The sequence below is a fragment of the Phocoena sinus genome, chromosome 3 (assembly GCF_008692025.1).
Source record: "Phocoena sinus isolate mPhoSin1 chromosome 3, mPhoSin1.pri, whole genome shotgun sequence".
NCBI lineage: Eukaryota > Metazoa > Chordata > Mammalia > Artiodactyla > Phocoenidae > Phocoena > Phocoena sinus.
Genome location: NC_045765.1, coordinates 109330097 through 109554195, shown reverse-complemented (window position 1 = coordinate 109554195; position 224099 = coordinate 109330097). Strand labels below are relative to the sequence as shown.

At 37.9% G+C, this 224099-nt stretch overlaps 4 protein-coding genes across 15 annotated transcripts; 3 read left to right on the top strand and 1 right to left on the bottom strand.

Annotated features, from left to right (window-relative positions):
* Nucleotides 1-36640: 36640 nt before the first annotated feature.
* SPZ1 (spermatogenic leucine zipper 1) lies at nucleotides 36641-38345 on the top strand. Its single transcript, XM_032628764.1, has one exon. The coding sequence runs from the start codon at nucleotides 36859-36861 to the stop codon at nucleotides 38008-38010; it is 1152 nt and encodes a 383-aa protein (XP_032484655.1). The 5' UTR covers nucleotides 36641-36858; the 3' UTR covers nucleotides 38011-38345.
* A 56855-nt stretch (nucleotides 38346-95200) lies between these two features.
* Nucleotides 95201-153552, top strand: ZFYVE16 (zinc finger FYVE-type containing 16). 7 transcript variants are annotated; one of them, XM_032626692.1, is made up of 19 exons: nucleotides 95823-95966; nucleotides 98775-98901; nucleotides 112502-112610; nucleotides 113248-115517; nucleotides 117115-117211; nucleotides 119965-120126; nucleotides 122259-122401; nucleotides 123934-124306; nucleotides 125532-125654; nucleotides 126739-126894; nucleotides 127921-128145; nucleotides 130362-130444; nucleotides 131569-131673; nucleotides 132251-132398; nucleotides 134049-134129; nucleotides 145238-145400; nucleotides 146337-146442; nucleotides 147435-147602; nucleotides 150794-153552. In XM_032626692.1, the coding sequence occupies exons 3-19, from the start codon at nucleotides 112541-112543 to the stop codon at nucleotides 150953-150955; spliced, it is 4635 nt and encodes a 1544-aa protein (XP_032482583.1). In that variant the 5' UTR covers nucleotides 95823-95966; nucleotides 98775-98901; nucleotides 112502-112540; the 3' UTR covers nucleotides 150956-153552. The 7 variants fall into 7 exon arrangements, 6 of the variants coding, with proteins under 6 accessions (XP_032482586.1, XP_032482582.1, XP_032482585.1 ...); XR_004349198.1 differs by lacking the exons at nucleotides 95823-95966; nucleotides 98775-98901; nucleotides 150794-153552 and adding exons at nucleotides 95210-95694; nucleotides 145950-146082 and having other exon boundaries at nucleotides 147435-147459; XM_032626691.1 differs by lacking the exons at nucleotides 95823-95966; nucleotides 98775-98901 and adding an exon at nucleotides 95214-95694.
* Nucleotides 153553-159053: 5501 nt separating this feature from the next.
* FAM151B (family with sequence similarity 151 member B) lies at nucleotides 159054-200267 on the top strand. 6 transcript variants are annotated; one of them, XR_004349267.1, is made up of 7 exons: nucleotides 159054-160663; nucleotides 168338-168463; nucleotides 174389-174554; nucleotides 178951-179168; nucleotides 181277-181412; nucleotides 192326-192457; nucleotides 192833-200267. XR_004349267.1 is itself a non-coding variant. In XM_032627370.1 (7 exons), the coding sequence occupies exons 1-6, from the start codon at nucleotides 160639-160641 to the stop codon at nucleotides 188977-188979; spliced, it is 684 nt and encodes a 227-aa protein (XP_032483261.1). In that variant the 5' UTR covers nucleotides 159055-160638; the 3' UTR covers nucleotides 188980-188988; nucleotides 192833-192967. The 6 variants fall into 6 exon arrangements, 5 of the variants coding, with proteins under 5 accessions (XP_032483261.1, XP_032483260.1, XP_032483259.1 ...); XM_032627370.1 differs by lacking the exon at nucleotides 192326-192457 and adding an exon at nucleotides 188967-188988 and having other exon boundaries at nucleotides 159055-160663; nucleotides 192833-192967; XM_032627369.1 differs by lacking the exon at nucleotides 192326-192457 and having other exon boundaries at nucleotides 159057-159925; nucleotides 160385-160663.
* A 5928-nt stretch (nucleotides 200268-206195) lies between these two features.
* On the bottom strand, nucleotides 206196-221371 carry ANKRD34B (ankyrin repeat domain 34B). The gene is made up of 4 exons (XM_032628560.1): nucleotides 221296-221371; nucleotides 220199-220319; nucleotides 218296-218381; nucleotides 206196-207762 (listed from the first exon to the last, which is right to left on the bottom strand). Exon 4 carries the CDS (start codon nucleotides 207738-207740, stop codon nucleotides 206196-206198), a length of 1545 nt encoding a protein of 514 aa, XP_032484451.1. The 5' UTR covers nucleotides 207741-207762; nucleotides 218296-218381; nucleotides 220199-220319; nucleotides 221296-221371.
* Between the last annotated feature and the right edge of the window lie 2728 nt (nucleotides 221372-224099).

Below are 224099 nucleotides of genomic sequence, written 5' to 3'. Positions count from 1 at the left end.
GGCAACTTCTGGGGAGGGGGAAGATGTGAAATCTACCTACGTTTGAGCCTGCTGGGACTGCAAGGTCTCCTCACCTTTTAGGAGGAGCTCAGGAAGATGAGATCCCTCATCAGGCACCACTGGGTTACAGGCAGAGCTGGTAGTAGGATCCAGGCCTCCTGAATCCTAAACTCATTTTTTCCAAATGGATGCCAACGTGGGAGGATTCTGTGACAATATTAACATCAGCCTGGCAAAGAGAGAATATGACTTAATAACTAGAGGATTTGTAGACTGTGCCCAAGGTACCCAAAAAGCATAGTAGAAGCCTGAGCCTCTGGAGCCACAAAGTTGTAAATTTTAACTCCACCAAGAACTCGCTGGGTGACCTCTGAGCCTCAGTTTCATCATCTGCAAAACGGGGACTAATAGTGCATTAAACTCACCGCTACAGACCATGCGGTACAGGGCCTGGCCTTCATAAGCACTGACTAAATAGTAGCCCTGACTGGTATTAAGAAACGAGTTAAAAAGACAATAACAAGTAATCTATGCAGGCTGATTCCTCCTCCCTGCTGGAAAATCTCAAAGGAATATGACTATCGTTGACCAAAAGAAAAACGTACAATGTAAAGTGAGTTGAGTTGTATTCAGAGAACTTACTGTGGACCATAGCCCAGGAGACAGCCTCTCAGATAACTCCAAATTGGGGAATTGCTCCAAAGAGATAAAGGAAGAGCCAGGATATATGTGAAATTTTTGCTGGAAAAAAAACAAACATGTCAAACATAAAAATATTCCTGCTAATCACAATTAACAGACATCTCAAGTTAATTATTTTAATACTTTTCTATGAATGGGAAGATACAAGAATCTGGGGTTCTTGAAATTTTTCCGTAGATGTGCTTCTTAACTATATTGGGGCCAGGATGTTTTTCCTTAGATACGCATCTTAACTATCTAGGGGCAAAATGCAGAATGCTTCCTGTTTTTCTCCATCCTGAAGTCCCCTCAGCGCGCGTTGTTGGTGGGTGACAGTGGCTAATGGCTTGATCCCTGTAGAAATGGAATGGCTGGCAACATTTTTTTCTTTAGCTAGGTCTGAAGGTTTATTCCTTTCCTGGCTCTGAGGGCTTTGCACTTACTATTTAAGGTCTGGTCCATAGCATCCTTTGCATCTGTGGTCAGTTAAAAAGAATAGAGGTAATGTCAGTAGACATAACATAAAACAGTGGCACCTTAATTTTATTTTAAGTACTCTGCAGGCCTTTTCAAGAAAGACAGTTGTATGCTGTTCCTAACAGGAAGGTAATTTTACAGTCCATCCCTTTCGATGTGGATTTTTCAGGAACAAGCAGTAATAGACCTGTTTCAATAGACTGTAGCTCTTGGCAGACCATGTGAAATATTCCCCCCACAAAAATGTTCTTAAATTAACTAAATTGGCTCCTTTTATATGATTTAATTATACACGTATATTTATGACATATTATAAATAACCAGCTTATAATTTGCTTTTTTCCCCTCCTGAATTTAAAGATTTTTTTTGGTTTTTCCTTTTTAGGAAGGAGAAGCCACTGCTGAGCTTAAAGGCACCACTCACTGAACTGAAAACAATAGTTATATACATATGTTATTAAAGAAAAAAAGTCATACATTTGCTTTTTTCTAACTTTGAATTTAGAAAACTTCATTACAAATTTAATTTCCAGTTCAAGAAATGGCTTAAAAGCCAATAAAATTAATTATTCTAATTCCCTAAAATTTTCTCAACTTTGAAAAAAAAACCTAGTGATGTGTTATTGGTATTTAAATATAAAAGAAGAAATTTCTCCAATCTTCACTCATAAAGCTCTAGGGATCTCAATCTAGTATTGAAAGTTTAATTAATTTCAGTTACAAGTAAACAACAAAGTATTCATTTAGAAACAAATAGCTATAAATTTGGGACCCAGGCAAAAAACAATCGGCGTGCTATAGTGCCCCCACCCCACTCCTTATGGTAATTGCATTCTCCTTTATTTCCATTAAATTAATATATGTACAATGTATTTTAAATGTCACAAATATTACAAAACATAAAATAAGAAGTAGCATCTCCCTTCTCCACATCCTTTCTTTCAGTCCCTTCCCCAGAGGCAACCACTTTCAATTACTTTAGCAGTTTTTCCTTATTACCTTCATATTTTTTTAACATTTATTTTTTTATTATTATTATTTTTCATGCCACACGGCATGAGGGATCTTAGTTCCCCAACCAGGGGTCAAACCCATGGCCCCTGCAGTGGAAGCACGGAGTCTTAACCACTGGACTGCCAGCGAAGTCCCAACTCCATATTTTTAAATAATATTTTTATGCTGTTATTTCCTGATCTGTTGACTATATTTATTGTGTATTATCTTTTATGTTCCATGTGGGCTGAAAGCTTAACCCACTGAGCACTTCTATCTGCTATCTTGCCAATCTAATTCTATCACTTTTCATAAAATGATGTGTAATTAATTTCATAAATTAATATGTAACTCTGGCTAGTAAAAATTATTCATTGCATAGCCACATAGTGTATAATAATAGCATTTCTTTCTTGTCTCTTTTTATTTTTCATTCCCCTCTCCCTTTCCTGGAGAGGCAGTATATTTAGTGGTTAGGGTTAGAGGCTCTGGAGCCAGACCCTGCGATCAGACCTTTGCTTTTGTTGCTTATTAGGTCTGTGATTTTAAGCAAGTGACTTCTCTCTGTACTTCAGTTTCTTCCTCTTTAAATGCGGAGGATTAATAAAAGTATACAGATTAAAGCACTTAAATAGCACCTAGCATGTATTAAGTGTCTGGAGTTGTGTTTGACTCGCATGGTTTTCTTTCTACCTAATCTTGATTTTTCTCCATTTGTCCATCTGCTCTGTCATAATTCTTTTCTCCCAGATAAGCAACCATGTCAGATAATCTATCAATTCCATTTTCCCCAAGAGTCCTTTCTTTCTCACAGACATCTCTAAGCTACTGCAATCTGGATCCCTCCAGGCTGCTACTGATGGCTGCCATCCTGGCATTCCCCTTGCTACTCTCTTCCTGGATATCTGGCTTCCTGGAGTCCTCTTTCTTGATTTTCTCCCTTGCTTTGGTGAATACATCAGCACTTTGGGACTCCAAACCCCTTCTTTTAACCCTATATTGACCTTCCTTGACCTGCTTAACTTAAAATAAAAGTTATTCATCTTTATTTTTAACTCTAATCATTCTGTTGTACCCTCATCCTACCTTTGATTCCATTACCTCCTGTCTCCTCGACTTTCTCTCTTCCAAGCGTTTTAAGCCTTTGCTTTCTATTGAATCATTCTCAAGCTCCAAACATGGTCAGATTTCTCCTAAATTAAACAACAAACGAAAACCTCGTTTCAACTCAGCGACCACCCTTTCCTCTTTTCTTCATCTTAAAACTTCTAGAAAACAGTTTGGTGCTCCACTCTCCTGAACTCTCTCTAGCCTGGCTTCTGTCCCTCTAGGCCACCGAAGCTGCAGCTTCTGAGATCACTGGGGCCCCCAGCTCCTGTTCCTAAGCCTCCTATTTGCTTTAACTCCTGCTTAAAATCATTTTCTTTCTATCTCTTTATCCAAACACAGAAAGAAAATTGAATATTACTTCACTAATTCCCGTTTAGAGGAATTTTTAAAGAAATGTGCTTTTATTTTTCCAAATTCAACTAATGACAACAAATAAGCTAACAATGTGTTACCTGGTCAAGATTTTTAGGGTAAATGCTTTGGGAAACCGGAGAAATCTTTTGTAATCATCCTCAGTTATTTTGTACTTAGAGAAAACTAATGATTCTTCAGCACTCAAATGGGTGCTTTAAAAGTTTTGTCTCAGTATTTTAAAGATTCTTCCTTTAATCCATTTCACATTATTAATTTGCTTGGAAAGTCCTTGGAGTGTAAATAATACAAAGGAATATACTCCTATATAACACCCCAGGGAACCCAAATTCCAAGTTAATGAAGAGGGTAGAGCGTTGTTCAACAGGTTTTTCAGCATTACTTAACACTTCTGGAAACAAATTAATATTTTTAAAGTCCTCTTGGACTAAGGGCCTAGACTTCATATCAGTGGAAAGAATATATATGTATATTCTTCATATATAATATGTATATATTTCCCACACACCCCCATCTCTGAGATGTATCATTTACACTCAGATTTTAAGTTTCTAAGAAACTTAAAAAACTCAGTAGGAATGTTTAGAGAGGCTTTGCGTCTCTAACTTAATTAAACTATATAGTTGTCTTTGAGTAGATTTTTGAAAGGTTCCAATTTCTTCTCTTAGAGATAAATATTTGGGTAGATCAGGCAAATAATTATTACAATCACTATTCAATCGTATTATGAACTTTAATGAACATTTCTGAAAACAACTCATTTCTGTTCTTCTGCATACCAAGGAAAATTATTCTGACTTCTTTGGTTTTAAAACTCAATCCAGAAAACTTTCCATTTCCTGATTTCAAGTAAACACATTCAGAAAAGCTTGAGGTTGGAGGTTGGGGTTTGGGGGGCTGGGAGGGGGACAAAAAAGAGAGCAGGCATCCTTTTCAGTTTTCCTGGTTAATCCATTCTAATTAATTTCCTGAGCAGAAGAACAAGAGGTGAGCCCATTTCTTCAAATAAGAGCACTTTGTGTTGTCTTATCTTTTTAATGTGTATTTAAAGGAACTACTCCTGCTGGTTTGTTTTAAATTTGCTTCATAAGATGCATCCTTTGAAGTAAGAGATCCTTGGAGGTGATTGGTTTTAAAAGAATCATGGCCAGTTAAATGCCTCTGAAGCCATACAGTTTCATGAAAATCAATAAAAGGCTTTCATTGAGGGTTTCACTTGAAAGGTGTTTACATTGTTCTGTGAAGACTGGAAAAGCAAAAGAAGCTTCCTGAGGTTCCACAGAAAGACAATCCAGCTTCTTTATTCATAATAGGATTTCAGTTACAGAAGAACATTTTAGATTCAACAGTAGGGGAATTTTAAATGGCTGAGAAAAATTGTAAGAAAAACTTCAAAGAACATTTCATTTTTGTTTCCCTCTTTAATGCGAAAGGAAGGGAAATACAGCCAGTGAAGAAAGTTAATAACTCTGAAGCCCAAATGAAAAGTTTTTAAAAACAGCTGCTTTAAGGGGGAAAAAATGAATGCATTTATTGAACTGACATCATCAATCAACAATTTTCAGTATTTTTCTGTGTTTTCTCCCATGCTGATTCTAACAGGTTGAAAGCAAGTTTAAACACTCCTATTCCTTTGCTTTATATAAAAGCAGTGGGCTTCTATTCCATAATTGGACTACATTTTTTGAAGAAGCAAATGGAGCCTTAGGCACATTCATTTCTGACCCATCCCTCAAAGTATGAAATCCAAATGGGAGTGTGTGGCTCAGTAAACTGAGGCAGGGAACAAGCACCAATTTTTATTTATTTTGCTGGGACATAGGGGCAATTAGTAGAAATGCAGAGTTAAGGCCACATTGTAGACTTGAAGCTGGAGAGGTAGAGACAAGGGAAGGAGAAAACAGAAGACTGTCCATTTAGCAGAGAAAAGTCTCGACTAAAGTCTCCCCCAAGGAAAACCTTAGATACCAATTTGTGAAATGCCTGTGCTGTACGTAGTCAGTCTCCAGATTTACCTTCTAGACCCGGAAAGGTTAATAGCGATGACTTCATACCTTTATCATGAGATAACCTGGGGAGATTTTCCCTTTTAAAAGTACTAGGTTTCCTGCTGCTGTTATTTTTAAATTCCTCTGGAACACAGAGACTTTTGGAAAAGTAGGAGACAGAGTAGAATGTTTTAGCTTCTACCCTAAGAATAGGTGTGAGGTTCAGTGATTGGGAGAAAAAAATACCAGTAGATGTAAAGCTTTTTGGTTTTTATGTCTTTAAGAATGCCAGATGCTGACCCTACCTATATGTCCACTGCAACCATATGCATGGTGGCGATCAGCCCGGACCCTGGTCCATAGGTGATGTTGTCACCATCTTTCCTCAAGCCCTGCTCCATGGGAATCTCCAAGAGGTGACAATACCTTAACCCTGTCACCTGAAAAAAATGCACAACCTAAAAGTTGAAAATTATGTCTTATTTGGCAGACCAAACTGAGGACTTAAGCCCGGGACACAGCCTCTCAGATAGCTTTAAGGGACTACTCAGAAGAGGTAAGGGAGGAGCCAGGATATATAGGCGTTTTCGCAAGAAAGACCAGGTAGTCACAACATCAGAAGATTACTGTTAGTTGAAGAAAACCAGCCATCTCAAGTTAAGGCATTTAGCGCTTTTCTATGTATGGGAAGATGCAAGAGTCTGGGCTCACCGAAATCATTCCTTTGGTATACACCTCAGCTATCTGGGGCCAGTATCCTGTGCTTTGTCATCCTAAGTCTCCTCAGGGTGCACCGTCTGGAGTGACTGCAGCAGCTGACTGCTAGATGGCAGGCATCCTGTTTCTATCCTGAGTTCCCTCAGGGCTCACTCTTGGGGCCCTGTAATGTCATGGCTCGATGGCTGTAATGTGACGGCTTTTGATGGCTGCAACATCCTTTGTTTACTGATATGGCAGGCAACATTTTTTCATTGATAACCTAATCAGAGTTCTCTAACTTTGGGGGTCAGTTACACAGGAGGGGGCAAACAGGCCTTTGAACAGCTGTTGGAAGTTGGATGGAAGCAAAATGTTAAGGTATAAACTCCTGGGCTTCTCTTTTACCATAGTTGATACTGGGGCGCCTGGGTTTCAGGGACGTGCCTGAGCCAAGAACTACCAGCTCTTATGTGATGGGAGGCAGGGGCAAGGGAAACCCATCATGTCCCATTGATTTCCGAACTTAAACATAGTGCCTTATTTCTGCTCTTATGTCCAAATCAGGACAAGGGGTCACAGGGCACCTCAGGATGAGGACAGCTCATACAGTGAGGCTTGTCTTATATTTTTGTTCTGGTGAAATAATTTTAAAACAAAAGGGAAGAGGTTTGGGGTTCAAAGGGGCAGATTTAGTGATAGAATTTATCTCCCCTCTTTCACAACATCTACATTTGTTTTTTCTGTAAATTCAGTTTTATTAGATTCCATATATAAGTGAGAGCATACAGAATTTTTCTTCTGTCAGATTTATTTCACATAGCGTAACACCGTCAAGTTCCATCCATGTTGTCACAAATGGCAGGATTTCCCTTTTTATGGCTGAATAATATTCTATTATATATCTCACAGCTTCTTTATCCATTCATCCATTGATAGACACTCAGGTTTTTTCCATGTCTTGACTATTATAAATAATGCTGTGATGAATATGAGGGTGCTGGTATCTCTCCCAGATAGTGATTTCACTTCCTTCAGATATATACTCAGAAGTAGAATTGCTGAATCATATGGTAGATCTATTTTTAATTTTTTTTAGGAACCTCCATAACGTTTTCCACAGTGACTATACCAATTTACATTCTCACTAACAGTGTAGGAGGGTTCCCTTTTTTCCACGTCCTTGCCAGCACTTGTTCTCTTGTCCTTTTCATAACAGCCGTTCTAACAAGTGTGACAAGATATCTCACTGTGGTTTTGATTTGCATTTCCCTGATAATTAGTGATGTTGAGCTTTTCATGTACCTGTTAGCCGTTCAAATATCTTCTTTGGAAACATATGTATTCTGGTCCATTGCCCATTTTTTAATCAAATTATTTAATTTTTTACTATTGAGTTTGAATTCCTTGTATATTTCGGATACTAATCTCTTATCAGATGTATGTTTTGCGAATATTTCCTTCCAGTCCATAGGTTGCCTTTTGATTTTGTTGGTAGTTTATTTTGCTGTGCAGAGCTTTTTAGTTTAATATAGGCCCATTTGTTTTTTGTCTGTTCGTTTGTCTGTTTGCCTTTGTTGTTTGTGTTTTAAGTGTCAGATCCAAGAAATCATTGCCAAGACCAAAGTCAAGGAGCTTTTTCCCTATGTTTTCTTCTAGGAGTTTTATGATTTCAGGTCTTTTTTTAATTAATTAATTAATTTATAATTAAGAATTCAACTATTTTTAAACAATATATTTATTTTTTATTTTGGCTGCACTGGGTCTTAGTTGCGGCATGTGGTATCTTCGTTGAAGTATGCAGGATCTTTAGTTGCAGCATGCGGACTTCTTAGTTGTGGCACGTGGGCTTCTTAGTTGTGGTGTGTGGACTCTTACTTACAGCACGTATGTGGGAGCTAGTTCCCCGAACAGGGATCAAACCCAGGCCCCCTGCATTGGGAGCACAGAGTCTTACCCACCGGACCACCAGGGAAGTCCCAAGTCTTATATTTATGTCTTTAATCAATCTTGAGTTATCTTAGTGGTGTAAGATAGGTATCTTACATTTATTCCTTTAAAATGATAGTAAAGGAATAAAAGGAATGAGTTCCCCACATTAAAGCAAATAAGAGTGGATGAGAGATATGGACAGTTTCTGAAAGATAGAAAGCTGGAAGAGGAAAATGGTGGTGCATGAGGCTGGGTGGGGAGGCTGCTACCTACAGTACAAGCCACAAGCCAGGGAGATGCTCCCAGGGAGGGCACTAGTTTGACAAAAAGAACCCTGGAGAGGCCCTTTAGAGACAAGAGAGGGCCAGGGTGAAACTCCAGGAAAAAGCAAGAAAATTAATAGAAATTCCTAAATAGCAGTAAATTACTCCCATCATCACCCCCACCCAACCTCCTGTGGATAAAATACTTTGGAACAGCATTCTCCCTACCCCTACTCCCCCAGATAAAATCAGGTTAGCACCAGACATCTCATTTGCAACACTGGATGTTAGTAACACAGTGGAGCAACACCTTCAAAATTCTGAGGGGAACTTACTTTGAGCCTAGAATTATACAGTACAATAAAGTAAGGTACTGATATTTCAGATTTTAGAATGAATCCATGAATGTACTACAAATGGTTTAATTATGGGTACAGAACAGTATGTAAATGACAGAAAGTTTGGTGATGTCTAAGTGTAGATGAGAGAAGTCAGAGGATGGGAGGTTTGAGGTGAGGGGGTTAAAGGGAGAGTGGAGCCATTAATATCCTTGTCTTACTGAGTCAGGAGTTGTGGTAGGCAGACTAATGGCTCCTCAAAGATGTCCACATCCCAATCCCAGGATCCTGTGAATATGTGAGGTTACATGGCAAAGGGGAATTAAGTTTGCAGATGGAGTTAAAGTTGCTAATCAGCTGCCCCAGGGATGAGGAGATTATCCTGGATTATTTGGGCAGGCCCAATGTAATCATAAGGCTCCTTATAAACGGAAGAGGAATGCACAAGAGAGAGAGCCAGAGAGATGGCAGCATGAAAATACCGATACGGGGGGTGTTAGTTTTGGATAAGGAGGTAACTGTCCAAAGAGCTAAAACAGAAACACTGAGATTCAGGAAGTTGTTCCTGAGGAAACTTTGTGCACTGGTGGTGGGAATGTAAACTGGTATAGCCATTATGGGAAACAGTGTGGAATTTCTTCAAAAAATTAAAAATAGAACTACCTTATGATCTGGCAATCTTGCTTTTGGGTATATATCCAAAGGAAATGAAATCTAGATATGGAAGAGAGATCTGCACTCTTATGTTTATTGCAGCATTATTTACAATAGCTAAGATATGGAAACAACCTAAATGTCCATTGATGAACGAATTGATAAACAAAATGTGTATATATGCACAACAGAATAGTATTCAGCCTTAAAATGAAGGAAATTCTGCCATCTGAGACAACATGGATGGACCTGTAGGACATTATGCTAAGTGAAATAGGCCAGGCACAGAAAGACAAATACTGCATGATCGCACTTAAATATGGAATTTAAACAGTTAAACTTACAGAAGTAGAGAGTAGATGGGGATTGCTAGGGGCTGGAGGGTGGGGGTGGGGATAGAGGAATTTGGGGAGATGTTAGTCAAAGGGTACAAGTTTCAGTTATGCAAGAAGAATAAGTTCTGCAACACTGTATTGTACCCATGAAATTTACTAAGAGGGTAGATCTTAAGTGTTCTCATCACAAAAAAAGAAAGTGGTAACTATGTGAGATGATGGATATGTTAATGAGTTGGATTGTAGTGATCATTTCACAATGTATACATGTATCAAAATAGCAAATTGTACACCTTAAATATGTATAGTTTCTATTTGTCAGTTTTAAAAATAGCTTGAAAGAAGTTGTCCCTGAGGAGCAAGACCAGTAGTGAGAAGGAGTGGGGTAGAGGAAGCTGCTTTTTTTTTTTTTTTTTTTTTTTTTTTTTTTTATGCGTTACGCGGGCCTCTCACTGTTGTGGCCTCTCCCGTTGCGGAGGACAGGCTCCGGACGCGCAGGCTCAGCGGCCATGGCTCATGGGCCCAGCCGCTCCGCGGCATGTGGGATCTTCCCAGACCGGGGCACGAACCCGTGTCCCCTGCATCGGCAGGCGGACTCTCAACCACTGCGCCACCAGGGAAGCCCGAGGAAGCTGCTTTTTAGTATCAAACTCTTCTTTTAAGGTTGAATTTTTAGACATATGCAGATGTGACTTTATAAAACAAAGGCAGGAGGGACAAATACTGGTTTCAGAAGGGACATCACAAAGGCCCAAGGAATGTCAGATTTTCCAAATCCCAAGGTTGAATGGGCACTTCTTTAAGAGGAGGTTGATCTTACACCTGGGGACCACAGAAACAATCAGTTCTGATGTCTATGGCAAATGTTTCATCATTTAAGGGTTAACAAACCAGTATTTGATAATGTTTTACTTTAAACAATTAATTAGAGTCATTCTAGATTATCTGTCCCTCAGTTGCATTCCCAAGTGTTTTGTTGGGTGGACAAGAAAGGGATGGAGCCTGAATTTTCTACTGCCCACATGGAACATTCTCTAGGACTGACCACATACTAGGACACAAAACAAATGCCCTGGTATGCCACGTGAGGTGTCCCAAGAGTCAATGCCATTCCTCATGGGTCTCAAGGATCAAAGCCAGGGAGCTACTGTGCCAGAAGACTTACCCTAAATAATGAGCTGGGGTTAAAAACCCACCCACCCTAAAACAGTCCTCAGGAGCTTATGCTCTGGGAACACCTGTCTACATGTGTTTAACTGTGAAATATAACAGTCATTTACTTAAAGTAAATCAGTAGCAGTTTAAAGAATAAAGGGAACACCTGTGTATGCCCTTCCTTTCCCCTCCAAAGTTAATGTGTATCCTCAGTTTTATCTTAATTATTCACTTCCTTTTCTGTATTGTTTTACCAACTATGTATGCAGTTTTGAATGTTCTATAAATGAAATCTCATTGTATATATTCTATGAATAGTTTCTTTGGCTGAAAATTATGTTTTTGAAATTAAATTGTATTATGCATGTAGTTATAGTTCATTAATTTTTACTGCTGTATAATATTCCCTTGAAAAAATAAATTGCAATCGATTTATCCATTCTACTGTTGATGGACACTTAGGTCATTTCCAAGTTTCTGCCATTCTGAAGAATGCTGCTGTGCACATGATGGGACAGGTAATCTACCTTAAGCCCAGAGCATCCCTGTACATTCCACGCAAGCAGGAATACAAGGTCCTGATTGCTTTTTGCTTAGGCCATTTCTCAGGGTTGTGCTTACAGCCAGAAACCTTAAACGTGTAAAATACTGTTTCCTTCCAGGACAAAGAACAGGCCCACTGTAAAAGAGGTTGATCCCTCTAGCTCAGCATTCCTCAGCTGTGATGTAAACCCATTATGTGGAACCCATTATGTAAACCCCTCCAGTGTCCCTCCCTTGGGACTTGGGGACAAGGAGAACTTGTACGAACATGATACTCAGGCAGCTTGCTGTGCTATGAATAATAAAGTCCTTTGTCTCTGACCCAAGAATCTCATTTTCTGCCAGTATCCATAAAACAAGTTAACTTAACCACCCAAAGATCTGAAAACAGAAACAGACTGAGATTCAATTAGTTGTCCCCAAGGAACAAGACCAGTGATGAGGAGGAGTGGGGTAGTCATATGCGGGTGTGACTTTATTAAAAAAAAAACAAAAACAAAAAGAAACAAGGGTGGAGGAGTCACAACCACTGATTTGAGAGGGGACATCACCCAGCCCAGGGAATGTCAAAATCCTTGTAGGATAAAGTTGCAGACCCTGACAGCACATTCTTGGCCCTTTCTCTTAGTGAACATGTCCAAGGTAGTGTAGAATTGCTGGGTGGTGGAGTTTGCATTTTATTAGCTAATGGCAAACTCTTCCCATAGTGGCTGTACCAACTTTTTTTTTGGTCACACCATGCAGCCTACAGGATCTTAGTTCCCCGACCAGGGATGGAACCCGCGACTCCCCTGCAGTGGAAGCATGGAGTCTTAACCATTGGACTGCCAGGGAAGTCCCTGGTGATACCAACTTTTATCCCCACCAGTGCAGATGAAGAGTCTGGTCTCTCTAGAATTTATGAATTAGTAGGGTTAGATGCTATTATTATATCCTTTTTTTTTTTTTTTGTAGATGAAGAAATTGAAGCTGAGAGAAGTTAAGCAACTTGCCCAACTTTGGCATGCAAGCAGTAAGTGGAAGAAACTGGGATTTGAACCCAGGCAGTCTAGCTTGAGCGTGTGTGTGTAACAACTGTACTATACTGTCCTAAGTAATATGCTGAGTGATTAAAGACATATAGAGTTTAGAGTGTTTAAAGAACTTTTAAGAAGTTAATGAGACAGGAAAATGTACGTTTTAAAAATTGGGGCAAGGGACTTCCCTGGTGGCGCAGTGGTTAAGAATCCTCCTGCCAATGCAGGGGACACGGGTTTGAGCCCTGGTCCAGGAAGATCCCACATGCTCTGGAGCAACCAAGCCTGTACACCACAACTACTGAGCCTGCACTCTAGAGCCTGCGAGCCACAACTACTGAGCCTGCACACCACAACTACTGAAGTCCATGCGCCTAGAGCCTGTGCTCGGCAACAAGAGAAGCCACTGCAATGAGAAGCCCACGCACCACAACAAAGAGTAGCTCCCGCTCGCTCCAACTAGAGAAAGCCCGTGCACAGCAAAGAAGACCCATCTCAGCCAAAACTAAATAAAAATTTTTTTCAAAAACTTGGGCCCAAAAGGCATTTCACTGAGGAGGAAACAGGAATGGTCATAAACACAAGATAAAATGTTCAAATTATTTAATAATCAGAAGATGCAAATTGAAATCACAATGAGATGCCATTTTACACCCACCACGTTGTAAAAATACAATGACAAGTATTGAAAACGTTGGAAAGTGCTTAAAAGAGTGCCTGACATATGTTTTATATAAATATTTGCTATTATTGTTATCATCATCGTAGTCATCATCATGATATTAATACCACTACCTTTATTAACCTTTTGTCAGTTATATGTGTTTTCTCCTAGTGTATGGCTACTGTCTTTATGATGTTTTTGATTAACAGAAATTATTTATTTTACTATAGTTGAATTTGTCAGTTCTTTTAAGAAATCCTTCCCTACACGAGGTTATAGATATTCTCCTGTATGAGAATAAAGATCTTCTCCTTGTATATATTTTTAAAGTTTTATAATATTGCTTTCAGTCTTTAATCTCTCTTCTGTAACTTATTTTCTCATACGGTTCCAGGTAGGGATCTAATTTTCTTCCAATATGGCCAATGAATTATCCGTATGCTCTTTATTAAATACTTTATGCTTTCTTTTTTTTTTCAGGTTTATTGAGATATAATTGACATATAACATTGGGTAAGTTTAAGGTATATAATGTGATGATTTGATACATGTATATATTGTGAAATGATTACCATAATAGGGTTGGTTTACACCTCCATCACCTCACATAATCAACCTTTTGAGTATGTGGGGTGGGAACATACTCTTTAGCAACTTTCAAGTATGTAATACAGTATTGTTAACTATAGTCACCATGCTGTACATTAGGTTCCCAGAACTTATCCATTTTATAACTGGAAGTTGGTATCCTTTGACCAATATCTCCTCATTTCTCCCACCCCTCCAGCCCCTGGCAACCACCATTCTACTCTCTGTTTCTATGAATTCAGCTTTTTTAGATTCCACATATAATCGAGATCATACGGTGTCTGTCTTTCTCTGACATTTCACTTACCATAATGCCCCCAAGGTCTATCCATGTTGTTGCAAATGGCAGAACTTCCTTCTTTTTCATGGCTGAATAATATTCCATTGTATATATATTCTGTATCATCTTTATCTATCTGTAGATAGACAATTTTAGATTGTTCCCATATCTTGGCTATTGTGATGAATGCAATGAATGTGGGAGCGCAGATATCTCTTCCACATCCTGATTTCATTTCCTTTGGGCATACACTCAGAAGTGGGATTGTTGAATCATATGATAGTTCTATTTTTAATTTTTTTGAGGAACCTCCATACTGTTTTCCATAGTGGCTGCACCAATCTACATTCCCACCAAGAATGTACAAGGGTTCCCTTTTCTCTACATTCTCACTGATGCTTGCTGTCTCTCTCTTTTTGATAACAGTCATTCTAACAGGTGTGAAGTGATTGAGGTGATAACTCATTGTGGTTTTGATTTGCATTTCTCTGACAATTAGTGATGGCTGAACAATTTTTATGTGCCTGCTGGCCATTTGTATCTCTTCTTTGGAAAAATGTCATTTCAAGTCCTCTGCACATTATTAAATCAGATCTTTGACTTTTTGTTTTCGTTTTTTGGCTATTGCTTTTGTTTATTGGCTATTTTGTTTATTGGCTATAAGTTCCTTATAAATTTTTGATATTAACCTCTTATCAGATGGATGGTTTGCAAATATTTTCTCCCATTGTGCAGATTGCTTTTTCATTTCGTTAATTGTTTCTTTTACTGTGCAGAAGCTTTTTAGTTTTATTTAGTCCCACTTATTTATTTTTGCTTTTGTTGCTTGTGCTTTTTGTGTCATTTTTAAAAAATCATTGCCACGACAAATGTCAAGGAGATTTTCCGCTACTTTTTCTTCTAGGAGTTTTATGGTTTCAGATCTGATGTTTAAGTCTTTAATCCATTTCAAGTTATTTTTGAGTGTAAGATAGGGGCCCAGTCTCATTCTTCTGCATGTGATTATTCAGTTTCCTGAGCACCATTTATTGAAGAGACAATTCTCTCCCTATTAAGTACTCTTGGCTTCCTTGTCAAGCATTAGTTGACCATAAATGCATGGGGTTATTTCTGGACTCTCTACTCTGTTCTATTGGTCTCTGTGTATGATTTTATGCCAATACCATACTATTTTTTTTTTAATTAATTAATTAATTTATTTTTGGCTGCGTTGGGTCTTCGTTGCTGCATGCGGGCTTTCCCTAGTTGTGGTGAGCAGGAGCTATTCTTCCTTGCAGCGTGTGGGCTTCTCACTGTGGTGGCTTCTCTTGTTGTGGAGCACGGGCTCTAGGCACATGGGCTTCAGTAGTTGTGGCACGTGGGCTCAGTAGCTGTGGCTTGTGGGCTCTAGAGTGCAGGCTCAGTAGTTGTGGTGCACGGGTGCCCAAACCCGTGTCCCCTGCACTGGCAGACAGATTCTTAACCTCTGTACAACCAGGGAAGTCCCAATATCATACTGTTTTGAATACTAAAGCTTTGCCACACAGTTTGAAACCAGGAAGTGTGATGCCTCCAGCTTTGTTCTTTCTCAAAATTGCTTTGGTTATTCAAGGTCTTATATAGTTCCATACAAAGTTTAAGATTGTTTGGTCTATTTCTGTAAAAATGTCACTGGAATTTTGAAAGAGACTGCATTGAATCTATAGACAGTTTGGGGTATTATGGACATTTTAACAACATTAATTGTTCTGATAAACATGGGATATCTTTCCATTTACTTATGTCTTCATTTTCTTCCTCAAACTCATAGTTCTCAGTGTACAGATCTTTCACCTCCTTGGTTAAGTTTATTACTAAGTTTTTTGTTTGTTTTTGATGCTATTGTAAATGGAATTGTTTTCTTTATTTCTTTTTCAAATATTTGTTGTTATTGAATAGTCTGTTCTTTCCCCATTCATCTGCAATACTCTCTAAGTCACAAATCAAGTTTTTTATATATGTATGGATCTGTTTCCTGGGCTCTTCACTACAATCCATTCATGTAATTGTCTATCCTTGCACTGTATATGCTTTATAAAATTCTTTGCCCTCCAAATAAGTATTGATGTATGGTAGATTAAGTCCCACCCCTTCTTCAGGAATGTCTTAACTGTTCTTGGCCTTTTGCTCTTCCATGTAAATTTGAGAATCACCTTATAAAGTTTCATGAAAAGCCTGTTGGAATTTTTATTGTAATTTCATTGACTTTGTAGATTGCAAAGAATTGACATTTTTACAAGAATGGCTTCCTATTCAAGGATACGGTATATGGGCTTCCCTGGTGGCGCAGTGGTTGAGAGTCCGCCTGCCGATGCAGGGGACGTGGGTTTGTGCCCCGGTCCGGGAAGATCCCACATGCCGCGGAGCGGCTGGGCCCGTGAGCCATGGCCGCTGAGCCTGCATGTCTGGAGCCTGTGCTCCACAACGGGAGAGGCCACAACATTGAGAGGCCCGTGTATCGCAATAAAAAAAAAAAGGATACGGTATATACTTCTCTATTTGTTTGAGTCTTTTTACTAACTTTCATTAAAATTATATCATTTTCTCCACATAGTTTTTTATTAAACATAATCTTGAGTCCTTTTGTATTGTTATTGCAAACCATATATTTTTTATTGTAAAATTAAAAATAGCTATAGTGAGTATATAAACATATATGTACAGTTTAAAGAGTAATTATAAAGCCATCACTCATGTAACCTCCATCCAAATGAAGAAATGAAACTTTGTACTATAAAAGTTCCCTGGGAGGTCGGCGGGAAGATGGCGGAAGAGTAAGACGTGGAGATCGCCTTCCTCCTCACGGATACACCAGAAATACATCTACACGTGGAACAACTCCTACAGAACACCTACTGAAGGCTGGCAGAAGACCTCAGAGCTCCCAAAAGGCAAGAAACTCCCCACGTACCTGGGTAGGGCAAAAGAAAAAAGAAAAAACAGAGACAAAAGAATAAGGACGGCACCTGCACCAGTGGGAGGGAGCTGTGAAGGAGGAAAAGTTTCCACACACTAGGAAGCCCCTCCGCGGGCGGAGACTGCGGGAGGCGGAGGGGGGAGCTTCGGGACCGCGGAGTGGTGCACAGCGACGGGTGTGGAGGGCAAAGCGGGGAGATTCCTGCACAGACGATCGGTGCCGACCGGCACTCACCAACCCGAGAGGCTTGTCTGCTCACCCGCCGGGGCGGGCGGGGCTGCGAGCTGAGGCTCGGGTTTCGGTTTTGGACGGAGCGCAGGGAGAGGACTGGAGTTGGCGGCTTGAGCATAGCCTGAAGGGGTTGGTGCGCCACGACTAGCCGGGAGGGAGTTCGGGGAAAAGCCTGCACCGGCCGAAGAGGCAAGAGACTTTTTCTTCCCTCTTTGTTTCCTGGTGCGCGAGGAGAGGGGTTTAAGAGCGCTGCTTAAAGGATCTCCAGAGACCGGCGCGAGCCGCGGCTAAAAGCGCGAACCCCAGAAACGGGCGCGAGCCGCGGCTGAGGGCGCGAGCCCCCGAGACGGGCGCGAGCCGCGGCGGGAAGCGCGAGCCCCAGAGACGGGCGCGAGCCGCGGCTGAAACCGCGGACCCCAGAGACGGGCGGGAGACGCTGGGGCTGCTGCTGCCGCCACCAGGGGGGCTGTGTGCGAGCACAGGTCACTCTCCGCGCCCCTCTTCCGCGGAGCCTGTGCAGGCCGCCACTGCCAGGTTTCCGGGATCCAGGGACAACTTCCCCGGGAGTACGCACGACGGGTCTCAGGCTGGTGCAGCGTCACGCCGGCCTCTGCCGCAGCGTCACGTCGCCTCTGCCGCCGCAGGCCCGCCCCGCACGCAGTGCCCCGCCTTCCCCCATCCCCCAACCCCCGGCCTGAGTGAGCCGGAGGCCCCGAATCAGCGGCTCCTTTAACCCCGTCCTGTCTGAGCAAAAAAACAGACGCCCTCCAGCGATCTGCGCGCAGGGGCGGGGCCGGGTACAAAGCTGAGCTCCTGTGAGCTGTGAGAGCAGGGAGGAGAGGGGGCGGTCACTCCCGGCAGCCGCGGAGGCGGCGGATTGAAGCTCCACAATCAACTTGATGTGCCCTGCATTGTGGAATACCTGAATAGACAGGGAGTGATCCCAAATTGAAGAGGGGGAATTTAGGAGCGAGATCTGTGATTTTTTTCCCTTTTCCTCTTTTTGTGAATGTGTGCGTGTATGCTTCTGTGTGAGATCTTGTCTGTATACTCTTGCTTCCACCATTTGTCCTAGGGCTCTATCCGTCCATGGTATTTTTTTTTTTTTTTTTTTTTTAAATTTTTTTTTAATAATTAATTTTAATTGTAATAACTTTATTGAACTTTACCTTCGTTCTTTCTTTCTTTCTTTCCTTCCTTCCTTCCCTCCTTTAGACAACAAATCACCCCAAATTGAGGAGGTGGTCTCTGGGAGCAGGATTTATGATTTTTCACCCTTTGCCTCTCTTTGTGAACATGTATGTGTATGCTTCTGTGTAAGATTTTCTCTGTATAGCTTTGCTTCCAACATTTGTCCTAGGGCTCTATCCGTCCATGGTTTTTTTTTAAAAAAAAATTTTTTTTTTCTTAATAATTAATTTTAATTGTAATAACTTTATTGTACTTTACCTTCGTTCTTTCTTTCTTTCTTTCCTTCCTTCCTTCCCTCCTTTAGACAGCGAATCACCCCAGGTTGAGGAGGTGGTCTCTGGGAGCAGGATTTATGATTTTTCCCCCTTTGCCTCTCTTTGTGAACGTGTATGTGTATGCTTCTGTGTAAGATTTTCTCTGTATAGCTTTGCTTCCAACATTTGTCCTAGGGCTCTATCCGTCCATGGTTTTTTTTAAAAAAAAATTTTTTTTTCTTAATAATTAATTTTAATTGTAATAACATTATTGCACTTTACCTTCGTTCTTTCTTTCTTTCCTTCCTTCCTTCCCTCCTTTAGACAGCGAATCACCCCAGGTTGAGGAGGTGGTCTCTGGGAGCAGGATTTATGATTTTTCCCCCTTTGCCTCTCTTTGTGAACACGTATGTGTATGCTTCTGTGTAAGATTTTCTCTGTATAGCTTTGTTTCCAACATTTGTCCTAGGGTTCTATCTGTTCTTTTTTTTTTTCTTTCTAAATATTTTTTAGTACAATAACTATATTATACTTTATTTTATTTTTACTGTATCTTCTTTCTTTCTGTCTTTTTTCCTTCTTTCCCTCCTTCCTTCCTCCCTTCCTCCCTCCCTCCCTCCCTCCTTTCTTTCCTTCTTTCCTTCTTTGCTTCTTTCTTCCTTCCTTCCTTTCCTCCTTTCCTTCTTTCTTTCCTCATACTTCTACTAATTCTCTCTACATTTTCTCCTTCTTTCCCTCCTACCTTCCTTCCTTCCTCCCTCCCTCCCTCCTTTCTTTCCTTCTTTGCTTCTTTCTTCCTTCCTTCCTTTCCTCCTTTCCCTCTTTCTTTCCTCATACTTCTACTAATTCTCTCTACATTTTCTCCTTCTTTCCCTCCTTCCTTCCTTCCTTCCTCCCTCCCTCCCTCCTTTCTTTCCTTCTTTGCTTCTTTCTTCCTTCCTTCCTTTCCTCCTTTCCTTCTTTCTTTCCTCATACTTCTAATAATTCTCTCTACTTTTCCTCCCTTTTATTCTGAGCCGTGTGGATGAAAGGCTCTTGGTGCTCCAGCCCAGGAGGCAGGGCTCTGCCTCTGAGGTAGGAGAGCCAACTTCAGGACACTGATCAACAAGAGACCTCCCAGCTCCACATAATATTAAACGGTGGAAATCTCCCAGAGACCTCCATCTTAACACCAGCACCCAGCTTCACTCAACGACCAGCAAGCCACAGTGCTGGACAACCTATGCCAAACAACTAGCAAAACAGGAACACAACCCCACCCATTAGCAGAGAGGCTGCCTAAAATCATAACAAGGCCACAGACACCCCAAAACACACCACCAGACGTGAACCTGCCCACCAGAGAGACAAGATCCAGCCTCATCCAGCACAACCCAGGCACTAGTCCCCTCCACCAGGAAGCCTACACAACCCGCTGAAACAACCTTAGCCACTGGAGACAGACATCAAAAACAACGGGAACTACGAACGTGCAGCCTGCAAAAAGGAGACCCCAAACACAGTAAGATAAGCAAAATGAGAAGACAGAAAAACACACAGCAGATGAAGGAGCAAGATAAAAACCCACCAGACCTAACAAATGAAGAGGAAATAGGCAATCTACCTGAAAAAGAATTCAGAATAATGATAGTAAGGATGATCCGAAATCTTGAAAGTAGAATGGACAAAATGCAAGAAACAGTTAACAAGGACCTACAAGAACTAAAGATGAAACAAGCAACGATGAACAACGCAATAAATGAAATTAAAAGTACTCTAGATAGGATCAATAGCAGAATAACTGAGGCAGAAGAACGGATAAGTGACCTGGAAGATAAAGTAGTAGAAATAACTACTGCAGAGCAGAATAAAGAAAAAAGAATGAAAAGAACTGAGGACAGTCTCAGAGAGCTCTGGGACAACATTAAACGCACCAACATTCGAATTATAGGGGTTCCAGAAGAAGAAGAAAAAAAGAAAGGGACTGAGAAAATATTTGAAGAGATTATAGTTGAAAACTTCCCTAATATGGGAAAGGAAATAGTTAATCAAGTCCAGGAAGCACAGAGAGTCCCATACAGGATAAATACAAGGAGAAATACGCCAAGACACATACTAATCAAACTATCAAAAATTAAATACAAAGAAAGCATATTAAAAGCAGCAAGGGAAAAACAACAAATAACACACAAGGGAATCCCCATAAGGTTAACAGCTGATCTCTCAGCAGAAACCCTACAAGCCAGAAGGGAGTGGCAGGACATACTGAAAGTGATGAAGGAGAAAAACCTGCAACCAAGACTACTCTACCCAGCAAGGATCTCATTCAGATTTGATGGAGAAATTAAAACCTTTACAGACAAGCAAAAGCTGAGAGAGTTCAGCACCACCAAACCAGCTTTACAACAAATGCTAAAGGAACTTCTCTAGATAAGAAATGCAAAAGAAGGGAACGACCTATAATAACGAACCCAAAACAATATAGAAAATGGGAATAGGAACATACATATCGATAATTACCTTAAATGTAAATGGACTAAATGCTCCCACCAAAAGACACAGATTGGCTGAATGGATACAAAAACAAGACCCTTATATATGCTGTCTACAAGAGACCCACCTCAGACCTAGAGACACATACAGACTGAAAGTAAGGGGATGGAAAAAGATATTCCATGCAAATGGAAACCAAAAGAAAGCTGGAGTAGCAATTCTCATATCAGACAAAACAGACTTTAAAATAAGGACTATTAAAAGGGATAAAGAAGGACACTACATAATGATCAAGGGATCGATCCAAGAAGAAGATATAACAATTGTAAATATTTATGCACCCAACATAGGAGCACCTCAATACGTAAGGCAAATACTAACAGCCATAAAAGGGGAAATTGACAGTAACACATTCATAGTAGGGGACTTTAACACCCCACTTTCACCCATGGACAGATCATCCAAAATGAAAATAAATAAGGAAACACAAGCTTTAAATGATACATTAAACAAGATGGACTTAATTGATATTTATAGGACACTCCATCCAAAAACAACAGAATACACATTTTTCTCAAGTGCTCATGGAACATTCTCCAGGATAGATCATATCTTGGGTCACAAATCAAGCCTTGGTAAATTTAAGAAAATTGAAATTGTATCAAGTATCTTTTCTGACCACAACGCCATGAGACTAGATATCAATTACAGGAAAAGATCTGTAAAATATACAAACACATGGAGGCTAAACAATACACTACTTAATAATGAAGTGATCACTGAAGAAATCAAAGAGGAAATAAAAAAATACCTAGAAACAAATGACAATGGAGACACAACGACCCAAAACCTATGGGATGCAGCAAAAGCAGTTCTAAGGGGGAAGTTTATAGCAATACAAGCCCACCTTAAGAAGCAGGAAACATCTCGAATAAACAACCTAACCTTGCACCTCAAGCAATTAGAGAAAGAAGAACAAAAAAGCCCCAAAGCTAGCAGAAGGAAAGAAATCATAAAAATCAGATCAGAAATAAATGAAAAAGAAATGAAGGAAACGATAGCAAAGATCAATAAAACTAAAAGCTGGTTCTATGAGAAGATAAACAAAATAGATAAACCACTAGCCAGACTCATCAAGAAAAAAAGGGAGAAGACTCAATAGAATTAGAAATGAGAAAGGAGAAATAACAACTGACACTGCAGAAATAAAAAAAATCATGAGAGATTACTACAAGCAACTCTATGCCAATAAAATGGACAATCTGGAAGAAATGGACAAATTCTTAGAAATGCACAACCTGCCAAGACTGAATCAGGAAGAAATAGAAAATATGAACAGACCAATCACAAGCACTGAAATTGAAACTGTGATTAAAAATCTTCCAACAAACAAAAGCCCAGGACCAGATGGCTTCACAGGTGAATTCTATCAAACGTTTAGAGAAGAGCTAACACCTATCCTTCTCAAACTCTTCCAAAATATAGCAGAGGGAGGAACACTCCCAAATTCCTTCTACGAGGCCACCATCACCTTGATACCAAAACCAGACAAGGATGTCACAAAGAAAGAAAACTACAGGCCAATATCACTGATGAACATACATGCAAAAATCCTCAACAAAATACTAGCAAACAGAATCCAACAGCACATTAAAAGGATCATACACCATGATCAAGTGGGGTTTATTCCAGGAATGCAGGGATTCTTCAATATACGCAAATCTATCAATGTGATAAACCATATTAACAAATTGAAGGAGAAAAACCATATGATCATCTCAATAGATGCAGAGAAAGCTTTCGACAAAATTCAACACCCATTTATGATAAAAACCCTCCAGAAAGTAGGCATAGAGGGAACTTTCCTCAACATAATAAAGGCCATATATGACAAGCCCACAGCAAACATCATCCTCAATGGTGAAAAACTGAAAGCATTTCCACTAAGATCAGGAACAAGACAAGGTTGCCCACTCTCACCACTCTTATTCAACATAGTTTTGGAAGTTTTAGCCACAGCAATCAGAGAAGAAAAGGAAATAAAAGGAATCCACATCGGAAAAGAAGAAGTAAAGCTGTCACTGTTTGCAGATGACATGATACTATACATAGAGAATCCTAAAGATGCTACCAGAAAACTACTAGAGCTAATCAATGAATTTGGTAAAGTAGCAGGATACAAAATTAATGCACAGAAATCTCTGGCATTCCTATATACTAATGATGAAAAATCTGAAAGTGAAATCAAGAAAACACTCCCATTTACCATTGCAACAAAAAGAATAAAATATCTAGGAATAAACCTACCTAAGGATACGAAAGACCTGTATGCAGAAAATTATAAGACACTGATGAAAGAAATTAAAGATGATACAAATAGATGGAGAGATATACCATGTTCTTGGATGGGAAGAATCAACATTGTGAAAATGACTCTACTACCCAAAGCAATCTACAGATTCAATGCAATCCCTATCAAACTACCACTGGCATTTTTCACAGAACTAGAACAAAACATTTCGCAATTTGTATGGAAACACAAAAGACCCCGAATAGCCAAAGCAATCTTGAGAACGAAAAAAGGAGCTGGAGGAATCAGGCTCCCTGACTTCAGACTATACTACAAAGCAACAGTAATTAAGACAGTATGGTACTGGCACAAAAACAGAAAGATAGATCAGTGGAACAGGATAGAAAGCCCAGAGATAAACCCACGCACATATGGACACCTTATCTTTGATAAAGGAGGCAGGAATGTACAGTGGAGAAAGGACAGCCTCTTCAATAAATGGTGCTGGGAAAACTGGACAGGTACATGTAAAAGTATGAGATTAGATCACTCCCTAACACCATACACAAAAATAAGCTCAAAATGGATTAAAGACCTAAATGTAAGGCCAGAAACTATCAAACTCTTAGAGGAAAACATAGGAAGAACACTCTATGACATAAATCACAGCAAGATCCTTTCTGACCCACCTCCTAGAGTAATGGAAATAAAAACAAAAATAAACAAATGGGACCTAATGAAACTTCAAAGCTTTTGCACAGCAAAGGAAACCATAATCAAGACCAAAAGACAACCCTCAGAATGGGAGAAAACATTTGCAAATGAAGCAACTGACAAAGGATTAATCTCCAAAATTTACAAGCAGCTCATGCAGCTCAATAACAAAAAAACAAACAACCCCATCCAAAAATGGGCAGAAGACCTAAACAGACATTTCTCCAAAGAAGATATACAGAATGCCAACAAACACATGAAAGAATGCTCAACATCATTAATCATTAGAGAAATGCAAATCAAAACTACAATGAGATATCATCTCACACCAGTCAGAATGGCCATCATCAAAAAATCTAGAAACAATAAATGCTGGAGAGGGTGTGGAGAAAAGGGGACACTCTTGCACTGCTGGTGGGAATGTGAATTGGTTCAGCCACTATGGAGAACAGGATGGAGGTTCCTTAAAAAACTACAAATAGAATTACCATATGACCCAGCAATCCCACTACTGGGCATATACCCTGAGAAAACCAAAATTCAAAAAGAGTCATGTACCAAAATGTTCATTGCAGCTCTATTTACAATAGCCCGGAGATGGAAAGAACCTAAGCGCCCATCATCGGACGAATGGATAAAGAAGATGTGGCACATATACACAATGGAATATTACTCAGCCTTAAAAAGAAATGAAATTGAGATATTTGTAATGAGATGGATAGACCTAGAGTCTGTCATACAGAGTGAAGTAAGTCAGAAAGACAAAGACAAATACCGTATGCTAACACATATATATGGAATTTAAGGGGAAAAAATGTCATGAAGAACCTAGGGATAAGACAGGAATAGAGGCGCAGACCTACTGGAGAACGGACTTGAGGATATGGGGAGGGGGAAGGGTGAGTTTTGACAGGGCGAGAGAGAGTCATGGACATATACACACTAACAAACGTAGTAAGGTAGATAGCTAGGGGGAAGCAGCCGCAAGGCACAGGGATATTAGCTCGGGGCTTTGGGACAGCCTGGAGGGGTGGGGGGGGGAGAGTGGGAGGGAGGGAGATGCAAGAGGGAAGACACATGGGAGCACATGTATATGTATGGCTGATTCACTTTGTTATAAATCAGAAACTAACACACCATTGTAAAGCAATTATACCCCAATAAAGATGTTAAAAAAAAAAAAAAAAAAAGAGAAAAACTCAAAAAAAAAAATAAATAAATAAAAAAAAATAAAAGTTCCCTGTGCCTGTCTTCAGTAACACCTTCCTTTCTCCACCCTGGAAATATTCACATTCCTTGCCTCTCGTTATAGTTTTACTACCATTGTATGCATCTCCAAGTAGTTTAGTTTTGCCTGTTTTTGAACCTTGCAAAAATGGCATCATACTGTATGTATTATTATATATTTCTCTTGGTCATTGCGATTTTGTGATCCATTTTAATACATCTAGCTGTTTTCATTCATTTTCACTAATATATATTTAATTGTATGAATATACTAAAATTTGTTTACCTATTCTACTCTTACTGGGTATGTCTTATTTCCAGTTTTTGGTTATTAAAAACAATGCTGTTATAAAAATTCATGCTCATAAGGTTTGTATGTATCTTCTGGGTCAGAAGTACATATATTTTTCTAGGTCAGTGGTTGTTAAAATGTGGTCTGAGTACACCTAGGAGTCCCTGAGACCCCTTCATGGCAACTAGGAGGTCCTCCCTTTTCCAAATATATATCTTTCTGAGTTCAAATATTCTTCATATCCTTCAGCCAAAACAGTATACCACAACATATTGAAAGCAGAAGCGGATATGAGGATCTAACTGTCTTCTATTAAGCAAATATTAAAAAGGTCTTTAAAAATGTAAAATAGTAATTGTTTTGTAGAAGATAGTTATTTTACAAAAATTTTGTTATTTTTGCTAACATGCAATGGATTTATTATTTTTTAAAATGAATTACATAAATATTTAAAATCTGTATTAATTACTGATACAGTAAATAGCTATAACCCAAATAAACAAATGCTATTTGTTGTTCTCCACAATCTTTAAGAGTGCAAAAGGGTCCTGAGTTTGAGAACTGTTCTTCTAGGGCATGGTCTTCAACCTGGTTGCACTATTCAAGGTGTATACAAGGTACAGGTAATTATAAAGAGTCTGTTTCCAGATCCCTAATGTCCAAATGTGCTGTGCCTAGCTTCATATAGCTCTCCTTTCCTACCTCCCACTTCACAAGTGACAGTCTTGCCAGAGTTGTCTTTGCCTGACACCTTCTGGTCAAAACAAAAAGTGCCAGCCTCAAACTCTAAAGAACAAATAACAACTTAGAGGAAAACCCCCGAGACCACAGAGGAGCAGTTTTTTTTAGGAAATGCTGCTTCACCAATCCTCTTGATGCCCCTGACCCCTGTTGTATGGGACATACAACAAAGGACATTGACTCCAAGTGGAAGTCATGATTTGTATGAGCCACGCTGACACAGTTATTTATTTTACAAGGTTAAAAAAACGATATCAGTATTTTTTTAAAGCTCTTTCAATATGTATAACATTTCAATTTTATATCACTAATAATTGTAACTTATAAGACTTAGATCTTTATGGTCACAGGAAATTAAAATGAATATTTCAACTTATACACACATTTTTATTGCAAAGAATTATGAGAATTGTAAGAAAAACTTTCAAGCATAAATACATGTTACATTAGGATAAAATTCTGGGGAGGGGGTAGATTGGAAATACAAATACAAGGATAAGAAATTTCCCATTGTTAAAGAGAAGCTTGTTTGTATATTTTTTAAGTGAATGGTGGTGCATATCAAAATCACTATAGTGTTTAGAGCCTATTGGATACATTTAAAAGAATGATGTGACAGTTAAATCTATGTCAAAACTTTAACATGCAGGAATAATATCCTATGTACTTAAATGAAATTTGATGAGAAATTTTAGCTGTCAAACTAGAAATGTGTGAGGGAATACATACTTCAAAAAACTTTTATGTGCAGTGTTCTGAACCTGGAGATAGATGGGCTCCAGGCTAGGCATTTATAACTGGCCTCCTGTTTACATTTCTTGGCGAGAAAAAGATGGGCTTTAGTCTGGACACTTACAACTAGCCTCCTGTTTGCATCTCCTGAGACAGGAGATAAGTAGGCTCCAGGTTAGATATTTACAACCAGCCTCCAGGCTTTGTCTCCTGAGGACACTTGAAGATAACAGTCATGGCAGGAACAGAGAGGGGCTAAACCTTGTTTGAGTAAAGCATCAAGAGGTCACATATTTCCCATCCTTGGAGCAAGGGAGACACTGCACAGAAAGGCTCCTTGGGGGTCAAAAAGGAGGAGGCACCACCCCAGAATAGATGATGCCAAGTCCCCCCAAAGCCCTCTGGGCTGGAATCCACCTTGGAAAAAAGTTGCACACACATGTTGGGGAGGGCCCTAGGGCAGGTCAGGTGTGGGAAAAGAAACCAGATGATTGGCCAAAGGTAAACAAAGACCTGGAAGAACTGCCCTATATAAATGATGTAACCACCTCTTTACTGTGCTTCTCCTCATTAGGGAGGATGCCCACACCCTTTCTCTCTGTGTGTGTATCTCTGCCTTGCTTCTGTCTTAACTAAACAAACTGTTTCTCTGTGTGCTCTCCCACTTGTTGTGCTGTGTCTCTAATCATAAACTTTGTACCTGTTTTTACCGTTTTTGCCTACTTGAGAAATGCATTTTTCAATGGGGTAAGAGCCAGGAAAAATTTGCTTCTAGCCTCCAGCCCTTGCTGGCCTAGTGGCTAGGATTCCTGGTTTTCATCCAGGCTACCCAGGTCCAATTCCTGGGCAGGGAACTAAGATCCCGCTTCAAGCCACCGCTCACTGCTGCTGCCTCTCTGAGATCAATACTAGCAAAGAGATTTGAGGACTAATAACGTAGAACATTGACAAACATGTAGGTGTTCACAGGATCCAACCTAGTGATAGGAAAATAAGGCCTGTATCTGGACCAGTGGAATTCAGTGGGGTTATGCATATTTTATCTTCTACTTTTTGCTGGTATTTGAATGGAGTCCTTATGTCAGCAGTTCCTCCCAGAGAAAGGAACTCATTAAACTGCTCCACTGCAGCTCAGACCAGCACCGTGGCCTTGAGCCCAGAGCTCTGCCAGTGTGAACGGGGGAGGCCTGGTTTACTCAAGAGTGAGGCACTGATTAGCAGTTAATATGAAATGCCTTTGAGGGGCACAGAGGCAGGTTAAGACAAATGAGAGGAGGAACTGAGGAAGGCAGAAGACTGGATTTAGGTTGAATTCAGGCCTATTTGAAATAAGAGCTGTGACAAGCACATCCAGGAAAAGAGATCATTCAAGAAATATTTAAATTGTATTGGATCTCTGTCTTACGCAGACAAACACACTCACATTTTTTTCCTCCTTTCTGAGTAACTCAACCCCAAACTCCCCCCACTTCTAGCCCACAAAATGCTCCAGATGACTTTCCAATGAAGACAAAAATAATTCACTTCATCTCCCTTCACATTCCATCACTAATTCAGCAGTTATTCTTTTTCAAGGCAGCTATCGTAGCTGAAACTTAAGACAATCCCAGGGCTGGGATCTTCCTTAAAGAAGAAGCATCCTTCCTGCTCAGGTGAAAATTCTGTTTCTGTTAACACCCCGCTCCATGTCTCCTTCACCTCTTGTACCAGGACAGCAGAGACTGCTAGTTGGCTACCTCAATACCTTTCTCCCTTTCTGAGAACTCTCAAACCAGACAAGGTCAGCCCAAGTTAAGAACATTAAAAATCAATCTCATTTATGAACATACCTGGAAAAGTCCTGAATGAAACACAGCATCACTTTCACTTACATTCCGTTGGCCAGAACATACAGTCACACGACCATATCATGTTGTTAAGAAGACTGGAAAATATACTCTACGCCAGGCAGCCTTGTGCCTCCAAAAATTGGTTTTAAATTCTTGAAGAAGTCATTTCTGTCTCTCTCCACTCAGCAACAAGATCAAGATAAGCAAGCTTCCTTACTGGCCCCCTGCGTGATGTGCATTTATTTCTACTTTACCCTTACACAAAGAGCCTAGCACTTTGCAGACCCAGATTTATAGAGAAGTCTTCTATTAGACTCTGAGATGGATTTTGTCACCTATCCTCCTGCATTAGACTCATCTGTCAAAACTGAAATTTAAGTTTATGAGGATTTGAAGATGCCCTGAAGGAAGAATATGGTTTCTTGTTTTTTCTAAATTCCTACTTTCCTTTCTCTTTTGATTTTTTTTTTTTTTTTTTTTGCCACCTCAGCAAGACAGTTATATAATTTTAAAAACATTTACTCCTGCCCAAGTGGAAGTTCACTCTGGTATTTTTAGAGGTTTGTTTAATAAAACTTCAAAGGACAGCTAATCTTCATCTTATACAAATTATTTCAGAGAATAGAAAAGAAGGAAAGTTACACAACTCATTTTAAAAGAGTTGTTTAATCGTGACACCAAAACCAGGTGCTGACAAGGTCAGCACAAAAAGAGAAATTTAAAAATCATTCTCACTTATAAACACTGGAATTTTCAGTTAAATGGGCTAATATGTTCTCTTTTGTGCTTAGAACATGGTTTACAAACATAGATGGAAATGTCCCAAATAAAACATAAGCAAGGGACTTCCCTGGTGGCACAGTGGTTAAGAATCCGCCTGCCAATGCAGGGGACATGGGTTTGATCCCTGGTCCGGGAAAATCCCACTTTAGCAGAGCAACTAAGCCTGTGTACCTCAACTACTGAAGCCTGCATGCCTAGAGCCTGTGCTCCACAACAAGAGAAGCCCATGCACCGCAACGAAGAGTAGCCCCCGCTTGCCTGCAACTAGAGGAAGCTGGAGTGCAGCATCAAAGACCCAACACAGCCAAAACAAAAACCAAAAAACAACCATATGCAAATCCAGTCCAATAGTGTATTTAAAAAGGACATGATTCCAAAATAATTCAAGGATGGTTGAATTACACTGATAGATTTTCTAATATTAAACCATCAATTTCTTATGGCAGCTTAACTATCTCCTTTAAATATTTTGGGCTTCTCTGGACACTCATAACCTCGGGGATTTACCTTTTATCTCAGGTAGCAATAGCGGCAGAGGCTGGAGGAAAGGAGGTCAGCAGAGGGGTTAAATGAACTGGAGACCTTCCCAGAAGGAAAGCGATACCTGTTTTTAGGATCATTCTAGCGTAGGGAGCTAGAGAAGCCCGAGGGGCCGCTGGAGAAGGAGGTCCCACCGCAGGGTGCAGGAGGGGCAGACCACTCTGTCTGATTGTGCAGGTTGGCGATGGCATGACTCAGTGGGTGCCAGTCACATCTTACTCATTGTGGATTTGTGCATTTATTATAACCATCTTGAGGCAGATAGCAGGACAGTATCCTGGAAGGAATGTCTGTTTCTAATTCCTACACAGGTGCCACTGGGCTACCTGTACTGCTGAGGGAGAGTCTGACTATGGCAGGGCTGGAATAAGATCTGGAGATGGACCAGCCCTGCCTGATTCTGGAATTAAGATCTGGGTGTCAGGCCCAGACTCTGTACAGCAGGAGGTCCTGGGGGACCAATGAATCCTGAGCTCCAGCTCTTCCTGGACTTTTCTTCTCAACAGGCTCTGCCAGGAATCTGCTTCATCTGGTATACCCACTGCCCATTCTGGGCCGCGGCTCCTATCTTTGGCGCCTGCTGGCCTCAGCATTCTCTCTTCTCTGCCTCATCACGGTCCCCCACTGCAGCCTCCATAGCCTGATTTTCAATAAGTGCCTTCGGAATCTATAAGCATAACTGTCTTACTAAGAAGTAATTACTTTGGCATTTTCCAGGGGGAATGCTTCTGTCTATAAAGAGAAAACGATATGAAATGACTGGCACTGTGCAGAAATTTATAAGCCTCTTGGGGGAAAAAAGAAATTCTTAGAGTTTTCAGATTATCAACTGATCAAAGCTACAAAGATGTTTTGGGGGGAACCCAAGATACAAATAAGAATGTCTTTGAGGAAATGGCCTTAAAGATGGAATCAAAGGGCTTGGAGGAACAAATCAAATGCCAGTGGTAAATTCACTTGTTATTTTAGGCCCCAAGAACAGGAATATAAAAACCGGGATAAAATATTAGAATGCAAGAACTGAGTGGAAATATTACTCATTTTTACAAGGAATTTTGCAAACTTTCAGAGTTGAAAAGAGCCTTTAATGAAGTTAATTTTAGTAAAGGGACAAAACCTGGATTCCCAAGGGTTAAAAAAGAATATACTGGACTTCAGAGACTTGGACACTTACAACTGGGAGCAGAAAACTGAAAGGAGCTGAGTGATATAATCAAACATCGTCAGAAATTTCCAAAAAGACAAAGCAAGTGGTCTGGCTCACAAAGAAAATGAAACGGAGGTTTTGAGTAATGATATTGTGCAGTGGGAGTAGCTGGCAGGTGACCAGACTGAGAAGTTAAAAACAGATGATAGATGGCTCACGAAAGGAGCCTTTGTTAACAATAGTTGAAAAAGATAAAGGCCATTTCCAATCTAAACTAAATGCTGAGATGCTAACTCGGCAAGGGCTGGAAAACAGAGATGTTGGAACACGAATCTTGCTGACTTATTTAAGCCAAAGTTCTACTGGAAAATGACTACAAAACTTTGCATCAGAAAGCTGATATTCTTATGCAGCCTTCCATCTTCTTTGGTGAAGTGTTCTGGTTAGATATTTTGTCCAGTTTTATTTATTTTTATTTTTTTAAAATAAATTTATTTATTCATTTTCATTTATGTATTTTTGGCTGTGTTGGGTCTTCGTTGCTGCGCGCAGGCTTTCTCTAGGTGCGGCGAATGGTGGCTATTCTTAGTTGCAGTGCGTAGGTTTCTCATTGTGGTGGCTTCTCTTGTTGCGGAGCATGGGCTCTAGGCATGCTGGCTTCAGTAGTTGTGGCTCGTGGGCTCTAGAGCACAGGCTCAGTAGTTGTGGCACACGGGCTTAGTTGCTCCACGGCATGGTATCTTCCCAGACCAGGGCTCGAACCTGTGTTCTCATCTTAACCACTGTGCCACCAGGGAAGTTCCTGTCCAGTTTAAAAATTGAGTTTTTTGCTTTCTTATTGTTGAGTTTTAAGTGTTTTTTATGTATTCTGGATACAAATCTTTCATTTCATATGTGATTTACAAATATTTTCTCCCAGTCTGTGGCTTGTCATTTCACTTACTTCAGCAGTATCTTTCACTGAATGAAATATTTTAATTTTGAGAAATTCCAATTTATCAAACTTTTCTTTTGTGGATTATGCTTTTGGCGTCATATCCAAAAGCTAATCACCAAATACAGGGTCATACAGATTTTCTCCTATGTTTTCTTCTATAAATTTTAGTTTTGCATTTTACATTTAAGTATAAAATCCATTTAGAGTTAATTTTTTTGTAAGGTGTGAGTGTCAAAATTTATTGCTTTTTTTTCGTATGGATGTCCAATTTGTCCAGCACCATTTGTTGAAGCGCCTTTCTGTCTTTGATAAAAATCAGTTGACTATAATTGTATGGATCTATTTCTGAGCTTTCTATTTTGTTCCATCTATCTATGTGTCTATCTTTTCACCAATACCACACTGTCTTGATTCCTATATCTTTAGAATAAATCTTGATATCAGGTCATGTGAGTCCTCCTACTTTGTTTTTCTTTTTCAAGATTGTTTTGGCAATTCTGGATCCCTTGAATTTTTACATGAATTTTAAGATCAACTTGTCGATTTCTGCAAAAGAGGCAGCTGGGATTTTGATAGAGATTGTGTTGAGTCTGTGGATCAATTTGGGGAGTATTGCTATCTTAACAAATCAAGTCTTCAAATCCATGAACATGAGAGGTTTTCCACTTTAGATCTTTAATTTCTTTCAACAATATGTTGTAGTTTGCAGAGAGTAAGTTTTGCACTTTTTTTTGTTAAATTTTCCTCTGCATACAGCCACTGTCATTATTTGCAGCAGTTTTGTTCTATAAGGTCGCTGCCAACATTGAATTAGCCAATACTTGAATACTGCTTCTAAGGGAAATGTGGACAAGGTTAGATTCTTGCGAGTCTCTGGTCACATTTTCCATTTTCGTCAGTCAAAATACCATTTGCATTATGTAGGTTTGTTTGCCAGCATTCTTGCAAAACAAGCCAGTCTCAGCAGCTGTGAAAACCTGTTCTTCCACGTAATTCTTTTTCTACTAAACCCTTAGCAGAAATTGAAAAATTCTTCCACAGTCTACCTGGCTTCCTGGGCAAGTTTAACGAGTTAAGGCAGGAGGGTGGCCTCTAATTCCAGCTCTCACCATAACTAGCTGTAACTTTGGGCAAGTCACTTAGAATCTCCACTCTAAAACTCTGATAAAATAAGACTGTGGATGGGAATATCTCCATCGGTCCACTCACTCTAGAGTCCTATACTTAAAAAAAGGGGGCGGGGGGAACTGGTGGGGGGAGGGGGGAGGTTATATGGTAATTTTTAAAGCCCACAGCACCACCTGGTGGTCAAAGAGAAGACAGACTGAGGAAGAGTGTTAATAGACATATCCAGCTACATCTACATTTTGCTTGTTTGAAAACTTCACATTTTCAGACAATTTCTCCTCTAAAATGGCTACACACGTACAATAATACCTATAAAAGCAGTCGTACGGCATTATGTTTAACATCACACCCTGCATAGAGTGCCTTGTAAATATAAAGACTCTAACGCTTGAATAGCCATCATTACTGAGCTATTATTATGCTTTGGTTAAAACAAAAACAAAAACAAAACAAAACAAAAAACTACTGAGCAAGTAGAAGAATTACATGAAATGAAAATATACTTCATTGTACCAGAAAAATCCATCATGTTAAAATTATTCACACATAGTTGAGTAAGAAAATGATAGTATTCATTTATAACCTCCCCCAAATAAAATATCTGTGAGTCCATATGTATATAAATACATAGGTGAATGAATAAAATGGAGCTGTAAATACAGGAAAAGAGACAGCTCTTCTTTACAAAATAACTCTAATCAATAAATATAAAAGGAATGAGAGAAATAGAAAATCACCATTAGATTACCACTGTAATAATTGCTGCAGGCAATATTCACTTCTGTACACTAAAATTATACTGTATAAGCAAACGTTTGAGGAGAAACAGGATAATTTCCTAGTCTCAAAACATCCTCCCCAGGACGTTTATTAATTAAAAAGGGAAAGATAGTAACTTTATACTAGTTTAATTCAGCAGATATCACTTAATGAAGTGACCAAGGTTAACATCACCAGAAGTAAGACATGTTGATATCATGTACCCTTTGATATGATTTCTATTCTTGTTAAGACAAACTGGTTTTAAAAAGAGAGAAAAGTCTATGCATGTTTTCTCACTAAGAGCTTTTTGCTCTTCTTTTTCACATTTCTTTTTTTTTTTTTTAAGTCATTAAGCTAAGGACACTTAGTAGATAGCAATTGTAAGACAATCCAAATGTGTTTAACATTCATAGTTATCCACTGGGCTTACGGGTCAATAAAGAAAAGAAGACTACTCTGGTGGCTTTTCAGTATCTACAGTAAACTCAAACTTCAGTAAAATTAACAGAAATTTTATTTGAAATTCATTGTATTTGTAAGGAGGAAGGAAATATTTAAATCCCCTTTTGATAAAAAGAGAATTCTCATGGTATCTTGACCAAGCTACCTTCAAACCAGTTTCCAGAAAAATCAAAGAAAGGGTAATATCAGATTTATGTCCAAAAGCATTAAGAAAACTGCAAGCACAAGAAGAAAATAGAGAATTCAGTTTCTTTCAAGTATCCATAAAACATCCATGAACATTGTTAATCTATTAGGCCAAAGAGAAAATATCAATTTCAAAAGTAGAAATATTATATTTTCTGATTACAACACGATAAAGCTAGAAATTAATTACCAAATCAGGAAAAAAAAAAGTTTCCTTGTCCTGGAGATTTAAAAAGTATCTTAAATGATGGCTTGAGTCAAAGGGAAAAACCAAAATATCAATCAAAGTTGGACCTTATGAGATGGATTTAAAGCATAAGGGCAATCTCTAGCCTCTGTGGTATCATTGTGTGTGGGTCAGAAAAGTGCTCCTTCTTCAAGTAAAAAGCAAGACCAGCACAACTGCCTCTGTGGATGGTCATGAGGTGATGGCTCTGAGCCCAGCTGGCTGGAAGATGAGCATCACTCTCAGGGAAACTAAAGTCAAAGTGAGTTGGGAGCTGTGAAAGAAAAAAAATGTAAATTTCTCTTCTCTAAGGAAAAAAAAAATCAAAAAACTGCTGGATAATGAGTTTTCCCTTAAGATTAGAAGCAAACTTCTAGTTAGTAAAGTGCCTGCTAGCAAGATTTTGAAGGCCAAGAAAAAGTCTCACCTAAGGAATCTTTTCTTTGGTTGAACTTAATATTCTTAAGGCCCTGACTCCTAAGGACAAAGAGACAAGAGTACACTTGGTTTAATACTCTTCAATTACTTTTCTATAAGCCACTATAAGATTTAATTGTTTCAAATACTTTAGGTAAATTATGCCATTTTAAACAAGTTCTTGTAAAGAGTAATTAAACTTTTATATCCCCTGATGTAAATGATTCAGGAGCAAGCTTACCAAGCTTGTCCTAAAGGATGCCTGAATTCAGGGCATCCTGGTGGTCCAGTGGCTAAGACTCCATGCTCCCAATCCAGGGGGCCTGGGTTTGATTCCTGGTCGGGGAACTAAGAGCCCACATATCGCAACTAAAGATCCTGCATGCGGCAATGAAGATCCCACGTGCTGCAACTAAGACCTGGCTCAGCCAAATAAGTAAACATTTATTGAAAAAAAAAAAAAAAAAAAGGATGCCTGCATTCCAAGCCAAGAAAAGTCTCAATTTGTAATTGTATTGTTAAGAAACCATTCAGACATTCTCTTACTGCATTAGCATATTTTTTAATGGAGCAATTCCTGATGTTATTTCCCTAAAATCACAGAAAGATTGCAGCATTTTTTGGGTTCTATTTTGTAAGGATGACTTTCTTTTGCAGTAGCATCTCTCCTAGAATGGGGCCAATGAGGGCTCCAGGTGCTATGAAAGAATGGGGCCCCTCACCAGGGATGACTTCTCTCAGCCATGCACTTAAGTGTTAGAAAACATCCCACAGTTGACAACATGTTGTGTATGGTGGGGATGAGGGGAAAGTCAATGAATATGATAAATATGAAAGTCATTGAATGAGATGAATAAAAACCTAGAAAAGTAAGGAAGGGAAGGACTAGTGTAGAGATCTTTCTGGAGAGGGGAGTAGCTTTAGGTTTTGAGTCACCGGGTGGGAGTTTAAGAGGTTTCTATTGTGACTCAAAGGAAACAGAATCTGGGGACAGGCCACAATGGTTCAGTGACAGAATAAAGACCTGGTTTCCAGGATCAAGGAATAAACACCAGAAGCCTGGAGGAGGAGAGATGGAGCCCTAGCTCCTGGTCCCCTTTCCCACCCTCCTTCCCCCTAAGTTGTGTAAGATGTTACCTTCCACCTAAACATCATCTTCCTGGTTTCAGACCTTAACTCTGGTCTCTGAGTTCTGCTTAGCTCCACATTCTCTACCCATTTGCACAGAGGACCACCACCTTCCCTTCCTGGAATCTCTAAGGTTTTCTGCTTTGCTCATGCCCTGGTCATCAGCCCTACTAATTCAGTCTGAGATGGAAGTGCCCACCCTCTCCAAAACGCTTAAGTCTCCTGATCTCAATGAAGAGCCTTTGGACCCTAGGATTATCACTGCCTTATTTGAAATTGGATCACTTCCCCCTGTTTCTTGCAGTTCTCTCCCTTCCCTAAAAAACAGTGACCATGAAGCAACTGAACAACGAATTGCAAAGAAGTTTGAAAACATCTTAAAAGAAATTAAAGATATTGTTAAACATATGACAAGTTATGAAGAGAAGGTCATAGAAACAAAAGAATCTTTTGAGGAAACCAATATCTCTGAGAATGTGACAGAACTTAAAGAAAAAATCAGAGAACTTGATAAAATAAATAAGGTACTATTGGAAAAGCTGCTTGCTAGTTGGGACTTAGGGAAAGAACAGAATTCAAAGAAACAGGAGATGATGTTGGAAAACCCAAACTCCAAGGACACCATGCAAGGTTGTGCAAGGGATTTGGTAAACTGTTCAGAAGAAAAAAGAGCCCTTCATGAAACTCAACTAAGTAAGGAAAAAGCAAAGTACAGATTCCCTCTTGTCCAAGAAGAAAATATCAAACTGAGGTACAACATGGAGCAGTTACTACAGGAAGCAATACACTGGAGTGTACAACACACTGAGCTCAGTGAACTAATAAAATCCTCTCAGAAATCTCAGACAGACATCAAAACTCTTGAAAATAATGGCGCCCATTCCCCAACTCAAACGAATAATGGGGTGTCAGCTAAGCATGAGCTGGAAGAACAAGTGAGGAAACTGAAACAAGACACATATTCACTGCATTTGATTGCAGCTTTGCTGGAGAGTGAATGCCAAATCTTAGAGCAGAGGGTAGAGCTTCTCAAGGAATTCCATCATCAGAAAGAGGGGCCTCTACGAGGGGAGCCAATTCAGATAAACTATGAGCAGAACAAGAAAGAGCAGAAGCTATCAGAGGCAGAGAAGGTCAAAATACATAAGCAAAACATGCAAGAAATGTTTCAAAAAGGAGACCAATTCTATAGAAGCCTGGATGTTTGTCATAAAAGGAAAGCTCGTAATAATTTGTTCAATACTCATATTGCAAGAAGAGCTCTTGTAGGAAAAAAGAGGCCAGCCAGCAGCCTAAGTTAGAAAATACCAAAAGTAGAAGAAAAGGCAGTTCTTTAAAAAACTACAGTATATCCAGCTCCAGGCAGGTCAATCATCAAACCTAGGATAGACCTTTCGGTTCAACCAAGAAATAGCTATAGAACAAGAAGATTAACATTTAACATTATTCATTACCTCAGTGGTCAGGTAAGTTTGGTCTTTAATGACTATCAGTGTCAACTTTTGGTCACATTTGTCATCTTTACAATCTGTTTTTGTAGTTATTAGATAGAGATCCTATGACACTTAAACCAAAAGTGAGAATTTACAGGTCCAAATAAGTAAAGATCTAAATAAAAACCACAACAAACAAAGGAGAGGGTTTTTTTTTCTTTCTTTATTTAATCATTACCTTGGGGAGGAAGTTCTGGGGAAAAAAGTGTATAACACTTTAACTGTGAACCTTTAAAGCTCCCTTTTCAAATGCACATTCCTTTTCCTATTTATTGATATTATCCACTGAAGTGTGGGCAGTAGTTGAGTTAAAAAAAATAAAAAGCTGATGAGCCACCCCTAAACAGTTTTTCTCTTCTCATAAATCTCCCTATTCCCTGGATCTACTGTTACTAATATTCCTCTCTTGCTCCTCAACTAGTAAATGGTGGGCATACCAGGCAGCAGAGGCCCTTGGGGAAGGACACCTTGACTTCTTTAGAAGAATAGATGTGTGTCTAGATTTTGTTCTGTGCTGGAAAAATTCCTCTCATTACTCCAGGTTGGGGCAGTAGAGTTATTCAGGGAAAAAACAGTATCTTCTGTTAAGTGAGCTGAACTTTTTGGTTCCAGAAAAGATGGAGCAGAATTGTTTCTCCCTATTCCTCCATTAGATAAGCTAAAAACCCTGGACATTATGTATAAAATGAATGTAAGAAGACCCTGAAAGATGGAGATAAGGAGATGTACTGGCCAGGGACCTTGAGACTTAAAGAACAGCATAGTGTTAAGTTCCCTGAGTTTCCTTTTTGTCTCTTATATATGCTGGGAGCCGATAACCCAGAAATGCCAATGCATTTAGACAAAAAATGCACGTGCACCCACCCCCACAAGCCTGCGTTCTCTTGCTAAGGGATGAGGAAACAGTCTGGCAAGACAGAAACCTTTTTAAAAAACTGCCCTACTCTGGCCAAACTGCATAAAAAATGCCATGCCTCCACTCTCAGCCCCATCAGCAAATACTGAACAGAGACACTAGACTTACACACTTGCCTGGGAGTAATGAAGCACTCCTCCTTCTTTCTTCTAGGGTGGTACATACAGAGGTGTCAGAGAAGGGACCTTGGAGTTCCACTCCCACCTGATGGTAACAAGGTGCTCCTCCCTGAGCCCCTTCTCCCAGCAGAGTAAAATGTCAGTGAAGGCCACATAAGTAGCCTAGATTTCTATACCCTCCCCCTGCTGGCACAGCATAGCCAAAGCCTGCTAAAAGAGAAGATTTAGCTAGGATCCAGGGTCTCAAAACACAATGCCCCAAATGTCCAGAAAACATAGAAAACTCACTCATCATATCAAGAATCAGGAAAATCTCAACTTGAATGAGAAAAGACAATCAACAAGTGCCAACAATGGGATGGCACAGATGTTGGAATTATCTGACAAGAAATTTAAAGCAGTCATTATAAAAATGCTTCATTGAACAATTACAAGCACACTTGAAAAAACAAAAATAATAGAAATTCTCAGCAAAGAAACAGAAAATATAAAGAAGAAACAAATGGAAATTGTAGAAATGGAAAATATAATTTGTAAAATAAACTCAATGAATGTGCTCAGTAGTAGAATGTTGATGTCAGAGGAAAGATTCCATCAACATGAAGATAGAGAAATAGAAATTACCCATTCTGACCAACAGAAAAAATAGGCTGAAAAAAACCCACAGTCTCAAGACACTTGGAATAAAAATAGATCTAACACTGGTGTCATCAGAGTCCCCCCAAAAAAGGTAGAATGTGGGCTGAAAAAGTATTCATTGAAAAAAATGGCTGAAAATTCTCTAAATTTAGTGAAAGGCATAAACCTACAGATTCAAGAAACTGAGTGAACTTCAAATAGTATAAATTCAAAGAAGTTCAAGGCATTCATAATCAAATTTCTGAAACCTAAAGACAAAGTGAAAATCTTGAAAGCAGTTATAGAGAAAAGACTCATTCAATGTAGGGGAACAATGATCCAAATGACAGTGACTTTCCCATCAGAAACCTCAGGGGCTAGAAGGAAATGAAAATTTTTCCAAGAACTGAAAGAAATGTCAACCCAGAATTATTTACCCAGTGAAAATATCCTTTAGGAATGAAGGTGAAATCAATAAATTCTCACGTAGAGGAAAACTGAGAGAATTAGTAACTCATTTCTCATTTGTTGAAAAAGGCCATTTGGTTATACAACTAACCCTCACTTTTTTATATTCAAGAAAATGAGTGTTCCCTCTAGCCTCAGACTTTGTCTTTTTCCATTTCCAAACAGGAATTTCACATAGGAGATGCTAAATGAATGAAATGAGAAACTACAGCATAGTTGAACGAAACAATCACTTCTTGTATTTCAGCTTGTTCATATGCGTTACCTAACAAATTCTGTCAGTGTCATTTATCTGTCAAATGTTAAGGGGCTAACTTTCTAGTTCCTCGTCTGTGCACTAATGTTCCCCTGGTACCACAACAAACAAGAGAACTGCAGGATTTTCAAGTTTTTGAGAGAAACACTGCAATATGCAACATCTGTTGCACACAATAAAAACTCAAGGTAGTCATAGTTTCAACTTTAGATTGATGTAGCACCATACCCAGAAGAAAAATTTCCATTGGTGATAACTCAGTCACAAGACCACACCTATCTGAAAGCAACTGGGAACTGAGGTTTTTAGCTGGATAACCATGTTGCCCAGGCAGAAGAAGAATTACTTTTGGAACAATGTGAGGTGGAGAGAAAATATTTTTGTTTCTGCACAGTTAGGGCATTCTAAGCAAATTTTATGGAAACTTGAGATCCTGGACTACAAGCAAGCTCTAGAAGATATTTTCCAACCGTATAGATAATAAGTGTTCAAAAGACTTACCTGACTTTAGATATGTGTGTTAACATTTTAAATTGGGGGTGAGGCCTGGGATTGGGAGACTCCTCTGGGTTATAAAGCTGGAGACACTGGACTTGTATAACTCCTGGAGAGATTTATTGGATTGGCCAAAAAGTTTGTTCGTGTTTCTCCATAAGCCGTTACAGAAAAACCCAAAGGAAATTTTTGGCCAACCCAATACATTATAAAAGGGTTATAGTGAGAACCCAGGATCCAGAGGGTTTTTTTCCTCCCTCCTTTTAGAGGAGGAGAAGGACAGCTGCCTTTCTTTTCTACATAAAAGCCTGGATTCCTTTTCTCATCATTCCTCCCTTATATTACAGGCCCTGTTGCATGTAGGGTGACATCTGGTTCTCATCTCTCTCCAGGGGTAAGACTTGGAGCAAGGGGAACTAGCATAATTATTATTATGTAAGTAATAATAATCTGTCTCTGATTTAAAAACCTCACGTGTGCATTCAGGATAAAAGAGAGATGAATATTAAAAACCCAACAAAGACAATCACAATCTCCACCACAGGTTCTATTATGAATGAAGCATAGGGCATGAGAAATTTTCATATGTTGTAAGTACAAAATATGCAATTTGAAATATTGCTCCCTACTCCATAAACATTTCTTTCTCATGTCTGGAATATGTATCACTTTATAAATAATCTAAGAGACAAAATTTTCCTGTTATAGCCCTTAGTAAAAGAAAAAGATTCCCAGTTAAACAGTATTGGGGCTACTAAAAGAATCACATATTTTTTCCATTTGCCTTTCCCTCTAATGGAAACTACCATCTACTCTATTCTGTTTTCCAGCCATCTTGGTAAATAAAACATTGTGCAGTTCATTCTATACTTTACCAAATATGTGCTACATGTTACCAAGAAAAAAATTTTTGCTAAAATAAATTACAGCTTTGTAATTGTCAGATACAGCAAGTGATCTCTGCTATATCAGACCCTCTAGATTCAGTATTGAATGTAAGATTTTATATGTGTGATAAAATTGTTCTTCTACCACAAGGTCATATATATATTTTTTATCCAATTCCTAAACATGTAAATGAAAATTTCTGAAAACAAGGCATTTTTAAAGGTGTTTCATGTGGGTTCCAGTGGATAACAATCTATTATATACTTTTAGTTAATGTAAATTTATTTGGAGAAGTATCATGGCATTTTATACATGGAAGGATCTTTAGGCCATCACTTGTTGGCAGTGAAAAGCCAAGGTGTGAAATTAGTGAAAATCTGGAACAATAATTAGTATTGACCTAGTCCAGAGTTCTTTAACCCTATATTTTCTCATACCTGAGGGTCAAATTCCAATAAAAATCAAACTGTTTTTGAAACTTATAGATGTCCAGCCCTATTGTCAGTATACTTCTGTCCAACAGCAATAGTAACTTTCAAGATATATATTTTTGGATAATCCTCTTAGGAAGAAGGGAAAACCCATACAAATTTCTTTGTCAAATAAATTTTTCCCAATAAATTCTTCACAGTAATGAACTAGATTCTTGATTTCAAAGTACTTGGATCCCTAAAAGTTTTCCCCATCAAGCCATAGCAGTTCCACAGATTTTTTTTTTAAAGTTCTTTATAATAGTGATATTTTAGTAAAAATAAGTACCTTGTTTCCCCTTTAAAATATATTCCATGAGCCAAATATTATTTTTTAAAATTTGGTTTCCATTCAGATCAAAATATGAGTTTATTTACTACCTTTTAACTGTTTAAAAAATTATGAAATATGACAAATATACAGAAAAACACATAAAACTTATATGTACAACTTAACAAATGATTAAAAATTAAAAATCTATGTAACCACCCCTTGGGTCACATCATACTGTTTTCTAAAGTGGTTGTACCAATTTAAGTGCCATTCATTACTGTAAGAGTGTTTCTATTGCCCTATAGTCGCACTTAAAATTTAGTATTGTCAGACTTTTTAATTCGATGGTTATGTAATAGTACCTCTTGGTGGCTTTAATTTGCATTTCCTTGATTACTGAGTTTAGTCAACTTTTTATGTTTGTTAATCATTTGTGTTTCACTTTTCATGAAGTGCCTATCTTTTGCTTCAAATTATTGATTTATAGGAGTTTTTTATGTATTCTGAACACTAGTCCTGTGACAATTATGAGTTGCAAGCATTCTCTCCCACTCTGTGGCTTGGCTTTTTTACTTTTTTGTGGTTTCTTTTGGTGAACTGAAGTTATTTTTTTTTTTTAACATCTTTATTGGAGTATAATTGCTTTACACGGTTGTGTTAGTTTCTGCTGTACAACAAAGTGAATCAGCTATACATATACATATATCCCCATATCTCCTCCCTCTTGCATCTCCATCCCACCCTCCCTATCCCACCCCTCTAGATGGTCACAAAGCACCAAGCTGATCTCCCTGTGCTATGCGGCTGTTTCCCACTAGCTATCTATTTTACATTTGGTAGTTGAACTGAAGTTATTAATTTCAATGTAGCCCAGTTAATTAAACTTTTCCCTTTTAATTGTGGCTATGTTTTATTTAAGAAATCCTTACCTATATCATGGATAAAAGTCTTCCAAATTTCTTTAATTTCTTATCTTTCATATTTCTTTCTTTAATCTCTGAGTTGGATCTAGACAGAGAGATTCATCAATGTATTTAGGTTGATTGTCCAAGGATTCTGCAATTATGGATATTTTCATTCCTTTTTCCATGTCTATGCTTTGGGGGCACTTTTTAATCTTTCCAATAAGAAAACTATGAGAAGCTTTATATTAAAAAAAGTAAGGATAGTATAATGAAAGAAGCATTGCACAAAGAGGGAGGTGATTCTGGATCCTAACTCGTCTGGGTCCTAACTCATCTGTTCCTTTTACAAGGTACAGAGATGGAGGAGTGGAGATACAAGGTGGAGATAGTAACTTTCTTTTGGACCAGGGACCAATGGTCAAAGATTCTCTGGCTCTCTCAGCTAAGGTCTTATTGCTCTCTGAGGAGTAGGAACAGATTAGATGAGAGAATTAGAAACTAACCAGAAGCAGGCGTGTCCCAAAAGGAAGGGAACAATAGCAAATAATCCAGGTATACAAGATATCCAGGAGTTGGGGTCATTGATATTTTGAAAGTAAAAAAGAAAGGTAATTTTACATAAAGGAGAAAGGTACACCAGATCAAAGTGAAGTAGAGGAGTGGATTTATCATCATCACGCAATCATCATTATTATTTTTTAAATGTTCTCCCACAAACCTGATCAATGTAGAAAGTAATGATTAAAATGTTTCTTAACACAAATAAGGCCTCAGACAAAGATTCATCATAGGAGTGTCACAGTCAGTTGAGTGTTCTTTTCTAACAATTACAGTTTTCTCGAAGAAACCACTAACCACTAATCCATATTTAATTAAGTCTTCTCTCACAGGGACGCATACTGTACAGCATTTTGGTTGGCACTGGTCTGTTATGAAGCTTCATCTTATGAGGAAGTAGGTGCTGATATTTGCATTCTATTTTTATTTTAAGAATTTTTTTTTTAGGGCTTCCCTGGTGGCGCAGTGGTTGAGAGTCCGCCTGCCAATGCAGGGGACACGGGTTCGTGCCCCGGTCCAGGAAGATCCCACATGCCGTGGAGCGGCTGGGCCCGTGAACCATGGCCACTGAGCCGTCGCGTCCAGAGCCTGTGGTCCGCAACGGGAGAGGCCACAACAGTGAGAGGCCCGCGTACCACCAAAAAAAAAAAAAAGAATTTTTTTTTTAATTTAAGAGAAACGTACCATTTAGTAATTCTCAGACTTTTCTGGGGAAATATCCTATTTTGTTTATTTGTATCTTTACCCTTTTTCTTGATCTACCACATTAGTCTTTTCCAAAAACTGGATTTGGGTTTGTTAATCTTCATTATTTTTTTATTCCATTTCAATAATTTCTGTCCTTATTTTGATGCCCCCCCTTTTTTTAGTGTTTTGTTGTGCTTTTTCAATTTCTTGAGTTGAACCCTTGCTGTGTTTATTTTTAACTCTTATTGTTTCCTCAAAAAAAATATTAAAAGCTATAAATTTCCCTGTACATACTGTGGATGTAGATCGTAAATATTCATAGGAAATGCTTTCATTATTATTAATTTTAGTTTTAAAAAATATTTTTATATTATTTCCTTTATAACCCAAACATTATTAAGCAGGTCAGTAGATACACTGCTATGACTTTAAGTATTATTTTTTAAGTTATACATAGACATCATATGTTGTCCTTTGTGTGTTTGATATATTTCATAGGAAAAAACTTATAATGAAAATATACTTATAGCCCAGCAATTTTACTTATAAACTCTATAGAAACTCTTGCACATGAGCAAAAGTAGACTGTACAGTAATATTCTTTGCAACATTGCAGTATTGTGGGAAATAAACCCTAATCTATCAGTAAAGAATAATTAAATTGGGCTATAGTTTGAAAAGTAATAGTATAGAAATTAAAATGAACTAAATTTACATGTATCAGCATGCAGAGATGGTTTTTGACATCTTTGGTCAGAACTCTGGGCTGATATCAATTACAATATCTAATCAAAGGAAGCATATTTTCTTATTAATCTAAGAATTTTAATAAAACTAACCACCTAAAGTTTTACATATCTTAAATAAACAAAGTGTTTACACAAGTATTTTTATAATGTTATCATTTTTCATTGTTTTTCTTATATATTTCTGTCAATAGTAAAATACTATCTACTATTCTTTTATTTTCTTTATTATTTTTTTTTGGCTGCATTGGGTCTTAGTTGCAGCATGCGGGATCTTCATTGAGGCATGCAGGATCTTTCATTGTGGTGCAGGCTCTTCATTGTGGCGTGCGGGCTTCTCTCTAGCTGTGGCGTGTGGATTTTCTCTCTCTAGCTGTGGCATGCGGGCTCCAGAGCGCCTGGGCTCTGTAGTTGCGACACGCGGGTTCTTTCATTGATGCATGAGAGCTCAGTAGTTGTGGCGTGGGGTCTTAGTTGCCCCATGGCATGTGGCTTTTAGTTCCCTGACCAGGAATCGAACCCACATCCTCTGTATTGGAAGGTGGATTCTTTACCACGGGACCACCAAGGAAGTCCCATTATCTAATATTCTAACATATTTTTAAGTCCCTTTTTTAAAAGGGACAATCCTCTGAGGAAGAAAAGAGAATGGCAACTTTAACCAGTCATCGTATTCCAAATATATTGCTATCAGTTATGACCATAATTAGATGTTCTGATAGTGTCTTCTGAGCACCAAGTTCATTGGTGAAAATTATTTTTAAAAAGAGGACATTGGCACCTCTAACACGCATACACCCAAATATGTCTATAACTTTTTTTTAACTCTTTATTGAATTTGTTACAATATTGCTTCTGTTTTATGTTCTGGTGTTTTGGCTGCGAGGCATGTGGGATCTTAGCTCCCCAACCAGGGATCGAACCTGCACCCCAGCAGTGGAAAGCAAAGTCTTAACCACTTGACTGCCAGGGAAGTCCCCTATAATTCTTAATTATGAAAAGCAACTAGTAGACAATATAATGTTCTTAGCTAATATCCAGTCCTTAGTTCTGTTTCAGCCTTGAAATCTTCTGAGTTCATGCATTTATTATTAACATAGGAGTTTTGCCTTGTTATGAGCTTTTAAAAATACCTTTATTTTGTTGCCAGGCTGGGCTTGGCTCCTCCTCATAGGCAGCTGTGTCTTGGAAGACACAAACTTGTGGGAAAGCATTCAGCCTTTTGCCACCGAATATGAGGTTAGTTGTAGAGTTTTGTAGATATTCTTTATCAAGTAGGGAAGTCTCCCTCTATTCCCAGGGTCCTGAGGGTTCTTATCAGGAATAAATGCTGAATATTGTCAAATGCTTTTTCTGCATCAATTGAAATGACTATGTGATTTTTAAAAATTCACGTGTTAGGACTTCCCTGGTGGCACAGTGGTTGAGAATCCGCCTGCCGATGCTAGGGGACACAGGTTCGTGCCCTGGTCTGGGAAGATCCCACATGCCGCGGAACGGCTGGGCCCGTGAGCCATGGCCACTGGAGACTGCGCTTCTGGAGCCTGTGCTCCGCAACGGGAGAGACCACAACACTGAGAGCCCCGCGTACCGGAAAAAAAAAAAAAAAAAAAATTCGCCTGTTAATATGGTGGATTACATAGGTTGATTTTTGAATATTGAACTTGCCTTGCATCCCTGAAATAAACTCAGTTGGTCATGGGATGTTTTTTTAATATTACTGAATTATATTTGATAATACTTTGATAAGAATTTTTGTTTATATTCATAAGGGCTATTGGTATTTTGTTTTCTTTTTTGTACTGTCTTTGTTTGGTTTCAGTATTAAGGTAATACTGGCTTTATAAAATGAATTGGGAAGTGTTCCTTTCTCTTCTAATTTCTGGAAGAGATTGTGTACAATTGATGTTAATTCTGCTTTAAACATTTGGTAGAATTCTCCAGTGAAATTATTTGGGCCTAGAGTCTTTTGGGGAAGATTTTAAATTATGAATTCAATTTCCTTAATAGTTATAATGCTATTCATATGCTCTATTTCATATTGAGTGAGTTGTGGTAGTTCGTGTTTTTTGAGGAATTAATCCATTTCATCTAAGTTGTCAAACTTACATGTGTAGAGTTGTTTGTATTATCCTCTTAATTATTCTTTTGACATCCCTTGTCCCATTCCTGATATTGAAAATTTGTGTCTTCTCTGTTTTTTTCCCTGTTGGTCTTACTAGAGGTTTGTCAATTTTATTGATACTTTCAAAGAAACAGTTTTTTGTTTCATTGAATTTTTCTCTTTTCAACTTCTTTGATTTCTGCTCTTCATTATTTCCTATCTTCTGCTTGCTTTGGGTTTATTCTTGCTCTTATTTTTCTAGCTTTTTGAGGTGGGAGCTTAGATTATTGATTTGAGACTTTTGAAAATTCCCTATAATACCAAAATCATAACCTGAATATATGATTGCTGTACAGCAATTGGTAAACTTTTCTTTTTATTAAGTATTGAAGGACATTATTTTTCATAATGTTTTCCTAATATTTAAAGAATTTAGGAAATATTATTAAATTATAATTTTATTATATTCAATATTTCAGTTGAGATTATTGCCCTATTATTTAATTTTATCAATAAAACTATCTGTATGGCAGGATCTTGTGAGTACAAGAATATAACAAGAATAAGCCTTACACGAAAGCTACTAAGTCTTCTTGTAGTGTACTGAAGATAGAATTCTGGGAAAAATTTTTAAAGAACATCAGCTCTCACACTCTTTCCTCCAAGTAGACCCCCCTTACACAGATTTCTTATCAACTATTTTCTGGTGTCATCTCCCTTCCTTACACTGGAATTCTTGCTGATTTTTTTTCTTATTGTTGAATCCATTGGCATTTTGCAATCATTTTTTTATTTGTGGTCTATGTGGCCCTTGACGCCTTTGATCCTGCTCCTTATGCACTGACTTTCCTTAGGGTTCTGTTCTTAGCTCTAATCTCTTCTTATGTGATCTCATTAGTACCCAAGCCTGCATTAACCCAGACACCCCACCTCAAACCCTTAAAAAGACTGCTTAAACTAAAGAATAGATATAGCAGGGCCAAAAAGTAGGGATGAATATGAGATTCCATATCTCATGGGCTATATATTCAGTATGACTTGGTGAGGATATGTGCAGTTGGAAGAGTGAGGGTAAGGAAAAGGAAGGAGCTAAAGATAAGACCTAAGTTTCCAACTTCAGCCCTGGGTTCCATTCACTAAGCTAGGAGGTGAAACAGGTTTGGAAAGAAATATAATGAGTCAGCCTTTGGATGTGAAATTTCTGTTTCTTTGCTGTTTCCCACAATGCACAAACAACTGAGGGCATATATTTGAAAAGAAAATAATTCCATAAGTGAAAGTTCTATATGTCTACCTTTAAAATAGAAATATGTAGGCATATTAGTCAACAAATTTTTATTAAGCACCTATTTTGCACCAGGCCTTAGGTAAGGTATATGTTAAAGAAACAGAGAGACAGAAAGATGTTTTGAGAGCAATTCATCTTGGATTTTTGTGGTCTTGTGGCAGCTTTTTACTGAATCACCTGTTCAAGGATGTTTGTATAGCAAACAGCCTTGCAAGATTCAAATAGCGTTTCCCTCCAGGACAAACAGCAGGTATGTTTGCTGTCTAGGATAATGAAGATAGTGTTTCCCTCCAGGGCAAAGGTTGGGTAGGTTAGCTATTAGCAACTTTTAAAGATTGGGATTTCCTAAATTCAAATTTCCTCAACTGGGACATAAATCGATTACATGTGCAGAATCTATCTGAGTCTTTCTCTCTACCACTCCCATGGGATCTTGGGGAACAAAGGAACAGATGGAAATATGAGGTTCATGCTGTCTCTGCTATGAGTAATAAAGTCCTTTGTTTCTGACCCAGGAGTCTCATGTCTTCAGCCAGCACCTGTGAAACTGTGACAGGTTAACTAGTTCGCTTGAAAGTGGGGTAAAATCTCAGACCATTCATAGTTCTTGACAATGTCCAGCCGACAGTTGGATAAGAGATCTTGAGTTTCTTCTGAACTCGAGATCCTGAATCCAACTGTCGGCTGGACATTGTCCAAGATATGGCTTTGGGTGTCATCAGCATATAAGCGGTCATTAAACCATGGTAGTGGATGTGATCATCTAGGTTAGTGTTATCTGGAAAGGAGGACTTAGTACAGAGCTTTGAGGAACTCCAGCATCTAATAATCTGATTGAAGAAGGGGGTTCAAGGGAGTCTTGAAGAAGACTTCAGGTCAGTGTGATGCCACAGAACCAAAGGAAGAGAGTGCTTAAAGGAGAGAATGGTCAATTGTATCAAATGCTGAGAGACCACAGAAAATGAGAACTGTAAACGTCCACTGAATTTAGCAATTTGGTCACTGTGACTTAACAACAGCCGTAAGAGCAGTTCAGTGGAGTAATTGGGTGGAATCCTAACTGGAGGAAATGGAGGCAGAGAGTGTAATTGGGTGGAATCCTAACTGGAGGAAATGGAGGCAGACAGTAAGGGCCAACAGCTCTTTCCTACAGAAGAGGAAGGGGAGGAAGAGGGTTCACAGAAGAGCCTTTGCTTTCAGCTTTATGGGCAAAGATTATGCAAATAGCAATATGATCACCACCAGTGCTTTTCAGGTGAAAATACTTTCTCTGCTTTCAAGGACTTGCTGGTAGGACAGGAATAAAGACACAGACATAGAGAATGGACTTGAGGACACAGGGAGGGGGAAGGGTAAGTTGGAACGAAGTGAGAGAGTGGCATGGACATATATACACTACAAAATGTAAAACAGATAGCTAATGGGGAGCAGCCACATAGCACAGGGAGATCAGCTCAGTGCTTTGTGACCACCTAGAGGGGCGGGATAGGGAGGGTGGGAGGGAGACGCAAGAGGATGGAGGTATGGGGATATATGTATACATATAGCTGTTTCACTTTGTTATAGAGCAGAAACTAATGCACCATTGTAAAGCAATTATACTCCAATAAAGATGTTTAAAAAAAAAACCTTGCTGGTCTAAAGACAGTCCTTCGGTTTGAGGCTGAATAGAGTCTGTTGAGCCAGTGTGTACTAAATTAGAAAAGTTATACTTATTCCAAGAGATCTTCCAATGCCTCCATTGGAAGACCTCTTGAAATAAGAGACAATAGGAAAAATTCAGAAATGGACTTAATGGGGATATAGGCCATCATCAAAACTGCAAAAACAGATAAAAAGCTAAGAATGAAAGCCCCATTTTGGGAAAAAAGTGTATGAGGAAATTTAGTGTCATCAAGATAACTAAAGCCCAGATGGCCTGCTTAGGAGCTCTTGGCATTAAAAGGACACTGATAAAGAGATGATCATATAGGGAATTCCCTGGCAGTCCAATGGTTAGGACTCCATGCTCTCACTGCCGGAGGGCCCGGGTTTGATCCCTGGTCAGGGAACTAGGATCCCAAAATCCATGCAGCATGCCCCCCCACCAAAAAAAAAAGAGAGAGAGAATCATAAATAAGGAGAAAATGCCAAGGAGGGAATGACGTCCAAAATAAGCTAAGTCCCTCTGTAAACTGAGCACCTGTTGCAGTCACCCTGTAAGAGGAGAGGCATAGACAGAAAGGTTCCATTTTTCCATTTAGTGCATACTTTTCTTTAACCTGTTTGTCAGACTTTTTTTGTTTAATTTATATTGTAAGCACCTGAAAAGCCATGTGTCTCTATTGAGATTTATTTATCCAATGAAGATGGGATGAAATCAATATTAAGACAAATTATACAATATGGAGAAAAAATACAGCTAGTGCCTCTTAGAGTCTATTCTTGATCTGAAGGAATAAATTAAAGATTACTGGCTACAACACCCAAGGAGCAGAAAGTACTAATAAAGATCATTGGGGATGTTCCTATAAAGGGAAGTATTCCTGCTCTTTTTCAGTCTTCTTTATTGAGAGATTAAATTCCATACTTAATGGGCACTAAATGGTAGGGTACAAAAAGTCACAAACACTTACTTCCCTAAATCAAATGTATCTACTTTGAGGAGGGGGAAAGTCAACCTCAGTTATCTGAGGACTCCTTTCGCTCCCCAGGATTACACAAGAATTCTGGGCTCCTGCCTCTCAGAAAATGGGTTAGGACTGGCTCTTTGTCCTCGGTGGTTGCATCATTGTCATTGCGTTGAAGACTCTGCAGTGCTGCTATAGAGCCTGGTCCCAGCTACTGTTTTTTGGGCCCTGAGGCTCCAGGCAGCTTCGGGCATGAGTCTCACCTTATTCTTCCTACTGACTTCAGGACATGCCCCTGTTCTCTGGTTCCCTACCACTGGGTGGTCCCTGTAGTTTCCTATTGCCTTCCAAGGCCTGAAAGAAGCTTAAAACTCTCTTTCTCTGTCCTGAGAAATATGATCTATCTTTGTAGTGGTGGGGATGAGCAAACAATAGGCTAACTCCAGTTGATTTTTAAAAATAACATGTCTAGTTTAATTCGTATAACTCAAAGTTTATTTTAGTCACTTTTTTTTTTTTTTTTTTTTTTGTGGTACGGGGGCCTCTCACTGCTGCGGCCTCTCCCATGGTGGAGCACAGGCTCCGGACGCACAGGCTCAGCGGCCATGGCTCACAGGCCCAGCTGCTCTGCGGCATGTGGGATCTTCCCGGACCAGGGCACAAACCCGTGTCCCCTGCATCGGCAGGCGGACTCTCAACCACTGCGCCACCAGGGAAGCCCTAGTTTAGTCACTTTTTTCATCCTTCTCTCTCACAAAATATACTTATTGAAGAAAAGATAACTGATTTGAATTTCACTACTTTTCCCGGCTTCAGTGTTAAGAGGTGACTGTCAGGAGAATTAGCTCACCAGCAGTTGGCTGTTCTCTATAGATTTGTTATAAGCCTGGTAGTAACTGTGCCATTTTGGGTCCAAGGGTGAGTGTCTTGGTACTCAGCTTTCAAGCATTCAGTTCAGATGCTCAATAAAATAGTACAGGGAGAGCAGCCAAGATGGAGGAACAGAAAGACCCTGAGCTCACCTCCTCTCAAGAGCACACCAAAATCACAACTATTTGCAGAGAACAACCACCGTTGAAAAGGTGTGAAACCTACCAGAAAAGATCCTCTACATCAAAAGACATAAAGAAGGAACAACAACAAGACGGATGGAAGGGTCATACTCTTTTGTTTTTTGGTACCCGGGCCTCTCACTGTTGTGACCTCTCACCACCAGGCAAGCCCACAAAGGGTCATTCTCTTGATATAATCAAATCCTACACCCCCTGGGTTGGCGACCCACAAACACATATTGCAGAGATTCTCTCACACGATTGAGAGTTCTGAGCCCCATGTCAGGTTCCCCAGCGTGGGGGTGTCCAGCACCAGGAAGACAAGCCCCCAGAGCATTTGGCTTAATTGTAGAAGCCCCATACTGGAGAGATAGAGGCTCCAGTCTTCAAGGGTGTGTACAAAACCTCACATGCACTGCGACCCAGGGCAAAAGCAGTAATTTGATAGGAGCTAGGGCCAGACATACCTGCTGGTCTTGGAGAATCTCCTGGAGAGGTGGGGGGTGGCTGTGGCTCACCCTGGGGACACAGACATTCATACTAGGGAACATTCAGCTGCATGAACACTGCTGCTGCTGGCTGCTAACATCTTACCTCATTATCACCAAAACCTGGCTCCACCTAAGAGCCTGCAGGCACCAGTGCTGGGATGCCTCAGGCAAAACAACTAATTGTGTGGGAACACAGCCCCACCCATCAGCAGACAGGCTGCTTAAAGACTAAAGGGCTTCCCTGGTGGCGCAGTGGTTGAGAATCTGCCTGCCAATGCACGGAACACGGGTTCGAGCCCTGGTCCGGGAAGATCCCGCATGCCGCAGAGCAACTGGGCCAGTGAGCCACAACTACTTGAGCCTGCACGTCTGGAGCCTATGCTCCACAACAAGAGAGGCCGCGATAGTGAGAGGCCCGCGCACCGCGATGAAAAGCAGCCCCCGCTTGCCGCAACTAGAGAAAGCCCTCGCACAGAAACGAAGACCCAACACAGCCAAAAATAAATATACATTAAAAAAAAAAACTTAAAAAAAAAAAAAAGACTAAAGAGCCCACAGTGGCCTGAATTCGCCCTAGACATGGCCCAGCCCACCAGAGGGTCAAGACCCCGCTCCACCCACCAGTGGACAGGCACCAGCCCCTCCCACCAGGAAGCCTGCACGAAACCTCTAGGCCAGTCTCACCCACCAGTGGGCAGACACTAGAAGCAAGAAAACTACGATCTGCACAAAGCAGGCCAGACCCTACCCTGGGACCAGCTGGGCCCTGGCCCTGCCCACTCACAGGCCAAAGCAACATTTCAGACACCCTGGGTCCTATACCCAACTGTGCCAGGAACTGCCCCTCCCCCCCAATGATCTGAAACAAGCTCTGTGATCCTGGGGTCCTGAAGCCAGACTCCAGGAACCAGCTCTGCCTGTCACTAGACTGGCACTAACCCCAGGATCTGGCTTCACCTGCCAGTGGGTGGGCAACAGCCCCAGAGTCTTTGGGACCCTGACTCTGCCCACAAGTGAGCCAGCACTAGCCCCAAGGGCCCCCCAGGATTCCACAACCAGCCACCTCATGACCAAGCCCCACTAAACAGTAGCCAGCAGCATGTGCACAAAGCAGGGCCTGGCAACCAACCAGTCTAGAAGTCCACCCACTATGCAGGTGGTCTGGTTTGGTTTTCCAGAAGGAGCTCATAATAGAGGACTCCCTTCCAATCCCACCATATATACAACATCACCTCTTTGGATGAAGACCAGCCTTTGGTGTGGTTGGTGGTGATTCATTTCACTTGCCCCATGATCCCTTCCATTCCACATTATTGTACAGTATACACTTTTCATCGCCTGTCACAATTTGTTTTAAAAACAGAACGTTTTCATTACATTTAAGTAGAGAATCGCATGTGGAAACACGGTCAAGAAGGTTTTTTTTGCTTATGTGGAACCCAAACATCAAAGCAATTAACATAACCAAGCTGGTGCAAATGATTTTCAATGCTTGATTTGGATATTTTGAGTATGTCGGCTATCTCCCACGTGGTATAACATTGATTGTTCTCAATTAATGTCTCAATTTGATCACTATCAACTTCAACTGGTCTACCCAACTGCGGCGCATCATCCAGTGAGAAATCTCCAGCATGAAACTTTGAGCCACTTTTGACACATTTGATCAGCCACAGCACCTTCTCCATATACTGCACAAATCTTATTTTGTGTTTCAGTTGCATTTTTACCTTTCTTGAAATAATAAAGTATAATATGCCAAAAATGTTGCTTTTTTCTTCCATCTTCAATATTAAAATGGCTACACAAATATTCACCTATTCTGATGTTTTTTAAAATAAACGCTGATATGGCAGCTGTCACAATACAATTTAACAAAATTGTTTCAAATGAAGTTAAAGACAACTAAGCACTACTAGATCCATCTTACGAGAAAAACCAAACTTTGTGGCCAACCCAATACAAATAGCAACTTAGACAAAATGAGGCAGCAGAGGAATATGTTCCATACAAAGGAACCAGATAAAACCCCAGAAGGAGAACTAAGTGAAGTGGAGATAGGAAATCTACCTGAGAAAGAAGTCAGAGTAAAGATCATAAAGATGATCAAAGAATTTGGAAGGAAAATGGATGCACAGAGAGAGAAGTTAGAAGTTTAAACAAAGAGTTAGAAAATATAAAGAACAAACAAATAGACATGAAGAATATAATACCTGAAATGAAAAATACACTAGAAGAAATCAATAGTAGACTAAATGATTCAGAAGAATAAATCAGTGAGCTGGAAGACAGAGTAGTGGAAATCGCTGCCACTACACAGAAAAAAGAAAAAGGAATGAAAAGAAATGAGGGCCATTTAACAGACCTCTGGGACAACATCAAGTGTACCAACATTTGCATTATAGGGGTCCCAGAAAGAGGAGAGAGAGAGAGAGAGGGCTTGAGAAAATATTTGAAGAGGTAATAGCTAAAAACCTCCCTAACCTAGAAGAAGAAAGAGTCACCCAAGTCCAGGAAGGGCAGAGAGTCCCATACAGGATTAACCCACAGAGGAACACACCAAGACACATTGTAATCAAAATTATAAAAATTAAAGATAAAGGGCTTCCCTGGTGGTGCAGTGGTTAAGAATCCGCCTGCCAGTGCAGGGGACATGGGTTCAAGCCCTCATCCGGGAAGACCCCACATGCCGTGGAGCAACTAAGCCCATATGTCACAACTACTGAGCCTGTGCTCTAGAGCCTGTGAGTCACAGCTGCTGAGCCTGCGTGCCACAACTACTGAAGCTCACGCGCCTAGAGCCCGTGCTCTGCAACAAGAGAAGCCACCTCAACGAGAAGCCTCTGCACCACAACAAAGAGTAGCCCCCGCTCACCACAACTAGAGAAAGCCCACACACAGCAATGAAGACCCAACACAGCCATAAATAAATAAATAAATAAACAACATTAAAGATAAAGAGAGAATATTATAAACAACAAGGGAAAAGCAACAAATAACATACAAGGGAACTCCCATAAGGCTATCAGCTGAGTTTTCAGCAGAAACTCTGCAGGCCAGAAGGGAGTGGCACACAATACTTGAAGTGATGAAAGAGAAAAAACTACAATCAAGAATACTCTACCCAGCAAAGCTCTCATTCAGATTTCATGGAGAAATCAAAAGTTTTGCAGATAAGCAGAAGCTGAAAGAATTCAGCACCACAAAACCGTCTTTACAACAAATGCAAAAGGAACTTCTCTAGGTGGAAAAGCCCACAGCTAGAAACAAGAAAATTACAAAATGGAAAAGCTCACTGGTAAAGCCAAACATACAATAAAGGTAGGAAACCATCCACACACAAAGCTGGTAGAGAGGTTAAAATACAAAAGTAGTAAAATCATCTATATTCACAATAAGTAGTTAAGGGATATACATAAAATAGTACGTATTTGAGAGGACATGTTACTTCTAGACCCCGGGGCTGGAGGCCCAGCCCTGGCTCCACCACTCCTCCCAGAAGGGACTGGAACATCCAGTGCCTGTGTCCATCCACCCAGGGCCTCCAGCGGGCCTTTGGGCCAAATCCCTGGACCTCCTTGGCTACAGCTCAAGGCTGAGTCGTTCATCCCCAAACCCCCAGATGGCAGTGTCCAGCCCCTGCTGTTTGCTGCAGCTACTTGGTGATTGTAACAACCTCTGGTGCTCGGTCAGCTGCCTTTCTCCATTTAACCCCCCCTTCCCCCGACCCTGCTGCTTTGGCAAAGAAAATGACATTGGGAGGGGAGGTGCCTCACCTCTTGGCTTTTCTCCAAGTGTTCTCATAGATACTGGTAATCTGTAAATGAAGAGGTAATTCTCTGTGTGTACCCACTCCTGCAGAAGGTCCAAGAAACCATTCTGTGTTAGTATTAATGCCAAAAATTTTTTTTAATGTTTTGTATTCAGCGCATCATATGAACACACGTTCTTTTGGTCATTTCAGGGCAAACCAACTGGTGGGGAGCCCTTGTTATGTGTTATTTTAAGCAGTGTGTCATTGGCCAAGTTGCTTCCCATGTATGCTATGACGTGTTTATATCGTCCAGAAAGTATTGTTGAGGCTTTAAGCAGATGCAACTGGCAAACCCTGGAGAGAGAGTGCCTACCATCTTGACAACAGCCTGTCTCTTCTCTTTCTTGTTTAGTTACTTAAAGCAATAAATCATCTATGAGTTAAAAAAAAATAGTACATATTTGCTTGATAGTATATATGTTTGTATATTATTTTTAATACATATGACATATATTAAGTATAATACATAACACATATATAACATAACACATATACATTAAGGTAAAAGAAATACATATACACTTGTATATGTATTAAATATATGTATTTGTATGTGAAAGTGTATATGTATATAGCTTCGAAGATATATATATATGTTTTACACCTAACCTTAGATGTGAAAACAAGCTTATATTTTTGAAAAAAGTTGCGGGCCTCTCCCGTTGCGGAGCACAGGCTCCGGACGCGCAGGCTCATCGGCCATGGCTCACGGGCCCAGCCGCTCCGTGGCATGTGCGATCTTCCCGGACCGGGGCACGAACCCGTGTCCGCTGCATCTGCAAGCGGACTCTCAACCACTGCGCCACCAGGGAAGCCCTAGTGAGGGGAAATTTATGTAAAATATACTTACCTGGAAAACTATAACAGGAATAAGTATAGGGTAATTTGCTTACGAAGGAAAAAAAAAGAGGTTTAGAGAAAAAAAAATGAGAGGGAAATGCTATTGCATCATGTCTCTCAAAATATATTTTGGGTGATTCAGAGATCTTGTGTAATGATGTTGAAGTAGTATGTACTAAAAACCTGCTGAAAATATAGCTATCCCTCATTCTAGATTCTATGAACGTAAGCCCAACAATATATCCATCATTCAAAGACAGCCGTAGTTAATGATGTAATGTATTTCCTCCCCTCCTTTTTGTCTGTTGATTTCATTTTACATAGCATAATCACACTATATATTCAACTTTTGGTTACCTGTATATGATTTATATATTTTATGGATTATATACAGGAAAATTTTTATCACAGTTTAGCTTTTCTTTCATAACAAGCTAAGCTCTTAATTGTTATGTCAAAAAATAGAAATAATTTTAATATGAAGAAAGTAACTGGACTGACAAAAATTCAAATGACTTTTGCAAACAAGTCAAATAGTTCATTAAATGATTCATTTACTGTATCACTACTTCGTGAGTACTTACTGTATGAAAGGCACTGTGCTAGAGTCAGTGAGAATCAGAAAGATAACATGTTTTTGTCCTGGAGGAGTGAAGGATTCAGTGTATTATAACATTGTGACAATTGCTTGGAGTTAATGATTATTTTTCTCACCAACATGAATATATTGGGACATGAGTTCAGATTCTTTTCAGATTTGGCCAATTAAATGTTCTGTTATTTCACATGATGATTGAAATGAAGAAATCTGTACATCAGATGTAGTACTAAATCAAAAATTAATGAAAAAGAATTCCTTAGTGTAATTTGAGAAATAACTGCTAAGAATCCTTCCAGGGAAGATCTCCTTATTTCTAAGTGAGCATTTGGAGCACTTGAGGAATTCACGCCAATTTTAAAGTATTTGACCAATTTATTCCCTCTCAAAACTAGTCGTAACTTTAATCATCAACAGCTTCACTATTTTGAATGGTAGCAAATCTTGTTGATGGTCTTAGGAAGCTTAAATTACATAGTAGAATGTTCTTCCAAATTTCCAAGTGTTTTACCCTGAAAACCATATTATTTGTAAACAAGCTATTTTCCATTTGTGTGTAGCCTGGATGTAGAAAATACCAGGAGCATATAACACTGAACTATTTGTAGTTTTCCCCTCAATGTTTATTGTTTCTTAAATGGTCTTACTATACTAAACATTTTAAAGCAAGGAATCAATGCCATGAAAAAATAGAATGTGATCTGTAGTTTTATTTTTGGATTTGTACTTGGCCATTGGATTTGATAGTACTTTTTTCTAAGCACCATGTGTTTCTTTGAAAACAACTGCATTTCAATACGAACAGCTAAAATCATTTTCTCAGAAGAAAGCACCCTTGTTACAAATAATCTTCTGGTCCTGGGCTAGTTCTGTTGGTTAAAGCAGTGATATTTAAGAAAAATAGCCATGGTTTTCATGACCACAAGAACTTTTAAATTACCTTTACTCAGTGCCAAAGCCACAGACTGTTAACTGTAACTACATTTTCGGAAACAAGCATGTTACAAAGTAGTGCAAAATGAGTGAAAAAACCACTGTCTATATATATCTATCTATTATTAACTAAAGTCCATACTTTATTCAGATTTTCTTAGTTTTTAACCTAATATCCTTTTTCTGTTGCAGGATCCCACATTACATTTAGCTGCCATGTCTCCTTAGGCTCCTCTTGCTGTGACATTTTCTCATCGTTCCATGTTTTTGATGACCTTGACTGTTTTGAGGTGTTCTGATCAGCTATACGACAGGATGCTCCACTATTGAACTTCATTTGCTATTTTGCTCATGATTGGACTGGGTTATGGGTTTATGAAAGGAAGATCACAGAGGTAAAGTGCCATTTTCATCACATCATATCAAAGGTACATATTATCAGCATAATTTGTAGCTGTTGATATTGGCCTTGATCACCTGACTGAAGTAGCATTTCTCAGGTTTCTCCACTGGAAAGTGACTCTCCTCTAGCCCCCTTTCCACTCTGTACTCTGGAAGGAAGTCATCACGCACAGCTCACACTTTCACCATTTTCTTTTGGAAAACAATTTAACGTGCGTGCCTTTCTGGTTATAGATTAGTAACGGACTTCTGTTTCAGTTCCAATAAATTAAGGAAAACTCAGAGTTTGGGTAGAACATTATAACTGAATACTAGAATGGGTCTGAAGAAAGTTTCCATTTATTTGCAACAGCTGAGGAGTGAGTCACAATATGTAATTTGTAAGGATTATTAATTTCCAAAAGTGTAATAATAAAATACCATTACCCTTAAAATTACACACACCTTTATGTATCTCTTAGTTGTTATGATTTACGAGGTACTTCAGGACCTTGCAGTGCATGCACCAGGATCATCAACAAGAACAACAATTTAGGGACTTCCCTGGTGGCACAGTAGTTAAGAATCGACCTGCCAATGCAGGGGACAAGGGCTCAATCCCTCGTCAGGGAAAAATCCCACATGCCACAGAGCAACTAAGCCTGTGCAGCACCACAACTACTGAAGCCTGCACTCTTGAGCCCACGAGCCACAACTACTGAGCCTGCATGCTGCAACTACTGAAGCCTGCGTGCCTAGAGCCCGTGCTCCGCAACAGGAGAAGCCACTGCAATGAGAAGCCCACGCACCGCAACAAAGAGTAGCCCCTGCTTGCCGCAACTAGAGAAAGCCCATGTGCAGCAATGAAGACCCAACACAGCCAAAAAAAAATTTTAAAAAAAATTTTTTTGAAAAGAACAACAATTTAAAAAACAACAGATATTAGTTGATTTGAATAACAGATATTCCCACATTTCACTGAAGATGTAGGCAGTAGAAAAGTTTTGCATAAGCAACATGGATGGACCTAGAGATTATCATACTAAGTGAAGTAAATCAGAAAGAGAAAGACAAATACTATATGATATCACTTATATGTGGAATCTAAAATATGACACAAATGAACTTAACTATAAAACAGAAACAGACTCATATAGACATGTGGTTGCCAATGGGAAGAGAGGGTGGAGGAGGGATGGATTGGGAGTGTGGGATTAGCAAATGCAAACTATTATATATAGAACGCATAAACAACAAGGTCCTACTGTATAACACAGGGAACTATATTCAATATCCTATGATAAACCATAATGGAAAAGAATATGAAGAAGAATGCATATATATGTATAACTGAATCACTTTGCTGTACAGTAGAAATTAACACATTATAAATCAACTATACGTCAATAAAATAAAATAAAATAATTTAAATAAATTTGTTCTAGATATGACTACCAGGAAGTCAATAAAATAATTGGCATATCTTATCTTGTTTACTGATCCCAACCCCTCCGACTCCCCAAAACCTGGTTATTTGCACTTTTTGATATTTGGAGTGTTGAATGTATAAGGACACACTCTGTTACTCTTTCCAAGGATCTTCAGTGATTGCATTGTGGACATTACAAATGTGACTACCCTTAGAGCATCAAAAAAAGCCCTTGTAAGAACCAATACTAAATAATAGTGTTTGGTTGAATTATCTTATTTAATCAACAACTATTTTAACACCAAGAAGAATTACTGATACATAAATTTGGCTCACAGCTGAAGACCAAAATTGTTCACAATCAGGACTTTGTAAAAAGGCACAATGAGTTAGCTCTTGTTATGAGTATTTTTGCATATAAAGCTAATGACTGTAATCAATGGATAATAACTGCTTTAGCTCTCTTTTGGAATATTGCTTCTTCACGAACTTGCCATCAGAGATTAACAGTTTGCTGTTAAAGTTTACATGAAATAACTTGGAAGAAAGGCCTATTTGAGTTGTCATTGGATTACTGTTTTATTCCCATGCAGGGACTAAAAGTTGAAATCTGAGTTCCTGAATGTAACTTTTTTGCCTGTTTTGACATGGCCAGAGTGAACCACTTTTTAGAAATTGGTAAATATATTTCAAATATAATTATGTCAATGTCCTTCGGCCAAAATCCACTAGGAATACACTTAGAGTTGTGTTGATTACTCATTGTAAGTAAGGGAAAGGCAACACCACAGGGAGCTATAGCAGGTCACAGGAAAGGGATGTTAGAAAAAACTTAGAGGATTTGGGCTTGTGTTAGGTGATGCTGGGGGGTGTTTGAGGAAGCAGGGATTTGCTCTGGATTGGAGACTGTTGGGAAGGGGGAGTATTTCTATGATTAGGTATCTTAACAAACTTATGTAGGAGAAGAGAAGACCAGACCCACACTAAAGCTTTAATTAATAGAGGCAACACTCATGTCAGCCAGGCAGGGAGGTGTTTGGTATTTTTGAGGCTTGGACAGTTTCATGTTTTCTCTATGTTCAGATGTGATTATGGGGAGGTCTTATTTTTGTCTTGATCCATCATGGCTTTATATGATATTACTATTCTGTGAAATTTTTTATGTTCAAGAGGAGAACACCATGGCCTAATTGTGAGTGCCAGGCCATCTCCCAGATGTGGGGAGATGATTCTCTTAACTGTTAGGTCATTAAATGACTAAAGTAATAATCACTGATTTCAAAGACTTTTTTCAATATTATACATGTGAATGAAATTCAATATCTACTCAAAATATGAAACAGACATCACTATACCTCTAAAGATTTACTAAACTGTTGCAATGTATTTGGTCAACTTCAGAATTAAATTCTTTCTTTTTTAAAAATAATAAATTTATTTATTTATTTATTTATGGCTGTGTTGGGTCTTTGTTGCTGCATGCAGACTTTATCTAGTTGTGGGGAGTGGGGGCTACTCTTTGTCACAGTGCACGGGCTTCTTATTGCGGTGGCTTGCTGCAGAGCATGGGCTCTATGCATGTGGGCTTCAGTAGTTGTGGCACGTGGGCTCAGTAGTTGTGGCTCGCGGGCTTTGTTGTTCCATGGCATGTGGGATCTTCCTGGACCAGGGCTCAAACCCGTGTTCCCTGCATTGGCAGGTGGACTCCCAACCACTGCGTCACCAGGGAAGCCCCAGAATTAAATTCTTATCATTAAGTTCTTTGGCATTAAATTTGAGAGTCGAGTATAAATTCTGTATTTGCTAATTTTTTATTTCTCATTTTAAAAGATTTTTATCTGCATAAGGTGGCAATCCAGTGGAAAATCAATGTGTCCAGTGTCTTGTCTTTAGTTTATTTGTTGTAGTTGTCTCTAGTTTTATAGACTCGGAAATTCAGTGTATTAGAATATCCAAGTTAGATTGGGCTCTAGGGCACATATGCACACTAACCAAAATCACGAAGGACTAACATATCTACAAGAATGCTAATGCATTAGTTCACAGTGGGAAATATAACCATCAATAGTAATAATAGCTAATTCTTATTGAGTGCCTACTACTAAGCATGTGATATGAATTAGTTCGTGAAGCTTTCACAACAACCTTATGTGGTAGTCGAAATGAAAACACTAGATGAGACAAACTGCATGCCCCTCCTTTTCCTCCAGGAGCCTCCTAATTTCCTAACTTCTCTCTCTCTCTCCACCCCCCCCAACTCTCATTTCCAAGAGTTGTTGGATCTGTGCTACTATTATCTTCCATGCTGATGCTATACCCATTTCCCACTGGTGTATTCTATCATTTAGAGCAAAATGATGTAGTGTGTTAAAAACTGAGGGGTCCTTTCCCACCTCTTTTTCTTTGAAAAAAAAATCTGAAAGATGACCAGAATTTTATAGTATTTACTTATTTTTATTTATATCACTACAAATTCTTTGGTTATGACAGATTAGAAATTAAATGTGTTGGTGTTCTATGCAATTTTGACTTGAAACTAGACTCACAAATGAGATAATCCTATGATAATCTCTTTTTATGAAAAAATAACATTTATCACCTTAATGTGTTTTATCCTTTTGCTCAGTCATGGATCTCTAATGCATCAAAATCAGGTTTAAGGAGTTGATCAAGATATTCATATATAAGTAGCCTGGGGTTTTTGGGGGGGTGAAAGAAGATGCTTTTTAATTGTTACTGTTACAATATATGCTTATGGTTTAAAAAAAATTGAAAAGTACAAAGTAAGCAAGGTACAAAAAATAAAGAAGGAAAATAAGCCCTAATTCTCCCACTTAGAGGCAAACAGTTACTAACATTTTGTGTTGAGTCCTTCTACGTGTTTTTCTACACAATTGGCATTGTAATGTACCTAAAATTGAGTTCTCTACTTTTTTTCCCCACACAACATCACATTACAAGCTTTTCCATCTTTAAAAATGTAAACAAAAGATTTAAATATGCATGTAACACATGAATAAAATATCTCCTTTTTCACATATTAAAATATTTAGTTGTAAGGATATGTATCAATTTAATTTTTTAAAGATTTTTTCTTACAGCAGTTTTAGGTTCACGGCAAAATTGAAAGGAAGGTACAGAGATTTCCCATATATACCCTGCCCCAACACATGCAGAGCTTCCCTGTTAACAGTATCTCCCACCAGAGTGGTATATTTGTAATAATTGGTAAAATTATATTGACACATCATAAGTAACCCAAAGTCTGTAGTTTATATTAGGGTTCACTCTTGGTGGTGTACATACTACTGGTTTGGATAAATGTGTAATGGCTTGTATCCACCATTATAGCGTCATACAGAATACTTTTACTGCCCTAAAAATTCTCTGTGCACTGTCTAGTCATCCTTCTCCCCTCCCTCTCCTCTCCCCTCAACTCCTGACAACCACTGATCTTTTTATTGTCTCCACTGTTTTGTCTTTTCCAGAATGTCATATAGTTTGAATCAAACAGTCTTTTCAGATTGGCTTCTTTCACTTAGTAATATGAATTTAAGATTCCTCCATGTCCTTTTATGGCTTGATAGCTCATATATATGTATATATTTTTTGGTATTTATTTTTAACATCTTTATGGGAGTATAATTGCTTTATAATGGTGTGTTAGTTTCTGCTGTATAACAAAGTGAATCATCTATATGCACATGTATATACCTATATGCCCTCCCTCTTGCATTTCCCTCCCACCCTCCCTACACCACCCCTCTAGGTGGTCAAAAAGCACACAGCTGATCTCCCTGTGCCATGAAGCTGCTTCCCATTAGCTATCTATTTTATGTTTGGTAGTGTATATATGTTGATGCTACTCTCTCACTTCATCCCAAATTTTCCTTCCCCCACCCCATGTTCTCAAGTCCATTCTCTACATCTGTTTCTTTATTCCTGTCCTAGGTTAATCAGAACCGTTTTTATTTTTAGATTCCACATACATGTGTTAGCATACCGTATTTGTTTTGCACTTCCTGACTTACTTCACTCTGTATGACAGACTCTAGGTCCATCCATCTCACTACAAATAACTCAGTTTTGTTTCTTTTTATGGCTGAGTAATATTCCATTGTATATATGTGCCACATCTTCTTTATCCATTCATCTGTCTATGGACACTTAGGTTGCTTCCATGTCCTGGCTATTGTAAATAATGCTACAGTGAACATTGTGGTACATGTCTCTTTTTGAATTATGGTTTTCTCAGGGTGTACGCCCAGCAGTGAGATTGCTGGGTCATATGGTAGTTCTATTTTTAGATTTTTAAGAAACCTCTGTACTGTTCTCCACAGCGGCTGTATCAATTTACATTCCCACCAACAGTGCAAGAGGGTTCCCTTTTCTCCACACCCTCTTCAGCATTTATTGTTTGTAGATTTTTTGATGATGACCATTCTGACAAGTGTGAGGTAATACCTCATTGTAGTCTTGATTTGCATTTCTCTAATGATTAGTGATGTTGAGCATCATTTCATGTGTTTGTTGGCAATCTGTATATCTTCTTTGGAGAAATGTCTATTTAGGTCTTCTGCCCATTTTTGGATTGGGTTGTTTGTATTTTGATACTGAGCTACCTGAGCTGCTTGTATATTTTGGAGATTAATCCTCTGTCAGTTGCTTCATTTGCAAATATTTTCTCCCATTCTGAGGGTTGTCTTTCCATCTTGTTTATGTTTTCCTTTGCTGTGCAAATCTTTTAAGTTTCATCAGGTCCCATTTGTTTATTTTTGTTTTTATTTCCCTTTTTCTAGGAGGTGGGTAAAAAAGGATCTTGCTGTGATTTATGTCATAGAGTGTTCTGCCTATGTTTTCCTCTAAGAGTTTTATAGTGTCTGGTCTTACATTTAGGTCTTTAATCCACTTTGAGTTTATTTTTGTGTATGGTGTTAGGGAGTATTCTAATTTCATTCTTTTACATGTCGCTGTCCAGTTTTCCCAGCACCACTTATAGAAAAGGCTGTCTTTTCTCCATTGTATTTTCTTGCCTCCTTTATCAAAAATAAGGTGACCACATGTCTGTGGGCTTATCTCTGGGCTTTCTATCCTGTTCCATTGATCTATATTTCTGTTTTTGTGCCGGTACCATACTGTATTGATTACTGTAGCTTTGTAGCATAGTCTGAAGTCCAGAGCCTGATTCCTCCAGCTCTGTTTTTCATTCTCAAGATTGCTTTGGCTATTTGGGGTCTTCTGTGTTACCATACATATTGTGAAATTTTTTGTTCTACTTCTGTGAAAAATGCCCTTGGTAGTTTGATAGGGATTGCACTGAATCTGTAGATTGTTTGGGGTAGTATAGTCATTTTCACAATGTTGATTCTTCTCATCCAAGAACATGGTATATCTCTCCATCTGTTTGTATAGTTTTAAATTTCTTTCATCAGTGTCTTATAGCTTTCTGAATACAGGTCTTTTATCTCCTTAGGTGGGTTTATTCCTAGTATTTTATTCTTCTTGTTGCAATGGTACATGGGAGTGTTTCCTTAATTTCTCTTTCAGATTTTTCATCATTAGTGTATAGGAATGCAAGAGATATCTGTGCATTAATTTTGTATCCTGCTACTTTACCAAATTCATTGATTAGCTCTAGTAGTTTCCTGGTAGCATCTTTAGGATTCTCTATGTATAGTATCATGTCATCTACAAATAATGACTGCTTTACTTCTTCTTTTCTGATTTGGATTCCTTTTATTTCTTTTTTGTCCCTGATTGCTGTGGCTATACCTTCCAAAACTATGTTAAATAATAGTGGTGAGAGTGGGCAACCTTGTCTTGTTCCTGATCTTAGAGGAAATGGTTTCAGTTTTTCACCATTGAGAATGACGTTGGCTGTGGGTCTGTCATATATGGCCTTTATTATGTTGAGGTAAGTTCCCTCTATGCCTACTTTCTGGAGAGTTTTGATCATCAGTGGGTGTTGAATTTTGTCAAAAGCTTTTTCTGCATCTATTGAGATTATCATATGTTTTTTATCCTTCAATTTGTTAATATGGTGTATCACATTGATTGATTTGCATATATTGAAGGATCCTTGCATTTCTGGGATAAACCTCACTTGTTCAGGGTGTATGATCCTTTTAATGTGCTGTTGGATTCTGTTTGCTAGTATTTTGTTGAGGATTTTTGCATCTATGTTCATCAGAGATATTGGCCTGTAGTTTTCTTTTTTTGTGACATCTTTGTCTGGTTTTGGTATCAGGGTGATGGTGCCCTTGTAGAATGAGTTTGGGAGTGTTCCTCCTTCTGCTATATTTTGGAAGAGTTTGATAAGAATAGGTGTTAGCTCTTCTCTAAATGTTTGATAGAATTCATCTGTGAAACCATCTGGTCCTGGGCTTTTGTTTGTTGGAAGATTTTTAATCAGTTTCAATTTCAGTGCTTGTGATTGGTCTGTTTATATTTTCTATTTCTTCCTGGTTCAGTCTCAGAAGGTTGTGCTTTTCTAAGAATTTGTCCATTTCTTCCAGGTTGTCCATTTCATTGGCATATAGTTGCTTGTAGTAATCTCTCATGATCCTTTGTATTTATGCAGTGTCAGCTGTTACTTCTTTTTCATTTCCAATTCTGTTGATTTGAGTCTTCCTTTTCTTCTTGGTGAGTCTGGCTAATGGTTTATCAATTTTGTTTATCTTCTCAAAAAACTAGCTTTTAGTTTTATTGATCTTTGCTATTGTTTCCTTCCTTTCTTTTTCATTTATTTCTGATATGATCTTTATGATTTCTCTCCTACTGCTAACTTTGGGGGTTTTTTGTTCTTTCTCCAATTGCTTTGGGTGTAAGGTTAGGTTGCTTATGTGAGATGCTTCTTTTTTCTTGAGGTAGTATTGTATTGCTGTAAACTTCCCTCTTAGAACTGCTTTTGCTGCATCCCATAGGTTTTGGGTCATTGTGTTTTCATTGTCATTTGTTTCTAGGTATTTTTTGATTTCCTCTTTGATTTCTTCAGTGATCTCTTGGCTATTAAGTAGTGTATTGTTTAGCATCAATGTGCTTGTAGTTTTTACAGATTTTTTCCTGTATTTGATATCTAGTCTCATAGCATTGTGGTCGGAAAAGATACTTGATACAATTTCAATTTTCTTAAATTTACCAAGGCTTGATTTGTGACCCAAGGTATGATCTATCCTGGAGAATGTTCCATGAGCACTTGAGAAGAATGTGTATTCTGTGCTTTTGGATGGAATGTCATATAAATATCAATTAAGTCCATCTTGTTTAATGTGTCATTTAAAGCTTGTGTTTCCTTATTTATTTTCATTTTGTATGATCTGTCCATTGGTGAAAGTGGGGTGTTAAAGTCCCCTACTATGATTGTGTTACTGTTGATTTCCCCTTTTATGGCTGTTAGCATTTGCCTTATGTATTGAGGTGCTCCTATGTTGGGTGCATAAATATTTCCAGTTGTTATACCTTCTTCTTGGATTGATCCCTTGATCATTATGTAGTGTCCTTCTTTGTCTCTCATAATAGCCTTTATTTAAAAGTCTATTTTGTCTGATATGAGAATTGCTACTCCAGCTTTCTTTTGATTACCATTTGCATGGAATATATTTTTCCGTCCCCTCACTTTCAGTCTGTATGTGTCCCTAGATCTGAAGTGGATCTCTTGTAGACAGCATATATATGGGTCTTGTTTTTGTATCCATTCAGCCAGTCTATGTCTTTTGGTTGGAGCATTTACATTTAAGGTAATTATTGATATGTATGTTCCTATTACCATTTTCTAATTGCTTTGAGTTTCTTTTTGTAGGTCTTTTCCTTCTCTTGTGTTTCCCACTTAGAGAAGTTCCTTTAGCATTTGTTGTAAAGCTGGTTTGGTGGTGCTGAATTTTCTGAACTTTTGGTTTATCTGTAAAATTTTAATTTCTCCGTCAAATCTGAATGAGATCCTTGCTGGGTAGAGTAATCTTGATTGTAGATTTTTCCCTTTCATCACTTTAAATATGTTCTGCCACTCCCTATTGGCTTGCAGAGTTTCTGCTGAAAGATCAGCTGTTAACCTTGTGGGGATTCCCTTGTATGTTATTTGTTGCTTTTAATATTTTTCTTTGTATTTAATTTTTGATAGTTTAATATGTGTCTCATCATGTTTCTCTTTTGGTTTATGCTGTATGGTACTCTCTGTGCTTCCTGGACTTGACTGACTATTTCCTTTCCCATGTTAGGGAAGTTTTCGACTATAATCTCTTCAAATATTTTCTCAGACCCTTTCATTTTCTCTTCTCCTTCTGGGACCCCTATAATGCTAATGTTGTTGAGTTTAATGTTGTCCCAGGGGTCTCTGAGACTTTCCTCAATTCTTTTCATTCTTTTTTCTTTATTCTGCTCCCTGGCAGTTATTTCCACCATTTTATCTTCCAGCTCACCTATCCATTCTTCTGCCTCAGTTATCCTGTTATTGATTCCTTCTAGAGTATTTTTAATTTCAGTTATTGTGTTGTTCATCACTGTTTGTTGGCTCTTTAGTTCTTCTAGATCCTTTTTAAATGTTTCTTGTATTCTCTGTTCTGTTTCCGAGATTCTGGATCATCTTTATTGTCATTACTCTGAACTCTTTTTCAGGTAGGTTTACTACTTCTTCTTCATTTATTTGGTCTTGTAGGTTTTTACCTTGCTCCTTCGTCTGTAACATATTCTTTGGTTGTTTCATTGTTTTTTCTTTTTGATGGGTGGTGCTGTATTACTGTCTTACTAGTTGTTTGGTCTGAGATGTCCAGCACTGGAGTTTGCAGGCAGTTGGATAGAGCTGGGTCTTGGTGCTGAGATGAGGACCTCAGGAGGCCTCAGACTGATTGATATTCCCTGGGGTCTGAGGTTCTCTGTTAGTTCAGCGATTTGGACTTGGAGCTCCCACCACAGGAGCTTGGGCCCAACCTCCAGTCTGGGAACCAAGATTCCACAAGCTTTGTGGCACAGTAAAAAAAAAAAAAAAAAAAAGAAAGAGAAGAACAATACAATATCAAAAAATAAAAACAACATAAAATTAGTAAGATAAAAATATATTAGCAAAAATAAAAGTATAATTGAAACAACTGCATTAAGGTAAAATAAAACCACAGCAGAAAAAATTTTTTAAAAAGGGGGTGGGGCAACAAGCCAAAAGGAGAGATCACTAACAAAGCATAAAGAATAAAATAAAACTACAAAAATAAAAGATTTATTCGGAAAATATAAAAGAATCAACAAGGTAAAACAGAACTCCAATCTAAAAGAGGAAAAAGGAAAAGAAAAAAAAAAGTTTCCCATTCCCTTCTGTTCCTTTGCGCCCCTCCCCCACTGTCTCCCCCAGGGTCTCCCCCGTCGCCACTGGACTCCTAACCATGGGTGGGTCCCACTGGGTGTAGGAACTCCTCCCCTCACCCAGCCACCACTCAGGGGCGCCCATCCCAGAGTTCTGGCTCCCCCTTCCTTCCCTCCCACTCCTTCAGGACCCGCACGGCTGGAGGGGGCCTAGGTGGGCAGAGGATCAGGCCCGGGATCTCAGCAGGTTCCCAGGGGTCCAAGTGGGCAGGGGAATCCTGACCACACTCCCTTTTGATCCTCTGCCCTCCCAATGGTTCCCCAATTTCCCCCTTCGGGCATGGGATCCCTTCCCCTCCCCCAGCTGTCCCTTAGGGGTGCCAGTCCCCTCCCACCTCCACTTGTCCTCACTATTCACTCCCCCTATGCCCCACGTCCTATCCGGGCTCTGGGGGTTCCTCCCATCCCCTTAGGTGTCCATGGTCCCCCACCAGTGCCTGGTAGGTGCCCCAGTTGTGAGGAGACGTGAATTTTGCGTCCTCCTAGTATGCCATCTTGGCTCTGCTAATATCTTTTGGATGCTAATAGTACTCCATCTTCTGGATGCATCACAGTTTATTTATCTATTCACCTACTGAAGAATATCTTGGTTGCTTCCAAGTTCTGGCAATTAATGAATAAAGCTGCTATAAACATCTGTGTGTGGGTTTTGTATGGACATAAGTTTTCAACTGCTTTAGGTAAATATCAAGAAGTGAGATTGCTGGATCGTATGGTAAAAGTACATTTAGCTTTGTAGGAAACTACCAAACTTTCTTGCAAAGAGGCTGTACCATTTTGCATTCCCACTAGCAATGAATGTGAGTTCCTATTACTCCACATGCTTGTCAGCATTTGGTGTTGCCAGTGTTCCAGATTTTGGCCATTCTAATATGTGTGTAACTCATTGTCATTTTAATTTGCATTTCTCTGATAACACATAATGTGGAGTGTCTTTTCGTATGCATTTTCCATCTGTATATCTTCCTTGGAGAGGTGTCTATTAAGGTCTTTGGCCCATTTTTTAATTGGGTTGTTTGGTTTTTTATTGTTGAGTTTTAAGAGTTCTTTGTACATTTTGGCTTACTGTCTTTTATCAGATGTGTCTTTTGCAAATATTTTCTCCCAGTCTGTAGCTTGTCTTCTTATTCTCTTGACATTGTCTTTTGTAGAGCAGTTTTTAATTTTTCAATTTAATTTTGGACACCACTCCTGATTAGAGTATTCCTCATATGAAAATGCCACTGTTTATTTAGTCATTGTCCTGAGTTATTTCCATTATTTTCCTAGTCAAACACTGTTACAATGAACATTCTTTGACATATCTTTGATATATGTTTCCTCAGGGTAAAAGGTAGAAATGGAATTTATGGGTTATAAGGTATGAAAATTATTTAGTTATAATAGATATTTTTAATGCTTAAATAAAAATCTATTGTATGATTTTTTTTTTATTGTATGATTTTAATGTTGCACTTTAAATGCTCTGTTGAAAATATCTTTGTCCACATACTTTTGTGCTTATTTTATGTTATTCCCTTAAATTTCTAAAAGGAGAACTACTCATTCAAAGGGTATAATAATTTTGAGACCTCCTGATACATAGCATCAAATTGTTTTCCAGAAAGATTACTTTAGTTTATAACCTCAGTATGAGTGTATGAGATACCCATTTTACCATCCAATTAAACATTAGATGTTATCACATTTAAAATATATATTTTTCAATTTGATAGGGATTAAAGAGCTGTCTGCCTGAGAATCATCTGTTATTCCACCACTTTCTAAAGAAAAATTTCCCTGCATCTCTCTTATATCAAAATAGGGATTTTCCTCCTTTGATAATACAATACACGTTCATTTATCACTAAGTAAACTGTATTAATTTACTTTAAAACACTTTTTATTATTTATATCGTCTTGTTTTCATTGTTCTATTGGTAGATTTTTCTATTTGTGAAAAAATTGTTTGGGTGTTTTGAAATGGGATAGACTATATCATCAACTTCTCTCACTAAAATTAACGGAAATACCTTTTCATTTAATGGCAGGATCTTCAGGAATGAAAGAAGTCATTAATTGAGGGCTAAGTATTAATTTATTTGTATATTTTGTAAAAACGAACAACCCATTTTGTATCCTGCCCTTTTCATGGGCAATGGTATTTTAGATATCTTTCTATAGCAATATACATAACTCTATGCATAAAGATTTTAAAGCAGATTTTTGTATGTAGTCTTGTTTAGTGCAACTAAGCTTTAAATATTATTTCTTCTAAAATCTCCTTTTTAGTGTTAATTAATCTTGTTGTGCATGCCTTTCTTCTAGGTACTTTTCAATATAATATAATCCCTGGTTACTGGGCTTATCACGTATCTAGTGGCTTGTGACTTAAAGGATACACGAAGGTTAGTAATGTATGACTTGCTTCCAATCCATTTTAGAAATTTCCTCAAAGAACATGATATTTTTATATTTATGGGTGGAAAGTTATAGAGTGCTGACTTTTTCTGATGGCTGTGTGTTTTATGTTTTACTTCAAATCATGAGGCCCAAATCAACTTCATGATTCTTCTCTGTAGATAAGCAAAGGAAGCTACCATTCATATTTAAAGCTATATACTTCCTCTATTACTGTCCTGACTCTACAGTCCATTTCTATTCTTAGAATATGTAAAACAGACGGGTCTTAGTGTGCTAAAACCACATCATAAAGCTGTTTTGCTTCATGGCCCAAGAATTCTGCTGCGTACCTAGCTCTTAAGAAAAATCCTTGCTTCTGAATAGCTTAATACCTCGCTGTGACCCCATATATATACGTAAAGAATAATCTTAAACTTTCAATTTTTCAGGCCCCTGGGGAAATCATTCACTTAGTCCATAGACTTCAAAAAAGATATTGTAAGAGTGAGGTGTGAGTACATCATATTCTAGTTTCTTGGTTCAATTCTGCAAGATTTATTACTAAACAATTTAAGTTTTAGTCAAATATTAAATTATAGACATTGACAAATGTCTTTATTGAGGCTTCAAGAGATGTTTCATATGTTTTATCTCTAATGTGATAGAATAATGTGTATTAGCAAGTATAATTTGATTTTGCTCCAAATCATTTCTATTTGGTAATTAAATTTTTTTCACCAGCTAGTCACACATATTGAATTAGCTTATCAACATTTTCCACGAGCCTCTATTTTCTCTCTATAGTAAATAAATGTCTTGCAATAGGAAACAAAATTTGAACAGAATAGATTTAAAAACAGAGAAGGGACTTCCCTGGTGGCGCAGTGGTTAAGAATCTGCCTGCCAATGCAGGGGACATGGGTTCAAGCCCTGGTCCAGGAAGATCCCACAGGCCACCGAGCAACTAAGCCCATGCTCCAGAACTACTGAGCCTGCGTGCTGCAACTACTGAAGTACACACACCTAGAGCCCATGCTGGACAACAAGAGAAGCCACTGCAATGAGAAGCCCACGCACCGCAACAAAGAGTGGCCCCTGCTAGCTGCAACTAGAGAAAGCTCACACGCAGCAGCGAAGACCCAATGCAGCCAAAAATAAATAAATAAATTTTTAAAAATAAAAACAGAGGAGCCTTGAACCCCATATAAGACAGATTTGAATGTTATCATTTCATATTTTTTATTTGTAAGTCTATTTCATACACACACACACAGTCAGTTGTACCTGTAGACATTTGTCCTACATCATCTAACTGTAAATTTTATTAATTTCTTATTTTTCTCCACTTTATCAACTCATGTTTTCCTGTTAGTAATCATTCTCATCCTTTTTTACTCAATGAAAATTTTCTACCTATAGAATGGACTTCCCTGTGTTTACTATCTTAAATACATTTCTACAGTTCATCTAAGAGAAGCATTCTCCATTCACTTTTAGCCATGGGACCATTTGCTTTTTTCCCAACCAAAATCTTATAATGAGCTGTTTTATAGTGTAAATTTAATTTATAATGTCAAATTATAGCATTTCATTTATTTACTTTTTTATTTCATTTGATGCAACTTTTAAGATGGAATTCTGGGCTGCCAGATCTTGTTGATGACGAATGTTGTATACATTGCTTATAAGAAATTATTATTCTTTGTTAGCATATGTAACACCAGTTAGAACTTCTTAACTAATTCTTTCTAATCTTTCACTTTTTGTTTTGAATCAAGAGCATTTGGAGTTCCTCGCATCATTTGACTTAAAAAAGAAGAAGGAGCAGGAGGAGGAAGTGGGGGGAGAAGAATATTTAGGAGACATTTAGATGTTTGTAAGATTGCCTTTGCACAGGTAACAGATCTTGAAGTATCTGAGTTAAATATAAATTTAAAAAAAAATTTTCTTGTTCTTCCTCTTTTGACTTTTTTGTCAAATTGTTGAAGTGTAGAAAACCTTAGAAATTTGGGACTGAGAGTAGAGGTGAGTACTTCCCACTTTGCTGTCACCATGTCAGCCATGCATAAAGTTCTCAAGCTTTAAAGAATGGGCAGATTCCCTAAATACATTTCATTATTTCACATGAACCCTGTGAATGACATGTAGCTGTAGTTATCACCCCATTGTACAGAAGTTAAAGCACTTTCCCAAGATGACATAGCTTAGTTAGTGGTGGAGACAGGTCTTAAACCAGATCTGCTGACTGCTGACTAAATGCTAGATCTTTAAAGGATGCATTGTTAACTCCTACCTGGAATGCTAAATGCCTTAGCACTGTGGTGTTTTTGAAAAGAAAGTAAATCTCAGCAAAAAGTGTCCTGGGGTAAATAGAAGAGGATTAGCTGTTCTCCTAGAGGCAGCACTCAATCATGAGAGGTTATGAAAAAGTCTTCCCTAGAAGTCTCTAAAAATAAGATTATAAAATAAGCCCATATGTTTTGTAATGTCAACTATAAATTGGCACCTGCCATTGGTACTTGCCGTCTACCTCTACAAGGATTAAATCATGTGCTGCAGCTGCTGACTTTGAACACACCCCTGAAAGGAGCTCACAGTGGAGAGCAGAAATGTGCTCTGGGAAAAACTGGTGGAACAGGTCTTCAGATAGATATTTTCAGAAGCTGATTTTATGACCCCAATTCTTGTATCTCCTCATATCTGTAAAAGCACTAAAATCTTTCATGGTGATGTCTGCTCATTGTGACTAGCAGAAACCTTCTACAAAAATGCTAGAGAGGGTGTGGAGAAAAGGGAACCCTCTTGCACTGTTGGTGGGAATGTAGATTGATACAGCCACTATGGAGAACAGTATGGAGGTTCCTTAAAAAACTAAAAATAGAACTACCATACGACCTAGCAATCCTACTACTGGGCATATACCCTGAGAAAACCATAATTGAAAAGGAGTCATGTACCACAATGTTCATTGCAGCTCTATTTACAATAGCCAGGACATGGAAGCAACCTAAGCGTCCATCAACAGATGAATGGATAAAGATGATGTGGCACATATATACAATGGAATATTACTCAGCCATAAAAAGAAACAAAATTGAGTTATTTGTAATGAGGTGGATGGACCTAGAGTCTGTCATACAGAGTGAAGTAAGTCAAAAAGAGAGAAACAAATACTGTATGCTAACACATATATATGGAATCTTAAAAAAAAAGAAGAGGTCATGAAGAACTTAGGGGCAAGACAGGAATAAAGACACAGACCTACTAGAGAATGGACTTGAGGATACGGGGAGGGGGAAGGGTAAGCTGGGACAAAGTGAGAGAGTGGCATGGACATATATACACTATCAAACGTAAAATAGATAGCTAGTGCAAAGCAGCTGCATAGCACAGGGAGATCAGCTCGGTGCTTTGTGACCACCTAGAGGGGTGGGATAGGGAGGGTGGGAGGGAGGGAGATACAAGAGGGAAGAGATATGGGGATATATGTATATGTATAACTGATTCACTTTGTCATAAAACAGAAACTAACACACCATTGTAAAGTAATTATACTCCAATAAAGATGTTTAAAATATATATATATATGTACTTGATTGCATGTACTCCCCCTTCACCAAAATTACACATATACTGACCTTCCCCCCTACCTCTTTGAAGCAGTTTCTCAAAGCTATCTGAAATGCTGTCTCCCAGGCTATCGTCCTTATTTTGCCCCAAATAAAACTTAACTCACAGCTCTCACATTGCGCAGTTTTTTTACGTCGACAGTAATGAACATAGTTTATAGTCAGTGGACGTCTAGAAAGTAATTTTATAATAAGTTCCACATGAAAGCATTTGAAAGGCCTGGCCTAAAACAGTAAACAGAATGCCGCCATTAAATGGTAGAAATCAGATTTTTTTGAAAAATAAAAATTTATTTTTTGTTTTCAAAATCAGTAACAAACGTAGAATTTTTTATTTTTATCACATCTTTGGTGAGTTAATCAGAACTAAACTCTATGTACCTTTACCTTGCATTGGGATAAAGAATGATATAGAATTAACTTCTGATCATCCGTGCTAATATAAGGCATCAGGGGCACAGGCATTCCATTTGTCTTAAAAATGTATAATGAGATTGTGCATTGTGAGGTGGTTTTGTTTGTTTGTTTTTCAGGTGAATGGGATCACAGGACGCTTGTGTTTTACTCAGCTATATAGTATAAGCCATTTGTCTTTTTTTTTTTTAACATCTTTATTGGAGTACAATTGCTTTACAATGGTGTGTTAGTTTCTGCTTTATAACAAAGTGAATCAGTTATACATATACATATGTTCCCATATCTCTTCCCTCTTGCGCCTCCCTCCCTCCCACCCTCCCTATCCCATCCCTCCAGGCGGTCACAAAGCACGGGGCCAATGTCCCTGTGCCATGCGGCTGCTTCCCACTAGCTATCTACCTTATGTTTGTTAATGTGTATATGTCCATGACTCTCGCCCTGTCACAGCTCACCCTTCCCCCTCCCCATATCCTCAAGTCCATTCTATTTGTCATTTTTTAACATATAGCAGCCAATATTGGAAGGAATTGGCAACAGTGAATGCCAGGCATCAATGAGAAACCAATATGGAATGCCAATTTGTCACAGGAAAATCCACAGATCTACTTATGGATATACTTGAGTGTCATCTGTGAAATTAGACCATATTCCTTCTGAGGATTTGTAACTATTGAAGGCAAATGCTGGGGTTCAGGGATTTGACAGCCAAAAGGGGAAAGTTAGGATCATGTTTCACTTTCTATTTTGAGTGAAATCTATTCTTTCCTCATTTTTTGTTAATTCCCACTTGAGATCCTGGCCTCAACACTTCTTTGGTTCATACTTTCCTTTCTAGTTTCTGTGCTTGATAAATAATATACAAACTTGTGTGTGCACACTCTCATCTTTGTGAGAAAATAAGGTACTTTTTGGATTGAAATCTTGCAGTGCTTGAGAACTGCCTCTATTACAGGCCCTGTTTCTTTGCTAAAAATGGCAGCTTCCCTTAGGAAGTAGCCTCCTGCATTCAGAACAGAGGTTCAGTAATTAGGTAAAACAGCTACTTTGGTTTTGCTTCTCCATTTTTTGTAGAATGAATGGAAGTATCTGTTTTGGGTTAACTTCATTGTGGAGCTCAACGGCTATTGAAACATATGATTGGTTTTACATGATAGGATCAACTCATTAATTAGATTTTGTTTCCATAGCTCAAGTGTACAAATAGTAGTTGGAATGACAGTTGAAGCCATGTACAAATGTTGATCTAATCAAGACACAGTTGGTTCCCTATGTTGGTACTTCATATTTCCTAAATTCATGTATCTTTCATGTGGCCCTAAAATTACTATGAAAGTATATAATAAAACCTATTAGTGCTTATTTAAATCACAAGGATGAGCAAACAATGATTAACGTGAAGGTAGGCATGTTAGAAAGGTGGAGTGGGGCAGTGGAAAATGGTCATATCAGACAGATACGTGTGAAGCTGAAGCTCACCACCTATGAGCTATGTAATCTTGGTCAAGTTACTTCATTTCTCTGTTCCTCAGTTCTCTCCTCTGATAAGTCGGGAGTAGTAACTACCTTGCACATTACTGTAAGGATTCGAGAAAATATTTTCAAAGTGTCTAGCTAGCTCAGTATCCAACACTTGATAGGAATTCACTAAACTGGAAGCTGCTATCTCTGGTCTCGAGAAATAAATCATTTAGACTATGATTCTAAAAATGTTTCACTTTTATAGAAGGTGGACAATTTTCCTTTAAACTTTCAGAGTAGATATGAAAGCAAACAAATATTAGCAATGCAGGGGGAAAGTCTGGTTATGAGCATAAAACTAGAGCAGGTATTAGAAGCATCTGGCAGGACTTTGAAAGGTGGCAGCATCAGTCAGGTACTAGGCAGAAAAACAGAACTGAGATACTTTAATAGAGAAAATTTAATGTGGAAAACTAGTCACAAAAGTGATGGGAGAGCTGAGAAGGTGATCAGAGGTTAGTGAGGTACCACAAAGTTACCAATGGCAGGAAACTGCTATTGCTCCCACAGCCAGAGGGACAAAGGGAGGAGGTGGTGGAACCAGAGCTGAGGAAGCCTGGAGAGAGATGGAACCTGTCTGACGTGTTACACAAAGCAGAGAGAGAAAAGAGAAGTACCTTGGTTTTCCTACTTCTCACCTTTCAACCTCCAGTCATTGTCTCCTCAGTGGTCCATCCTAATAGAAATCAGTTGTCAAAGAGCTTGCAAAATGCAATTTGCAGTGGTGAGGGTCCTGCAATACAGAGCAAAACAGGGGAAGGGCAGGGAGTAGATCTGAGGACAAATAAACAGATAGCCAGCACAGGGACATTCACAGTTATTTTCTGAAGAATTGTTTGCATGGCCTGGGACAGAATTGCAAGGCAGATAGTCTACTGCTTTTGCATTTTTCCTTTCCTTGCCATCAGTACCCTCCCTGCCTGGATTTGGTGTAAGGAAGGTCTAAGGTAGTGAAATCCAAAACTGTGATTAGACCAGAAAGAGGCTCACAGGTACCACAAGTCAGAGTAGCTGGGGTCATACCCAGAGCAGAAGGCTACGGCAAGAAAAAACAAAGGCAAGTAGGGTTTATTAGTCCAAGCCGATAAACTAGATTCATTGTTGGCAACAAATCAGAAGTCAATGTTAGTAGAACAATCTGCAATAGACTAAAGATCACGGTAGCTCAACCCCGATGGTGAGAAATGGATATATTTTGGGGGCGGAGCCAAGAGGATTATTGATTGATAAATATAAGTGTGAAGGGAGGGGAAAAAAAAGAGGAGTGAAGAACGATGGCCAAGTTTATTCTGAGCCAGGAGGATAAAACTGCCGTTTATCAAGGTGAGCAAACTGTGAGAAGAGAAGGTTTGGGGAGGATAGCAAGAGTTTGACTTTTGATATGCTGAATTTTAGAACCTTTTGTTTTCAAAAGTTTCTTTTAAAAACTGCCCTTTTTGTGATTTTTTTTCTTAAACATAATGCAGGAGGCTCAGTACTGAAACCAGGGAAATTATTAAGTGGAAGTCTATACATCTAATGGTGAAACCTCATCTTTCTACCTTCTTTGATTCTGAGAAAGCTGGCAGACAAGGTTTACCCACACCCTGTCCCCCAACTCTTCCCCCAACCCCATGAGATTGGTATATTAGTCTTTGGGGTAATTGGCTCGCTCAAGAGAAAATCCCTGTAGATACCAGTAATTAAGGATTTCCCATAGGAATACCTGAATCCACAGTGACTCCAAAGTAATTCCTTATAAATCCCCAGGCTCTGACCATGCACACTTCCATCATGTTGTTAATTCAACACATACACCAATGGACAGTCAAAGGTCAGCAGACTTACCCTAGGCACAATGTTAGGTCCTGTGAGAGACTCAAGGCCAGGAGACCAAACCTGCTCATCAGTCTCAGAATTCAGGCAAGAATTATTCTGGGTTTGTCTATGACATCTGGTAAACATTCTTTCAAAAACATTGAATACATGCATGTTCATAGCAGTGTTATTCACAATAGCTAAAACATGGAAGCAACCCAGTGTCCATCAGTGGGTGAATGGATAAGCAAAATGTGGTACATACATGCAACGGAATATTATTCAGGCTTAAAAAGGAAGGAAATGTTGACATATGCTACAATATGGATGAACCTTGAGGACATCATGTTAAGTGAAATAAACCAGTAACAAAAGACAAATATTGTATAATTCCATTTAAACAAGGTACTTAGACTAGTCAGAATCATAAAGACAGAAAGTATAATGGTGGTTGCCAGGGGTTGGGGGAAAGGGAGAATGGGAATTAGAATTTAGTGGGTATAGAGTTTCAGTTTCACAAGATGAAAAGTGTTATGGGGATGGGTGGTAGTGATGCTTGCACAACAATGTGAATGTATTTAATACCACTGAACAGTTCACTTTAAAATGGCTAAGATGTTTAAAAAAAAAAGTTGGGAAAAAGAAAGTACTTGGAACTTCTGAAGAAAAGAGGAGTTACTATTGTATAATGGCAGATGTTCTCCAAATTGCCTTTGACCAACAATTGATCAAGAAAAAGAACCAGGCACTAAAATTGGCACAAATGGATGAAAGGTACTGAAAGAAAATCAGAAAAGATAAATTAGAGGCACCTTAAAAGGAATGTTAAAATATTATTCTAATAACAATGACCAAGTATAATTTTTATATTTTTATTGTTAAACATAAATACATTTATTTCAGTCATGCTCAGTGTAAGCAATGCTATAATTATGTTTCACTTACACTTGTGATCCCATTTAACCATGCAGTATCTAGGAACAGAATGACAAAGGAGGTCATTGGAGGTTAGAGCTGCCAATGACCTATTGTAATAATGAAATCATCTTTTCAAATTAACAGCAGAATTACTGCTTTATACTCTATTGTCTCATGTAAACAATACCAGATTTAGTGGAAAAAAATTAACGAAAGATGTAGATGATTTAAAGAGAATCCCCAGAAAGAAATAATATTGATAAAACCCACAACTGAATATATCTATTTAGCCAATACTGAATGTGTATCAGTATACATATAATGCATATATTTGTTCTCAACTATATTTAACAATTCTCTATAAAAGAGACATTGTCTTTAGTTTCTATTCTTAAATCCTCAATAATATGTAGGGAATGTGTCTGAGAAAGAGCAGATATGTAATTATTTATATTGGTTGACAGTTTAAGGAATGAAAGACTAAATACTATGATGATAAGCTATAATAATTTTTTCTCTTAATATGGCATACAGTCTATGGTTTGCTGACAAGCTCACATGTTTTTTAAAATTTCTGTGCATTCAGATGGATAATAAAAAACCAGCTTTGGCTAATCAAAGACAAGTTAGTTGTTTGCTCAGACACTGAAAGAAAAGGAAGATACTGCAAAGCAGAATAAAGATCAAATTACAGATGTAGTTTTGGGGATTCTCAGCACATGTGATAATTGAAGCCTGCAGTAGATGAGTTCAACTATGTGTAGTGGTGGAAAGAAGGACTTAGAACTGAGCTCTTAGGAGATCCACTATTTTGTGTTCTGATAGAGAGAAGCTCACAAAGGGAATTTACACGGAGCTTCTGGAACAGTGTTGTGTCATAGAATCCAACAGAAGAGAGGGTTTCAAGAAAGAGGAAGTGTCAGCTTTGCCAGATGCTGAGAAGCCAAGGAAGACAACAGAAAAACACCCAATTAATTTAGTTTCATGGAGTCACTGTTAGTATTTGCAAGAACAGTGGAGTATTCAGGGACAGTCCATTCTAGAGAAGGTTGAAGATAAATAAAGGAGGTGGGGAAGTGAGAGCAAACACTCCTGAAAATGTGATGAGGGGAAGAAAGACAGTGAGGGGTGGAGGGACAGTTTTGTTTTTGATTGCATTGACAATGCGATCATTAATAGTGTGTCCCAGTGTGATTGAGAGGTCAGCCTTCATTCTGGAGTTGCAAGTATCATGCAGAGCCCGTTCAGATCCATGCTATTTGATGAATCTGTGTTCTTGCAACAAGGGAGCTCCCAACAGTACCATGGTTCGGTTAGAGTATGGCAGAAATTGCTATTTCTTCCCAATATCCATTCTCCCATTAGAATTTTCAGCGAGGCACAGGGCCCTCCAAAATAAAGACATACAGGGCCTCCCAAAATAAAATAATTCCCCAGTCTTCCTTATAATTATATATGGCCAGGGGAATAAGTCCTAAACAATGCAGATATGCAAGAGTATCCTGCAGCAGCTTCAGAGAACCTTCCTTAAGGAACAGTTTACATGAACCCTTTGACCCATTATGTCACTTTCCTCTTCCTAGCTAATTGAAATATGGACATGATAGATGGAGCTGAAGAACCATCTTGGACCATGAGGAGAGAATAGAGGCCACAGTTGATAGAGTAAAAACCTAGAAGAATCCTAAGTATGTGTTGACTTCATAGAACAGAGTTCTATGGAAGCCCTAGACCATCTGTATCTGGATGCTAAGGCAAAAGGAAAATAAGCATCTAGTTTAAGCCTCTGATATTTTGGAGGCTACTAATACCCTTAGTCAAATGTAAATCTAACTAATATATAGAAGGACAGCAAGGAAAGTGCAGACTGTAATAAAATTGACAAGTCATCATTGAAATGAAAACAGATTAAAAGTCATTGAAGAGGGACTTCCTTGGTGGCGCAGTGGTTAAGAATCTGCCTGCTAATGCAGGGGACACAGGTTTGAGCCCTGGTCCGGGAAGATCCCACATGCCACAGAGCAACTAAGCCCGCGTGCCACAACTAGTGAAGCCTGCGTACCAAAACTACTGAAGCCCATGCACCTAGAGCCCATGCTCCACAACAAAAGAAGCCACCGCAATGAGAAGCCTGTGCACCACAATGAGGGGTAGCCCCACTTGCCACAACTAAAGAAAGATTGCAAACAGCACGGAGACCCAACATAGCCAAAAATAAATAAATAAATGGTACTTTTACCACGGAAAGGAACATTCCCCTTGGAAGCCAGTCTGGCCGTCTTTCCCATGACACCTGGCCTCCCCAGGGACCTTCTAAATGTTGACAGTCATCCATCATTTTACATTAGTAGACAAGGGTAATGTTCCAATGAGACATGTGATTACCAGAGGTTCCTTATCAGAAGAAGGAATGTGCCAGAAGGCAAAGAGATGAGCTTCAAAACATGGGTTCAGGGGCTTCCCTGGTGGCGCAGTGGTTGAGAGTCCGCCTGCCGATGCAAGGGACACGGGTTCGTGCCCCGGTCCGGGAAGATCCCACATGCCGCGGAGCGGCTGGGCCCGTGAGCCATGGCTGCTGAGCCTGCGCGCCTGGAGCCTGTGCTCCGCAATGGGAGAGGCCACAACAGTGAGAGGCCCGCGTACCGCAAAAAAAAAAAAAAGTCATTGAAGAAAATTCTATTTAGGAAAAATAATAGTGTTAATTTAAGACCATGGATATTGTCCGGGAGTCGATGTCAAGAAGGAAATGGAGAATGAAATTTTGCCATTTGCAGCAACATGGATGAACTTGGAGGTCATTATGCTAAGTGAAATAAGTCAGACAGAGAAAGACAAATACTGTATGATATCACCTTTATGTGGAATCTAAAATATACAACAAACTAGTGGATATTACAAAAAAGAAGCAGACACAAATATAGAGAACAAACTAGTGGTTACCAGTGGGGAGGGGGGGAGGGGGCAACATAAGGGTGGGGGAGTGAAAGGCACAAACTGTTGGGTGTAAGACAGGCTACAAGGATGTATTGTACAACACGGGGAATATAGCCAATATTTTGAAATAACTGTAAATGGAGTGTAACTTAATTTTTTCTAAAAAAATAAAATCATACGAAAAAAATTTTAATAAAATAAATTAAAAAAAAATTTTAAAGCCATATACAAAAATAAACTCAAAATGGATTAAAGATCTAAATGTAAGACCAGATACTATAAAACTCCTAGAGGAAAACATAGGCAGAACACCCTTTGACATAAATTATAGCAATATTATTTTGCATCTGTCTCCTAGAGTAATGGAAATAAAAGCAAAAATAAACAAATGGGACCCAATTAAACTTAAAAGCTTTTGCTCCACAAAGGAAACCATAAGCAAAAAGACAACCTATGGAATGGGAGAAAATATTTGCAAACAATGAAACTGGCAAGGGATTAATTTCCAAAATATTCAAACAGTTCATACAGCTCAATATCCAGAAAACAAAAAATGCAACCAAAAAATGGGCAGAAGTCCTAAATAGACATTTCTCTAGAGAAGATATACAGATGGCCAATAGGCACATGAAAAGATGCTCAACATCACAAAATTATTAGAGAAATGCAAATGAAAACTACAATGAGGTACCACTTCACACCAGTCAGAATGGCCATCATTAAAAAGTCTACAAATAACAAATGCTGGAGAGGCTGTGGAGAAAAGGGAACCCTCCTAGACTGTTGGTGGGAATGTAAATTGATGAAGCCACTATGGAGAACAGTATGGAGGTTCCTTAAAAAACTAAAAGTAGAGTTACCATATGATCCAGCAATCCCATTCCTGGGCATATATCCAGAAAAGACAAAAACTCTAATTCAAAAGGATACATACACCCTGATGTTTGTAGCAGAGCTATTTACAATAGTCAAGACATGGAAGCAACCTAAATGCTCGTCGACAGACGAATGGATAAAGAATATTACTCAGGGCTTCCCTGGTGGCGCAGTGGTTGAGAGTCCGCCTGCCGATGCAGGGGACATGGGTTTGTGCCCCAGTCTGGGAAGATCCCACGTGCCACGGAGCGGCTAGGCCCGTGAGCCATGGCCGCTGAGCCTGCACGTCTACAGCCTGTGCTCCTCAACGGGAGAGGCCACAACAGTGAGAGGCCCACGTACCGCAAAAAAAAAAAGAAAGAATATAACTCAGCCATTAAAAAGAATGAAATATTGCCATTTGCAGCAACATGGATGGACTTAGAGATTTTCATACTAAGTGAAGTAAGTCAGACAGAGAAAGTCAAACATCACAAGATATCACTTATATGTGGAATCTAAAAAAGATTCAAATGAACTTATTTACAAAATATAAATAGACTCACAGACATGGAAAACAAACTTATGGTTACCAAAGGAGAAAGGGGAAGGGATAAACTAGAAAAAAAAAAAAAAAAAAGGAAATAGGCAGGAAAATGACCATAATAGGAAGAAAATGTCACATGAGGAAATGTGGTCCCATATTATCCAGTCTCCTTGTATATCACTGGTCAATCACAGCAGACACTCTTGCAAAGTCTTACTTCAAGAGAAAAAGTGAGGTAGATGATGATTCCCTTTTGCTGTTTAGTGTATACTTTCATACTTTCTTTTAACCTGTTTAACTGTATATATATTTTAACTTGTTTAACCTGCTTGACTGTATATCTATCTTTCTATCTATCTCAGATGTATAAATATATGTGCGTGTATATATATACATATATAGTTTAATATGAGTAGTAAAAGTCTCAGAGTCCATATGAGTCTATTGGTTTCTTTTTAACATTAAGGAAAATTGTAAAGTGTGCAGAAAAGTTTCTTCTGGTTATCTCTCCTTCTTGATCTGAAGGAGTAACTCAAAAATATTTTAAATGAGAAAATTCACTTTTGAACTATCAAATCTGTTACCAAAAAAACCTAATAAAAACATCATCATCTCTCATAATAGAGGACAGGATTTCCATTCTATTTTTATTGAGAGATCACCATTATAAAACTACATATAGTGGGCATGAATTCTATTCCACAATGCCAGGATACAAGATATATCACATTTCCTTATTTCCTAAATCAAATGTAATCTGTTCTGAGGTTGGAGGGAAAATTCAACCAATCATTTTTGGGATTCCCTTCTCTTTCTTGATGGGGTCCCGCAACAATCCTAGTAATGTCAAAATCAGGAGGTTGAGCTGTCCTTTGCTCTGTGTGGTTGCCATATTTGCTGCTGCTCTGTTGCCTGCAGGACGCTGCTATACAGCACTGGAGCTGCGTCTTGGGCACTGAAGATCAGGTAGGCCCAGAGATACATCTTACAAGGGATCTTTCCACTGACTTCAGACTGTGCCTCTCACTGCCAAGTTCCTGAGGTCACTGCATGCCTACAAGGCTTGGTCTCTGCCATTCAGTGGTGGGTTCCTTGTCTTCTCTCCAGCTGTAGAAAGTTAATACTCTCCCAATGTTTGGAAATGTGATACCTTTTCTCGAATATACATAATGAAAGGAGCTGGTAACCCCAGTTCATTTTTTCTCCTAATTATACACAATGTTAAACTTATGTAACTCAGAAAGTATGTCAACCTTTGTTTTGAGCTTGTTCTCACAAAAATATAATTAGTTAAGTGACTAAAAAGTAGAATAATTAATTTCACTTCTCTGATTTGAATTTCAGTTCTCTTTCTGGCTCCAGTTTACATGCTAACTGGCAGTGGAATTAGAACACTAACAGTTGTTTCTTCTCTCTATAAATTGCCTGATATTGTCAACTGCATCTTAACATATTTGAGCTTTGGTGAATTTCCTTATGCCAGCTTCCTAAACATAAAATTAGTATAACTGTGTACTAATATGATATGCCTATATCTTTGAAATTTTTGTAGATGAATTCAACTGTGACTATCCTTAGATATAGTATAAAAGCACCTAATAGCTTTGATAACCTTTTCTTATTGACTTGTTTTATGACTTTACAGAAAAAAGTAGAAATCTAACATTAGAGTTATAAGTATATACTAATCTGATTTAAATTTAATTCCTTGGACCATTTTAATAATATTTTTAGTATCATGATTTTGGCAATGGATATGACGTGTTTATTATAGTATTAAACATTGGGATGTACAATGGTGAAAATGCTGAAATGTGTTTATTAAAACTAGAGAACTGGTTTAGTATTATATATATGTAGTATATGATATGTAGTATCATATACATACATACATTTAACTTACATATATTACCCCCACACACACACACACTATTAGTCTCCTTTAGAGGGTACAAGGAAACCAACTCATTCTTCTGAAAATGGTCAGTAAAGTAAAAGGTTGAATATTTAACTTCTCTTTCCTGTATGAACTTTATTTCAGGAAAACTAAATTGTTATTGAGGGACATTTTTCTTTCCCTAGAAAAATTCCAGCCAATAAATAAAAAAGAAATGATAGGCACAGTGGTTGAGAGTCCGCCTGCCGATGCAGGGGACACGGGTTCGTGCCCTGGTCAGGGAAGATCCCACATGCAGTGGAGCGGCAGGGCCTGTGAGCCATGGCCGCTCAGCCTGCGCGTCCGGAGCCTGTGCTCCACAACGGGAGAGGCCACAACAGTGAGGGGCCTGCGTACTGCAAAAAAAAAAAAAAAAAGAAATGATAGATTAGAATGTCACCATTTTGCAAACTCCAAATCAAAGGATGAATCCAAGTAGTGATTATCAATGGTTGCTAACATTACTGAAAGAGAGTCAACAAGGTATTATGTGTCTCCTGATGGAAGTACACACCATCTATGAAGTAGCCTTGCCAAAGGAACTGAACTGTATCAAACCAAGCCTCTAGATCTAGCTACAAGTTTACAGGAAACACAGAGGCAAGAGACACGTGTTAAAAGATACTATGCGGAGGGAGGTGCAGAAAAGTCCAGATACTGAAAATTTTATAGGATAAAAGACATGGCTTTTTAAAAAAACAAATTGCCAGGAACAAAAAAGAAAGAGGGAACTTTATTAGACATCAACCAATCTCAATTTGTTGACCTTATTTGGATTTTGATTCACACAAGCTATTTAAAAATGATGACATTTATGAAACAACTGGAAATATAGACAGCAATGCTTAAATATTTGACATTATTGAAGAATTACTGTTAAATTTTTCAGGTGTAATAATGGTATTATTAATATATTTTGGTGAAGACCTATTTTATTTTAGAAATACATACTGAAATATTTATGAATGAAATGATATGATGTGAGGTTTTCTTCAAAATAAGGTTGGGTAAGGCTATAGATAAAACAAAGTTATTCATATTGAAGTAAGATACTAATATTGGATAGAAAAGGATTTCATTGCATTATTATTTCTACTTTGTAAACTGCTTATCTTTTAAATATACATGTTGAAAAAATTTAGAGATGTAAAGATATGATAAATATAGCAGAGGGAGGAACACTCCCAAACACATTCTATGAGGCCACCATCACCCTGATACCAAAACCAAAGATGTCACAAAAAAAGAAAACTACAGGCCAATATCACTGATGAACATAGATGCAAAAATCCTCAACAAAATACTAGCAAACAGAATCCAACAGCACATTAAAAGGATCATACACCATGATCAAGTGGGGTTTATCCCAGGAAAACAAAGATGCTTCAGTATACACAAATCAATCGATGTGATAAACCTGATTAACAAATTGAAGGAGAAAAACCATATGATCATATGAAGAGATGCAAAAAAAGCTTTTGACAAAGTTCAACACCCATTTATGATAAAAACTCTCCAGAAAGTCAGCATAGAGGGAAGCTACCTCAACCTACCTCATAATAAAGGCCATACGTGACAAACCCACAGCCAATGTAGTTCTCAATGGTGAAAACCTGAAACCATTTCCTCTAAGCTCAGGAACAAGACAAGGCTGTCCACTCTCACCACTATTATTCAATATAGTTTTGGAATTTTTAGCCATGGCAATCACAGAAGAAAAAGAAAGAAAAGGAATCCAAATCAGAAAAGAAGAAGTAAAAGTGTCACTTCAGTTTTACTTTATTTGCAGATGACATGATACTATATGTGGAGAATCCTAAAGATGCTACCAGAAAACTACTAGAGCGAATCAATGAATTTGGTAAAGTAGCAGGATACAAAATTAATGCACAGCAATCTCTGGCATTCCTATACACTAATGACGAAAAATCTAAAAGAAATTAAGGAAGCACTCGCATTTACCACTGCAACAAAAAGAAAAAAACACCTAAGAATAAACCCACCTAAGGAGACAAAAGACTTGTATTCAGAAAACTATAAGACACTGATGAAAGAAATTAAAGACAATACAAACAGATGGAGAGATATACCATGTTCTTGCATTGGAAGAGTCAACATTGTGAAAATGACTCTACTACGCAAAGCAATCTACAGACTCAGTGCAATCGCTATCAAACTACCCATGGCATTTTTCACAGAACTAGAACAAAAAATTTCACAATTTGTATGGCAACACAAAAGACCCCAAATAGCCAAAGCAATCTTGAGAAAGAAAAACGGAGCTGGAGGAATCAGGCTCTGGGACTTCAGACTATACTACAAAACTACAGTAATCAAGACAGTATGGTACTGGCACAAAGACAGAAATACAGATCAATGGAACAGGATAAAAAGCCCAGAGATAAACCCACGCACATATGGTCACCTTATTTTTGATAAAGGAGGCAAGAATATACAATGGAGAAAAGACAGCCTCTTCAATAAGTGGTGCAGGGAAAGCTAGATAGCCACATGTAAAAGAATGAAATTAGAGCACTTCCTAAATGGATGAAAGACCTAAATGTAAGGCCAGACACTATAAAACTCTTAGAGGAAAACATAGGCAGAACACTCTATGACATAAATCACAACAAGATCCTTTTTGACCCACCTCCTAGAAAAGGGAAATAAAACCAAAAATAAACAAATGGGATCTAATGAAACTTAAAAGATTTTGCACAGCAAAGGAAACCTAAACGAGACGAAAAGACAACCCTCAGAATGGGAGAAAATATTTGCAATTGAAGCAACTGACAAAGGATTAATCTCCAAAATTTACAAGCAGCTCATGCAGCTCAATATCAAAAAAACAAATGATCCAATCCAAAAATGGGCAGAAGACCTAAATAGACATTCTCCAAAGAAGATATACAGATTGTCAACAAACAGATAAAAGAATGCTCAACATCACGAATCATTAGAGATATGCAAATCAAAACTACAATGACGTTATCACCTCACACAGTCAGAATGGCCATCATCAAAAAATCTAGAAACAATAAATGCTGGAGAGGGTGTGGAAAAAAGGCAACCTGCTTGCACTGTTGGTGGGAATGTAAATTGATACAGCCACTATGGTGAACAGTATGGAGGTTCCTTAAAAAATTAAAAATAGAACTACCATACGACCTAGCAATCCCAGTACTGGGCATATACCCTGAGAAAACCATAATTGAAAAGAAGTCATGTACCACAATGTTCATTGCAGCTCTATTTACAATAGCCAGGACATGGGAGCAACCTAAGTGTCCATCGACAGATGAATGGATAAAGATGATGTGGCACATATATACAATGGAATATTACTCAGCCATAAAAAGAAAGGAAATTGAGTTATTTGTAGTGAGGTGGATGGAACTAGAGACTGTCATACAGAGTGAAGTAAGTCAGAAAGAGAAAAACGAATACCATATGCTAACACATATATATGGAATCTAAAAAAAAAAAAAAGGTGCTGAAGAACCTACAGGCAGGACAGGAATAAAGACACAGACGTAGAGAATGGACTTGAGGACACAGGGAGGGGGAAGTGTAAGCTGGGACGAAGTGAGAGAGTGGCCTGGACTTATATACACTACCAAATGTAAAATAGATAGCTAGTGGGAAGCAGATGCATAGCACATGAGATCAGCTTGGTGCTTTGTGACCACCTAGAAGGGTGGGATAGGGAAGATAGGAGGGAGACAAAAGAGGGAGGAGGTATGGGGATATATGTATATGTATAGCTGATTCACTTTGTTATACAGCAGAAACTAACACACCATTGTAAAGCAATTATACTCCAATAAAGATGTTAAAAAAAAAAGAGGGCTTCCCTGGTGGCACAGTGGTTGAGAGTCCGCCTGCCGATGCAGGCGACACGGGTTCATGCCCCAGTCCGGGAGGATCCCACATGCCATGGAGCGGCTGGGCCCGTGAGCCATGGCCGCTGAGCCTGCGCGTCCAGAGCCTGTGCTCCGCAACAGGAGAGGCCACCACAGTGAGAGGCCCACGTACCGCAAGAAGAAAAGATAAATGAGATTCTCCTCAAAATAATTCAGTTGTGGGGTGAGGGATAGAGTGGGTGAGTTTATAGGTAAAATAAGATCTGTGACCATGAGTTGATTTTGAATCTGAGAGTTCTATTGCACTGTCTCTGTACTTTTATGTGATTGATGTTTTTCATTTAAAAAAAAGTAAAAAATATTCACTATCATTCTTAGTAGTAGTAGAGGTTAAGCATGTGTTTACAACAAAATGTATTTAGCTGGTAAATCATAATAATTGTAAGTATAGAATAATTTATTTGTGAAGGCCAAACATTGGGAAACGATGCTGCCGTAAATAGCGTCATTGAGACACCACCCTGGTATATGGTTCAGAATAGCCACGCCCAAATCTCAGAGACATAAAACAAAGTTTATCTGCCGTGACAGGCTAAGTAAGCTATGTTGCAGTAACAAATTACCCCAAATCTCAGTGGCATATAACAACAAGGTTTATTTCTTGTTCTAGAAGTGCTCTGGAATCCCTCAAGTACTCACACTAATGGAGTGGCCACAGTATCAAGTCTGGTCTATTGCTGTGCCAGAGGGAAAGGAGGCTCTGGAGAGCCTCACATTGGTAAGTAAAATATCCAGTCTAGAAAGACACGTGTCACTTCTCACAGTTCATTTGCCTCAATCAATCACTTGGCCCTATTCAACCACAAGGGGGCCAGAAGACACCCCGCCATCACGTGCCCAGAAGAGAGAACTAGAAATATTTGGCAAAGAAATCTGACCCCCCTCAACAAGAGAACCCATGTCATGATGTTGAACCTGTATCAAACCTGAGCCCCGGGGACTTCCCTGGTGGCGTAGTGGTTAAGAATCCACCTGCCAACGCAGGGGACAAGGGTTCGAGCCCTGGTCCGGGAAGATCCCACATGCTGCGGAGCAACTAAGCCCGTGCGCTACAACTACTGAGCCAGTGCGCCACAACTACTGAAGCCCGTGCACCTACAGCCCGTGTTCCGCTGCAAGAGAAGCCACCGCAATGAGAAGCCCGCACACCGGAACGAAGAGTAGCCCCCGTTCGCCACAACTAGAGAAAGCCCGAGCAGCAATGAAGATCCAACGCAGCCAAAAATACATAAATAAATGTGTTAAAAACAAAACAAAACATCTGCCCTGGGAATCACTGTACCTTGCACCACCTCTAAGACAGTATCCAGACACAAGTGCTCATCAATCCTTTCGGGTGTATTTCTCTCTGATGACTCACAGTCATGCAATATATTGTATGCAGAGATTGCATAATGAATATAAGGTAATTGGTTGGCTCAATTATGAATTCAGCAATACTTTTAAAAAGGAATCATTCCGGGGCTTCCCTGGTGGCGCAGTGGTTGAGAGTCCGCCTGCCGATGCAGGGGACACGGGTTCGTGCCCCGGTCTGGGAGCATCCCACATGCCGCGGAGCGGCTGGGCCCGTGAGCCATGGCCGCTGAGCCTGCGCGTCCGGAGCCTGTCCTCCGCAACGGGAGAGGCCACAACAGTGAGAGGCCCGCGTAACGCATAAAAAAAAAAAAAAAAAAAAAAGGAATCATTCCATTTTTCCTCTTGGATTATTAAAGTAATATGTTCTCATTACAAAAAAACCTGGAAAATATGGAACACTCGAAAGAAGAGGGAGAAATCACTCATAATTTCACCTTCCAAAAATAGAGTTAATATTTTAGTGGAATTCCCTCCAAACTTTTTCTATGCATTTTTAAAAACTAGTTCGCACAGTCACCAAAACTATAACCATTTCTTCATTGGTGACTTTGTTCCAAATAGCTGATCCAATTGGCCCTAGACCAGCAGACAATTTTCAAAAAAGCTGTTTCAGCTCTTTTCCTTGTAACATGGGTGTTTTAGCGTGGTTATATATCACTTAAATGCAGATGGGTAACTAACAGTTGCATGTCACATTCTGTATTTTGGAGCAATGAATCCTTAGTTCTAAAACTGCTTGTTAGTCTCAGACCAGCCATGAAACAAATGAATAATTGTAATAGTTATTTTCATTTGCTTCTGGTATTTTCTCCACCCAGTTTACTTATGAAAAGGGAACAGCTTTGGAAGTTCATATTACAATGGAATTTAAGCCTCTTAAAATCATCGGGATCCTGGTTACCTTTCAAAATAATAAAAACTGCTGATGATCCAAGTGATGACTAGTTAGTCTAAGAAATAAACTGACCAAGTATGTTATAACTAGGATGATGACTTTCCCCAAGTCCAGAAAACATTTAGTTATAAATAAAATCTTTAGGTAGAAGATGATACATTGAGTATTTCAGTAATATTACTCAACTTTTGCCAAGGACTCTTTTTCCTTAATATTTTATCTGACATTGCATTTGATGTGTAGCTTTCTTCTTTATTTCAACCAACAAAGGAAATCACAGAAAATTTGACCAAGAATCTATACAAAGCTCTTGTAATTTTACTATACTGCAGCAATCTCTCAGCTATTTACGTTAATAAATAAATGACACAGTGGATTGTGAACTTCTTCAGGGCAAAAATCATAAATTATCCATCGTTACAGTCCTTACAACTCCTAGCATAATGCACTGTATAGAGGAAACACCCATAAAAAATAAATGTGATACAAAGTACAATTTATATGTGAAAGGTAATTGGGTTTTGGTACCTTGTTTATTTTCCTTATTGTTACTCATCTAAATCTTTGTATTCTGAAATATCTCCTTATAATTTCCAAAACAGAAGGTACTGAAATAGGTCATGTGAACATTTCTTGATATGATTTGACAAGTAACTTTCCAAAATCTTTGTCTTAATTTATATCCCCAACTTAATTCATACCCAACAGGGTATGAGTGCTCATTTCATTCTACCCTTACCAATGGAGTCTATTCACAATGTAAACAAACTAATTAGACCCATGGGAAATAATACCTCTTTTGTCTTCTTTTCATTCTTAATGAGTTTGAACATTAGTAAAATATGCAGTAGGCATTTAAATTCCTTATTTTGTGAATTGACTGTTCATGTATATATTTTTCCCATTTACCTGTTTAAGGTCTTAGTGTTTCCTATTTCTAGTCTTTGTCCTCACACTGTGCAATATAAATACTTCTATCTCAAATATGTACTTGTATACATGCATCTTTGCTGTAAGACTGTGTTTCTATAAGGGTAGTGACCCCATTTTATTTATCTGTGAGCAACACCGGACACATAGTAGAGAAAATGCATGCTGTTCTTCGTAGGATTATTCTTAGGATTAAATGAGATGACCTAAGCAAAGCATTTAACACAGTGTCTGTCACATAGCAGATGCTCAATAAATTATTTTAAGCAATCAATACAAGTTTCATCATTGAACTAAAGCCACACCATTTCATTTCAGAATTTGGGAAAATCAAGACGAAGTATGTTTGAAAGATCAGTAACCATGCTTGTCCAATTTGCATATTTGGGATTTGAACGCTGATTCCCAAATCTTTCACCGCAAATTACATCAGACTTATATATTCCTGAAATACTAAAACTCTTGAAATTTTTGAAAGAGCAGTATGAATTCTGAACCGGTAAAACCTTTTGGCAACCGACGGATTCTTTTCCCCAGTCTGTAATACCCTGACCTCACACAGATGTCTCTTCTTCCCTTATTTAAGTTTATAGGAAACTTGTGGTGAACACAGTAAAGCTCAAACAAGCACAAATATACATCACATGATTGACATTTACTTCTCCGGATGAGTTAGCTTTTGTTTTCAGACCGGGGAGGCAGCTGTTCTCGCGGCCACTGTCAGAAAAGCAGAACTAAAGCAAGGAGAGGCAAAGGCAGAGCCCTTGGGAATGGCCAGTCGGCTGGAGGGCTTAAGGCTTGGCAGGGGGGTAGGAGCATTTTGGTTGCTGCCAGGGTGTGAGGGGGAAGGGGGCTGCGGGTGGTTGCAAAACCAGCCCGAAGCAAAAAAAGTGAGGTTTTTTCCGGGAAGACAGCAGCGCTGGGGGGAGCAGGCCGCGTTGGCTGCCCAGCAGGCGGGTGTGTCCAGTACAGGCCGCAGGACGCAGGAGGCTGGGGGCGGGGGAAGCTGCGTCTAGGTCAGCGAAGGGCAGAGGAAGCCGGACACGGACGCAGTCGTCTCCCGATCCCGGCTCCAAGGCTTCTAGTGGGAAACCGAGTCCCGACCTACGGCCTATCTTCAGGAGCCCCAGTCACCCCAGTCACCCCAGAACCTCCTCAGGCCTTTCCGGTAAGCAGCGCGGCGCCCTGGGATTAGAACCGGCATGGCAGCGCGCAGGCGCCTCGTGAGCGGGGAGGCCCCGGACGCAGGAGGGGGTGTGTGAGGCACAGAAAGCCTTCTCTGCGCCTGCGCTGTCTGCTCTCCCTAGGTCGGAGGGGGTAGGGGGGCAACAAACCTTGAGCCGACATCGCGCACACCCTGGATTCCCGGCCGGGGTCGCTCTTCACTCCTTAACGCGGCGTCTCGTCAAGCCTCACAGAGCTCCGCAGGGGTGTGGGGAGGTAAGAGCCCCCTGGAACAGGCGTCTTGGCCTCTCTTCACCCCTGCTGCCCTCGGGGAGGGGGCGGGGTGACCGCTGGTCGCGCTGCCCTAGGCGCTGGGTCTGGCCCTCCTGTTCCTCCAGGGGCCGAGCCTTGAGCCCCGGACCCATTCCTTTTCCGAGCCCCCCTGAGCTGGCTGGGAAATAAGGACTCTCAAACCTCGCGGCTCCTCGGTAAAGCCTGTTGGGCCGGGCCAGGCCAGGATGGCAATCACGGCCGCTGTTTGCCGGGTCCCACCCACCCGGGCCTCCCGGAGTGCTGGGCGCTGCCGGGGGAACAACCCCCAGGCTGCAGCGGATGAAGGGAGAAGAGCCCCCAGGGCCGCCTGTCCCTCCAGGGAAGGGGCTGCGCCTGCAGGAGGGGCTGTCGCTCCCGAGGAGTGAGTGGTAGCCTCTGAGCTGAAATGCCTCTGCCCCCGCAGAGGAATCTGTCACCGCCGCCCGTGCTCTAGCAAAGCCCATTCTCGCACCGATGCATTTTCTCATCGTTTTAGACCAGAAGGACGCGCTAGTGTCCCTTCGTCTACCTTTTCTTTAATACCTTTGAAAAATGATAAAAGATGATCTAACTTTTAAACTATAAACTTACTTGTACTACCGTGACTGCATGATACTATATTCCAGACTAAGGGAGTTCTTGTTAGTTTGACTCGTGTGGAAACCAGTCCATACATTTGATAACTTAATATTTTTCCTTTAATAAAATAGGCAGTTTGTTGATCGAATTAGGTTCCTTAATTTATTATTTTGAGCTTGTCTTTTGAATTGGCACAAGTTCAGTGGTTTGATCTAGTAGAACTATATATAATTTTTCACCTAATTTCTTCCCTTTTTTCTCCTCTGGATATTAAACCGCATGTTTAGTGTAAAAAAAATTAAATATAATAAAGAATAAGGAAAAATAATCAACTTTAATTCCACATTTAAAGGTAATCAACAATAGTTAATTTTGAGTTTTCACCTGAGTCTTTTTTTCCCGTGGCATTTTCTTAATTGAAATAATGAGATTTTATATACAGTTGGTTTGCCTGCTTTTCTTGCTTAAAATTATATTTTAAGCATTTCCCCATGTTTTTAAAAAGCTTCACAGACATGACTTTATGATTTTTGATTACACGACTGATACATGAGCAAAGTGTCTTTTGAAACAGTTACATTACAGATAAATATAAATTCCCTTTTAATTATCATCCCCAGTTATAATATTACATAATATGATGGTATCACAGTTTATTTAATCCAGTGGGTCTCAGGAGCCCTTTATAAACTTAAAAATTATCGAGGACTAGAAGAGTTTTTGTTTTCTAATGCAGTATATATATACCATTTTAGAAATTAAAACTCAGAAAATTAAAAAATTTTTACTTATTCATTTAAAAATAACAGTAACCCATTATATATTGAATTAAATTATATTGTTTAAAGTAACTATATATTTTTTAAAAAATTTAGTGAGAAAGATGGCATTGTTTTACATTTTTAGTAGGTCACTTTAATGTCTGGCTTTATAGGAGACGGCTAGATTCTCATATTTGCTTTGCCCTTCAGTCTGGTGCGCTACCTTGTTTAAACTGAAGCATATTAAGAAAATCCATCCTTGCACAGATCGGTATTTGGAACAGGAAGGCCCTCACCTGCCGAAAGCTCTTGGGGTCTTTAGGGTTCCTCAGACCACAGTTTTAAAAAGCTGATTTAATCATTCTTGTATTGATGAGCTGTTAGGTTCTTTGCAATTTTCACTATTACAAACATTGCAACATTGAAAGTTCTTTATAATGTGTTCTTGAGCCTAAGTACTAGTGTTTCTCTAGAAGTGGAATTGCTAGGCCATAGAGTATATACTTAAAAAAAAAAGTTTTGATAGACATAAACATCACTTATGATGCCTACATAATTTTCTGTGTCCTAATATCGGTGTTTAGATTGTTTCAATTAATGATTTTGCAAAATATCTTTGCATATTTTCAGTTGTTTTGGATTATTTTCTTGAATTTATGAAATGAGAATCGTTAGATCAAATGTTAGGAATCTTTTTGAATCGATTGATGCATATTATCACATTGTTCCCCTGAGTGAGTATACCAGTTTATTTCCTATCAGCCGTGTCTGAGATGCTCTTTTTAATCAAACACTTACCAACATTGAGTACTTTTATTATTAAAAAGATCATATTCTGATCTAGTAGGCAGTGAATGGTATGTATTCTGATTTGTGTTACTTCGGTAATGCAGGTTGTACATTGAATGTTTTTTCATAATCTTACTAGTTATCTGTTCATATTGTTTGCCCATTTATGGTCCAGTGTCCAAGTGTTTTTCTAACAGATTTGTATTATCTTTTTACATTATAAGGATACATGCTATCATTTTTTTTGAAGGAAAGGAACAAAATTATCTTTTTTCCTGTTTATAGAAGTAGTATATTTTTGTTAAAAAAATACTATAAGAACATGTAATATAGATGTTATGCTTACATAATCTCAGACACCATTGTGAAAAGTTTGGTGTTTTCTCCTCTGTATTTTTTTTCTTGTGACTTTGCTAATACTATAATTTTTTTTACAACTTATTTGTAAAAATGGATTTGTACTATGCATGAAGTTTTACAATTTGATTTTTTTGTCTTTTAGCATTATATATTGGATATTTTTTCATGGAAGTACATAGAACTATGGGCAAAGTTTTTTCAGAGTGGCTTTAAGAACACCACCAATTGTGACCTTTAGTTATCTGATGTCAGGCTCCTATCCTCTTCTATATTCTCTTCCTAGGTGATTTCATCTATTAACATCTATGTGCTGCCAATTCCCAAATCTTTATCTATCTCAGACTTCTCTCCTGCATCCAGATCCTTATATTCAACAGCCTATCGGACATCTCCCCCAGAATGTTCTCAAGGTACTTCAAACACCAGTCCAAACGTGAACTCGTGTTTTCCCTCAGTCCTGCTCCTCTTTGTATTGCCTGTTATGGTCAGTGCTACCTCCGTCTACCCAGTCACTTGCGATGGCAACCTGGCAGTAATCCTAGCTTTCTCCCTTGCTTTCACGCCCCAAAAGTTCCCATTCTTTAGACCTTTTTTTTTTTTTTTTTTTTTGCGGTACGCGGGCCTCTCACTGTTGTGGCCTCTCCCGTTGCGGAGCACAGGCTCCGGACGCGCAGGCTCAGCGGCCATGGCTCACGGGCCCAGCCGCTCCGCGGCATGTGGGATCTTCCCGGACCGGGGCACGAACCCGTGTCCCCTGCATCGGCAGGCGGACTCTCAACCACTGTGCCACCAGGGAAGCCCGGGAATTTATGTTTGTTACACCAGCCTCCACGTTTAAATACTGCACTTCTCCCCTCCTTTATATTTGCAAATTAGTTATATGTTAATTTTTAGTTAAATTATTATTTAGTGTTTGCATCATTTATGTAAATATTGTGTGCAGCTGAGCCAGGTATTATATTGTGATGATACTTCCTTATATAATTCTGTGTTTTTCCTAGAGTTAATAATCATCTTGGTTTTTTAATATATCTTTTCATATCTTTTATTTAATCTATTAACAACCTTTCAGGCAAGATGTGTAAATCTCCTGTTGGTAGATTCACACACATCAGATCATCTGTTTGTTTATTTTGCAACAGTTTTCCTGTAATTTTCTGTCACCCTGCCTCCATCTTGATGGGTTGCTCTCTAGGCCTGTTGTACAGCTATCTTCCTGAAGTGTCCTTTTATGCTCATCTGTGAATTTCATTTTTCTCTCCCCTGTGTGGGATAACCTGTTTCCAGGATGTCAGGTCTTCTTTCTTTCTTGGTGTCGCCTTCATGTTGGCAAAGTACATCTTCTAGTAGTTTCCTGAGAAAGACTGAATGGGAGGCAAATTTTGACATACCTCCTTCATTATGTGTGTGCATGTATGTGCACATGCATTTCCTTACTTTCCTGCATTATAAGATACTCCATGCTCATCTTGTATATTTCCTGTCCCAGTCTTAACAATCAGCAATTTCTCCAAGGAGCCTTGGTTCTTTTTGTTGGAGAAACCAAGATCTGGGCACTAGTGTGCTTGTTGCCACTAAGACGTCTTGCTTTTAGGCCCTTTCAGCTGATGGAGCAAGAGATATGGTTTATGCTATAAACCATAAATATGTTTTTTTTTTTGCGGTACGCGAAATAAATAAATAAATATCTATAAATATTTCAAACAAAAAATTATTACAAATGTGTAACCATCTGTGTCCATATTAAGCTAAACATGAATTTATACTGATGTCTCCCACTCAAATTCATTACCACATGGATCATTCTAGCTTCCTCCCCTTGCTTATATATAACCTTCCCCTCCAAAAGTGGAAACCTCACTCCCACCATCAGCCATCCATTTATTTAATTTCATTTCCAGCATATGTGTATGATGGTTTCAGAATTAACCCATACCCCCAGGAGAAACAACTTTATCAACTAGAGTACAATGCTTGTGTTGCCTTTAGACTCCACTTATTTCCAAAGGTAGAACTTTATTTCTCCACCCCCTTCAGCATGGTTGTTTTATACATTCGTAATGCATTTAGACTTTTTTTTTCACATTCTGCATTCCATCTGAGTCCCCCAACCTTCTAAACATTTTTAAAAATTTGCATACATTGAGGTTATTCTTTGTGTTATAAAGTTGTATGGGTACTGACAAATGCTTAATGTCTTGTATTCACCATTATAGTATTATACTGAATAGTTTCACCACCCTAAAAGATCCACTTTGCTTTACCTGTTCTGTCCTCCCCTACTCCAGAGCACTGGCAATCACTGATGTGTGTACTGTCGCTCTAGTTTTACCCATTCCAGAATGTCATAAAATTAGAATTGTATAGTATAGAGATTTTTTAGACTGCTTTCTTTCACTTAGCAATACCCATTTAAGATTCATCCATCTTTTTGTGGCTTGATGGTACATTTCTTTATATCACTGAATAATGTTCCATTGCATGGATGTACTAGAGTTTATTTAGCCATTCACTTACTGAAGGACATCTTGGATGCTTCCACATTTTGGCAGTTATGAATAAAGCTGCTATAAACATTCACATCTCAGTTCTTATGTGGACATAAATCTTTAATCAGTTGGGTAAATACCCAGTATTATGATTGCTGGTTCATATGGTAAGACTATGTTTAGTTTTGTGAGAGACTGCCAAGGTGTTTTCCAAAGTGGCTGTACCATGTTGCATTCCTATCAGCAATAAATGAGAGTTCCTGCTGTTTGGCATCCTTGGGGCATTTGGTATTGTCAGTTTTTTGGATTTCAGCCATTGTAATAGATATGAAGTGGTATCTCATTATTTAAATCTGTAGTTCTCTAAAGATAAATGATATTGATCATTTTATCATATGCTTATTTGCAAATTTTATATCTTTTTAAATTTTTATTTTAGAGTATAGTTGATTACCAATCTTGTGTTAGTTTCAGGTGTACAGCAGAGTGATTCAGTTATACATGTATCTATTCTTTTTAAAATTCTTTTCCCATTTAGGTTATTATAGAGTATTGAGCAGAGTTCCCTATGCTATACAGTAGGTCCTTGTTGGGCAAACTTTATATCTTCTTCGGAGAGGTATCTGTTCAGAACTTTTGCCCATTGTTTAATTGGATTGTTTGTTATCTAATTATTGAATTTTAAGAGTTTTTTGAGGACTTCGGACACAAGTCCTTTATCAGTTATGTGTTTTGCAAATATTATCTCCCACTCTGTGGCTTGTCTTCTCATTTTCTTAACAGTGTCTTTTTCAGAGCAGATTTTTTTTTAACTTCAGTAATGTCCAACTTATCAATTTTTTTCTTTCATGTCTCATGCCATTGGTGTTATATTTAAAAATTCATCACCGGGGCTTCCCTGGTGGCGCAGTGGTTGAGAGTCCGCCTGCCGATGCAGGGGACTATGGGTTCGTGTCCCGGTCCGGGAGGATCCCACATGCCGTGGAGCAGCTGGGCCCGTGAGCCATGGCCACTGAGCCTGCGCGTCCGGAGCCTGTGCTCCGCAACGGGAGAGGCCACAGCAGTGAGAGGCCCGCATACCGTAAAAAAAAAAAAAAAAAAAAATCATCACCAACCCAAGGTTATATAGATTTTCTCTTATGCTTTTTCAAGAAGTTTTTAGAATATTGCATTTTACATTTAGTCTCATCCATTTTATTTTTATTTCTTCTTCCTGTTTCATTGAGATAAAACTGACATACAGCACTATATAAGTTTAAGATGTACAGCATAATGATTTGACTTCCATACATCATGAAACGATTACCAGAGTAAGTTTCGTGAACATCCTTTATCTCATATAGATACAAAATTAAAGAAATAGAAAAAAATTTTTTTCCTTGTTATGAGAACTCTTAGGGTTTACTGTCAACAACTTTCATATATAACATACAGCAATGTTAATTGTATTTATCATGCTGTACATTACATCCCTAGTACTTATTTATCCTATAACTGATGTTTGTACCTTTTTGCTACCTTCATCCAGTTCCCCCTCCCTCCACCCCCTGCCTCTGTTAACCACAAATCTGATCTTTTTTTCTGAGTTTGTTTGTTTGCTTTTGAAGTATAAATGATCTACAATACTATGTGAGTTCCTGGTATATAACATAGTGATTTGATATTTCTATACATTTCAAAATGATCACCACAATAACTCTAGTTACCATCTCTCACCATACAAAGATATTAAATAATTATTGACTGTATTCCCCACCCTGTACATTTCATACCCATGACTTATTTATTTTGTAACTGGAAGTTTGTACCTCTTAGTCTCCCTCATCTAGTTCTCTCCTCCCCCCATCACCCTTCCCTCTGGCAAGGGGGATTTGTTCTTTATATATATGACTCTTTCTCTTTTGTTGTGTTTGTTCATTTGTTTTTCAGATTGTACATATAAGTGAAATCATATAGTAATTGTCTTTCTCTGTTTGACTTATTTCACTTAGCATAATACCCTCTAGTTCCATCCATGTTGTTACAGATGGCAGTTTTGCCATTTTATTTCCATATGTCTTTGTTCTCTTTTGGTTGATCTTGTTTGGGACTCTCTGTGATTCCTTGATTCTGTGGGTTCTGAATGTCTGTTTCCTTTCCCAGGTTAAGGAAGTTTTCAGCTATTATGTCTTCAAATATGTTCTCTGCCCCTTTCTCTCTCTCTTCTCCTTCTGGAACTCCTATAATGCAAAGTTAGTACACTTGATGTTGTCTTAGAGGTCTCTTAAGCTGTCCTCTTTTTTTTTTTTAATTCGTTTTTTCTTTTCCTGTTCCGCTTGAATGATTTCTACTACTCTGTCTTCTAGTTCACTGATCTGTTCCTCTGTATCATCTAGTCTACTGCTGATTCCTTCTGGAGTATTTTTTTTCTTTCAGTTATTGTATTCTTCAACTCTGTTTGGTTCTTTATATTTTCTAATTCTTTGTTGGAAACTTCCAACTTGTCACTGTTCTCATCCATTCTATTCCTGAGTTCTTTGAGCATTTTTATTATCATTACCTTGAACTCTTTATCAAGTGGATTACTTATCTCCACTTAGTTCTTCTTCTGGGGTTTTATCTTGTTCCTTCATTTGGAACATATTCCTCCGTTGCCTCATTTGCCTAATTCTCTGTCTTTATTTCTGTGTATTTGGTAGGTTGGGTATGCTTCCTGATCTTGGAGAAATGACCTTATGTAGAAGACGTCCTATGATGCCCAGCAGCATACTCCCCTCTCATCCCCGGGCCTATCTGCTCTAGGGAGTGCCCTCTAGGTGGACTGCATGGGCCCTTCTATTTTGTTGGGGTGACTGCTGTGGGCATCCTGGTGGGTGTGGCTGACCCCTTGTCTGGTTTGGTTGCCATGCCCTGAGTAGTGTGAAGACTGCTGGCTGCTGGTGGCAGGGCCAGGTCCTGACGTGGCTGGCTGCATGGCCTGTGGTGTCCCAGTCCTGATGCTAGACTGCTGATGGGCAGGGCTGGGTCATGAGGTGCTTGGGCCAGGACTAGTGCTGGCCATTAGTGGGCGGAGCCCGGTCCTGAGGCTGGTGTTCGCCTGTTGGTGGGCAGGGCTGGTTCCTGACATGGTTGGCTGTGAGGTCTGGGATGTCGTGGAGCTGATGCTGGCCTGCTGTTGGTTAGGTCCAGATCCCATGGCTGATAAGCCAGAGGGAGGATTCCAAAATGGTGCTTCTCGTCACCAGTGTCCTTATGGTAGAATGAGCTCCCCAAAACGACTGCTGCCAGCATCTATGTCCCCAGGGTAAGTTCCAGTTGCCTCCTGCCTCTCCAGGAGTCTCTCTAAGATCAGCAAGTGGGTCTGACCAAATCTCCTTTCAAATTACTGCTTCTGCCCTGGATCTCAGCGCATGTGTGCTTTGGTGTGCACACTTTTAAGAGTGAAGGCTCTAATTCCCCCAGCCCTCTGGCTATCCTGAATGTAAGCCCAGAGCCTAATGTTTTAGGACGCGCATTCTCCTGGTGTAGGACCCCCAGGCTGGGGAACCTGATATGGAGCTCAGGCCCCTTGTTCCTTGGGGAGAACCTCTGCAGTTGTAATTATCCTGCTGCTTACGGATCACCCACCCAAGGGTATGTGTCTTGACTGTACCATGTTTCCACCTCTCCTACCCATCTTGTTGGGGTTCCTTCTTTATATTAAGTTGTAGAAGATCATTTCTGCTAGTTCTCATCAATAGTTTCTCTTTAAGTAGTAATTTTGGTGTGCCCATGGGAGGAGGTGAGCTCAAGGTCTTCCTATTCCTCTGTCTTAGCCACTCCCCCTCTATTATCCATTTAAAATACATTCTTATGTAAGGTGTAATTCTTGCAGTATTTCATACTTTTCATTATTATTATATTTGTTATGGTGATCTGGGATCAGTGATCTTTGATGTTACTACTATAACTTGCTGAGGGCCTAGATGACGATTAGCATTTTTAGCATAAAGAATTTTTTAATTGAGGTGTGTACATTGGTTTTCTTATACATAATAGTATTGCACACAATAAACTACAGTATAGTGTAAATCTTTAAATCATTTGGACGAATGCCATATAACTTTTATGTGCACTGGGAAACCAAGAAATTTGTGCAACTCACTTTATTGTGATATTCACTGGCCTGGAACCAAATCTACAATATCTTCAAGGTATCCCTGTATCGTGTTGACTGTTATAGGTCCTTTGCCTTTCCATATACACTTCAGAATCAGTTTCGTGAGTTCTACAAAATAGTTTACTGGGATTTTGATTGGGATTGCACTGAATCTACAGATCAGGTTGGAAGAACTAACATCTTAACAGTATTGTCTCCTTGTCCATAAACATGGACTATATCTCCATTTATTTAGATCTTCTTTGATTTTTTGTCAGCATTTTGTAGTTTTCCACATATAGGTCCTGTATATATTTTATACTTATATCTAGGCATTTAATCTTTGAGGTATATTGTAAAAGCTGTTTTTTAAAATTTCAAATTCCAACTGTTCCTTGCTCATGTAGGAAGCATTTGACTTTTGTATATTAACCTTGTATCCTGCATCCTTGCTATTACACTCACTTTTCCATATTGGGGGGTCAGTTTGGGGAGATGTTCTACATTGAAAATCATGTCATCACAAATAAAGACATTTTTATTTCTTCCTTTCCAAACAGTGTACCTTTCATTTCCTTTTCTTATTACACTAGTGAGGGTTTCCGTACTATGTGCAATAGGAGTGGTGAGAGAAGACATCCTTTCCTTGATCCCAGTCTTTGGGGGTAGGGCATCTAGCTTCTCATCACTAAATATATTGTGTAATGGTAGCTGTAGGTATTTTGTGGATATTCTTCATCAAACTGAAGAAGTTCTCCTCTACTCATAATTTGCTGAGAGCTTTTATCATGAGTAAGTATTGGGTCTTGTCGAATGCTTTTTCTTTTGCATCAGTTCATATGATTATATGATAATTTTTCTTTAGTCTGTTGATGTGGTATGTTACATTGATTAATCTTCAAATGTTGAACCCGCCTTGCATACCTGAATAAATCCCACTTGGTTGTTGCGTATAATTTTGTTTATACATCACTGGATTTGATTTGCTAATATTTTGTTGTGGGTTTTTACTTCTGTGTTCATAAGTTACATTGGTCTGTAGTTTTTCTTTCTTGTAATGTCTTTATCTGATTTTGGTATTGGAGTAATGCTGGTCTTATAGAATTGAGTTAGGAAGTGTTCCCTGTGCTTCTTTTTTTCTGAAGGAGACTATGGAAGATTTGGATCATTTCTTCATTAAATATTTGGTAAAATTCACCAGTGAAGCTATCTAGACCTGATGACTTTTTTTGTGGAAGGTTATTAATTATTGATTCAGTTTTGTTAATATATATAGGACTGTTCATGTTGTCTGTTTTTGTGTGAATTTTGGTAGTTTGTGTTTTTCAAGGAATTAGTCCATTTCATCAAAATGATCAAGTTTGGGGGCATAGAATTGTTCATAATATTGCTTTATTTTCCTTTAAGTGTCCATGGTATCAATAGTTATGACCCCTCTTTCACTTCTGATATTGGTTATTTGTATCTCTCTCTTTTTTTAATTAGCCTAGTTTATCAATTTTACTTTTTTCAAAGAAAGAGTTTTTGGTTTCAGTGGTTTTTCTCCATTTCTCTATTTTCCTGTTTTTAATTTCATTGATTTCTGCTCTGATCTTTGTTACCTTTCCTTCTACCTACTTTGGGCTTAAGTTGTTCTTTTTCTAATTTCCCAAAGTGGAAGCTTAGATTATGGATTCTTAGATCTTTCTTTTTTAATATATGCACTTAATGCTATAAGTGCCCCTTTAAGCACTGCTTTTACTACATTCTGTAAGCCTCACTTGAATTTTAAGATCTGTGTTATCAATTTTCATGATCTTTTTTCTTCACATATTCTTTACGTATGGCTTCCTGTTGCTGTTTCATAGTCGCATTGGTTTTTTTTTCTGAGAATATTAGTTTCTTTGAAGTTTTCTTCTTCCTATATTGTCTCTTCCTCCAAGTTCCTTTTATTTGTTTTGGTGCCTATGTGTTTTCATGTACTTTTGTATATGTATGGTATAAATAAAATTTAAAAATGGAAATAAAAGAATAATATGCTTTAATGAATAGGATAGCATACCATTGTTAATGAGAATTGTTCTGAAGTTTACCTTGTGCTAGCGTAATTATTGTTTCTTTGAAGATGACATTTTCTCTCTGGCTATTCTATCTTGGAGTTCAAAAGTTTCACTGTAGAGTATCTAACTTCTCTTTACAGTTGACCATTGAACCATGTGAGGGTTGGGGTGCTGATTCTCTGCAAGTCAAAAATTCACATATAACCTATAGTCAGCCCTCCGTATCCATGGTTCCTCCATATCCATGATTCAACCAACTCTGTGGAGTATTGCAGTATTTACTATTGAAAAAAATCTGCAGATAAGTGAGCTGTGCAGTTCAAAGCCATGTAGTTCAAGGGTCAACTGTATTTATACTGCTTGGTAATGGGTTACCTCTATCTGTTGTGTTTTTCATCAGTTCTGGAATTCCTGGCATTATCTTTTCAAGCATACTTGTTCCATGCTCTGTTTTCCTTACAGGGCTCCATTCTCATTCTGTCATCCATGTTTTTTAACTTCTTTTTTCATATTTTCTTCTTCCGCATCTCTCTGGGCTACATTTTAGGTTATTTCTTCAGATAGGTCTTCCTGTTTGTTCAGTTCTCTTAAGCTCTATATAATCTTTTTTAACCCATCTTTAAAGTATCTCTCATTTTTTCTGAGCCTCATGTGTCCTCAGTTCATGGTGACCATCATAAGTGGCTCTAGTAAAGCCCTTTCAGTAGTTTATTGTCTTTTATACTTCATTTCCCACTCCTATTCCTTACTCAGGGCACCATTCAAATGTGTTTAATAATCTATATCGTTTTGTTTGTATATTATTGCAAAATTTGTATTGTTTTATTGTGTTTTACAAAAGTAACAGTTTGTAACAGACTGGAAGTTTAAAAAAAAAGTCATTCACTATCAACTGTTTGAGGAACATTGCTGAAAAGTGTTTCCCCTTCTGGATTTAGCCAATTGCTTTCTTTTGATATCATTTAAATTGTCCCTCTATCCTTGAATTTCCTGTAAATATGCAGTTAGTGCTAAAAACTTGATTAGATTTGGATTCAGGTTTTTTTGGGTTTTTTTGGTTTTTTTGTTTGTTTTTTTTGGGCAGGAATATTTTGTATGTGATTCTATGTCTTCCACATTAATTGATGGTAAAGTTGGTCACTGGATTTAGATGTGTTGGCCTGATCCCACCATTATAAAGTTCCCCTCAACCTTTCATCTAACAGTTTTTTTGTTTTTTGTTTGTTTTTAACATCTTTACTGGGGTATAATTGCTTTACAATGGTGTGTTAGTTTCTGCTTTATAACAAAGTGAATCAGTTATACATATACATATGTTCCCATATGTCTTCCCTCTTGCGTCTCCCTCCCTCCCACCCTCCCTATCCCACCCCTCCAGGCTGTCACAAAGCACCAAGCTAATATCCCCGTGCCATGCGGCTGCTTCCCACTAGCTATCTACCCTACTACGTTTGTTAGTGTGTATATGTCCATGACTCTCTCTCGCCCTGTCAAAGCTCACCTTTCCCCCTCCCCATATCCTCAAGTCCGTTCTCCAGTAGGTCTGCATCTTTATTCCTGTCTTACCCCTAGGTTCTTCATGACATTTTTTTTTCTTAAATTCCATATATATGTGTTAGCATACGGTATTTGTCTTTTTCTTTCTGACTTACTTCACTCTGTATGACAGACTCTAGGTCTATCCATCTCATTACAAATAGCTCAATTTCGTTTCTTTTTAAGGCTGAGTAATATTCCATTGTATATATGTGCCACATCTTCTTTATCCATTCATCCGATGATGGGCACTTAGGTTGTTTCCTTCTCTGGGCTATTGTAAATAGAGCTGCAATGAACATTTTGGTACATGACTCTTTTTGAATTTTGGTTTTCTCAGGGTATATGCCCAGTAGTGGTATTGCTGGGTCATATGGCAATTCTATTTGTAGTTTTTTAAGGAACCTCCATACTGTTCTCCATAGTGGCTGAACCAATTCACATTCCCACCAGCAGTGCAAGAGTGTTCCCTTTTCTCCACACCCTCTCCAGCATTTAGTGTTTCTAGATTTTTTGATGATGGCCATTCTGACTGGTGTGAGATGATATCTCATTGTAGTTTTGATTTGCATTTCTCTAATGATTAATGATGTTGAGCATTCTTTCATGTGTTTGTTGGCATTCTGTATACCTTCTTTGGAGAAACGTCTATTTAGGTCTTCTGCCCATTTTTGGATTGGGTTGTTTGTTTTTTTGTTATTGAGCTGCATGAGCTGCTTGTAAATTTTGGAGATTAATCCTTTGTCAGTTGCTTCATTTGCAAATATTTTCTCCCATTCTGAGGGTTGTCTTTTGGTCTTGTTTATGGTTTCCTTTGCTGTGCAAAAGCTTTGAAGTTTCATTAGGTCCCATTTGTTTATTTTTGTTTTTATTTCCATTACTCTAGGAGGTGGGTCAGAAAGGACCTTGCTGTGATTTATGTCATAGAGTATTCTGCCTATGTTTTCCTCTAAGAGTTTGATAGTTTCTGGCCTTACATTTAGGTCTTTAATCCATTTTGAGCTTATTTTTGTGTATGGTGTTAGGGAGTGATCTAATCTCATACTTTTACATGTACCTGTCCAGTTTTCCCAGCACCATTTATTGAAGAGGCTGTCCTTTCTCCACTGTACATTCCTGCCACCTTTATCAAAGATAAGGTGTCCATATGTGCGTGGGTTTATCTCTGGCTTTCTATCCTGTTCCATTGATCTATCTTTCTGTTTTTGTGCCAGTACCATACTGTCTTGATTACTGTAGCTTTGTAGGATAGTCTGAACTCAGGGAGCCTGATTCCTCCAGCTCCTTTTTTCGTTCTCAAGATTGCTTTGGCTATTCGGGGTCTTTTGTGTTTCCATACAAATTGCAAAATTTTTTGTTCTAGTTCTGTGAAAAATGCCAGTGGTAGTTTGATAGGGATTGCATTGAATCTGTAGATTGCTTTGGGTAGTAGAGTCATTTTCACAATGTTGATTCTTCCCATCCAAGAACATGGTATGTCTCTCCATCTATTTGTATCGTCTTTAATTTCTTTCATCAGTGTCTTATAATTTTCTGCATACAGGTCTTTTGTCTCCTTAGGTAGGTTTATTCCTAGATATTTTATTCTTTTTGTTGCAATGGTAAATGGGAGTGTTTTCTTGATTTCACTTTGAGATTTTTCATCATTAGTATATAGGAATGCCAGAGATTTCTGTGCATTAATTTTGTATCCTGCTACTTTACCAAATTCATTGATTAGCTCTAGTAGTTTTCTGGTAGCATCTTTAGGATTCTCTATGTATAGTATCATGTCATCTGCAAACGGTGACAGCTTTACTTCTTCTTTTCCGATTTGGATTCCTTTTATTTCCTTTTCTTCTCTGATTGCTGTGGCTAAAACTTCCAAAACTATGTTGAATAAGAGTGGTGAGAGTGGGCAACCTTGTCTTGTTCCTGATCTTAGTGGAAATGCTTTCAGTTTTTCACCATTGAGGATGATGTTTGCTGTGGGCTTGTCATATATGGCCTTTATTATGTTGAGGAAAGTTCCCTCTATGCCTACTTTCTGCAGAGTTTTTATCATACATGGGTGTTGAATTTTGTCGAAAGCTTTCTCTGCATCTATTGAGATGATCATATGGTTTTTCTCCTTCAATTTGTTAATATGGTTTATTATCACATTGATAGATTTGCGTATATTGAAGAATCCTTGCATTCTTGGAATAAACCCCACTTGATCATGGTGTATGATCCTTTTAATGTGCTGTTGGATTCTGTTTGCTAGTATTTTGTTGAGGATTTTTGCATGTATGTTCATCAGTGATATTGGCCTGTAGTTTTCTTTCTTTGTGACATCCTTGTCTGGTTTTGGTATCAAGGTGATGGTGGCCTAGTAGAAGGAATTTGGGAGTGTTCCTCCCTCTGCTATATTTTGGAAGAGTTTGAGAAGGATAGGTGTTAGCTCTTCTCTAAACGTTTGATAGAATTCACCTGTGAAGCCATCTGGTCCTGGGCTTTTGTTTGTTGGAAGATTTTTAATCACAGTTTCAATTTCAGTGCTTGTGATTGGTCTGTTCATATTTTCTATTTCTTCCTGATTCAGTCTTGTCAGGTTGTGCATTTCTAAGAATTTGTCCATTTCTTCCAGATTGTCCATTTTATTGGCATAGAGTTGCTTGTAGTAATCTCTCATGATTTTTTTTATTTCTGCAGTGTCAGTTGTTAGTTACTTTTCCTTTTTCATTTCTAATTCTATTGATTTGAGTCTTCTCCCTTTTTTCTTGATGAGTCTGGCTAGTGGTTTATCTATTTTGTTTATCTTCTCAAAGAACCAGCTTTCATCTAACAGTTTTAACATCCATTGATAGCCATTGTGTAGTCCATTTATTGTTTTAGGGACTATGAAGAAATGATTAAAACAATTTTAATATCTTTCTGCATTTATCAACTGGAATTCTTATATAAAGAATTCTTCCTCAGCAACTGTTTTCTTATCCTAAAGTACATTTTGTAAATAAAGGGCAGGATAAATTCTTAGTTCTTTTCTCTTAGTATATCAATTTTCAGAGTAAAGGGTTACTGCCCTAGCAACTCTCTAATGAGTGGTGGTTTTTGGTTTTGTTTTTAGTATCATTATGATCTCTTGGTTTGTTTGTTTTTTTTAATCCATTTGATTTGTGGTCAGTCCTTTGTAGTCTTCATTTATTTGAGGTTCATTTGTCCCATTTAAGCCAGTGATACTTAGCTCCTGTGTCCTTTTTATATTGTCCCATTAGTCATTGATAGATTCCTTCAAGGTGTCTCAGGCTTATTTGATGGAGCTCCTGCCACAGATCAGAGGTTCTTCTACTTTATTCATAAAACTAACTTTTAGTTTTCTTGTACCTCTCTCATATGCTTGTTTTCTATTTCTTTAATTTCTGCTGTTAGCTTATTTGTTTTCATTCTTTTTTTTTCTAGTATAAGCATCTAAGTCTCTAGGTATCTGTCTTTAAGTATTCACTTTTGCTGAATCTCGCAAGTTTTTACATGCAGTATTTTTATTTGTGTGTAGTATATTTTATATTATTTGATACGTGGTACTTACAACTATAGCTTTCAACTATGCATTCTTTGACCCATGAGTTATTTAGATAAGTGTTTTAAATTTTAAATAGTTTATGTATGCATGTTATGTTGTTAGAGTTTGTTTTCATGTCATTTTTGTATATATAGAGGAATTTCCCCAACTAAATTACAGATTCTTCAAAGCAATACACTTACATTTTATTTGTGTCTATTCCCTGGCTCTGTTTCTTGGCATGCAGTACATGGTATAATATTTATATGTCAGAGAATTAAATGAACTATCATACTTCGTATTTTCTAGGCACACAAGAATTAAATTCTGAGTAAGTCTACAAGTAGGATGGACAGTTATTTTAAAGCAGCAGTCAGTGACTTGGATAAACTCCTCGATGATTTTGAACAGAATCCAGGTTTGTCAGTTTTTCATTTTTGCCATTAATGTAATTTTAAAATGTCCGTAATTAGTACTCTTAGCAAAACTTGGTTTCAATTTTGGTCACATGGTTATCTTCTGTAAAACATTCACTTATTATAATGAATTAGTGTATTCTTATACTGAATAGAACCAATAGCCAGAAATAGAAGTAAGAAAGGTAGAAGTTTCTCTCCAGATACACGTTTAGGTAAAAGAAAGACCTTTAAATACAACATACGAACCAGCTGAAAGCAACCTGAAAGTTCTATATTAATTGGTATTTCATTACTATGAAAGATAGTATTTTCCTCATCTTAGGATGAAGACTAGGAAACTGGAGGGCAGAACAAAGAAGTTAGATTGTTTTTCAGCTCTTCCTTCGTCTGGTTTTTATAGTGCAACTGAGTTATTTTGAGTAGAATTTCTATCATATTATGACATCTACATTAAAAAGTAAAAACCCCAAGTAATTTAAATCCAAGTGAAAATAATTTTGGAGGTTATTACTATTTTGCAGGAGAGTAATATATTTCTGGTCTAAAAAAAAGTTTAGAAGTCGTAGAAACCATAACGTCTTTGTAATAATTTTGATTTGGGTCTCCTGACTAACATTATATTTCTATTTTAATTAGATGAACAGGATTATCTCCAAGATGCGCAAAATTCATATGATTCTAACCACTATTCAGTCTCTTCAGAGTTGGCTTCCTCACAGCTAACTTCACTGCTTCCAAAGGATCAACAATGCATTAATTGTTGTGCCTCATCAGAAACAGGCTATGAAACAAATCAAATTGCCCTGAATGAAAAAACACTTGAGGGACAAACTTCTATACAAAATGAAAAAAATGTAACAGGACTTGATCTCCTTTCTTCTGTGGATGGTGGCACTTCAGATGAAATCCAGCCTCTATATATGGGACGATGTAGTAAACCTGTCTGTGATCTGATAAGTGACATGGGTAACTTAGTTCATGTAATTAATAGTGAAGAAGATATTAAAAAATTATTGCCAGATGATTTTAAGTCTAGTGCAGATTCCTTGATTGGATTGGATTTATCTTCAGTGTCAGAAACTTTCTGTATTTCTTCAACAGACAGTGGTAATAATACAGTCAAAGAGGAACAGAATGATGTCAGTTCTGAATTACAAAACAGAGAAATCAGTGGAACTAAAGAATTTGGTATAAAAGTAGATACGACACTTTCAGATTCGTGTAATTACAGCGGAAAAGAAAATTTAGAGGATAAAAAGATCTCTAATCAGTTAGAACCAGTTGTTGATTTCAACATGCCATCTGCTTTGACTCAACAAAGTTCCAAAATGTTTGATGCCAAAGACCACCTACAGTACAAGAACCAGCCATGTGAATTAGTAAAAGCTGATGGCTGTTTGGTAAAAGAGGAGGTAGATGTGCCAGTCATAGCTGCCCCAGAATGTTTAAAAGAAGGAGGCAGCACAAGTGCTTTGTCTTGCAGTCTTCCAAAAAACGGAGGTTTATGCTTAAATGATTTAAATTTAAGAGATGAAAATTTCAAGTTAACTGACTTTTCCTTTCAGGAAGATAGGACTGCTATATTTATAAAACAATCTGCAAAAGAAGACTCAAGAAATTTAGATCTTAGAGATAATAAGGATGAAAACCAAGATTCTGCTTCAACTTTACATGTTTCAAGTGAAAATACATATTCCTCATTGTCCTGTCTTCCAGTACCTGGGTCTTTGTGTGGATCATTAATTGAAAATAAAGCTCATGGTGATAGTTTACCCCAGAATGAATATAAAGATAATATAAAAGATGCAGTGACTGTGCATGAAGAAATACAGAATATGACTTCAGGTGGGGAACCTTTGAAGGAGACTGATCTTTTGAAACAGGAAAAATGTAAAAACATACCTCATCAGCCATTAATTGAAAAGATGGGAGATAGAAAGGCAGATTCTAACCAGATGGTAGTTAGAGTTGAGTCTTTGGATTACCCTGATAACACCAGTTCTTCTACAGCTGCAGAATCTCAAATAGAGCTTTCTGGTGCTAATGCCCCAGAATCTCCTGACTGTTGTGAAGGTTTCACTTTTTCAAGCAATGATATCAGTGGACAAGATCTGGATTACTTTAATATTGATGAAGGCATGAAAAGTGGTGCACCAGTTAGTGATGCTGAACTTGATGCCTTTCTAACTGAACAGTATCTTCAGCCTAGTAACATAAAACCATTTGAAGAAAATGTAAATGTCTCAAAATCTCAGATGAATCAGATAGATATGAAAGGCCCAGATGATGGAAATGTCGATAATATATATTTCAATGCTGAAGCAGGAGCTACTGGGGAAAGTCCTGGTATTAATATGATTTGCGAAACGGTTGATAAACAGAATACAACAGAAAATGGTAGCCTTTCTTTAGGGGAAAAAAGTGCAATTCCAGTTGAACAAGTGTTATCTAGCAGTAAGTCTGAGATTACAAATGAATTATCAGTCTCTGATAGTAACAGTCAATCTGTTCATGTTGGAGGTGCCAGACCTAAGCAACTGTTTAGTGTTCCATCAAGAACAAGGAGTTCAAAGGAACCAAATAAGCTGGATGTTCCAAATATGTCTGAAAGTGAACCCAGAATAGCAAATACCATTGTTCCAACCACTTGTGCTACAGATTCTGTGACTGATCCTCAGGTTAGCTTCAATTCTAATTACATTGATATAGAAAGTAATTTTGAAGGTGGATCCAGTTTTGTAACTGCAAATGAAGAATCTCTGCCTGCAAACACTTGCAAAGAAGGCCTTGTTTTGGGCCAGAAACAACCTACTTGGGTTCCTGATTCAGAAGCTCCAAATTGTATGAACTGCCAAGTCAAATTTACTTTTACGAAACGGCGACATCACTGCAGAGCATGTGGAAAAGTAAGCTATAAAAATCTTTGTCTTTTATTCTTTTGAGACATTTTAAATGAAATTTAATGTGACAAAAAAGCTGATAAAGAGATGATTACAAGATTCAGTTAGTTTAAAATCATCGTTTTTCACCTACGTGGAAGTGTGTAAAGCACTGTCATTTTACAGATTGCTTGAGGTTTGAATAAATGTCACATTGTCATGGGTATTACATACTGGGAAATGAGGAACACTAATTTTTGTGAAATCTAAGAATACGTTTCATTCTCTCTCTAACATGAACACATCAGATGCACGGAATTCAGTCAGCTTCCAGTTTATCCTTGAATACTTAATTTCAAGACTACTCTGCAGCTAGTGTTATGCTCGATACTTGAGGTAAACACTGAGAAAAAAAGCAGATTGGCTTGCACAAGGTTCAGAACGCTGAAGCTGTGACTTCATTTGTGTTCTGACTATCTTAATAGTCTATGGACTCAAGAGTTGCCTCTAGAAATAACATTGCGTTTTTTTCAGCATTTTCCAGTAATATGTTAGTCTCAGATCAACCCTACTCTCTTTTAGAAAAATAACATTCTACTTGTTTTTCTTTTTCCTTTTTTCTTTTTTGCGGTATGCGGGCCTCTCACTGTTGGGGCCTCTCACTGTTGGGGCCTCTCACTGTTGTGGCCTCTCCCGTTGCGGAGCACAGGCTCCGACGCGCAGGCGCAGTGGCCATGGCTCACGGGCCTAGCCACTCCGCGGCATGTGGGATCTTCCCAGACCAGCACGAACCTGTGTCCCCTGCATCAACAGGCGGACTCTCAACCACTGCGCCACCAGGGAAGCCCCTCTTTTTTTTTTTTAATTGAGTATAGTTGATTTACAATATTATGAAAGTTTCAGGTATCGAACATAGTGATTCACACTTTCTAAAGATTATACTCCATTTGTAGTTCTTATAAAATACTGGCTATATTCCCTGTGCTGTACAATATATCCGTGTAGCTTATTTATTTTATATTTAGTAGTTTGTACCCTTTAATCCTCTAGCCCTATCTTGCCCTTCCCCACTTTCCTCCTCCCGATGGTAACCACTAGTTTGTTCTCTATATCTGTGAGTCTGTTTCTTTTTTGAATAACATTCTCCTTTTAAAAGTTGTAAAGGAGGGGGACTTCCCTGGCAGTCCAGTGGTTAAGACTTTGTGCTTCCACTGCAGGGGGCACAGGTTCGATCCCTGGTCGGGGAACTAATAAGATCCCGCATGCAGCGTAGCACGGCCAAAAAGTTAAAAAAAAAAAAAAGAAGTTGTAAAGGACCACAGAAAGCTTTTTAAGTTATGAACTTATTCATTAAGAAAGTTTTTGCTCCCTTCCAATTAACATAATTGACTTAAAGGAATTCTCATCAGAGATACAATTTTAAATTACAGAAACCTCATTTAAGTAAAATAATAAAAATAAAAAGAATCATTTAATAATTACCTATGATTATGGTGATTAGAAAACTTGTTTATGTAATCAGAAAAATGGTTTTTGGTTAGAGTTCGGGTCTCTCCTCCCCCTGCCTCCAGTTGGTATAAACATGCTTGAAACAAAATCAAATTTGATATTTTGTCCTTTATAGGTATTTTGCGGTGTCTGTTGTAATAGGAAGTGTAAATTGCAGTATCTAGAAAAGGAAGCAAGAGTATGTGTAGTCTGCTATGAGACTATTAGTAAAGGTGAGTATTACCCTGACATATCTTCTTCCAGTAATTGAATATATCTTAAAAACAACTGGATTGTGACAAAGATAAACTTCTTTATTTTCTTAAGGCAGGGACCTAGTGTTGACTTATCTGGCTTAGGTGGGACATCCCAAGGCTTGGTTTCTCTTCTTTTTGTTCTACTCTCACAATTATTACTACCAGTGTGGAAAGGAAGCGTTCAGTTTCTGGAGTGGCAGTTCATTAACTTTTAACAGGTACCAAGTCCCTAAATGCTGCATTTCATCTGCCTATTTGTTTTTGTCACCATTATTGTCATCCTCATCATCTTAATCTAAACATTTATAGAATATCTACCAATAAATAGTATACAGTCTTACATATTAATAGCATAAGGCAAGATAATAGTTCCCACCTTATAGAAAATTACAACCTAAAGTGGGAATAAAAGATAAAGTATAATATTTATAATTTTTATATAAATTCATAGGACTGTCACACTATTTGCACATTTTTGTCTTTTATATATTTTTTTCCCTTCTCAGTTTTAGAATTTTGTTTGTGTTTCCCATTGTTTCTCTGGCTCCCTAGCTAGCTTACCCATATCAGCAATAATCTTACTTGAGTTCTCACAGTTGTGTGTGTGTGTGTGTGTGTGTGTGTGTGTGTGTGTGTTTCTTCAAATACACGTTTGTTCTTTTGAGTACTTCTTGGCATTTTCAAAGATTTGTTGACAGTTTAATTCCCAGCAAATATTACTTGGGACTTTTAAGACCAGGCCTGTGCGCTAGCCCAGGTGCTGCTTCCTGTTAGCCAGGAGAATAAATACCTGATAATAATTTGTTTTTCTCTTTTGAATGAAGATAAATTTTTTCAGCAATCCTTCAAAAAGCTCTGATGTGGGTCTGTTAGCCTGAGGTAAGCTGCTTTACTCCCTGCTGTTGACCTCTGCTCTGGAAGATAATAGAGTGTAAATCTTCTTGTATTTCCATATTGCCACCAGTGTTTATGAAGAATTTAAGTGCTTGTAGTTGTGTTGTTTTTTGCTTATGCTGTTTCAGTAGCCTTTAAGACTACTGCTGGTGCCGTTAGCCAAGTAACCTGCTAGAGTTAAGAAATCTTAGAGCAAGCTCCCACATAATTATCTCTCCCCATTTAAACAATAAAACAGCCATGAAGATTTGAAACATTATTTGAGTTGACAGGTCAGATTTTTAGGTGAACATTAAAACATATTGACCCTAAGGATCCAGGAGAGGAGAAGATTTAGTCACTGAAGAGACTTAGTCTCTTAGTGAGATCAAGCATTGGTTTATCAAAGAAAGTTTTGGAATGGATTTATTTAGTTATCTGTTTTATTTATTCTGTTTTGATATCTTATAGCATGTAATTTCATTTATGGCTCTGTTTATCATTAATTTATACACCACAGGAAAACGTAAATAAAAGTTATTTTAACTCCAACTTTAGGGTTGAAAACAGTAGACATGATCATTTAAAATAATGTTACTAATAAGAGGAGAAAGATGGCTCAAGGGTTATAAGACAAATTCCACAAAGAAGAAAAGATAGTTTCATTAGAGATTGTGGATAATGAGGAAGTTGTGCTGAGACTGTATAAGTTTTAAAGAAGCATGCATGTGAGTGCCATTACATAAACTTAGAGGAAGTTGGAAATTACTTTGAAACTCAAAGTACTGTGTTTGGATTTTACTTGGTTAGCGGAAGCCATTGCATGAGGGTGCTAATTCATTGGCACTTGAGGAAAGTTATTATAATAGTAGCAGCATTTATAGCAGATCAGTTTGGAGAAGTGCTGAAGGGAGAGGTACCAGTGCTGTTCCGTGTTATTTGGATGAAAAAATCATTCAGCAGTATTCAGGCAGTGTTCTGTGCTTTGGAGCTCCAGCTGAGAACAAAATATATTCCCTGTTCTTATGGAGCTTTTGATCTCATGGACCTTATGAATGTGAGGAGATGTGGACAGAAAGCAAAGAGAATATCAGATGGTGATAATATTCTAAATGAAAATAAAAGCGTATAAGAGGGACAGATAGTAACAGACTGGTGGCAAGAGGTAGAAATTTTAAATGGTGGTCAGAATAAGGGTTTATGATAGTATGATGTGTAAGCAGAGACCTGAAGGAAGTGAGAGAATAAAGCCACGTGGAAGAACTTTCCAGGCAGAAAGAATAGTAAGAGCAAAGACCCGAAGCTAGAACTGTGCTTGCTTCCCTTGTTGAAGAACAAGGAGGCCTCAATGGCTGGATTCTAATGAGCAAGTAGGATTTTAGTGAGAAATGATGTCAGACAGCTAACTGGGAAAGCAGAGGAGGTAGAAATGCAGACTATATAGGGTCTTGTGGGCCATTGTAACAACTTAAATTTTCATTCTACTTTGGAAGCCATTAAAGGATTTTAAACAGAAGAATGATGTGATATGATTTATGTCTTAAAAGACTCACTAGGAACTATATTGGAAATAGACTATAGGAGTACAAGGGCAAAATCAGATGGTCATATTAAATAACAATGATTTTCTTTAGTAGATATCAAATATATGCCAAAATTATATTGCAATAACTAATTGGTAGCTTATACTGAAGTGGAGTGCTGCCAACTAAAAGTAAGGATATTATCTTTGCCAAGTGCCACTTCTTAGTTAGCCATTAATTTCTTTCTCCTTACAATTTGAAAAATAGAATATTTATCATGATTTACTTTGAAGGTCAAAAACACCTGAGATCAAGTTTTTTTTCCCTTTATAGCTCAGGCATTTGAAAGGATGATGAGTCCAACTGGTTCTAATCTTAAATCTAATCATTCTGATGAATGTGCCATCATCCAGCCTCTTCAGGAGACTCAAACATCCAGTATATCTTCACCTACAACTTTACCAATCTCAGCACTTAAACAACCAAGTGTTGAAGGTAACTTGAAGAAAATGTTGTGTCTAATATTAAAGATAAATGATCAAAGTAGAAGTTTTCTAGTATTGACAGGATCTAGTGATAAAAGAGAAACCAGACTAGCTACCAGAAGGAATTTAATACAGGGAACTGGTTATACATGTACATTAGAAGGGTAGAAGAACAAAAAGGGCATGCTCAAGTGACTCAGAGATTAGTAAGTACAGGAAGCAACCACCATCCCTAGGGTTGGGAGAATGCAAAGGGAGAGGCAGTATTACTAGAACCCCGTGCAGGAACACCAAGAGATGCTTGGTTCTCAGACCTAGTATTCAGGGATTAGGGTACCATGTCACATGACTGGTACTGTGACTTCTAGAGGAACACCAAGTGGCAAATGCTGGGACCATCAAGGAGCCTAACAGGGTTGGTGTTCAGATAACAGAAGGAGTGTCCCAGGCTTGATGTAAGGAGTACTGAAGATCACAGGACATGTGGGTATATCTGGTGGTGCCGCTGCTGTGTAAGTCCTGGCAGGAACTAGACACAGAAAGAATTCCTTCTGTTCCCACCTTCCAGTCTCCAACCAGAGCCTGTCATTGCTGGAATGTGACCAGAACCAACTAGCAAGGGGGTCTGGGAGTTGCACTTTCCAGACTTCCAGCCTGGCATCAAAGAGCACCATGTGGAAGGGTGGGCTTGGGTTTGAGAGACAATAGGTAAATAACTGGCATGTCTCCCTTTCCTTAAAAATCTATTTTTAAATGTATATTTTACCACAATAAAAAATGTTTCTTAAATCTTTTAACAAACTTCTAAAGATTTAAAAAATCTTTGGGCTCTCTGTTTTTTTACAGTCTGTTGTAGTTTAGGATCTTGAGTAAAGCCTGTGTAGACTTTTAATTTATTTTTTAATGTTTAAAATTGAAGTATAGTTGATTTACAATGTTGTGTTAGTTTCAGGTATACAGCTCAGTGATTCAGTTATACATATACATATATATACATATATCTATTCTTTTTCAGATTCTTTTCCCTTATAGGTTATTACAAGATATTGAGGATAGTTCCCTGTGCTATTCAGTAAGCCTGTGTACACTCTTTTTTTTTTTTTTTTTTTTACACTCTTAAAAATAAACTATTAGTCTGTAACATGCTAGAAAATAACTGTAATTGTCAGTTAGAGACAAATTCAAGTATTTCTGTCAACTATTTTTGATCTCACTTAATAGCTATTTTCTGTTTATCATTATGACTTAAATAATGAGTTTCAGCATATATGGTTGTATATTATAGCTCTAAAGATGAGTGAATCTGCTTTTAAAAATATTTATTCTCTTATATTGACTTTTTAAATCATTAAATTATAAAGTATTGCAAATACAAGAAAGATAACCTTATTTAATATGTCCACCCATGTTGCAAAAATTATACATATATGATTCCAATTTTTTCAGTGTTATCTGTATTATGATATGGAAGGTAGATGTTGGTCCTTTTGATGTTTATATGTTCTAAAATCATCTGGCAGGAATTTTCATAACCTTCCTCCGTGGATGCTTTTTAATAAAAGAGAACAAATATTTATGCTGACATCTAGTTATTTCCTCCAAATTTGAAAGGAAAATATTAATAAATTTCAATATCAACATTATAACAACAAAGCATGTTATGCTTCTCTTGTTAAGTAAGTTAAAAGTAGGAAATGACCTGTGATGCACAAGTGATTCTGTTTCTTTCTTTAGACTTTTTATGCTTCTTTTTCCCTTTGCTTGTCTACCATGCTCTGGTCTGTTCCATTTTCCCTCCCTGTGCCTTAGTCCCTAAATTTTATTCCACACTCACAAAGTTAGCCTTAATAATATAGGCTTTAAATCTGCCTTCAATGTCTTTAAGGTATAACCTCTCCTGTCCACTCTTTTTCTGAGTACGGGATTCCTAGGGCCAGCCCTGCGTTTGTATGAATTAGAAAAAAACTTCTACTCTGGGTAGATGAATCACAAAAGGCCATTTCTCTAGGCCTTGAAACCCTGAGAATGCAGGGCTTGCCAATGGTTAGCAAAAAGCTTTTGAAAATGTTTCCTGACCCATTTAGTATTAAATCATTGCAATATTATCAAATTAAAATGCTTTACTTTTTAAACTGATTCTAGGATTATGCTCCAAAGAACAGAAGAGAGTATGGTTTGCAGATGGTATATTGCCCAATGGCGAAGTTGCAGATACAACAAAATTATCATCTGGAAGTAAAAGATGTTCTGAAGACTTTAGTCCTCTCTTACCTGATGTGCCACTGGTAAGGAATCTAAAGAATGACTTGTTAATTTAATAAAATTTTATTTTGTAAGTAATTCCTTGTGTGATTTTTTTAGAGTACTTTTTTTTTTAAATGCTTTGAGCTTCATAAAATGAGAAACATATGATGTATGAATATATTTTAGATTTTACCCTTTTTTAACGTCAGTTTAAGGCAGTGATTCTTAAACTTTTTGATCTAAGGACCCTTTATGCTCTTAAAAGTTATTGAGAACCCCAAAGAACTATAGGTTATGTGGGTTATGTTTATTGATAATTACTGATATAAAATTGACAAACATTTAAAAAATTAATTAAAAAATAAACTCATTAAATTAATAGAAATAATATTTTTAATGAAAAGTTTTTGAAACAAAAGTTTAGTGAGAGGAATAACATTGTTTTACATTTCTGTGAATTTCTTTAACGTCTGGCTTAATAGAAGATAGATTCTCACATCTACTTCTAAAGTCAGTCTGTTGTGATATGTTTTAGTTAAATTATATGAAGAAAATCCTAGGACCTCACTGACTTCCTAAAAGGGTCTTGGGGACCCCAGAGATCCCTGGACCACATTTTGAGAACCACTGGTATGGGGAAATAGAACTGAGATTTAGTAAGTTAATTTAGACTAACTTGTTTAATGATTTTCAAATATTCAGTAAAGTACCTGATGGTAGTATTTATGTTTATACAAATGTGCTAGGTGTTAAATAGAAGATACATAATATAGAATCCCAGCCCGCTAATAACTCTCAATGTAAAGTAGCAAAATACTCATAAAAGCAAGTATTAACACGTGAAGTAGGAATGCTTTTTTATTCATTAAACAAATATATATTGAGCATCTCCCTTGAGCCAGTTACCTGGTTTATCTTGGGTAAAGATACATCAGACAAGATGGATATGTATCCTGCTCTCTTCAAGTTCACGTATCATATAAACTTATGTTGTTTGTCAGTTAGAGTTCACGAGCTAGGTTTTACAAGTAGCTCTAATTACCACAAGTATGTTTCTTAGCTAGCACCTACCCTCAATCAATATTTTAACAAAATGGAATTTCTATAGAGGCTAGTATTACTTGAGTTCATAAACAATTCTCTATTGACTTAGGTTTGGCCTGTCCAAAAAGAAAGGGGCTTACTTGAAGCAGACTTGAGGTGTAGTTTATTCTAGGTGGTTACTGTTGTGGAGTATGTCTGCCATTTTGCTTCCTAACCACTCCCCTCCCTGCCTTCTCCCTTTTTCCTCTCCCTTGCCACCCCCTAGCCAGGCTTTTTTGTCTGTTAGGAGGAGTGCCTTGAGTTGAACTAAGTGTGCTCGCTTTGTGGTATGGTATAGGATCCTGAAGTTCTCCTTGCCTCCTTTTTCCAGTCTATAAAGTTAGTCATAAATACCTACCTGAGCATAGAGTAAAGCTAAACCTGTGCTCTTGAATTTAAAGAACCAAAATGGTACTATTTCTTGGGAAATTTGGCTTCTGAAGAAAGAAACTATGAACTGATTTGGGTTTTTGTTTTCCATATTTTACAGATGATAAACACAGTGGATCATGCCCATTCTACTACAGTGGAAAAACCAAACAGTGAGGCAGGCGATATAAGAAATGAGATAATTCGAAGTCCTATTTCTCAGGTTCCATCTGTGGAAAAACTGCCTACAAACACAGGGACTGAGGGGTTGCCTACTTCTGGCTCTTTTACACTAGATGATGTTTTTGCAGAAATTGAGGACCTATCAAGTCCTACTGGTGTCTTGGTTAACAGTAATTTACCTGTTGCTAGTATTTCAGATTATAGGTTATTGTGTGGTATTGACAAGAATGTTTGCAATAAGATTAGTCTTCTACCTGATGATGAGGACAGCTTGCCTCCTCTTCTGGTTGCATCTGGAGAAAAGAGATCAGGTAGGATAGCAGTTATTTAAATTTAAAAAGGAGGTGTTTTGTTTTTTTTTTAAAGGAGAATATATTGATGAATTTTGTCTGTGATATATAAAATGTATTTTTAAAAATTTAGACAGTGTGGTTGAAATAGGTACGATGGCATGGAACTCTAGTTTACAAAAAGTCTTACTGTATAAAAACAAATTCTAAAAAGATCTGACCTTTTGAGTTGATTTGAATGTGATTCACTTATCTCATCTGGGTCCCTAATTTAAAATAAGGCAAAAGTCCAATACAACAGGGAAATTCATAGACTTTTAGTCCTGTATTAGTTTTGACTCCATATCATTATTTTTTTTTAAGGAACATAGTGCCTAAAGAAAAGAATATTGGATTGGATGACAAAGCTAGGAATTTTAGTTCCTCATCTGCTACCCTAATACACGTATGACTTGAAGCATGCAATTTAATCTCTTGGGCCTCAGTTTCCTTTGTAAAAGAAGAGAACTTAGGTGGTCTTTAAGGTCCTTTCTAATCTGGAGATTCTGTGGCTATCTCCCACCTTGGAGTAGTTCCCTAGGGATATATTCTTGTTACCCCAGGCATTATGCTGAATCTTACATGAAATGATTATGTTCTGTGCATGATAATGTAGGGGAATGAAGCCTAGGATCTCCGTTCTGAAAGTAGGAGCCATTTCATGATCCTATTGATAGTGGCAAAAATATCTTAAGCCCTGTTCTTTGCATGCCACGTATATTTTCCTGTTAGTTGTCAAGTTCTTTTTTCACCACTTGTCACTGACATAAGGCATATGGCAGCAAGCCATATGTACAAGCATGTATAACTTGGGTCTAGACTACTTTCACAGCTGTAAATTTCAGAATTTGTAATTGGAATGGCTGGCAGATAGGAGTCCACTTTACAAAAACATTTGTTTTAAAACTTTAAAGGTACTAAAATTGTATCAATATGCTGTTTAATCAACATATTTGTGCATAGACTATATATAATATAATTGATCAGGATTTATATGTATTATAATAGTAATATCTTTACATAAATTGAAAAGTAAAAATTAGAATATAACAGTTGTCCAGGTGTTGACTGATTTTATAAAACGTGTTTGCTATTGCTTTTAAATGTGATTAAGCCATTGGTGGATTTATAAATGTTTTTTTCATTATAGGCATATTTAACAGGAAGACATGTTTATTCTAATTAATATATTATTTTCATGTTTTAGTGCCTGTAATAGAAGAACACCCATCTCACGAGCAGATCATTTTGCTTCTTGAAGGCGAAGGTTTTTGTCCCGTTACGTTTGTCCTAAATGCTAATCTACTTGTGAATGTCAAGTTAGCATTTTGTAAGTAATGATTCATCTTTCTTTGCCTAATTGGTAAGCAGGATTTCTGAATAATTAATCACATTGGTTAAATTTAGACTGGCAATGGTGAAAAATAAGCAGTATTGGATATTGGTTTTTGTAGCCAAATATTAATATAAATAAATTTTGCAGTTTTATATGCAGTGGGACTTGAAGTAATAGCTTAAAGATTTTTACTAGTGTCCTTCATTTAGTCCTAGGTTAAGGCCATGGGCTTATAGCAAGCTGTATTTTGATGCTTATGATACAGCTGACCATATATATTTTTTTTTAATTTTGGAATTTTATTTAATTTATTTTTTTATACAGCAGGTTCTTATTAGTTATCCATTTTATACATATTAGTATATATATGTCAATCCCAATCTCCCCAGCTGACCATATTTCATATAGCTTTTAGGTAAATTGAAATTTGCTAATTGAGATAAGCAAGAATCCTGATTTAGTAACAATAAAGACAGTTTTAAAGTAAATGACACGACTTAATTAAAAGTAAGGAAGTAAATATTTCTCAGTAATAAATAGTCTTCAATACTCAATAATGCATCTCTTAGCTTTTCATTCTCTTTGAAACTAACCTGATTCTTACCCACTACATTTCAGCTTGTTAGTGCATCTTTTATTTTACTGTTGTTTATTTATTTTTTATTTTTTATTTTGTGGTATGCGGGCCTCTCACTGTTGTGGCCTCGCCCGTTGCGGAGCACAGGCTCCGGATGTGCAGGCTCAGCGGCCATGGCTCACGGGCCCAGCCGCGCCGCGGCATGTGGGGTCTTCCCAGACTGGGGCACGAACCTGTGTCCCCTGCATCGGCAGGCGGACTCTCAACCACTGTGCCACCAGGGAAGCCCTACTGTTGTTTATTAATTGACTCCATCAGATAATTTTTCATCCTTTCTCTTTTTTATATTAATCTCATACAATTCAATTTAAAGTTTTTGTGAGGAGAATGTTGGGAAACTAAGGAGTTTAAAAAGTTGTGCTTCATGCAAAGGACAATTATATTTAATTTTTTTGTTTAATAGAAGTTGACATTTATAGTTGTACACTTTTGTCACTTAAGATTCCTCAGACAAATATTGGTACTTCTCAACCAATGGATTGCACGGCTTGGGACAGGCAGAAATTATTATTCTATTGTTATGTTTGCCAAGTGAAGATACTATTCCTAAGGACATCTTCAGACTCTTTATCACCATTTATAAGGATGCTCTGAAAGGTATACCATTTTATTTTGAACTGTTCAGACCAGGGGATGGATAAATTAAGGGCATTTTTGCTTTGGGCTATGCTAACTGTACTAAAGATTTATTTTGTGAAGAGATTGCTGATTACTTAAAAGAGCTCTGTCATCATTTTCAGTCTCCTTAAATTTAGCATTTTATGTAATTAGTGTCTTTATAGTTTTTTTAATTTTAAAAGTGAAAATATATTTACCTTCTTGGTCTGTTTACGTGTCTACACAATAATCCCCCCTTATCTGCGGGGGATAAGTTCGATGACCCCACTAGCTGCCTGAAACCACGAATGGTACTGAACCCTATGTACACTGTTTTTTCTATACATACATACCTGTGATAAAGCTTAATTTATAAATTAGGCACAGTACGAGAACATCCGAATTGCCAACAACACTTCTCTTGCACCTTGGGGCCATTATTAAGAAAAATAAGGGTTACATGAACACAAGCACAGTGATACTGCAACAGTCGATCATAACTGAGACAGCTACTGAGTGACTAATGGATGGTAGCATATACAGCGTGGATATGCTGGACAAGTGATTCACGGTGTGGCTCACATCCCAATGGGGCAGAGCAGGATAGCGAGAGATTTAAAATTTGCTGTTTATTGAATTTTCCATTTAATATTTTTGAACTACAGTTGACCAGGGGTAACTAAAACCATGGAAAGCAAAACTGTGGATAAGGGGGGACCACCGTATACTTTTCTGTCTGTATAAGATTTGGGGGACATGATGATGACTTTTCACTTGACCATGAAGTAAGGAGAAAAATTTTAAAACACTTAACGGTTAGAAACATTCTCAAATTTTTGTTCACAATTCCCAATATTCAGGAATAACTGAACTTTGTGCACACAAGGTATTCAGTGCTTCTTCAAGAGTGGAAATAAATGAAAAATATTTTACATTGCTTTTATTTAAGTTTATACTGGGACATTCAAACTCATAATGCTGCTTCAAAACAACTTAAAATCTTTTTATAAATGATTTTATTTCTAGGAAAATACATAGAAAACTTGGACAGTATTACCTTTACTGAGAGTTTTCTCAGCAGCAAGGATCATGGAGGATTTCTATTTATTACACCTACTTTTCAGAAACTTGATGATCTCCTGTTACCAAGCAATCCTTTTCTTTGTGGAATTCTTATCCAGAAGCTAGAGATTCCCTGGGCAAAGGTTTTTCCTATGCGTTTAATGTTGAGATTGGGTGCAGAATATAAAGGTAAGTTTTAGAATAGTAAGCTAAATTACATAGGTTCAAATATACTGAATGTAAATAAGAATTTCAGATATCATTAAAATAAATTTTTAATGGTTTAATGGGACTACTTTTGTTTTGATGTACTTATAAAATTCTAAAACAGCCCTCCTCTACTACCAAATTAGTCTAGACAACGTTGCTGTGTCCTGAGTTTCTAGATATTCATAATTATTATAATTAACTTACCTTAAAATTTTTTTTGAATTTCAGAAAAAAACATAGAAAACCTTGAAAAGTTTTCTTAAAAGTATTTGCTATAGGGAATTCATTTTGTTATGTTGCCTACATATTAAGAAGGTAAATGCCCCCCCGCCCCATTTGTGTACACCATAAAGCCAAACATTAATGGTTGTGAAATAGTGGTCCAGTCTTACATGTATGGTTATTTCTGAGTTGAAATCATTTCTGTGTTCAACTGTCTTTGAATTCATACCCTTTCTTTATCCCTCACTTTTTAAAAGAATAATTTATTTGTTGCATGTAAAGTACATCACATCTAAGGAAAATTTAGGCATTTGATTCTTGTATAATTTAATAGTTATTTTCTTGGAGGAAAATTAAATGTAGAGAAGTTATAAAAGTTACCATTACTATTTCAAAATGGACAAATTCAGTGAAAGAGATACTTATTTAAATCTATTTGGCAAATTTATTTAACTCTCTGTTCTGAGGGGTTGGTCCTTACCATTTAAGATTTAAATATGGGATACTATTAAATTGTGGTGCAAGAAGTAAAAATTAACTTTCATTTCAGGTTTTGTACTGTGTGAACCAAAGAGCTTAAGAGACTTCATTCTGAGCCAAGTGTTTCATCCATTCAGCCTAACATTTTGTCTCTGATACTAATATTTGAATGCTATTTTTATGGAAGGTTAGATCAAAATACTTAGCTAATCTTAGTCAAATGAGGATTACCTACGCTTTTATGTTGAGACTATTTGCAACACCATTACATGTTGGATTAGATGATTTATGAGGTCCGTTTGTAACTCTGACAGATGTCATTCTAAGCCATAACCTCTTGAAAATTACTGTTTTAGATAAAATTACCTCTATCAAGTTGCAAAGGATGCTCTCTTATTCATAAAAGATGAAGTAAAAAGTCAGCATTTACCTTAATCACATTGTTTATCATTTTAATGTGTTTTACCACTAATTTATGTTTCTTTCTGTACTCTCTGTCATCCAAATAACTTAGTTGTCCTTTTTAAAAGTAAAATATATGCTTGTAATAGCAAAGATGTGAGTTGCCCTGACTTATTTTTTTTAAATAGATAATGTCATGTGTGTTTTCTTAGACTTTTAAGGAGGTATATTTGTATAATATGTATTAGAGAGGTTTCTTTGCTTAACCTAAGCTGAGAACTGAAATTCTCAGGTTAATTCTTGGGTTAAAAATGTGTCCGATTTTTATCATCATAGAAATAGTCTTACCTTCCTTTTTTCACTTTCCTTTTCTTCCAGAATTCCTGCTGCATTGCCACCAAGGTACTTTTCCTTTCTGGTGTGCAATATTTATAGTGTCCTAAAGAAACAGAAAAGTAGTTAGGTGACAGAGTCCATATCACTTCTTCTCTGCATTGACTTCTCTGATTCTATGTGTTCCTCTTATCATGCTGACCCAAGAACTATAAAAGTTTACTATCACCCATAAATTCACACAATTGAACATTAATTACAAATGCCTTAAAAATCTTGAATTCTTCATATTTTGCTTTAAATTATCAGAATATTTCTTTTTAAATTATGAGGACTTTATGTAGGTCTAAACAGTTATGGCCATCATAATGTTTGGAAACAACATGTATGATGAAAGATTAAATGCTTTGGAATCAGGCCAAGCCTAGTTTCATATGTGTTTCACCACTTATTAACTTAGAAACCATAGGCAGGGTTATTAATCTGTGTCTCTACTTCCCCATTTGTAAAGTAGGGATAGACATACTTGCCTCATTGGGTTGTTATAGGGTTTAATTAGGATAATGTATGTAAAGGTCCCAGTTCAATGTAGCATCTGGTAGATACATGGTATGGGTTAATGTCATTTCTTACTTTCTCCAGAGAACTGATTGAGTGGTATTTATCCATAATGTTTGACAAATGAAAATTAAAGGTAATAAATTTAAGATTTTTTTGTTTTTTGTTGATGGTAACCAGTTTTCTATTCTTGTGTATAGCATATCCTGCTCCTTTAACAAGTATCAGAGGCCGAAAACCTCTTTTTGGAGAAATAGGACACACTATTATGAACTTACTTGTTGTGAGTAATTGAACTGTTTTATTAAGTGTTCTTATATTGTTACTTTAACAATTCATTAAGCAAATTTTACATACTTATATTTTTCTATTTTAATTTGACATATTTGGTATAATGAAAGTTCATTTATAATAAATCCTAATTCATTTAACATAAATGGCGTCTGTTTTTGATGAAGTGCTTTTTAGAACATGTCCTAATTTATGTATACCTGATTCAAACTGCCTTTTGATTCATTCTGCTGCAGTGCTTACACATTTAGGTAATGTGAGATCCACACAGTTGTTGAAGCCTTAGTAAAAGCGTTAGTAAAGTCAATCAATTTGATGATTTTGAGCAAACTGTGGCCCAAGTCACCTCATTTTTAATAGGAAGTATTGGATTAGATGATCTCAGGTTCCCTTCCACCTCTAATTTCTGTAATTTTGTGTTTACCTCTTATTATAGAAATGTATTTCAGTGGACTTGCTTTTTTTTTCTTTTAATTAATTAATTTTATTTTTGGCTGCATTGAGTCTTCGTTGCTGCACGTGGGCTTTCTCTAGTTGCGGCGAGTGGGGGCTCCTCTTCGTTGCGGTCGCAGGCTTCTCATTGCGGTGGCTTCTCCTGTTGCAGAGCACGGGCTCTAGGCATGCAGGCTTCAGTAGTTGAAGCACGTGGGCTCAGTAGTTGTGGCTCGCAGGCTCTAGAGAGCAGGCTCAGTAGTTGTGGTGCATGGGCTTAGTTGCTCTGCGGCATGTGGGATCTTCCCAGACCAGGGCTCGAATCTGTGTCCCCTCTATTGGCAGGCAGATTCTCAACCACTGTGCCACCAGGGAAGCCCAACTTGCTTTTATTTATCCATGTTCGGTTTGAAAATCTATTGTTTTGGAAGATCTGTAACTAGAAAGAGATCACCCTCAAATACTACAGAATTCTTCCTGAGAATGATAATCTTTATTATTATTGTGGAGTAGCTGGAAGAATTAGCTGGTTTTTGAAGTTGCTATTGCTTTCTGGATGGTGTTTTGATAGTTATGTATCACAAGTTTTAAAATGATGGATACTCTTAAAAAAGGATTTAATGAATGGGTAAATGTTCATGGATAGTAGTTTAAGGTTTATGGAACTATCATTATTTTATGTAGGACCTTCGAAATTACCAGTATACCTTGCATAATATAGATCAGCTACTGATTCATATGGAAATGGGGAAAAGCTGCATAAAAATACCTCGGAAAAAATACAATGATGTAAGTATAACTGCTTTATTCAAGTCTTGAGATAATTATTGAACATTAGATTTCTTTAGAAGTGTGTTAAATTTGTTTTGAATTGGACTAATACATAATGACAAAAAAACTTATTTTTGGGCTTCCCTGGTGGCGCAGTGGTTGAGAGTCCACCTGCCGATGCAGGGGATGCAGGTTTGTGCCCCGGTCCGGGAGGATCCCACCTGCCGCGGAGCGGCTAGGCCCGTGAGCCATGGCCGCTGAGCCTGCACGTCCGGAGCCTGTGCTCCGCAACCTGAGAGGCCACAACAGTGAGAGGCCCACGTACCACAAAAAAACCCCAAAAAACACATATTTTTGAAATTTTAGATTTGTTTCCTAATAGAGGATTTGTTTAATCCTATTTTTTCTTACTCTTTTATCTGTCTTTTAATTGAGGTGATTTTATTTTAAATCATTTGTTTCTATCACATTCTCAGGGAGTTGTCCAGATTAAAGCTTGATAAAGGTGGTCAGAAATGTGACTCTTTGAATTATTATAACTAATAAAGGCACAAAATGTTAAAAATGTTTCTAAATGCATATTGTTTTTTTCCAGGTAATGAAAGTAATAAATTCTTCTAATGAGCATGTCATTAGCATTGGAGCTAGTTTTAGTACAGAAGCAGATTCTCATCTAGTCTGTATACAGAATGATGGAGTTTATCAAACACAGGCCAACAGTGCTACTGGCCATCCTAGAAAAGGTGAGTATTGGTTCCTAGTGTCAATCCATAAAACCATCTCAAAAAGTAGAATTCCTTTCAAAGAGGAATATACCTATATGTAGATATCTTACTTATTTGCTGAATTGATGGTGATGAAACAGTATGCTTTAAATTTTTAGCTATACAAGCAAAAAAATTGCTTCTAATATTTGTATTTATCGTGGGCAACATTAGGTTTAAAAACTTGGAATACAGTATTTATTTTGATGTCTTCAGGTTTAGTGTGTCCCATATGGTGGGTGTCTCTGGAGTGAGGTATTTTTTGCCTTTGTTTGCTCTCTGCTCCAACTCCTCTTAGTGGGGAGCACAGGGTAGATAAGGATGAAGAATGATTTATAAAACTGTTAAGTGGCTGGGAATATAAAAATGATAAAGATGGTGATGTGAATGACATTACTCGGCTGAATGGCCTCAGTGACTGCTGTGATTACCAAATCCTTGCATTAGAGAGCTTAACAAATTGAAAGTTAAGTAAGTATTCCAAAAACTTAATACATTATTGTAAAATAATACATTTAAAATAGTCAGACATTCTGACTGCTAATAAAAATTTTTCCTCTGATTATAAAAGTATGTATACTCATTTGTAATAAGCTTGGAAAATATGTTTGAAGAAGTAGTTAAAGGAAAAAAAGTGCCAAAATATGGCCTTTGTTGACATTTTAATATACTTCCTTCTTATATTGATATATATGTTAAATAGATGATTTTATACTGGATATTTACTTTTATATTGTGCTTTTTTAACTTAACATGCTATTGACATTTTTGTCATTAAAATTTTACAGCTATTTAATATTTATTTGATGAATATTTACATAGTATAAAATTCAAAAGGTATAAATATTCACACTGTAAAATCTCCTTTCCACCCTAGACCCTCAAACTACCCTCTTCCCCTCCCCGCAGGCAACCAAACCAGTGATATCAGTTTCTGGTATATCCTTTCAGGGATTTCTTGCTTGTATGTATATGTAAGCAAACACCACCCCACCACACACATACACACACATACACCTTTTTTCCACTTTTTTAAACAAGTCATAACATTTGTTCCATTCTGTACCTTGTTTTTTCTTTTGGAGATTATTCTTTGTTAGTATATAAAGAACTTTCACATTGCACATAACTTTCCACTTTATATGTGAACATCATTTAATTGTCCCTTATTAATGGACAGTTGCTACCAATCCTTGGCTGTTTATAAAAATGCACTATGAATAACCTTGTATATGTGCCAACATTAATTCCTAGAAATGGAATTTGTATGTCAAAGTATAAATGTGTTTGTAATTTTAATAGCAATTTATCAAGTTGTCCTCCATAGAGATTGTTCTGATTTATGCTCTCAACAGTAGTGGATGTTTGACTTTCCACACCCTCACTTGATACAAACACTGTAAATAGTACAACAGCCATCAATTATTAGATACAAACATTAAATAACCTTTATGAAATATTTTATCGTAACTTTATTTTGTTTGGTATTTTTTGTTCTAATATAAGTGGTATGGGCATGGCGTTTATCAGTTACTTAAAATATGCTATGCTCCACATTATGCATTTAACAAATATCATATAGCATAAAAAGAGCAGTTTAAAACATAATTATTGTATTTTTTAAATTAGTGACAGGTGCAAGTTTTGTGGTATTCAATGGAGCTCTAAAAGCATCTTCAGGATTTCTTGCTAAGTCCAGCATAGTTGAAGGTATGAGTTTCATCTTTAAGATTTGTTTAATGTAAAGATGTTTTCCATCTCCTTTTAAAAATGTATTTGATACTTAAAAAAAGAATATATGTAAGTTACAAAGCATAATACAACAAACTTATGTGAAATCATCACTCAGCCAAGAACTAGAACATGACTAACATTTGGGCCTACCTCAAGCTTGACAACTCTGCCGTAGCCTGCATTTCCTGCTTGTGCATAGCCTAAAGGTTAGTCTGAGGTGACAGCTTAGGGTCTTCCCAGGTCTTTCCTTAGCATGCACACATCCTGAGCATGGACACATTATTGCACATGCATGGGGCCTTCTAAATTCCCAGATATATGTTAGTGCCTTTCAAAGCCCTTATGGACATCTTATTCCCCAACTTTTCCTTTAAGTGTTTGGTTGGCCTATCGTTTGTCTCTACTAGTATCTGCTGCCACAGGCGGCTATGATGTTGATCACTGGCCTCTAATTGTTTTTCACAAATGCTCCCTGAGAAAAGACTATTTTCACTGGGTAAGCTTAGAGTCTGGTCAAATAAAGACATTGTACGTGGAGTCTTCCCAGGAACCACCTGACAAGTCAAAAAATGACAGTTCTCCAGTAATGAGGTTTTGAAGGAGTTCCAGCCCCATTTGCCTTCTCCAGTGGATACCAAGCTGATGGTTTTTACTATGATTGCAGGCTGCTGGTTTTTAGGCTTCTGCTATGCTGGAGAGGAGGGGATGGGAATAGGAAAGTTAAAATGACACAAAACTTGCTGTTTTTAATCAAGTTCCTGCCTTTTTTTTTGTTTTTTTTTAAAAGAACCAGCTTTTAGTTTTATTGATCTTTGCTGTTGTTTTCTTTGTTTCTATTTCATTTACTTCTGCTCTGATCTTTATGATTTCTTTCCTGCTAACTTTGGGTTTTGTTTGTTTGTTCTTCTTTCTCTAGTTCCTTTAAGTGTAAGGTTAGATTGTTTATTTGAGATTTTTCTTGTTTCTTGAGGTAGGATTGTATTACTATAAACCTCCCTCTTAGAACTGCTTTTGCTGTATCCCATAGGTTTTGGATAGTCGCGTTTTCGTTGTAATTTGTCTCTAGGTATTTTTTGATTTCCTCTTTGATTTCTTCAGTGATCTCTTGGTTATTTAATAACGTATTGTTTACCCTCCATGTGTTTGTGTTTTCTACCTTTTTTTCCCTGTAATTGATTTCTAATCTCATAGCATTGTGGTCAGAAAAGATGCTTGATATGATTTCAATTTTCTTAAATTTACTGAGGCTTGATTTATGACCCAAGATGTGATCTGTCCTGTAGAATGTTCCATGTGCACTTGAGAAGGAAGTGTAATCTGCTGTTTTTGGATGGAATGTCCTATAAATATCAATTAAATCTAGCTGGTCTATTCTGTCATATAAAGCTTGTGTTTCCTTATTAATTTTCTGTTTGGATGATCTGTCCATTGGTGTAAGTGAGGTGTTAAAGTTCCCCACTATTATTGTGTTACTGTCGACTTCCTCTTTTATAGCTGTTAGCAGTTGCCTTATGTATTGAGATGCTCCTATGTTGGGTGCATATATATTTATAATTGTTATATCTTCTTTTTGGATTGATCCTTTGATCATTATGTAGTGCCCTTCCTTGTCTCCTGTAACATTCTTTATTTTAAAGTCTATTTTATCTGATATGAGTATTGCTGCTCCAGCTTTCTTTTGATTTCCATTTGCATGGAATATCTTTTTCCATCCCCTCACTTTCAGTCTGTATGTGTCCCTAGGTCTGAAGTGGGTCTCTTGTAGACAGCATATATATGGGTCTTGTTTTTGTATCCATTCAGCGAGCCTGTGTCTTTTGGTTGGAGCATTTAATCCGTTCACATTTAAGGTAATTATCGATAAGGTATGTTCCTATGACCATTTTCTTAATTGTTTTGGGTTTGTTTTTGTAGATCCTTTTCTTCTCTTGTGTTTCCCACTTAGAGAAGTTCCTTTAGCATTTGCTGTAGAGCTGGTTTGGTGGTGCTGAATTCTCTTAGCTTTTGCTTGTCTGTAGAGGTTTTAATTTCTCCATCGAATCTGAATGAGATCCATCGAATCTGAATGAGATCCTCTTTGAATGAGACTCTGGGTAGAGTACTCTCGGTTGTAGGTTCTTCCCTTTCATCACTTTAAATATATCATGCCACTCCCTTCTGGCTTGTAGAGTTTCTGCTGAGAAATCAGCTGTTAACCTTATGGAAGTTCCCTTGTATGTTATTTGTCGTTTTTCCCTTGTTGCTTTCAATAATTTTTCTTTGTCTTTAATTTTTGTCAGTTTGATTACTATTTGTCTTGGCGTGTTTCTCCTTGGGTTTATCCTGCCTGGGACTCTCTGTGCTTCCTGGACTTGGGTGGCTATTTCCTTTCCCATGTTAGGGAAGTTTTTGACTATAATCTCTTCAAATATTTTCTTGGGTCCTTTCTCTCTCTCTTTTCCTTCTGGGACCCCTATAATGCTAATATTGTTGTGTTTAATGTTGTCCCAGAGGTCTCTTAGGCTGTCTTCATTTCTTTTCATTCCTTTTTTCTTTATTCTGTTCTGCGGTAGTGAATTCCACCATTCTGTCTTCAGGTCACTTATCCATTCTTCTGCCTCAGTTATTCTGCTATTGATTCCTTCTAGTGTATTTTTCATTTCAGTTATTGTATTGTTCATCTCTGTTTATTTGTTCTTTAATTCCTCTAGGTGTTTGTTGTTTAATTCTTCTAGGTCTTTGTTAAACATTTCTTGCCTTTTCTCGATCTTTGCCTCCATTCTTTTTCCAAGGTCCTGGATCATCTTCACTATCATTATTCTGAATTCTTTTTCTGCAAGGTTTCCTATCTCCAGTTCATTTAGTTGTTTTTCTGGGGTTTTATCTTGTTCCTTCATCTGGTACATAGCCCTCTCCCTTTTCATCTTGTCTGTGTTTCTGTGAATGTGGTTTTTGTTCCACAGACTGCAGGATTGTAATTCTCCTTGCTTCTCTCCTGCTGTTTTTTTTTTTATAAATACTCCCCAGATTGCTGCAGGCCTTTGGTTAATTTCCAGTTTCAAAAAAGTTTCTTCTGACATTTCATCAGTTTCCTTGTTGTTTTTATGGAGTAGAGTATTTTCGGAAGTTCTTAGTCTGCATTTTCACTAATATCATCCTCCATACTATCTCAGTTACATAGCTTTATAGGAAGTCCTCCCATCTCTGATGCCACACACATGCCTTATTCCTCATTTCAGTAGCACTCTGGCCAGTCTAAACCCTTTGTTTTATCATGTTAATTTTAGGATCAACTTGTCAGATTCTAAAAGGTCCATTGGACTTTTTATTGGAATTGCATTATATTGCTAGTTTAATTATGAGAAAATTGGCATATTTTATATTTTCATTGTTTCTATCCATGTACATTGGCTACCTTCAATTTATTTACATAATATTTAATAATATTCATTTCCAATAAAATTTTATAGTTTTTGTATAGGTTTTGAATATCATTTCTTATTTATTCCTGTACCTCATAGATTTTATTGCTAGTGTAAATGGTATCTATTTATTTACTTATTACAATTTTAGTGTAATGTAAATGCCATTATAATTTTTTAAATTTATTTTTTATTGAGTATAGTTGATATAAAATATTATGTAAACTTCAGGTATACAACAAAGTGATTCACAAGTTTTAAAGGTTATATTCATTTATAGTTATTATAAAATATTGGCTATATTCCCTGTGCTGTACACTGTATCCTCGTATCTTACTCACATTTTACATACTAGGTTGTACTTTTTAATCCCCTACCCCTATATCGCCCCTCCCTGCTTACCTCTCCCCACTGGTAACCCCTAGTTTGTTCTCTATATCTGTGAGTCAGTTTAGTTTTTGTTATATTCACTAGTTTTATTTCTTAGATTCCACATATAAGTGGTATGATACAGTATTTGTCTTTCTCTGTCTGACTTATTTCACTTGGCATGATACCCTCCAAGTCCATTCATGTTGTTGTAAATCACAAAATCATTCTTTTTTATGGCTAAGTAGTATTCCATTGTGTATATATATAAATATATATATATATATATATATATATATATATATATATACCACATTTTCTTTATCCATTCATCTGTTGTTGGATACTTAGGTTGCTTGGCAACTGTAAATAATGCTGCTATGAACATTGGGGTGCATGTATCTTTTTGAATTAGTGGTTTTGGTTTGTTTTTGGATAAATACGCAGGAGTGAAATTGCTACGTCATATAGTAGTTCTGTTTTTAGTTTTTTGAGAAATCCCCATTTTGTTTTCCATAGTGGCTGCACCTATTTACATTCCCACCAACATTGTAGGAGGGTTCCCTTTTCTCCACATCCTTTCCAGCATTTGTTATTTCTGTTCTTTTCGATGATAGCCATTCTGACAGGTGTGAGGTGATATCTCAATGTGGATTTAATTTCCATTTCTCTGATTAACAGTGTTGAGCATCTTTTCACATGCCTATTGGCCATTCTGTGTCTCCTTTGGAAAAACATCTATTCAGGTCTTCTGCCCATTTTTTTTTTTTTTTTAAGAAGATGTTGGGGGTAGGAGTTTATTAATTTATTTATTTTTGCTGTGTTGGGTCTTCGTTTCTGTGCGAGGGCTTTCTCTAGTTGTGGCAAGTGGGGGCCACTCTTCATCGCGATGTGCAGGCCTCTCACAATCGCGGCCTCTCTTGTTGGGGAGCACAGGCTCCAGACGCGCAGGCTCAGTAGTTGTGGCTCACGGGCCTAGTTGCTCCGCGGCATGTGGGATCCTCCCAGACCAGGGCTCAAATCCGTGTCCCCTGCATTAGCAGGCAGATTCTCAACCACTGTGGCACCAGGGAAGCCGTTCTCCCCGTTGTTTAATCAGGTTTTTTATCTTTTTTTTTTTTGATGTTGAGTTGTATGAGCTGTTTATATATTTGGATATTACCTCGTTATTGGTCATATCATTTGCAAATGTTTTCTCCCACTTGGTAGGTTGTCTTTTTGTTGTGCTGATGGTTTTCTTTACTATGCAGAAGCTTTTAAGTTTAATTAGTTCCCGTTTGTTTATTTTTGCTTGTATTTCCTTTGCGTTAGGAGACAGATCCAAAAAAATATTGCTGCAGTTTATGTCAAAGAGTGTTCAGCCTGTGTTTTCTTCTAGGAGTTTTATGGTTTCTGATCTTACATTTAGGTCATTAATCCATTTCGAGTTTTTTATTTTTTTGTACATGGTGTGAGAGAATGTTCTAATTACATTCTTTCCTAGCACCACTTATTGAAGAGAGCGTCTTTGCTCCACTGAATATTCTTGCCTCTTTCGTTGTAGATTAGTTGATCATAAGTGCATGGGTTTATTTCTGAGCTGTATTCTATTCCATTGATCTATGGTTCTGTTTTTGTGCCAGAACCATACTGTTTTGATTACTGTAGGTTTGTAATATAGTCTGAAGTCAGGGAACATGATTCATCCAGTTCTGTTTTTCTTTCTCAAAATAGTTTTGGGGCTTCCCTGGTGGCGCAGTGGTTGAGAGTCTGCCTGCCGATGCAGGGGACATGGGTTCGTGCCCCGGTCCGGGAAGATCCCACATGCCATGGAGCGACTGGGCCCGTGAGCCATGGCCGCTGAGCCTGCATGTCCGGAGCCTGTGCTCCGCAATGGGAGAGGCCACAACAGTGAGAGGCCCACGTACCACAAAAAAAAAAAAAAAAAAATAGTTTTGGCTCTTTGGGGTCTTTTGTGTTTCCATACAAATTAAAAAATTATTTGTTCTAGTTCTGTGAAAAATGCCCTTGGTATTTTGATAGGGATTACATTGAATCTGTAGATTGCTTTGGGTTGTATGTTCATTTTAACAATATTAATTCTTCCAGTCCATGAACACAGTCTATCTGTGTTCCATCTGTTTGTGTTATCTTCAATTTCTTTTATCAGTGTCTTACAGTTTTCCAAGTACAGGTCTTTTACTTTCTTAGGTAGGTTTATTCCTAGGTATTTTATTCTTTCTGATGCAGTTGTAAATGGGATTATTTCCTTAATTTCTCTTTCTGATAGTTTGTTGTTAGTGCCTAGAAATGCAAGAGATTTTTGTACATTAATTTTGTATCCTGCAACTTTATCAAATTCATTCATGAGCTCTAGTAGTTTTCTGGTGGCATCTTTATTATGTTGAGGTATGTTTCCTCTATGCCCACATTCTGAAGAGTTTTTATCATAGATGGATCTTTAATTTTGTGAGAAGCTTTTGTGCCTCTATTGAGATGATCATATGGTTTTTATTCTTCAGTTTGTTAATGTTGTGTGTTTCATTGATTGATTTGCAGATACCGAAAAATCCTTGCATCCCTGGGACAAATCCCACTTAGTCATGGTATCTGATCCTTTTAATGTATTCTTGGATATCTTTTTAAATTAAAACTTTTATCTTTTGTTGCTGGAAAATAGAAATTAATTGATTTCTCTATTTTTATCTTATAACCAGCTATATTGCTAAGCTTACATTATTTAAAATAATTTTCTATAGACTCTTTTAGAGTTTTTTTATAACTATAAATAATGATAGTTTATTAATAATGATAGTTTTGCTTCTTTCTTTACGGCCATTATGGCTTTTTATTTTGTTTTGTTTATTGGCTAGTACTTCCAGTGGAAGCAGTGATTGTAAATGTTCTTGTCTAGATCCATGTTTTTCAGTAATACCTTTTAAAAGTAAGTGAGGTTTATGATTCCATTTTGTGTGCCATATGTCTTCTGATGATGGAATGTGATACATTCAATTATATTTCTTATATCACATTATATGTGATAAGAAGTAAGGAGAAATATGTTTTATTTTTGTTGGGTTGTTGTGGTAGGTTTTGATTTTGCTTCTTTTTTCAGGGCAGCAGTTTGCCCTGGGACATCAATTCTTTGATAGATCTAAGAGTTGTTCATTTTATGTTTGTTCAGCTTTTTATTTTTTTTAATTTATTTTTTTAAATTTTACTGAATTATAGTTGATTTACAATAATGTATTAGTTTCAGGTGTACAGCAAAGTGATTCAGTTTTTCATATGTATATATATATATTTTTTTACAGATTCTTTTTCACTATAGGTTATTAAAAGATATTGAATATATTTCCCTGTGTTATATAGTAAATCCATGTTATTTTATCTATTTTATTTATATTAGTGTGTATCTGTTAATCCCATACTCCTAATTTATCCCTCTCCTCCCTTTCCCTTTTGGTAACCATAAGTTTATTTTCTATGTCTGTGAGTCTCTTTCTGTTTTGTAAATAAATTCATTTGTATTATTTTTTAGATTCTACATATAAGTGATATCATATATTTGTCTCTGACTTCACTTAGTATGATAATCTCTAGGTCCATCCATGTTGCTGCAAATGGCAATATTGCATTCTTTTTATGGCTGAGTAATATTCCATTGTGTGTGTGTATACACACACACACACCCCACATCTTCTTTATGTATTCATCTGATGGATACTTAGATTGCTTCCATGTCTTGGCTATTATAAACTGCTGCTATGGACATTGGGGTACATATAACTTTTTGAATTAGAGTTTTCATCTTTTCTGGATATATGCCTAGGAGTGGGATTGCTGGATCATATGGTAGCTCTACTTTTAGTTTTTTAAGGAACCTCCAGACTGTTTTCCATAGTGGCTGTACCAATTTACATGCCTACCAACAGTTTAGGAGGGTTCCCTTTTCTCCACACCCTCTCCAGCATTTATTATTTGTAAACTTTTTGATGATAACCATTCTGACTGGTGTGAGGTGATCTCATTGTAGTTTTGATTTGCATTTCTCTAATAATTAGTGATACTGAGCATCTTTTCATGTGACTGTTGGCCATCTGTATGTCTTCTTTGGAAAAATGTCTGTTTAGGTCTTCTGCCCATTTTTTGATTGGGTTGTTTGTTTGAAAGTGAGGTGTATGAACTGTTTGGATATTTCTGAAATTAACCCTTCGTTGCATCATTTGCAAATATTTTCACCCATTCTGTAGATTGTCTTTCCATTTTGTTTATGGCTTCCCTGCTGTGCAAAAGCTTTTGAGTTTGATTAGGTTCCATTTGTTAATTTTTGCTTTTGTTTCTTTTGCCTTGGCAGACTGACCTAAGAAAATATTGCTATGATTTACATCCAAGAATGTTTTGCCTATGTTCTCTTTTAGGAGTTTTATGGTGTCATGTCTTATATTTAGATCTTCAATCCACTTTGAGCTTATCTTTTTATATGGTGTGAGGAAGTGTTCTAATTTCATCGATTTACATGAGATTGTCCAGCTTTCCCAACACCACTTGTTGAAGAGACTGTCTTTTCTCCATTGTACGTTCTTGCCTCCTTTGTCAAAGATTAATTGACTGTTGGTGTGTGGGTTTATTTCTGGGTTCTGTCTTTTGTTCCATTGATCCATATGTCTGTTTCTGTGCCAACACCACGCTGTTTTGATTATTGTAGCTTTGTAGTATTATCTTAAGTCTGGGAGGCTTATGTCTCCAGCTTTGTTCTTTTGTGAGGATTGCTTTGGCAGTTCTGGGTCTTCTGTGGTTATATATAAATTTTAGGATTATTTGTTTTAGTTCTGTGAAAAATGTGATGGTTAATTTGATAGGGATCACATTAAATCTGTAGATTGCCTTGGATACTATGACCATTTTAACAATATTAATTCTTCCAATCCAAGAGCATGGGATATCTTTCCATTTCTTTGAATCATCTTCAGTTTCCTTTATCAATGTTTTATGGTTCTCAGCATGTAGGTCTTTCACCTCCTTGGTCAGGTTTATTCCTAGGTATTTTTCTTATACAATTTTTAAAGGGTTTTTTTTTTTTTTACTTTCTGATATTTGTTTGTTTAAAGTAATGCAAAATATTTCTGTAAATATTGTAGCCTGCTACCTTGCTGAATTCGTTTATCAGTTCTCATAGTTTTTGTGTGGAGTCTTTAGAGTTTTCTATATAGAGTATCATGTCATCTGCATATAATGACAATTTTACCTCTTTCCTTCCAATTTCAATACCTTTTCTTCTTTTCCTTGTACGATTGCTGTGGCTAGGACTTCCAGTACTATGTTGAATAGAAGTTAGGTTTATTCCTAGGTATTTTATTGTTCAGCTTTTTTCTTGTTGTGAGGATGGAAGTGACAAGTTCCAAGCTCTTTACATGGAGCAGACACCAAGAAGTCATTAGTATTTTTTGTAATACAGGTTGGCTGGCTTTAATTTATCTAATGTTGTCTTGCTTTTCATTTTTCTGAAGCTGTCTTTATTTCATTCTCATTTTTATGGGTATTTTTGCTAGACATAAAATTCTGCTTTGAAAGTCTTTATTTTCTTTAAAGATGTCATTTCATTGTCTTTTGGCCCTCATTATTTCTAGTGAAGAGTCAGAAATAGTTTTTATATTTGTTTCCTTGTATTTAATGTGCCCTTTTCCTCAGTCTGTTTTCAAGATAGCCTCTTTATCTTTGGTTTTCACCAGTTTTACAGTGGTGTGCCTCAATGTGGGTTTTTTTGTATTTATCCTATTTGGCATTTATTGAACTCCTTGGATGTGTGTGTCAATATTTTTCATCAAATTTGGGGAATTTCTTACCATTTTTTTAAATGTCCTGATCTTTCTTCTCCTTCTGGGAGATAGTCTATCTATGTATATGTAATCCATATCTGTATTAGACTGTTTTATACCATCCCAAGGGTCTTTGATGCCCTTTTTATATTTCTTCATTTTTCTCTGGGTTCTTCAGTTTTGATCACTTTTGTTGACCTTTCTTTATGTTCTCTGATTCTTTTGCCATTTTCAATCTACTATTAAGCCTATCCATTAAGGTTTCTGTTTTAGTTGGATTATACTTTTCAGTTATAGAATTTGGGGGGGGGGCGTTTCCAGTTTTATTTCTCTGTTCAGATTTTTAAAAATCTGTTTATACATTTAGCCAGTATTTGCTTTTCATTCTTTAAATGTGTTTTCCTTTAGGTCCTTGAATATATTTTAGAATAGATATTTTAAAGTGTTTTTGTGTTTAATCCAATGTCTTGGCCATCTCATGGTTAGTTTCAGTTTTATAGGGGCTCACATTTTCCTGTCTTTCGTAATTTTTTATTTTGTACTGTCATTATTGATATGCTTTAGAGACTTTAGATTCTTTTAGCTTTTTGTAAAGGGATTTTTTTGCTGAAGAAGGCTTATTTATGTTTAAGCAGGCATTTTATGTCTGCTTACCCTGAGCTTGTATAGTCTTTATTTTTTGTTTTTTTTAACAGATGGATCTATGGATATCCTAAGGTGTTTACAGTCTGGCAGGACTCATTCTCCAAATCTATTTTGCCTGTAGATTTTGTAAGAGCTTTGATTTGGCATTGCACAGTTCAGGTTAATGAGGTGCTAATGTCTATTTTGGTTGGTCTAGACTACCAATATCCCCCAACATTGCTTGACTTCTATTATCTCTGTTCTGTTCCCAACCATATAATAGCCATTTTCTGTTATGCCTCATCGAGGGTCACTCTATTAATATGTTCTCAGTTATGGTCCAAGGACTCAAAAAGTCCTTGAACACAGTCTCCTGATGCTCCCCTTTTTAGTGTCTTGACCACAGATTTCAGGTTTCCCTAAAGTCTTATCTCTGACTTCTCAGCCCAGTAGAGCAATTGTAGGCCTACTGGTCACCATGCAGAAATTGTCCCCAAGCAGAGAGCCTGGGCAGTTATGGGCTCACCTGTTGAGTTTTCCTGTAGGGACCATGGTATTGTACTTCCTGTTGTCCAGAACCTGAAAACAATTGCCTCATACATTTTGTCTAGTTTTATGGTTGGTTACCATAATGAAAGGGCAGTTTGGCATCATTATTTCATCATAGCCAGAAGTGGAAGTTCTCACCTTTATTTGTTTAAGCATTAAAAAAAAAAAGAATCCTTAACATTGTGAAATATTTTTCATATTCCCTAACAGAAAACAACCATCAAGATGATTTAATAGATAGTCTAAAACTTGCATGGAACATATTTTGATAGCAAAATTTATGGCTTAGACATATAAATTTATATTCAGTAAAAGAAATGTGAAACATAACTCTCATTTTTAGATGGCTTAATGGTACAAATAACTCCAGAGACCATGGATGGCTTACGGCTAGCTCTACGAGAACAAAAAGACTTTAAAATTACATGTGGGAAAGTTGATGCTGTAGACATGAGAGAATATGTGGACATCTGCTGGGTAGATTCTGAAGAAAAAGGAAACAAAGGGTAGGAATTTTTTGTTATCAATATGTAATTGATTTGATGGAGGAGAAAGGATAAAAACATCCTGTTAACAAAATTAACAAAATTAAATATTTTATAAATAAATATAGAATTATACCATTAATTTAAATGCATATACTTTAATTAATAAATGCAGTCTGGGTTTTTCAGAAATGTACCTAACCAGCATCATGTGTGTTTTCTTAGCCAGGATGCTGTAAACTATTAAAGGGTGGTCAGTTTGGGAGGGGGCAAATGCTATGCATTGTGTAGCAGTGTAGGCTTGATGCCAGGTCTGAGAAAGACAAGATACTTTGTCTGTTATATGATACATTGAGGCACATACATATTTCCCCCCCAGACTGCCTTTTATATACCAGATATGTATTTTCATGGAATATCTTAGGATTATTTTTATCAAATAAGTAATGGATTCCCTTTGGGTGCTTATTCTGTATTATATTGATCCACTGTAAATGCAAACAACTGAATTCAATAATATGTACATTAGAGGCCTTACAGAATATTACTGCTATTCCCTCCTCTCTTTAGTTACCCATTTTCTTTCTTTTTTGGAGACTGGCTAAGAGATCTGGAGCAAAAAAGGAAGAGAAGGGCTAATGCTGAAGGATTCCAAAATAGAGTTTTGCAATTCATGAGACAGCTTTTCTGTTAGGAGACTAAGGTATTTTAAACCTCAGGTCTGAATTGGGCATATGAAAAAGTAGATATAATTTGCTACACAATCAAGAAATCTTGGTAAACGAATATGAGCTAAGTTTTAATTATTTTTTGTATAATTGAGATGTCTTACTGCTGCTTTAAATTTATAGCTTTCATAATTTTTATCCTTATTCCATTTGTCCAAGTCTAATAATTTACTTCATAGAAAGTACTTTGGTATTAAATAAATCTGTTCTATTATATTTTATTCTGCAGTGTTATTAGTTCAGTGGATGGAATATCATTACAAGGATTTCCAAGTGAAAAAATAAAACTGGAAGCAGATTTTGAAACTGATGAGAAGATTGTAAAGTGTACTGAGGTAACTTATAAAGACGTTTCCTTCCATTTACATGCTGTGTTTGGATATGTTCTTGTTAATTTGGAGATTTCGCAGTACTCAACCTCTGAATGTTTAAGTGCAGCGTATTACACTTTCATTACACCTTGAGACACACATATCTCCACCCCAGACTGCCTTATATACACCAGATTTGCATTTCCATAGGATCATTTCAGGTTATTGTATGGTGGTACTGCCTGTCAGCTCGCAGTTAAGTTTTCACGGTATTGCCATCTTTGTTTGTATAATAACATGTTATTTGACCATGGTGTTTTCATTTTTCTCTTATTTTACAAACAATAAAATATTTTATAGATACCAGTTTATAATCAGCACTCACATATGAAAGTTAGTTTTGCATGTTCCAGTTTTTTAAAAATAAGAGAATATGAAACTGTAGCCTCACAGCCCCTTAGTCTACCTCCATTCTCCCCCTCACTCTACATCCTGGGTCAGACAATCAACGTTACTGATTTCTTAGGTATTCTTTGTGATTTTACACATGTAGAAGATAGAAACTATAGAGGGTATAGAAATTATAGAACATTATTTCTTTGTTTGATCTTAACTTCATTAAGATGTCCTTATGGGATGGTGGTCTTATAGGGTGGGCTCATTAGTACGCTTCTTTAAACCAAGTTAACAAAGCTTCTGTTGCTACAAGTTAACTTTAGGCAAAAATAGCTAAGTCATTCCCATATTCCGTAATCTTTGGTTTTAAGTTTTACTTATACTATAGATCAGGCTATATATATAGTGTGTGTGTGTGTGTGTATATATATATATATATATATATATATATATTATATATATATACACACTATATATATATAATGTTCCTAACTAGTGAATTTCATGGCACTAACATTGGAATTTTATTCATAAAGTTGAATTGAAGGTAGCAATTTTTGCATTTTTAAAGCTACTTCTAATCTTAATCATGACTTGTTTCCTAATTAAATACATTTCAGGTGTTCTACTTTCTAAAGGACCAGGATTTATCTATTTCAGCAACTCGTTATCAGTTTGCAAAAGAAATAGCCATGGCTTGTAGTGCTGCACTGTGCCCTCACCTGAAAACTCTAAAGAGTAATGGGATAAATAAAATTGGCCTCAGAGTTTCCATTGACACTGATATGGTGAGGCATGTTTTTGTGATGTCTTTTTGAAATGAATATATCTTATATTAAAATAATCCAAAGTTTTTCTTTAACCTTTTACTTTGAGATCACTGAAGAGAACTAAAGTTTGTTGAACGTTAATGTTCGGTACACAATTCCTGTACATTATCTCCTTTACTGTCCACAGCAGGGGCCAGCAAACTTTTTTTGGTCAGACAGTAAATAATTTAGGCATTGCGGTCTGTCAGATTTCTTTCACAACTACTTAACTGTGCCATTATAGTGTGAAAGCAGCTGTAGACAGTATGTAAACTAAACAGCTTAGCTGTGTTCCAGTGAAACTTTGTTTACAGAAACAGTTGGTGGGCCACATTGGCCCACAGGCCATAGTTTGCTGACCCCTGCTCCACAACATTCCTGCTTGATAAGTAGGTTTTTTAATTATGCTGACTAAATTCTATATTCATGTGACTTAAAATTACAAAAGTCTAAAAATGTTAAAAAAGGGAAATTTTCAGTTTTTTCCTCCCATGTAGGGAAAAACCGATTTCTTCCCTTCTATGTCTTTCCTGTGTGTCTCTTTCACTACTCACTGAAAACACTTCTGCTCACCAGATGTGTGGAGGCTTTCCCCCACCCCAGCAAGCAATTCTCAGACACAAGCAGGGTGTCTAAGAATTCAACTTTATTCTGACTTGATCTACCTGGAGATAGCATCAGATCCTACAGCTCTTACAAGACTGCCTCCTCCCCCACTTCATATACCAGTCAGTTATCACCTGTGCTTCTGACCAACCAGTTATGGATCAGAGCTTCCAATGACCCCCTCCTCCTTGGGTTCAATTAACTTGCTTGAGCGGCTCACAGAACTCAGGGGAACATTTGCTTATGTCTGTCAGTTCATTAAAGGCTATACAGATGAACAGCCAGATGAAGAGATACATAGGGCAAGGTCTGGTAGAGTCCTGAGCAGGAGTTTCTGTCTCCACGGAGTTGGGTGCGTCACCCTCCCAGTGTGGATGTATTCACCAGCCTGAAAGCTCTCTCAGCCCACTTCTACTGAGATTTTATGGAGGTTTCCTCATGTAGGCATGATCAATTATTAACTCAGTTTTTAGCCCCTCTCCCCTCTCTGGAGAATGAGGGGTAGGGCTGGAAATTTAAAACTTCTAATCATGGGCTTGGTCTTTCTGGTGACCAGCCCCTATCTAGGAGCCCATCCAGAGTTGACTCAAAAGAACAAAAGATGCTCCTCCATCTCTTATCACTCAGGAATTTACAACTTTTTTAGGAGCCCTGTGTCAGGGATGGGATCAAAGATAAATATTAGAATAAGAGATGTTACTGGTATTCTTATCACTTAGGAAATGACAAGGGTTTTAGGAGCTTTATGCCAGGAATTGGGGTCAGAGACCAATATATATTTTCTATTATCTCACAAATATATATATACCGGGACCACCTCATTAAACACGCTAGAGAGCAGCATTCACACAGTACTCTATTTAATTGGTGACCTCTGGAGATATTAACTCCAGACTACAATGTAAATGGTTCCCAGTAGAGTTGCATCAGGTGATAGCCCTGGAAAGATCGCCTTCCTACCCTTGACTCCTAACCCTTCAGTCCACTTCCATACTCCCCCTCATCCTCCCTTCTTGGTCAGGCAGTCAAATGTTATCCATTTCTATGTATTCTTTGTAATTTTTTGCATGTATGAGCAATTAAGTTTGTACGTCCTTTTTGTTCTCTTCTCACTTTTTTTTTAAACAGTGCTTCTTTAACTTAATATATCTTAGAGATATTTCATTTAATTACATATTCCTTTTAAAGTTGCACAGTAGTAGTTGATTATATAAATGTACCATAATTTATTTAGTGCTTATCCATGTTTGGTATGTCCTGGTTGATATTTAAGGTATCCACAATAGTTTGCTTTTGCATAAGTGTGAGTATATAAGAAATATTCCTAGATGTAGAATTGCTGGGTCCAAGTATGTACTCAATAGACATTACCATATTGTCTCAAATAAAGGTTATGACAATTTATATTTCTACCACAATTTATGAGAGTGTTCTTTCTCTCACATCCTTATCAAAGCAGTATATAATCAAACTTTTGAGCTTTGCCAATTTGATAGGTGAAAAGTGGTACTCCACTGGTATTTTTTAAAAATATTTATTTATTTGGTTGTGCCAGGTCTTAGTTGCAGCCCATGAGCTCCTTAATTGCGGCAGGCATGCTCCTTAGTTGTGGCACATGGGCGCCTTAGTTGTGGCATGTGAACTCAGTTGCGGCATGTGGGATCTAGTTCCCTGACCAGGGATCAAACCTGGGCCCCCTGCCTTGGGAGCATGGAGTGTTAACCACTGCACCACCAGGGAAGTTCCAATCCAGTAGTATTTTAATGTGCCTTTTTAACTGTTTCTGACATCCAGTATAATAGATTTCAGTCCAGGTTGTTCATTAGAATGGTCAATCTTTTTTTTTTTTGGCGGCGCCACGCTGCATGTGGGATCTTAGTTCCCCGACCAGGGATTGAACTCACGCCCCCTGCAATGGAAGTGCGGAGTGTTAACCTCTGGACCACCGGGGAAGTCCCAGAATGGTTAATCTTAACATGAACAATTCCATGTGTTGAAGGTTTGCTCTTCTTCAGGCAGGATGTGTTACAGTTCTTATTGGAAAAAAGAACTTACATTTTTATCTCACTATTAAAAGTTCCTTTTTCAAGGAAGCACCTGATAATTATTTGAGTAAGCATTGTTAATTATTTTAGTCATATGTATTAAAATGTAATTTTCACCGGCAAAATTAAATTCAAATATTATTTTATGATAAATTCAAAATATTTTTAAGTAGATCTTTTTTTAAATACCATGGGGTCTTTATTTAAGTCATGTTGACAATTATTCAAAACCTTGGTCCGCCAATGTGTTTACATGTTCATTGAGAAGAAACCTGAAGTATGAAGTAGTGGCAATTTTATTTTCATAGTATCTGTGGAAGGAACAATTATAATTTATGTAGTAGATAGAAGAAATAAAGGAGAATGTAAAACATTATTTTATGAAAAAAATATCAAGTATCTTCTTAACGTGCTTAAATTGAATGATATTCTTAAATAGTTTATTTTATATTCATCTGCTGAACTAAACAAGATTGCTCACTTTCTAGGGTTGACTCATCAAGATTTTTTTTTTTCCAGGTTGAATTTCAGGCAGGATCTGAAGGCCAACTTCTTCCTCAGCATTATCTAAATGATCTTGATAGTGCTCTCATCCCTGTGATCCACGGTGGGACCTCCAACTCTACTAGCTTACCATTAGAAATAGAATTAGTATTTTTTATTATTGAAAATCTTTTTTAGTGAAAGGACGTGAGTCGTATTATATATTGCAAACTGATTTGTTAAAACTAACTCCAGCACTAAAGCTGAAATGCCACAGACACTAAAAGTAAATACATTTGATGTTTGAAACATGTAAGCTTTGCTTTTTAGGCAGGAATGGTCTTTTAAAAATCATTAGCACAGTATTTAAATCTCCAAAAATTTAAGAGATCCACAGTTTTTGAAGCTTTACACTTTACAAGTACTGAAAAAGACAAGGATTTCTTCTGTCTTTAAAAAATTTGTAGCATTTAACTGTGTTATTTAAATGCTAAGCCAAAGTACCTGCACTTAGGTATACCTCTTTATGCCAAGAATGATTTTAATGAAGGCTCTTTTCAGATGTAAGCTTATGAAGGAACTACCTTTTTTGTTTATATGCCAGTTAAATTACTGGTTTCTAAAGTCTGTTAAAAATGTATTTCAATGGCACAGACCAGTTTCCAGATCTTAGACTTATATGGTAATTCTTTGAATAAGGCAGATAACTTATTTGTATAATTGGAGTGGAGACCTACCTCCATGATTAGATAAACTGATTGTTTGCATTAAAATCAGAATTTTGCCTTTTTTCTTTTCAAATTATTATTTTATATATACATATATGGTTTTCTCTTTATTAAATGGGTATTCTTAAAGTAACTGTGGGTGCTTCAGGATTTTGTGCTTCTATAATTATATTGTTTTTATAGCAAGAACATGTGATTTGGTATGTGTTTTATAAATCTTTAATAATGTATAAATAGGTAATATTTTTGTATTGCAATGCATTATTTTTCCTCCTTTCCTTCCAAAGTATACCACTGTATATACCACTTCTAAGAGTGATTGACGACAGGCCAGATGACCCGTGAAGTAGTCATTATGTAGCAATAAATGATGCCTGAAACGGGTGTTTTTTTAACTTCTCCTTTAAACCTTAAAAGTTTCTTGGCAAGTCTACATATTTTCATTGACACCAATGTATTAAGTATAAAGTTTAATGAACTACTTACTTTTGCATATTTAAAATTCTTTATATGGTAGTTTTTTTTATAACAGGATATTAACATAAGTTAAATTCTATGCATTTGAAACTGTTACAGAACTTTCTTCTTTACTTCAAATAGAAAAAATTTTTTAAAGTACGTTGTGTTAAAAAAAGTAATGGTCATATTTTAGTTAATCCTGTCATTTAAGTTATTTAAAATAGTAATCATTATTTTAATGCTTTTTTTATTCTAATGTGGAATATATATGTTTTTTGTATCAAAAACACTCCTGTGTCTCAAGAAAAAGAAACTACACTAAATAGCCCTGTTTTAAGAAAGTATTTATGAAGCATCTCAACCTGAAGATGAAGTCAGGGTTATAACTCAGGTTCTTAGGTCTCAGGCTAGGAAAAAACTGAGAATTTGAATCAGTTTGGTCATATGATTCCTACTGAATCACATCTGTAGTACTAGCCAAAGACACAGCATGGAGGAAAATATCAGTCTTTTGGAAGTAACTACTTCATAAACAATGTAAAATGTTGTAGACATTAAATAAAATTAAGCAACATGATATAATAACTTGTGAAATTTGTTGACATCATAAGCAATTGCATATCTAACTCAATTTGTTTTCTTTATATTTTTGTTTATTTTGCAGTATAAGTTAAGGGCACAATCTATGAATACTGAAGTTACTTTAAAATAACCAGAAGGTAGAGGACTTTTCCCATGATGGGATAGCTTTGGATTTGTTTCCCTAAAGTCTCTACATTTAATGAAAATTGGAGTTACTGTGCCTTTGGAGGCACATTTTAAAGTATTCTTTGTAGATGTACAATATGTTTCTGAATGCATTTGGTCATGTTCTTCCCATTGATAATTTAAATTTTTAATTTTTTTAAAGGTGAAGAAATAGAATGGTTCTTTGTACTTAGTCTGCAATGATCTATTTTTGGTCTATGCCTTTTAAGAATACTGTCTTTCCAGAATTTTGAAATATTAAGTAAAATTTAGCCCATTTGCTTTTGCAGCAATCCAGCAGACTTAGTATATGCATATATGCTTGCTATATGCAGAGCACTTTAGTAGGCTTCATTGATTGAAAGATGAATAAAATAGTTCTTTCCTTCTTGGAGATAAATGTGTGAAGCAGATAATTAACAAAGTAAAAGTAATTGCTAAAATAGAGATATGACTTCTGAGTAGCTGGTTGGAAAACAATTCAGGAGGATAGCCATACCAATAATGAGAAGGTGTGGGCGTTAAACTTGTCTAGGCAAGAGCTGAAAATCTGAAGAGTCAGTAATATGTCAAAACATTCAACTTTCCCTTTTAAGGCAATTTACTTTAAAGAGTCTTCTGTGTTGTGTGAATATCTTACCTTATTTAATCATAAAAGTCATAATCATAAAAATCATAATTTAATCATAAAAGTAGTAGCCTGACTATGGTGTCTCAATTGCCTAAGTTTATAACAGCCTAGATTTAAATATTGTTTTATAAGAATACAACTCTTCTTTTTTTAATAGTAATATGACTTTGATAACTTGACTCAAATTTTAAAAAGAAAATATCTTGAAATAAACCAGAAACCTCTAAACAGTCCTAGGTTTTAATTTTTTTCTTTGTGATTAAAAAAAATGCTTCATATGTGTAATATGTAAACATTCAAAAATCAGAAAGAAATGTTAAAAACTTAATATAAGTCTTACTGCCCACCTTGTATGCATCTACCTTGTTCTTCTCACTTTCCAATCTCAATAAGAAGTGATTTTTATTATTGTGTATCTTTCCAAGGTTTAGGTGCAGTAGCAGCAAATATATTTTTATTATCTCCCCTCATTTTTTATACAAAATGTAGTGTGCTGTTTACACTGAAGAACACAGTGTCATCTCCTCAATTACTTTGATTTATGTGGCTTCTATTTAGAATCTTAAAGTTTTCACTGCTTCTCCAACCACTGTGTAATTGATAAAAGCAATCTTAATGGCAGAAAAGCAAGAAGAAAATCCATTACTGGAATTATGACCATATGTTTCCATAGGAGGACTGTTTTTCTCATAACAATTTTTTATGAAAATACTTGGAATGTTATTTTTTATTTGAGCTATATTTAAAACCTTTATTTTTTTTCCTACCCAACACTAAGCCTCACCATCTAAATTTATCTTTTACCAGTTAATTGACATTGGTGTTCTTTTTGGTTTTTTTTTACATCAGATTTTTAGTAGTTTTAAATCTTCTCTTTATATTCTGTGTTTTAGATTTAGCTTGGAATGATACACAATTTAATATTTAACACCTTTTGGGAAACATTTTCTGAATGTGCATTGATAAAAATTACAGCCATATTTTCATGCTTTTTACAAATGAAGAAATAGGTCTAATTCAAGAGCTTTATTATGAACCTCCGAATATAGTAAAGTTTTTTTTTCTTTCTTTTTTTGTTCTTTTGGTAAAATAAGGTGCTCGCCAGCTTCCAAGATAGCCCACGATGATCCCTGCCTCTTGGTTATTCACACCCTTGTGTAGTCACCTCCCACACTGTACCACTTTGTGACCAACAGAATATAGAAGAAGGGATGGGATGTCATTTCCAATATTATGTTATAAAAAGTTCTATGGCTGCCATCTTTGGTGTATTTCTCCCCACTCACTCTCTTCATTTCATCCCTCTCTCCCCACCTCTCCCTCCCTGCCTGCCTGTCTCCTTCTCTCTCTCCTTCTCTTTCTATTGAGTCACTCATTCTTGGGGAAGCCAGCTGCCAGGCAAGTGGAAGGGGATCCTCCAACCCAGTCAAGCCTTCAGACTGCAGCCCCAGCCACAGTTTGACTGTAGCCTCATGAGAATCACCCACCTAAGCCTTTCTCAGATTTCTGAATCTCAGATATAAATGTCTGTTGTTTTAAGCTGCTAAATTTTCTGGTGGTTTATTACATGAAGCAACTAATATTAGCTAACTAAAACAAGATACCTATATCTTAGAGCAGCTATAACTACAAATTTCTAAAAAAAAAAAAAATAAGATTAATTGCTCTGACAAAATTAAGCATAGTTCTTATCAACATTTATGGATTCCATTCCACAAGTAGTATGTGCTAAGTACAGAGAATACCAAGAGAAAGAGTAGGGTTTGGCCATGTAGGAACAAAGATGCAATTGTGGGAAACTTCCTGTTTCTGGAAATTGCATGTTAGGATATTTAGAGCTATGCCATTGATAAAAACAACCAAAGCTGATTAAAATACAAAAAGCATCTTAAAACATCAAAGAGATTTTTAAGACAGTATGGAACACCCAGTCCAAAAGTAAAGAGAAAAAGAGAAGTGAGCATGGGGCCCTAATATGACAGCCTAATGGGGTAAGGGGGACAGATATCAAAGTTCAAGGCCCACACAAGATGGTGAATCTAACAGGAATTGTGAATCTAACAGAAGAACTTCCCCACAGTAGGCTGAGACTCCCTCAAAGGGTTTCAGCCTTTAGATGAGGATGAATCAGAAATATAAATTAGGTAAAATTGTAGCCAAGTTTAGAATTGCCTACATCACCCAAAGACTCTTAAGCATTTAACTTGCTTTAAGGTGGTCCCCCCTCCACACACAAACCAAAACAAACAAAAAAAGTAGGCACATAAGCAAACTAGATTCCAGAGGCAAGAATTAGTAGAAACAGTTAAATTCATATAGTCTTAGGTATTACATTTATGCTTTCTGTGTTTAAAGAAATAAAGTCAAGTGTCAAATACCTGTAGAGAACTGGAAACTAAAAAGTGATGGAACTAATTTGGGAAGTAACTAAATACAAATGTTGCAAGAATATATAAAAACTGAAATTTAAAACTCAGTAAATAGGTTTAAAGGCAGAACAGGATATAACCAATTGGAAGGATTTATAAACTAGAATATAAATCAGGAGAAATTATCCAGAATGCAGCATGGAGAAACAAAAAGATGGAAAGATGGAAACATATAGAGGATACAGTGAGAATTCCCAACATCTGCTTAATTAGCTGCAGAAGGAGAGGGGAGGGTAGAACAGAACAAATATTTTTAGATATAATGTAGACTTTTAAAAATTGACGAAAGACATGTCTCTACAGATTCAAGAAGTTAAACAAATTCCAAACAGAATAAATAAAAAGGGATCTACACATAGGCACTTTAAAATAGGAACTGCCAGCTGGCACAGAGTCCAAGGAACAGTCTGCTCTCTCTAGTCAGAGGACAGAGAAGGGGGTTGGGGGACTATGAGACAGAATCCTTTTGAATTTACTTACCTTATTCCAGGAGAGCTGCAGAAAAACAGCAGCACCCCTCCCTCCCTACCATATGTAAACCCTATGGGGCAATGTGGACTTTCCCTGCCCTACCTAATCTAGAGACAGCAAAAAGGCAGCACCCCCCTCTCTACCCACTGTGCAATGGTGGCAGTCAGTGCAGGGCAGAACACTAGCAATGTTGTGGGGAAGCTAAAGCTCTGCCTTCTAGCCAGAACACCAAGAAGGGGTGATCTTAGAACCAGAGAGTGTGAGGAAGATCATTGATAGGAGGGAATTGAAGAAAGGGAACCTCTAAATTTGTATATAAAATCCTGAGATCACCTCCACACTGTGCATGTGTGAAATTGACCAGAAGCAGCCAAAGGTTTTGAAAACTGATCTACAGTATAGCTCACTATCCAGGTTTCAGACTAGCCACTGGGTGGTGCACAATTTGGGCAGATTAGAATGGTAGTGCAAAGTCACTGAGAACTAAATTTTTGGAACAATAGCCCACAGAAAGCAGGCCAGGATGTGTGGTGTGAACTAACTGGATTGACTGCCAGCTAAAACAAGACAAAACAAAAACACTCTTCTGAAGATTTAAACAGGACTGAGAATTTCATAATATTCAAAATATCCAGGAAATAATCGAAAATTATTCAAGATACAAAACACTAGGGAAATCTTAATTATCTCTCAAGGGAAAAGACAATGAACAAAAACCAATTCTGAGGTAACCCAAATGTTGGAATTATCAGAAGAAGACAAAAAGAATTAATCAGGTTCTACAAAGCAAAGGTAAACATTATTGAAATGAATGGAAAGAGAGAAGTCTTCACCAAAGAAATCAAAGCTATAAAAAGAACCAAATGGAAATTTTAGAACTGAAGAATACAGTAAAATAAATTACTGGAGATGATGGATGGAAGAGTCAGTGAATTTGAAGATACATGAGTAGAAACTATCCAGTCTGAATAACAATGAGAAAAAAAAGTGGAAAAAAATGAAGAGCTTCGAGGACATATAGGACAATATCAAAAAGTCTAGTATTTGTGTCATAGAAGCTAGCTGAAAACTTCCAAAATCCCATGAGTCTGGGTTTTCATGATTCACTCAACCCTGTAAGTAAACACAGCTAATTGGATGAGTGGCAATAATGCCTGACAGATTTGTTAACTTAAAAAAGAAAATATTTAAGCAGCTAAAGGAACCAAGATATAAAGTAATTAAATTCTCAATTCTCAAAAACGCTTTAACTTCAGGCCTGAGGGCCATTTAAAATTCATTGAATTAAATTAGTTTTTTGTTTTTTTGGTTCTTTTTGTTTTTTTGTTTTTGGTACGCGGGCCTCTCACTGCCGTGGCCTCTCTCATTGCGGAGCACAGGCTCCGGACGCGCAGGCCCAGCGGCCACGGCTCACAGGCCCAGCCGTTCCGCAGAATGTGGGATCTTCCCGGACCGGGGCACGAACCCGTATCCCCTGCATCGGCAGGCGGACTGTCAACCACAGCGCCACCAGGGAAGCCCTTTTGTTTGTTTTTAATCACAATTTAGGGAGTTAGTAGGATCCCGTTTTAGCATTAAATTATGTGGAAGTAGGAATCCAGTGCAGAGACTCCCAATTTGGCAGATGACATTTAAACATCTTTTGTCTGCTGAACTGCAGAATAAATCCAGGACAGGAATCAAAGTAAGTGGAAGCTATCAATGTAGGCATATTTAAAAAGAAATTTGAGGCAACCAGAGAGTAAAAACTGCTTTATAGTTACGGGAATTTGCAACTGGGCTAGCAGAAAACTTGTCAATAACAAAACAGAAGCCAGAAAACTATAAAATATATACATTTAATATATATATTTAAGTGCTAAGTGGAAAGTAAATCCTAAGGCTAGCTACACTCATTCAAGAGTGAATTGTATGTACTGAATCAAAGGTCACCCACAGATGACCTCATCTTATTCCACTCCTCTAATACACATAATCTCACCACCTCTACCCAGATTGGGTTAATCAGAGCTAATATTATACCATTAATTCCTCTTTAAATATGTCATCAAAAGCAGCTCCAAACTATCAGGTCAATGCCCATTTTTCACATTCTGATCTTCGTAAGGCTCTGTACATCTTTCTTCAGTGTACCATATACCCTTAACACATGAAACCCTTCCTTTGTGCAAAAAGATTAAAAGTAATTAGACACATATTTGCTATAAAATTTTCCAAACACTCAAAAGTAGAGAAAATGGTATGATGAAACTCCACATACCCAACCTATAACACTCCTCAGATTCAACAATTATCAAGATTTTCCACTTTTGCTTCATCTATCTCTTGATTTCTTTGCTGGAGTATTTTCAAGCAAATCTTAGACATCAGTATCTCATGCCACATATTCCACTATGTAGTTCTAAAAAATGGATAGTGAAGAGTAATTTTAATTGAGCCAGTTACTGTAAAATCTATGAAAATATTGACCTAATACGGTTATCAATAGGCCATAGAAACTTTTGTACTGCAACTGATACGATCTAGAACGTGAAAAGACAACCTGCAAAAATGGAAGAAAATATTTGTAAATCATATATCTGTTAAGGGACTTGTAGTCAGACTTTATAAAGAATTTTTACAATTCAACAAAACCTCCACAAATAACCTAATTTTTAAAATGTGCAAATAATTTGAATAGACACTTCTCCAAAGAAAATATATAAAAAGCCAATAAGCACTTGAAAATATGTTCAACATTATTAGTCACTAGCGATATAAAAATAACGACCACAATGAGATGTTGCTTCATATCCATTTGGATGGCTATAATTAAACAAATAAACAGATAATAACAAATATTGGTGAGGATGTGGAGAAATTGGAACCCTCATACATTGCTGGTGGGAATGTAAAATGTTGTATGTAGCTGCTTTGCAAAACTGTTTGACACTTCCTCAAAAAGTTAAACATAGAGTTACCATATGAACCAGCAATTCCACTCCTATGTATATACCCAAGAGAAATACATCTGCATAATTCCACACAGAATTTGTACAAGAATGTTTATAGCAGCCAAAATTCATTAGTTGCCAAAAAATGGAAACAATGCAACAGTCCATCCATTGATGAATAGACAAATAAATGTGGTATATGCAATGGAAATTTGGCCACAAAAAAATTTAATAAAGTACTGATACATGCTACAATATGAACCTTGCAAACATTATGCTAAGTGAAAGAAGCCAGTCACAAAACACTGTATACTCTATGATCCCATTTAAATGAAATGTCCAGAATGGGCAAATCCATAAAGACAGAAAGTGGATTAGTGGTTCCTTAAGGCTGGGGAGAAAGGGGAGTGACTGCTTTGGATGATGAAAATGTTCTAAAATTGATGGTGTGCTGGTTGCACAATTCTGTGACTACACTGAATTGTACCCTTTAAATGTATAACATTTTGTATCATTAGGAAATGCAGATCAAATTCAAGCCAATCAATTGTATATCTCAAGAAAGATTTTTTTTTTAAGGTCAATGAAGTCATTAAAATTTAGTGCTTTCTGAAACTCAAGAAATCTTTTCGATTGAGCTTGAGAAACTCCACAGAATACGGAAGCCTTATTGAAGACATTGAAATAATTACAACTCGTCTGGAAAGACTTACGTATATTAAAATATGAAGAGTTGGGCGAGAAGGGCTGCCATTTGTGCTGTGTGTGAGGTGATGAATTGTTATCCTAATTTTACAACTGACGGATTGAGTGGTAGAGTTACAGAACCAGAATATGGAAGTGCTGCATTGCTAATTCACGTCAGTCTGACTCCACTGGCGCTTTTTCCAGTCCCAGCTTGGCTGTGGAAAGGAGTTAAGGAGGGCAAAGAAGGCAGTGGGTGGGAGAATCCAGCTGCTAGGAGTTTCTGAGTGAAAACCGGTAGAGAAGTCTAGAGGGGAACAGAAAACTTCCAACTTATCACTTCAGTCTCCTTATGCAGAAACGCTCATTTTTATGGAGATAGGATTTCATGTCATTTTTTAGGATGCTACTAAAATTAAAAAGAGAAAATATATCCAATTTGGAAATTCGTACCCCACAGCAGCAACTTGGCGTCTCAACCCAGCTTCTGTTTTCCCTGACGCCGCGTTCTTCATCACTACCCATTTCCTGACTACCTTTCAAAGGAGCGACGCGCGCGACACTAGGACGCGAAAACCATCCGGGAAGACGGCGCGCTGGCGAAACTCGAGCCGCCGCCTCTGCGCGTGCGCACCGCTCCTCGGCCCCTTCCGCCTCCGCCTGGAAGCTCCTCCTAGGCGGCCGTCAGAGGCCACGGCAAGGTCTCTTCTCTGTAGAGTCGGGTTTTCTCGCCATCTGTTACGGGTCTTCGGCGGCGCCCACCGCTCAGCGCCTGCGCAGACTGAGGACCACGGTCCCCATGACAGCGACCGCCGGGGCCCCTGGTAAGCGGGGCTCCCCAGGCTTCGGGTCTGGGACGGTGCTCCACACAGTGGGCTTGCAGTGGACGTTTTCTCCGGCCCGCTGCCGGTAGTTGGGGGCCCTTTGAGAGACTCCTCTGGCGGCACTCCTTCCTTTTCTGGATCTCGTGATCCGCGTTCTCTACGTTCTCCCAGAATCAAGCGGCTTAGAGCCTTGGTTGCCGGCGTGGGCGGTAAAGAAAAGCTTTTGGTGTGGCAAAGAATGGCAAGAATATTCTGACATTTTGTAAAGAAGTTTTTTTGTTTGTTTGTTTGTTTTAAGAGCAGTTTTAGGTTCCTGGGAATATTGAGTGGAAGACACGGTGATTCTCCATATACCCATACCTGACATACGCATAACTTCCCCATATCAGCCTTCCCCACCAGTGTGGTACTTTTGTTACAATTGTGAGCCTACACTGATGCATCGTAACTACCCAAAGTCCATACTTTACATTAGGGTTCACTCTTGGTGGTGTACGGTCTGTGGGTTTAGACAACCGTATAATGAATGACACGTTCCATGGTAGGGTGTCATACAAAATAGTTTCACCATCCTAAAAATCCTTTGTGCTCCACCGACTTACCCTCCTCACCCCAACCCCTGACAACCACTGATCTTTTTACTGTCTCCATAGTTTTGTCTTTTGCAGAATGTCATGTAGTTGGAATTAAACAGTATGTAGCCTTTTCATATTGGCTCTTTTTCACTTAGTTAATATGCGTTTAAGCTTTCCTCGTGTCTTTTCATGGCTTGAGAGCTCATTCCGTTTTAGAGAGCAATAATATTCTGTTGTCTTGGTGTACCAGGGTTTATCCATTCACCTACTGAAGGATATCTTGGTTGCTTACAAGTTTCAACAATTATAAATAAAGCTGCTATAAACATAAGTGTGCAGGTTTTTGTATGGACATAAGTTTTCAACTCCTTTGAGTAAATATCAAGGTGTATGATTGCCGGATTGTATGATAGGAGTATGTTTAATTTTGTAAGGAACTGCCAAGCTCTCTTTTAAAGTGGCTGTACCATTAGGCTTCCCTGGTGGCGCAGTGGTTGAAAGTCCGCCTTCCGATGCAGGGGACACGGGTTCGTGCCCCGGTCCGGGAGGAGCCCACGTGCCGCGGAGCGGCTGGGCCCGTGAGCCATGGTCGCTGAGCCTGCGCGTCCGGAACCTGTGCTCCGCAACGGGAGAGGCCACAACAGTGAGAGGCCTGCGTACCGCAAAAAAAAAAAAAAAGTGTTTGTAGCATTTTGTATTCCCACCCACAATGAATGAGAATTCCTGTTGCTCCACATCCTCACCAGCATTTGATATATCAGTGTTCCGGATTTGGGCCATTTTAATAGGTGTGTAGTTATACCCTGTTGTTTTAATGTGTGTTTTTCTGATGGCATGGATATGGAGCACCTTTTCATATACTTGCCATCCGTCTATCTTCTTTGGTAAGGTGTCTGTTAAGGTCTTTGGTCCATTTTTTAATGGGGTTGTTTTCTTATTGTTGAGTTTTAAGAGTTCTTTATATATTTAGGATAATAGTCCTTTATCATATGTGTCTTTTGCAAATATTTTCTCCCAGTCTGTGGCTTGTCTTTTCATTCTCTTGATGTTACCTTTTGCAGAGCAGAAGTTTTTCATTTTAATGAAGTCCAGCTTATCCATTATTTCTTTCATGGATGGTGCCTTTGGTGTGTATCTAAAAGGTCATTGCTGTGACGTGACCGTAGATACAAAAATCTACGAAGGTCATGTAGATTTTTCTCCTATATTATCTTCTAGGAGTTTTATCGTTTTGTATTTTACACTTAGGTCTATGATCCATATTGAGTTAATTTTTGTGAAAGTATGACATCTGTGTCTAGATTCCTTTTCTGCGTGTGAACGTCCAGTTGTTCCAGCACCATTTGTTGAAAAAGCTGTCTTTGTTCCACTGTATTGCCTTTGTTCCTTCATCAAAGATCAGTTAACTCTATTTATGTGGATCTATTTTGGGACTCTGTTCTGTTCCATTGATCTATTCTTTCACCAAAACCACACTATCTTAATTACTGTAGCTTTATAGTAAGTTTTGATGTTGGATAGAGTCATCACTTCATCCTTCTTCAATATTATCTTGACTATTCTGGGTTTTTTGCCCTCCACATACACTTTAGAATCAGTTAGTCGGTATCCACAAAATAACTTGGTGGGATTTTGATTGGGATTGCTTGAATCTATAGATCAAGTTGGGAAGAACTAACATCTTGACAATATTGAGTCTTCCTATCCATGAACATGGACTATCTCTCCATTTATTTAGTTCTTTGATCTCATTCATCAGAGTAGTTGTCCTCATGTTGATCTTGTACATATTTTGTTAGGTTTATACCTAAGTATTTTGGTTTTGTGGGTTTAATGTAAATGGTATTGTGTTTTCATTTCAAATTTCACGTTCATTGCTGGTAAATAGGAAAGCAGTTGACTCTTGTGTATTAAACTTGAATCCTTCAACCTTGCTATAATCACTTGTTAATTCCAGGAGTTTTTGTGTTGATTCTTTTGGATTATCTGCATAGACAACCATATCTTTGTGAACAAAGGAGTTCATTTCTTCTTCCCAGTATGTACACCTTTTATTTCTTTTTGTTGTCTTAGTGCATTAGCTGGTACTTCCAGTATAATGTTGAAAAGGAGTGGCGAGGAGGGAGGAGTATTACTTTTTGAGGTCTTGGTTGAAATGAAAGGAATGTGACATTTACCTGACCCATAATTTCAGCAGATGAAATGAGGAATAGTTTGAGCAGTTCTATTCCTCTTTGGCAATTGGGTGAGGATGAGGATAGGAGATGTAGACAAAGTGATGTGGCCAAGCATTAGTCCAGCTTTTTTTTATGCAGCCTTTAGAAGCTGGTAATTAGTGTGTCTCTGTTGTTTGACCCCAGAATTAGAGGTTTTTTTTCTTTCACTTTTTAAAAATTGAAGTATAGTTGATTACGGTGTTGTGCCAATCTTTGCTGCATGGCGAAGTGACTCATTTATACACATATATACATTCTTTTTTTATATTCTTTTCCATCATGGTTTATCCCAGGAGATTGCATATAGTTCCCTGTGCTATGCAGTAGGACCTTGTTGTTTATCCATTCTAAATGTAATAGTTTGCATCTACCAACTCCAAACTCCCAGTCCACCCGTCTCCCTCCCCGCTTCCCCCTTGGCAACCACAAGTCTGATCTCTATGTCTGAGTCTGTTTCTGTTTTGTAGATAGGTTCATTTGTGCCATATTTTAGATTCCATGTATAAATGATGTCATATGGTATTTGTCTTTCTCTTTCTGACTTACTTCATTTAGTGTGGTAATCTCTAGTTGCATCCATGTTGCTGCAAATGGCATTATTTCATTCTTTTTTTAAAAAATAAATTTATTTATTTTTAATTTATTTTAAATTTTATTTTATTTTTGGCTGCGTTGGTCTTTGCTGCTGCACACAGGCTTTCTCTAGTTGCGACCAGCAGGGGCCACTCTTTGTTGCAGTTCACGGGCTTCTCAGTGCAGTGGGTTCTCCTGCGGTGGAGCATGGGCTCCAGGCGCATGGGCTTCAGTAGTTGTGGTACAAAGGCCCAGTAGTTGTGGCTCACAGGCTCTAGAGCACAGGCTCAGTAGTTGTGGCACACGGGCTTAGTTGCTCCACGGCATGTGGGATCTTCCCGTACCAGGGCTCGAACCCATGTCCCGTGCATTGGCAGGCAGATTCTTAACCACTGCGCCACCAGGGAAGCCCTATTTCATTCTTTTTTTATGGCTGAGTAGTATTCCATTGTATACATGTACCACATCTTTATCCATTCATCTGTCAATGGACATTTAGGTTGTTTCCATGTCTTGGCTATTGTGAATAGTGCTGCTATGAACATAGGTGTGCATGTATCTTTTTGAGTTATAGTTTTGTCTGGGTATATGCCCAGGAGTGGGATTGCTGGATCATGTAGTAATTCTGTTCTTAGTTTTCTGAGGAACCTCCATACTGCTGTACCAACTTATATTCCCACCAACAGTGTAAGAGGGTTCCCTTTTCTCTATACCCTCTCCAGCACTTGTTATCTGTAGACTTTTAATGATGGCCATTCTGACTGGTGTGAGGTGGTACCTCATTGTAGTTTTGATTTGCATTTCTCTAATAATTAGTAACGTTGAGCATCTTTTCATGTAAGTACTGGCAATCTGTATGTCTTCTTTGGAGAAATGTCTATTAACATCTTCTGCCCATTTTTTGATTGGGTTGTTCATTTTGTTGTTGTTGAGTTGTATGAGCTTTTTGTATATTTTGGATGTTAAGCCCTTGTCAGTCGCATCATTTGCAAATATTTTCTCCCATTCCGTGGGTTGTCTTTTCACTTTTTTGTTATGGTTTCCTTTGCTGTGCAAAACAGTTAGAGGGGTTTTAAGCCAGGCAGTTCTACTCCAGAAGGTTACAGTATCTTTTACATAAACATAAGTAGTCACATCAGACAGTTTTGGTAATACATTCTTTTTTCAGTTTAAATTTTTTCCTGATTGTAAACATAATACGTGCTCATTATAGAACATTTATACAGTAAAGTATATTGAAATAGGAAAACAATACATAGTGCCCATATTCAGAGGTACCATTAGTTAACTTCTTGGTATATTTTCTGACAATCCTGACTTTTAAGAAAATATAGGGAATTCCCTGGTGGTCCAGTGATTAGGACTCTGCACTTCCCCTGCAGGAAGCCTGGGTTTGATCCCTGGTGGGGGGACTAAGATCCCATAAGCCGTGTGACATGGCCAAAAAAAAAAAACCCATATAGTTAAGATTGTAGTATACATGCTACCATATACTGTCTTCTCATTTTTGTTCTTCTCCCACTTTGTTTTTAAACATACAAACTAGTTTTTTAGAGCATTAGTTTTTAGTGGCTTAGAACAACACAAATTTATTATCTTATAATTCAGGCGGCCCGAAGTCTGAAATGGGTCTAGCTAAAAATCAGTGTCAGCATGGCTGCATTCCTTCTAGAGGCTCTAGGGGAGAATCAGTGTCCTTGCCTTTTACTATCCTCTAGAGACTGCTTGAATTCCTTGGCTCATGGTCTCATCCTCCATTTTCAAAGCCAGCAGTTGCTGGTCAAGTCTTTCTCACATTGCATCACACCGACACTGACTCTCCTGCCTTCCCTTTCACTTACAGGGATCTTATAAGATGCTTAATGTGATTAAATTAGGCTCACCTGGATAATCCAAGATCAGCCTCAACTGATTAGCAACTTTAATTGCATATGTAACTTTATTTCACCCTTGCTGTGTAACAATATATTCACAGTTCACAGATTAGGATATAGACATTGTTGTGGGGGGAGGGATCATTATTCTTTCTACTGCAGTACCTATACATATTGTTCTCCACCTTGCTTTTTTCTCGCTTAACATATCTTTGAGATTATACTATATTACACATATGGATCTGCCTCATTCTTACTAATGGCTGCATTGTGTTCCATTGCATGGATATACCATAATTTATTTAGTGAATTCATCGTTTCTGAATATTTAGGTTATTTTCACTCTTTTGCTGTTACAAACAATGCTGCAATAAATATCCTTATATCAAATGTGTCATTTCCTACATATTACAAACATATCTGTCAATGGGATAAGTTTATGAAAGTGGAATTTCTGGGTCAAAGGGAGGATGTATTTTTCTTTTTCTTTACTTTTTTTTTTAACTTTTTAAAAATCTTTATCGAGATATAATTTGTATACCATACAATTCACTCATTTCAGGCATAGAATTCATTGGTTTTTAGTATATTCAGAGCTGTGTAACCATCACCACAATCAATTTCAGAGCAATTTCATCACCATAGAAAGATGTAAAAATTAGGGGAGGTCACATATAGGAACTCTCTACTTTTTGCTCAGTTTTTTCTATAAACCTGAAATTGCTCCCACTAAAAGTCTTAATTTTTTAAAATTACAAGTAATTTTGCCTTTCTCCTGGCCCTATTTTCAGAATAACAGTTTACTTAAAATAGTGATAATACCCTAGATTATAGGTAATTAGAGTCTGAAATTCTGTGTATATGAAAAGATATATATACAGTTGTGGCTAAGTGTAAGGTACAGTTTCACCCATTAACCGGGCAAGGAGAACTTTTTGCTTCAAATGTTTTTAATTTCTGGAATCATGGTATTTTATTATTAATCTGAAAGTTACCCTTATAAAAATTTTGAATCCAGTGTGTTTAGTTGGAAGGTGTCAAGGATACATCTAGCATGCGCTATTAACTAACATTTAGTTTTTTTATGGTAACATGCATGATTACCATTTCTGTGAGATTTTTGGCATATCTCAAAAACTTCATGTTTAACAGCCACATCACTTACATATTTTATCATGAGGATATACTGTGATTTACTTTTTCCCATTGTTGGACATTTCTGTTTTAGCCAGTAGTTACTGTACCTTTTTAAGATGCCTAAGTTAAACATGTAAAAAATGATGGCCATGTATTTTCATCTGAGTCTGAAAGGTCTGTGACTCTCTTGCCTATGCTAAAAAGGGGCATGTGTTTTGTATAGGAGACTGCTTGGATAGTGGATGCTACAGCTAACTGTTTAGTTTCTTTATTCTGTAGCCCAATATGCAGAGTGGTTACTGAGTTCCATGCATGTTACTTAGAAGTTATTTTCATATGCCCCTCCATTCTCTTATCAAATTTTACTTTCTCTCAATGTCTTATCATCGGTTTATGATGGCCATTTTTAGGTTTTTAAGTGTTGTTAGGTGAAATTAATAAATAATTAAACGGAAGATATAATCTCATGCATAGGGAGTTTGCAGCCATTTGGTAGCCACTTAAATGTTTAAACCAGTGAACAAGAATTGGCGAGGTAAGATTATAGATACCTCTTTCACAGTTTTTCAGTCTTTTATCCTTCTTATATTGCGATATGGCATAATATGGAGTAGAACTGATTCAAGTATTTTAGTCTTGGTTAACTCACACATTTTAATGCCTAATTAAGAAAAAAATCTGGTCTGCCAAAAACTAGTCGATAGTTATGGGAATTACATATATTTGTACATGCTAGATAAATCTATAAATACTAACTCAGAATTTACTTAGTCACTCATGTAAGTGTTGTTGACATTTATAATTTGAAGGTAAATATGCTTAAATGTGTAATTTAAGATTCTAAATGGTTAATATAAATATAGAATGGAACCTCAGGTGGAGAAGACAATTAAGTTCTACAAAATTTAGAAGTTTTTTTTTAACATAGAATTGGCTTTATATACATTTTACTTATTTATGGGGCCAGGATTGGAGAAGATACCATGTGAAAATTCCTGCTTTAAAATATCTGCTTCTTACCAGTTTTTTTTTTCTTCCTACATATTTCCTCACAGTTCTGAGGTTCAGACTATCCTATATGTTTACTAGTTATTACTTACATCATAAATAGCCTATTTATATATAAATATATATTTTTATACTTGCCACATCTTAATACTTGTTCTTAATTTTTTAAAATCTTATATTTTCCCAGTTTTATTACTGTATTTTTCTCTATCAATATATGCTGTGCCCTTTTTTTATTAAAAAAATTTACCCTATAAAAACTTCTTTTTAATATAAATGCTGTTATTTTAGGATCTTGGAGTGAAAACATACTGGAATATTTTCTCAGAAATAACCAGATCACAACAGAAGATGGCGCCCAGATCATCTGGTATCATGGGGCTAACCACAAGGTGCAAGTGAATGAGGCACTGAGAAGTAAGTCATTAGTTACTTGTATTTACATTAGATTATAGATGAAGTCAGCTCTTTTAAAAAAAAATATCTGGTCATATCTGCAGGTGCCAGAGACTTAGATGATTCAAGTGTAAATTCTTGGCTAACATAAACATTTTTGTAAAAGATCTCATTTTATTTACAAAATGAACAAGTTTCCATAGTGGAAGAATTTTCTCATTTTCCAGAAGTGATTTAACATAAACATTTTGTAAAAGATCTCATTTTATTTACAAAATGAATAAGTTTCCATAATGGAAGAATTTTCTCATTGTCCAGAAGTGATTTACCGTTTCTATGCCTTATTTAAAACTCTCACATGTTATTACATTTGCTTATATATTGTAGTGATTTAGGTAAAAATTTTAAGATCAGGTTGTATGTCGTACATACATATTTTTGTGTCTTTCACAGTGTACTAAGGAGAAGCTCAATAAATAGTTGTTGAATGAAGTCATTGAATACTAATTTATAATGCCTTGGGCAATATTTATGCCTAGGCTAGAAACCAAGCCTTTTGGTTTACTAGCTCCATCTGTAATCAGATGATTACTATAGCAGTTTAGTTAGCCTTTTGCTATGAAGTACCCCTGTTGGCTGCAGCAGCTTAGGAGAATGAAAGCATATCACCAGAGGGGTAGGGCACAGCTTGAAGTGCCCTGTTCCAACAGGAAGAATTCCTTGTAACCTTGTGTTTTATTGTAAAAATTTACACATTTTTTGCATCTTAGTTATGTATCTGGGTAATGTATCTAAATATGTATTTCTTTTATTGTAAAGATACTCTTTTAAATTGCTTTTCTTTGTTCCTCAAAGGGAAGAACCTTGTCTTCTAATATCCCTAATACCTAAAACAGTGCCTACCACATAGTAACCAAACAGTGATTATTTAATAAATAAATTTTAGCAAAAGCAATGCTTCAGGAAGATGTTGATTAGTGGCTGCCTGGAGCTGATAGGAATAGGGACTAGAGAGTAAATGCTAATGGGTACAGCGTTTCTTTCTGGGGTGACAAAATTTTTCTGGAATTAGCTGGTGGTGGTGATGGTTGCAGAACTTTCTGAATATTCTGCAAACCATTGAATGGTACACTTTATTTTATTTATTTATTTGTTTGCATTGGGTCTTAATTGCTGCACATGAGCTTTCTCTAGTTGCAGACTTTCTCATTATGGTGGCTTCTCTTGTTGCGGATCACGGGCTCTAGGAACGTGGGCTTCAGTAGTTGTGGCTCACGGGCTCTAGAGCACAGGCTCAGTAGTTGTGGCACACGGGCATAGTTGCTTCGTGGCATGTGGGGTCTTCTCGGACCAGAGCTCGAACCCGTGTCCGCTGCATTGGCAGGCGGATTCTTAACCACTGTGCCACCAGGGAAGCCCTGAATGGTACACTTTAAAAGGACGATGTGGGGCTTCCCTGGTGGCGCAGTGGTTGAGAGTCTGCCTGCCGATGCAGGGGACGCGGGTTCGTGCCCCGGTCTGGGAAGATCCCACATGCCATGGAGCAGTTGAGCCTGTGAGCCATGGCCGCTGAGCCTGCACGTCCGGAGCCTGTGCTCCGCAACGGGAGAGGCCACAGCAGTGAGAGGCCCGCGTACCGCAAAAAAAAAAAAAAAAAAAAAAAAAAAAAAAAAGGACGATGTTATAGTATGTGAATTATATATCAATTTTTTTAAATGGAAAAAAGATAGGAATAATACAGCTGTTATGTACAGACAATATGGTTGCGTATATAGTAAATCAAAAAGATTCTACAGATAAATGATTATAATTCATAGGTTAATTTAGACAATCTGTCTTTTTTGACAGTATAAAATCAAAGCAAAATAAATTTTATTTCTATATAACAACTAAAAATTTGGAAAAAATCTTAAAAATTTACAATTTGTAATAGTAAATGCAGAAGCCTCATCCCTAGAAATAATTTAATTAACTATGGATCATTTACTTTTAGCCAAGTTTTAAAAATGACTTATGGAAGTCATTTCCAATTGCTGGAAGTCTGGTGTTGATCTGGGAATTTTTTATAGTTTACTTAGTTTTCAGATAATATCCTCTTTACCTTCTCTTAGGCAACAAGAGCCCCAAGTTTTATAGTTTGGGGGATGTTTTTCATCCAGTCCCTTTTCTCAGCTCTGGCTAGTCTTGCAATTTCTTTCTAGTCCAAAGGAAAGAAAGCAGATTCCTGGAGACATGTATTTTATTGGTTTATCTTATTTCTCCCAGAATACTTAAATTTAGTACAACTATTATTAATGAAGCTGTTTCTATTTTGATTAACATGTGATACTGGATTTTCAACAATGTCTATGTTTTAAAAAAACAAAGTACAGGAGGAACAATGTAAGAGTGTCATTTGGTGTTGCATTGTCAACACATCCGACCTCAGAATAGTCAAAATTGTTTTAAAAAGTTATTACATATAATGTAATTTTTTTTGTTATAACATTTATGCATGTAGATTTTTAAAAATATATATATTAAAAGAAATGCTGGTTAAAAAATTGAAATCATCAAGTCTTTGAGAATAAAAAATGTAGTTTTTAAAAAAAGGCTTTGTAACATATTTAGGAAAAGTGTGACTATAGTCATCAACTAAATGTATTAAAAAATATAATAAATTGCTGCATTAGAGCATGTAAACAGTATAGGCAAGATAGATAAGTTTAACTTCATTTCTATAAACATATTTCTTTGAGTTTTGTTTTGAGTGTGAGTAGCAACTATTTGGGATTTTCTTGTGCAGAAAATCAGAAAAAACAAAGCTGTTTTCTACTGTCTGGCTCTTGTCACAAGCTGGGGCTCCTGTGGTTGGAGTGATAATCTTGATGGGCAGACTTCCTCATCTGGCTCTCCCTGAGTTGGGAAATATGGTGACCAGGCAGTCTCCCAAAGTAGAAGCATTCCCTGACCTTCAAAAGGCTTCTACCCAAGGACCAGGGGTGGGAGAATAGGGAGAGAGGCTGGACAGCTCACAAACATGTCTCCAGGCCAGGCCTCCCTCTCTTCTGTATTAGTCTATCCAACTGCTTATTTGGTGTTTTCATTTAGAGAGTTCTCATGCATCACAGATTTAAATTATTCAAAATGAAATTCTTAATTATGTCTACTAACCTGTACTTCCTTGATCTTTGCTATCTCAGTAAATGGCACCATAATCCACATAGATTCTTTTGTTTGTTTGTTTGTTTGTTTGTTTTTGGCCACACCACGCATCTTGTGGGATCTTAGTTCCTTGGCCAGGGCCCACGGCAGTGAAAGTGCCAAGTCTTAACCACTGGAATGCCAGGGAATTCCCCGTATATTCTTAAGCCAGAAATCTGGAAATCATCTATTCTTTGTTTTCTTTATTTCTTGCATCTGCTCTATTATTCAGACATTATAATTCTGTTCCAAAATATATTTTGAATTAGTCCACATCTGTCCATCTCTGTTGTCATCATCCTAGTTCAAGCCACCATGATCTCTTCCCCCTACTGCTTAGCTTCCATTCTTATTCTTAAAAGAGACCTTCAGGAACATAATTTACATGGGACCTGAGACTCCTTGTCACTGCCATTTAGTGATTTCTTTTTCTATTCATGGGAAATGAATGGAGTTAATAAATAGAGACACTGACTATTACTGTTAAGGAATTCCAAGGCCTATATGCTCCTTTACAACTGCATTGATAGAGAAGATGGAATGCCTACATATATTGTGCTAAGTCATTGAGAAGTCATGTTTGCTTAATTTTTATGAAATTAGACAGAAGCTTGACCTATTGCATCTAAATATAACTCTGTTTAACTTTTTTTGAGAAACTGCAAGCTTTTCTGAAGAAGCTGCACCTTCTTACAGTCCCACCAACAGACTGGATGAGGTTTCTAATCTCCCCATGTCCTTGTCAACACTTGTTATTGTCTTTTTCATTATAGTCTTCCTAGTACTTGTGAATTGGTATCTCATTGTAGTTTAGATTTGCATTTCCCTGAAGGTTAATGATGTTGAGCATCTCTTCATACGCTTATTGGAAAATGGCTTATATATGCAGCTGGGTAGCTTTTTCAGCCTATTTCCTGCCTATAGAAATTTGAGAGTTCGTAGGCTTCTTTTCGTTTTGAACTGTCTCTCTCTTTTTTTCTTTTTTCAGGTCCGAGTGGATACAGCTCTATTAAAAATGTACTAGTCTTTTTATATATCAAATTATAAACCATCCCTTTAATCAAAAACCTTATTGCTGGATCTCTTTGGGGTAGGCCTCTCTCTACTTGGTCTGCTAGTTAGGGTGCTATGGGATAACACCCTTAAGATTCTATAATGTTCTTTTGTCTAGCTATGTGGGTACCCAAGGCATCATCTTTCTGAAGTCTTAATAAAGGGTCTTGTAGCTGTATCCTTGGTTTGGTCTTGATCCCGAGGCCGTGGTTTACTAACGGCATCCTGGATTTGACTTTTGACCTGAGGCTTTCTCCTACTTTGAGAATCTCCTGCCAGCTGGAAAGAATGGTTTTATTTTCTAACTCAGCACAAGTCGTGAGTTGGAAATTTTTCCTCTCTATGCTGCTTAAAATGTAAATAGTTAATTATTTAACTCAGCTCTTTCTTCCCATTCTTTATCATAGGAGCTAAAAGAAACCCCGTTGGCATTTTCAACATTCTGCCTGGAAACCTCCTTAGCCAAATCCACAAATTGACTAGGCACCCTCTCTATCTTCCACCAGTTGCGACAAGTGCCAACGTTATCAAAAGTTTCACCACTACGTGAAAAGAATTTCCTCACTGCTCTTCTAACTTGCTTTAACAGTGCCTTTCTAGAATCTGCTGGATCCCAAAACCAGTGTCACAGGTTTCAGGTTTTTGTTATGGCAGGGCCCCACTTCCAGGTAGCTATTTCTGTTTGTTTTCTGTTGCTGTGTAATAAACTACCCCCAAAACTTTGTGGCTTAAAATGACAGTGATTTATCATTTTTCATGATTTTGTGGGTCAGCTAGTGGTTCTTCTGTTCCATGTGGTATAGATTGGGAGCACTCATGTTGCTGCATTTGGCTGGGAGCTCAGCTGGGCCTAGAAATTCTAAAATGGCCTCACTCACATGTCAGAGACCTTCATGCTGTCTGTCGGGCAGGAGGTCTTAGTTTTCTTCCATGAGGCTTCTCTCTCTCCATGTGGTTTCTGAGTCTTCAGTAGTCTTACCTGAACTTCTTTACATGGTAGCTGGCTTTCAAGAGGATGAAAGCAGAAGCTGCCAGGCCTTTTAAGGGCTTGACTTAGAACTGAGAGTTTTACTTCCACTACCTTCCACTGGTCAAAGCAAGTCACAAAACCAGCCCAGACTCAAGGGGAGGAGAAAGAGATGAGGAGAGAGGCATGTACATATGGGAGGAATTGTTGTCAGCCATCTTTGGAGTTAGTCTATCAGAGCCTGCTAAGCACAGTCACACTAAGTGACTGGTGAAGCTCTTTACCCATTCCAGGGATGTGTGCTTTTCCATAGTAGCCAAGCTTTAGGTCAAGGAACTGAATCTCTAACATACAATTTCAATCATAAACAATAAACATCTGTAGTTTCTAATTTGAGGAGTGAGAAGATAAAAGTACTATTGTTGTTCTCAGAAGAGTCAACAAATACTTATTAAGCCTCCCTTTGTATTCTCACTTTGCCATATACTGAGAAGAAATTAAATATTAGGACAACAGCTTGAGTGTGACCTAGGCAAAGGTATTGCACTCCTCACTGCCTGTTTGCTCACGTGTAACAAATAAGTGCAACATGTAAGGCTTGACATAGTACCTGGCACTTAGTCTTTACTCAGGAAATTTTATTTTCTTTCCTTCCTTTTATCTTCCTCAAAAGGATACTGAATATGCCGTCTCCTACAGTCTCTATTTTATTAGCATTAATGTAAGTTATTTTATCTGGACAGGTACTGCTCATATGATAGAGGCTGATGTCATTTTTCCAAGTGCTGGATCAGAACATGGCCAACCAATCATGGCTCATCCTCCTGAAACAAACAGTGATAATACTTTACAGGAATGGCTGGCTGAAGTTATAAAAAGCAATAAAGGCATCAAACTGGATTTTAAGAGGTATTTGTACAAACATGTTCAGTCTCCTAGTTGTTATAGAATAACAATATGGAAAAAAATCAATAACTTCATATATCTGTGCTTGACTAAATAACTTTATACTTCATCTAAACTGAAAATGGAATTGCAAACTAATATGTTTCAGGAATGGACCAAAGACACACTGAGTTGTTTGCTAAAATTGTTTCTTGGGAACCCTTTAAGGCTAAAATTAAGTTAATTTTTATATAAGAAGTTATCCTAAGTGACCATTGTAATAGTAGAATGGTAAATTTAGAATACCACTTTCATTAAAAAGTAGTTCGAGAGAGAGATTTGGCAGTTGTTGGGGTAGTTAATGCGTTTCCTACTTGATTTGTGTTATTATATTTGTGGAAGGGGAATTATCTAGAATTCTTTAATAACTGAAAAGTTTCTTAAAAATAATATTTTGGAAACACTGATAATGAAGAGAGCAAGATTAGGTGTTGTTTCCTTCCCTGTGGCTATCACGGAAAATTTTACTTCTGTGGTATTGGCAGTATAAAAATTATAGGGAAAGCCAGGAATTTATTGTGACACCATAAAAGCTCACCATAAGGCCCATGAAGGCAACTGCTATGAAAATCTAGGATGTGTGGTAATCCTGCCTTATCTTTGCACAATATTTTAAAATTGAATTATCTCAAGAAATTAATAAGGATTTGGAGCTCTTACTCACAGGGTTTTTAAGATTACTCATCAGTTGTTGGGGGCCTGAGTGTACCAGTCAACCTCTTTACACTGTTGGTGAATGAAAGCTGTTTCAAGATGTTAAAGCTTTTAGAGGGGTGAATGGTCCAACTCCATTTTCTTGACAAAGAAACTTAGTCCTAGAGAGGTTAAGTGACAATAGCTAAGCTTGAGAGCTGAGCTAGGACCAGATCCCAGGTTTCCTGGAGCCAGTCCAGTGTTCTCTGTACTGTGAAATAAAGCATTTAATCATTAGTGCTTGGTGAGCTGAATTTTAGAGCTCCTTGCCTTTTCATGTGCTCAGTTTTTTTTTTTTTTTTTTTGATGTTTACTATTGCCCGTAGACTTGCTCTCTGTCATATATTCTTATTTTTTAAATTTATTTATTTTATTTATTTTTGGCTGTGTTGGGCCTTTGTTGCTGCACACATACTTTGTCTAGCTGTGGCGAGCAGGGGCCACTCTTCCCTGCAGTACATGGCCCTCTCATTGTGGTGGCTTCTCTTGTTGCGGAGCATTGGCTCTAGGTACACGGGCTTCAGTAGTTGCAGCATGTGGGCTCAATAGTTGTGGTGCATGGGCTTAGTTGCTCCACGGCATGTGGGATCTTCCCGGACCAGGGCTCAAACCCATGTCCCCTGCATTGGCAGATGGATTCCCAACCACTGTGCCACCAGTGAAGCCCCTGTGATATATTCTTTGGTTCCTCACCAGTCAGACCAGCTCCTTCATTCCTAAATGCTAGCAGCTACCACTGAAAGGCTGTGCCATTAAAAAAAGAGTTTTGGTCATAACATATTTGAAGGGGAATGAATTTAACTAACAATTATATAAGCACTTACTGTGTGTCAGACACTGTTCTAAGAGCATTAAATGTGTAAATTCATTTAGTCTTCATAACAATCCTAAGAAGTAGGTTATTCCTATTCTCATTTTCCAGATGAAGGAACAGAGGCAGAGAAGGGTAAGTAGCCTGCTTGTGGTCATGTAATCGGTAGGAGAGCTGCCAGCCTGGCTGAAGAGTTCACACTCTGAACCGGAACTCTGCACTACGTCTGTAAGAGTAGCTGAATGACCTAATAGTCAAATTTTAATAGTTCTTGTTTTGTGCCTCTGAGTTATTTTGTTTGTATACACGCAATAACTAAGTAATATATGATGATTTAAAATTTTTATCTGGAATTTTACCTTAGAATGTAATTTTAAATGGTTTATTATCATTTTAAGTATGATTTTTATTTTGTTAGCCCCAATTTCTAAACAAAGTTAATAGGAAAATAGGTACTGAGAAGTTTGACTTACCAAGTAACTTTTTAGAAAAAAAATCTATTCTATAAGATCTAAGTTTATATCTTCCCTGGAATTTCCTAAATAAGTACTACCAAAAAGAAATTTTAGGTAGTATACTGATCAGGACCCTCCTCTTCAAATGATCATTTTGGCAGACCTTTTGTCATTTCTTTATGGGAAACTTAATACTAATACATGTAAGGATTGAGAATGATATCCACGGATATTTTAAATTAGAATTACATGGAATTTATAGATTAGTTGGGAACGAAGTGTAATTTTGCAATATTTGTAATATTGAGTCTTCCAGGCTAGGAACATAGTATGTTATTCTTCGTAGTAAACATTGTATCTTGCTCTTGGGCAAAGTTCATCCTCAGTCTTTTTTTTTTTTCCAAAAATGTTATGGCTTTTCCTCCACATTTACTCTTCCAGAGGAATTTTATTAATTATTTTGTAAAGCTCCAGAAAATTAAAACTACAACAAAAAGTTGTTTTCTTCTTAGTAAAGTTTTGTGGTTTTCTTAATATAGGTTTTGTTTTTCTTATTTAAGTTTCTGGTAAGGGAAAATGACATTACTATAGTCTATATTAGTGATAATTAAAATATTTACATATAAAACAGAATATGTACATTAAATTCTTATTTCATTATGTTCTGTGTCTTAGCTCTGTATGTCTAACTGTGCAGTGTTTTGCATGTAGTAGACAATTAATACATGCTGGTGGAATTTCAGTTTGGGAGAGAATATGCTGAGACTAGATATTATCAGATGGCGAACCATTGTTAAACAGCCTGATGTCAGCTTACTAAATTGAGAAAGCATAAGCTTCCTCCTAAACGTAAACTGGAAATTAGTGTTTAACCCAACCTCCACAGACACCAGATTTCTTAAGAAATAAGAATCCTTTCTGGAAAAGGAGAGGAGACATGCGTGGATTAGTTCAAGGTTACCTCCCACTCCACCCATGAAGAGCAGAGCCCCACGGGGACTTGGCTGCTGCTGTGGGACTTGGAGACAAGCAAGCTTTAGAGTAATAGATACAAGTTGCTTGCTACTAAAAATGGGGGAATTTTGTAGGAAGTACAGCTGGCCAGATCTCAGAATTGTGGTTTTTAACATGGCATTGATACCATTCAAGGCAGAAAGCATTTGAGACAGAGAAATGACAGCATCTAAATTAGAGTCTGTAAGGTCTAGCATTAGAGTTTATCAGTCCACTAAAATCTAGGGCCTCCATTTCAGGGGCATAAGAGTGAGAAAAAAGCAGTTTATTACATGGGAGCAGAGTGAAAGAGAGGCTGGTTTCCTCTGGTTTTGGTGAACAGTATCCTTGCTCACTAATAAATATGACCCTATAAATAATGAAGTTATTAAAATAATGAAGCTCTTAAAATAGGAGGCCCAAAAGGAGTGAGGTGAAGAGTGGTAGAAGCATAGGCAGAAGGACTCCAATCCATTAAGAAGAAAAATGGAAAGGTGAGAAGAGGTGCTGAATGTTCTCGCTTCCAGTATCCATCTCCCAGATTCTTAGCCTCCCATCGCTGTATTCACTAAAAGCTAATTTTCTTAGAAATGAACATAGGCCTTAAAGGTTCAGAAGACATTCAGAATTATAAGTAGCGTAGCTTTCCAATAAAGTTTGTGTGTGTATTTTTAATCAGTAAAAATTATGTAGGCTGATTAAAATCTTATTGTTTCAAGATATATGTGTCCGTTAAAAAAGATGTAGGGAAGTAAAAAGACTGAAGCTGCTTTTTAGTTTAAAAGTAACTAAAATATAGTTGTCTCTTGTTTCCAGGAAAGGTGTTTACAATAAAGGAAAAAATGAAGTTTATAAAAGCTTTAAGGAAATGTTATAATTTTACACTTGGCAATCATTTTTAGAAATGTGTTTATGTGTCCAGACTCACACAAGTATGCATGAAGGAAAAGAAGCCCTTTTCTCCAAGGTCATGAGCTGGTATTAGAGACATGGGGCCTGAGTGCACTTTGGGTATTTTCATAAACTTGAATTTGCAGGTTATGAGTGTATTTAATTTTTAAATCTTATTTATACATTCTCTGATGAGTGAATGTTTGTGTCTTTTCATAAATTGTTTTTATACGGAGTGATCCTAATACAGAGTTTTGAAACCTCTGTCTACATGTAGTGTCATTATTCATACATTTATAGACCCTTTTAGGTACCTTCATGAATAGTAAGTATAAATCAACATTTTAAGATATGGCACATGTTAGCTTTCCCCTCTAGTGCTATCTGCTCTGTGATTTTGTTTAATTCAGGCATTATGGTATTATACTTTTATTATGAATTTGACAATATTAAAGCCAGCAGTCTAAAAGAACTTTTACTTTAGGAATATATCTCATTGACAACAAATTGTTTTTAGTCTGGCAGCTGTAGAACCATCCATGATGCTCTTGGAAAATGTGAAGAGGCATCTGAAGCGTCCAGTGTGGATTAATGCTGATATTCTTCCTGGTCCAAATGGAAATAGCAGAGTAGTGGATGCAAAACCTTTTATAGACACTGTGACATCCTTCTTTCCAGATGTGACATTTTCCCTAGGTTGGACAACAGGATGGCATCCTGAGAAAGTCAATGAAGGTGATAATTTTCTAAATGTATTCCTTTTTGGTCAAATTAAAATATACTCAAATATAAAAATAATACCTTTAATACAAAGCCAAAAACACATTCTGCAAAATCTAAGAGCCTAATGGAGAGAAAGCTCTGGCCCTAGAGATGTGTGTATGACTCTTCCTTCTGTTATTTCAGATAGATACTCATTCATTGGTGACATTCTGTCACCAAGCTTCCATGGAAAATGTTTATTTGCAAGGTCTAGAATAACCAAAGCTGCCTCTTTACATACACAAACGAATCCTGAATTGGTCTCTTTGAACTTGTATTCTGTACTCTTTTCTTCTTTCCTTTTACTTTGGAGCAAACTCCCTATGTCAGATGAAAGATAGAGAAGTGGTAATTAAAACTTTTCAAGTAATGTGAGGCCAGAAGTCGGTGGGTGTACAGTTGAACAGCACAAATTCTGTTCCCTAAACATTAGAAGGAGCTCCAAATGTAGGCTGTTGGAACCTTGGTGCCCTTAAGCTCTCTTTGGCTAGACAGGGGGTATGTGAGGCCATGAGACTCTCCTCTAGGCTGGATTTCTTTTTTCCCTTTATGTACTCTTACAGATGGACCCGATATTCAGCTTCTTTCTCCTGGCTGAAACTTATTATGCTATTTGGATTCATCTTTCTATTTATTCATACATTCCTAGGTAGTGATTTTCCAGTAAACAGCCGTTAAGCAAACAGATGCTCTGGGACACCTGAACACATGGTAAAAATAATTAACCAAGAAGTTATTTAGAGCCAGTGGAGATGTTAGCCTTTATCTTGTGTTCAGGGCATTCTTTTTACTTATTTGCTACTATTGTTTTTAGATGTAAAGTTTTAAAATCTAACATGAGATTAGAGTAACTGCTATCTGGTGAGTAGTGACATTTAGGTTATAACCCCCTGGACCAACAACTGATATGATTGAGAAAAAAATAATATGCTTTAAATTTGTTCTATTTTAATTTTCTAATCATTTTAATTTTTATTAGTTTCAGTAAAGAATATAGCATATAATTCAGAGTGTTTAAAGAAGGTAAACTAGAAACAATTTAATAGCCTCCATACTGATTCTAATCTTTTAGTCACGGTTTAGTCTAACTCTGGCTTTAATCTCAGGCTTGAGCCAAGTTAAACCATATCTGGGTCTTTTGTTTGTGTTGAATGTTTCCAGGCTGCTTTTCCCCCACTGGCCTCTGGTCATTACCAACATGTGTTTTATCCTGCCTTACTTCTTCTGCTACAAAATTTAGAAAAGAGAGTTTATAAGTTTTTAAGTAATGTAAGTATAGCTTCTGTTAGCAACCCCTTTTTCTAATTAAAAAGGTATAATTTTCCAGATTTTAAAGGAAAGCAGACCTTGCCCTTCTTTCATGAGGCATTTAGCTGCTAAACTAATGTATTCACATAGGCTTTTTGTAAATTGTCCCTTTACTGACCAGTACTTTTTACAACCTATGGATAGTTTTGATAGAGTGTAGGGGCTATTTTTAAAATATAGATTTTTTTCTGAAGCTGTTTATAAACAGGCAGATATGTTTCCCACAATGTCTAAACATGATTTAAAACATAAAACACATATATAAAAGTCAATTTTAACACTATTTCTATTTTAGATAAAATGTGTAAGTAATTTGGACTAGACCCCCACCCCCCAAAAAAATTGAAGTTAATTATTACTTAAACAGCTAGTAAATACTCTTTCTTTTTCTCGGAAAAGAAAACTTAACAACAAGCAGAAGATATAAGTTTATCGAGAATATTAATGATGCAGAGCCTTAGAATCTTTAAAGTAAATATAATGTCAGAATTTCCTTTTTTGTACTTGAGAGATTAATAAATTCCTTTTGAATGTTTTAATTTTTTGTTTATTGTTCTAGGTCACTTGTGACATTACTTAGATTTAATTTTTTATCTACATTTTCCACTCAAAATTTTTTCTTGCATTAAGTGGTATTTTAATTTCTCTGAATCCAAATGGAAATGTTTATGAATTACCTATGAATTTACCTATTCATATGTAATTGAGTTTTTTATTTAATTGACTTGTAGGACTTTGGTTAGAAAAGTTAAATATCTTTCTTTTCATTTCAGGTTACAGTTGGATCATGGTGAAAGAGATGGAATATATATGTAATGAACTAAATCAGCTTGTAACATTTCCTGTCAGAGCAGCATTAGTCAGGCAGTCTTGTTCTCAGTTACTTTGGCTGTTAAAGCAATCAAACAGGTACGTGTAAGTTTTACAATATAGTGTGTGCATGTGAGTGTGTGTGAGAGACAGAAAGAAGATGAAAACTGATTATGTAAAGACAACGTGTGTGAGAGAAAGAGACAGAGAATGAACACTGATTCTGTAAGTGCTCAGACTTCCTCACTGGAATGACGATCCTTGATGAACCTCAACATCATGTCTTTCACCTCTGTTCCTCACAAAAGCTTTTGCACATAGTAGGTGCCCAGTAAATGTTTGTCATTTTCTTCATTATGTTATACATTCACAAAAAGTTATAAGTGGGTAAAATAATTTCCCTTTGAATTCTGTCATAATTCCAGAAGTCTTTCCCATATAAAATTTTTATTTATCTATTATTATTTTATTTATTTATTTATTTATTTTTTTTGGCCACGCGGCTTGTGGGATCTTAGTTCCCTGACCAGGAATTGAACCTGGACCCTCGGCAGTGAAAGCACCAAGCCCTTACCACTGGACCTCCAGGGAATTCCCAAAATTTTATTATTTTAATATGTAATAAAAATTGGTTGGACCATATATTAAATATTATAAAGCTACAGATATTGAAATAGTTTTGATACTGTCTTTTCAGTAGACTAGTCAATAGAACAGCAGGGAATGTCCAAAAATAAACCCAACTCTATCATGGAACTTAGAACAGGAAAAATCTGGTATTTCAGATCATTGGAGCAAAAGTTCAGTAACTTGTGTTGGGACAACAGGCCAACATTGTAGGAAAAACAAAGTTAACATCTTTCCTTAATCCTTCCTCAAAATAAATTCCAGATGAATTAAAGACTTGAGCAACAAACATTAAATGCATTAAAAAAACCACAAGTGATGATTCTTTTTTTATATAGTTTCAGAATGGAGAAGACCCTTCTTAGTAAGGCACAAAACCCAGAAGCTATAGAAGGAAAGTTTGATACATTTGAATACATAAAAATAGGTTCTGGTAAAACCATCCTCAACACATATGTCAAATAGTTGTAAAGAATTCTAACAAATAAAGAATGATCACAAAGCATCCAGAAAAAGACCCTGTTTGATAATTCACTATATTGTAGAGAGTAAGGAAGCATATACTCAAACATTAAAGAAGTATCCACATTCCTGTGGGTATTGAGTTTTTACTAAATGCTTTTTTCAGTTTCTATGAAAATAAATATTTTCTCCCTTTATCTATTAATAAAATAAATTTTATTAATATCTTATATATTGAACCATCCACACATTTACAGAAAAACCCCACTTGATTAGAATTTATCATTCTTTTAATGTACTGCTGAACTTTATTGCTAATATTTTAGTTAGGATTTCAGCATTTGAAAGTGAGATTGGTCTGTAGTTTTTTTTTCTTTCTCAGTTTTAGGTATCAATATCATGAATATTTCATTAAAAAACTAGGGACCTTTCTTTCTTTTCACATTTTCGGGGATGTTAAAAGTAACATTCAAATGAGGCCTGTACCTGAGTTTTCATAAACTCAACACTGAAACCATTTAAACCTGGTGCTTTGGGGAAAGCTTAACGTATACAGTCTTTTCTATTTCTTACATGGTAAATGGTCGATTTTCTGTATGGTAGCCAATTTTGATATATTGTATTTTCCTAAAATATTGTTTATCTCACCCAAGTTTTAAGATTTATTTACACACAGATGATTAAAATAGTTTTCTTTTGGTTCCTTCTGTGTCTCTAAAATAATTTCCTTATTTTGTTTATCTGAGTTTTCTCCTTTGTGTCTTGATTAAACTAGAAAATGATTTATTTCTCTTTTTTTTGAAAATGAACTCTTGGATTATGTATTTTTCTGGTTTATGATTTACTAATTTCTGCTTTTTATCTTTTAAAATTCTTTTCATGTAGTTTCTTCTAATTTCTTGAGTTAGATGCTTCTTTTCATTTTTAATATTTATTAATATATTTATATTTATTAACATAAATATTTAAGACTATACTTTTTTCTCTGACCACTGCTGTAGCTGTATCTTATTGTATCTTATGTGTAGGTTTTCATCACTGTTAATTTATAAATATTCTGCAATTGTGGTTTTGTTCTCCTTTGTCTCAAAAGTTGTTTTTAAGAGAAAATTTTTTAGGCACTGAGATAGTAGAATTATTTTATTTTGGATTGGTTAATAGTTTTCTAGGTTTATTGTATAGTAATCAGATAATGTCTATATTATTTCTACTTCATAGACTTTATTAAGGTTTTATTAATGGTTTGATATATGGATATTTGTATGAGTTCATGTATTTTATGAGGATATAGTTTGGCTGTTATAACAGAAACCTAAATTAACAATAGCTTAAACTTAAGTTTGTTTCTGTCTCACATAACTGGAAAAGCATAAATAGGCCAGGGCAGATTTGATGCCTTCACAGTGTTGGGGACCCAAAATCCTTCTGTCTTGGTACTTGTCTTCCTTAGGATATTGACCTCATCTATATGGTCAGATTGATTACTGCCATGTCTGAGTTTCAGTTGGTAGGATGGAGGGAAAAAGAGGCTCAGGGCCTGTGTCTGTTCTTCAAGGGCACTGGACACACTCATTGGCTTTAACTTAGTCGTATGCCTATACCTAGCTGCAGGGGAAGCTGGGACATGTAGCTATTATTCTGTACAGTCTTTTGCCTAGTTAGAATTCAGGGGATTGCTATAAGACAGAAAGGAGACTGGATATTAGAATAAACCTACTGTGACAGGTTAATAACATACATTATTAGTTACGTTATTTAAGTCTTTCATGCCTTACTCTTTGCTTTTAAAAATATTTTTAATGTAATTCTTTGAATAAGTAATATAATCACAAGGTTTAAAAACCAATGAACAGAGTTATACTGTGAAAAGCCTTTCTCCCATTCACCCAGTCCTGCCCAGCCTCACTAAGCACAGTTGTCAGTTTCTTGTTCAACCACATTAGTAGTTTCTTTATGCATATAAAAGTGAATACAAGTATAGATTCTTATTTTCCCCTCCTTTTTAAAACAAAAGGTATCATATTATATACCTTGCTTCTGTTCTGTTCTTTGCTTTTTTTTTTTTAACTTACCAATACATCTTGGAGCTTTTTTCAAAGTTCCTCCTTTTCTAGGTGCATTGTATTTATGTATGTACTATAATTTATCTAACCAGCCTCCCTATTGATGAACATAAAGGATGTTTTTAATCTTTGATATTACAAACAATGCTATAATGAATAACCTTATGAATGTGCCATTTTGCATGTGTGCAAATATTTGGCATCTTTAATTTTTTGGCTACTTGCTCTCTTATGGACTAAGAGAGTTAAAGTCTCCAACTATTAAAGTGTTTTTGTCTGCTTCCTCTTCTGCCTTTATAATTTTTGCTTATTAAATGCTCATGATATGTTATTTGGGGCATATTCATATAGGTTTTATTATCTTCATGAAGAATTATACCTTATTATTAAAAGTTCTCCTTCTTGGTCTTGTTTAATGATATTTTTTACCGAAATTCACATTGTCTTTTTGTTTGGCTTGAATAACTTTGCTTTATCTTTTCTTTGAAAAATAAATTTATAAAGTTTTATTTTTCATTGACTGTTTTAAGGCTGATTTATTGTCATTAAAAAAATAATTTTAAACATACAGAAAAGTTGCATAAAACTACTACATCTCCTTTACCCAGATTCCCAAATTGTTTAACCATTCTCTCTCCCTCCATCCCTCTCTCTCCCCCCACCTCTCTTTCTCTCTTTTTTTCTATGTTTTTTTTTCTATCATGATGCCTCATATCCTTAAGTACTGCAGTGTACACTTCCCCACACAAAGATGCACTCCTGTATTACTAGTATGCAACCTTCCAACCAGGAAATCAGCATTGAGGCAACACTGCCATGCAGTCTGCAGACCCCATTCAAATTTATATGCCATTCCAGCAATCCTTCTTATTTTCTTGTGGTCCAAGAAACTCTCCAGGAACATGCATTACATTTAGTTTGCATAAGTCTCCTTCAAAATAGTTAGTTCCTCAGTTTTTCCCTTCCTCTCGTACACATGACAGTCTTCAAGACTACAGGCCTTTTATTATGAAAAATGTCCACAGTCTCGGTCAGTTCAATATTTCCTCATGACAGACCTCAGGTCTTGCATTCTTGGCAAGCTCATCACGTACTTGTCCCAGTTCTCAAATCAGTCACTTCTTCAAGGATCTCTGCTTGATTATAGCAGCAGGTGGTATTTAGAAAGCAAAATCTGGGATTTTAGTATAATCATTGCTCCTAGGGTGTCAGTGCTTCCAGGACCTCTTAATGGACAGAGCTGGAAAATATATGTGTATGTATATGTGTAGTTATGGTCTGTGTATGTATATATGTATGTATATAAAAACACATCTATATAGACTTACATACATAAACATTTCTCTGTGTGTGTGTGTGTGTGTGTGTGTTTAACCAACCCATGAGTTCATACTGATATTTCCAATTTCAACCCAACCCCTGAGGGTTCTTTCTAGCCTTCTTTCTTTCCATGTTGTTAAATTCCTTATCAGATGCCTAGATACCTAGCTCTCATTAATCTAATCTAACAGTCTTTCTTTTAAAAAGAAGAGTTTAACTTATTTACATTTATTTATAACACAGATATGTCTGGTCTTCTTTCTGTCATTTAAAAGAAAAATTAACATATTTGCTATTTCTGTAGCTTGAAAAAGCATTTCACTGTAGCTATTTTCTTTCTTTTGTATTTTTAATTCTGAATATTTGGTAAGTTAGTTTTTTTTTCCTATTGGTTATTTCTTACTGCTACTTTATAAAATATGCTTAATTTACTTCTTTACAAGTGCCCGTTAACTTCCATGAGCAATAATAGAATTTGTGTATTTCTTCACCCCCCTCTCACCTAATTTGAGTTGACTGTACTCTCTTAATGTCCAACTTTGTACTTCATATTGAATGCTAGATTGGCTGGCTGTAAAATTCTTGGCTCACAATGCCTTTTGAATTTTGAGGGCATTGCCCTTCTTTCTTTTTTTTAAATATAAATTTATTTATTTTTTTGGCTACATTGGGTCTTCGTGGCTGTGCGTGGGCTTTCTCTAGTTGCAGCGAGCGGGGGCTACTCTTTGTTGCAGTGCTTGGGCTTCTCATTGCGGTGGTTTCTCTTGTTGTGAAGCACGGGCTCTAGGTGTGCAGGTTTCAGTAGTTGTGGCACGCAGGCTCAGTAGTTGTGGCACACGAGCTCAGTAGTTGTGGCTCGTGGGCTCTAGAGTGCAGACTCAGTAGTTGTGGCGCACTGGCTTAGTTGCTCCACAGCATGTGGGATCTTCCCAGACCAGGGTTCAAACCCATGTCCCCTGCATTGGAAGGTGGATTCTTAACCACTGCACCACCAAGGAAGCCCTGCTCTTCTGCTTTCTTTTTATTTATTTATTTATTTTATTTATTTATTTTTGGCTGCATTGGGTCTTCGTTGCTGTGTGCAGGCTTTCTCTAGTTGTGGCTTGTGGGGGCTACTGTTCATTGCGGTGCACGGGCTTCTCATTGCGGTGGCTTGTCTTGTTGCAGAGCATGGGCTCTAGGCAGCAGGCTTCAGTAGTTGTGGCACGTGGGCTCAGTAGTTGTGGCTCACAGGCTCTAGAGCTCAGGCTCAGTAGTTGTGGCGCACGGGCTTAGTTGCTCCATGGCATGTGGGATCTTCCCAGACTAGGGCTTGAACCCGTGTCCCCTGAATTGGCAGGCAGATTCTTAACCACTGCGCCACTAGGGAAGCCCCTCTTCTGCTTTCTAATGTGAGTATTGATGTGGCAAAGTGTGAAGCCAGCCTGATTATTTGTTTGCCCTTATAAGCGACTTGATTTTGGAGAGGGGAAATGGGGGAAACTGAATGTAGAAAGGGCTCTTTATCTTTGAGGCCTAGTAATTTTACTAGAATATGTCTCAGTATGGACCATTCTATACCAGTTTTTTCAGCAATATGGCGTTTTTTTCAATATATAGATTTAAATGCTCTTCTTTTCTGTAATACTTCTCTGAATTGTATTTTTAAATACTTGTTCTGTTGCCTTTGTACCACTATGTTTTCTCTTTCAGAAACTCCAGTTATCAATATGTAGGTCTCCTTTGCCTGTCTTTGGTATCTATTGTTTTCTCTTTAGTCTTTCTTTCCTTTTTATTTGTTTGCATTTTATTTTACTGTATTTTATAATTTGTCTTCTCTGACCCTTACAATATTTTCAACAATGTCTGTTCTCTCTAGTCTAGTATACCTTCAGATTTCACCATATTTCTGTAATAGTATTAATTTTCCACTTCTTTCCTAAGATCTGCCAATTAATATTTTATCATCTCTTTTCTGTTGTCTTGAAACTTCTTCCATGAATTTGTATATCTGCTTTGTGCTCTTCAAAAAGGCAACTGCATCATTTAAAAAATGTGTGGGTTATGGCTTTCGTCTGTTTTGTGGCTTTCTTTTTTTTAAGTAGTTTTATATCTGTTTCAGCTATCTGATAGTTTTTTTCTAATGATGAGGTTTTTATTTCTCCATCTGCCATGTGTTTTTTCTTATATTTTCTTGTATATTTTCTTTGTATAAAATCTCTGCCAAATTTATTTTGATTATCTGCTTTAAAGAAAGTGAGGTGTTTTTTAGACCAGCTACTTGCCTAAAGTTCATAGTGGAGAGGGATCAGGACTATGCTCTTTATGACCCAGAGAGTCTTACGTGTGACTTGTTTAGCCTTTAACTTCTCCCCAGTCAATGGAGATAAGCAGTTGTGGTGTCTCTAGGTAAGATCTTTCACGTGTCCCTTAAATTTAAACTTTTGGGTTTTCACAGGAACAGTCTGATTCCTACAACTATGGCTTTCCTGTTCTATTTCTTTGTCTCCACTGCTTTTTGAGACCAAATCTAATCCAGGAAAGCTCCCACTCGTAGTTCAAGGACACCATTCCCACTGTGCAAAGTGTTTCCGTGGGATATGCCTCTCATCCAGAAGAGTCTCTTATAGGCCTTCTCTGTAATCTGTATACATGAGCAAACTCTCTCCACCTCCTTAACATGTGGCCTTAATTTCTCTTGCTGTTAGAAACCTTCTCACCTATTTTGTAATTTGCACTTTCAGCTCTCATTGAAGATGGGGTTTCTATTTTCATTCTTTTGTTCTTTTTGTTACTTTAAGGTGATTCTAGGAGAAAAAGGAGGCAGTGCTGACTTTAGGCTGCCATGTTCAAATAGGATGATCCTGTCATCCCATTTCTTTCATTACTTACTGCCTCAGTTTCCTCACCTTCCACTTCTGTGTAGTCAGTTACTCTCCTGAAATTTCTCATTTGAAGATCATGCTTTGTTCAAGCCAAATTCTTAACCTCTGCAACATTTGAGTACTGCTGGTCTCCCTTTTCAGTTTGAAACTCCCTTGTCCTTTGGCTCCATGGCATTGCACTAAGTGGATTCTTCTACTTCTCTGTCTAGTTTGTTGTTGTTGTTGTTGTTTTTGGGGGGGTGTCCTGTTTTTGTTATTGTTGATTTGTTTTGGAACTCTGCCTAATTTTGGGTTTCTCTTAACTTCATCTCTTTCAGAGTCTTTTATTAAATATGAAAGGTAAGCAACAAAGCTTTTTAAAAAAATTTTATTGAAGTATAGTTGATTTACAATGTGTTCATTTCTACTGTACAGCAAAGTGATTAATTTATACATATATATACATACATACACATATATACATTCTTTTTCATATTCTTTTCCATTATGGTTTATCACAGGAGATTGAATATAGTTCCCTGTTCTATACAGTAGGACCTTGTTGTTTATCCACTGTGTATATAATAGTTTGCATCTGCTAATCCCAAACTCCCAATCCATCCCTCTTCCAGGCTCCCTCCCCCTTAGCAACTGCCAAGTCTGTTCTCTATATCAGTGAGTCTGTTTCTATTTCATAGGTAAGTTCATTATAAATTCTGTGTTAGAGCCCTTTTGATTTACAAAAATCTTCCACAACTCTGTGCCTAACCTGTTCATGTTCTTCATGGTGTCTTTTTTTTTTTTTAACATCTTTATTGGGGTATAATTGCTTTACAATGGTGTGTTAGTTTCTGCTTTATAACAAAGTGAATCAGTTATACATATGTTCCCATATCTCTTCCCTCTTGCGTCTCCCTCCCTCCCACCCTCCCTATCCCACCCCTCCAGGCGGTCACAAAGCACTGAGCTGATCGATATCCCTGTGCCATGCGCTGCTTCCCACTAGTTATCTACCTTACGTTTGTTAGTGTATATATGTCCATGACTCTCTCTCGCCCTGTCACAGCTCACCCTTCCCCCTCCCCATATCCTCAAGTCTGTTCTCCAGTAGGTCTGTGTCTTTATTCCTGTCTTACCCGTAGGTTCTTCATGACATTTTTTTTTTCTTCTTAAATTCCATATATATGTGTTAGCATACGGTATTTGTCTTTTTCTTTCTGACTTACTTCACTCTGTATGACAGACTCTAGGTCTATCCACCTCATTACAAATAGCTCAATTTCGTTTCTTTTTATGGCTGAGTAATGTTCCATTGTATATATGTGCCACATCTTCTTTATCCATTCATCCGATGATGGACACTTAGGTTGTTTCCATCTCTGGGCTACTGTAAATAGAGCTGCAATGAACATTTTGGTACATGACTCTTTTTGAATTTTGGTTTTCTCAGGGTATATGCCCAGTAGTGGTATTGCTGGGTCATATGGTAGTTCTATTTGTAGTTTTTTAAGGAACCTCCATACTGTTCTCCATAGTGGCTGAACCAATTCACATTCCCACCAGCAGTGCAAGAGTGTTCATGGTGTCTTTTGATGGAAGGAATTTCTGAATTTTAATGTGTTCAGATTACTCGAACATATCCTTCATGGCTAGTGATTTTTGTGTCTTGTTTAAGAATTCTTTCCCATCCCCAATGTTATGAAAATTTCTCTAGTAATATTACATTAAAGCTTTGTTGTTTACCATTAATAAAGGAAATTGAAGATGATTCAAAGAAATGGAAAGATATCCCATGCTCTTGGATTAGAAGGATTAACATTATTAAAATGGCCATACTACCCAAAGCAATCTACAGATTTAATACAATTCCTATCAAATTACCCATGGCATTTTTTCACAGAACTAGAACAATTAAAAGACCCAGAATTGCCAAAGAAATCCTGAGGAAAAAGAACAAAGCAGGAGGCATAACACTCCCAGGCTTCAGACAATACTACAAAGCTACAGTAGTCAAAATAGTGTGGTATTAGCACAAAAACAGACATACAGATCAATGGGACAGAATAGAGAGCCCAGAAATAAACCCACACGCCTAAGGTCGGTTAATCCTTGACAAAGGAAGCAAGAATATACAATAGGGAAAATACAGGCTCTTCAGCAAGCAGTGTTGGGAAAGTTGGACAGCCACATGCAAATCAGTGAAGTTAGAATACACCCTCACACCATACACAAAAATAAACTCAAAATGGCTTAAAGACTTAAATATAAAACATAACACCATAAATCTCCTAGAAGAGAACACAAGCAAAACATTCAACATCATTCAGAGTTTATTCTATCATTGAATGACATTTGGATTATTTCATGGTTTTGGCTATTGCAAAGATTGCTGCTGTGAACATTCATATATATAAATGTGAACACACACACACACACACACACACACACACACACACACACATCCTGGTGCAAATGTGCCTGCATTTATAAAGGTTATATCAGAAAGGAATTTCTAGAAATAGAATTTCTAGGTCATAGGATATTCATACTTTCAGCTTTAGTAGATACTGCTAAACTGTTTCCCAAAGAAAATGCATAAACCAGCTACCTGTTTTAAGTTGGATAAATGTCACAAACAATATTCAGCAAAAGAAGCAAGACCAAAAACTTATATCCTGTATGATTCCATTTATATAAAATTCATTAACAGGCAAAAATAAAACTGTATTGTCTAGGATGGATATACAGGTGGTAAATAAAGCAAGAAGATGGCAACCCAAAAGACAAGGTTGTGAGGACTCTGGGGGAAAGGCGAGGTTGTGATGGGGCAGTGATATACAGGTGTCTCCTGAGGTGCTGGCAGTGTTTTTTCTTGATTTGTGTTTTGTTACACTGGAGTTCATTTTATAATAATTTGTTAAAACATTTATGTTTTATGCATCTTTTCCTATACATGTTACATCACAATGAAAAGAGCTTTAAAAATGAAATCTGAGAATTGATTTGAATGAATGCATTTAAAATACCCTTAGTCAATTTTATTTTTCCTACTTTTTGTTTAAATACAGTAGCGGGAGGATTAAAAGAGGCAAAATAACACTGGAAATAAAATGAATAACTTCTTTTAACCTAAATTCATATCTGTCTTTTTATAACGTTTGTCACCATGGTGCTCAATAAAGTAATAAAAATGCCATTTTAGCAAAAATATAAGTTTTTAAAGTAATTCTCATTTTTTTTTCTGTGTTCCCTACTGTAGTTTAAAATTCTTTTTTAGTCTGTCACATAATACTACTATGGAACAACATCCAAAGTACTTTCCTTTGTTACATTTCCTTAAGGACAGTAATGTGTCAGTATAACAAGAATATATACATTGTTTAGACTGTTTTTTATCATTAGCAGAAGAACTGCTTTGGAGATTTTCCCTGGATTCTGACAAGTTTATGAGGAAAATAAATATGAAAATACTTAACAGCTTCGCATTTCTCTAAACTCTACTAAGAGTAATGTAATAGTAATGTCACAGGAGAAATGAAAATATATGATTTAATTAACATTACAATTCTGAGCATATTCTTATATCCATAATAAATCTTCACATATTATTATTGTTTTTTAACTCCAGAAATACATCTAGGTTTATTCTGCTTGGTATTCTTAGTGACATCTCTTGGCATTCTTGTATCTCATACAGAAAACCCCCGGAAGGGATAGCGGGGCCACTTATAAGTGAATATGAATGTTGGGAACGTCAGTGACATTTGTGTCTCTTCACTGTCCCTTCCAGTCGTGCTTTCGACTGTGGCCTGGCTACTGAAGAAACCAGGTTAGAGCTGTGGTTTTTGTGTAGGGAACAGATTCCTTGATCAGCAACACAATCTCCTCAGTTCTTTTGTCCAAAATTGGGCCCATTTCCAGTGCTACCAGTCTGGGTTTCTAAAGCCATTTAACATTAATTCAGATACAGCGGGACCTAATTTAGGCAACAGCAGCGTGAATTTTATTCTCTCTAGTCCCTTTGATGTTGATGAAGGAATGAAACAGGAAAATATAGTTCCACCACTGCTAATTAATTTTTTCTTCTGTGTGAATTTGGGTTAGAGACAAATGAGAGTAACTGTTTTTAGGGTTTTTGGAATTCTTCATCACTGTTTCTTATCTTTCTCTTTTAACTATATAATTCTGTTTTATTTTAATGCAGGTACAGCCTGACTGTTTGGACTGGAAAAAACGATAGCTATTCCACTGAAGATTTACTTTTTATTAGAGGCCACTTTGACAAAAAAAGAGTTTTCTATGACATCTTGGAACCACAAAACCATGAATTTAAACAAGCCATTGGAATCAAAATTAATCTCTAAGATGAAAATTCTGCTAAATTATTTCATGTTTTGGTTTCATAATCCTTCTTTGCTTTGGTCTGAATTGGTTACCATATAAATTATGATGATTGATTTATGTTCCAGTTTATCCAGTCAAAAAACATTTACTGAGTGCTTACTCTGTTAGGCTTATGTCCTTATAATACTGTACTTACCTAAAAGATTTGGAAAGAAGAGATTGCATTGGGCTAGTATAACAATACTTTAGGAAAATGAATCTTTAAAACTCTTTATAAAAAAATTTTGGTATACTGAAGATAATTGAAAGAATCCACATGTCATACAGCTATTAAATCACATTTTGTTGGCACTAGCATTATAGAGATTTCATAAAAATATGCCATCCTCTTTCCTTTTTCCTGGAGAACTAGTTATTCAGAGACTACAGTAGAGTAAGAGGGCGTTAAAAATGTTTTTAACTTTCACAGGGATGAGCAGCTTTCCTATAACAAGATCAAGTCTCTTTACCAAAAACAATACGGATTAAAATTAGATGTATCTAGAACTTCCATATTTGGGGGAGTATGCCGACAGCCGTATACGTTTTTTGTATTCTTTATTTTGATCATAATATCTAGAGTGAGCAAAATACTATTGGAGAGCAGAATTTTAATCCTGGTAATATATCATTTGATCTTCAAGTTTCTCACCAACATCACCTTGGTTCAGGCCCTTGTTCTACTAGAATTTCAAAAACTGTTTCCTCATGACTTCATTCCTCATACTCTACTCAAAGATACCCTGAATATTTCTGCTGGAAAAAAAAAAAAAAACTTTTAAAAAACACCTCTTCCTTTATGTCAAATCAAAAATCTCTAGGGGATTCTTAAATTCAACTTTATTGAATTTAATTGTTGCAAGACCCTTCCTAACGTGGTCCCACTCTAAAAGTTAATTCAGTGTCCTCAACACAGTCCTTCATTTCAAAAACAGCTACACCATTTGTAGTCTCCAGATCTTACTTTAACAGTTAATTTCAACTAATATTTTTCACTAGTTGTGTCATACATAGTAGTTATGTCTCCTCAGCTAGATTATAAAGTGCTTTATGGTAAGAGAGCACTCTTAATTGTATTTACAGTGCCTGGCATAGTTCTGAGCAAGATGTTCAGAAAAACATGTTGCTTCTTTGATTTATTGAAAGTAATTTACCAATGAATGTCCTAAGATATGTAATTTATCTTTTATCAACCATTTTCTCCCAGTGAATAAAGTAGTGCGATATAGAGAAAAGAGCTTGGGTTTTGAATCCAGATAGACTTCCCTTACAGCACCACCTCTGTCCCTTAATAGCCATAGATTTGGGGAAATATTTAACCTCATTGAGTCTTGATTTCTTCATCTATAAAATGGGGGAGGGGCGCAGAGGATGAAGCTTCTCTTGTAGGGTTGTTGTGAAGGTTAAGTGAGATTCATGCAATGGAAGCTTGTAGCTCAATGCTCATCACATAGCAAGTGCTCAACAGATAGTTCCCTTCTTTTAGACTTATCATGTGATCATATCCATTGTAGATAGATAGCAGTAAGACATATAACATGAACATTGTATACATATAAATACTTCAAGAAAATGATCATATTTCCACTTAAAATTTTAGCTACAACTGAATGTGGTGCTATTTGTCAACACCTAAAACTTCACTTTCTATGATTGTTTGCCAACAGCAAAAGATGCAATTTCATAATTATAAAATGTTAATAATTGCAACAAATAACTCTTAAAATTATAGTAAAAAGTAATGTTTACATTATAAATGTTCTAAAACGACCATGCTTTGCTTTTACAAAGAGAGCTGAATTTATAAATGAATTGCATTTTAATTAAGTTTGAAATCAAATTCATTTGTCCAGAAGATTAACTTTACTACTTTATCCTTAATAATATTTTTTAAAGTATTAGTCTTAAGGCAAAATGCCTTTATATTGAGAAATATATCAACTAAGTGTCATTTAGATTAAGATTTAAAGCTATATTTTAAAGTGTTCTCAGGAATAAAAATTACATAAGAGAATTATAAAATGTATTCTGTTGAAAAGTAAATTTTAAAAAAAATATTTATTTGGCTGCGTCGGGTCTTAGTTACGGCACGCAGAATCTTCATTGCAGCATGCAGGATCTTTCGTTACGGTGCGTGGGCTCTTTGTTGCAGCACACAGGCTTCTTTAGTTGTGGCGTGCAGGCTCCAGAGAACACAGGCTCAGTAGTTGTGGCAAACAGGCTCTCTAGTTGTGGCGCGTGGGCTCAGTAGTTGCAGTGCACGGGCTTAGTTGCCCCGTGGTACGTGGGATCTTAGTTCCCTGACCAGGGATCGAACCCATGTCCCCTGCATTGGAAGGCGAATTCTTAACCACTGGACCACCAGGGAAGTCCCCCAAAGTAAAATTTTAATGGATTTTGGTCCCTATGGAAAAAGGAAAACATTGATCCCTGCTTCACACCATATACAAAAAATAATTAGAGCTGAATCTTAGGCCTAAAAGTGAAAGCTCTAAAACTATAAAGCATTTAGAAGAGAATAAAGGAGAATGTTTTCATGACTTGGAGTAGGCAATTATTTCTTTCCTTTTTTAAATTTCAGTTTTATTGAGATACAATTGACGTATAAAATTGTAAGATATTATTAAATACTTGGGAAGAAGTTCACAGACAGAAAATAAGTAAATGTTTTAGTACCACCTATTTTTTTCTCTCCAGGTTCTTAGGTCTAATCTATTGCTGTTAAAATCCCACAGCATCCAAGTGCTGTCTCCCAAGCCTGCAGAGCAATCCTAGTCCTAGAAGATACTTTTGTACAACATCCAATTTTTCAAAAAATCAGAGCTTTTAAAGGTGCAGTAGCTTATGGCCCTGTAAGAGTGATGTGATTGCTAACATACTCATTTATCCAGTTGAAAACTGTTGCAAGTTACTCAGAACAGGTTGTTTATTTGCTTGTTCGTTGGAGCTAGGGTCTTGGATTTTTCCTTGTAATTAAAAAAAAATGAGCTTCAACTACTGAGCCTGTGCTCTAGAGCCCGCGAGCCACAACTACTGAAACCCGTGCGCCACAGCTACTGAAGCCTGTGTGCCTGGAGCCCGTGCTCCGCAATGGGAGGCCCACGCACCACAGCGAGGAGTAGCCCCCGCTCGTCGCAGCTAGAGGGAGCCCGCGCACAGCAACGGAGACCTAACACAACCAAATAAATTAAAAAACAAAAAACTAAATACCTAGTGACTATATAGAAAAATGCTCTATTCCTCATCTTGAAATTTAAGATGGGAGCCTACCTAATATGAGCTTACTATCTTCTTACAATCATAAATTCATGAATCAATGCAAGGAAAATAGTGTGTTAAAAAGAGAGATGAGAATAGTAGCGCTGAAGTACTTTTTAATCTAGAAAATGGGAGTATAATGAATTAGTGAAACCAAGAAGAGCTGATAACCAGCTCTTGGAAGAAGTGGGGCGGGATCCAGCAGCTCTTGGCACCCCAGCAGCAGGAACTCAGGGTCATTGTTCCAGTGTCCCCCATGAGTGTCACTCTTACTCTTCACTGTGATTGCTCCTCTCTCTCCTTCGTACCTTTGGACTGCCATCCTTTGGTCCAGGGACCTTAATTTGTTCAGTCACTTGTGTCTTTCATGAGGGAGACATGTAACAGGACTTCAGGGCTCAATAGGAACTCTGGGGGGGAGGGAAGGGGACATCTAATTGATGTCTGATAAGCTGAGGTTGTGCAAATAATTCAGAAATGATTCCTACCTCAAGGATCTTACCATCTAGTAGGGGGAGAGAGACTTGTTAACAGTAAGTTGGATATTTGCTGTAACTCCTGTGATGGAACTATATACCAGGTGGTGGTGAGAGACAGCAGTATTTTCTAATTGGGAGAGAATACTTAGGTTGTGTTAAGTAAGATTCACCAGGTAGAGAGAGTGAAGGGCCTTTCAGACAGAGGCACGTGAGCAAAGGAACTCTTAAGTGGGAAAGAGCCTGATCTCACTGGTTCAAAAAAGTTTGTGGAGGCACTGTATTTCGAAGCTGAACATTTAGGCAGGGACCAGATTCACTTTCCAAGCTAAGGAGTTTGTTCCTTTTCTTTCAGGCTGTGGGAATCATCCCACCATTTTAAGCAGGGAAGCGTTACCAGGTTTGAGTGTTACAAAGGTGATTCCAGTGGCATGAGAAGGAGCCTTAGAATTCTTGAAGTGAAAGGAGATGACGCCCTGAATTAAGGTGGTAACAAAAGGGGATGGGAAGGCTCAAGAAATAGAGGAAAGGTTAAGAAGGAAGAGCTTGTAAGAGTTTGTAAACTAGTTGAATGGGAAGTATGGGGGAGAAGGACGAGTCTAATATACATATTTTGGGCTTGGGTAACAGAGCGTCAGGTGGTGCTACTGACCCAAACAGGATAGAACAGAGGCCAGGTATAGCGATATTTCTCAGTGATTTGTTGACATTGCTACTTTATACCAATTTGGGAAGAAAAATGAAAACCCCATCTTCCTGCCTCTGAACTCACCTCCCACTCTGACTTCAGAAAGGATGCTCTTTAATTCTATCAGTTTCTTAAAGAACTACAGCCCCCCTCCCCCGTAATTGCTACTTTACTACATATTTTTAATTATGTCATAATTTTAAACAGTGAAGGCTACCCACCCCCACCCCCACCCCCCGAGTCTAACCATCAGAGTAGACAGAAAACAGGCAGGCCTTGAAAGGGGCTCACCCAACCTCCTGTCCTCTAGGGAGGCTCTTTTGTTTCTATGCTTCTGCTTGTGAGAGGGACCAGTCTGACTAAATCTGGCAGCTGAGTTGTTCCAGGTTTGGTTGTTGCTAAAGAATCATGAAGGCTGGTCATTGTCCCTTTCTTCTTTATCGCTTTCTTGGGGTCACATAATGTAGTAAGAATTCAGAAAATTCAATTGAAATATTTGCTGTGAGAGTCTGTTGCCACCTTGTGAATTCAAGAGCTAATCAAAAAATTCTGAATTAAAGTTGAAGGGCGTGACCTCTTCACAGAGCCTGTTGAGCTCTGCGCCTAAGTCAAGGTTCCTATAAAGAGTCTTTCAAGACTTCCCCAGGGCTTTCTCCTGATATACATCCTCCGCTAGATAATAATTATTTTACACGTTTGTATTTTGCCCTCAACTGTGCTGTTTTGGGGGGAAGAAATTACTCATTTTTTTATGATACCTGGTCAGAATAGGCCTTTAACAAATGATGGATGGATGGATGACACAAAACCTCAATAATTCTCTTAGGCCAGTTGTTCTCATAGTGTGGCCCACAAACCCCTCAGTTCCCCTGAGATGCTTTCAGAAAATGGATGAGGTCAAAGCCACTTGTGAAATTGCCTGTTTCACTGTGTTGACACTTGCAGTGATGATGGAAAAAAGAATGTTAGGTTAAATTGTGGATGCCTTAGTATGAATCAAGTTCATGGCATCAACTATCAATCATATTCTTCACTGCCCCACATACTAGAAACAAAACAAAAAAGACATAGGAATATCAATGATTCAGCAAAAATTATTAATTTTAGTAAATCTTGACCCAGAGTACACATCTTTTTAATATTTCATGTGACAGAATGTGAGTTAAGCATAGTACAATTCTGCTGTATACTGAAGTTCAGTGGTTGTATTAAAGAAAAGTCCTTGTTGCAAACTGAACTAGCCATTTTTTTCATGGAGAAAATATTTATACTTGAAAGAACAACTGACAGACCAGTTACTTAGTCTTGGGTATTTGGCAGATATTTTCTCAAAAATGAACAAAGCAAGCTTGTCGCTTGAAGGAAAACAAGTGACAGTATCTGCTGCCAATGATGAAACCTGAGATTTTACATGAAAAATTAGAATTTGACTAAACTTGAACCCATCATTGTGAGCTTGACAATTCCCTATACTTAAAAGACTTTGATATCAGTGGTGACATTAATGAATACTATTTTTTATGGTATATAGTGAAATGTGTCAACACTTGGAAGGTCTGCATAACTCAAGGAATCAATATTTTCCAAATGAGTCATGCACAATATTATAAGGTCTTGCTTGGGTAAGGAATCCATTCAAAGTGTGAGACAGGGCAATGAAATTTAGTGTAACAGAAAATGGAAGTTCCTTGGTGTGGTTTCAGATTCTACATTACAACTAACCTTCTAAGAAACTACCACTTACCAAGTTTGAGTATAGTATCAAGGAAAACTCTACAATTATCTGAAAAACCTATTAAATTATTTCTTCCTTTTTCAACTGCATATCTGTGTGAAGCCATATTTTTTTCATATGCTTCAACTAAACATTACAACAGATTGAAGCAGAAACACAGAAGAGAATCCAGCTGTTTTCTATTAAGCCAAACATTAAAGAGATTTGCAAAAACAAAACACTGCCACTCTTCTCACTAAATATATTTTGGAAAGTGTAGTTATTTTTCATAAAATACTTATGCTAACATGTAATGGGTTTGTCACTTTAAAACAATATTTTTAAAATTTCTCAGTTTTAAATTTTAATGTAGTAAACATTGATACACATAACCTAGATTTTTTTCAAAAAGCAAAAAACAACAACAAAAACCCTTGAGGTCCTGATTTTTAGGACTGTTAAGGACTATTTTTATTTTTTTGGCTGTGCCGGGCCTTAGTTGCCACACGCGGGATCTTTGTTGCAGGGATCTTCATTGCAGCGTGCGGGATCTTTAGTTGCGGCATGCAGGATCTTAAGTTCCCTTACCAGAGATCGAACTTGAGCCCCCTGCATTGGGAGCGCAGAGTCTTAACCACTGTACCACCAGGGAAGTCCCAAAGACTGTAAGGAGTTCTAAGACCAATAAGTGTGAATGTCTCAAAATGTTTTAGGTGTTCAGCATGTATGGATAAAAGGTTAATGCCATTTCTGCTTTAATCATTCTAGCATTGCTTAAGCTATAAAATGTGTGTAGTACATTTAAATATATTCTGCGTCTCTATGTATTCAGTTATTGAAAAAGTTTTATTAGTCTCTTTTTTTTTTTTACATTTTTTCATCTTGGACGCACTGCACAGCTTGTGGGATCTTAGTTCCCTGACCAGGGATCGAACCCAGGCCCTCAGCAGTGAAAGCTCGGAGTCCTAACCACTGGACTGCCAGGGAATTCCCTATTAGTCTTTAAATTGAAAAAATATATATGCAGGTGGTTTTTAAAAATTCAAACAGTACAAAAGTATATTTAAGTTGTTTTTGAGTTAAAAGGGATGTATTAAATAAATGACCTATTTGGAACTTTGTAGGGGAAAGAGAATAATTATAACCTTGTCTCACCAATTTATCAAAGTTTTCTAGTTTCTCAAAATTCTTTATCCTCATATTTATGATGATAAGAAGCAACAAAAATTTGGAGTGCATACTATATGCCAGGCGTTGTTCTAAAGAGCCTATGTGACATGCTATGGTCACTGATGAAGACACTGTCTCCTGATACTCTTCAAAGCTGAATCCTTAGGTGCCAAAGCTGCCCTATGAGTTGGAACTTTCATTGCGTGAGCCATGCAGTCCTTGTTCTGATAATGATTATCTTATTTCTGGACCATATTTTCCATTTTGATCCAACTGATACTGCTTTAGGTACTGTCTTGGTCGGAAACATTTAGGATGCAATAATAGAATCCTACTCAAATTAACTCCAATAACTGAGGCTAGGGAGGAAGTTACCATAAGGAGATATATCCAGAAAATTTAGGGAAAAGCTGAACATCTAGACTGCAGGAAGGCTAAGAACTAAGACCACTGTCCTAGGCAAGAACTAAGACAGGGTCCTCAGCAGTGGGAGGTCATGGACTCCAGTGCTCCACAGAACAAATTTAGATTACTGAGAGAAAGCCCCATTGGTTCATCCCAGTTTGTTCCTTTCAGTCACTTATCCATCCTTGGTCCACTTTACTGTTGGGGAGGAAGGGAACCAGTGGGGTCATATGACACCTGAGGCTGTCCCTTCCAACAGCTATGGGCAGAAATGTCAAGAATGTACCTGGTGGTGTACCCCCATCTCTTCATTCTTGAGAATTCTGAGGCATTGATGCTTCTGCCTGTGTGGGATTGTGATAACCTATATTTACCACTGACTATGATAATACAAGGGAGTCCCCAGTGAATTGCTCAAATTCCACCCATATTCCTTCTACCTCCTATTTGTAGTACTGAGAATTATTTCAACGAACGTCATGACCCCTTTTTCTCTTACGAAGGAGCCTGGGATGACTAGATGGTTATCACCGTTTCCATTTCAAAAGACAGTGATAAAATCCCTTGGTGGAACTGTTCTTCCCTTGGATGTCAGATTCTTCATATTTATAGGACCCACAGCTGCAGGGATAATACAGCAATTTTTTTTTTTTTTGGAAAAGGAGAAGATCCTTTTTGAAATGTGTTGCCTGACAATCAAAATTTAAATTTGCGCCACTAAAACTAACACTTAATAATTGTGAAAATAAAGCCAAGAAGTCATGTGGATGATTGAAATCCAAAAATGTAATTTCCAATGTGATACACCATATTAACAAATTTAAGGAGAAAAACCATATGATAATCTCAATATATGCAGAAAAAGCTTTTGACAAAATTCAACACCCGTTTATGATAAAAACCCTCCACAAAGTAGGCATCGAGGGAACTTACCTCAAAATAATAAAGGCCATACATGACAAACCTACAGCCAACATCATTCTCAATGGTGAAAAACTGAAACCATTTCCTCTAAGATCAGGAACAAGACAAGGCTGCTCACTCTCACCACTATTATTCAACATAGTTTTGGAATTTTTAGCCACAGCAATCAGAGAAGAAAAAGAAATAAAAGGAATCCAAATCAGAAAAGAAGAAGTAAAACTGTCACTGCAGATGACATGATACTATACATAGAGAATCCTAAAGATGCTACCAGAAAACTACTAGAGCTAATCAATGAATCTGGTAAAGTAGCAGGATACAAAATTAACGCACAGAAATCTCTTGCATTCCTATACACTAATGATGAAAAATCTGAAAGAGAAGTTAAGGAAACACTCCCATTTACCACTGCAACAAAAAGAATAAAATACCTAGGAATAAACCCACCTAAGGAGACAAATGACTTGTATTCAGAAAACTGTAAGACACTGATGAAAGAAATTAAAGATGATACAAACAGATGGAGAGATATACCATGTTCTTGGATTGGAAGAATCAACGTTGTGAAAATGACTATACTACCCAAAACAATCTACAGATTTGGTGCAACCCCTATTGAACTACCAAGGGCATTGTTCACAGAATTAGAACAAAAAATTTCACAATTTGTATGGCAACACAAAAGACCCCAACTAGCCAAAGCAATATTGAGAATGAAAAACGGAGCTGGAGGAATCAGGTTCCCTGACTTCAGACTATACTACAAAGCTACAGTAATCAAGACAGTGTGGTACTGGCTCAAAAACAGGAATATAGATCAATGGAACAGGATAGAAAGCCCAGAGATAAACCCACGCACATATGGTCACCTTTTCTTTGATAAAGGGGGCAGGAATGTAGAGTGGAGAAAAGACAGCCTTTTCAATAAGTGGTGCTGGGAAAACTGGACAGCGACATGTAAAAGAATGATATTAGAACACTCCCTAACACCATACACAAAAATAAACTCAAACTGGATTAAAGACCTAAATGTAAGGCCAGACACTATAAAACTCTTAGAGGAAAACATAGGCAGAACACTCTATGACATAAATCACAGCAAGATCCTTGTTGATCCACCTCCTAGACAAATGGAAATAAAAACAAAAATAAACAAATGGGACCTAATGAAAGCTTCAAAGCTTTTGCACAGCAAAGGAAACCATAAACAAGACAAAAAAACAGCCCTCAGAATGGGAGAAAATATTTGCAAATGAAGCAATGGACAAAGGATTAATCTCCAAAATATACAAGCATCTCATGCAGCTCAACATCAAAAAAACAACCCAATCCAAAAATGGGCAGAAGACCTGAATAGACGTTTCTCCAAAGAAGATATACAGATTGTCAACAAACACATGAAAGGATGCTCGACATCACTAATCATTAGAGAAATGCAAATCAAAACTACAGTGAGATATCATCTCACACCGGTCAGAATGGCCATCATCAAAAAATCTACAAACAATAAATGTTGGAGAGGGTGTGGAGAAAAGGGAACACTCTTGCCCTGTTGGTGGGAATGTAAATTGATACAGCCACTATGGAGAACAGTATGGAAGTTCCTTAAAAATCGAAAAATAGAATTACCATATGACCTAGCAATCCCACTGCTGGGCATATACCCTGAGAAAACCATAATTCAAAAAGAGACATGTACCACAATGTTCACTGCAGCACTATTTACAATAGCCAGAACACAGAAGCAACCTAAGTGTCCACTGATGGATGGATAAAGAACATGTGGCACATATATACAATGGAATATTACTCAGCTATAAAAAGAAATGGAATTGAACTATTTGTAGTGAGGTGGATGGACCTAGAGTCTGTCATATGGAGTGAAGTTAAGTCAGAAAGAGAAAACAAATACCGTATGCTAACACATATATGGAATCTAAAGAAAACAATTGATTCTGATGAACCTAGGGACAGGACAGGAATAAAGATGCAATTGTAGAAAGTGGACTTGAGGACACAGGGAGGGTGAAGAGCAAGTTGGGACAAAGTGAGAGAGTAGCATTGACATATACCAAATGTAAAACAGATAGCTACTGGGAAGCAGCTGCATATTACGAGGAGATCAGCTGCCGTGCTTTGTGACCACCTAGAGGGGTGGGATCGGGAGAGTGGGAGGGAGGGGCAAGAGGGAGGAGATATGGGGATATATGTATATGTATAGCTGATTCACTTTGTTATGCAGCAGAAACTAACACAACACTGTAAAGCAATTACACTCCAATAAAGATGTTTTTAAAAAATGTAATTTCAATCATTAGTTTTCAACTTGTCCCAATGAATCTAGAATTGTTAATAAGTAAAGCCTATCTCAAACAACCTTCAAAATTGAAGACTTTAAAGATTATTCAATAAAAGGAATCTCTTTTGTTAAATCTCTGATCAACATCTATCCTCAGCCTATTTCCAAAAGTGGTTCTTATCTTCCTAGGATAGACTTTTCCATAGATGGACAGCTCTAGTAGGTAAAAGAGTTGAAATATTTCTGTAACTTCAAATTTCTGGTTCTAGTTTTTCTTAATCTGGAGGATTCAGACTAAGTCAGTCATCAGTCCTTTCAGTACTTAAGGTCAGCTGTCTAATCTCAACTGAGTCCCACAGGATGACTTTACAAGTAGGCTCAAGCAACCACAGCCCCTAAAATATTCCTAGGATTGACACAAGACTAAAAATTCTTCCAAATATGGCCAACAAAGTTTTAATCCTATTAAATATTCTTTTCATGTTGGGATGAGAATAGCAACAAATGTTATTCTTTCTTAGTTTTCTATTTACTCAAAGTAACATACGTGGCACAATTTCTCTTCAGATTATGTTGAAATATTTATCATTAGTATTTGAGGTAAGTAAAAATCACTGATACCCCAAATGGCATTTAAATCTTTATTGATACCATTTTGTTTATGAACTAATCTAGCTACATATTCTTCCAAACTGTACCCTTACAATGTAAAGCCAAGACCTTTTCTCAATATTAAAACTTGCGAAAAGGGCTACGGTTACCTATAAACATCAGGTACGATTCTAAGTTCTGAATCAAAAAATACTTCTAGTGCAATTAATATTAATGTTTTTCAAAACATTAAATGGAAAACTTACAGTTACTTTTTCAAATAAAAGCCACAAGAAATTAAATAATTACTATGTACATAACAACTTGCTTATATCAAATTGTGAAGAAAAGCATCATGCCAGGTGCTAGGATCTCAAATTAATACACTCAGGTTTTGTACAGTTTGATTTATTCTTTGTTGTAAAACTGCTAGACTGAAATAAGGTCTCTCTATAAACACTATGCTTTGAAATCATATAGATGATATAGTCATTTTATAATATTTTATGGTTCTAGCATGGTATTCATTTACTTTGTTAGAAGTTATTCACAGGTCCTAAATACTAGATGATTGGAATGTCACACAAGGAAATTATCCTAATTATTCTAATTATATAAATGTCTAACAATTATATATCAGAAAAAAATATAGTTTAATATTGACCAAATATTTAATACATTTTGTAATTAAATTTCTACTGGCTTTCTCAATTTTAGCTAACCTAAGATAATCTAATGATCAGTTTTTCGTTTTTACAACCAAAGCAAGCATTTAGTTTCTATTTATGATAAATCCCAAACTTTTTTTTTGGTTGTCTTTAAAAAGACAAGAACACTTTGATTATAAGAAAATGAGAAATGCTTTTTAAATTTTGTATTATCTTGTTATTGGGAACCTATGAATAAGCTTCAAAAAACAATAACAGGAATTAAAGGATATGGAGAAGGAAGAATTCCATAAATAACATTAAAAAACAAAGAAAAGCAAAAAACAGCACAGAAACACTTGGTACAGATTATTACTAGCTTATAAAACTCAGATCTGCCATTTTTGACACTTATTAAGCTGACAACACATATAGCTGCCTCGTCTACTATAATGGCTGACCTTTTAAAATGTTAATTAGGTTGTCACCTACCTGCAGTCAACATTTTTCAAGAATTAGTTCATTCTTTCTTTGTAGCTTAGGCTTATTGATCATAGAACACTTTATAGCTGTTTATGTTTTCTTTTATGCTGTTGGCATCATGGAAAATTACAATCATGAAATGCTTTTTAAAAATTGATTTGAACACAATGTTTCCTAATAAAATATTTGGCAAATCTGAAATTTTTAAAGTTATCTCCAACATATGTGACCTTCTTTCTTTGCTTATTTTTGTTTAAATTAAAAACTTGGACCACATGAAGGTTGTTAAATATTGAAGGTTTTGAAAAAAAGTTTTAATTTTGTTTGAGAGAATTCCCTTAGCAAAAGCTATCTATTATTTGTATATCCACAGTGCCTAATATGATGATACACAGTACATTTTGATACCCCTAACTGTTATGGACTAACCACTTAAAAGATTTAAAAGGATGAACGTTTGAATTTTCTTCTCTAGTTCCATATTTCTCTGGTATAGACATGTGAACAAAACGTATTTTCTAGCCATCTCTTAAAAATTAACTAATTGCTTAATTTGTTCTGTTTGCAATGATTGTCTCCTTAACAACATTTTTTTACTTTTGAATTCTTTGGGGAAAATAGGAACTGTTGGCATAAGCATTTTTTGACCACAAGAAAGAAGGCTGGAAATCTTGTTGCTGACATTGATATCTGAGATGGGAGGGTGAGGATTCACATTTAAGGGTGGCAGAAATCCTGGTCTGGTTTGTGTAATGCTGTGATCTAAAGGGAAAGCTCCCGAACCACGCCTTTCTAAAAGGGCATGATTTCTCCTGCTCAGGGGACCTGGTGGGATATTCTCCAACAATTCTTTGGATCCTGACAACAAAGAAGAAGATGGTGAGAGGATCTTTTTCTTTCCTGTAAGTGTTTTGCCATCATCTAAAGTTGCAGGGATGAGACCAGCTGAGAGCTGGGAATCAGAGCTATAGTGATTTGCTCCTGAGTTTCTTTTTTGAACTATACTTCTTAAGGTGGAAGTAAATATTGTCTGGTTAGAGTCTGGGTCCCGGTCAACTGGGATGTCAATGCATTGCTGCTTTCCTTCTGAAAAAACTGATTGATAATTTATTTCCTCATATGACATCTTTCTTGAGCTGGCCTGGTCAAAGGCTCTTAACAAATGTGCAGTGTCTTTTATATCAATACTTTGGTGCCTAGTGATGAATCGCTTGGAAAGTGCCAGCCCATTGGTTTTGTAGGATAATTCTTCCTCTGGAGTAATATCCTGGAGCTCCTCTTGTAAGGACGCCACTCTGTTCTGGTGCATTAATGAGGGGGGACTCTTGATCCAGTGTGGAGCTTGAGGTAGCTTCGGCCCATTAGGGGCCATGCAAGGCTTCCTCAAGGGGGAGCTTGGGTCCCCCATATCATCACTGCTTCCTGTGGGTTCCAGATCTTTAAAGACAAAAAGTGTCATTTCAGTTTCAGAAGAATGTGATAGTGGCAATGAGGCTGTTTTTAAGTCTATTTCTGAAGGAGTGGCACAGGTGGCTGGGGAATAACACTCATCCATATCCACAGGAGGCATATTTAAGTACTGTTTGGTAGTGTGCCTGCCACAGGGCGATTTTGCTGTCGTTATGATAATGACCTCTTTCCCTTTTGCCTTGCAAGCACTAAGTAGGACTTTCAGGGTCTCTCTGTCTTCTGAATTTACAGCATAAACAAGGGCCGAGTAACTAGAGTGGTCTTGCAAGCTGAGGTCAGCCCCACTCTCTAGGAGCAAAGAAACAACTTCAGGACCAGCTTCTTCTAAGCAAGCATGCATCAAAGCAGTTTTCCCAGATTTGTCCTGTATGTTGGGATCAGCATTGTTTTCTAATAGGTATTTAACCATTTTGGCTTTACTGATGCTCTGGTGATCAACATGTTTGGTCTTACAAGCAATCATTAAAGGTGTTTCCCCTCGGTCATTGCTCTCATTAATGTAGGCTCCGCCTTCCAGCAAGAGTCTTGTAAGGCGAAGCCGGCTCTGATGGACCGCTTTGATCAGAGAATTTCCATCACTGGAAATTTCTATACCTTCATCCATCTTCAAAAGTCAGAATCAATACCTGGTTAGCAAAGAAGATGAAGAACAAAAGATTAGCCTGAATCAATGTCCCAATTTATATTCATGTTGTTATTCACAATTAATGTCTGAAATATGTATAAAGAAGACATAAATAAGATTGTGTTATTAATATAGAGAAAAATTTAGAAGAGTAACAACATTTAGGGAAGCTTGAACTAAAATTTACTTTCCCAAAATCTTCATTGAATATTTATGACATAACACTAGCCTAGTACTTCTCTAAATCCCACATCAATTAAACAATAATCCACTTAGTTTCCACCTGTGAAAAATATTTTTAAAATAATATTAAAATGCAAATTTAAGCAAAAAAGCCAAAATTCTGTGTAACTGCAACTGAATCAACTAAAATAGAGCATGTTTACGATAGCTTAGTACAAAAACTTCTTAGTATTAATTACTTAAACATGCTTTTCAGTTAAATAATGCAATTAAGATCTAAATTTTCAATTTGAGGGGCATTTCGATGTTTCTTTTAAAGGATGAAAAATATTTGGACTACAAGATGTTAAAATAACTGATATAATGTCTGGAATTCACACTGAGATAGGAATGGTGAGCATGAGATTATGTAGTTTTCTTGATTCCATTACTTAAATTGTCCACTGACTAGGTTATGGGGTTAGCAACATACTATTGAGTTAAATTTTGACAGTTGCTCCAAAAAAGTTTTCTAGGCTAGAAACAAGTGAAGACATATAGACTTTAAAAACATTTTATTATCATTAAAACTGAAAATTATTTGTTTAATTTATTTAAATAATTTAGATTCAGGATTTCCCTGGCAGTCCAACGGTTAGGGCTCTGTGCTCTCACTGCTGAGGGCCTGGGTTCAATCCCTGGTCGGGGAACTAATATCCCACAAGTCATGCGGCATGGCCAATAAATAAATAAATACATAAATAAAAATTTAGATTTAAACTTATTCAACAGATAACTTCATGAGGTGATAAGAATTATGTCTTTATCGAGAGCCAAGGAAATGTTAGTCTTGTAACAGTCCTTAGAGCTGGGGAGAAAAATCAAATAGAAGTTTGTATAACATTTAGATCTATTTCATTGAATTGTGTAGCTTTGAGAAATCAAGAGGTATTATTTACTCTACTCATTTATTTTTAAAATAAAGAATATGGGACACGGATTTCTATTGTACAGTAGAATAGATAAGGGATCCCCAATCCCCGGGCCACGGACCAGTACCAGTCTGTGCTGTGGCCTGTTAGGAAGCAGGTCGCACAGCAGGAGGTGCGCGGCAGGCAAGCAAGCGAAGCTTCATCTATGTTTACTGCAGCTCCCCATCGCTCACGTTACCGCCTGAGCTCCGCCTCCTGTCAGATGAGCGGCGGCTTTAGATTCTCATAGGAGTGTGAACCTTACTCTGAACTGTGCATGCGAGGGGTCTAGGTTGCATGCTCCTTATGAGAATCTAATGCCTGATGATCTGAGGTGGAGCTGAAGCAGTGATGCTAGTGCAGGGGAGCGGCTGCAAATACAGATTATCATTAGCAGAGAGGTTTGACTGCACAGAGACCATAATAAATCAATTGCTTCCAGACTCATATCAAAACCCTATCAGTGAGTGGCAAGTGACAATTAGGCTGCATCTGGTGGCAGGCTTTAAGTCAGAATCTGATACTTATTTCAGTCCATGTGTGGCCCACCCATTATTTTATTTACCACTTCCGTCCGCACCTCTTTCCTGCACTGCACCCTTGTCTCACTCACAGTTTTGGTAAGCCCGCAAGCTAATCCTAGCCAAATTGAGTAAAAAACAAACGTTGCTGGAGAGCTTCTTTGAAGAGGGGAAAAGACACAATGATGGGACAGCAGAAGACTCTTAAGACTGCCAACAAAAAGAAAGCTGCATTTAAAAGAAAATACCAAGAGTCCTACTTAAATTACAGGTTCACTGCAACAGGTGATTCACATTCTTCAAGCCCTCTCTGTATAACATGTGGCGACAGGCTATCCAAGGAAGCCATGAAACCTTCAAAACCACTTTGCCACATGGAGACCAAGCACCCTGCATTAGAAGACAAGCCTTTGGACCTTTTCAAAAGAAAAAAACGTTAACACGAAAAACAGAAGCAATTATTGAAGGCCACCACTTCATCAAATTTGTCTGCACTGAAAGCATCATTCTTAGTGGTTAACGGCATTGCTAAAGCTAAGAAGCCCTTTACTACTAGGGAAGAGTTGATCCTGCCTGCTGCTAAGGACATTTGTCATGAACTTTTAGGAGAGGCTGCAGTTCAAAAGGTGGCATGTGTTCCTCTTTCGGCTAGCACCATAACTAGACGAATTGATGAAATAGCAGAGGATACTGAGGCACAATTGTTAGGCTTAATAAGTCACCGTAGTACGCAATCCAGGTTGACAAGTCTACCGATGTTGACAACAAGGCAACAATGCTTGTTTTTGTGTGATATATTTTTCAGGAGGATGTGCATGGTATGTTATGTGTACTTTTTTTGCCAACCAACACCACAGCTGCAGAACTATTCAACTCTTTGAATGATTGCATATCAGGAAAACTGAATTGGTCATTTTGTGTTGGCATACGTACAGACAGAGCGGCTGCCATGACTGGACGGCTTTCTGATTTCACTACTCAGGTCAAAGAGGTTGCTTCTGAATGTGAGTCTATGCACTGTGTCATCCCTAGAGAAATGCTGGCTAGCCGAAAAATGTCACCTGAACTTAACAACATTTCACAAGATGTGCTTAAAATTATCAACCACAATAAGGTACATGCCCTTAACTCATATGTCTGTTCGCACAGCTCTATGAGGTGATGGACGCAGAGTATACAAGTCTTTTCTTATACACAGAAGTGAGATGGCTTTCTAAAGGTAGATCACTGGCCAGAGTTTTTGAGTTCTGAGAGCCGCTCCAGAGAGTTCTTTTAGAAAAACAGCTACCACTGGCAGCACATTTCAGTGACACAGAATGGGTCACAAAACTTGCTTACTTGGGCTTCCCTAGTGGCACAGTGGTTGGGAATCTGCCTTCCAGTGGAGGGGACACGGGTTCGAGCCCTGGTCCAGGAAAATCCCACAAGCTGCAGAGCAACTAAGCCCATGTGCCACAACTACTGAGCCTGCGCTCTACAGCCCATGAGCCACAGCTACTGAGCCCGCGTGCCACAACTACTGAAGCCAGCGTGCCTAGAGCCTGTGCTCCAAAACAAAGAGAAGCCACCGTGATGAGAAACCCTCGCACCGCAACAAAGAGTAGCCCCCGCTCGCTACGACTAGAGAAAGCCCACGCACAGCAACGAAGAGCCAAGACAGCCAAAAAATAAATAAATAAAATAAATAAATTTATTTTAAAAAAACAAAAAAAAACTTGCTTACTTGTGTGACGTATTCAACCTGCTCAACGAACTCATTCTGTCACTTCAGGGGAGAATGACAACTGTGTTCAAGTCGGTAGATAAAGTGGCTGCATTCAAAGCCAAACTGGAATTATGGGGGTGACAAGCGAACATTAGGATTTTTGACATGTTTCAAACATTAGCAGAGATTTTGAAAGAGACCGAGCCAGGGCCTTCTTTCTCCCAGCTGGTGCATGATCACCCATCTCAGCTTTTAAAAGAGTTTGAGCATTACTTCCCAACCACAAAAGACCCCCAAACTGGGAAGGAATGGATCCGCCACCCATACTGTCAATAAGCCAGGTGAATCGACTTTGTCCAAGCTACAAGAGGATCAACTGCTTGAGATTGCAAGTGACGGTGGCCTTAAAAGTATGCTTGAGACAATGTCAAATCTCCATACGTTCTGGATTAAAGTCAAGGAGGAATATCCTGAGATTGCCACAAAAGCACTGAAAAGCCTGTTTCCGTTTCCAACATCCAATCTTTGTGAAGCAGGGTTTTCTGCAGTGACAACGACCAAAACGAGATCACGGAGGAGACTGGACATAAGAAACACACTTCGGGTCACTGTCTCCCATCACCCCTGGATGGGACCATGTAGTTGCAGGAAAACAAGCTCAGGGCTCCCACTGATTCTGCATTATGGTGAGTTGTATAATTAGTTCATTATATGTTACAGTGTAATAATGATAGAAATAAAGTACACAATAAATGTAATGCCCTTGAATCATCCCGAAACCATTCCCCACCTACCAGGGTCCGTGGAAAAATTGTCTTCCACGAAACTGGTCCCTGGTGCCAAAAAGGTTGGGGACTGCTGGAATGGATAATAAATATAATGACTTCTTAAAGAAAAGAAGAGATAAAGAGAGCAGAAAGAAAGTGAAGAAAAAAGGGAAAGATAGACATGCACATAGAAATTAATTCAATTGTTAAACAGCTGTAAGCTCCTAATATGTGCTGGGCACTGAGCTACAAAGGTATAGGCCTTAGCCCTGAAGAGGTTACATAGCTGTTTGGAAGAGTTACTGTATAAGCAGCTGGTTATGAGTTTACACACAGGCTTTAATGGTTTGAGGATGGAAGGGGCTTCACAGAGGCCAGCCATTTGAGCTAAACCTTGAAGACTGCGAGAGTTTGGCAGGCAGAAAAAGGAGGAAAGGAAAAGTAGAGAACACTCGTTGTGCAAAGATCTAGAGGCTTAAAATAGCACAGTTATTTATCATAAATCAGCCTCTACACCATACTACAACCAAACTTTAGGAAAATATTTTAGCAGATGATTATACTTACGGTGATGTGACAGAACACGTACGTCTAATTTTGTCCCTTCCTGAAATCCCCTAAAAGTAAAGATTTTTTTTTTTTAAAAAACATAAACTCACAAAGATAGCAGGAAAAGGAGAGGAGATGACAAACAACATTTTGGAAGCCAGAAAGCAGATAGGCCAGTGGTAACTGACTGAGCCAACCTGAAAAGGCTGTGCCTCGAGTCATCGGTGGCAGAGTTGAGAACTTAAGCCCGTGTACGCTACAAAATCCTTGAAAGAGGCGGCAGTAGGAGGCTCTATAACTAGGGGGTGGAGAGTACAGCTAAATAAGGAGGGCTAGGAGAAGAGCTGTTAGAGAGGCAGTTGGATCCCTACGTCTTGCTCCGGGAAGTGCCGTGGTCCTACCTTGGACCAGCAGAAGCAGCATTACCTGAAACTTGTTAAATATGCAAAATCTCAGGCTCCATCCCAGATCTATTGAGTCAGAGCCTACAGTTCAACTAGATCCCCAGGTGATTTGCATGCACATTGAAGTTTGAGAAGTGCTCCTCCACTCCAAGCCACTAGGAGATAGAAGACTGCCCCTCTCCCACCTCAAAAGATGTCCAGTGGTTTATTCTCCAGAAATGGTGAAACAGAGAGTCTCTGGACTGAGAAACACTAGGCATGTTTGAGGACAAGAAAATAGGAGAATAAGTGATGGTATGTTTACTGACCACTGAGTGAAGGGACTCACAGCCTTCTACCTCAGCTCCAAGAATGATGGCAGCCATATCTTTATCCTTTAGAAGAAAACTGCTATACTCTTCTCTCAAGAATCTGACCTACCAAGGAGAAAATAGTTAAGAGTACTGATCACAGGGATTCCCCAACATGCCACCCAGATCATCCCACAGTGTGGCTTAAAGGTCACTCATGGGGCTTCCCTGGTGGTGCAGTGGTTGAGAGTCTGCCTGCCAATGCAGGGGACATGGGTTCAAGCCCTGGTCTGGGAAGATCCCACATGCCGCGAAGCAACTAGGCCCGTGAGTCACAACTACTGAGCTTGCGCGTCTGGAGCCTGTGCTCCGCAACAAAAGAGGCCGCGATAGTGAGAGGCCCGCGCACCGCGATGAAGAGTGGCCCCCGCTTGCCGCAACTAGAGAAAGCCCACGCACAGAAACGAAGACCCGACACAGCCAAAAATTAAAAAAAAAAAGGTCACTCATGTGAAAAAGCTTCACATTAGGTTTTTAATCCAAGCCCTTTAATCATGAGCATGAAAACAAAAAGCCTCTTACATTAAAGACAGAGAGAAGAATAGAAAAATCAACTTGGAGAAGACAGATATTAGTCCGAAAAATAACTTCAAAAACTCATTATCCTCAAAGGGATAAGAAGATGTTGTAACCATGAAACAGTGATAAGAGTCTATTAAAAAGAATATTCAGAGATCATAAAAAGCTCTCAAAAGATAAAAACATGATACAAACTCCAAAACTCAATAGAAGGGTTGAATAATATTGATAAAAATCTCTAACACAGTCAAGCAAAAAGAATAAAGAGGGAAAAAAACAAGAAAATTAGAGGACTAGATCGGGAAATCCAAGATCCAACTAATAGAAGTTCTTGCAAGAGACAATAGTGGGGGTGGAGAAAGGGGTGAGCAGGAGAGGAAATGATGAATAAGATCAAGAAAATTTTTTAGACATGAGGGACATGAGTTCCCAAATTGAAAGGGTCCAAAGAGAACATAGCACAATGGATGAAGACAGACCCTGACCATGGCACATGGTTGTAAATTTCCAGAACACTGAGAACAGAGAAGATTTAGGCAACGGAGGAATATTTTTTAAAATCTGAAGGAAAAATGATTCCCAGATTAGAATTCTCTATCTAGCCAAGCCATCCGTCAAGAATTGGGATACACTCTCAAGAATCTACTGAAGAATATATTCTATCAAGATGAAATGGTGGAACAAGAAAGAAGAAACGAGATCTGGAGATCATCATAGAGGAAAGGCACCGAAAATCCCCAAGAAGATGGTGAGAGGAGATGCCAGGATAATGGATGTGCACAGACATCCTCTCTGAGATCATACTGCCATTTTACCATCTTGTTAACTGAGGACCAAATGCCCAGGTAAGCCTGATCTCAGGTCTTTAAATGACTTGCTTTGTCCTGACCACATCTCTGCTATCCCCTCCATACCCTGCTTTCTGGGGCAGCCACTGGCACTCGTTTCAGCCCTACTCAAATGTTTTACTTTGACCTGCTCTGAGATCTGGGGATAAGTCTTGGTGAGCTTAGGAGGAGAAAGACTCAAAACCCATTGCCTTTGCATATCCACTATCTGCTCTACACTGCAGCCCGCCAGAAGCCCTATCATGGTAAGCCCCATGTTTCCCAGGACTCACTCATGACCTTGCCCAGAGGGGCTCTTGTAAATGCTCAGGAATGCTGAGCTGAACTCAGATCCAGAGACTGTTCAACTTATGTTCTCCTGAGAACTTTTGCCATATATTGTTAATATTGATCTTTCTTTATTCATCTAATTTTGTGCTTTCTACCCAGTTTTCCAAAAATAAACAATTAATTTACTTAAGGATCACATGCAAGTGGAAAACTCAGAAAACAAAAAAGCAAAGGAACGATTTACACAATAGTCAAGACTAAGTTACCTCTTGGTGAGGGCTAAGGAGAACAATGCAGTTTGGGAGGGACACACAGAGGCTTTTAAGGTTCAGGTAATGTTCTGTTTCTCAACCTGGGTGGTGTGTATATAGGTGTCCGTTTTATTCTTCTTCTTCAAAGAGTATATATTTCATGTACTCACCTGTATGATATTACTATTCTCTTTTGTAAAGTGGGACATGTACAGAAAAAAGAACATAGCATTTATGTAAGAATGTTTCATAATTAAAATTTATAAAGAGCCATAGTAAGTCTTAGTTTTCACAACATAAATCACTTTTTGTGGTGTTATCAATAGTATTTACGCCTAGACTTTCAAGGAATTTCAGCTAGTCAGCTCCTGATAAGCAGTATTCAAAAGAATATACTTATTCGTTTCCACTTTAGTTTCATTCATGATGTTAAGCAAAGAACAACCACTAGATATATACATCCATAAATATAATAAAAGTTAACACATGAAATACATGATTTTTGTCCCCCGTGCAACATTCTAAAAAAGCTATTCCAGAGCCAGACACACCTGCAACTCAGCAACCTAGGAATTTAGGGCTGGTTGACAGATTGGGTCCCACCTGAGGTTTATTCTGAACGCGAAACATCTGCAAAGGGCTCACATGAGACAGTGATCACAAAAGAAACCTTCTTTTAGCATTTTTCGTATACAAATAGGTTTAATAAAGCAAAGAGACTTATAGAAACAAGCTGGAACGTAATATAAAATATAGAACTGCCATTTGAGAAGAGATAACAGTATCAATCATGTAAAAGCACCTTTGACCAAAAGTAGCATTTGATAAACAGATATTCAAATGAGAACCAGTTGCCAGTTACCAGATTTCAATATTAAACTTTCATATAGCTTCTAGTATGCGGGCCAATGTTGTTTTAAAAAAAAGTCTTAAAAGAATCTTTTGGAAAGACATTCAAACCTTTTCACTTATCCTCATGTAAAGATCTTTCTCCACAGTGCTAAACCCGGCCACTTCCTGCCATAACTTTCCCTCCCACACTCGGCATCAGGAGGTTCTGGGAGAAAAAGGGGGGCTGGCTGCGATGCCTGAGGGGGGCAGTGGCCCCACTCTGGTCCTGTGGAAAGGGAGGGCGCTATGGGCTCCAGGGCCTCAGGGAAGCTGGGCAGTGACACCACTAGCCAGTGGCAACTAGCGAATATATCTACCGTGAGGCCGTAGGCAGACCTCGCCCCTTAGTACCGCAGGGCTGTCAAGCACAAACAACACAGGCTTACGCTTTGCTCATTATAAAGACTTCTAAGGTCCACTGGATGGCTCACTTTTTAAATTGTTCACATTTAATAGAGCAATTCTGAATTGTTTAAGCATTAAATTTTTCAGAAAAGAACGTTATCAGGTACTTTATCTTCCATGTGTATACATGTTAGGTTTCCTGGTGTCTCATTTTGTAATCGGTACTTTATTGGAATAATCCCCTTGTCTTCATGCCTTCACCCTCTTTCAGTCCATTCTCTTATCTCACCTCACCCATTCGCACGTCAAAAATGCCCATATTGAAGTTGACTTATTTACTCTTCGTAGAGGTAAGCCCCACCTGGGATGAAAACCACCTCTCTAGCCTACAATGATCCTAGTTCAGAAATGTGCCCGCCTTCTGTGTCCTCCTGTGAAACATCCTTACTGGGCACCTAGTGCTAATACTGTATTAACATTCAGTCAGACTCATAATCTAGCTTATAAATGATTCCCCAGTTCCGTTACACCTTCCAAACAGAGAGCAGTTCAACTGGAGAAAGTCTGAAAGTCAGGTAGACCCAGATTTCCATCCTGACTCTCCTAATTACTAGCTGTATGCCCTGGTCAAATCTCTCAGCCTCTCAGAGTCTTGAGTTCCCCATCTGTGGAAGACAATCATGAAACACTCGTCCCCTGGGGGCTGGTAATGAAATCAGACAACATCTAGAAAAAGACTTTCCTGTTGTGCCTTCATACTCACTGTGTTCTTCTTTTTAAATTTTTTTTTTTTTTTTTTTTTTTGCGGTACGCGGGCCTCTCACTGTTGTGGCCTCTCCCGCTGCGGAGCACAGGCTCCAGACACGTAGGCTCAGCGGTCATGGCTCACGGGCCCAGCTGCTCCGCGGCATGTGGGATCTTCCCAGACCGGGGCACGAACCCGTGTCCCCTGCATCGGCAGGCAGACTCTCAGCCACTGCGCCACCAGGGAAGCCCTTCTTTTTAAAATTTTTATCTCAGAATTTAGCCATCTTTTAGTTTTATCATGTCTCTAATCCACAGACTATTTAAATAACATAAAATATTTAAAATTTTTTTTAGAATCTGTAAATAATGGTTTGTAAATATAAATGGAACCTAATAAGTGAACTATGGAAAAAGATATCCTTTAAGTGCATTTTCCTTATAAGTTCCAAATACAATAATTTCTGCATTATTATAAGATGTTAATTATTAAACAGCTGGATAAATTGCTTTTGATTTTAAAATTAGAATGTCTTTAACTTTGCTTGTAATTCATCATGGCATATTGCTCTACTCTTTTAGTGCCTCTCTCCATCTCCCAAGGCCCCACTAAAATTACAGTTTAGTTATTTTTTTTAAAAGATATCTATTCTGAAGAACACAGAAAACTGGAAGAGAGATATCATCAGATGAACAATTTCAAACAAGCTGTGGAGACAGAGGTGGGTGGTGGTGTGGTAAACTGCCTTAGCATAGCAGAGGCTACAACATAAAGCCCCCAGGAGGTGGCCCCCACGAGAAAGAAGCCAGCTTACCCACAGGACCCTGGAAGCTTAGGACATGGAGGTTCCAAACGACACCAAAAGTGGCAATGAGGCACGGGGCTGAACATTACAGGATGGTTGGATAGAACAACCGGACCCCCAGAACTTTACCCCACCCCAAGTAGACAACCACTTTCTTAGGCAAGAAAACAAAGATTCATTCTCTGAACAGATTGATCAGGTAGGCTCCAACCTTGGAAGCCGTGTGCTGAAAACAAGAGAAAGTGAGTCTACAGGCTGACTGGTGAAATTCCTAGCTACCACGGGACTGGAAGGCAGGAAAAAGAAGTAAAAAGCACTGGATCTTAGAATTATGAACCCTATTAAAAATATCTGTCGATAAATGAAGCAATTCAAACCATAACTACATTCACCCCTCCAGACACCCACTCTACATGGAAATAGAAAGTTACCTGAAAACATTATTCAAAATTTCATACTTCACTTATGTCTTTTCTCTCCCTGGACGAGTTTTCTGTCAGCCAGCTGTCAGTTCCTACTGAAGGAAATCAAAGCTAATCACAGCTACATAAATACCTATAATTTGTTCCACACATCTTTCCCATTTGGAGTCTAGTTTTTTAATTCCTTGTTGAGAAAGACATCCCCACAGTGTTTGTGCAGTTAATCATATTTCACTGATTATGACTCTGCAAAGTGTCTGGAGTGGATTCTGTGCACGGCAATCCAGTGTGGGGTGTGTGTGTGTGTGCAGGAAGCAGTCTACCCTGCAAGGACTGCTGCGGTTGGTAAGGCTGCAGCACTCACCTGGTCTGCCCCATTCTGTGCAGATGAGGTGGCTGAGGAGGGAAAGGTACTCTTTCTCTTACTCACCTGCTTGCCAGGACTTAACTAGACGTTCCTGTGTCCCTTCTCTTATGTCTCCTTGCTTCTTACAAAGTAGGGTTCTGTTTTGAGTACCTAATTTGTGTGGTATCTAACACGGCAGTGCCACGTGGGCCGAGGTGCTTTAAAAGCTATCTTGGAGATGATAGGCTTGGTGTTTCCTGTGACTTTTTCTCCCCAAGCCACCCCCAGTTTTCCTGTCATTCAGAAAGAAATTTTATTTTCCTCTGAGCCTCTTACTCCACCTCCAGATAGGATGTATGCTCCCTCCCAAAAAGTTACTTATCTGGCCATGGTGGGGCAGGGCAGCAAGGGGGTGGAAATCAACAAATGGGTTTCAAGTTCAAAGTTCAGCCCCTCACCTTTGCCCCAGGATGCCCTGTCTTTGTGCTGCCCACAAGGGGACCAGAGGAGGCAGCAGACTGTGTATCAAAGCCTGGGGCTCTGTCTCCTCCCAAGTTACCGGCTCTTGAGAAGCTGTTCCTTTGAGCTTCTGTTTCCTCATTCTTAAAGTGGGGATAATACCTACTTTACTGAAGATGACTGTGAGGATCTTAGAAGATCCTAATATATTTGCCAGCTAGGAATTCAACAATGTCAGGTTCTAAACATATTATCACTAAACGTGAATGCTCTGGGCTAATGGGGTCTGAGAATGGGGGCTAATGTGCCTATACCAACAGGTTCTCCACCTTCTGTGGGCATAAGATCACATGGTGAGTTTGTTAATAAGATTCCAGGCTCCACTCCCAATAGGGGGTGCCTCCCGTGCACGCTGGGAAAGAATCTGTGACAAACTCTTCATTCTTCATTCCAGTCCCACCACCTATTAGCTATCAATTCCTGCCTCAGGCTCCCACCAAGCTGTCTCCGTCATCACCTCCAGGCCACCTGATGCTCAACTCTCCCGCACACGAGTGAAGGGCAGAGACGCCTGCCACGCCTAGAGAGGGGCAAAGGGAGCCCACAGGCTCAGAGAAGAGTACAGCCTTGAGTTAGAACAGGTCAGGTACTGGAGGTCTGCTGTCCTACCCTTCCCAGACGGGTCTGAGAAAAGTCCAGAGTTGTAGTGGGCAGCCCAGGCCAGGATGCGGAAGCCAGCTGCACCTGGAACGAGGCAAGCCTGCCCACCACAAGCAAGATATATGTCTTCTCCCCATGCAAGGAAAGGGTCAGAGCCAGAACAAAAGATGCAGCTGAGACTGTCCCAGGAAACATAGTGACTTGCCAGGAAAAGTGTTCTCTGGCACCAGCTTGAAAGAAATATTTAGAAACTGCCCAAGAGGGAGGAGTAGCTGGTGAGGTTTGCTGTCTTTCCCACACGTACCCAAAAGGGCTGGTTACTTCTAGTTGATTCAGCTGTCCCCCAGGGCCCTGGGGCTGGGCCCTGGGGGAGCTGCACTCCCACATGTCTCTGAGACACACACCCCCCTTCCCAGCGCACACACATATAGACACGCCAACCTATACCTCCAAGTCTCAGGGAACCAAGGTGATGGGATTTCTAGCCTGCTGAGGATTTTGGCAGCGTCTTCACAGTCCTCACTGGCTCAGCTTTTCCTGAGAGCGGGGAGGGAGCGAGCCCGAGGTGCTGTCGGAGAAGGGCAAAGGAAGGTGACTGGGGCGACAGCATCGGGACACCGATGGGGGCGGGGTGCGCGTTTCGTCGCCTCGTCTCGGAGCCAAGGCACAGCTGGAGGGCTGAGGCGATCGCCATCCACGAGAAGGGGTTCTGCCCAGAGCCGCTGCGGAGCGGTCCCCACACCTCCCGCCCGGAGGACACGGCCCTTCTTTGGGAAATAGCACGCCCGATGGGAGCAGCCATTGCCCCCATGCTGGGGCAGGCGCACCTCTGGACCCCAGTTCTCCGACAAAGGGACTGAGGTCCTGGTGCCAAAGCTCTGCGCCCCCAACAGCTCCGGGGACCCGGCTGCCCGCACCTGTGTGGCTCGCATTTGTGGAGACAGTGGCTGCAAACGGCTCCGTAGCCCCCTCTGGCCCGCACCCCGCGCCCAGCCTGCACCTGCCGCCGCCAAGCGGCCGGAGACACCTGCGGAGACACGTCCAAGTCCGTCCCTCCGACCCGCGCGCTCTTGCGGCCGAGCGCGCGCCGCTCCCGCTGCGGCGCGGACCCGCGCCCGCGCGCCCCCTGCCCCGGATCCTCTCAGACATCCCGCGGCCGCGGGCTACCCTCATCACGTCTCCAGCCCTGCAAGGCCGAGAAGGAGGCGAAACCCGCATGCCGGCGGGGTCCAAGACCGCGCCGCCGCAAAGCCCGAGCCAAGAACCGGCGGGGATTGCGGGAGGCGCGAGAATGGGCTCCGTGGAGCGCGACCGGAATGGTGGGGCAGAGTCTCTGGACAGGGCCCTGCACCCCGAAGGCCTTCAGTGGGCGCCAGGTCTCTGCAGAGTCAGGGTGTGCGGGAGGTGCCGGCTCCCAGGGCCTGAGCTTACCAGGCGGGGCGCACGGAGGCCGCTGGGCCCGGGCTGCGCCCTCCTCCCAGCAGCCAACACGCAAACCAAAGTTTCCCTAAGTAGGGCTCGCACAGCCAGGGCCTCACACTGACCTGGGACGCGCTGTCGAGTCGGCGGAGTGCCTCCCGCCTCCCCGGTTTCGCTTGGACCCTCCGTGCCTGTGGCCCCGGGGCGCCGTCCGGGCTGGGATGTGGTCTTCGGCGACTCGGCGGCTAGAGTCGCAGATCCCGGTAGGTGCCGCCGTATCCCCAACCCCCACTCGGCGGAGAGATGCGGGCGTCTGAGCCCGAGCGGCGAAGCGTCGTAGCGGGGTCCAGGAGGCGCGCACCTCGCCAGACGCCCGGGCTGCACGGCGTTTCCGTTGGGAGTGACGCGCCGGTTCGCGGCTGTGCTGCAGGTGTGGGCGGCGGCCTTGGGGGCCAAAGTGTGGCCTCTGAAGCCCCGCCTTCTGTCCCCACGAGTATCCGCCCTCCCCCCATTCCCACACCCCACAGGCCACCGCGCTTTGGCCTGAGCGACTTGGCCCAGAGCAAGGGCGGCAGCGTCTCTCCTACAGCAGGGCGTCAGCCACCCCTCTATAACGGCCCTTAGTCCCCCAGCCCGTCTACATTTGCATCCCGCCCCACCCCCCCGTAGTTCATATCCACCAGGCTGGTCCGTGTGTCTGTCCCCTACGGGTCTCTCTTCCCCCTTCCCGTCCCTGTACCCTGTTTTGGTAAAGCCAGAGCCTCACTTCAGGTTGAGGCATTCGTGGGAGCAGCCGTTCTTCTTTTGTTTTGATGAGTTTATAACTTCATTATACTATTATTAAAATATTAATACATATTAAAATTCCACAACGTATATTTTATGTATTAAACTCCACTGTGGAATTAAGGAGAGATGAAATTAAGAAGCAGTAATGATTTTAACTCAATTATAAGGGATCATCTGGTGGAGAAAAGACTATGACCTTTTGTTGTTGTTCAGACGATGTCAAATTAAAATAATTTGTAGTTTTGACTTCTCAAAGGGGGAAAGTACACTTATCTCTGAGCAGGCTTCCTTTACTTAGGAAAATAATCTGCTAAATTTGGCCCTTTAGTAAGTATATGTTAAGCAAGTTCACAGGTCATTTTAACCCAGAGTTGGTCTCTACAGAGGTGGAATCTTAGATCTGGGTTGACCATTGCCCACATCCGTTTGTTTGGGAAGGTCAGAGATTCACAGGAAGGGATTGGGCAAATTTGCATGAAGGCACCGGTCTCCTTTCCCCCATTAAAAAAGTTTTTAATAATGTGTTGTAGATGTTTAATAGGTGCACATTTCACAATTTCAACGATTTTGCTCAAACTGAAGCATCGTTAAGATCAAGAGACAGAATATTACCAGCTCTCCAGAAGACTGTCTCATATTTCTTCCTTCCAGGGGGCAGAGTAGTGGCTTCAACTAGCCTAGATTACTTTGGCTTGTATTTGCACTTTATAGCAATTGAATCATACAGAATATACTCTGTTTCTGACTTCTCTCACTCAACATTCTGTTGAAGAGGTGCGTACTGTCTATGGATTTAGCTTGTTCATTCTTTTTGCTGTATAGTATTCCACTGTGTGAATGTACCTGGATTTACTCGTTTTATTACTGATATGCATTGGGGTAATTCTCAGGTTTGGGACATTACAAATAATGCTGCTAGGAACATTATAGCAGATGTCTTTGGTGAACATGTACACGCATTTCTGTTGGGTACGTACCTAGGAGTGGAATTGTGAGTCATGAAGTAGGCATATGTTCAGCTTCTGCAGATTATCGCCAAACAGTTTTTCAAAGTAAATGATCTAATTTTCACTCCTATTTAATTAGTTTCTTATTGCTGCTTGTAACAAATTACCACAAGCTTAGCTTAAAACAACACAAGTTTATTCTCTTACAGTTCTGGAGGTCGTATCTAAACTGGGTTTTACATGACTAAAAGTGTTGGCAAGGCTGAGTTACTTCTGGAGGTTCTAAAGGATAATCCATTTCATTGCCTTTTGCAGTTTCTAGAGGCTGCCTCCATTCCTTGGCTGGTAGCCCCTTATTCCCTTCATATCTCAGGGTCTCTCTCTCTCAACTCTGCTTCTGTTGTCACATGTCTTTGTGTCTCTCTGCTTCCTTCTATCCTCTTGCTTCACTCTCATAAGGACCTTTGTGATTATACTGGGCCCACTCAGATAATCCAGAATAATCTCCTATGTCAAGATCCTTAGTTTAATCACATCTTGCAAAGTTCCTTTTGTAACATATCCATAGATTCCAGGGATTAGAATGTGAACCTCTTTGGGGAGGGCATTATTCAGCCTACTACACCTGTCATCCGGGTATTGGAACATGTTGGATGGATGGAGAGAGGCTGGACTGGGGACAAAAAGGACAATGAAGCCCTGGGATACAGTTCACCTGGAGGATTAGTGCTGTTGACTTGGGTGCTGTGACAGGGCTCATAGGCAGGAGAGGGAGGCTGATGCTGGAACATAACAATCCTGGCACCACCAACACATCTGAGGCAAGAGGCTTTCATATAGGGAATGAGAGTGCAGGTCAGTTTGGGCCTGGGCACCTTGCTGAGTGAAACGTTAGGGAAGGCAGCCTCTCCTTTGTGGGAGTTGGGAATAACAAGAAGACAATGGAGAATGGATCAGATTTTGCACTGTTGGCAAGGTCCTCTCAGTGGACAGTACCCCCAGCCCATGTCATGTCCCTATCCATCCTCCAGGCCCTGGGGACTGACCTGTTTCGGGGCTGATGGTGGAACTGTGGGGACTGACTTCCCACATAGGTGAGGTGAGGTGAGGATGAGGTGGGATGGAAGAGCCTGTTAATCTAGGCAGGCGTGCCCTGCCTGCATCGTAACTTGAATGTCGAAGGGAGATGACTT

Coding starts and splice junctions, on each gene's coding strand:
- SPZ1 (XM_032628764.1), top strand. CDS start 36,859: ATGCCCTGGTCATCAGCCCTACTAATTCAGTCTGAGATGGAAGTGCCC.
- FAM151B (XM_032627369.1), top strand. CDS start 160,639: ATGACAGCGACCGCCGGGGCCCCTG. Junction 160,664..168,337: donor AGCGACCGCCGGGGCCCCTG/GTAAGCGGGGCT, acceptor CTGTTATTTTAG/GATCTTGGAGTGAAAACATA. Junction 168,464..174,388: donor AGTGAATGAGGCACTGAGAA/GTAAGTCATTAG, acceptor TTATCTGGACAG/GTACTGCTCATATGATAGAG.
- ZFYVE16 (XM_032626691.1), top strand. CDS start 112,541: ATGGACAGTTATTTTAAAGCAGCAGTCAGTGACTTGGATAAACTCCTC. Junction 122,402..123,933: donor TCTTACCTGATGTGCCACTG/GTAAGGAATCTA, acceptor CATATTTTACAG/ATGATAAACACAGTGGATCA. Junction 145,401..146,336: donor GAAGAAAAAGGAAACAAAGG/GTAGGAATTTTT, acceptor TTTATTCTGCAG/TGTTATTAGTTCAGTGGATG.
- ANKRD34B (XM_032628560.1), bottom strand. CDS start 207,740: ATGGATGAAGGTATAGAAATTTCCAGTGATGGAAATTCTCTGATCAAA.